This window comes from Dendropsophus ebraccatus, chromosome 10, assembly GCF_027789765.1.
Source record: "Dendropsophus ebraccatus isolate aDenEbr1 chromosome 10, aDenEbr1.pat, whole genome shotgun sequence".
NCBI lineage: Eukaryota > Metazoa > Chordata > Amphibia > Anura > Hylidae > Dendropsophus > Dendropsophus ebraccatus.
In genome coordinates this window covers 92,021,434-92,259,978 of record NC_091463.1, presented here as the reverse complement: position 1 = coordinate 92,259,978, position 238,545 = coordinate 92,021,434, and the positions used below count along the sequence as shown (strand labels likewise).

Genomic DNA, 238,545 nt, shown 5'->3' with positions numbered 1-238,545 from the left:
CCTGTCCGTCATCACACAGACCACACATTGATGTGAATGGACAGTGAGTAATAATTTGTTTCTCCTGTGGTGGCGCTGCAGGGAAACGTAACACTTACTGCTGGGTTTACCCACAGGTTACAGAGAGCTACTCACTGGGCGGGTCCCTGTCACTGGGATTATTCTAACAAGTAGGGATTGTCCAAAGCAGAGAATTATACAGACAGTGGCTGTCCCAATAGAATGAAATGTGGATGATGGATGTGATGAATGAATGAATTAATGATGGTGGATATGATGGATGAATGAATGAATGAATGATGGTGGATGTGATGGATGGATGGATGGGTGAATGAATGATGGTGGATGTAATGAATGAATGAATGATGGTGGATGTGATGAATGAATGATGGTGGATGTGATGGATGGATGGGTGAGTGAGTGAATGAATGAATGAATGAATGATGGTGGATGTGATGAATGAATGATGGTGGATGTGATGGATGGATGAATGAATTAATGATGGTGGATGTGATGGATGAATGAATGAATGAGGACAATAATAAGGAAAGTAATAAGGGACCTGGGCGTTTTAATGACTCCTTCTCCCGTGATAAAAAAGGCTTTATACAAGTAATTTCATCATCTGTCTGTTTGCCAGTATTCATTTATTCATTCATTCATTCATTCACTACTTATTCAATTCCTGCCTTTCTCCCATTCCTCATTCATTTGTTTCACTGTTAGTTTGTTAGTTTATTCATTCTCAGCGGGGGGGATTCGATTCCTTTCCCCCTTCATCCATTTCTTTGTCAGTTTATTAATTCATTCATCTATATTCTTCATTCTTTTATTCTACATAATAATTTATTCATTTATTCATACATATCATTATATTGTTCATTCTCTTATTCTGCATTATATTTTTTTTCTCTCTCTCTATATATATATATATATATTATTCATTTCCACTTTCTGCATTATAATTTCACACATTCTTTACTCACTTACTTTATTAAAGGATTCATCTAATTATTTCATTCCCTCTTCTTTTTATTATTCATTCTCTCTTGCAATCGGCATAATTATGTCATTCATTCATTCCCTCATTTGTTATACCCATATTTATTTTAACCACCGTTACCGTAAACTTTTATTATTTGTCCCCCTCACTGTACATTATAATTCCATTCATTCATTTCTATAATTTATTCCAGCATTTATTGAACCCCTATTTTATGATTTTTCTGATTTTATTCGTTCATTCGCTCATTCCAATATGTAACCACTTTCTTTTCTCCTCTTGTTATCATTCATCCCCTCTATCTATATAATTGTATTCATTCATTTATTCATATCAGTTTACATTGAACCATTTTGTTCTCTTGTCTTTATTATTGTTCATTCACTAATTCTACATATTTTTCATTAACTCCAATATTTATTTTGGAGTTATCAATCATTCCATCATTCTATACTATTATTTTATTGATTCCAGTATTAATTTAACCAATTTATTGTGTAAAATTTGTATTATTTATCTTCTAACTACAGTGGTGCCTTGGATTAGGAGCATAATTCGTTCCGGGACGGCGCTTGTAATCCAAATATACTCTTACACCAAAGCAAATTTTCCCATAAGAAATCAAAGAAATGCAGAAAATTGGTTCCACACCCCAACAATAATGATTTATTATTCTGAATAACATGTAAAACAGATGAAACAAAGATTCAGAAACAGCAGGATATGTGATATTATAAGTTACTGTACAGTATAAGAAACAGCATGTGGTATATAATGTATAGTAACTGTATAACCCTGATAACACAGCAGCTGGATATGTGATATATAAGTTACTGTACAGTATAGCAGCATGTGGTGTATAATGTATAGTAACTGTATAACCCTGATAACACAGCAGCAGCTGGATATGTGATATATAAGTTACTGTACAGTATAACAATCAGCATGTGGAGTATAATGTATAGTAACTGTATAACCCGGATAACACAGCAGCTGGATATGTGATATATAAGTTACTGTACAGTATAGCAATCAGCATGTGGTGTATAATGTATAGTAACTGTATAACCCTGATAACACAGCAGCTGGATATGTGATATATAAGTTACTGTACAGTATAGCAATCAGCGTGTGGTGTATAATGTATAGTAACTGTATAACCCTGATAACACAGCAGCTGGATATGTGATATATAAGTTACTGTACAGTATAGCAATCAGCGTGTGGTGTATAATGTATAGTAACTGTATAACCATGACAACACAGCAGCTGGATAAGTGATATATAAGTTACTGTACAGTATAGCAGCATGTGGTATATAATGTATAGTAACTGTATAACCCTGATAACACTGCAGCTGAATATGTGATATATAAGTTACTGTACAGTATAGCAGCATGTGGAGTATAATGTATAGTAACTGTATAACCCTGATAACACAGCAGCTGGATATGTGATATATAAGTTACTGTACAGTATAGCAATCAGCATGTGGTGTATAATGTATAGTAACTGTATAACCCTGATAACACAGCAGCTGGATATGTGATATATAAGTTACTGTACAGTATAGCAGCATGTTGTGTATAATGTATAGTAACTGTATAACCCTGATAACACAGCAGCTGGATATGTGATATATAAGTTACTGTACAGTATAGCAGCATGTGGTGTATAATGTATAGTAACTGTATAACCCTGATAACACAGCATCTGGATAAGTGATATATAAGTTACTGTACAGTATAGCAGCATGTGGTGTATAATGTATAGTAACTGTATAACCCTGATAACACAGCAGCAGCTGGATATGTGATATATAAGTTACTGTACAGTATAGCAGCATGTGGAGTATAATGTATAGTAACTGTATAACCCTGATAACACAGCAGCAGTTTGTAGATACAGGATGGAACTGCAGATCCCCATAATGCAGTAGTGTAGTACAACAGGCTAGAATAGAGAAGCAGGGCTGCTTTCAGAGGTCTGTGTGGTCACTTGACAGCAATGGGGAAAGGGTGTGTTTAGTATTGACCAATTAGGAAGTGAGAATCACAGAGCTGTGCAGGAGGACAGTGACAGAAAGTTTTCTATACAGCAGTGTGTATAGCTTTGTGTGAGTGCGGGCAGATTATAGCAGCAGTATGTATAGCTGAGTGTGAGTGCAGGCTCATTATAGCAGCAGTGTGTATACTTGAGTGTAAGTGCAGGCACATTATAGCAGCAGTGGGTATAGCTGACTGTAAATGCAGACACATTATAGCAGCAGTGTGAGTTGCTGAGTGTACAGTAAGTGCAGGCACATTATAGCAGCAGTGTGTATAGCTGAGTGTAAGTGCAGGAATGGCAGAGGATGGGAAACACAAGGGCTGACAGAGACTGCAGGAAGCATGAAGGAATGAGCAGGTCAGATGTGAGCACAGTATAGTAGCACTCTCTATCCGGTGAAAGAGGGGTTCCAGCTATGAAGAGATTACCTCCACAGTCCTGTCCCCTGATGCAAGCCCCAGCCGGAAGTGGATCTGCGGATCTGCCATGATTTGGAAGGTGAGGGAGACTTCCTGGGTCAGAGTACAGTGCTGGAGACCCCGCTATGTAGACCATGCCCCTCCCCCACTCCCCCTCCCAACCAGTATAGGGAGCTCTTACACCAAAGCAATGCTCTTAAATAAGTTACAATTTTAAAAACCTGTGAGCTCTTCTTGCAAAACGCTCTTAATCCAAGTTACTCTTAAACCAAGGTACCACTGTATACATTTTACTTTCATTTATTCATTCATACATGTCAGTATTTATTGAACCATTTTTTCCTCTCATTTTTTTATTGTTCACTATCTCATTCTTTACTATACTTTCATTTACTTGCCCCAGTATTGACTGAACCAGGGTCTTCCCTCATATTTTAATAATTCATCCAGGGTTGCAACACAAAAAAGGGTTAAAAGACGAAGAGAAGGAAATGGCTTGTGCACTGATAACCCCTGACCTCTGTTCTCAGGAATTACTGCAGAGGTCAGAGGTTATCAGAGCAGTGAAGCTAAGATCTCCTTCTCTTCTGCTTTTAACCTTTTTTTTGTGTTGCAGCATTTAAGTAAACTTTGGGTCACTTACACACTACAGTACATAAGGGGTTAAGCAGAAGGACATAGGAAAGCTCTTACCTTCCCTGTGCATCCCCGGCCCACTCCCCCACGGGCCCTATAGCAGTTGTCTACCAATGCCTCTTTCTACATTATAATTTTCTTAATTCACTCCAGTATTCATTTATACAATTTCCTTCCTTATCATTTTATCATTCATCCCCTTCTTTTACATTATAATTTCATTCATTCATTTACTCTCATTAGTCATTTTCACATTCTACATTATTCGTTTACTCCAGTATTTATTCATCCACTTTCTTCCATCATTTTGACATAATTCATTTTCACATTCAACATTATAATTTAACTCATTCTTTCATTCACTTCCCCTTTCTACATTATAATTTCATTCATCCATTCCCATATTTACCCACTTTCTCCCATCGACTTTACATCATTCATTCATTGATTCTACATTATAATTTTACACATTCTTTCATTCACTCCAGTATTCATTCATCCACCTTCTCCCATCATCTTTTTTATTATTCACCTCTTTCTACATCATTCATTCCGGTATTTATCCACTTTCTCTGATCATCTTTACATTATTCATTCATTCTTTTATTCTACATTATAACTTGGTTTCTTCCGTTTATACCATACTTATTAAACCACTTTTTATCCTCAATTTTCTATAGTTTTTTCTCACATTCTGTATTATATTTTCATTCATTCACTCACTTGTATTGACTAAACCCCATTTTTTATATTATTCATTCTCTCATGATAACCATTTCATTCATTCATTCATTCTTCTCATTCCTTGACACTTGTTGTTTAGATTTTACTCTGTTCTCCATTTCTGGGAAGAGAAGACAATCCCCAGTCATAGTTTCCTAGGTGCCGGCCTCAGGGCCGCTTTAACCAGAGGGCACATGGTGCACGTGCACCGGGCCCCCTGGTTAAAGGGGCCCCCCCGAGCAGGCCGGCCGTTGCTATGTGCGACCAGTGCGGTCGCACAGGGCTCCGGCCACCAGCCTGTCAGGGGGGAGCGCCATGGATGGGTAATCTACTTACCCCTCCATGGCGCCCCCTGCAGGGCCCCCCCGTCCGCCGCTGCCCCCGTCCGCTGCTGCTGCGGCGCTTCAGCGCTGCAGCAGCAGCGACACTGACAGAGAGAGAGCCATTGGCTCCCTCCCTGTCAGTCACTCACTCTTGTGGCCGCACTTCCTGCGGTCACAAGAGGCCGCGCTCTCCCTCTAGCGCCCGACGTCACTGGCGCGTCGGCGCGAGGGTAAGGGGAGTGCAGCCTCTTGTGACCGGAGGAAGTGCGGCCACAGGAGGGAAGAGAAGAGGAACGCGAGGACCTAGGTGAGTAACAGTGTTTGTTTTTTTCAATGTTATATGGGAGGGGGAGCTATATACAACGGGGGGGGGGGGGGGGGCACAGGGGGCTATATACTATTGGGGAGCACAGGGGGCTATATACTATGGGGGAGAACAGGGGGCTATATACTATGGGGGAGAACGGGGGCTATATACTATTGGGGAGCACAGGGGAGCTATATACTATGGGGGAGCACAGGGGGCTATATACTATTGGGGAGCACAGGGGAGCTATATACTATGGGGGAGAACAGGGGGCTATATACTATGGGGGAGAACGGGGGCTATATACTATGGGGGAGAACGGGGGCTATATACTATTGGGGAGCACAGGGGGGCTATATACTATGGGGGAGAACGGGGGCTATATACTATTGGGGAGCACAGGGGGCTATATACTATGGGGGAGCACAGGGGAGCTATATACTATGGGGGAGCACAGGGGAGCTATATACTATGGGGAGCACAGGGGGCTATATACTATGGGGGAGAACAGGGGGCTATATACTATGGGGGAGAACGGGGGCTATATACTATTGGGGAGCACAGGGGGGCTATATACTATGGGGGAGAACGGGGGCTATATACTATTGGGGAGCACAGGGGGGCTATATACTATGGGGGAGAACGGGGGCTATATACTATTGGGGAGCACAGGGGAGCTATATACTATTGGGGAGCACAGGGGTCTATATACTATGGGGGAGAGCACAGGGGGCTATATATTATGGAGAGCACAGGGGGGCTATATACTATTGAGGGGGAGCACAGGGGGGCTATATACTATTGGGGGAGAGCACAGGGGGGCTATATACTATTGTGGGAGAGCACAGGGGGGCTATATACTATTGGGGGAGAGCACAGGGGGCTATATACTATTGTGGGAGAGCACAGGGGGGCTATATACTATTGTGGGAGAGCACAGGGGGGCTATATACTATTGTGGGAGAGCATAGGGGGGCTATATACTATTGGGGGAGAGCACAGGGGGGCTATATACTATTGTGGGTGAGCACAGGGGGCTATATACTACTGGGGAGAGTGCACAGGGAGGCTATATACTAATGGGGGAGCGCACAGGAGGGCTGTATATAACTGGAGGAGCACATGAGGGTCTATATACTACAGGGACACCTTAAAACTATGGAGGCACAGAGGGGTGTAACTATGTAGGAGTACAGAGGGGTGTAACTACTGTATAGGGGTACAAGGGACCTAACTACTGTATGTGTTGGAGCCTAAAATATTTGTCTGGCAGATTCTGGAGAGAAGATTCACAGCCAGGAGAAGACTTCAAGGTGGCCCAGGCTGGATGGAGAGAAAAAGAAAAGGTGACAGACTCTGATCGGAGAAGACGCCCCCGGTGAGTCACTGGATGTAACTTCACTCTGTTATAGGCTTGTACTGATAGGGGTCATGGTATGGCGGTATTATGTAATGGTATCAATGGTGATATCTTTCTGTTTTGTTTAGTGCAGTTTTTATGTAATATGTAATCACTGAATGGTGGAAATAGTGTTATAAGGTAACTACTGTATGTATTGGGGCTCTTGATACAGTGTGGGGGCAAATTCAGTACATTATACAATGTGCAGAAAGGTAAGGGGGGGCCCACTCTTGAGGGCTGTGCACTGGGCCCACCAATGTATTAAAACGGCCCTGGCCGGCCTGACACTAACACGCACATTACGTGTGAAACACACACACACAGCTTCTCGTGCTATCGCTATTAACCCCTCCTTTCCCCCCGGAGGGGTCATCTGGTCGGAGGAGGAAAAAGAGGGGGGGGGGGTCGGAAAATGTGTGTCTTTTATGAGTCGAGTTGATTGTTGTTTGACATTTAAATTATCATAATTGAGAGGAAACTGTGAGCAGATTCAGGGATGAATGAGAATGAGATTAGTAAGAAAAAGAGAAGTGGAAAGAAAAGAGGAATCATAAAGCCGGTCCCATTCCGTGTAATTAAACCCTAATTATCCTCTACGGAAACCATGGTTTATGTTTCACTTCATCAGTGTTTTCAAGATCTCTGCTTGTTGTCAGTGAACGGGAATATTCTTGTTCATATTGAGTTGTCGGAAGCCGATTGTTTCCATGAGCTGCTGAAGGTTTGTTACAGTGTATCAGCGTCGGCACCATAATTACCTCTATTGTCTTTGTCTACAAGCTTTTACATTGTAACTAATTCTCAAGGCCCTATTACACCAAGCGATTATAGGCCATATTTGGGCGATTATCAGCCATTGTGGCCGATAATCGTCTGGTGTAATAGCTTATATGCACAATGTTGGCTGACCCTTGTCGTTTAACATGTTGAAAAAACAGAATGATAGCGACGGTCTGCTGGCCTTAGCTGCGCGCAACAGGAGCTGCGGCAGCAGACCACCGCTATCTCCCGTGGGGTCTTTAGATCGCCCAGACAGCCCCTCCTGCAGCTCTAACCGGTACACCCCCCACTCTTACCCGGTTGCTGTCGGCAGCAATTGGACAGGTCCGTGCTCGCTTGTTCCTCCAGATCGGCCCATGTTATATGGCCCTTAGCTGTTTGAGCATAAGAGGTCAGGACAAGATTTCTAGGATATTTTCATTCACTGCCAGCAGAGATAGCCAGCTGTCATATTTAAAGGAGAAGTCCAGCAAAAAAATGTATTAAAGTATTGTATTGCCCGTCAAAAGTTATACAAATCACCAATATACATTTATTACAGGAAATGCTTATAAAGTGCTTTTTTCCCTGCACTTACTACTGCATCAAGGCTTCATTTCCTGGATAACATGGTGATGTCACTTCCTGGATAAACATGGTGATGTTACTTCCTGGATAACATGCTGATGTCACTTCCTGGATAACATGGTGATGTCACTTCCTGGATAACATGGTGATGTTACTTGCTGGATAACATGGTGATGTCACTTGCTGGATAACATGGTGATGTCACGACTCGACTCCCAGAGCTGTGCGGGCTGTGGCTGCTGGAGAGGATGATGGCAGAGGGATGCTCAGTGTCCCTCCAGTGTCCTGTGTCCCTCAGTGTCCCTCTGCCATCATCCTCTCCAGCAGCCACAGCCCCAGCACAGCTCTGGGAGTCGGGTCATGACATCACCATTTTATCCTGGAAATGACATCACCATGTTATCCAGGAAGTGACATCAGCATGTTATCCAGCAAGTGACATCACCATTTTATCCAGGAAGTGACATCACCATGTTATCCAGGAAGTGAAGCCTTGATACAGTAGTAAGTGAAGGGAAAAAAGCACTTCATAAGCAATTCCCGTAATAAGTGTATATTGGTGATTTGTATGTGAACTTTTGGTGGACAATATAATACTTTAGGGCCTGAGTTTGAAACCTCTAGGATACAACATCAGTCCAGCAAGTTATCTACCTGCACTATCCTGCTGTATATACAAATGCTTCACTCATAATGCCACCTACAGGCAAAGAGGAGGTACTGCTGCTAGATCAGAAGTAGCTCAGACATTAGTATATGGTATACCCCCAACCATCCTGGAGAGGTGACTGCCTTCTCCTGCATTTATCATTCTGAATGCTAATGCCACTTAAAGAGGGACTTTAAAATCGACTGGTACCAGAAACTTATACAGATTTGTAAATTAATTCTATTTAGAAATCTCCAGTCTTCCAGTACTTATCAGCTGATGTATATTCTGCAGGAAATTTTGTATTCTTTCCAATCTGACACACTGCTCTCTGCTGCCACCTCTGACCATGTCAGAAACTGTCCAGAGCAGTAGCAAATCCCCATAGAAAATGTCTACTGATCTGGACAGTTCCTTACATGGACAGAGGTGGCAGCAGAGAGCACTGTGTCATATTGGAATATACCACTTACTGCAGGGCATACAGCAGCTGATAAGTACTGGAACTGGAGATTTTTTTTTTAATACAAGTAATTTACAAATCTATATAACTTTCTGACACCAGTTGATTTGAAAAAATATATATTTTTGCCAGAGTTCCCCTTTAAGCGCAGGTCCCATATCTTTATATGCATAGTTGAGAATACCCCTTTAACCAAGGACGTATGAAGTGAGTGTAAAAGTCCTAAATATAAAATGCTTCCCCTTTAAGACCATGGCGTCAACCAATAAATCATGCTAGTGCCACAATATTACCCCACTGTATATTACCACTATACAGTCCCATTTTACATGAGACATTCCCTGACCATGAAAGGGTTAACATAACATTTGTGTTTCTTCCATTTTCTACCTCTCTGCTGGCTGTCAATGACTGAAAACTGTAGGCCCATAGGCCTCATTCCCGCCCTGCATGAGGTCACTCTTAGGGCATGTTCACACAACGCTCTACAGATATTCCGCAACTCTGTAAACTGAGGAAGATTCATCAGACCTTGTGCAGAGGAGCCGTCACCCATAGCAACCTATCAGATTCATCAGACCTTGTGCAGAGGAGCCATCGCCCATAGCAACCAATCATATCCATTAGACCTTGTGCAGAGGAGCCGTCACCCATAGCAACCTATCAGATTCATCAGACCTTGTGCAGAGGAGCCATCGCCCATAGCAACCAATCATATCCATTAGACCTTGTGCAGAGGAGCCGTCACCCATAGCAACCTATCAGATTCATCAGACCTTGTGCAGAGGAGCCGTCACCCATAGCAACCTATCAGATTCATCAGACCTTGTGCAGAGGAGCCATCGCCCATAGCAACCAATCATATCCATTAGACCTTGTGCAGAGGAGCCGTCACCCATAGCAACCTATCAGATTCATCAGACCTTGTGCAGAGGAGCCATCGCCCATAGCAACCAATCATATCCATTAGACCTTGTGCAGAGGAGCCGTCACCCATAGCAACCTATCAGATTCATCAGACCTTGTGCAGAGGAGCCGTCGCCCATAGCAACCTATCAGATTCATCAGACCTTGTGCAGAGGAGCCATCGCCCATAGCAACCAATCATATCCATTAGACCTTGTGCAGAGGAGCCGTCACCCATAGCAACCTATCAGATTCATCAGACCTTGTGCAGAGGAGCCGTCGACCATAGCAACCAATCAGATCCTAGCTTTCATTTTTAAAAAGGCCTCTGAAAAGTGAAAGCTGTCGTTTAATAGGTTGCTATGGGCAACGGCTCCTGTGCGCAAGGTTTCTGAACTGGTTTCGCATAAGCATATTATATTATATTACAGATACTGGTCCTGATCTGACCACATTTCTAATACAGTTCTGGTCATCAGACCTGCGGTCAGGGTGGAGCAAGTGTCAGTAATACGGATGAAATGCGGCCATAATACGCTCATATGTATCCGATGTCTCTCTTGTAGCAGCATCAGGGGCGAATTAACTTTACCATAGGCCCCGGGCTGTTCACCAAGCCTGGGCCCCCCCACCCCACTGTAACTATGGCGGCACTAGCCAGGCGTTCATAGTACGGTATAGATAATGTCATGATGTCCTGATTTGTGCAAAATTGCCATAAAAAAAACTGTGATTTTTTGCAAATCATGGCTGAAGTGTAGCCAGGAGACAGTACACCACTGAAAGTATAAGTCTTTTTGGGTGGTCATGGGCCCCCCAGGAGTTTAGGGCCCCGGGCTGCCGCCCAAAACGCCCCTATTGTAATCCACTACTGAGCAGCATATATGACTTTTCACTATATAACTAATAAAGTTTACCTACACGCAGACCCCGCCTCACTTTACGACTAAAGCGGTTCCTAATTAAAGGGGAAGTGACAGTCAGCTGAGCTTAGTCTATATGTTGAGTGTACTGTGTCTTTAAGACGAGTGCCGCACGTTGCCATTAAGTCAGTGGCGGCGATCGGCAGTGATTCATGCTATACGCTGCCAGCTACCAGCGCCAGTACTGTAGGGAAATAAAACAGGGCTTGAGATCTAATCATTCCAAATCCGAAAAACAAAAGGAGCTGCAAGGAGTCTGCGGTTTTACAGGGAGGAATAAGGGCAAAGGGAGCAGATCCGCGGGGAGGATCTGATATCATAATGACCGCTAATAGCCTGTGGTGAAAGGTAAACTACACACAGGCCAGATGTGAAGAGTGCAGGGGGGGGGCACAAGCAGCTGGTAAGGAATGTTATTGCTCAGGATCAGGTAGTGGGAGAGGTAGGGATCAACCTGGGTGGCGGGACGTTTCCAAAACCAATGTAAGGGGCGAGGGATTGACGGGATCATAGCAAAACCAGAGGAGGCTCCGTGGGGTCTGGTTTTGTGGTCGAGGTTTGTGTAATGTGGGAGTTTAATGGACTTTCTACAATCCAGATGGGATGTGAACCATTGTATCACTCACTCAATCTACATTAATAAAAAGATTTTACACAAAAATATACAGACGTATGCCAAAGCCGGAGCAGTGCGCTGCGAGGAGGAGAGCGCTGGCTAGAACCCGGGGCTGCAAGGGCATGATGGCCGCAAATTAACCCCTTCCAACAAAGTGACGTGGGGGAAAGTGCAAAATGTTCCAAACACTGTGGCTTTAATGTCACACATAGCACCTCAAGGACTATGCGTACACGGTGACCTGGCCACCATTTGGCTATAGATCTCAGTGTTGTGGTGTCTGCATTACAGCAAGTGAAAGTAAAAGTGGTCTTGTGACGCTCAAGGTGCCTGATTACCTGATGAAGGCTCAATGAGATAACACTGAGCCGAAACGCGTCGTTTTTTATTACATAAATTTTCTGGATGATCTTTAGCTCCGCAGAGTTCTGATGCGGGCGCATCCATGCGAGCCAGCATCAGATCTCCCCACTGCCCACTAAGCCGCATGCTCCATAGTGTGCACTGACAGGGTTTTCTGCGGCCGCTATTCAATGAATAGTGGCCGCAGAAAACTGACATGTCAGTTTTCTACGGCGCCACTAGGGATCCCCTCGGCCTGCAGCACAACGTAAGTTCTGTACCAATGCAACAACGGCCGTGATAAGTACGGAACTTACGTTGTGTGAACGTGCCCATATGCTACGCATGTTTTAAGTCCTAATCACATTTAGCGGCATACGTGCGTTTTTATTTAATATTTTTGGCCGGTTGCGCTTTCATCTTATGAGGAAGTCCTCTTTTATCTGCCCGGTCCGGGTCGATGTCTCTTCCTGTATTGCTAATGAAAGCGAATGTGGTCGCGTTGCAATGCGCATGTTGTGGATACCAGGCTTTGGCATCCTGAATGAATTTCTGGCAACTACCGGTTAACGGCAACTTATATGACACAAAACAACCGCTTTTATGGTCACTAGAAGTTGGCAGGAAACAGCGATTTTTGGTTGCATGACGTGTTCAGGAATCATGGCAGCACTCAGTGGCAGTGATAGATTTCTAGAGACTCTTTGGTCATGGTCATGGCAATGTCTCATCTGCATTGTACTTGGCATGACCCTGACCTGACACTCACTAAAAATCCAACCTGGATCCAGATATGGCAACTTGCAGGTCGCAACGTGCCCACATACTCTTTTATTAGGCGTGATGCAGGCAGCACAGTACTGCGCTCGTTGGTTGTGCGACATGTTTAGTAGTCACAGCAGCACATAGATGGAGTAACTGGTAATCCATATTAAACTGGTTTTCCAGGGTGCTGTAATAATAATAAAAATGGAGGTCATACTCACCTGCTCTGATCCCCCACAGCTGATGGCTCCCAGCACCCGCAGTCTTTGGCTGCTTCCTGTGATATTGTGTAGCAGTGATTGGCTAGGGTGGGTGGCTAATGGGGATGATACATCACAGGAAACAGCCAGAAGCTGTCAGAACGGCCACTTTGGGGGGACCAGGACAAGTAAGTATGGTAGTATGTTTACAGCACCTCAAACCAAATAGAAAAAAATTAGTTTGCTGCCAGAAAACCCCCTTTAAGTTAGGACACTGCCTCTTTAAGAAATGTGACTTTACAGTTTTGCCATTCATAAGGGGATGTGCAGTAGGATCTGGCAAACAAGAAAGGATGTAAGGGCATGCTGGGAGTCGAAGTTTCACCACAGTAACAGCTTGGAAACCCCTGCTATAAAGCATACAAAGTCAGTCATTGTAAAGGCTAGAATGGTATACACTGCTGGGACTTGTAGTTCTCATTGCTTGTCCGCTATAGGGCAGAGCAGCAGTCGTCAGACAGGGAGCGGACAGTATTTGGGGTCACAGATAAAGTCGGTGGCAGAGCGGGGTCAGGCGCCTCGCCCTGTTTATGTTCAGACGCCAGCAGATAAATAAACATTTAACATAGCAAAGAGCTGACATCACCCCCAGAAAATATGAGAAGTCTTCATCACTCCCCCCCCCCAGACTGCTGACATAAAGGGGGCTGTGGGGGAATGGGGGTCCTCAAGGGAGGAAGAGGCAAACACTGAAACCAGTAGGACGCTGTGCACCTGTGTACATTGTGGAGTCACGAGTGCGCTCACAGGGGACGGCGCAGGAAGCTGGTGGGGTGGGGGGTCATCCACCCACTTTACATAATTGTTACAATCCTGTCCCTTTTCTCCCATTCTCCCCAATGTCTTCATCCAAACCCCCCCCCCCCCCCCCCCCTTTCAATTTTGTATTTTCCGCTCATTCATCCCCATTCTGTGGAAGGAGCGAATGTGGCAGAACAAGAGCAGAGGTGTGAGGAGGAGATGACTGAGCAATAAAGGAATGGGCAAGAAGGAGCGAGGGAGGAGAAAGACGGCCTGGACATAGGAGCAGAGGATGTGTCACAAACAGATGTGCACAAGCATTACAGCATCCCATAGACCCAGAGAAAAGAAAGGGGGCGCAACCCGAAGGAATGTAAGAGGGGGGGGGGGAGATGGTGGAGAGAGCGAAAGACGCAAACAGCAAGACAAGTCCTATGTGCTGGGTGTGCGACTACATGTATACGGTATGTGTATATATATATATATATATATATATATATATATATATATATATAATCTTATCTATATATCATAAAAATGAAAGTCTGTCTGTCTGTCCCATATAGACTTCCGAATGCCAGAACCGTTTGACCCCAAATTTGGCCCACAGATACATTGGGTGCCTGGGAAGGTTAGATCAAGGTCCCATCCTTGCCAGATGTACAGTAGAGGAGGGGGATGCGGAAGACCGTCCCATAGAAATGAATGGGAAAATCTCCACACTGCACACAGGTGACATAATTAGCTGCAGCTCTGCCCAGCAGTAAACCGCAGTTGGGAGCCTTAGCAACCAATAGGATTACTACTTTCATTTTCACAGGGAGCTGTGGTTGCTAGGGCAGCTGCCTCACAACAGGGTAGACCCCCTACTCCATCTATACAGTACATGTATACAGGGCCCCCTACTCCCACTATACAGTACATGTATACAGGGCAGTATTACCAGCTGCTGCTGCCCTAAGCACTAAGCCTGAGGGCTCCCCATCTTCACTCAGTAATTAGCATCATGATAGATAGGTAGGTAGGTAATAGCTCCAGAGGTCACATTCAACACCGCCACACCAAGCCTGACCAATACCGCCATACCAAACCTGACCATTACCGCCATACTGTGACTGGATAACACCGCCATACCAGACCTGACCAATACCGCCATACTGTGACTGGATAACACCGCCACACCAGACCTGACCAATACCACCACACTGTGACTGGATAACACTGCTATACCAGACCTGACCAATACTACCATACCCCCCCCTTTGAAAAGACACTAGATTTTCTGGCAAGTCTGAACAGGAGGTGGAAGACTAGAAAAATTAAAAAAAAATTAAAGTTGTTTCCTTCCCCCTGCTCCCCGATGCTGCCCCCATGCAAGGTGCTGCCCTAGGCAGACCACGTGTGCTTAATGGTAAATAAGACCCTGCAAGTATACAGGACACTACAGGTATACAGGACCCCAAAACTATATACTACAGGTGCACGGGACCTCCACCAACTATATGTGACAGGTATACAGGACCCCAAACTATACACTACAGGTATTCAGGACCTCCTTCAACTCTATACTACAGGTATACAGGACCTCCACCGACTATATACTACAGGTATACAGGACCCCAAACTATACACTACAGGTATACAGGACCTCCACCAACTATATACTACAGGTATACAGCACCCCCACCAGCTCTATACTACAGGTATACAGGACCCAAAACTATACACTACAGGTATACAGGAACTCCACCAACTATATACTACAGGTATACAGGACCCCAAAACTATACACTACAGGTATACAGCACCTCCACCAACTCTATACTACAGGTATACAGCACCTCCACCAACTCTATACTACAGGTATACAGGACCCTCAAACTATACAGTACAGGTATACAAGACCCCCGAACTACATACTACAGAACACTACAGGTATACAGGACCTCCACCAACTATACACTACAGGTATACAGGACCCCGAAAGTATACACTACAGGTATACAGAACCTCCATCAACTATATACTACAGGTATACAGGACCCCAAACTATACACTACAGGTATACAGGAACTCAAAACTATACACTACAGGTATACAGCACCCCACCAACTTTATACTACAGGTATACAGGACCCCAAAACTATACACTACAGGTATACAAGATCTCCACCAACTCTATACTACAGGTATACAGCACCTCCACCAACTCTATAGTACAGGTATACCAGACCCCAAACTATACACTACAGGTATACAGGACCCTAAAAATATACACTAAAGGAATACAGGACCTCCACCAACTATATACTACAGGTATACAGGACCCCAAACTCTACACTACAGGTATACGGAACCCCAAAACTATACACTATAGGTACACAGGACCTTCGCCAACTATACACTACAGGTATACAGGACCCCAAAACTGTACACTACAGGTTTACAGGACCTCAATCAACTATATACTACAGGTATACAGCACCCCCACCAACTCTATACTACAGGTTTAAAGGATCCCAAACTATACACTACAGGTATACAGGACCTCCACCAACTATATACTACAGGTATACAAGACCTCTACCAACCATAAACTACAGGTACACAGGACCCCCAAACTTTACTCTACAGGTATACAGGACCCCCGAACTATATACTACAGGTATACAAGACCTCCACCAACTATACACTACGGGTACCTAGGACCCTCAAACTATAAACTACAGGTATACAAGACTTCCACCAACTATACATTACAGGTATACAGCACCTTTACCAACTATATATTACAGGTATACAGGACCCCCAACTATACAGTACAGGTATACAGCCCCCCCCAATTATACACTACTGGTATACAGGACCTCCCTCAACTATACACTACAGGTATACAGCCCCCCCAACTACACAATACAGGTATACAGGACCCCCTCATCTATACACTACAGATATACAGCCCCCCTACCCCCCCAACTATACACTACAGGTATACAGGACGGATGTTTAAAGTTTTTAGTTTATTTCTAAAGTGCATAAGCTACAATTTACATAAACAGTGCAGAACTGTCAGGTATATAGGGGCATATAGGGCTACTGGAGGACATAGATTGGCCTCCTGGTTACCTTAGAATAAATCTAATTAACACACTGACACTTTATACCCGGGCAGCGCCGGGTACATTTTCTAGTATATATTATTGTTGAAAAAATGCAGAATTCAACATCCCACAATGCACTGCGGAATTTTGAATATTTGACTTTAAATATGAACAGAGAAAAGAAAACTTTGGACACATCCTGTGTTTTGTTTTAGATATCGTCACTAGCTGACAAAACAATAGTGAAAGGCAAAAAAAATCACAGCTGTACAAAAAGTAGCACAACCATAACAATATCCCTTCAAAAACTACCAAAAAGTGAGAAAAGAAGAACATATACAGTGTTCAAATTATACCATACAATGCTGAAATAATATTACAAACCAGGGCTAACAATAATATTACCACCATACAGTGTTAAAGTGTACCTTGAAATGAATCGTATCATGAAATACGTCTCAATAACACCACCATATAGAGCTCAAATCATACCACAATAGAGTCCAAAAAATGACCATACAACATTAAAGGCTTGGTCGAGGCATTAGGCAATTTTTTATAAAATCCCTGCTGGTATACAGAAAACAATAAAGAGCATATACTTACCTGTCCACGCTCCCCTGGTGCCCTGTTGCGATGTCTCCAGTGTCCCCCAGTGATTGCCGAGCCTCTACTTCTGAGATGAACTTGTCTAGGAAGCGACAGCCTGCTTGACGAATCTCTGGCCGCAGCACTGGCCAGTCTCAGTCAGTGATTGTTACTCCTGAAATGAGTTTTCTCGGAAGTGGAGGCTCTGCACTCAGTGGGGGACACCGTAGACAGGACTACAGGGCACTGGGGAAGTGTGGGCAGGTAAGCAGAAGATGTTTATTGTTTTCTATATACCAGCAGTGATATATACATAAAAATTAACACTTGACAACACCTTTAAATAAAACCACTATAAAGAGCTTAAAGTGAATTTATCAACTACTTTCACTGTTAGATGCTGTTAAGGCAAGGAGACACATGGTACCATTTATATATTAGTCTGTGCTTCCAAAACTTACAAATTTTATTTTCCACTGTAAAGTGAAAAGAGGGATTCCCAAGCTCCTGAAGTGCTGAGGGCTGTAACATCTCCTTGCTCCCTCTCCCATCCCTTTCCCTTCATGATTGACACACACTGTGAAATAAGATTTGGAAGCAGGACTCAGAGCTTCCAGCTGTCAATCAAGCAGGGATGGGGATGGGCGAAAGAGTGAGGAACACCTTTTTGACACTTTGCACCGGAGAATAAAAGCATTTTTTTTTTAATTATGGAAGCGTAGACTGATTTATGAAAGGTACCTTGTGTCTCCTTGACCTAACAGTGTCAGCAATTTGGAGGATGAATTGCAGATGACAGATTGGCTTTAATAAATACCGCCATAAAGTGTATAAAGAAGACAATAAAACAATGCTGAATACACCAGCTAGAGCTCAAATAATGCTACCATCTAGTGCTAAACAAATACTAGCCTACAGTGTTCACATAAACCATGAAATAATGCTAATACCACTATATAGAACTCAAATACCACCATACAATACACAAGTAATACATCCACACTATGAAACAATGCTTGATTCATACCGCCATGCAGTTTCCATATAATACCATTGTATGGTGTGCAAGTTATAGTGCAATAATAATATCACCATACAGCGTTCAAATAATAATACGTGGGGGAGGTGGGTATAATTGGTAGCATTTGCCCCTTTTGCTCTTTCTATACAATGCTCAAATAGTAATTGTCCCTATAGAAGGTAAAGACCCAAGATGGCAGCCGCCTCAGGGCAATTGCCCTTCCTATCAAATGTTTTTACATGCGTTTAGATAAGATGAAACTATCAGCGGGTCAGGACTGATGGCGGCCTAGAGTGTTACAATGGGATGGAGGTGACGCGTATACACAAAACAAATACCTCCCATGACATCACACTGTAACCTATCAGTAACCCCGTCACAGAGGACACCGAGCGGGTCACAGAAATAGGATCCACACTCCGCAGTCAATTAACCACCTCATATCGAGCCCCAGAATATGACCCCATTGTCTCTACTTCCTGCCTAATCACTGGTCCAAGATAAGACGGGAGGGACAGGATGTGCCCCCAACCCCCTCCCGGGAGCACGATGCAAAAAACCCACAAAAAAAACATCAAGAGAGAGCAGAACGAAGAGGCGTCTCAGGAAAAGTGACTTTTAGGAGCTGAAAAAATATGGAAAGTAATAAGACACCGGGAGGGACTGATGAGAAAAAAAGGAGAGGTGAAGAAGCGGGCAAAGGTGATGGGAGTGGAGGGGGGGGGGTAGAGGCTGGCACATACAGGGTTACTCTGGTGTACACATATAGGTAAATGTGATTATATTGCTACATATAGATCTGATCCTACTCTTATTTATATGTATATAATAGTGCGTGCCGAAATCTAAAGGACTTGGCAACCAAGGTGTTAGATTGGGCACACGGAGGCTGGATGGGTTACTTGTGTAAGCTCATATATTTCTTCTCCCCGCCTAGCTGCATTCCTTCCTGCTGTCCGCATACACTACTCCCTCCATCCTCTCCCTGTTACTACCCCCAATCTACGCAAGAATCGGCATACTGTACTATCTTCATCAGTACTTCATGCTTTCCACACCATACGTACTTATTATGGTCTTCACCCCCCCCCCCCTTAAATGGTCAGTATCATGACAAATAACTTTCTTCCATGTTAGTCTTCCTAACATATTTGTCACTTAATTTACCAAAAATTACTCCTTATTTCAGAAAAAAGCTCTGAAGAGTTGGCCACTTGGTGTCTCACTTCCATGCAATCTGCTTTTCACTGCCTGTTGTTAGGCTTAGTCCGTCCCTAGTAACAGAGAGATGAGGATCAAACACGGAAAATGTGGGTGTGGTTTAGCTAGTGCTATGTGCAAGAGAGAGAGAGAGAGCGCCTGGGCTGTGTACCTGCAATCTGTAATCATGTTTCCAACCCCCAGGGGATCCACACTTTCCCTAAAAGGTAAATAAAGGCTTCCCTGACCATCCACAAGGTTCTAGCCAGTTCATATCATACCTACTTACAAATTAAGGTTATCTTAGACCTTGTTCTCACAGCCCATAATCCACGGAGCTTCAAAGCGTGAAACTGCACAGTGGACTTGTGGCTTTCTCGGCATTGTCTATCAATATTAATATAATATTGATACATGGCACAGGGAGGGCCACAAGTACACTGGGCAGCTTCACGCTCCGTAACCTTCGTGGATTACAGAGAATAAGGCCTTATTCTGAGGTTCAGTGCAGGAAGGTAGTGAATCTGACTACCTAAACTAACTAGAAGGTTACAGATCAACTTTGACAACATGACCCTACTGCCCCCTGACCCTACACCTATCTCTTTTTTTTTTCTTACAGCCTAATATTTCAATATTCCACCTTAGGAACCCGGTTGCCATCCTGTTTTGATGAGTTGGCTACAGCTCTTCTAGTTAGAACTAGTGGTGGCGTGTCATGGTGGAGAAGCTTGCCCACTGCAGCCAAGTGTCTCCACCAGGGTCATGAACCCAGGTTGAGGCTACGTTGGTGACAACAGCTGAACAAACACAAAAGACTAAGGCGTTCGGCCATTGTCAGCGGTATACTTGGGTGGATGTTCTGCAATGGTCCAACAAGTTCTACAATGGAAGGATTGTCCAGTGTTAGACAAACGTGGCTGCCTTATTCTAGAAGTGCCATCACACCAGTCCATGGGTTGTGTCTGGTACTGAAGTGAATGGGACAGAGCTATAAAGCTGCACTCATCCTGAGCTCGAGTGAAGAGCTCATTCTGGGAGTAGGCAGCCATGTTTTTCTTATCCTCAACAACCCCTGTAAGTGAGGACTGTTTGGAAAGGAAACTTTAGATATCCTCCAGATTTAGACCTTTTATAAGTTTATTGTTTTAACGTAACTCGCCAAAAAAACACTGAGCCGTAATGATCTGTGAGGCCCCTCGAACCACCAAGGAATTTCTGCCAAGATCGCTGGCAGAACCATGTATACTAATCTTTTGTTTGTGGGGCCGTTAATGGGGTTGTGTACCTTAGAGAACCAATTCTCTTCTAGAATTACCCTCAAAGCCAAGCTGAAAATGAGGGACATTCCCGATGAGGGATCACTACGGCTTTCAATGAATATACGCAGTCCTCCAGATATGGCTTTTTTCTTATTTAGTTAATGGGTGGGGGGTTACAGTTTTATACTGTTTGAGTGATGTAGTACTGTGTGCACCTTTGTACAACTCTGAGTAAAGGTTAGCATTCACATTCATTGAGACCATTCCAGCTAGTACATTTTATCTTCTCTAGGATAGAGAGGAAATCCAATTCAGTCTAGTAGTGTGTCTAATCTCTCTCCCTCCATAGTTGGGTCAGAACCATTCTGGGCTCATTAGCTCCTGTGATGTAAGGATTCTACACAGTGGTGATTATCTTCCTAGTCTATTCTGAGGGGTTACGAGAAAGAGGAGAAGAAAGAAAAAAAGACAAGAATCTGGGAGGAGACGTTGTGCATGGATCCCATTGCAAGTCCAGGAACTTTTCAAGCTTCGGGGCGGCCTTGAGACTTCATGGCTGCCAAGCTACAGAATTAATAACAGACCCCAAATAAGCGGAGTCGCTCAACTCAGTGAGTACTACAGTTATTTCTGGACATCCATTGGGAGGCAACCAGTGTGCACCCTCAAAGGAGAATCAGTGGATTAGAGCCTAGAGTAGAGCATAGACCACTTCGGGAATCTTTCCTCAGGATACTCCCCTACTCCAGCTAGTGTTTTTTTTGTTGTTGTTGTGTTACAAGTGTCATGCCTCCATTACTCTGGAAGAATTACTTGTCAAGTTTTTAGAGTAAAGAACCGTGTTGTACTCCACAATTTATCTGATCGGATAATACAAAGGGTGTCCATCAGGGGGATCAACACCATGTATTGCAACTGTGCAGCTCTCCTTCACTGTATTAACTCAGGGAGTTGACACCTTCATCCCACATGTTTTTCGACCCTCTCTGGGTTGCCGCATCCAGGTGCCACTGGTGGTGATTTTAACAATTGCCTCTGAATATTTTTTCTATGGACCAAACTTGACGCAATTTGACAAAAAAGGGAAAATTCTTAACATCTGACCTAGGAGAACATCACATCCTGACCAGCAGAGAATCCTCCCCCATTTACCTCAACTAAGTCCCATATCGGTAGTAGTTCACAGCCCCCCTCTATTTTGCGGTGTTAATCCTTAGAAGGTGGCAGGATTGCTCTTGACTTTCCTCTTCTGCTTCTTCCATCTCATTGTCTCATCTTCCCTTCATCCGTCTAGCCATATAAAACATTTATTGGAGTTTCCAGAAGCGGCGGATGCATCATGTGCACAAGACACCACCATCACTCCATGTCATGTTGTGTTCGTAGCATCTGGGAATGGACCAGATCCATCAGAAAGCCCATAACAAGCCAAAGTGGAGGATCTGCCAGAACGTTTTCCCCTGGGACCACCCTGCAGTTGTGATCACTGCTGAAGCCAAGGAGCAAAGACTCTCATTTTCAATAAAATGATGTGTGATATTACGTAATGTGCTGCTGCTGTATCTCTGCCATATCCTTAAAGGGCGAGGAGATATAACCGAGAATGTGGACCGTGCAGTCCTAGGGATCCATACAATGTCAGAAGATTCTCCTGTAAAAGTAGCCAGCAACATATAAAGAAGTGAGGGGCCCCTAAGGAAACATTACAATATCACCACCAACCAACTGGCACAGGAAAGATTGGTCCTTGTTTGCCCACCCCACCCACTTACCATGACTCTTGCCTTGATATGTTACCTACACAGGTTCTCACTATTTATTAAAATAAGGGCAGCCAGCCTGGGCATTGTCCTCTCTATCCAGGGGCCCCATAAAGGTTCCTTGAGCCAAGAAACGTTTGTGGGACCATTGGGGTTGTGTACCTTAGAGAACCCATTATGCTTCTTCAAGTCAAGCTGAGAATAAGGAAACCGCCATCACCTCCAATTAGGTGTTACCACCAAGGTGTCGGTGAATTTACAGTACAGGAAAAAATGGATCCTGTCCTGGGAGACTTCTCCCAGTTTTCTCGAGTGAAGTGCTTTGCTTCGTCAGTACTTCGTCACTACTTTTTATTAATGTCGCTTGTTTGCACACTCCACCTGCTTCCCATAACCCTTGCATTGAGGGGATCCCTACACAAGTTCTCAACAGGTAATTTAGCCAACCTGGCCTGGGTTCCCTTCAAGCCTGCATTTAGAATTTCATCAAGGTAGGTCATGAGGTGGTGCTAAATTCAGATGACTTATGGAACAAACTGGTAAAAATTAGGCATTCCGTGTGGGGAGCACAACATATGAGGCCTCCACTTGCTATGTTGTGAGCGCACACAAAGAGAATAAAACTGCAGATGCATCTCCCTCCTCCCCCTCTTTACTATTTTCCACTATACATGGATGTTTAGGTGACTGATGGTATCTGAATGTTAACGTTCCATGTTTTTCCATGTATTATCGGTTGATGTAAAACATACAATAGGTGCGTTTTATGTTTCCATTACAGATCTGAGGCCTTTGTTATGTATCTGACTCTGAAGAGAGCGATCAGGGCCCAAGCAGCTGTGTGCAAGTTGGATATACTGGAGAACTTTACATACTTGGCTGCCGCTGAGGTACAGATCTATGGTCCAGATGCACAGTCGGCCCAGCGGGACATGTAAGGAATGATTCGTCTCTGCCCAAATTTCTTACGAAGCATTTCCCCTTACATAAAAGAACACAAACAGCAGTAAATATAAATCCTTATTTAGTGTTTCTAGGAAAGCCGGGACACAACCAGAGGCCTAACGTGAAGCTCCTGGGGTCTAGTGCAAATTATGTAATGGGGCCCCATGTGCCATTAACCATATTGTGGGGGAGAAAGATTTGGGCCCCATCAGGCAGGGACCGGACAAGGTATTTTGGTGGTCTGGCACCCAATCATCTGTGTGAGCGAGTTACAGGGCCAATCTCTAATAGATTCATCTAGAGAACATCTTTAAAGGGGTATTACAACGAAAAGAGTTAACCCTCCTCAATCCCTCTTCCTAATACCACCCTTTCTCTAATAGACATGTTCAACCCATCAGCCAGGCCTACCTTAGGCCAGGGCCCTGGCAAGGGTCTTAGGGCCCTATTCCACCGGACAATTATCGTTCACATAATCGTTAACGATTAACAATCTCAAACGCCCGCTATTGCGAAAGACCTGAAAACGTTCACTCATTTCCATGGAACGATAATCGTTGCTTATGATTGTATGTGCGATCGTTTTTTCTTCGCTATTTATTCGCTATTGCGTTCATATCTATTAACCTAACAACGACTTATTCAAGATTTTTCGTTCGGTCGTTAATCGTTAACTGCATTTCAACCGAACGATTATCGTTTATATTCGAATGATTTAACGATAATCTGAACGATAATCGTCCGGTGGAATCGGGCCCTTAGTTAGTTGGTCTGGAGTTGGAGAGAGACAAAAGACAGATGCAGGTTTCTTATGAGAGGGACTTAATTTGCAATGCACTGCTAAACCCACAGGAGAGGTAACCTTCCTCTAGGGACCACCTTGTCCAGGCCAGGGATCCTTCTACTGTTGTCAGAAGTTACAGGACTGATCCCCAGTAAGACAAAGTGCAGCATGCTGAAGTATCTTACTGATGTTGGCACAGCTATCTTGGGAAGTCTGCTACGCCCAGTTGTATAGGTCTGGGGCTCATATTACCCATCCTGGCACTCGTTGAGCTGGTTGGGCAGAAGGCAGTCATAGATATAAATATATATATATATATATATATATATATATATATATATATACACGAGTACGAGTACTCTTTTCTTTCACTACTATTGTCTACACTAATCCTGGCAGAGTACAGTTCTACCTTGGACAAGGCCCCTAAGATGGCTCCTACATCTTCTCTAAACTCAAACCTTGCTTCACTTCTACCTCTACTCCTCTAGTTACTACCTCACGCACAACTGTCACCTGCACCTGTCAAGTTCAGAGTTGTGTTCACTGTATTGCACTGAAGTTCACAAGTAAAAGTCACCTTTGCTTAAGTGCTGTACTATTTTTGTCGCCACAGCTGCACCCACACCTTGTGCCAAACCTTCAGGTGCCAGTGCCCGTGTGTCCAGGGGTGCGTATCACCACTCCTGGCCACCGTGACAAGTGTCCTAGTACCCAGGCCAGGGTTATTTTTCCTGTATGGCCGGGGAAGGGGTGGATATAGAAGCTGCCGGTCACTTACCTCCCCGGTCCCAGCGCCGGGTCCCGGATCACGCCGCCCCGTTCTCCTGTCTCGCTGTCGCTTCCTGGTCTGTGACGTCTCAAGGCAGCTCAGCCATTCAGCAGTCGTAGCATTATCCCCCCCACCTGTGTAAGTGTGCACTGCGTTCTACAAGAAAATATGCTGCTGATCTCACAGACTTATTGGTTTTACTCCACTTTCCCTATAACAGATATAAGACGGCACAACGGGGAGGGGGAGTATTATTTACTTTTACTATTCCTCGTGAGTTTCCATTTTCCATTCCCTGACAGGTCCCTTGTGTGACCCAGCCGTCCCATTATTACGGCTCGCCCAGCTGTCTATGCAGTCTATATGGGCTAACACATGTGCCTGCCCGAAGCTGTTTCCATACCCCAGACTGTGTCCTGATCTACTCTCTGTACACCCTATGTCACCGAGGAGGAACTCCCTGTCTGCTGACAATGTCCTTCCATCTCCACATCTGCTTTACTTCCCAGCCTAGGAAAACATTGTCACACTCGTGTGCCCCACGCCTGCCGCTGCATACCCCCCCCACCACCCATACCGGTGTTGCCTCAATGACCAGCACAGTTACTCCATCCTGCCCAGGATTAGTGGCCTCTCATGACTATGAGTTTCCATGCTCTGACATGACTCTATACTCTGACATGACTCTACGAGTTCCCAGAACCCTTTTCATTGACAAGGCCTTCCAGTAAGGACAGTGAGCAGAACCCCGCAGCTCTCTCTCTTCTCTATCTCACTGCGTTTGGCCCACTCTCATTTCCCCGCGCTCTCTTTTTAATGAAATCATTTCCCTCTTATGTCTTTCCAAAGATCCTTTGCACAGAAGAGCAATTTCTGCTCTACAGGACGGAGGGATGCCAGAAGTACGATGTTCTGCAACATCTGACGAAAGACGAGGTTAAAGGTGCAATGCTCTGCGGGCTCCGTCTGAAAGGAGGAATCAGTGAGGAGACTGTAGAACCTGCCAGGAAAAACTGAGGGACGTTGCAGGTTGTTTGTTCGCAAGAGTGGGAGAAGAAGGGGCGACATTCTGCAGGGATATTTTACTAGGGGACCAGGGAGATCAGTGGTTAGCTCGGGGGCACTGGGTTCAAATCCAACCAGAGTAACATCCGCCTGGACCTTTGTCTCCTCGGGTTCATGTGGATTCTCTAGTTTCCGCCCACACTATAAAGACATGTGGTAAGTATATGTGAGCCTGAGAAATGACGAGTCCCGATAGGGACAAGAATTCAGTCCTGCAAACAGAAGGCAGAACAGGTGGCGGCCAAAGGCACCACAGAACAGTGGGCCAATCTGCCTCGAAAGCCAGAGTTTGCCCCATCCTTACAAGGACCAGTCCAAATGGTGTATGGCACTGCAGGACATGTTAACACTATGGCTATGTTCACACGGTGTAATACAACGGCCCCTGTATTACGTGTTCCTCCGGCCGATATTGCATTATCGGTCGTAGGAACATTTTTTTCAACCCATAGAATCTGCTGGCCGTATGGGGGTGAATGAAAATCAATTAACCATTGGCTCTCATTCACACTACAGCCAGCAGGACGGCCACACAGTGTGTGAAGAGTCTATTTTCTACAGCCGTCGTTCCCAAACCGCGGCCGTAGAAAAGAGACATGTTTATTATTTATACGGCCGCAGTGAACAATGGCCGTAATTAATGCACTCTGTGCACAACAATGGCCGTTGTTCTACTGAAATCAATAGAACTCAATAAATTCGGAAACCTATGGCCGTTGTTTTCAATGACCACTGGGGCCGTAGTTTTCCCAATTCATTACACTGTGTGAACACAGCCTATAAGTGTTACTGGAGTATTAACCCTCTGATTTGTCAGGTTGTTAGTAATTATGCTATAACAATCTCCTGGATTGGTCAGTAGCGGCATGCAGCTCCGGTTGTGACTGGACTATAACGTATGATGGAAGGACGAAAATATTTTATGAAAATCGTAAAAAAGGGAAGAAACAGTGAAATAGTTTGGTGACATCTGGAATGAGTTGGCCCAACCGATGATTTTTGTTGGCCCCACACTGTCTTAGAGGTTGTCCAAGGAAATTAAAGGGGTACGCCAACAAACAAAAGAAAATATTTCAAATTAGCAGGTGTCAAAAAGTGCCAGAGATCTCCAGTCCTCCAATTATTATCAGCTGCTGTGTGTCCTGCAGGAAGTAGTGTGTTCTTTCCAGTCTGACACAGTGCTCTCTGCTGCCACCTCTGTCCATGTCAGGAACTGTCCAGAGCAGCAGCAAATTCCCAGAGAAAACCTTGCCTGCTCTTTAGAGAGAATACAGCACCTCCTGCAGGACAAATGATAAGTACTACTTTCTGGCACCAGTTGATTTGAAAGGATTTCAAATATGATGTTTTTCCATCATATTTTCATAATAAAAATGGAATTTTATCTATTCCATCTTGGAAACTGGCATCCTGGAGCACAGAGACTTTTGGTTTTTGGATGTGTTGTATTCCTGATGGTCGGATCAGATGAGCTCCATGTTCCCCACCCCAGCTACAAGCCTTCAAAGCTCAAGATATATATCAGTCTGCTTGGTTATATAATATTTTTCAAGGTTTTTTTTTCTTTTCTGGGGTGTTATTGGGAACGTTATTGGACGCTACCCATGTTTTTATGCCCATCAGGTCTTTGCTTGCAATATAAGTATTTTTCTGCATTTCTGTGTCAAAAAATTTGCGAAAAACATGGCCACTTTTCTCCACAGCCATATTAATTACGGCTGTAAAAGATTACTGGTGTATTTTGAGATGTAATATGACGGTTTTATGTTGAGGTACTGCAGCTAATCCCCATTCAAGTAAACAGATTTACTTTGCTTAGTACATCAGTGATGCGGCCCTCTCGTTTTGCTGTTAGGTGGCTTTCCCATGGGCCTGGCCCCCCGACCAGTCACACATTGATGTCGTAAAAACGTAAATTCCTGGAACCCCATGAAGTTTTCAGGAACTACGAATCCCATTATGCTGTCCAGGACTCGCTGACATTCAGTGTTTCTACATCATCTGGAACGTCCCAGGTTCTCTCACTCTTTGGGCTCCATGACGGCTTTCAGATAGGCCATGAGCATATGGAAAATATATCCCCGCTACATGCAAAATAATCAACCTCAAACAGAATTATACACGGGCGACTGGCAGCGCACGGCACTGTATACATTACATTATACTGGCACTACAAACCTGCGCAGTCATGTGTGTTATATAGACAGGACTCTGACATGTCGGCCCTGCTATCTGTCACCACCGGGCTGTGTGTGCTGGATGTAGAGTCCTGAATCCGTCACAGCAAAAATCTGCAGGAAACATGGAAAAATTCTGGAGTTGATTTGAATTCTTCTCCATTTACTGTTATTATCGGGCCCCCATCGGCCCGTGTAATAGTACCCTAAGGGGAAGATTTATCAAACATGTTGTAAAGTAAAACTGTCTCAGTTGCCCCTAGCAACCAATCAGATTCCACCTTTCATTTTCCAAAGAGTCTGTGAGGAATGCAAGGTGGAATCTGATTGGTTGCTAGGGGCAACTGAGCCAGTTTCACTTTACACCATGTTTGATAAATCTCCCCCTAAGGGTTTATGAGAACGGACACTTGTATTTCTCCCTCCATGCATCACAATGCATATCGGTCCTCGACTGATCAAAACTTTTGAATGTAAATTTAAGGTGGATCATTGAATAAAGCAACTGCAGGGCATCCTCCCTGGGGCATATACACTACTGATTGATAACACATGGTTGCCCTGTACTACTCCACCCATCCTCCTCATGGGCACTGCACCATAATATAGAGCGTCTTTCTTCTACCTACCCCAATACTAACAGCTGAAGGCTGTGACAGCATGGTGGGAGTTGTAGTTTTACATCTGGGGAGTCACAGGTTGGGTAACACCGCTGCAGGTCAACTACATCCAACATGGTGGTGGAAATCTGGCTCTAGCGTCATGCAGTTTTTATCAAGAGCCCCTGTTTTCTATATAACCCACAGCTCACCGGCTCTCAGAGCACGATGAGAGTTGTAGTTATGTAGCTGGTTGGTGAATACTGCCAGAGGAACTACATTATTATCCAACAAGGTTTTTTAATATTGGCCCAAAGGCGGTGGAGGGGCACCAGGGCCAATGTTCATGGTTGACAAAATCCAGCACCATTACTCTTTGAACACATCCCTGCTCACTAGTGGAAGGCTGTCAGGGCATGATGGGAGTTGTAGTTTTGCAATTACTGGAGCACCACAAGTTGGGGAACTTTTCAGGAGCCAATCTCTGGGGACATGGAGGCCCAGGCCCAGCAACCCCTGGCACTATGATGGGGGGGTTTCCCTCTCATCTCTGTATCCCACAGCCCCATGGAGCCATTCCGGCAATAATATATTACCATATAATAGCTACACCTCCGCTCGCACTGCTCTTGGCAGCAGGTGTTGGCCATTATACGCTATTGATAGGCAGCCAGTATATTACGTATAGCATACAATTGTGTTCAGATGGAAGAATTCTATAGCCAGCCACCAAGCGGTTAACCGTATGGGGCTCTTGGAGGAACACATGTAAGGACTGGTAATAATTATTACCGCCATTCATTAGGAGTCCCAGAGTGACACCGTGGCAGGGGAGAGGTTAATGGAGCCGTGTTACGCAGGTCACGACAAGTTCAAGGTGAGGTCAGCGGAAAACCTGTGATGTCATACAGCAGTGTGTGTCCATGGCGACGGGGTCGGGGTTTGGTAAACAGAGGAAAGGGGGGGAAGAGGGAGGGAGAGCAGGAATGTGAGAGCGGAGCGGAGCTTGTTAGTTGTCATGTAGAACGGGAAGGCAGCACACGCTACTTGGCATGTTTTAGCCTGTGCAGGAAGTGCGGCCTTGATGCCCCCAATGGAAACTGCATATTGTGTCCTGCCAGTATAGAATAGCGCCTACAAATCCTAGGGGATAACCAATGCGGCCCCCACCCACCTGTTAAGGGATAAGGAGACTACAGGTATAGAGGGTTAGAAAAACATGGCTGCTTTCTTTTAACAACAGCAGCGCCACACCTGTTTATTGGTTGTGTCTGGTACTACAGCTCAGCCCCATTCATTTTAAAGGGAATCTGTCACTAGGTTTATTCCACCTTAAATGAGGACAGTATAAATTATTCACAGAAATGCTGAACAGATCAGTGTATTACTTACATAATTTTGTTCAGCCGTTCACCTAATATGCAGGAGAACAAGATTCTTGCAAAACCCCTCCCCCTGCCCTGTAGCTGCCGATTGACAGTTGACGGCCTATACACAGCATGGATAGATAATTGTAATTTAGCAGCTGGTGGGCGGAGTTTTCTGCTTCTCATGTATATCCAGGACTACTGAGCACATGCACATAATGGAGAGGACTACTTATTGTCCATGTTATTCAGGAGGAGATCTCTGGATCAGCTGCACAGAACAATATAAGTGATACATCATTCTGTTCAGCTTTTCTGTCACTGTTATATGCTGCTCTGAGATAGGACAGTATAAACCTACTGACTCTCTTTAAAGAGGATATCTGGAAATTTTATATTGTTGCCCTATCCTTAGCATAGACTATTAATTCCAAATTAGGGAGTCCCCACTTCCCACACTCCGCCAATAAGCCAATAAGGGGCTGCAGGCTCCGTTCCATTACTTGGCAGATACACCTGCTACCAAATACATGGAGCGGTGGTTGGTAAGCAAAAAAAGAGTGCCACAGTTCCTTTCAGGGGCTTAACTACCACTGTAGCAGGCCCCTGCCGCATCAGGGGACCTGATGGCCCGCTAATGCAAAACACTGGGCCCTCTGAGCTATCATCATTTGGCCTCCCGGGTTCTTCAAATGCCCCTCTAACTGCAAGCACTTCTAATGAGTAGGCTTGATCGAACATCGGGAAAAGCTAGGTAGGTAGAAGGAACTTGAAGGTAGAAGGAACTTGAACCTATCTCGGGGACCGCCTGGAATTCCGGGATACAGCTTATTACCTAGACTGAATCACGGAATTCCAGGTGGTCCCCAGGATGTCTTTTCCTTCCGCACGGACCGTGAAGACATCAGCAATCAAATGCGGAAGGTCTGGCTAGGTTCGAGTTTGATCGAACCTAGCTTTTCCCGATGTTTGATCAAGCCTACTGACGAGCACTTGCAATTATTAAGTTCTGACTACACTTGACGGCTTAGTAGTCAGTTGGAGGGGGGGGGGCAATAAAAAATAGAAAGCCGTCATCTTTATTGATGCTGTGCAAAACCTGTGATGGACAAAATCTATAAAACTAGAGAATGTTGCTGCAAATTGTACAGGTGCTATTCCCTAGCCTTATGCACCAAGCCCAGGATTCAGGATACAAGCAAAAAATGCCACGGACAAGTGGCACCCCCTTTAGTACTGACATGTGAGGTGCCCTGGGCGCCCTCTAAGTTTACCATCCCCCTAAAGCCAGCCATGATCCTCCTGCTTACCTACAGGCAGTAGAGGAAGAGCAAATAGAAGGTGTAACACATTATTGATGTATCAGCCTAGACAGGGTTTGTTTGTAGTCTGTAACCATGGAGACACATAGCTCTGTATAGGAGCTGTATACACAACATGGAAGACAATATTATTTAAAAGCCTAACAAATTGATTTTAGAGGCTTTGAAAAAAAACCTGGTACTGAAGCCAGTGGGGGTTGGGGGTAATACACCAGACATTCTACAAATAAAAAGTTTACTAATTTCATTAAGCCCCACCCCTTTGTCAAGTAATAAGTCTAATTTGTTCTGACGTGTCTAGTAACACGTACAGCAGTATTTCCTGCAAATTTTTGCTCACAACACGCAGATGTCTGAAAGAGCAGGCTATTCTCACAGGTTCAGCTTCCCATCTTCTGTACTTTCCCGCTCCTTATTCTGAAAACCTCAGAGACCGTGTCAGAGGGACCCACATCGGCGGCCAAACACAACACAGCAGATCACGGGTCAGCCTGTCAGCCATTCATCTTGTCTCAGGATTTCGCCATGAACACAGCTTCATGCTGCGTCTTGTACTCCGATAAGAGACTGTGAGGCCCTTTACGTGACACGTGACCACTGCGGGGATTATATAAACTCTACATCACTATCTACAGGGGTCTCGGAGAGGTGGAAAGGCTCTTATGGGACAAAAATGTTAATATAGGGGTAAAAGACTAATGGATAAATTCTGCTCAGGAGAATATCTGACATGATGCATCAACCATAGTGATACTAAGTGCCATGGCAGCCGGGGGCCTTCCAGGTGTATATATGGCTGCCATGTCTCAATCTAAGGCTACATTCACACGTCCGTGGTGATCGCTTCGCTACTTCATTAGCATAAGCGATCTATATCCCGAATCACTTTTTTTTTTTTTTTTTTGCAGCACGGATCGCCGGCCGTATGAACAAGATAATTGTGGACAGAACAATGGACTGTGGATTAATAGTAGATCATCAGTATGCTGCAATACATAAGTACTGGAGAGTGCTGTATAAGTAATTATAACAGTTTAAAAAAAAAGTTGTAAAAATTCCCATTAAAATATATATATATATTTCATAAAATATGTAATTTAAAATATGTTAAATGTTTGGATCATTTATGGTCTGAGTGTCCAGACCTAAACCAATCTCTAAAAAGTGCAAGAGTATGCGGAGCCTCGACTATGAGTCTGAAAGAATGGGACTAGCCAGAGATCCCCTTAAGGGAGGAACCTAGCCAAGGGATGGCTCCTGTGAGCAGACTACCAAAACCTTTCAGGCTCAGTCAATATCCAACTCAATTACAAACCTAAGGATATGACAAGTGAAATACCAAAGCCAGGTATCCCAGGGGGAAATGCACCTAGGTTTTCACGATGTTTAGTGCTTAAGCCAGCAGAAAAATGGTGTCAATCCTTAGCTGGTCTCCCTGATTGTTTTACCATGGTGGTCTATTAGGCATTGCTCCTTCCTAGACAGAATCTTGTTCCATATTGATGAGGCGTAACACCCCCAAAAAAACTGTTTCTAGATGGATACCTGGCTTTGGTATTTCCCTTGTCATATCCTTAGACTCGTAACAGAGCTGGATATTGGCTGGAAGGAACACTTAATATGGTGGTTTCGGTGGTCTTCTCCCAGGAGCCACCTCTTTGCTACGTCCTTCCCTGGAGGGATATCTGGCTAGCCCCATTTTAAGACTCTTAATTGACAGTCGGTGGACTCTTTTGCAAATCTGAATTTCCCAGGGGGCAATGCACCTAGGTTTTCACTGTGTTGAGCGCTTTCAGCAATCGTTTGGATGTAGTAACCACTACAAATAGAGAAAGAAGTGCATGGCCGAGCTTGCCGTCCCTGCGACCAAGATGGTCCCATAGACACACTTTAGGAGCTCATTTCAGTCACGTAGCACAAAGCCAGGAAAGCTTATGCTTGGTGCACACCTGTCGTGATCCTTTGGGTATGTTCACACTGAGGAATAGGCAGGGAACCAATGGCAGATACATACCAGAGCGGCTCCTGGTGACATCATCTCTCCAGAGTCAGATGCTACAGAGGATTGTGGGAGATTCATTATTATTAAACAAAACACACAATGAATGATTTTTTCAGGATTTATTATAAAAAAAAAAAAAATGATCACCTTAACAAAATACAAAGTAAAGACTGCATCTAACAAAGATCTGCAGGCGCTACGTCACACGCTCTCCCTCACTCACGCCGCTCGCACACGTACCGGGCCTCTTTAATATAAGCAGTCGACTATAAAACCCCCCTGACGTATCCCATATACAAACAGACGAGAATCCCCCGAGACCAATGAAGCCACAGAGATGACTGACGCATTAGGGCCATGGTCAGAGTCCCATAATTCCCTTTAGTCCAGCTAATTATTCTTATAAATATGAATATACAGGTTCATTACATATTCATCAGATCCCATGATAATCTGCATATATTTGCTTACAGCGAAACCCCACTGAAATCCTGAGAAGTGGCTGCAGCGACTGCCGATATCTTCTCCACCATTGCAAAACAGAGAAGATGAGATACAGGGGGCTGTTTGCCAGGGGTTGTAGTGCCACCACCTCATCTATCCCTGTGGCATAATGCTATTGCTGCTACTGCAGTGATGACCTGTGCAAACAGCTACTCATATCTCAGCTTCCCGGACCCATCTGAGAATAAAGGCTTTATTATACGGCCAAATCAAGTAGACACCACCTTATGTTATACGGCCAGCTGACCATCAACCAGTGCACGAGCAAAGGATCTAGCAGCCCTGGCCGCACGATTACCGAGCCGTGTAATGGAGGCTGTGATCGGGCTATGGAGGTAGATTATTGAGCATAACAGCAGCCACAGCCGGCCGGCCTGGTTTTCAGTGGAGTTCTGCTTTAACTTTTATTTATATGTACACACATTGTAATATAAATAAAAAACACAGGTATATATACAGGACGCTACCAGAACACATAGAAAATAAGACACAGAACTAAATCTTCCATATATACAGGGAAAACCCTTTCAAACACATCTATCATTGTTACAAATTACTGATTGGTGGGGGTCCGGGTGCTGAGACCTGATCAGCTGATCTTCTGCCCCAATGTTTTAGTGATCAGTGGGGGGGGGGGGGGGGGGGGGGGGGGGTCTTAGCACCTGAAACGCATCCAATCAAAATGTCGGACATGAGAAAAGTTTGCTAAAATGGTAGGTATTCTTTAATCACATTTAAGGCTGGATTCACATCACAATTGTTCCTTCTGTATTAAATATACAGCAACAAATGTACAGGAAGGGGTCCCATTGACTTTTAAGGGAATGTGTCACCGAGATCTTCTTTTACTGATTATAGTCCAATTCTAAAACTTGTTCTTATTCTAATATGTTTCTATTTTCTGACTTCATTTTTTTTTTTGGTAACGTTTTGTACATTGTTAGGCTATGTTCACACTACGTAAAAGTAAGGCCGTTGCTGCCATTGGCAACAATGGCCGTACTTTGTACGGTGTGGAACACAGCCTTATCTGCTATGGGATTCCGGCCGGAGCGTATACACATAGTATACGCTCTGGCCGGGATCCCATATGGCGCCGCAAATAACTTCATTGTGTGCTGTGTGAAGTTCTGATGCGGGCACGCGCTGATGCGCCCGCATCAGAACACTACGGCCGGAAAGATCAACGACCCGGCCGGAATGATCTTTGCAGAGACCGGCCGGGTCACAGAACGGCCAGTCATATACGTAGTGTGAACATAGCCTAATGCTGTTCTTAACAGCATTTATTGACCTGCTTTACAGCAAGACTCATGGACATAGACAACAATAGACGGACTCTGTTTCTTTGAGATGAATGTAAATCATCATTGAGTGCGCTGTGACCTTTGAAAAGCTCATTCCACAGGGAGCTGCTGTTGTCTCCTATATCTACTGGTGTCACATGATGCTGCAATGCTGTACAGATCACTTTACAGCAGCTTCCTCTTATCACCACAGATAGACCTGGAAGTCTCAGCTTAGTTTTGGCCCCAGTAGTAAGAATGAAAACTGCAAGATATCAGGATTATTTTATAATAAAAGATAGAAAAAAATTTTAAAAAATGAAACCAAATATTCTTTAAAAATATATTTAACATAAAAACATTATTTAAACAATAAGTCATCGTCTGATGACACATTCCCTTTAATGGCCAGGACAATCAGGTCAAAGACGAATGTATACTTCTGTTTTTTGTAATGGACGTAGTCAACAGTAAGTTTTGATTGGCCATTACAATGGGATCCCTTACCTGCAGATATACACCGCATCCCATTCTGACCCTATCCAGGACACTGACAATGATGATGTGAACGAGCCCTTAAAACTAAAGCCTGATGGCTGCTGATCTCTCAGATCTACTTTACTTCTCAGTGTCCGATGATCCGGCAATAGTCAGATTCATGGAATATTCACATATGAATAGATTTCCCCTTTCATGCTTGTCCATTGTGGAGCCAATATTTCCCGTCACACATCAAGGCTGCAGAGTGCGTCTTCCCAGGATTGGATCCACAAGTGAACATAGTCACACGGCCCCGACAGATGGCAGAACAGCGACGCTAAGGGCCCTATTCCACCGGACGATTATCGTTCAGATTATCGTGAAATCGTTCGAATCTAAACGATAATCGTTAGGTTGAAATGCAGTTAACGATTAACGACCGAACGAGAAATCGTTGATCGCTTTATAAGACCTGGACCTATTTTTATCGTTGCTCGTTCGCAAATCGTTCGCATTGAATAAGACATCGTTCGGTCGCTCACAATAGATACAAACGCAATAGCGAATAAATAGCGAAGAAAAACGATCGCAATTACGATCATAAGTAACGATTATCGTTCCATGGAAATGAGTGAACATTTTCAGGTCTTTCGCAATAGCGGTCGTTTGAGATTGTTAATCGTTAATGATTATGCAAACGATAATCGTCTGGTGGAATAGGGCCCTAAGACTACCAGCAGTGACTGCGGCCTAATCCTTCAATAGAGATCAATGGCCGCATCACCGCATAAGGCGAGCAATTGGGGCGGGTACTTAAAGGGATTTATGGTTTCGTCTATATATAAAGTATCACAGCATACCAGCATACAGTATCTTTATTATTGATAAGGTCTGTAAACCTGCTGTTATGCAAAAGGTAGAATATTACAATGGTAAAGCCTATGGATGCTTATAGTGTACCCATCAGTATAATATATATATATTAATATTATTAATATTAATATATTATATTAATGTGAATGGGACAGATGGGACAGGTCAAAAATGTGATTAGAATCCCAACCAATCAAACTACAACTCCTATCATGATGGGAACAGCTGCGGAGCCATAGGTTGGAGAACGGCTATTCAGAGAATAGTGGCCATGTGATGCAATGTAAAGACATGGGACATCACAGAGATGACTAAGTCACACAGCATACTAACCATTAGATGATGCATAACAATACGTACCCAAGAGCTCCACCATGGCACGGGGGGTTTTAATATCTACATTACAGCAGGTTTACAGGCGCTACTTCAGTTTACTGTCGGGAGTAAGGAGGGGGGGGCTTTACCATTTCTACAAATAATAAAAAAAGAAATAAAAAAAAAAAAAAATCTATAAAAAAAAGTGCATTTACCTTCATAATTCCCTTTAGCTTCATGCAGTCAGCAGAACGCCAAAAAAAAAAAAAAAAAACCCTGTACCGAGACTAAAGGAACACTCCAGGCAAGACTAACCTATCTGTACAGCCTGGGCATACGGCAGAGATTCATCATCACCAAAGGGGCTCAGCCCCCCTCCCATCCTGCACTGGGGCATGACGCTATGCGAGCTTCGCCCGGACTGTCCCTTTATTTAAAGTAATTAAAGTAATAGCTTAGGATGGATGAGGCTTTTCTGTGGCTGCAGTTTTATAGCCAAGGAAGATCCAGGGAGGCTCAGAGATTGGTATGACGTCTCCGGGGATTATCCTTTACTATAGAAACACACACACATATATATATCACACTGATAATTACTTACACTTCTGCCTATAGGTTTTCTTATATACAGATATTTATATTTACAGTGAACACTACAATATAAAAGCTCTACGTCCTATCAGTGCTGCCCGTCCCCCACCGACGTCTGGTCCTGTAGATAGAGGGACTGGTTCCCGGTTACTGTCCCTGGCTGCGAAGGGGGATTCTGGGGTGTCCGTAGTGAGGGGGGCACAGTGGACGATTTAATCTGGATGACCCTGGTGTCCATCACCTCGCAGTCTATCTGCATCATGGTCTCGTACCCCTGGGTGCTGTTATACACGCTGTCTGTGGGGGACAAGGACAAGGGTGAAAGGGTAAGGTCACCAGTGACACATGGCCAGAGAACAGACCGATGTGAACACACATGACACTACTCACCGTTCACAGACATGGCCGGCATCACCAAGGACATCTTAGGACGAGACGTTTTATTGTGACTTATTGCTGGAAGGAGCAGGTGATCCTAAAAGACAGAGACTGGGAGTGAGCGTGTGGCCCTTACGTAAGACATGAGGTTGTCCTGACACCATGGGAATCACAGCACTGACCCTGCGGAATGAGACCACGTAGAATGTATCCTCACGGCGCTCAATGGCGTCCATCAGAAAGTGATCACTGGGCTCCTTGGGGCCGTACAGCTGCAGCGGAGCGCTCTGCAACCTGTGGGGATGATACAAGGGCCATTAGAGTCATGCCATACACTTGAAGGGGTTATCCGGGATTAGATCTAGTCCTCAGTTTGGGGGTGGTATTGCAGCTCAGTTTTACTGAAGTAAATCAAGCCAAGTTGTAATACTGCACACAACCTAAGAACAGGGGTGGCGCTGTTTCTGGAAGTAAGCAGCTATGCTTTTTTTAAACCTTTAACCCTTAGACGACCCAGGGCGTATAGTTACGCCATGGAAGTCTGTCCCCAGACGACCTAGGGCGTAACTGTACGCCCTGGGTGTTATTCCCGCTATGAAGCGCGCTCCGGAGCGGAGCGCGCTTCACAGCAGGTGGGGGCCGGCTGCAATCAGCAGCCGGGACGTCACCGGCAATGACACGCTGCAGCGATCGCGCTGCCGCGTGTCATTAACCCCTTAATCGCCGCGATCGCGGCGCGACCGCGGCGTTTAAGTGTAAGAGACAGGGGGAGTCCCCTGTCACTTACCGATCGGGACCCCCGCAGTGTGACTGCGGGGGTCCCGATCGGTAAAACGGACTGCTGGAGGTCTCTTACCTGCCTCCATGCGGTCCGATCGGCGATCTGCTACACTGAGCCTGCACAGGCAGGCTCAATGAGCAGAGCGCCGATAACACTGATCAATGCTATGGCTATGGCATAGCATTCATCAGTGTAGAAATCAAAGTAATCTATGTACAAGTCCCCCAAAGGGACTTCAAATGTGTAAAAAAAAAAAAGTTAAAAACACTATTACACTACCCCAAAACCCCTCCCCCAATAAAAGTTGAAATCACCCCCCTTTCCCATTATATAAATAAAACATATAAAAATAAATAAATAGATAAACATATAATATACCGTAGCGTGCGTAATTGTCCGATCTATTAAAATATAACAAGTGTCATTGCGAACGGTAAACGGCGTACACGAAAAGAGGGGAAAAAGTGCGCGGATTACCGACTTATGTTACATTATATATATAAAAAAATTAATAAAAAGTGATCAAAACGTCCGATCTTCACAAATATGGTATTAATAAAAACTAGAGATCATGGCGGAAAAAATGACACCCCATACAGCCCCGTAGGTGAAAAAATAAAACCGTTATAAGCGTCACAATAGGCCCATTTTATTTATAATTAATTGCCAAAAAAAAGGATTTCATTTAAAAAAAAATATGTAACATTAGAGAATCTGTGTAACCTGCATATGGTTGTGTTCAGACTGACCTATAGAATAATTGTATCATGTCGCTGTTACCATATAGTGCATAACGTAGACACAGGAACCCCCCAAACGTTACCATATTGCATTCTTTTTTGCGATTTCACCAATTTATATCTTCATAAATAATATATTTGGAATTCCATCATACATGTTATGGTAAAATGAATGACGCCATTACAAAGTACAACTATTTCTGTAACAAATAAGCCCTTACATGGCCTGTAGATAAAAAACTGAGAGTGCTGGAGCTCTTAGAAGGGGAGGAGGGAAAAACGGAAACACTAAGATCAAAATTTGCGCGGTCCACTGGGTCATTTTGGGCCTGGTCCTCAAAGGGTTAAAGCAACCCTGTACCTGCACGTAGCTGCATAGTAGAGGTCCTTACGCAGTGTTAAGCCGAGCCACAGAACCGTTCTCTGACTGTACTTTGAAGGAAAACTACTTTTATTGCTGTGGTGGAGAGGGGAATCAATCTGGCGTGGCTTAGAGCATCTGTGTCCTAAACCTGCTGCGCCTCTCTCCCCACCTCCCTTCACTTTCCACACACCCCTGGGCGGGGAGAGAAGCGCCACAGGCCTAGGGCACTGATGCTTTAGGCCACGCTAGATTGACTCCCCGCCGTGCCGCAGCAATAAAAGTAGTTTTTCTTCAAAATACCGGAACCAGGAAAAAGGGCGCCTCCGAACTGGATGCAGCATGAGGACGTCTACAACGCAGTACTGTCGGTTTGGGGGCGGCTACATGCCAGTACAGAGTTGCTTTAAAGCCTATGTCAACCTTCACAAATTCTCTCAAAGCAAAGAGAATTGAAATATAATGCAACTTTTGCCTGAACTGTGTTTCCATGGTAACAGACAACAAACTTTCTGTAGTCAGATTGTGAATCTTTATATATTTCTATTTGTCCGCTGCTTGAGACTAACCTACCAAATGTATGGCTAGGGGACAAATGTAATGATGTCCTTACACCTGTAATATCCGAAAGCCACCTCTTCTATTCCCCCCACATACATGAACGTTCAGCAAACTAAGGACCCTATTCCACCAGACGATTATCGTTCAGATTATCGTTAAATTGTTCGAATCTAAACGATAATCGTTCGGTTAATATGTAGTTAACAATTAACGACCAAACGAGAAATCGTTGATCGCTTTATAAGACCTGGACCTATTTTTATCGTTGCTCGTTCACAAAACGTTCGCATTGAATAAGACATCATTCGGTCGTTTGCAATAGATACGAACGCAATAGCGAAGAAAAACGATCGCAATTACGATCATAAGTAACGATTATCGTTCCATGGAAATGAGTGAACGTTTTCAGGTCTTTCGCAATAGCGGTCGTTTGAGATCGTTAATGATTATGCAAACGATAATCGTCCGGTGGAATAGGGCCCTAAGCATTCATGTGTTTTGAATAGGAACAGGGATGTTAAATCACTGCCAGGCAGCACAAGTGATGGCTTATCTCCGCAAAAACAAAGGGGCAGATCAGCTGAAATCTAGAATGCAGGCTCCTCCTCTCCTCGACATCATCTGTCAGTAGAGTTGGGAGACTGACGTGCACATTGGACGGTAGACCGATCCCGCCCAGAACAACTGACTTTCCTAATGTGTATTTGGGCCCTAAGAAAGTATGAGGCTGCAGATTTTCAGTGCGGAATGTGTTTGCTTCTGTTACCACGGAGACGCTTGGTGTGCATGGGAGCTGTGGAAACAAAACCATAGGAAATTCTTCATTAAAACTTATAGCGAAGCTGCTTCATTTTTATATTCACTGGAACAATGAAAAGGAATTGGTTGCAAATGTGTCCAGTACATAGAAGAACACAGCAGTCCATAGCCTAGAGACATCCCAGCCCACCGAGAGCGTGAGACCGGACCTCACAGCGATGAGTGGCGACAGGACCAGAGACATATAAAGGGTAACTAAGCCACCATGTCTAAAAAAGTGGAGCGCAGATGTGTGGCACATGTGCTCTAGTAAATCTGCTCCGCTACACAACTCACCGTACATGGTCGCCCTAAGAGACAACGTTAAAGGAGTATTACGGCTTTTTTTTTTTTTTTGTCACGTTGCTGGCGTCACATATATAAAAAAAAAAAAACTATACTTACATAACCCAATTCCCTGCAGTTCCTGGTGGCTCTCTGTTCATTCTGACTGCTTGTGAGATGTGAGCTCGCTCAGAGCATGACCTGTCCGCTTATCCAAGGCAGACGCTGCTGCGAATAGTGATTATATGAACGGGAGGTAAGGCTCCATGCAGGCAGAAACATTAAGGACAGGAAGGAGCTGCAGGTACTGCCACCAATACCTGTTTGTGTTTTTTTTTTTAACTACTGGATTCCTTTAAAGAGGCTCTCTGCTTTATATTTATGCTATGAGTGAGAGAGAGACACACAGAGACATACTAAAGCCCCTATTACACGGGGCGACATGTTAAAAGACAAACAACTACAACAATCAGCCGACATCGTTCATGTCCGCTGATCGCTGTGAATACAGCCGATAATCATTCTGTGTAATAGGGCCTTTAAAGAAAGGCTTTAAGACCGCGAGAGAGATAAAAGCTAGAGAGGGCAAACAGAAGAAGGGAGAGAAGATATCTAGATAGAGAGCGTGACTCTCTTCTCCCCTCTCACTGATGTATTAGGGTCCTATATAAAAGAATCCCCTCTATCACCTGACAATCCTGACATGGTATCTGGAAATAGCTGGAGAGGAGACTACTTTAAGGAAATATTAAAGGTATGCAGTATATTAGGACATAGGGTGTAACACTGAATAGACAGCCAGACGGGCGTGACCGCAACAGACAGTCAGGGCGACAGAAGCACGAGAGGAGTGTGTATGATGGACAGAAAAACAGATAGAAAGAGGGGATAGAGCCGGACAGCGGCTAATGCTATCCACATGGTGCTGTAGGAACAGATAATGTAATAATAATATGTATAATACTAATACAATGGTGGAAAAGGAAACAATGACAGGTGGGGTGGAGGGTGAGGAGCCAAGGAATACCTGTGAGACTGCAGCCTGGACATGTGAGCGGGCACCAGATCCGAGAACGCCATGCTGTTCCTGATCAACGGCTTCTGCAAGAGGAGACAAAGGAGACGTATGACACAAATGGTACAATCACCAGAATAAGGGCTATTTATATACAGGACAATACACAAGCCTCACCTTTATTTTTCGCTGTTTTTTCAGGGCCTGTTTTCCCGTCTTCCTCTCATTCTGATGCCGACGAACCCACAGACTGAGCTCATCCACTAATCTATAGGCGAGAGAAGACAGACAAGATAGAGGTGATCATGTAATCCATCATATACTGCGGAGACCACCAAACACTGCTGAGAAAGACTTCTACAGTGCCAACAGATAAGGGGTGGTCTTACTAGAGAGCCAACAGATCAGGGGTGGTCTCCTTACTATAGAGCCAATAGATCAGGGGTGGTCTCCTTACTATAGAGCCAACAGATCGGGGGTGGTCTCCTTACTATAGAGCCAACAGATCAGGGGTGGTCTCCTTACTATAGAGCCAACAGATCGGGGGTGGTCTCCTTACTATAGAGCCAACAGATCGGGGGTGGTCTCCTTACTATAGAGCCAACAGATAAGGGGTGGTCTTACTAGAGAGCCAACAGATCAGGGGTGGTCTCCTTACTATAGAGCCAACAGATCAGGGGTGGTCTCCTTACTATAGAGCCAACAGATCAGGGGTGGTCTCCTTACTATAGAGCCAACAGGTCAGGGGTGGTCTCCTTACTATAGAGCCAACAGGTCAGGGGTGGTCTCCTTACTATAGAGCCAATAGATCAGGGGTGGTCTCCTTACTATAGAGCCAATAGATCAGGGGTGGTCTCCTTACTATAGAGCCAACAGATAAGGGGTGGTCTTACTAGAGAGCCAACAGATCAGGGGTGGTCTCCTTACTATAGAGCCAATAGATCAGGGGTGGTCTCCTTACTATAGAGCCAACAGGTCAGGGGTGGTCTCCTTACTATAGAGCCAACAGGTCAGGGGTGGTCTCCTTACTATAGAGCCAACAGATCGGGGGTGGTCTCCTTACTATAGAGCCAACAGATAGGGGGTGGTCTCCTTACTATAGAGCCAATAGATCAGGGGTGGTCTCCTTACTATAGAGCCAATAGAGTTTGGGTGGCCTACTTACTATAGAGCAAATAGATCCTGGGTGGCCAATAAACTGGAGGTGATGCTGGGGGTGATGGGGTGGTCTACCATCAGTTAGGTGGGGTCCAGACATCATATTTAAACAAAACCCACTGCCTGCTACCTAAGTTATAGTGGAGACCCCAGTACCTACCGAAGTGACTCGGTGCGGTTAAAGTGTCTGCAGTCAGAGGCGAGGAAGAGCTGATCCAGGTCACGAACCATTAAGTGTTTCACATTTGCCAGTGACCCAGTTGAGTTACTGAAAAAGAAGCAGCAGACAGATATGGAGAAAATAAGCGTCACACACACAGTCCTCGTTCTGCGACATCTGAATAGCTTTGTTGGCCAATAACATCGGATCCGTCTCCAGTGATTCTTACCTGAATGAGCTTTTATGTTTTGCAGGATGCGGTGCATAGAACCTGGGACTCGGGGGCTCCGGCGTATCGCTCTTATTATTGAATGTTAGTAGATGGCGGCCGCTGTAGGAAACTTCTGGACTCTTTAGTGACTCCTCTGGAATATTGCTGCGAATCACGCTGGGCACAAAAAGACAACATCTTATTCCAGAAACTTCCATGAGTACAAACATGGCATCATAAGAAAGTGTAACAAATCTGGATATTCTGCCATGTACAGTGAGGGGGAAGCTGCTTGTTCAGGGGCTGCTAACTCACCTCGCCGGCCCATAATTGAACGCAATGAAGAAAAGGACAGCCATGACGCAGACCAACTTGCGGCTGCTGGTGGTGCCGCGGAGCGACGTGTTCTGTAATAGATAGGATGGTGGATAAGAAGGAGGATTCCTGATAATGACATTTTCCTTCCGCAATATTAACCCCTTCCTCTCCTCACCTCCCGCATCAGATGCTGCACGGTTTCCCTTAGTTCTCGGTTCTCTCGACGAGCGATCTCCAGCTGTCTTTCTGTCTCCTGCAGTCTTGCCTCCAGCCCTTGGACATATTCCTTCTTCTTCCTCCGTGACTGACATGCCGACTCCCGGTTTTTGATCATGCGCTGCTGTCTCTTTAAAAGTTTTGGCTTTAAAAGAAATGAAAGAAATAGTGAATTACACCATCAGGAGAGTCACTGAAATCTGGGAAATCTGTCTATGGGGACGTACACACTAACATAGGGGTCTCCAACAAGGGGCCCCAAAGTAAAAAACAGTATGGGCCCCATGAATCCTAGAGTCTGGGGGTAGTGTATGTGAGAGCCCCCCCAGAGTGTACTCAGAGGCTTTCAGAGTACAGCATCCCCACCCCAAACGGCACTCACGGACCACACCTCCCCCCAGGAAGACGCTGAGAGCGCCTCTCACGGCGCACCACCCCTCCGGAGCTCCATGGACCCACCCCATGAATCCTAGTGTCTAAGGGGTAGTGCATGTGAGAGACATCTCTCCGGACTGTGCTCAGAGTGCCTCTCACAGAGCAGCAATCACCCCAGCCCCCTCCCCGACGTTGCTTAAGCCCCTATTCCATGGGTCGTTTAGAGGAGCAATATCGTTCGTATTCGGACGATATCGGCCGCTACGAACGATATTCGTCCCGTGGAATAGAGTGCAACGATCAGCCGACATCGTTCATGTCGGCTGATCGTTGCAGTCGCTTGTTTTTCAACATGTTGAAAAACAAGCGACTGATATAGCAGCGATCTGCTGCCGGCGCTCCGTTGAATAGGAGCGTCGGCAGCAGATGCTGCTATATCCTATGGGCTGCCCGGAAGATCAGCGATCCTCCGAGCAGCCCCTCCGAGCATCTGACATCCTCCGAGCATCTGACACTACAATCCAATGCAGATTTTGTTTAAAGGGATAGTTTACAAAAAAAAATTATTTTAAATCTCAGGCACTTTCTGACACCAGTGATTTGAAAGAAAAAATTTTTTGTGAACAATCCCTTAAATTTAATTTTACCCTAAAAGGTTTACACTTTTAAAAGTAAAGATTCTGCAAGTTCTGCCTTTTGTAATACCCCCAGGACTCACGTCCACCTCCGTCGGGCTGCTCTTCCCAGTAGTCGGGGCAGGCACAATGGTCTTGGCTTCGTGTTTTACTGGAGACGTGACTGTTCCCCCACTCTGCACGGTCAGGAGCTGCGACACCATCATGGGCTGAGAGGCTGGAGAGACAAGGGAGAATATAGTTACGGCTACACTGTATAATAGAGGGAAGCTGCTCAGATAGTCAGTAGGTTGAAGCGTTACTAAAGCTATGACAGGTCATAGAGATAGGCCAAAAGACTTAATCATTTAGGGGTCTGAGGGCTGAGACCCCCACTAATCGCAAGAATAAGGCGGCAAAGTAGTGGAGACAGGCCCATTTCTATAGAATCCACCTCCTGCAGTGAGGAGAGAGGGAGACTTTTTTTTTACAAGGATTTCCTGCTGCTCTGCACAGTTCCTGACATGGACAGAGGTGGCAGCAGAGAGCACTGTGTCAGACTGGAAAGAATACACCACTTCCTGCAGGACATACATCAGCTGATAAGTACTGGAAGACTAGAGATTTTTTAATAAAATCAAATTACAAATCTATAGAACTTTCTGACACCAGTTGATGTGAAAGAAAAAAAACCACTGGTGTTCCCCTTTAAAAGTTTTGCAATGACAAAGACACTTGAAGGGATTACTCTTCACACTGTAATTCTTACAGACTTTGCAACAACTTGTCATGTTTTCTCCATCTATTATTATGCATGGTAGTTCTGCTGGTGGCCCCTGGAATCAGACAGCAGCTTAGATGTGTTATAACCTGGATGAAGCTGCTGTCACCTGATCTCCCACAATGCACTGCTCTCTGCTAAAAGGAGACAATGACTGCGGCTTCAATACAGCGCTGGTTGATATTTACCACGTGCACCGCGATGCTGAATGGTCCTGGAGCGCCGGCTTGTCTGAAGCCACCATACAGCAGACGTCTCTCTAATTATGAGAGCTGTAACCGGTGATGGAAGAGCCCTCATATACGGCCCAGGAGAACATCCCAGACACGGCCGTTCATATGGACAAGTATCGTCCTGCATATGAGAACATTATCCCCAAATTCAACACATATTTTACTGACAAAAAGTTAGGGATAGCTGGCCTGTGGTTGAAATTTCTGGAAAAAGTTAAAAAGATATTATATAATGGGAAATATTTATGTCGAAACAGCGATGGTGATTTCCTTATCTAACACAATTTATAGAAACAAAAGCCTCTACACAGTGACCGATCAGCTGATCCCATACATCTATCACTGTATCATTCACATAGAGTAGGGCCACTAGACACACCTGCCCTGTACACTGTAACACCTCCACCACTAGACACACCTGCCCTGTATACTGTGACACCTCCACCACTAGACACACCTGCCCTGTATACTGTAACACCACCACCACTAGACACACCTGCCCTGTATACTGTAACACCACCACTAGACACACCTGTTCTGTATACTGTAACACCACCCCAGACACCCCTGCCTTGTACACTGTACCACCACCACCACCACTAGACACACCTGCCCTGTACACTGTAACCAGGGCCGATTCTAGGTTTTCCGCTGCCTGAGGCGAAACCTTAATACACACACACACACACCCGTTACCAACACCGCCCCATCAGAAGATTGCCACACACTGTGCCTCCTGAATATAATAGCGACACATGCTGCACCCCTAAATGTAATGCTGCCCCACATCATGTCCCCGGAATATAATAATGTCACAATCTGGGCCCCGAGAATATAATGCTGCCACATACTGTACCCCCTGATTATAATAGTGCCACACACAATGTGCCTCTTGAACTGAGCCACATGCTGGACCATTTGAAAAGTGTCAAACACATATATGTAATGTGATCTGAGTATTACAGTGATTTATACTGGGTTACCAAACATTAATGCCACACACACACATTATGCCCTCTTGAACTGACAATGCTACACGTGAGCCAGGCACCATGCACTATGACCTCCCTGACCCCATCATTCTGTACTGCATAAACACTCACCAGACCCCGGTCTCAGGAGCAGCCCCAGCCATGAGGAGGAGGATGGGAGACTACAGCAGCGAGGTCGGTAAGGGGGGAGGGAGACTCCAGCACTCTGCTCTGCATTGTGAAGAACATCCCGACGCCTCAGGAGTTAGCATGCTGGACTAGGAGGAGGCTGCCGAGGAGCTGCTGCAATGTCTTTATAAAAACAAGGACTGAGCAGCCCACTGTGGGAAATGAAGAGCTGTCCTTGCCTCATGGGCACCTGAGGCAGTGGCCTGGCCATTTTAGCAGTACTATGTGCCCAAATACGTAGTGTACCAGAGGCAGGTGCTGCTCCAGCAAGTTCTACACAGCTCCCTCATTTCCAGCCACAAGTTCGGTTCAGGACCTGTGTGTGATGCTATTGGTGCAGACACAGGTCCTGAAATTGATTAATCTCAGTACAGGGACGGTTTTGACTGGGAGAGAGGAGCACACAGACCCAGTGCCGGCCGCCCGTCCAGATGGCTCACTCCAGGGGCACATACAAAAACAGTAAGTGAGTTGGTCAGCCTAGTCAGACTGACTTCACTTACATGAAGTTGCCGCCCCCTTAGGGAACTGAGATTGTGCCGCCTGAGGCAAAGTCCTCACCTTGCCTCATGGCAGAAACGGCGCTAACTGTAACATCACCCCCACTAGACACACCTGCCCTGTACACTGTAACACTACCACTAGACAGACCTGCCCTGTACACTGTAACCCCACCCCCACTAGACAGACCTGCCCTGTACACTGTAACCCCACCACCACTAGACACACCTGCCCTGTACACTGTAACACTACCACCACTAGACACACCTGCCCTGTACACTGTAACACTACCACCACTAGACAGACCTGCCCTGTACACTGTAACACCACCACTAGACACACCTGCCCTGTACACTGTAACCCCACCCCCACTAGACAGACCTGCCCTGTACACTGTAACACCACCACTAGACACACCTGCCCTGTACACTGTAACACCACCACCACTAGACACACCTGCCCAGTACACTGTAACACCACCACTAGACACACCTGACCTGTACACTGTAACACCACCCCCACTAGACACACCTGCCCTGTACACTGTAACCCCACCCCCACTAGACACACCTGCCCTGTACACTGTAACCCCACCACCACTAGACACACCTGCCCTGTACACTGTAACACCACCACTAGACACACCTGCCCTGTATACTGTAACACCACCACTAGACACACCTGCCCTGTACACTGTAACACTACCACCACTAGACACACCTGCCCTGTACACTGTAACACTACCACCACTAGACACACCTGCCCTGTACACTGTAACACCACCACTAGACACACCTGCCCTGTACACTGTAACACCACCACTACTAGACACACCTGCCCAGTACACTGTAACCCCAACCCCACTAGACAGACCTGCCCTGTACACTGTAACACTACCACCACTAGACACACCTGCCCTGTACACTGTAACACTACCACCACTAGACACACCTGCCCTGTACACTGTAACACCACCACTAGACACACCTGCCCTGTACACTGTAACACCACCACTAGACACACTTGCCCTGTACACTGTAACACCACCACCACTAGACACACCTGCCCTGTACACTGTAACACCACCACCACTAGACACACCTGTCCTGTACACTGTAACACCACTACCACTAGACACACCTGTCCTGTACACTGCAACACCACCACCACTAGACACACCTGCCCTGTACACTGTAACCCCACCACCACTAGACACACCTGCCTTGTACACTGTAACCCCACCACTACTAGACACACCTGTCCTGTACACTGTAACACCACTACTAGACACACCTTCCCTGTACACTGTAACACCACTACTAGACACACCTTCCCTGTACACTGTAACACCACCACTAGACACACCTGCCCTGTACACTGTAACACCACCACCACTAGACACACCTGCCCTGTACACTGTAACACCACCACCACTAGACACAGTCAGGACACGAGGTTGGGGGTTATCTGCTTATTAGGGGCAGGAAGAAATAACAATAGGAAATCAGAGAGTCTTCTGTTAGGAGGTTGGGGGGGGATGACAGGAGACATGAGAGCAGCACAGGGCGCGGACGAGGCCAAATGATTGTAATCACCATTCTACTCCATGTGATAAACAGCAGCAGCTGTCCTGGCCCCCGCTGCACTATGGGAAGTAAGACAGGGCCGCGTGCCCTCCGCGGGGAGCAACCAGCCGCCCCTCATTATACAGACTATTTATATCAGATACTAATGCAAACCAGCTAATTGTAGAGAGTCCACCGGGCCTGAATCGGGATCAGGACACGCTCTGCCTGCCAGGCCCAGAAGATCAGCCACCCGGAGAGGACAGGGACCGGTCACAGGCTTAGGCTTACATCTTGGAGAACAAAGGGCCTGGCAGGACAGGATGATCAGCCACCCAGAGAAGACAGGGTCCGGTCACAGGGCTTAGGCGTACATCTTGGAGAACAAAAGGGCCCTGCCAGCAAGTAAGGACAGTGTCCGGCCATCCCCCTCCCAGCGGAAAACTTATGCTGCATTTACACGGAACGATTATCGTTCGAATTTTCGAAATAACGATCGCATTTGAGCGATAATCGTTCCGTGTAAACACAGCAAATGATCAAGCGACGAGCGAGAAATCGTTCATTTTGATCTTTCAACATTTTCTCAAATCATTCACTAAAAATTTGCAGATCGCTTTGTGTAAACAGTCTTTCAAAGAGTCACCCTATGTGAAAGATGGGCTTAAAGAAGCAGTTCACAAAAAAATGTTTTTGCCTGCCCCTCCCCCTCCCCCCCGGTAGCCGCTGGCATGTATACTCACGGAAGCTGATCGATGTCCCGCAGCGCAGCTCCGTTCCCGTCCCGCTTTGCCGTTCAGATCTGCTGTGACTCCTCTTCTCTGCCTCGTAAATTAAACGCCGGAAGTCACGCGCTTCCATAGAGAATGCATGGCAGCGAGTGACTTCCGGTCTATAATGACAGGTCAGAGAAGAGGACTTACAGCGCTGGCGGATGTGAGCGCGCGCCCGATTTGAACGGCAAAGTGGGACAGGAACGGAGCTGCGCCGCGGGACATTGATCAGCTTACGTGAGTATACATACCAGCGGCTACCGGGGGGGCAAAATAATTTTTTTTGCGAGCCGCAATAATGATTTTTCTTACAAATTTTTTTAACGATTTGTCTAAACGCTGATCGTTATAAAAACCAAGTCGTTGCTTCAAAATCGTTAAACGGTCAATTGGGCGAATTATCGCTCCATGTAAATGCAGCATTACTGTAGATTATAGGCCCCCCCCCAATCAGAAGTAGTGTGTGGGGGGGGGGCATTAAAGGGGTACTCTAATCTGTCCATTTGCGGGGACCCCTGTCTTCCATTAGGAGGAAGTGGTGGGGGGCATGTGTGTTCTCTCAGTCCACTCTCTATGGAAGCTTCCGGAAAACACTGTACCCGCATAGCAGCATGCAGGACATGCCGCTCCACTCTAATGGGACACTGGGACCCCCCATTCTCCGGATCACAGGCTATCCCCTGCAATCAGCTAGCTATCCCAAACATGTAAGAATGCCCCTTTAAGGGTATGTTCCCACGAATGTGCAATCAATGTCTTGCATCAGGTAGATTCATAATGAAGCTTTTCTCTCGCACCAAAATGGAGAGTGAATTGCATCACCGTACGCTTCTACCAGCAGGAAAGTTTTGCTGCTCTAGACAGTTCCTGACATGGACAGAGGTGGCAGCAAAGAGCACTGTGTCAGACTGGGAACGATATACCACTTCCTGCAGGACATACGGCAGCTGATAAGTAATGGAAGACTGGAGATTTTTAAATAGAAGTAAATTACAAATCTATATAACTTTCTGAAGCCAGTTGATTTGAAAAAAAAAGATTTACGACAGAGAACCCCTTTAAGAAAGCAGTGAGGGTCTGGGCACAAATTCTTACGCATCTCTGCAACACGTCAGAAGTTTTTTTTTTTGTTTTTTTCAAGAAAAAACAGTAACAGGGCCAATTGTCCCAGCAATGACAGGTGCCCAGAAGGTGGTCTCTGCTTTTTCTGGCTCCTCCCCTTAGTTTAATTGGCAGGTGTTGAAGTGTTCTGGAGGAGTCGGGAAGTTTCCTACACAAAGGGGGACATTTATGAAACGTCCACCGAGAAGTACGCCAGGGAGATGGTGCAGATTCACCCCTTCTCCCTGGCGTATGCCTGCCGTATGCCCCGCTCTCCCGATGGGTGGGCTGGGGGAGCTTGGGAGGGCGTGACAAGGCGGAGAGAGGGCGGGGCCTCCTCTCACGCTTTCTTTATCATTTTTTACGCCTGCTCGCTGGGCGTAGATTCGGACACCTGGTCGGCCGGATTCACTGGAAAAGGGGGCAGGGCCTAAATCCCCCCCAAAGAGCCCAGAGGAGCCGCCTCCATATCAGACGAGGCCTCGGGTCTCATTCACAATCCCAGATTTCCCAAGATTTGCCCCTTCCCCCCCGGGCCTCGATGACCGCCCCTCCCAGATGAGACAATGGCGGTATATATCCTCATCAGTACGGACATGCTTTGGACTTTCTTGTGTGATAGACCTCAGGGCGGGAATGATGAGCACAATGAGTAAATGGCCCCTGAAGAGACAATCAGGATGGACGGCGGACGCGTTCAGACATTTGGTTCCCATCACCTACAATCGCTGCCATTTTCTTGCCTCGTTGATGAAATATAAGCTGTAATATCCATCTGGATTAGGGATGACATCATCCACAATGGCTGTCCATCATAATGCCTGACAGATGGACGGAACCTGACAGTGACAAATGAGATGGAAGAGGCGGCCATGGCGGAGCCCAGTAACTGAGAACAGATGGGAGGTATCGGGCGGGAATAGGTTATTATTGTGCAGACTGTATACCATAGCAGATCCTCCAGACCACTCATCCTCAACCTGCGGGAAAACTACAACTCCCAATATGCTAAGCACACTGCTCTACATGATGGGCACCATAATAAGACTGTAATAAGAGCTGAACAGAATGATGGATCACTTACATTGCTCTGTGCAGCTGATCCAGAGATCTCCTCCTGAATAACCCCCCTGAATACAGTGTATGGGGGGGGGGTCTCCCAACCGTTCACTGTCAGATGATGTCAGTGGTGTTAGAAGTAAGGTTTGATGGAAAATCACTGCGCAACCTTTTGTTCTTGGAGAGATAAGCCACCACCGCAGAGATAAACAGATGATACAGATGATATAGGTATGGCCTCTCTCTCCACTTCTGCTCCCCCCTCCCCTCTCACAGTCCCATAGAAACACAGAGTATCTGCAGCTGCATCCCCCTCCTCTGGGCAACTTTTCTATAAAATTTACAATGCAAAAAGTATAGCAGCTTTTCAAAAAGTTTAACTGGGAACCTGAGTGGTTTATCTCCACCCACTGTCAGACATGTGACCTACCTACGGATGTCTCCTGAGCTCCCACAATGCCCTGCTCTCTGGCCACACAACCCTCTTTAGGCGTGAACAGGGAAGAGGACAATAAGAGACTGGAGGCGAAAGCTTAAGAGACGTGGAAACTTACTGAGTGCGGATTTATGGTTATTTGTACTAAAGTAAAGTTTTCCTTATGGCAGCGTCTTCAGACTCCTCATTTATCCCACTCTATAAATGTCAGCCAGCGCAGCCCACCCCCTCGTATTACACCACATCTTCATCCCCCTTTATAAAAACAATGATGGAGATGAGCCCCAGATCCCGTCCTGTGCAGCCAGGAGACAAACACAAGGCTGGAGCCGCCTATCAGTGAAGTAAGTGTCTTGGTAGTAAGACATGAGGATGTCCTGCCAACAATGAAATCATTGTATAGAGAGCAGATCCATACACAGTGGGGGGGGGGGGGGGGGGGGGGGTTAGTAAGTAGCTGGAATGTGCTGCAGTGGGCAGGGACCCCCGTACACGGACCCAAGAAGCACATAACAGCCGGCAGCAGAACGCACCCGCTACCCGGGAGCAGCGAGGGACCCCAGACAGGAGTGAGAAACAAGTGGATGATCCCGGGAGACAGTGCTGCTGATTTACACAGAGAAGAGGTCGCCCCCTGGTGGCAGCTGCTGGAAATGCACTTCACAGGCACTAAGAAGCCAGGACAGCCATTCTCCGAAAATAACTTAGGGCCTAGGGATTCATTTTGGAGAAACACAGTAGCCCCACTCTATACGGTAGATAGCCGCCATACTGTATGTCCCACTGTTGTTAGGCTCTTATACTGTAAGATCCCCTGTAGTTAGGCCTCCCTACTGTATACCTCCACCCTCTGTAGTTCTTCCCCAATACTGTATACCTCCCTCCTCTGTAGTTGTATCCTTATCCTGTAAACCTCCCCCCATACTGTACAGCTCCCCCTCTGTAGTTCTTCCCCCATACTGTATACGTCCCCCCCATACTGTATATCTCCCCCCCATTGTAGTTGTTCCCCCATATCGCATACCTCCCTCCCCCTCTGTAGTTCTTCCCCCCATACTGTATACCTCCCTCCTCTGTAGTTGTTCCCCTATCCTGTATACCTCCCCCCCATATTGTACAGCTCCCCCTCTGTAGTTCTTCCCCCATACTGTATACGTCCCCCCATACTCTATACCTCCCCCTCTGTAGTTGTTCCCCCATCCTGTATACCTCCCCCCATCCTGTATACCTCCCCCCTCTGTAGTTACTGTTCCCCCATCCTGTATACCTCCCCCCCTGTAGTTCTACCCCCATACTGTATACCTCCCTCCCCCCATCCTGTATACCTCCCCCCTCTGTAGTTGTCCCCCTATACTGCATACCTCCCTCCCCTCTCTGTAGTTGTTCCCCCATACTGTATACCTCCCTCCCCCCATCCTGTATACCTCCCCCCTCTGTAGTTGTCCCCCTATACTGCATACCTCCCTCCCCTCTCTGTAGTTGTTCCCCCATACTGTATACCTCCCTCCCCCCATCCTGTATACCTCCCCCTTCTGTATTTCTACCCCCATACTGTATACCTCCCTCCCCCCTCTGTAGTTGTTCCCCCATCCTGTATACCTCCCCCCTCTGTAGTTGTTCCCCCATACTGTATACCTCCCTCCCCCCATCCTGTATACCTCCCCCCTCTGTAGTTGTCCCCCCATCCTGTATACCTCCCCCCCCCCCGTATACGTCCCCGCATCCTGTATACCTCCCCCCATCCTGCATACCTCCACCCTCTGCACTGTGTTGGCTATTGCAGATAAGCAGTTGAAGTTCCTGAAGTTTGTGCCGACTCAGACCTAAGGATTTGCCATCATTGTAGACCCTGGAGAGCCGGTTTTCCATCACAGGGGACACGTGGTCTTACATGGCTTCTATTTCACACCCAAACAATGAGATTTTTTCCTGTTAATCGGCAGAGACAATGATTTTTCCTACGCCATCTGCTGTGCGTTCTCATAGCGTTATATAACACGTCGCCCTGCTCTGGGTAAATAACTTTACAGCGGCTCTTTTCTGGTTTATTGCTTTTCCATCTGCCGTCTATGTTTCCTCATATGAATTTTTCATCCCTTAAAGGCGTAGTACACTATATATGTGATAGGATGTAATGATTATAGGGGCAGGGAGGTTCCACAACGTCCCATCAGACTATGACCGTCAGGATCTCACCAGCAGAAATGGCAGATAACAGGGAGCAATAGCCTGTACCTAACTACAACAGTGACACCTGCAGGTGTACAGCGGCCATTACAGGTTATGAATGGTTAAAGGGGTTATCCAGCGCTTACAAAAACATGGCCACTTTTCCCCCTCTCGTCTCCAGTTCAGGTGTGGTTTGCAATTAAGCTCCATTTACTTCAAACCGCACCCATTCTGGAGACAAGAGAGGGGGGAAAGTGGCCATGTTTTTGTAGCACTGGATAACCCCTTTAAAGGGGTTCAAATCAAGTGGTTTCAGAAAGTTATATAGATTTGTAAATTACTTCTATTTAAAAATCTCAAGTCTCCCAGTACTCATCAGCTGCTGTATGCCCTGCAGGAAGTGGTGTATTCTATCCAGTCTGACACAGTGCTCTCTGCTGCCACCTCTGTCCATGTCAGGAACTGTCCAGAGCAGAAGAGGGTTTCTATGGGGATTTGCTGCTGCTCTGGACAGAGGTAGAAGCAGAGAGCACTGTGGAAAACTAGAAAGAATACACCCCTTCCTGCAGGACATACTGCAGCTGATAAGTACTGGAAGACTAAAGATTTTGAAATAGAATTAAATTACAGATCTGTAAGTACTGGAAGACTAAAGATTTTGAAATAGAATTAAATTACAGATCTGTATAACTTTCTAAAATGTGTTTGGCCCTCACAACAAGAACATAAAGAGTGTCCCTACTACCCATATATCTGCTCCCTCCACCCATCAAGGCAGGAGACCCCATAACTCCATCATCACTCCAGCCCTGAACTATGAGAACGGCCATGATGAGCTTTACCTGTGAGAGTTGGCACAATGGCAGGAGGTGGTGCACTGGTCACTGGGTGCAGGATAATGGCATGTGGGGTGCTGCTCGGGGCTGCGGGTGGTTGGGTTCCCGGCGGGGGTCTTGGCTGTAAGGTCGGCTTCTTTGATACAGAGCTCGTGGATTTAGGGAGACATCCAGGCTGAGCTGTAAGAGTCAGAGGAGGACAAGCTGCACTGTGAATAGGATACAGATATAGTACACTGCGATCACTGCACCGCCACCACTATGGCATCACTGCACCGCCACCACTGTGGCATCACTGCACCACCATCACTGTGGCATCACTGCACCGCCACCCACTATGGCATCACTGCACCGCCACCACTATGACATCACTGCACCGCCACCCACTATGGCATCACTGCACCGCCACCACCATGGCATCACTGCACCGCCACCCACTATGGCATCACTGCACCGCCATCACTGTGGCATCACTGCACCGCCACCCACTATGGCATCACTGCACCGCCACCACTATGGCATCACTGCACCGCCACCACTATGGCATCACTGCACCTCCACCACTATGGCATCACTGCACCTCCACCACCATGGCATCACTGCACCGCCACCACTATGGCATCACTGCACCGCCACCACTATGGCATCACTGCACCGCCACCACTATGGCATCACTGCACCGCCACCACTATGGCATCACTGCACCGCCACCACTATGGCATCACTGCACCGCCACCACTATGGCATCACTGCACCTCCACCACCATGGCATCACTGCACCGCCACCACTATGGCATCACTGCACCGCCACCACTATGGCATCACTGCACCGCCACCACCATGGCATCACTGCACCGCCACCACCATGGCATCACTGCACCGCCACCACCATGGCATCACTGCACCGCCATCACTGTGGCATCACTGCACCGCCACCACCATGGCATCACTGCACCGCCACCACTATGGCATCACTGCACCGCCACCACCATAGCATCACTGCACCGCCACCACCGTGGCATCACTGCACCGCCACCACCGTGGCATCACTGCACCGCCACCACCGTGGCATCACTGCACCGCCATCACCGTGGCATCACTGCACCGCCATCACTGTGGCATCACTGCACCGCCACCACCTTGGCATCACTGCACCGCCATCACCGTGGCATCACTGCACCGCCATCACTGTGGCATCACTGCACCGCCACCACCGTGGCATCACTGCACCGCCATCACCGTGGCATCACTGCACCGCCATCACTGTGGCATCACTGCACCGCCACCACCATGGCATCAATGCACCGCCATCACTCTCAGGCCTGCTGGGTTGTGACTCAAAAAAGTAAAAATTCTCATGACAGCCATTTATATCAGAAACGAAAAGGGAAAATGACACATCCGATACCCCAAGCAAGGAACGTGGGGGGGGGGGGCTAGCTTTCAGGCTACGTCCAAATCATGGCCGCAATCTTGAAAGCCGCCGTATTCAGCCATAGACAACCAGAATTGTCTCAGAAATCAACTGCCCTTGATTCAATATGGCGGCTTTAAAGATGGAGCCATGTTCTCTGTGGAACAGGGCCACCGCTCTTCTCTATGGGTCACCAAAGATCATCCAGGCAGCTTCTCCCGCAGCTCCCCACTTGCTGCCTGTGTGTGCATGTAATAGCACAGACAGCGAGCGGGGACTGAGGACCAAGCAAGTGCTGACCTGACAGGTCACATAAGAGAAGAAAAGCCTCATGGTCTCCGTCCGTCACCTCTGAGGTCTTCGCTAACGAAACAGGAAATGTAAAGTCATCTCACTCCTCTATTAATAACAGAGTGGACCGAACATGACCCCCACTGCTTCCTGTCATTGCTCTGTGCAAGAGTATTAGGTGTGTGGTCAAAATACACAGAATATTCATATACAGTATAAATCTATCTATTTCTATATATCTCTATTCCCACATACATCCAATGTGTATGGGCACCATGAAGATCCACAGTGTCCAGACCTAATTCCCACTCTGTAAGCATAAAAGCGGTACAGGCGAAGCTCCTGTGTGAATGAAGCAGCAGTGCAGGTATATAACTGTATATGGTGGTGGGAAGGTGGTCGAGCTGGGATCAGACACTGTATGAAACCACGAGGATACGTAACGTATCTGTAGATAGAAGACCGGTCTGAGCGGTTATGTAAATCACTCACCTGCTGCCGACACTGGGAGCAGTGTTATCTGCAGGGCGCTGCATGGGGCCGATGGAGCCTCCAGGCCTGTACTCGGGGGTGATGGCGGCAACTCAACCTTCACCGAGGTCCCTGCGTCACCTAGAGACGACTGAGCATCAAGACAAGGAGATACATAAGACGTGGAAGAAGTGGTTATCACAGACTTAGAAACACAAGGAGGCTAATGGTCATATTGTGAACGAGGATGGTCCAAAGACGTCCCAATACAGAACGGACATCCTCATCTCCCAGCATACACCGCTATACTGGACCAGCATACATACTGCTGAGGTGCTTATTATGATATACTCACTGTGTAGAGACCGTCACAGGAGGACGAGGAATCACAGGATGAGGAGGAGAAGGGAGACACTGGCTCTGTCTTAACCAGCAGATCTAGAAAGAAAGGAAGAGCTAATCAACCAAAGGTTAAAGGGGAATCCCATCACCCGATAACATAGGATGACTTAGATGGCACAGTACAGCAGCTGCATAGAGCAGGGGTCCTCAACTGGCGGACCGCGGAGGCCAGCTGTCCGGACCCCGGCTGCAGCTCAGTATACCTGTATACTGAGCTACGCTGCTCCCCTGTGCACAGTAACTATGAGCGCTCGTAACAAGCGCTCATAGTTACCGTGCAGGAGCAGTACTGACAGAGAGGGAGCCATTGGCTCCCTTCCTGTCAGTCACTCTTGTGGCCGCAGCGGTCAAAGGAGGTCGCTTTCTGTCTCTGGAGTCAGCGCTCGAGTAGTGTCACTGCCCCGGGCCAGGACAAGGGGAGAGCGGCCTCCAGTGACCACTGCAGCACGGCCACAAGAGCGAAGGGAAGCTATAGCTATATACTATATGGGAGGGGGAGCACAGGGGAGCTATATACTACAGGGGAGCACAAAGCGGGCAGCTATATACTACTGGGGGAGCACACATGGGAGCTATATACTACTGGGGGAGCACACAGGGGGGCTATATACTACTGGGGGAAAGCGCACAGGGGGGCTATATACTACTGGGGGAAAGCGCACAGGGGGACTATATACTACTGGGGGGGCTATATACTACTGGGGGAGAGAGCACAGGGGGGCTATATACTACTGAGGGAGCACACAAGGGGGGCTATATAAGGGATGGTGATAGAGGAAACAAAAAGGCAGTTTTCCCACTAATAAGCATCAATCCTGTATGTAAATAGTTCAACGACGTTTGTAAAACGTTAACAAAAAACACGTTTCCTACTGATGTTCAGCTCAGACCTTCACCTGACAATTGACCCTGGTAAGTGGACCTTCACTAAAAGTTGTTGAGTACCCCTGGCATAGAGACTGAGTAGAGTGGCAGTGTACATGCTGGTCTCACGTCCCTAACCAGAGAGAAGATGCTGGGTGAGGGGAGTGCGAGGGGTTCCAGCGGATGGTCCCCTCCATGATCAGACACTTATCCCCTACCCAGTAGGAAGGGGATAACTTATTGGGCACTGGAGTACCCCTTTAATGCCGCATTAATCTTGCTGGTCTACCAGTTTGTGTGTATGGAGGGGACTAGGGTCATACAGCAATGATTACCACACTATTAGCACATTATTTGCAGAGATGTTTGATATTAGATGCACGGTCTACATATAATGACTTTTATACAGATACACACCTGACAGGTTCACGCTGTGGATCTCATCCAAAGACGAGGACACGGAACATGACTCTATGTCCATCTGGCTGTCATACTGCAGAGAGGCGAGACGTGATGTAGACAGAGAAGAGGAAGCGGGCAAAGTGCTGGAAATACAGAGAGACACTTACCAAGTGTAGAGGGTACGACCCGAAACCAGAGGGAAACAGGTCGCCATAGTCGTCCGTCACGTCCGGAAAACTGTACAGACCTGTATCTGAGATACAACAGAGATCGACATCACTAAGAGGCATCGCTATCCATAATGGTATACAAGGAGAAAGTCACCTACGTGAATGACAGAGACAGTACAAGGCTCAGACACCATCCGTACAGATGGACCGCCCGCTATGATTATTATACTACATGCTATGTAGGTATCATATAGTGAACCTGAAATGAACAGGAATTGGGGAACACAGGAACTGAGGTAGTGGGGGGGATCAGGGTGAGTGAGTACAAATTATTACAGCCCAGACGGCACACTTTTATTAATAAAAAGAAATTTCCAGACAACAATTTATCTCAATTTTGTGTATAGAGCTCCTATCAGTCTCTATGGTAACAGACGACAAACAAACCCTGTGTAGTCAGATCCTGCAATCATGTGTTAGGGCCCTATTACACAGGACGATTATCGTTAGAAAAAAAAAAGTCGCTATATAGTTCAAATTTAAAGGATAATTTACGTTCTGTGTAATTGCAGGCAACGATCGAAAAATGGTTCGGAACTTGAGCGAACGAATGTGGAACTACAGCGAACGATTAGCAAATGATTAACAATGATTTTAGGTCCAGATCTGAATCAACGATTGACGACATACGAACGATTTTTTGATGATTGCCTGCAATTACACAGGACAATTATCGTTAAAATTCGAACGATATAACGATTTTTCGCACGATAATCGTCCTGTGTAATAGGGCCCTTACTGTTCCCACTGGCATATTTTATGGAAAAACAGGAAGCAACATGGTGATCGTCAGGGGTGGCAGCAGCAGCTTATATGCGGTATATGCACGCTCGGCTGAAATTAGCGTGCACGTGTAAGGGGGAAGGAAAGCACAACTGCACTGAACCATGTGACTGCAAGATCAGACTGCACAGGGTATGTGTGTTAGGATCCTATTAGACCAAGTGATTTTTTCACGATTAACGATAAACGGTCGTAGGGCGTAGGTGCTGTATGCACAAAACAAAGTCTAAAGTGAAGTACTTAAAATCTGCAGCCTATCTGCCCAGTGTGAACACACCCTGAGGGTCAAACCATGTGGATCAGAAAACGCACAGCAGATCTGCATCATGTGAACAGAACCTTTATTCATGATATATTCACTGGATCTGTATCCAGATCTCCTGTACACAATGCTCGGCTCATGCACAGACCAGCATGGGTTAACCCCGTCCTATTATGTCTTTTCTCCACCCTGCATTGTATATTCCAGAAGGAAGAACACGTAGATACTACCTGCTGCTGATACTTCCCTGTCCTGAGGCCAATATAATGCTCTCTGTAATAACAATGAGTGCTGCAGTAAAGTGTTCTACGCCCCGATACACACAGCCCTGCAGGACAATGGCTCGCCGCCTCCGCCATCAAAACCTGTGACAAGGCTCCATACACATACATGGTGGGCTGCTGGCTGCGGCTTCTAGGACCCTTGTAGGGAACAAATTATGGTGCTCTATAATACTACCACCATACACTGCCTAAATAACTGTACTATACAATATACAGTGCTCAGGTCTAAATACCCCCATATGCATTGTGTCAGTCATACCCAGTGATTTCAGCAGGATCAGCCGACCATGTGATATTTCAGCCGACAGATCCTTTTATTTTGGGGGGAGATATGACACCCCCAGGAGTGTCTGGCAGCAGCTTACACCGTCCAAGACACAAGACTGCTGGACCGACCATTCATGTGTATGGGGGAGTGCCGAGCGTTATGGATATGAACAGCTTTAGTTTCGAGGCCCGGGATCAGAGATATCCACTTAGATACGGCTATATCCAGAAAACTTAATCTGGTGGAAAGACCTGCAGTTACATAGTATACAGCAAGATGCGTATATACCCCATTACACAGTATATAGTGTATATACTCCAGTATCCTATATAATGTTTATATCCAGTACACTATATACAAGGTGACGATGATGCAAGGACCGCGCTCATACAGCGCTCACATCCTGGAGTCCTCCTAGCTCTCTAGGACCGCGCTCATACAGCGCTCACATCCTGGAGTCCTCCTGACTATCTAGGATCGCACTCATACAGCGCTCACATCCTAGAGCCCTCCTGACTGTCTAGGACCGCACTCATACACCGCTCACATCCTGGAGTCCTCCTGACTGTCTAGGACCGTACTCATACAGCGCTCACATCCTGGAGTCCTCCTGACTGTCTAGGACCGCACTCATACAGCGCTCGCACCCTGGAGTCCTCCTAGCTGTCTAGAACCGCGCTCATACACCGCTCACATCCTGGAGTCTTCCTGGCTGTCTAGGGCCGCGCTCATACAGCGCTCACATCCTGGAGTCCTCCTGACTGTCTAGGACCGCACTCATACAGCGCTCACATCCTGGAGTCTTCCTGGCTGATTGTCTAGGACCGCACTCATACACCGCTCACATCCTCGAGTCCTCCTGACTGTCTAGGACCGCACTCATACAGCGCTCACATCCTGGAGTCCTCCTAGCTGTCTAGGACCGCGCTCATACACCGCTCACATCCTGGAGTCCTCCTGACTGTCTAGGACCGCACTCATACAGCGCTCAAATCCTGGAGTCCTCCTGGCTGACTGTCTAGGACCGTACTCATACACCGCTCACATCCTGGAGTCCTCCTGACTGTCTAGGACCGCACTCATACAGCGCTCGCACCCTGGAGTCCTCCTAGCTGTCTAGGACCGCACTCATACAGCGCTCGCACCCTGGAGTCCTCCTAGCTGTCTAGAACCGCGCTCATACAGCGCTCACATCCTGGAGTCTTCCTGGCTGTCTAGGACCGCACTCATGCAGCGCTCACATCCTGGAGTCTTCCTGGCTGTCTAGGACCGCGCTCATACAGCATTTGCACCCTGGAGTCCTCCTGGCTGTCTAGAACCTCGCTCATACAACGCTCACATCCTGGAGTCTTCCTGGCTGTCTAGGACCGCACTCATGCAGCGCTCACATCCTGGAGTCTTCCTGGCTGTCTAGGACCGCGCTCATACAGCATTTGCACCCTGGAGTCCTCCTGGCTGTCTAGAACCTCGCTCATACAACGCTCACATCCTGGAGTCTTCCTGACTGTCTAGGACCGCGCTCATACAGCGCTCACATCCTGGAGTCCTCCTGACTGTCTAGGACCGCGCTCATACAGCATTTGCACCCTGGAGTCCTCCTGGCTGACTGTCTAGGACCACACTCATACAGCGCTCACATCTTGGTGACCGTCTCTTCCGCTCTTTGGACTTCTCCCAGGACATTTACATCCAGTTGTTTCCAATTACTTCACCCAACGTGAAAGAACATTTACCACATATATTCTGAGGGTTTCACTGTACAGTCCCATCAGATCCCGCTCTCCCGAACACACTGCAAGTTTAGCTCTTAAAAATGAAAGCTGTGCAGCCTAATGCCCCTGTATAACGTAGACACCCCAAGTCCCCAATATATACTCCTGTACCCCATATATAATGTATATACCCCAGTCCTCGCTGGTCAGCAGGTTGTCGGCACAGAACTTGGTGTCCAGGTCGTTGAACAGCAGCTCTGTTGCCATGGTGACCGCAGCGCCTGTAGGAAGGAGGGATCACAAGATTAATAAATCGCTTCACTATTCGCCCTGTCCAAGAACTACAGGTGATGGATTCTCCCTTTTACTTATAGTCACTTTTAGGGACACGTTGTACAAAGGTCACGTGAAGCTGAGATACCAGCACACAGTATGTCAGTCACCGTCACTATGGATACCAGGCATCACTAATCCATCATACTGTGGTACCAGAACCGCCTGGAGCTGTCAGTCACCGTCACTATGGATACCAGGCATCGCTAATCTATCATACATTGTACTGAAGTACCAGAACCGCCTGGAGCTGTCAGTCACCGTCACTATAGATACCAGGCATCGCTAATCTATCATACATTGTACTGAAGTACCAGAACCGCCTGGAGCTGTCAGTCACCCTCACTATGAATACCAGGCATCGCTAATCCATCATACTGTGGTACCAGAACCGCATGGAGCTGTCAGTCACCGTCACTATGGATACCAGGCATCGCTAATCTATCATACATTGTACTGAGGTACCAGAACCTCCTGGAGCTGTCAGTCACCGTCACTATGGATACCAGGCATCACTAATCCATCATACTGTGGTACCAGAACCGCCTGGAGCTGTCAGTCACCGTCACTATGGATACCAGGCATCCCTAATCCATCATACATCATACTGTGGTACCAGAACCGCCTGGAGCTGTCAGTCACTGTCACTATGGATACCAGGCATTACTAATCCATCATACTGTGGTACCAGAACCTCCTGGAGCTGTCAGTCACCGTCACTATGGATACCAGGCATCACTAATGAATCATACTGTGGTACCAGAACCGCCTGGAGCTGTCAGTCACCGTCACTATGGATACCAGGCATCACTAATCCATCATACTGTGGTACCAGAACCGCCTGGAGCTGTCAGTCACCGTCACTATGGATACCAGACATTACTAATCCATCATACTGTGGTACCAGAACCGCCTGGAGCTGTCAGTCACCGTCACTATGGATACCAGGCATCACTAATCTATCATACATCATACTGTGGTACCAGAACCGCCTGGAGCTGTCAGTCACCGTCACTATGGATACCAGACATTACTAATCCATCATACTGTGGTACCAGAACCGCCTGGAGCTGTCAGTCACCGTCACTATGGATACCAGACATTATAGTGCTGAGCTCCACATGGAGGCTCATTGTTTCTGAGCTGATAAGCCCCATGAGGTGCCAGCATCATCTCCTCCACCACAGGCCCCGGAATCTGTATAGCCTGAGGCTAATATATTTCCTGGAGGCAGACAGACCTCATGGACTAACAAGACTACGTCACACCGCATTAACACCCGCGACATGACCTCACTGCCTGTGAGGATGACGCAGTGGGCGGGGGATGACGTCAGCGCGGAACCGCAGCCGTTAGAGAATCATAACATCATTACCCGGTGATCACCGATGCCAGGAAGAGACCGCAGCCACCGTCCGAAAGGCACAGGTCAGGGTGACGCCTCTCCACCAATCACCGCTCACTTCTCTACTGCCTCAGCCAATCAGAGAGACAGAAGCAATGTCCCGCCTTCTTCAAGTATTTCCCGATTATTGATAGAGAAAGACAGTGCCGAGATGCTGGCCAATGGAATGCTTAGACGGTTTTGAGTGACGTGGGGCTAAGTCAATAAAGAAAAGAAGGGAAGTAGTCCAATAGAAAGAGGCTAGGAGGTTATAATTTTCATCCGATTGGACGGGAAGGAAGAGTCATCGTTTGACAGACGGCCCAGAATGCTTTGCTGTTTAGAGCATGCGCAGTAGAAAGAAGCGGCTGCTGTCGGGAAGTGTAGTTTTATTATCCTTAAATTTGAATATCAGAATATTCATGTTATTTGCGTTCAGTTCAGTAATGGATTTACTGTTCTGAGGGAGATATCTGCTGATAGCCCATAGCCCGCCCTGTGTGTGTGTGTATATATATATATATTGGATGTGTGTGTGAGATGGATATATATATACATACAGTGATACCTTGGTTTAAGAGCGTTTAGCATGAAGTGCTCAGAGTTTTTCAAAATTGTGACTTGGTGTAAGAGCATTGCTTTGGTGTAAGAGCTCTCTGTACTGGGTGGGAGGTGGAGTGGGGGAGGGGCATGGCCTGCATAGCGGGGTCTACAGCCCTGTATTCTGACCCAGGAAGTCTCCCTCACCTTCCAAATCATAGCAGATCCACTTCAGGCTGGGGCTTACATCAGGGGACAGGACTGTGGAGGTAATCTCTCCATAGCTGTAACCCCTCTCTCCCTGGACAGATAGTGCTGCATGTATGTGCCCACATCTGCCCTGCATATTCCTTCATGCTCCCTGCAGTCTCTGTCAGTTCTGATTGGTCCATCCTGAATACCCCCCCCCCCCCAACCATCGCTGTCATGTGACCACACAGACCTCTGACAGCAGCCCTGCTTCTCTATTCTAGCCTGTTGTACTACGCTACTGCATGGGATCTGCAGCTCCATCCTGTATCTACAAACTGCTGCTGTGTTATCAGGGTTATACAGTTACTGTACTTTATACTCCATATGCTGCTATACTGTACAGTAACTTATATATCAAATATCCAGCTGCTGTTATCAGGGTTATGCACTTACTATACATTATACACCACATGCTGCTATACTGTACAGTAACTTATATATCACATATCCAGCTGCTGTGTTATCAGGGTTATACAGTTACTATACATTATACACCACATGCTGCTATACTGTACAGTAACTTATATATCACATATCCAGCTGCTGTGTTATCAGGGTTATACAGTTACTATACATTATATACCACATGCTGATTGCTATACTGTACAGTAACTTATATATCACATATCCAGCTGCTGTGTTATCAGGGTTATACAGTTACTATACATTATATACCACATGCTGATTGCTATACTGTACAGTAACTTATATATCACATATCCAGCTGCTGTGTTATCAGGGTTATACAGTTACTATACATTATACACCACATGCTGCTATACTGTACAGTAACTTATATATCACATATCCAGCTGCTGTTATCAGGGTTATGCACTTACTATACATTATACACCACATGCTGCTATACTGTACAGTAACTTATATATCACATATCCAGCTGCTGTGTTATCAGGGTTATACAGTTACTATACATTATACACCACATGCTGCTATACTGTACAGTAACTTATATATCACATATCCAGCTGCTGTGTTATCAGGGTTATACAGTTACTATACATTATACACCACATGCTGCTATTCTGTACAGTAACTTATATATCACATATTCAGCTGCTGTGTTATCAGGGTTATACAGTTACTATACATTATACACCACATGCTGCTATACTGTACAGTAACTTATATATCACATATCCAGCTGCTGTGTTATCAGGGTTATGCAGTTACTATACATTATACACCACATGCTGCTATACTGTACAGTAATTTATATATCACATATCCAGCTGCTGTGTTATCAGGGTTATACAGTTACTATACATTATATACCACATGCTGCTATACTGTACAGTAATTTATATATCACATATCCAGCTGCTGTGTTATCAGGGTTATGCAGTTACTATACATTATACACCACATGCTGCTATACTGTACAGTAACTTATATATCACATATCCTGCTGCAGTGTTATCAGGGTTATACAGTTACTATACATTATACACCACATGCTGCTATACTGTACAGTAACTTATATATCACATATCCAGCTGCTGTGTTATCAGGGTTATACAGTTATTATACATTATACACCACATGCTGCTATATTGTACAGTAACTTATATATCACATATCCTGCTGCTGTGTTATCAGGGTTATGCACTTACTATACATTATATACCACATGCTGATTGCTATACTGTACAGTAACTTATATATAACATATCCAGCTGCTGTGTTATCAGGGTTATACAGTTACTATACATTATACACCACATGCTGATTGATATACTGTACAGTAACTTATATATCACATATTCTGCTGTGTTATCAGGGTTATACAGTTACTATACATTATACACCACATGCTGCTATACTGTACAGTTACTTATATATCACATATCCTGCTGCAGTGTTATCAGGGTTATACAGTTATTATACATTATACACCACATGCTGCTATACTGTACAGTAACTTATATATCACATATCCTGCTGCTGTGTTATCAGGGTTATGCACTTACTATACATTATATACCACATGCTGATTGCTATACTGTACAGTAACTTATATATAACATATCCAGCTGCTGTGTTATCAGGGTTATACAGTTACTATACATTATACACCACATGCTGCTATACTGTACAGTAACTTATATATAACATATCCAGCTGCTGTGTTATCAGGGTTATACAGTTACTATACATTATACACCACATGCTGCTATACTGTACAGTAACTTATATATCACATATCCAGCTGCTGTGTTATCAGGGTTATACAGTTACTATACATTATACACCACATGCTGCTATACTGTACAGTAACTTATATATCACATATCCAGCTGCTGTGTTATCAGGGTTATACAGTTACTATACATTATATACCACATGCTGATTGCTATACTGTACAGTAACTTATATATCACATATCCAGCTGCTGTGTTATCAGGGTTATACAGTTACTATACATTATATACCACATGCTGATTGCTATACTGTACAGTAACTTATATATCACATATCCAGCTGCTGTGTTATCAGGGTTATACAGTTACTATACATTATACACCACATGCTGCTATACTGTACAGTAACTTATATATCACATATCCAGCTGCTGTTATCAGGGTTATGCACTTACTATACATTATACACCACATGCTGCTATACTGTACAGTAACTTATATATCACATATCCAGCTGCTGTGTTATCAGGGTTATACAGTTACTATACATTATACACCACATGCTGCTATACTGTACAGTAACTTATATATCACATATCCAGCTGCTGTGTTATCAGGGTTATACAGTTACTATACATTATACACCACATGCTGCTATACTGTACAGTAACTTATATATCACATATTCAGCTGCTGTGTTATCAGGGTTATACAGTTACTATACATTATACACCACATGCTGCTATACTGTACAGTAACTTATATATCACATATCCAGCTGCTGTGTTATCAGGGTTATGCAGTTACTATACATTATACACCACATGCTGCTATACTGTACAGTAATTTATATATCACATATCCAGCTGCTGTGTTATCAGGGTTATACAGTTACTATACATTATATACCACATGCTGCTATACTGTACAGTAATTTATATATCACATATCCAGCTGCTGTGTTATCAGGGTTATGCAGTTACTATACATTATACACCACATGCTGCTATACTGTACAGTAACTTATATATCACATATCCTGCTGCAGTGTTATCAGGGTTATACAGTTACTATACATTATACACCACATGCTGCTATACTGTACAGTAACTTATATATCACATATCCAGCTGCTGTGTTATCAGGGTTATACAGTTATTATACATTATACACCACATGCTGCTATATTGTACAGTAACTTATATATCACATATCCTGCTGCTGTGTTATCAGGGTTATGCACTTACTATACATTATATACCACATGCTGATTGCTATACTGTACAGTAACTTATATATAACATATCCAGCTGCTGTGTTATCAGGGTTATACAGTTACTATACATTATACACCACATGCTGATTGATATACTGTACAGTAACTTATATATCACATATTCTGCTGTGTTATCAGGGTTATACAGTTACTATACATTATACACCACATGCTGCTATACTGTACAGTTACTTATATATCACATATCCTGCTGCAGTGTTATCAGGGTTATACAGTTATTATACATTATACACCACATGCTGCTATACTGTACAGTAACTTATATATCACATATCCTGCTGCTGTGTTATCAGGGTTATGCACTTACTATACATTATATACCACATGCTGATTGCTATACTGTACAGTAACTTATATATAACATATCCAGCTGCTGTGTTATCAGGGTTATACAGTTACTATACATTATACACCACATGCTGCTATACTGTACAGTAACTTATATATAACATATCCAGCTGCTGTGTTATCAGGGTTATACAGTTACTATACATTATACACCACATGCTGCTATACTGTACAGTAACATATATCACATATCCAGCTGCTGTTATCAGGGTTATACAGTTACTATACATTATACACCACATGCTGATTGCTATACTGTACAGTAACTTATATATCACATATCCAGCTGCTGTGTTATCAGGGTTATGCAGTTACTATACATTATACACCACATGCTGATTGCTATACTGTACAGTAACTTATATATCACATATCCAGCTGCTGCTGTGTTATCAGGGTTATACAGTTACTATACATTATACACCACATGCTGATTGATATACTGTACAGTAACTTATAATATCACATATTCTGCTGTTTTTGAATGTTTACAATGTTATTCAGAATAATAAATCATTATTTTTGGGGTGTGGAACCAATTGTCTGCATTTCAGTGATTTCTTATGGGAAAATTTGCTTTGGTTTAAGAGTGGATTTGGATTACAAGCACGGTCCTGGGACGAATTATGCTCATAATCCAAGGCACCACTGTACATATATATAACATATATATATTTCACATATTCTACTGGTACTACCCTAGGGTCTGTATGGGATGGGCAGATAACTTGCATAACCTGATCAGGATTTTAGTGACCGCGCCTTCCTAGCTGAATTGAGTTGGGCGGATGATCTTGTACAAGCCTTAGGGCATCTGCTATAAACCGCATTGCTTTCTATAAGATGGGATCGGAGGCCGGCAAAGGTTCCCAGGAAGCCGGGTTCTGGTTAAACCAGATAAAGACCAATTTAGCCGGGAAATTAACTCTTTGTCGTCCTGTTTTGGTGCCTCATCTCCCTCCATCCCCCCCCACTCCATAGAGAACCATGAAGACAGAGGTGAGAGCTTCAAACTGCTTTTTCATGATAAAAATGAATTTTTTTGTCTAATAAACCCAATTACAAAGTTTCTTAAAATCGCCTATAGATTTCTGCAAATCAATTGACAGTGACACGTTAGGTTTTGCCAATAGATAGAGCAGCACCGATGCGGGGAATCCGTTGGCGTGTCCTTTTTTTGCACCGCGGCCTGGTTCCAGTGTATGGCCCCATCTTTTCATGGGCACTTCTCTCCACCACTAGAAGTGTATTCCTTTCTGTTACATGTATAAGCCCTACAGATACCTAAGGTGTTTATGGCATTTCTATGTTAAAGGGGTTATCCACCTTAGGGCTAAAAATGAAATGCTCCCAAACCTAGCTGCTCTCACTCACCAAGTCCCCATTCCCCAGGGAAAGGATGCAAGATGGACTGCACATGTATATTAGACATAGGGTGGTATAAGAAAGGGGGATTGTTTAGAATATTGTTACCTGGTTAACCCTTTCATAGGTTGCTTTCAATTATATATATTGTAACACAGCTGACCTGAAGAGTAACTTTATTAAGAAACACAAGCAGATTTAAGATTATAAATAATATTTATTATATTAAAAAAAAAAATCTCTAACAGATTGAAAAACTTCAGTGTCCCTTTAAGTAAAAGAATTGTTCCTTGAGTGAATCTTCTGATGTTTAACCAAATGTGACCTCAGGGTAAAGTTCTTCCCACAATTGGGACATAAAAACGGCTTCTCCCCCGTGTGAATCCTTTGATGTTCAACAAGAGATGATCTCCAGGTAAAACATTTCCCACACTCTGAACACGAAAATGGCCGCTCCCCCGTGTGAACCTTCCGATGTCTGATGAGGTCTGACTTCTGGCTAAAATATTTGTCACATTCTGAACATGAGAACGGCTTCTCCCCCGTATGGATCTTCTGATGACCATCAAGGTGTTGTTTACGTGTGAAACACTTACCGCACTCCATACATGTGTAAGGCTTCTCCCCAGTGTGGATCCTCTGATGTATTAGAAGGTCCGACTTCCGGATAAATCCACCCCCACAATCAGAACAGGAGAATGGTTTTTCCCCGGTATGGGCTTTCTGATGTTCAACAAGAATTGATTTTTGATTAAAACATCTTCCACAGACAGTACATGAATACGGCTTCTCCCCGGTGTGGATTCTTCTGTGGGTAACAAGACGTGATTTCTTGGAGAAACATTTCCCACATTCCAAACATGAAAACTGCCTCTCCTCTTTGTGTGTCTTCTTGTGGATCATAAGATTATATTTCTTTTTAAAACATTTACCACATTCTGAACATTGGAAAATGTCACTTTTCTGTGATCGTTCAGAAGAAGCTTCCTCCGAGTCAGATGATAGACCTGATGGTGGACATGGATGTCCTCCAGATGTATCACTAAGCTCTACTTCATATTCTGGATATATAAGGAGGGGTCCATCTGTGTTGGTTGCGTAGGGGATATCTGCTAGGAACAGAGACAGATTTTATTATTGGGCAATCCCAGAATGCATACATTGAAATCTAAGAAGAAATAATCTAGGTAGCCAAGGCTTCACACAGTGGTGTAGCTATCATGGAGGCAAACTACACAACTATGGGGCCCGGGCCCCCTGGCAGAGTGTGACCTGCCTCCATGGTAGTAGCGGCCACTTGGCAGCTCTCAGGCCTCCAGACACAAAAGCCCACCCCATACACATACTTCCCTGGCCTGGCACAGTGTTCCTTTGTTATCCCAGCTCCCTGCCACAAGTGACGCGCCGGGCCAGGTCAGTATGTTGGGGGTGGAGGCCATGCAGTTTTTTGCTATGGGGCCCCATAAATCCTACTTACATTTTTAATACCTACCTTTGCCGACCTCCATGGAAATGTCCCGGTCCTCGTACTGCCCATCGCTCCTCACATACAGCTGTTCTTCTACTACAGCTTCATCTTTAACATCAGTCAGATCTTCACCCTGATTTAATATTGAACATATTGTGAACAGTCCAGCAGATTGCTATTACGGTAGATGGTAACTGCCTATATATTACTTATACACTGACTGATCGCTGCATTAGGAAGAGCCACTGCCTGACATCCTGCAACCATTAATGCGACGCCGTGTGGTGACCTTCCAGATAATGTATTGGCCTCCTCTCTGCACGGCAGAAGGCAACATCTACTAGGTCATGGGTAAATGTGGCCATGACCACCAGATTGTTGGGTCCGGCGGTGTATTTATGAGAAGGCTGATCCTGTTGGCTGACTGGAGGAACATGGCACCCTGCTTGGCCTCAAAACTCACTGGATTGCACCCAATTAAATATGTTTGGAATATGATGGACCTGAATAAGTTATCGGCACCGATTTATGGCACAACCCTATGGATATAAGCCAGAAAGCTGGACCAACCTATTATTCAGTAGTTGTACCTAATGCAGCAATCCTTCAATGTATATGGAGTAAACAATCTATATGATAGTATATTATATTGGAGAGACATGGGCTCCATCTACCTGATCATCCTGTAGGATCCTGTGAGTTTCCTCTGGATGGTCCTGACAGTATGGAGGAGTGTGACAGCTCTCTGGTGTATTACTCCTGTACTCATCTGGAATACACACAAGGTTACTGAGTACATGGATTCATAGGAAAAGGTATTTCGGACTCTCTTGCCCACTCTACTATAATAATATATTCAGCTTTTATTTGCTCTTTTTATGAGTCCCGTATACAGCAGCGAGGGATGAGGACCAGGTAACCCCTTCTGCAGTGGTTGTACAGGTCCCTGCTCTTACCCTGCGGTGTGAGGGGCGGCTGATCCTCCATCATCACCTCCTTGTACTGATCCCTGTGTCCTTCTAGATACTCCCACTCCTCCATGGAGAGATAGACAGTGACGTCCTGACACCTTACAGGGACCTGACAGACGCAGGGATATAGCCGTCATTATACCTTGGTGATGCAGTATTATGTCCCAGCATTCCCAGCAGCGCTCACCTCTCCGCTCAGCAGCTCAGTGATCTTGTTGGTGAGTTGTAGGATCTTCTGGGCATTGCTTGTCTCTTGTATCAGGGACTTGGATGGAGGTGACATGGCTGTGCTCGGGCTCCATCCTCCTGACACACAGGGAAGGATACCGGCGGTCACATATGTATCAGACAACTTCCTCACTATGGTGTAATCCTGTGTATAGAGAGAGATGGGAGGAATAGAAGAGATGTCCCTCCAGTCATTACATTACATGGTCTTATCCATAGAGAGAAGAGTGATGTCATGTGACAGACTTCCCAGAATCCCTCACCTCTCCGCTCACACCATGGCTTTGTTATTACAGATAAGTGTGATGTATCCCAGAATCCCTCACACCATGGCCTTATTATTACAGATAAGTGTGAGGTATCCCAGAGTCCCTCACCTCTCCGCTCACACCATGGCCTTATTATTACAGATAAGTGTGATGTATCCCAGAATCCCTCACACCATGGCCTTATTATTACAGATAAGTGTGAGGTATCCCAGAATCCCTCACCTCTCCGCTCACACCATGGCCTTATTATTACAGATAAGTGTGAGGTATCCCAGAATCCCTCACCTCTCCGCTCACACCATGGCCTTATTATTACAGATAAGTGTGATGTATCCCAGAATCCCTCACCTCTCCGCTCACACCATGTCCTTATTATTACAGATAAGTGTGAGGTATCCCAGAATCCCTCACCTCTCCGCTCACACCATGGCCTTATTATTACACATAAGTGTGATGTATCCCAGAATCCCTCACACCATGGCCTTATTATTACAGATAAGTGTCAGGTATCCCAGAATCCCTCACCTCTCCGGTCAGCAGGTAAATGATCTCCAGGGTGAGGTTTATTATCCTCTCGGCCATTTTCTTCCTGTCCTTCTCCATTCTGGACGGATCATTCACGAAGAGGACAAATATCTTGTGGAGGAGACGTCTGATGATATTGTGTAGAATTCTGAATGAAAAAATAGTAGTGCATGAGTGTGTACTTACCTAGGATCCTGCCCAGTAAGGCTGGGTTCACACTATGTTATTGCAATCAGGATAGAAAAAACGGATGCAACTGTGTGCATCGGTTTTCCATTGACTTCCATTATAAATACAAAAAAACGGATCAAAACGGATCCGTTTTTCTGACAGACACAAAAACGTTCAGGGATGATGGGTGAGTAGGGGTTGGGGGAGTATTGTGTCCAACCACACAGTAAATTGCTGGGGACTAGAGATGAGTGAACCGGGTTCGGGTTCAAGTCAATCCGAACCCGATCGTTTGGCATTTGATTAGTGGCGGCTGCTGAACTTGGATAAAGCCCTAAGGTTGTCTGGAAAACGTGGATACAGCCAATGACTATATCCATGTTTTCCACATAGCCTTAGGGCTTTATCCAACTTCAGCAGCCACCGCTAATCAAATGCCGAACGATCGGGTTCGGATGGACTCGAACCCGAACCCGGTTCACTCATCTCTACTGGTGACTACATGCGTGGGGGCTAGTACAGGCAGGAGGGCTAGTGCATGCGGGAGGGTTAGTACAGGAGGAATGGATAGGACATGCAGGGCTAGTAGACGCAGCACCTTCTGTGATCAGGCTGTGGCAGTCATTACAGTGCTGCTGCCTCTACAGTGGTCACCTCTGCTACTTCTTGCAAGGTTCCTTAGCAGCAACCCAAGTCATCACCTAAGTGACCAAATCATAGTACAGGATAGGGGGAACAACTCAGACCCCACGAAAATGGAGGTCAAATATCACTCTATGGAATGGAGCGGCTGCACCTCTACCTCCCCCTCTAACCTCCATTAGTGCACTGGCTCCCCAGGACTGGAGCACACAGGCCGCCTTACAGGCCGCAGGGCAGCCAAAAATTCGCCCGACAATCGCTCCGTGTAAACCCAGCATAAGAGCCCTTTGTATAAAGACCAACAATCCGTCAATGAGCGAGCGTGTGCTTGGATCTTTAGTGCAGCCCATACAATGCATCAGCATACACCTGCACAGCCCTGGCCCCAGCTCACCGTCATGGGCGCCAGCTTCCAACCTCAATTGACAGGCCTAGTACTGATGCCCCCTCAGGCCATTGAGGAGCTCCCCTGGCACCGTACCATCCTCTTCCACCAGCAGGTGGCGCAGCAGGTCCATGTTAGACTCCAGTAAACTATCAATCCTGCTGCCAGATAAAGCTTTGGCTGTCAGGGCATGCTGGGAGTTGTAGTTTTGCAACAGCTGGAGAGTTACAGGTCGGGGAACACCGCTATTACATGTAATAATATTACATACAATAACAATAGACACAAGTAATACAGTACATACCCTGCCCCTCTAAGAGCGGACAAAGGACCTTTAATGATGTCACCATCATGTGATTGCTACAAGAGAATAGTCAGTCTCTGCACATACTGGTCACATGACCGTGACATCATCAAAGGTCCTTTAGCCTGATACTTTTTACATTAGCTTGAAAAACAAATTACATCAATTTCTGCCCTCGTGTGACGTCACTAACGTCCTCTATACAGCGCATACAGATAGGGGTATGTAATATGTGTGTGTGTGTACTGTATTCTAATATATATATATATATATATATATATATATATATATATATATATATATGTGTGCATGAGCTGCAGACTGATACATTGTACATAGCTAGTCCTGATCTCAGCTGTGGAGGCAATGCTCTATGAGCTTTACAGCCTGATACATTGTACACAGCTCCTACTACTTTTAGCTGAAAAGTGAAACAATTGTATCCAGTGTAGACAATGCTCTGTGAGCTCTACAGCCTGGACTCCAGACTGATACATTGTACATAGCTAGTCCTGCTCCCAGCTGTATCCAGTGTAGACAATGCTCTGTGAGCTCTACAGCCTGGACTCCAGACTGATACATTGTACATAGCTAGTCCTGCTCCCAGCTGTATCCAGTGTAGACAATGCTCTGTGAGCTCTACAGCCTGGACTCCAGACTGATACATTGTACATAGCTAGTCCTGCTCCCAGCTGTATCCAGTGTAGACAATGCTCTGTGAGCTCTACAGCCTGGACTCCAGACTGATACATTGTACATAGCTAGTCCTGCTCCCAGCTGTATCCAGTGTAGACAATGCTCTGTGAGCTCTACAGCCTGGACTCCAGACTGATACATTGTACATAGCTAGTCCTGCTCCCAGCTGTATCCAGTGTAGACAATGCTCTGTGAGCTCTACAGCCTGGACTCCAGACTGATACATTGTACATAGCTAGTCCTGCTCCCAGCTGTATCCAGTGTAGACAATGCTCTGTGAGCTCTACAGCCTGGACTCCAGACTGATACATTGTACATAGCTAGTCCTGCTCCCAGCTGTATCCAGTGTAGACAATGCTCTGTGAGCTCTACAGCCTGGACTCCAGACTGATACATTGTACATAGCTAGTCCTGCTCCCAGCTGTATCCAGTGTAGACAATGCTCTGTGAGCTCTATGGCTTGTACATAGCTAGTTCTCCTATCAGCTGAGAAGGATAGTATGCCCAAACCTGTGGCGCTCCGACCGTTGCAAACTTGCACCTCCTATCATCCCTGACAGCCAAAGAACGGCATGTGTAGCTCAGTAGTTACAGGGGTTGTCCAGCGAAAAACTTTTTCTTTCAAACCAACAGGGGTCAAGAAGTAATATAGATTTGTAATTTACTTCTATTAAAAAATCTCAAGTCCTCCCATACTCATCAGCTGCTGTATGTCCTGCAGGAAAAGTTGTTATATTTTCAGTCTGACACAGTGCTCTCTGCTGACATCTCTGGCTGAGACAGGAACTGTCCAGAACAGGAGAGGTTTTCTGTGGGGATTCATATAAAGCCGAGACAGAGTTCCTATCTCGGCCAGAGACGTCAGCAGAGAGCAGTGTCAGACTGAAAATAAAACATTTCCTGCATGACATACAGCAGCTAATAAGTATGAGAAGACTTTAGATTTTTTAATAAAAGTAAATTACAAATCTATATAACTTTCTGATATCAGTTGATTTGAAAGAGAAGGATTTTCACTGGACAACCCCTTTAAAGAGGTTATCCAGTGTTACAAAAACATGGCCACTTTCTGTCAGAGACAGCACCGCTCTTGTCTCCAGTTCAGGAAGGTTTTTTAATTAAGCTCCATTCACTTCAATGGAACTGAGCAGCCAAACCTGGCCCAAGCTGGAGACAAGAGTGAGGCTGTCTCTGGAAGAAAGTGGCCATGTTTTTGTAGCGCTGGATAACCCCTTTAAAATCAATTTGTATTTCTACTAGAAGTCACAGTGTAGCCCTAACCTAAAGATGGTAAAACAAAAGATGGGAGCAAGCAAAATGTTCATTCAGCCCCTATAAAACGTATGCTCGGCTTGGTTGAGCGTGCGTGTGGTCTGAATGGGAAGAGGTGAGACCGAGAGTCTTAACATCTTCTGGACAGGAGTCAGAGGGCCGACATACACCTTACACTGACATCAGCGGGTTCAATCTGTACATGTCCCATGTATATGGCCAGCTTAAAAGGGAACTCCAGGAAAAAAAATTCTTTTAAATCAAGTTCAATGCATCAAGCTAAATATATTGATATTGGAGAGTATAATTTATCTGCAATTACATGTATATACCTTTTATTGTACAGATCTGATGTGATCTGATCCCGGGGAATTGCACAATTCTGGGCAGCAGCTATACTGAATGGAGAGACTAGGCTACACTGTACTATAGGTGAGTTTACACTGTACTGTGGGTGAGTACACACTGTACTATAGGTGAGTTTACACTGTACTGTGGGTGAGTACACACTGTACTATAGGTGAGTTTACACTGTACTATAGGTGAGTATACACTGTACTGTGGGTGAGTACACACTGTATTTTAGGTGAGTACACACTGAGCTGTAGGTGAGTATACACTGTACTATAGGTGAGTATACACTGTGCTGTGAGTACACACTGTATTATAGGTGAGTATACACTGTGCTGTAGGTGAGTACACTCTGTGCCGTAGGTGAGTACACTCTGTGCTGTAGGCGAGTATACACTGTACTGTAGATAAAAATACACTGTACTGTAGATGAGTACAAACTGTGCTGGAGGTGAGTACACACTCTACTGTAGATGAGTACAAACTGTACAGTAGGCGAGTACACACTGTGCTGTAGGTGAGTACACACTGTGCTATAGGTGAATACACACTGCTGTAGGTGAGTACAAACTGTACTGTAGGCGAGTACAAACTGTACAGTAGGCGAATACACACTGTGCTGTAGGTGAGTACACACTGTGCTATAGGTGAATACACACTGCTGTAGGTGAGTACAAACTGTACTGTAGGTGAGTACACACTGTACTGTATGTGAGTACACACTGTGCTGTAGATGAGTACGCACTGTGCTGTAGGTGAGTACGCACTGTGCTGTAGGTGAGTACAGACTGTACTATAGACGAGTACACTGTACTATAGGTGAGTAAACATTGTACTGTAGGTGAGTAAACACTGTTATGTAGGCAAATACACACTGTACTATAGATGAGTACACACTTTGCTGTAGGTGAGTACAGACTGTACTGTAGGCGAGTACATACTACTATAGGTGAGTACAGACTGTACTGTAGGCGAGTACATACTACTATAGGTGAGTACACACTGTACTGTAGGTGAGTACACACTATAGGCATCTGTGCTCTAGGCATCTATAGTCAGAGAGTCATCCAGGCTTCACTAGAACCTACCTGGAGATATCCATCATGTCTGCCCCTCAGTGATGGGAGGGACAGAAAAATCCTCCGGGCCCATAAGGCAGAGTTGGTCTTCAGCACATTTCACTATTTCTGTAGATGTTTTCCTTTGCCCGATACACATGACATGGGATAAGGGGTGAGTGTAATTATTATTAATACCATCTGACGTCTCCCCATAGTCTCCTCTGCAAGATATTTGTCCTCTTCATGAATGATCCGTCCAGAATGGAGAAGGACAGGAAGAAAATGGCCGAGAGGATAATAAACCTCACCCTGGAGATCATTTACCTGCTGACCGGAGAGGTGAGCGATTCTGGGATACATCACACTTATCTGTAATAATAAGGCCATGGTGTGAGGGATTCTGGGATACATCACACTTATCTGTAATAATAAGGCCATGGTGTGAGGGATTCTGGGATACATCACACTTATCTGTAATAATAAGGCCATGGTGTGAGGGATTCTGGGATATATCACACTTATCTGTAATAATAAGGCCATGGTGTAAGCGGAGAGGTGAGGGATTCTGGGATACATCACACTTATCTGTAATAATAAGGACATGGTGTGAGCGGAGAGGTGAGGGATTCTGGGATACCTCACACTTATCTGTAATAATAAAGCCATGGTGTGAGCGGAGAGGTGAGGGATTCTGGGATACATCACACTTATCTGTAATAATAAGGCCATGGTGTGAGGGATTCTGGGATACATCACACTTATCTGTAATAATAAGGCCATGGTGTGAGGGATTCTGGGATACATCACACTTATCTGTAATAATAAGGCCATGGTGTGAGGGACTCTGGGATACATCACACTTATCTGTAATAATAAGGCCATGGTGTGAGGGATTCTGGGATACATCACACTTATCTGTAATAATAAGGCCATGGTGTGAGCGGAGAGGTGAGGGATTCTGGGATACCTCACACTTATCTGTGATAATAAGGCCATGGTGTGAGGGATTCTGGGATACATCACACTTATCTGTAATAATAAGGCCATGGTGTGAGGGATTCTGGGATACATCACACTTATCTGTAATAATAAGGACATGGTGTGAGCGGAGAGGTGAGGGATTCTGGGATACATCACACTTATCTGTAATAATAAGGCCATGGTGTGACCGGAGAGGTGAGGGATTCTGGGATACATCACACTTATCTGTAATAATAAGGCCATGGTGTGAGGGATTCTGGGATACATCACACTTATCTGTAATAATAAGGCCATGGTGTGAGCGGAGAGGTGAGGGATTCTGGGATACATCACACTTATCTGTAATAATAAGGCCATGGTGTGACCGGAGAGGTGAGGGATTCTGGGATACATCACACTTATCTGTAATAATAAGGCCATGGTGTGAGGGATTCTGGGATACATCACACTTATCTGTAATAATAAGGCCATGGTGTGAGCGGAGAGGTGAGGGATTCTGGGAAGTCTGTCACATGACATCACCCTTCTCTCTATGGATAAGACCATGTAATGTAATGACTGGAGGGACATCTCTTCTATTCCTCCCATCTCTCTCTATACACAGGATTACACCATAGTGAGGAAGTTGTCTGATACATATGTGACCGCCGGTATCCTTCCCTGTGTGTCAGGAGGATGGAGCCCGAGCACAGCCATGTCACCTCCATCCAAGTCCCTGATACAAGAGACAAGCAATGCCCAGAAGATCCTACAACTCACCAACAAGATCACTGAGCTGCTGACCGGAGAGGTGAGCGCTGCTGGGAATGCTGGGACATAATACTGCATCACCAAGGTATAATGACGGCTATATCCCTGCGTCTGTCAGGTCCCTGTAAGGTGTCAGGACGTCACTGTCTATCTCTCCATGGAGGAGTGGGAGTATCTAGAAGGACACAGGGATCAGTACAAGGAGGTGATGATGGAGGATCAGCCGCCCCTCACACCGCAGGGTAAGCGGAGACTCTCACTATAGGAGGGGTTATTCTAGTAGGACATATGTTCCCTGCTTGTGATTCATAGATACTGAATGCTCCTTATAAGTATATGGGAATTCCTGATCGACAATGGTGGGTGCTGAAGCTTTGTGTCTTTTACAGAGGAATACAGGAGTAATACACCAGAGAGCTGTCACACTCCTCCATACTGTCAGCACCATCCAGAGGAAACTCACAGGATCCTACAGGATGATCAGGTAGATGGAGACGATAATATAATATAATACAGACTGTGTAAATCTCATGCATTTAAAGGGGTGGTTCACAAAAAAAATGTTTCAAATCACCTGGTGCCATAGATTTGTAATTTACTTCTATTAAATGATCTCCAGTCTTCCAGTACTTATCAGCTGCTGTATACCCTGCAGGAAGTGGTGTATTCTTTCCAGTCTGACACGGTGCTCTCTGCTGCCACCTCTGTCCATGTCAGGAACTGTCCAGAGCAGCAGCAAATCCCCCTAGAAAACCTCTCCTGCTCTGGACAGTTCCTGACATGGACAGAGGTGGCAGCAGAGAGCACTGTGTCAGACTGGAGAGAATACACCACTTCCTGCAGGGCATACAGCAGCTCATAAGGACTGGAAGACTGGAGATTTTTTAATAAAAGTAAATTACAAATCTCTATAACTATCAGGCACAGGTAATATGAACAACCCCATTAAACCAATATATATATCTATACATTATACTTTACTGTTCATACACAAGGAGAAGCTCGCTACCCAGCAGCCACCTCTGCATGTAAGCAAAGTCCTACTGCTATACGTCCTATCTTTGCATATTACACCGTGTATAATGTCTTCTACATGTTGAATCAGGAGGAAGATCTGAAGGATATTAAAGAGGAGTTTATAGTAGGAGAAGAGGAGCTGTATATGAGGGCTGATGGGCAGTACGAGGACGGGGACATCCCCACAGATGTCTGTACAGGTATGTATTACAGTAGTCCGATATTCACTGCTCCTCCTCACTCCTTAGAGACCAGGGGGGATATTTATCAAACATGCTGTAAAGTGACACTTGCTCAGTTGCCCCTAGCAACCAATCAGATTCCACCTTTCATTCCTCACAGACTCTTTGAAAAATGAGAGGTGGAATCTGATTGGTTGCTAGGGGCAACTTAGCCAGTCTCACTTTACGCCATGTTTGATAAATCTCCCCCAAAAATTCGGCTTAGCTGAGTTGGTTTATGTTGTCTGAATGGACAGAATATGAGAATACTGCTGTCAGCCTCCTTGGGTGACAGAGGAGTCTGAGGAATAAAGGCTAAAATCCAACATGCCTAGTTCTTCTCCTGAATTACAGATGGAAGATCCCCCATACACATTACATAGTTGACAGGTTCCGGTTTAGATAACTTATGTAAGGCGACCCAGGGGTAGGTCAACAAAAAAAAAAATATTTTAAATCAACTGGCGACAGCAAGTCTTCCAGTACTTATCAGCTGCTGTATGCCCTGCAGGAAGTGGTGTATTCTTTCTAGTCTGGAGAGCAAGAGCAAGTTTTCTATGGGGATTTGCTGCTGCTTTGGACAGTTCCTGACACGGACAGAGGTGGCAGCAGAGAGCACTGTGTCAGACTAGAGAGACTACACCATTTCCTGCAGGACATACAGCAGCTGATAAGTACTGGAAGACGGGAGATTTTTTAATAGAAGTAATTTACATATCTCTGTCACTATTTTTTTTTTTTGTGAACAACTCCTTTAACATTGCAGTGTACTGAACCCAATACAAGAAGAGAACACAGACATTACTAAAACTTAAACCAGTGCGTTTAAAGTGACTGTACCACCAGGCCCGGGCTGAAGCACTGAAGACGGGTCGACCCACCCCAGGTAGGAAGAAACCCCCTCCATGACGTGACTCCATTAGAATCAATGGAACCTTATCATAGAGGGGCGGGGGTTTCCTGCCACTAAGGGTGGGTCGGCCCGCCTCTAGTGCTTCAGCCTGGGCCTAGTGGTACAGTCACTTTAATGTTCTCTTAGCTGTCTTGCTCCTGAGTTTCCACTTTTGTGTTTTAGAAGTAATAATAAAATCTGTTCCTAATTCCAGCAAATTACCCCTATACAAACAATGTAGATGCGGAATGTGGAGTTACGTCTGGAGAACGTCCATATCCCACACATGAACCCTCAGTGCTTCACAGCAGAACTCTGTCATCTAATTCTATAAAAGATTCTGGTGAATCACAGAAAAGTGAAAATTTCCAATGTTCAGAATGTGGTAAATGTTTTAAAAAGAAATTTAATCTTGTGATACATAAGAAGACCCACCGAGGCGACAGGCCATTTTCATGTTCAGAATGTGGGAAATGTTTCACCAGGAAATCCAGTCTTGTTACCCACGAAAGAGCTCACACTGGGGAAAAGCCGTATTCATGTTCTGAATGTGGGAAATGTTTTAGCAAAAGATCAATTCTTGTTGAACATCAAAAATCTCATACCGGGGAGAAACCATTCTCATGTTCAGATTGTGGTAGAGGATTTACCCATAAACCTAACCTTATAATACATCAGAGGATCCACACTGGGGAGAAGCCATATTTCTGCTTAGAGTGTGATAAGTGTTTTACCCGAAAACAGTATCTAAAGAGTCATCAGAAGATCCACACCGGGGAGAAGCCATTCCCATGTACAGAATGTAAGAAATGTTTTACACAAAAGTCAGCCCTTAATACACATCAGAAGGTTCACACTCGGGAGAAGCCATTCCCTTGTTCAGAATGTGACAAATTTTTTACCCAAAAATCACATCTTCTTAGGCATCAGAAGATTCACACAGGGAAGAGGGTATTTTCATGTTCAGAGTGTGGGAAATGTTTTACCTTGAGATCAGATTTTACTGACCACCTAAGAAGCCACATCGGGGAGAAGCCGTACTCTGAATGTGGGAAGAACTTTATCATGAAATCACATCTGGTAAATCATCAAAAAACTCACGCACAGGACAATGCTCTTACTTAAAGGATCGAGTGTTTTTCTATATTTACTGAAGAAGTTATTTTTGACTAATTTAATAAATGGAGTTTTTATTAATTCTGCGTGTGTTTTTGATTTAAAGCGCCCTCTATCATTACCATCACAAAGGGCCTGGGAGCGATATTAAATCCTCTCCCTGCTCCTTATCCTTCCTCTTGCAGCTGACACGTGCCTTCCGGCCTCCTAGGGCGCCCGCTGGTATGTCCAGATTTAAAGGGCCAGTGCGCCCTTAGTTGGCTGCAGCCTCCAGCCTCTCCCTATAAAGCCCAGCTATCTGCATGCCTCCCAAAGCACTCTGGTCCCAGGTCTGTACTTCCTGCCTGTGTTGTCTGCTGTGTTCCTGCCTGCCGTGATGCTGACCTGTCTTTGTTGTCTCCTGCTGTAAGCCTAACCAGGGGTAGTGACTTGGGGGTCGCCTGCCACATCAAGCCCATCCTCCCTCACGGAGGCCTCTGGTGAAAACCAACAGACCCTTAGACTCCGCCCCTAGCGCAGCTTTCACCATCACTAGACCTACTGTCAGAGGTCTGTGTGGTCACATGACAGCAATGGGGAAGGGGTGTGTGTTCAGCATGGACCAATCAGGAAGTGAGAATCGCAGAGCTGTGCAGAGGACAGTGACAGAAACTTTTCTATACAGCAGTGATTGGCTGAGTGAAAGTGCAGGCACATTATAGCAGCAGTGTGTATAGCTGAGTGTAAGTGCAGGCACATTATAGCAGCAGTGCGTATAACTGAGTAAGTGCAGGCACATAGCAGCAGTATGACTGGCTGAGTGTAAGTGCAGGCACATTATAGCAGCAGTGTGACTGGCTGAGTGTAAGTGCAGGCACATTAAAGCAGCAGTGTGTATAGCTGGATGTGAGTGCAGGCACATTATAGCAGCAGTGTGTATAGCTGAGTGTAAGTGCAGGCACATTATAGCAGCAGTGTGCATAGCTGAGTGTAAGTGTAGGCACATTATAGCAGGAATGGAGAGGATGGGAAACACAAGGGCTGGTAGAGGCTGCACATATGTGGGCACAGTATAGCAGCACTCTCTGGGGAGAGAGGGGTTACAGCTATGGAGAGATTACCTCCACAGTTCTGTCCCTGATGCAAGCCCCAGCCTGAAGAGGATTTGGAAGGTGAGGGAGACTTCCTGGGTCAGAGTACAGTGCTGTAGATCACTCTGTATAGGCTATGCCCTTACCTTACTCCCCCTCCCACCCAGTACAGGGAGCTCTTAAACCAAAGCAATGCTCTTAAACCAAGTTACAATTTTGAAAAACTGTGAGCTCTTCTTGCAAAACGCTCTTAATCCAAGATACTCCTAAACCAAGGTACCACTGTATATGATAGAATTGCTCCCCTCTTCACGTATGTCATGTCCCTACTAATATAGATAAGCATGATATCATGTGACTTCCCAGAATCCTTCACCTCTCCAGTCATGTCCTGTCATTATTCATATATATATATATGACATGCCTGTGACTCTGTCACCTCCAACCCAAGTCATCTGTAAGGTGGATAAAGGAGGCTGATTCCAAATCTGTAATGTGTAGCTTTGTACTCCTTTGTATTTCCCCGCTGTAAGCCGATACACCGGGCTGATGTATAGAGAGGACGACTCATCTCAAGAATATGATGGAGAGGATGACTGAGACTCCTTCATTTGTGGCTTACAGCAAAGGCAAGCAAGAACATAGAAAGATAAACACTGCAGCCATACAATCAGCGTTGTATACTCTATTGATGTATAATTTACTGGTAACTTAACTGTGGCGGGTGTTTTGGAGGTGTCCCTTTAAATGGGCACTGTCATTACCAATAATAAATCAGCAGGGGAGGTGATATACTACATCTTTAAAATTTACTGCATTTATTGTTTTGCCTGTTTTCTATGTTAAATACAACACTATACATTCGGCCACTAGGTGTCTCACTTACCGGGAAACTGCAGTTGAGGCTCCATCACTAAGGTCATTTGGTCTTTAGTAACAGCACAAAAAGACCAAATGCAGGAAGTGATGTCAGTTGTCCCTCTGCTCTGCACAGCCTGTTCCAGGGAAGATGAATGCTGATTGGTCAGCAGCTGTGCACACCCCCTGTACATGCCACAGTAATGTAACTGATCTAAGGCTCCGCCCACCAGCTCAGATTGCTGTGCAGATGCAGGAGCAGCACAATGGGGCACTAAACGGTCTGATGGAGCATGAAAATAAAAACTAACAGAATATAAGGCAAGCATTAACTATAGATTTGCTGGGGGGAGTGTGATTTTTTATTATATGTCATGACAGGTACACCTTTAAGTGTCACATCTATAGTTTCCATAAGAGGATGTGAGGTTTTCTCCAGTAACTATACACCCTGCAGCAGTGCTCCCTACCTTGTGGCTCTCCAGCTGTTGAACAATCATGGACAAAAGTTTATAGAATGATACAAATATTAATTTTTACAAAGTCTACTGCTTCAGTTTTTAAACTGGCAATTTGCATATACTCCAGATAGTTATAAAGAGTGATCAACTCAACAGCAATTACTTGCAAAGTCAATATTTGTCTAGAAAATGAACTTTATCCCCCAAAACACATTTCAACATCATTGCAGCCCTGCCTTAAAAGGACCAGCTAACATCGTTTCAGTGATTGCTCCATTAAAACAGGTGTGTGTGTTGATGAGGACAGGGCTGGAGATCAATCTGTCATGATTAAGTAAGAATGACACCACTGGACACTTTAAAAGGAGGCTGGTGCTTGGCATCATTGTTTCTCTTCTGTTAACTTATGGTTATCTCTAAAGAAACACGTGCAGTCATCATTGCACTGCACAAAAATGGCCTAACAGGGAAGAGTATCGCAGCTAGAAAGATTGCACCTCAGTCAACAATCTATCGCATGATCAAGAACTTCAAGGAGAGAGGTTCTATTGTTGCCAAAAAGGCTCCAGGGCGCCCAAGAAAGGCCAGCAAGCGCCAGAACCGTCTCTTAAAAGTGTTTCAGCTGCGGGATGGGGCTACCAGCAGTGCAGAGCTTGCTCAGGAATGGCAGCAGGCGGGTGTGAGGGCATCTGCATGCACTGTGAGGCGGAGACTCTTGGAGCAAGGCCTGGTCTCACGGAGGGCAGCAAAGAAGCCACTTCTCTCCAGAAAAAAACATCAGGGACAGACTGATATTCTGCAAAAGGTACAAGGAGTGGACTGCTGAGGACTGGAGGAAAGTCATTTTCTCTGATGAATCCCCTTTCCGATTGTTTGGGACATCTGGAAAACAGCTTATTCGGAGAAGACGAGGTGAGCGCTACCACCAGTCTTGTCTCATGCCAACTGTAAAGCATCCTGAAACCATTCATGTGTGGGGTTGCTTCTCAGCCAAGGGAATCGGCTCTCTCACAGTCTTGCCTAAAAACACAGCCATGAATAATGGTCCCAGAATGTCCTCCAAGAGCAACTTCTCCCAACCGTCCAAGAGCAGTTTGGCGATCAACAATGCCTTTTCCAGCATGATGGAGCACCTTGCCATAAAGCAAAGGTGATAACTAAATGGCTCAGGGAATAAAACATAGAGATTTGGGGTCCATGGCCTGGAAACTCCCCAGATCTTAATCCCATTGAGAACTAGTGGTCAATCATCAAGAGACAGGTGGACAAACAAAAACCAACAAATTCTGACAAAATGCAATCATTAATTGTGCAAGAATGGACGGCTATCAGTCAGGATTTGGTCCAGAAGGTGATTGAGAGCAGCCGGGGAGAATTGCAGAGGTCCTGAATAAGAAGGGACAACACTGCAAATATTGACTTGCTGCATTAACCCATTCTGTCAGTATAAGCTTCTGTTACTCATAATATGATTGCAATTATATTTCTGTATGTGATAAAAACATCTGACAAACACACATAAAAACCAGAGGGAAACAGATCATGGGAAAATATAATATTTGTGTCATTCTCAAAACTTTTGGCCATGACTGTACAACTACATCTCCCAGCATGCCCAGCCAGTATAAAGCTGCACGCTGGGAGTGATAATGATGCCACAGCTATAGAGCCATGTGTTGGGGAACACACCATTACATGTAATATTGTTACAGCTTATAGTGACACATATATAAACTGTGCAGGAGACTCCGGACCATGGAGGACACAGGATGTGATCACACCTAAGAACTGTCAGTAAGGAGACTGAGCCCTGCGCATACTGATCACATGACCGTGACATCATCAAAGGTCCTTTAGCCTGCTAGCAGAATCAAATTCCTGAAAAAGATAATCCCATCTAGCTCCGCCCTCATGTGATGTCACCAAAGGTCCTTTCTCCTGTATACAGAGTATACAGACAAGTTACTGATGGGGGTATGTAATATGTGTGAATATAAATATATATATATATATATATATATATATATATATATATATATATATATATATAAGCTTCAGACTGATACATTGTACATACATAGCTAGTCCTGCTCTCAGCTGTATCCAGTGTGGACAATGCTCTGTGAGCTCCAGACTGATACATTGTCACAGGAGGGAAGGGCTCAGCTATGCCTTTCTCCCAGCTGGATCTAGAGATCTTATGGGTCATTTTAATATACAGACCCCAGACGATCAAAACTTTCATCTCTCTCCGTGTCAAAGGTGTTTTTTTTTTTTTTAAGGATAGGATCACTTTAAAATTTAGTTTCATAAAAAATGGAACACCAGCAGCTCCTATATACCTTGTTACTTTGTTTGTTTACTTAGTTATCTCTCCCAGCCCCCATACATTGGCATGATCGACCATGCATGTACTCTGGATAGAAAGACAGAGGAGCCGCTGCCAGACACCTCTGGAGGTGGTTTATCACCCCTAGAACAAAGGAATCAGGCAGCTGAAATCCAACAAACCCTATTCGTCTCTCCCTCATACAGTAACATATATGTATGTCACAGATGAAGGATACTGCAATTTGTATTGGTGTTTTTCAGATTACTGACTATTACCATTTGAAGTCCTTTTGTTCTTGTCGTGAATGATCCGTCCAGAATGGAGAAGAACAGGAAGAAAATGGCCGAGAGGATAATAAACCTCACCCTGGAGATCATTTACCTGCTGACCGGAGAGGTGAGCGATTCTGGGATACATCACACTTATCTGTAATAATAAGGCCATGGTGTGAGCGGAGAGGTGAGGGATTCTGGGATACCTCACACTTATCTGTAATAATAAGGCCATGGTGTGAGGGATTCTGGGATACCTCACACTTATCTGTGATAATAAGGCCATGGTGTGAGCGGAGAGGTGAGGGATTCTGGGATACATCACACTTATCTGTAATAATAAGGCCATGGTGTGAGGGATTCTGGGATACATCACACTTATCTGTAATAATAAGGCCATGGTGTGAGCGGAGAGGTGAGGGATTCTGGGATACATCACACTTATCTGTAATAATAAGGCCATGGTGTGAGGGATTCTGGGATACATCACACTTATCTGTAATAATAAGGCCATGGTGTGAGCGGAGAGGTGAGGGATTCTGGGATACATCACACTTATCTGTAATAATAAGGCCATGGTGTGAGCGGAGAGGTGAGGGATTCTGGGAAGTCTGTCACATGACATCACCCTTCTCTCTATGGATAAGACCATGTAATGTAATGACTGGAGGGACATCTCTTTTATTCCTCCCATCTCTCTCTATACACAGGATTACACCATAGTGAGGAAGTTGTCTGATACATATGTGACCGCCGGTATCCTTCCCTGTGTGTCAGGAGGATGGAGCCCGAGCACAGCCATGTCACCTCCATCCAAGTCCCTGATACAAGAGACAAGCAATGCCCAGAAGATCCTACAACTCACCAACAAGATCACTGAGCTGCTGAGCGGAGAGGTGAGCGCTGCTGGGAATTCTGGGACATAATACTGCATCACCAAGGTATAATGACGGCTATATCCCTGCGTCTGTCAGGTCCCTATAAGGTGTCAGGACGTCACTGTCTATCTATCCATGGAGGAGTGGGAGTATCTAGAAGGACACAGGGATCAGTACAAGGAGGTGATGATGGAGGATCAGCCGCCCCTCACACCGCAGGGTAAGAGGAGACTCTCACTATAGGAGGGGTTATTCTAGTAGGACATATGTTCCCTGCTTGTGATTCATAGATACTGAATGCTCCTTATAAGTATATGGGAATTCCTGATCGACAATGGAGGGTGCTGAAACTTTGTGTCTTTTACAGAGGAATACAGGAGTAATACACCAGAGAGCTGTCACACTCCTCCATACTGTCAGCACCATCCAGAGGAAACTCACAGGATCCTACAGGATGATCAGGTAGATAGAGCCCATTTCTCTCCAATACAATATAATACAGATCTTTCATACACTATATATATATATATATATATATATATATATATATATATATATATATATATATATATATATATATTATTTTTCATCTATAAGGAGAATACAGGCAGATATCTGCAAACATCTAGGCAAAGTTCCTGCTATTTGTCCGTATATAAATATATGTGTATAATGTGTTCTATATCTTGTATCAGGGTGAAGATCTGATGGATATTAAAGAGGAGTTTATAGTAGGAGAAGAGGAGCTGTATATGAGGGCTGATGGGCAGTACGAGGACGGGGACATCCCCACAGATGTCAGTACAGGTATGTATTAATAAATAATCCTCCTCTCCACATATCCTCGACCGCCAGCTCTAGGGGCCACAATAACAATTCGTGGATAGTGGACACCTCTGTGTATATTCTCAGCTTCTGGGAGGGTTTTCTCCAGCAAAAGACGCTCCTCAGTAGAGATGAGCAAATCGCAGACTTAAACACAGCAAACCGCTTCGTTTGGTCTGCGCTCCGCTCATCAAGCCACCGGGCTTCCAGTGCTGCTCCGCTCCCTGCCGCTCCTCCAAGCCTGTGTGGAGCCGCGCTGACAGCCCAGCAGCTTGATGAGCGGAGTGCAGACCAAACAAAAATCTGCCATTCCCTCATCTCTTCTCCTCAGCATTGCACCAGGTACTAAATGCTACAGAAGAACACCGGGGCACGTGTAACTTATGCACAATTTTTTTGTGTGCTTGCTCATTCTTTCCGGGATGTGCAAAAACTCACAGACCTTGCAAAAAATGTATCATTAGGCGCACAGGTCTTGGTAAATTTTGCATGTTTTTTGTGTTCTTTCGATTTTTTTTTTTTTTTTTTACAAAACATCGCTAAAAAACGATGCCAGGTTAGGAGCGAAGTACTGTGGAGTTTTTTTTATGCAAAAATTCAAAAGTTTGCACATGATAAATCTGACTAATAAAGTAGCTAACATGAAACCCAGGCCACCTCCGAGCAGGAAAAAAATTTAAAACTGCTGCAAACTGCTCCAAAATAGCGTACCCTCAAACAAGTGCTGATTTTGAGAAGGGCAAACGAACATGGACATTGGTAAAAGTACCCGAAATGTGTGGCATCGGCAGCATATCTCTCGATCCTTAGGTGACTTGGAATTTCAACTTTTGAGTTTGGAAATTAATTAATACTAAAATCTGTTCCTATTTCCAGCAGATTCCTCCTATACAGACAACATAGATGAAGCAGCATTTAAAGATAGGTCTGGAGAACATCAATATCCTATGCTTATACCCGCGGTCCTTCTGAAAAAGGATTCAGAAGAAGCATTTTTTGATCAATTACAGAAAAGTAACATTTTTGAATGTTCTGAATGTGGTAAATGTTTTAAAAGGAAATTTAATCTTACGATACATGAGAAGACTCACAGAGGCGAGAGGCCATTTTCATGTTCCAAATGTGGGAAATACTTCACCCAGAAATCAAGTCTTGTTACTCATGAAAGAGTCCACACTGGGGAGAAGCCGCATTCATGTTCAGAATGTGGGAGATGTTTTAGCAAAAGGTCAAACCTTGTTGAGCATGAGAAATCCCACACCGGTGAGAAGCCGTTCTCATGTTCAGATTGTGGGAGAGAATTTACCCATAAGCCAAATCTCATAATACATCAGAGGATCCACATTAATGAGAAGCCACATTCCTGTTCAGAGTGTGGGAAGTGTTTTGCCCGCAAACAATATCTTGAGAGTCATCAGAAGATCCACACTGGAGAGAAGCCATATTTCTGTTTGGAGTGTGGAAAATGTTTCACGCATAAACAATATCTTAAGAGTCATGAGAAGGTCCACACGGGAGAGAAGCCATACCAATGTTCAGAATGTGACAAATGTTTTACCCAAAAGTCACACCTTCTTAGACATCAGAAGGTTCATACAGGGAAGTGGCCGTTTTCATGTTCGGAGTGCGGAAAATGTTTTACCTGGAGATCAGTTCTTATGGAACATCAGAGGATTCATACTGGGGAGAAGCCGTATTCATGTCCTGACTGTGGAAAAAACTTTACCCTAAAGTCTCATCTGGTTAAACATCAAAAGATTCACATACGGGAAAGTTCTCTCACTTAAAAGGAACTTTTAAATTATTTATTGGAGAAAATGTTTTTTGATGTTATAATAAATATAGTTTTTATTAACACTGCAATTATTTCCTAATCAGATTGGCTTCCTTATAATTCCCAAGGACTACTTGGGCAACTGTAGAGAATATAGAAGTCCTAGACGGGATCCACCACTATGGCCAGCCATTCATTTCAGTACCTTAACCCTTAGAGGACCGGTGTAGCAGGCCAGATTAACCCCCGTCCAGATTATACCCGGGTATAAAATGGCCTAGGCCAGAGTATATCCCGGGGTATAAAATAGCCTAGACCAAATTATACCCGGTGTGTAAAATAGCCTAGACCAGAGTATACCCGGTGTGTAAAATAGCCTAGAACAGAGTATACTTTGGGGTATAAAATAGCCTAGGCAGAGTATACCCGGTGTCCAAAATAGCCTAGACCAAACTATACCCCGGGGTGTAACATAGCCTAGACCAGAGTATATCCATCCAGGCCAGAATATATCTGCAGTGTCCCAGAACAGAGTATTTATTTGCCACTTTATCTCTGCACCTTTATTATACCCAGTTCTGTTCTGGAAAGCTATGGTCCACTGCAAATAGTGTGTATTGTGTCACCTCTCTCAGTATTCAGATCTGCTATTCCATTCATTTCTTGTATGCATATTTAGTTATCAGTGCCTAAGGGTATTATGTCGCCCCCCCCCCCCCCCCCAGTGTTCAAGTATGGTGCTTCTCATGTATACTTAGTCTTATATGTCCTAATGGTGTGATGATGCAATGGCTGGATGTCACGTGACTGCCCCTGCTTCCATGGTAACCCCAACGGCCATCAAGCTTTGGCTGGGGGATACCATGTGACTTCCTGTCTGCCTCAGTCTTGTCTTCCATCTTCAGGGGGACAGGTTCTGTGTGTGACCTCTCTCCCCTGTCAGGAGAGAGATACGTGTTCTTTGCTGCTCCAGTTCGACAAGAAGTGTTCCTGGCTGTGTTCTATTCTCAAGTTCTCAAGATTCTCCTCCTAACCACAAGATCTGGGTGCCGTTCTTCAGTCATTCCTCTCATCATCTTCTCTAATGATCAACAGCAAGTATTCATCTCTGTTCCATTCCGCCCAGCATCTCAACTTCAGTATCACTACTACTCCCATCATTTAGTACGCTACCATCACAGCCTATTGCAGCATCACCCATTACTCTGCCTTATCCAAGTCTGCCTTATACCTGGTTGCATCAGGAGAGACTGTTGCTACTAGTTACCACCGTTATAATAAATACACAACTACCGTTGTTTCTGAACCTTGGCATTGGTGTAATTATTGGTTCCCTGACTAAGGACAATGAAGAATTGATCGGGCTCCGCATGGTCAGGTTCCTGCTGGTTAGCTGCATCCCCTCGTGCAATAACCGCGACATAATATCTGGCAGGCAGCTGCCCGGGATCCTACCCGGTACTACCACCTACCACTACTCTCAGCGGAGTGCCCAGCACATATCCATCTAATGTCGAACCAGGCCACAGTATACCCCGGGGGATAAACTCTATACCTGGGGGTGTAAAACAGCCTAAGCCAGACTATATCTCTCCTGGCCATAATGTTATTACGTCACTGGTTTTCTCACCCCTGGCCCAGGCAACAGTATACACCAGGGGATATATTTTCATACCCAGGGGTGTAATATAGCCTAGGCTATACTATAAGCCTGGGGACAGTTTAGCCCAGGCCACAATATAACCCACCAGATAATATCCCTCCAAGTTATCATGTCACTGTTTTTTTCAGTTCTGACCCAGGCTACAGTATACCCCAGGGGATATATTATATACCTGGGGGTGTAAAATAGCCTAGGCCAGACAATCTCCCTCCAGGCCATAATGTTATCACTTCACTGTTTTTTTCACTTTATCTCTAATTTGCTGAAAAGTGCGCAGATTTTTTTTACAGTACAGTGCTTACATTGAACTGACAGTAGGTAGCGTTGTCCCATCACTGCATCATCTGCACTATTTAAGCAGGTGGAGGTTTTTATGGGCTGTCAAATCAAAATTTACTGCACAATTTATGCGTTTTTTGCAGTTCGTTTTTTTCATCCTTTTTTGCAACAAAAAAAAAAATGGATTGAAAAACGGATCAAAACGCATCTTTTTTTAGTGTACACAAAAATGCGGTCAACCACAGTATTTGTATACGCTAAAAAAAATCCATTTTTATCCGTTTTTTATTATGGAATGGAAAAACTGATTAATGGAAAAACTGATCAAAATGGAGGTACACAGATGCTTCCTTTTTTCTAATCCATTTTGTAAAAAACTAATGGGGAAAACAAATGGACTGCAATAACACAGTGTGAACCCAGTCTAAAACAGCTTGGCTACAAAGATATGCTAGGGTAGATATGCAGCATAGATCGATGAGACAGGCACTTTGATTGCTTCCGGTTGCTGCAGCCGGAAGCAATCAAGTGCCGAGCCAGGATCAGCGCCATTATGGCACTGAGCCTGGACGGAGGATGGCTGCATTCAAGTAATCGGACCATACCTGCTAATAGCCGTGGCCCCGGGCTACGAGCGTCACCCGGGACCACGGCCCCGCTCTGAACACATGTAGGTGGCCCTGGCTCTACGGGTACGTCCAGGGTCGCCTAAGGGTTAAAGTTAGACTCTGGGAAAAAAACTAAATCCTTGTACTTAAAGAGACTCTGTCAGCAGGTTTAGGTTGTCCTATCTCAGGGTAGCATAAACTAGTGATGGAGAAGCTGAACAGAATGATGTATCACTTACTTTACTCTGTGCAGTGGATCCAGAGATTTCCTCCTGAAAAACATGGACCATAAGTAGTCCTCTCCATTATGTGCATGTGCTCAGTAGTCCTGGATATTCATGAGAAGCAGAAACTCCACCCACCTGCAGCTGATTGGCAGTTATCTATCCATGCTGTGTATAAGCAAATTCCCATTTGAATGGAATGTATTCAATATACAAGATCTGGAATCAAGGTAAACACATAAATACCGATAAAACACAGCAAAAAAAAAAATGGGGCGGAGCTTGTCATTATAACACAAAGGGGAAAAAGTGAGTTGAGGCTAAACTAATAAGCATGTTTACCCATTCATGGATGGAAGGAAAACAGAGAAACAGGGACTAGTGTATTCAATAGTAACCTAAACATATGTATAATGTAAAACCGTGCTACACTATGCACATATATCATAATCTATCAAGGGTGAAGGGTATAATGACAATTTTGTTCAGGCAGAGAGATCGTGAGGACATCTCAATTGGATAAATTTCAAGCTAGAGTGTGCAGCAAGAACAGGAAGTTGATTACAGGATGCATACCACACAGGACGTGAGGTAGCAAAAACAACAGAGCAGATTAAAATCATGAAATACCAAAGAATGGTAGTAAAATAACTTTATTTAACAATATGTATATTGACTTATTACACAGTTTACAATAGATTTCATCATCGGGAACCCTGCAGGATTGTTATGTGACTCTTATCATTCATACGATAGGCAGAGCGCTGCTGAACGTGAGGTAAGGATAAGTGTTTAGCTTTGTACACATTGAGGGGTCTTACAGAAAGACATTAGACCGGTGTGTGATGTGATCGATATTCATGCGCTAGACCAGGGATGGGAAACCTTCGGCCCTCTAGGTGTTGCAAAACTACAATTCCCATCATGCCTGGACAGCCAAAGCAAATGGGAATTTTTTTTGCAACAGCTGGAGCCTGGACAGGTAAGTAATTATTTTATATACACTATCATCAGCCATTGGCCGCGCCACCTATTACATGTAGTCGTGATTTTTAAACTTGCCAAAAGACAATGATCAGCTGATGATTGGCTCTTCGGCTGATCATTGTCTTTATTGCGCTGAGACATATTGGCCGATTATTGCTCCGTGTAATAGAGCCCTAAGGGTCAGAACGATCTCTTGTGCACTGTGGCCGTTCATTTCTGTTCTGCTCATCGAGTAGCAAGGTGTTTCACATTCACTTCCATCAGCTGTGATGCAGGCAGACTGACATGGCGACCTTTCCCATGGTCAGTGTCTCTGTGTAGCCCTATCAAGGAGAACAGCTAAGACTGGCCCAAACAAAAATCCCTTTAAATGGAATCAGGATCTAACCAGAACTTCCTTACTGCTGAATTAGATAGTGTAGCCAATCTCACAGAAAATGTAAGGACATCTGCTGTATAACCCTGCTGACTTATCATCTACTATATAAACTTTTCACGTTGTCCAGACATGTGAAATATTTAGAATTCTGTGGGTCTCAACCATGAGACCCATTGTGATCATGAGTTATAACCGGGTGTTGCACTTTTCACTCAGCAGCCAGCCGCCTTATCCATACACTATAATGGAGCCCGACTCGTGTATCAGTAAGATTGGAGTCGCCCGCCATGCGATTCCTGCTGCCATCTAAACATTTTACATTCGGACATGTGAGAAGTTTATATAAATTTATACAAATCCCCAATATACACTTATTACGATAAAATCCTTAGAAAGTGCTTTTTTCCCTGCACTTACTACTGCATCAAGGCTTCACTTCCTGGATAACATGGTGATGTCACTTCCTGGATAACATGGTGATGTCACGACCCGACTCCCAGAGTTGTGCGGGCTGCTGGAGAGGATGATGGCAGAGGGACACTGAGGGGCACAGGGCACTGGAGGGACACTGGGCATCCCTCTGCCATCATCCTCTCCAGCAGCCACAGCCCGCACAGCTCTGGGAGTCGGGTCGTGACATCACCATGTTATCCAGGAAGTTACATCACCAGGTTATCCAGGAAGTGACATCACCAGGTTATCCAGGAAGTGACATCACCATGTTATCCAGGAAGTGACATTACCATGTTATCCAGGAAGTGACATCACCATGTTATCCAGGAAGTGACATCACCACGTTATCCAGGAAGTGAAGCCTTGATGCAGTAGTAAGTGCAGGGAAAAAAGCCCTTTATAAGCATTTCCTGTAATAAGTGTATATTGGGGATTTGTATAACTTTTGGGGGGGCAATACAATACTTTTTTTGGGGGGTGAACATAATGACCACCACTACTCACCCGTGTCTGTGCAGCGTCGGATCGCCCCGCCGGGACCCCGCCGGCCTCTTTGATCTTCTCAGCTAATGTCAGGATCCGGCGGATTGACAGCCAGTCAGTCACTGAGGTGGGACTCCGCTCCAGTCACTGATTGGCTGAGCGACCAGTCCATCAGCCAGGACCGCCATTCCCCCCCCCCCCCCCCCCCCCAAGTCATGATGTCATTACAACTTGGGGAAAAATGCCTTTCGGCGGGGGGTGCTGGAGCTTCGGCGCTTGGCATGGGGAGAGGTAAGTAGTGCTTGGTTATTATGTTCCCCCCTGCCCCTGCCAGCTGACAGTTTTTTTATTCCTTTTTTTTTTTTTTTACTGCATTCGGTCATCCACACTTTACCAGGCGACAGGATAATTAAAGCAGGAAAAAGACTGCCCTGGCAGAGGGAAAGCCTGACATCAAGACTTCTCTGGAGCCGTGTAGACCTCCTCCAAGGAACAATCAGTGGTGTAGCTATAGCAGTTGCAGAGATTGCATATAAATTGGGGTAACCAAGAAAAACATAGGAAATGTATCATCAGAAAATTGCTTATTGCTTAAAGCGACTCTGTACGCACAATCTGCCCCCCCCCCCCCCTCAAACCACTTGTACCTTCGGATAGCTGCTTTTAATCCAAGGTCTTTTGTCCTTAGTCCCTTTAAACCGTTAATCCAAGGGTTTTGTCCTTAGGTCTGTTCAGCAGGTGATGCAGTTATTGTGCTAAAAAACAACTTTTTAACTTGCAGCCCTGTTTTAAACCGGCGTGGCCTAGAGTGTCTGTGCATTAGGCTGGCACAACCTCTCCATCCCTCCTCCCCATCCTCTTCATCATTAGGAATGCTCCAGGCAGGTATTCTCCTATTCATCAGCTGTGTCAGCACTGCACATGTATTGGATTGTTAAGGCACCTGTGCAGTGTTCACTGCAGAGGAATAGGAAAAATCCTGTCAGTGGCATTCCTAATGATGAAGAGGGTGGGGAGGAGGGACTGAGGGGTGGTGCAAGGTTAGGGCACACATACTCCAAGCCACAGCCGTTGGGCCGCAAGTTTAAAAGTTGTCTTTTTAGGACAATAACTGCATCACCTGCCGAACGGACCGCAGGGCAGATCTTGGATTAAAAGCAGCTCTCCGAAGGTACAAGTGGTTGGGGGGGGGGGGGTCAGATTGTGGGTACAGAGGCGCTTCAAATTATGTTTTTACATTAAACTTATTTTTTAAACTAAAATTTTATTTGACTTCTTTAGTATCTATATTACAAAATAACCATAAACTCTTCCAGTTCTCATACTCGCAACTGGGGCTAAAACTAATCTGAGACTTCATGTTCTGTCTGTGGTGATAAGAGGAGGCTGCTGTAAAGTGCTCTGTACAGCATTGCAGCATCATGCAACACCAGTAGATAGAGGAGACAATAGCAGCTCCCTGTGGAATGACCTCTTTAAATGTCACAGATTACGTTAAGTAATGTTACACATTCATCTCAAGGGGACAGTCTGTCTTTTGTCGTCTATGTCCATGATTCTTGCTGTAAAGCATGTCACTAAATGCTGTTAAAAAAACAGCTCAGGCAAGATAGCAGCCCCCATAACAGTATACAAAAAATAAAAATAAAATTACTGTTAGAAAATAGAAACAGATTAGAATAAAAGAACAAATTTTAGTATCCGGATCCAATTAGTTAGGCTAGGTTCACACTGCGTTTTCAGCATCCGTTTAACGGATCCTTTTTTTTGCAAAAAACGGATGCAAAAAACGGATGCATTTGTGTGCATCCGTTTTTCCATTGACTAACATAAAAAAAACGGATCAAAACGGATGCGTTTTTTTTGATGCACAATAAAGTACTGCTGACACTACTTTTTTGACCGTTAAAAAAAATGGATCCATTAAACGGATTGCAAAAACGCAGTGTGAACCCACCCTAAGAGAAAATCTAGGTGATCCCTTTAAATTATATATTTTAAGAAATAACAGAATCTGATTAAGACACAAAGGCAGAATACAGATGACTACCCTGTTCATTAGTATCAAATATATTTATTAGTCTAAAATAATTTCTCCAATAAATATTACAAAAAATCTTTAGTGGTCCTTTAGGTAAGAGAACTGTCCTTTACGTGACTCTTCTGATGCTTAATCAGATGGGATTTCATGGCAAAGTTCTTCCCACAATCAGGACATAAATATGGTTTCTCCCCGGAGTGAATCCTCTGATGTTCAACAAGAACTGATCGCCAGGTAAAACATTTTCCACACTCTGAACATGAAAATGGCCTCTCCCCTGTGTGAACTTTCTGGTGTCTAAGAAGGTCTGATTTTTGTGTAAAACATTTATCACATTCTGAACACAGGAAGGGCTTCTCTCCTGTGTGGACCTTCTGATGACTCTTAAGATTCTGTTTACATGTGAAAGACTTCCCACACTCTGAACAGAAATATGGCCTCTCCCCAGTGTGGATCCTCTGATGTATTATGAAATTTGACTTATGGATAAATCCCCTTCCACAATCTAAACATGAGAACGGCTTCTCCCCGGTGTGGGATTTCTCATGCTCAGAAAGATTTGATCTTTTGGTAAAACATCTTCCACATTCTGAACACGAAAACGTCTTTTCTCCATTGTGGACTCTTTCATGGTAAACAAGACTGGATTTCCTGGTGAAACATTTCCCACATTGTTTACATGAAAATGGCTTCTCGTCTTGGTGGGTCTTCTTATGTGTCATAAGATTAAATTTCTTTTTAAAACATTTACCGCATTCTAAACATTGGAAAATGCTACTTTTCTGTGATTGGTCAGAAGATGACTCTTCGGGCTCAGAAGATGGAGCTCTATAGTGAAGGACTGAGTGTATAAGGGAATACTCCCCATATGTGTCTCTACATTCCGCTTCATCTACTGGGAAAAGGAACAAGTTTTATTATTAGTAAATTATAAAACTCAAAAGTCGATTTTTTAGGAGTGAGGGAGTCGAGGACCAAAACACAGGCTGCTGGCACCAAAGTTTTTGGGTTGTTTTCTGCTGCTATCTATGTTCTCTTGTCCAAGTTTTCAGGAGAAGAGTTAACAGATACCAACCTGTCATAAGCCAAGAACATATATACTGTACATTTATACATAGTTTGTGCTCACTGACTCGTTATGAGGAGGAGCAGTGAATATCGGACTACTGTAATACATACCTGTACTGACATCTGTGGGGATGTCCCCGTCCTCGTACTGCCCATCAGCCCTCATATACAGCTCCTCTTCTCCTACTATAAACTCCTCTTTAGTATCCATCAGATCTTCACCCTGATACGACATATAGAACACATTATATACACACACACACACACACACACATATATATATATATACGGACAAATAGCAGGAACTTGTAAAATGTAGAAGTATTTATGTCACATGTTTTGGACTCCAGAAACTCCTGTATATACATAGTCTGAATATAAATAGATCTGTACACAGTCTGTATTATATTGTATTGGAGAGACATGGGCTCCATCTACCTGATCATCCTGTAGGATCCTGTGAGTTTCCTCTGGATGGTGCTGACAGTGTGGAGGAGTGTGACAGCTCTCTGGTGTATTACTCCTGTATTCCTCTGTAAAAGACACAAAGTTTCAGCACCCTCCATTGTCGATCAGGAATTCCCATATACTTATAAGGAGCATTCAGTATCTATGAATCACAAGCAGGGAACATATGTCCTACTAGAATAACCCCTCTTATAGTGAGAGTCTCCTCTTACCCTGCGGTGTGAGGGGCGGCTGATCCTCCATCATCACCTCCTTGTACTGATCCCTGTGTCCTTCTAGATACTCCCACTCCTCCATGGAGAGATAGACAGTGACGTCCTGACACCTTACAGGGACCTGACAGACGCAGGGATATAGCCGCCATTATACCTTGGTGATGCAGTATTATGTCCCAGCATTCCCAGCAGCGCTCACCTCTCCGCTCAGCAGCTCAGTGATCTTGTTGGTGAGTTGTAGGATCTTCTGGGCATTGCTTGTCTCTTGTATCAGGGACTTGGATGGAGGTGACATGGCTGTGCTCGGGCTCCATCCTCCTGACACACAGGGAAGGATACCGGCGGTCACATATGTATCAGACAACTTCCTCACTATGGTGTAATCCTGTGTATAGAGAGAGATGGGATAAAAGGGATATTCCACTCAAACGTAACTTGATTGATATGTTGCTGCTCCTAGTAAGACTAACAATTACTTCCATACATGTTATCATCTATTTAGTTTCCTTCCCCCAGTTCTGAGCTGCTGCTGCTGCTTTCTGTTGAAAACACAAAAATCTGTGTATGAGCTTTTCTCTCTTTCTCCCCCTCCTCCCCCCTCTTTTCTCAGACAGCTGATGTAAACAAGTCCCTGGCAGGCTGTATCTGCAACATTGTAGCTTCTTTATAATGCAAGGAGGATTAATCTGAGGTCAAGTTGCTAAACTCACTGTGATTAATTCTCTCTGCATTACAAAGAAGCTACAATGTTGCAGATACAGCCTGCCAGGGACTTGTTTACATCAGCCGTCTGAGAAAAGAGGGGGGAGGAGGGGGAGAAAGAAAGAAAAGCTCACACACATTTTTCTGTCTTCAGCAGAAAGCGGCAGCAGCAGCTCAGAACTGGGGGAAGTAAACTTTATATATACCCATATGAAAAGTTATGTTTGAGTAGAATACCTCTGTAATATAACTATATGTCTTGGTAGAATCCATCTTCTTTCCAATAATTTCATTACATGGTCTTATTTATAGAGATAAGTGTAATGTCATGTGACACCATGGCCTTATTATTACAGATAAGTGTGATGTATCCCAGAATCCCTCACCTCTCCGCTCACACCATGGCCTTATTATTACAGATAAGTGTCAGGTATCCCAGCATCCCTCACCTCTCCGCTCACACCATGGCCTTATTATTACAGATAAGTGTGAGGTATCCCAGAATCCCTCACCTCTCCGCTCACACCATGGCCTTATTATTACAGATAAGTGTGAGGTATCCCAGAATCCCTCACCTCTCCGCTCACACCATGGCCGTATTATTACAGATAAGTGTGAGGTATCCCAGAATCCCTCACCTCTCCGCTCACACCATGGCCTTATTATTACAGATTAGTGTGAGGTATCCCAGAATCCCTCACCTCTCCGCTCACACCATGGCCTTATTATTACAGATAAGTGTGAGGTATCCCATAATCACTCACCTCTCCGCTCACACCATGGCCTTATTATTACAGATAAGTGTGAGGTATCCCAGAATCCCTCACACCATGGCCTTATTATTAGAGATAAGTGTGATGTATCCCAGAATCCCTCACCTCTCCGCTCACACCATGGCCTTATTATTACAGATAAGTGTGATGTATCCCAGAATCCCTCACACCATGGCCTTATTATTAGAGATAAGTGTGAGGTATCCCAGAATCCCTCACCTCTCCGCTCACACCATGGCCTTATTATTACAGATAAGTGTGATGTATCCCAGAATCCCTCACCTCTCCGCTCACACCATGGCCTTATTATTACAGATAAGTGTCAGGTATCCCAGCATCCCTCACCTCTCCGCTCACACCATGGCCTTATTATTACAGATAAGTGTGAGGTATCCCAGAATCCCTCACCTCTCCGCTCACACCATGGCCGTATTATTACAGATAAGTGTGAGGTATCCCAGAATCCCTCACCTCTCCGCTCACACCATGGCCTTATTATTACAGATTAGTGTGAGGTATCCCAGAATCCCTCACCTCTCCGCTCACACCATGGCCGTATTATTACAGATAAGTGTGAGGTATCCCATAATCACTCACCTCTCCGCTCACACCATGGCCTTATTATTACAGATAAGTGTGAGGTATCCCAGAATCCCTCACACCATGGCCTTATTATTAGAGATAAGTGTGATGTATCCCAGAATCCCTCACCTCTCCGCTCACACCATGGCCTTATTATTACAGATAAGTGTGATGTATCCCAGAATCCCTCACACCATGGCCTTATTATTAGAGATAAGTGTGAGGTATCCCAGAATCCCTCACCTCTCCGCTCACACCATGGCCTTATTATTACAGATAAGTGTGATGTATCCCAGAATCCCTCACCTCTCCGCTCACACCATGGCCTTATTATTACAGATAAGTGTGATGTATCCCAGAATCCCTCACCTCTCCGCTCACACCATGGCCGTATTATTACAGATTAGTGTGAGGTATCCCAGAATCCCTCACACCATGGCCTTATTATTACAGATAAGTGTCAGGTATCCCAGAATCCCTCACCTCTCCGCTCACACCATGGCCTTATTATTACAGATAAGTGTTAGGTATCCCAGAATCCCTCACCTCTCCGCTCACACCATGGCCTTATTATTACAGATAAGTGTGATGTATCCCAGAATCCCTCACCTCTCCGCTCACACCATGGCCTTATTATTACAGATAAGTGTGATGTATCCCAGAATCCCTCACCTCTCCGCTCACACCATGGCCGTATTATTACAGATTAGTGTGAGGTATCCCAGAATCCCTCACACCATGGCCTTATTATTACAGATAAGTGTGATGTATCCCAGAATCCCTCACCTCTCCGCTCACACCATGGCCTTATTATTACAGATAAGTGTGAGGTATCCCAGAATCCCTCACCTCTCCGCTCACACCATGGCCTTATTATTACAGATAAGTGTGATGTATCCCAGAATCCCTCACCTCTCCGGTCAGCAGGTAAATGATCTCCAGGGTGAGGTTTATTATCCTCTCGGCCATTTTCTTCCTGTCCTCCATTCTGGACGGATCATTCACGAAAAGGACAAATATCTTCCGGAGGAAAAGTCAAGTAGTTCCTCACTATTTCCATATGCCATCAGTGTATACAAGCCCTCCTGTGTACATTCAGAGGCAGCAAACCAGTGGTCCTGCTGAGAAGTGAATACAGGAGTATTTATATATGCAATGTAACAATTGTATCACTTCTCAGCTGAGAGCAGGACTAGCTATATACAATGTATCAGTCTGGAGCTCACAGAGCATTGTCTACACTGGATACAGCTGAGAGCAGGACTAGCTATGTACAATGTATCAGTCTGGAGTCCAGGCTGTAGAGCTCACAGAGCATTGTCTACACTGGATACAATTGTTTCACTTTTCAGCTAATAGTAGTACTAGCTGTGTACAATGTATCAGGCTGTAAAGCTCACAGAGCATTGCCTCCACAGCTGAGAGCAGGACTAGCTCTGTACAATGTATCAGTCTGGAGTCCAGGCTGTTTAGCTCACAGAGCATTGTCTACACTGAATACAATTGTATCACTTCTCAGCTGACAGCAGTTATGTACAATGTATCAGTCCAGGCTGTAGAGATCACAGAGCATTGCCTCCTCAGCTGAGACCAGGACTAGTCATATATGGGATTTAATGTGTTCTCATTCACTGACAGCAAACTAATATTTTAAAATCAGGGAAGAATTTCCTGCAAGTATTACATACCCCCATCAGTAACTTATCTGTATACGCTGTATAAGGGAGAGAGGACCTTTGGTGATGTCACATGAGGGCGGGGTCAGGCACAGGGGTGGCGTTTATTTCTCTATTAGATATATGTGTTTTTCGGGATTCTTTGATTATGTGTCACGCAGTGGTCGAAAGGACCTTAGATGATGTCACGGTCATGTGATTAGTCACCTGCAGAGGAGTCACTACAGACCCTGGCTGCTGCGGTGTGTGATCACATGACTGTGACATCATTAAAGGTCCTGTGTCCACTGTGGTCTGGAGTCTCCTGCACAGTCAGTGTATGTTTTACCGTATTGTTATTGTGTCGCTCTGGGGGTGTTAGTATGTGATGTTATTACATCTGGGGTATATAGTCTCTGGTTTATATATATGAGACGCAGGATAATTTTTCAGATTTTGCTCCATTTTAACAATTATAAAAATCCCTCCAAATATTCTATAATAACAGACGTGACTCCATAATGTATAATAAAGATAGATGATAAACTATTATACGCATACAGCCGGAGATTTATAGTAATATTCTATTTGTTGCCCATAGCAACCTATCACAGCTTCCATGGCAACCAGTCGCAGCTCAGCTTCCATTTCTCATATTGCTTAGGTAAAGTGAAAGCTGAGCTGTGATTGGTTGCTATGTGAGCTGTGATTGGTTGCTATGTGAGCTGTGATTGGTTGCTATGTGAGCTGTGATTGGTTGCTATGTGGATCAGAGATAATCTTACCATAATGCTGCGTTTACACAAAAAGATTATTGGCCCGATCGTACGATTAACGATGTCGGAGTAACGATTTTTTTTTCATAACGATCAGCGTTTAGACAGTACGATATATCGTACGGAAAAATCGTTTTGCGACCACGCGCCCGCAGCCCGGCCCTCCGCTCATCCGCAGCCCGGCCCCACGGTCAACCGCAGCCCCCTGCGCCGCCCCGATCGGTACCCCCCCAGCCGCTCTGATCGCCTTGAAGGGGTTGTCCGGCGGAAATCTGTTTCTTTCAAATTCATTTTGGTGTCAGAAAGTTATATAGATTTGTAATTTACTTCTATTAAAAAGTATTGATTCTTTCCATACTTATTAGCTGCTGTATGTCCTGCAGGAAATGTTTTTAGTTTCAGTCTGACACAGTGCTCCCTGCTGCCATCTCTGGCCAAGACAGGAACTCTGTCTCGGTTTTCTATGACTCCCCAACATATGCATGTTTTCCAGGCAGCCTAAAGGCCCTATTGCACAAAGCAATTATCGTCCGTTTTCGGCCAATAATCGTCTTGTTTAATAGAAGACAATGATCGGCCGACATGCACGATCGTTGTCTTTCAGTGTCTTTCCATATCTTGAAAGACCAATGATCCAGATAGCAGCTATCTGCTGCCGTTGCTCAGTGCAATAGGTGCAGCGGCAGCAGACCACTGCTAACTTCTATAGGCTGCCCGGACAATCTAGCGATCATCCGGGAAGCCAACACACATACACACACAGCTCCCTGTGGCCCCCTGCCAGCAGCGAGCACTGACCTCACAGATCGGCGCTGGCTTGTTCCTCTGCATCGCCCTGTGTAATAGGGGCTTAAGAGCTGCATCCAAGTTTTTCAGCCACTGGTACTCAAAGGCTTTCATCTTCATTTTGTTTCTTTTTAGGTTTTCAGATAATTATTTAGACATCAAATTGAGGATGGACAGGAAAAAGAAGACTGAAAGGATCCTAAACCTCACCCTTGAGATTATCTACCTGCTGACTGGAGAGGTAGGGAATTATGGGAATTATAGTACATCACATTAGTTTTATCTGTATTAAAGAGGTACTCAGAAGGGGAAAATTTTTTTTTAAATTAAAGGGGTAGTGCGGAGCTAAACATTTATTCACAAAATAACACACATTACAAAGTTAGATAACTTTGTAATGTGTGTTATGTAAGTCAATGGCCCCTTTCCCCATGATAACCCCCCCCCCGGAAGTGTGGTGCATTATACTCACTGGATTACTGTTGACCCCCGGCCACCATCTTGAGATAATGATGACATCTTCGGGAGGCTGGCCGAACCGCTCCGCTCCGTCATCAGCATCTCAGCTGCGATTGTCACTACCCCTTTAACTAGTGTTAAAAATTTATACAGATTTGTAATTTACTTATATTTAAAACTCTCCAGTCTCCCAGTACTTAGCAGCTGCTGTATGTCCTGCAGGAAGTGGTGTATTCTTTCCAGTCTGACACAGTGCTCTCTGCTGCCACCTCTGTCCATGTCAGGAACTGTCCAGAGCATTAGAGGTTTTCTATGAAGATTTGCTGCTGCTCTGGACAGTTCCTGACATGGACAGAGGTGGCAGCAGAGAGCACTGTGTCAGACTGGAAAGAATACACCACTTCCTGCAGGACATACAGCATCTCATAAATACTGGAAAATGTGAGGGACTATAGAAATCATATTACAGGACATTGCTATTATCTGTATTAATAAAGCCAGAGTGAGAGGACAGGAAGGACTATGGAAATTATACACTGTTCCAAATAATATTTTCTCATATTTTCCAAAATTACCTATATGAATTGCAGTCATTGTAATTTTCCAGTCATCAACTAATCGAGTATAACTGAAAAGTTTTTGAACAAACTGCCTATGATAACAGTATATTTAAAAAAATAAATAAATAAACACTCAAAATACATGTTCTAAATTATTATGCACAGCAGAGTTTTCAACCTTTTCATTGTTATCAAGAACAAAAAAATGGTCATTTGTGACATTATAAGCATTAGCAGATTATTACAAACTAAAATCAAACAGCTTTCAAGTGAAAAATGTATTCTAGGTGATGTTACCTTAGCACATAGGACCCCTTGTTCGAAAGGAGCTTCTGAACTCTCTCGCCCATTGAATTTGTCAGTTTTTCGATGGTTTCTGCTTCAATTGTTTTGCATGAGGGCAGAATCCCCTCCCAGAGCTGTTGCTTAGATGTGAGCTGCCTCCCTCCATCATAGACTGCCTCCCTTCATCATAAACTGCCTCCCTTCATCATAGACTGCCTCCCTCCATCACAGACTGCCTCCCTCCATCATAGACTGCCTCCCTTCATCATAAACTGCCTCCCTCCATCACAGACTGCCTCCCTCCATCACAGACTGCCTCCCTCCATCATAGACTGCCTCCCTCCATCATAGACACTCCTTTTGATGATGCTCCAGAGGTTCTCAATGGAGTTGTAGTAAGGGGAGCATGGGGGCCACACCATAAGTTTGTCCCCTTTTATGCCCATAACAGCCTGAGATGCAGATGTGTTATTTGCAGCATGGGACGGTGCATTATCATGCATGAAAATGATCTTGCTGCGGAATGTACGGTTCTTCTTCTTGAACCATGGCAGGAAGTGCTGTTTAAGAAACTCCATTATGAAGTTCATCTTTACCCCTTCAGGGATCCTAAAGGGGCCGACAATCTCTTTCCTCATGATTCCAGCCCAAAACATTACTCCACCTCCTCCTTGTTGGCGCTGTAGCCATGTTTGCATGGGGTGTCCATCAACCAGCCATTCTCCACTCCATCCATCTGGACCATCGAGCGTTGCACAGCACTCATCGGTGAACAAAACAGTTTTGAAATCAGTCTTCATGTATTGTTTGGCCCACTGTAGCTGTTTCTGCCTGTGTGCAGTGGATAGAGGAGGTCGACAGGATGGCTTACGCACAGCTGCAGACCTCTGAAGGACCCTTGGAGACACCAGCAGTTGTGCTAGGACAAGGCATTGTTGTAGCTGCTCTTTTAACCTGACATAATTGCCTGTTGGAAAGAGTCCTGAATTTTCCCTTATCAGCGTGCACACGTGTGCTGGGATTCAGCTACATGCTTCTTGATTGGGCGATGATCACCATGAAGTGTCTTGGCAATGTTGATTGTAGTCATGCCTTGGCCTAAACACTCCACAATTTGTTGCTTCTCAGCAGCCGACAGATCCTTTTTCTTTCCCATTTTGTCTCAAAATGTAGCCTGCTTAATAATGTGGGACAGCGTTCTTAAGCAGTCTTGCCTTCAATTGAACACATCTGCCAAACTAATTAGCACAGGTGTCTGCAATTGCTTTTAGTGATACAAAGAGCCCTGACACACATCACCATCAATGAGTTTAACTGAAAAACAAAAAAATTCTTACCTTATCACTCCTAAACGCTTTATGCATAACAATTTGGAACACAGTGTATTACATAACATTACTTTTATCTGTATCAATAATACTAGGATTAGGGGTGAAGGATTCTTTTAAATATACACATAGATAGATAGATAGATAGATAGATAGATAGATAGATAGATAGATAGAAAGATAGATAGGAGATAGATTACAGATTATGGAAACTACAGTAAGTCTGGAGGTTTGTGAAATAGCGAATGCTCAGCATTTCACTCCCAATAGCTGGAGAATATGGATGCAGTCTATGGCATATGGCTGTATCCGTGTTTTCCAGGATTCCCTAGGGCTGCATCCATATTCTCCAGCTATTGGGAGTAAAATGCTGAGCATTCGCAGTTTCACAAACCTCCAAACTCACTGTAGTTTCCCTCATCTCTAATAAGAATATTTATAATATAGCCCTATAACACAACATTGCCCTCATCTTATTAGTAAGCTCAAGACTGAGGCAAGGGATTGTGGGAATGATATCACATGACATTAGTGTCATTTTGGCTGGGGTGACAGATAGCTGGAACTACTGTATCTCTTAGTGAAGCTAGGACTAGAGAGGTAAGATACTGGCAGTGTTTATATTGCTATATATCATTGTGTCTCTCCATACACAGGATTACACAGTAATAAAGAAACCCGATAAGGGTATAAGCCCAGACTCCTATCCCCATGTGCCAGGAAAGTGGAATGACCAGAAGATCCTAGAACTGACCAGTAAGGTCATAGAGCTGCTGACTGATGAGGTGAGCGCTGCTGGGAATGCTGGGACATAATACTGCATCACCAAGGTATAATGACGGCTATATCCCTGCGTCTGTCAGGTCCCTATAAGGTGTCAGGACGTCACTGTCTATCTCTCCATGGAGGAGTGGGAGTATCTAGAAGGACACAGGGATCAGTACAAGGAGGTCATGATGGAGGATCAGCCGCCCCTCACACCACAGGGTAAGAGAAAATATTGGGTTTGGTAACTTGGTATACAGTAGAGGTTATGTACATTGTTCACCTGTTGCATGGCAGTGCCAGAAGGGCCGCAGCAGGCTGTGTTAATAACAGGCTGGCCTAAAGTGGGGTAGACAGCAGTGACGACAGCAACTCATGGAAGTGTGGACAAGTGAAAGTATGCCTAGTAGAGATGAGCGAACCGGGTTCGGGTTAGAGTCGATCCGAACCCGAACGTTCGGCATTTGATTAGCGGTGGCTGCTGAACTTGGATAAAGCCCTAAGGTTGTCTGAAAAACATGGATACAGCCAATGACTATATCCATGATTTCCACATAGCCTTAGGGCTTTATCCAACTTCAGCAGCCACCGCTAATCAAATGCCGAACGTTCGGGTTCGGATCGACTCGAGCATGCTCCAGGTTCATTCATCTCTAATGCCTAGGCATACCTCCCAACTTTTGCAAAGAGCAAAGAGGGACATGTGCGCCGCGGTCCCCATAGCCACGCCCCCATAGCGACCCTCCATAGCCACGCCCCCATAGCAACCCTCCATAGCCACGCCCCCATAGCAACCCTCCATAGCCACTCCCCTACAGTCACCACATGCTGCTGACTGAATAGTGCCCTATACAGTATCCAATCCCGCCAAAAATGCCCTATATAGTATCCAATCCCCCATTATAGTGCCCCACATAGTATCCAATGCCCCCATATAGTGCCCCCATATAGTGCCCCACATAGAATCGAATCCCCCACATAGTGCCCCACATAGTACCCAATGCCCCCATATAGAGCCCCACATAGTAGCCTATGCCCCCATATAGTGCCCCACATAGTAGCCAATGCCCCCATATAGTGCCCCACATAGTAGCCAATGCCCCCATATAGTGCCCCACATAGTAGCCAATGCCCCCATATAGTGCCCCACATAGTAGCCAATCTCCATATAGTACCCCACATAGTAGCCAATCCCCCCATATAGTGCCCACATAGTAGCCAATCCCCATATAGTGCCCCACATAGTAGCCAATCCCCCATATAGTGCCCCACATAGTAGCCAATCCCCTCATATAGTGCCCCACATAGTAGCCAATCCCCATATAGTGCCCCACATAGTAGCCAATGCCCCCATATAGTGCCCCACATATTATCCAGTCCCCCATATAGTGCCCCACATAGTAGCCAATCCCCCATATATGCCCACATAGTAGCCAATCCCCCCTTATAGTGCCCCACATAGTAGCCAAACCCCCATAGAGTGCCCACATAGTAGCCAATGCCCCCATATATGCCCCATATAGTAGCCAATCCCCCATATAGTGTCCACATAGTAGCCAATCCTCCATATATGCCCCACATAGTAGCCAATGCCCCCATATATGCCCCACATAGTAGCCAATCCCCCATATAGTGCCCCACAGAGTAGCCAAAACCCCCCATTTGTGTGGCCCCAGCGGAAAAAACAATAAACCAGTAACTCACCTTTCCTCCGGTCCCAGCAGCTCCTCTCCCGGCAGAGCGCAGCACTCCCGTCATCCTCCGGGGCGGGCAGCGGGGTATACAGACACTGACTGTGCCGGAAGTGATTCATGACAGAGGCTGCAGGTCACTTCCGGCACAGTCAGTGTCTGTATACCCCGCTGCCCGCCCCGGAGGATGATGGGAGTGCGCGCTCTGCCGGGAGAGGAGCTGCTGGGACCGGAGGACAGGTGAGTTACTGATTTATTGTTTTTTCCGCTGGGGCCACATATAATGCGGGACACTGGGGGCCGTTCCGGGACCGCGGGACAGCACCCCGAAAACGGGACTGTCCCGCGAAATCCGGGACGGTTGGGAGGTATGCCTAGGCCCGGTTGTCTCAATGAGTGACTGTGGCAGTGTAGACACATGGGGGGAGATTTATCAACATGGTGTAAAGTGAAACTGGCTCAGTTGGCCCTAGCAACCAATCAGATTCCACCTTTCATTTTTCAAAGAGTCTGTGAGGAATGAAAGGTGGAATCTGATTGGTTGCTAGGGGCAACTGGGCCAGTTTCACTTTACACCATGTTTGATAAATCTCCCCTATGATCATCACTTTGGCCCTGTGAAAGCGAACAGGAGAGCATCTGGGAACATATGACCATTTAGTGGCTGACCTATCATTTAGTTTGGCCATGCTATTCTGTATGGACCTGTTATTTGAGCACTGATTAATTGGGCTACCTATGCCATGAAACTAGTCCTAACAGAAACTGAGGGTGTCCTAACAACACATTGGCTTGTGTGCGACATGGGGAGCCAATGACAAGCCAATCTCCCTGATCATCGCTCGTTTGCTTTGCCTTTACAAGGCTCAATCAATCGTGTGGCCTAAATGTTTGCTGCATCGTCGCCTGTTTTATACACGGCCGTGTGCAGCCGATAACAGTAATTTAGGTGGCAATCAGCCAATGAATGAACTGGTTTTTGTTGACTGATCACATCTGCTTTAATTTACCTGATAATCGACCCGTTTAAATGTGTAAATGGAACTTTAGGCTAGATTTAGGCAAATTCACAGCGAAATACTAAGGCGGCACTGTCATCCTGCTGCGAGTATGTCAAACTCAGCGCCATTAACCCTCATGGCCCGGGAACATACTGTACTGGGTCCCCACTCCTGCTTACTTGCTGCTCAGCCGCAGCACATTGGTTGACTCCCAGGAGACACCAGGAGCCCCTGAAGCAAGCCGGACCTGGTACAGTATGTTCCCGGGCCGCGGGGATTTTGACATACTCGCAGCGCAGTATAATTGGCCAAATACGTCTGATGACCACTTTGTGTAATAGTTTAAATTCCCTACAGCACCTCTACAGGGGAAAATAGGAATTACACGATGCCTATTCATATAACTGGATTGTCTATGTACATGCATGTTCACGTCACATTTTTTACATTTAGAGTATGAGGAAGGAAAAAGCTCCTGCCATAAGTGTTACGGCTATTTATACATTAGGCACTTTTTCTGATGAGAATGGCTGTTGTTGCTGATTAAAACAATGTCCATTCTTGTCAGAAAAAAATGAACGGTATTTCAATTATTTTGAAATAATCTGGCCGATAGTTCATCTGGCCGATAATGCAGTCGGCTGGATGAACATGTAAAACAATGGCAGTTGTCTGACACTGGCAATGACTACCGTGTCGTTGGCAGTGTTGCTGCAGATGGCTACTAGGCTGCTTCCTTATAAAGTGGTGCCGGTGTGGGTGGCGTCTGACCCAGAGGATGAAATGACATAGTTGATAATTACAAGCACAGACAAGTCCCGGTACAGGACAAGGTCTAAGGCTGGCGATGAAGACATATAGTCAAATACAGGCAAACAGGGCAGGGCAGGCCACACAGGTTCATAGTGAAGAGTCTACATCATATACAGGAAAGACAAGATAATACAGGAAATCAAGCAGGAACATAGTCAGGAAAGTGGAGGTCATTTACTTGCAGAGACAAATCCACTTGCAGGGACACACCTTCATGGGACTGTAATGAGGCCTTGCTTAGGCATGTGCTAACCTGATATGGCAGGAAGGGAAAGCATCTGGACATTCTTGGAAGAGTACCTGCCATGAAAAAATATTTACTTTTGACATGTCAAAGTGCTGAATGAGGTGGGAGAAGTCTATGTGGCCGAAAAAGTCTATGTGGTTGGAAAATGACACCGAGCTGGGAGTGAACGTGCAGAGCGCTGACTTCTCTTAACACCCAGACCATAACCGATCAAAACTTCTGACATGTAAAAAGATTTTTTTTCATGACAGTGTCAGTGAGAGGCAGCACAGAGAACCACACACCAGGCCTCTTGCATTAAAGTGTTACTGTAATTTAATTCCATTGAGACACATTAAAGGCTTTGATTGAGAGCGTTTATGGGCCTGCCCCGCACCAAGGAGACATCAGGGAGAGCAAGTGCTTAGTTGAAGGTCTCAGCGCTCAGACCCCATAAAAACCTTTGAAGCGTTCCTATCACATATTGTAATGAGACACTTACCTATCCTGTAGGCTCAGAATACTCAGAACACCCCTTTGAGGGCTAATGTACAGGTCTGCAAAAACCCGTCTGTGGACGGGTCGGTGCCCTGCAAAGTGGACCTTGGATTAATTATGATGTCAGGAGTTCCAATACTGTTTGAAAGTTCGCGCTAGTGTGCTGACAGCCACGCGGTTGTGTCAGCAAACTTTATTGTATTGGAGTATTCCCGACATCATACTTAAGGGAGAACTCTGGGCTGGGGTGATTTTTGGCAGAGTGCTGGGGAGGATGAAAGAAGTAAGGGTACTATTATGATTAGCGATTTTTCGACGATCAACAATTAAAGGAGAAGTCCGGTGTAAATTTTCATTAGTATTGTATTTCTCCCCAAAAGTTATACAAATCACCAATATACACTTATTATGGAAAATGCACATAAAGTGTTTTTTTCCCTGCACTTACTACTGCATCAAGGCTTCAATTCCTGGATAAAATCACCCATTCTCCTTTTTTTATAATAATGGGATCTCCGAGGTCCGATCCGCAGGGCACTGTCTGTTTGTACAGACGTGTGCATAAGCCCTATCTGGACAACCTGTTAACCTGACACCTTTGATGAATTTCTTAGTTTTTATCTTTTATGAGAAGCCATCAATGCTTGTAAGTTCTGTATTCTGAAGAGGGTATAGAAAATAATAGTTTGGTTTTCTTCCTGACAGATATCATTCTGCACCAGGACTGGAGCCGCCTCTCCCCATCTACACATTATAAAGTGGAATGTGATAGGACACAAAGCTGTTATGAACAATGTTCTATTACCCCCGATTTACCTCCACTTCTTCACAGCAGAGATCTCTCTTCTCTCTCTTATGACCCCACTACCCTAGAAGACCCTTCATCTCATCAGTCACAATTCCCTTTTCCAGAACATGGAATGGATTTTACAAAGAAGTCTCATTTGTCTATGCAGAAGACGTGCCACAAAAATGAGAGAAAATATTCATGTTCAGTATGTGGGAAATGTTTTACCAATAAACCAAATTTTCTTGAACATCAGAGAATTCACACAGGGGAGCGACCGTACTCATGTCTGGAATGTGGGAAAAGTTTTACCTGGAGATCAAATCTTGGGGAACATCAGAAAGTTCATACAGGGGTGAAGCCCTATTCTTGTCTGGATTGTGGGAAATGTTTTGCCTCAAAATCACATCTTGTGGAACATCAGAGAATCCACACAGGGGAGAGGCCGTTTTCATGTTCAGAATGTGGGAAAAGTTTTGCAATTAGATCCAATCTTGTAGAGCATCAGAAAACTCACAGAGGGGAGCGGCCATTTTCCTGTTCACAATGTGGGAAATGTTTCACACGGAAACCAGATCTGGTTAGACATCAGAAAGTTCACACCGGGGAGAAACCATTTTCATGTATGGAATGTGGAAAGTGTTTTTCAATGAAATCCAATCTTGTGGAACATCAAAAAGTTCACACCGGGGAGCGGCCATATACGTGTCCAGAATGTGGAAGATGTTTTTCCAAGAAGTCAAATCTAGTAGAACATCAAAAAATTTATGCTGGGAGAAGCCATTTTCATCCTTATAGTTTATGAAACTTTTCACCACAGGACCAGAACAAGCACAGTGAAGGCTGGAATAGGGGCCGTCACTTCACAATGGCCACAGACAGGTGACCACACTGGTCGAAATTTGGTTAGATGGGCTACCAGTTCCATATGTATAACGATAGCTTGTCCATTCTCTGTTGGCCGATGTAGATGAAGCTGATCAAGTATGGTGGATCTCAACCTTTCCAGGAATTGGTTTACCTGGAAGATAGGTTGCTACTAAAAAATTTTTGTACAAGTTTTCTATTGAGATAAACAACCACCCTGACTTAGAAGCCAGACAACAAATCAGATGTCATCGGTGAGGTTGGTATCCAGTGACCTCCATGAAAGAAAACAAAGGGGCCAAAACACTGAAGGGGAGATCCTACCTAATGGCCTAGAGATCTCCGAATCTGAAGACAAAGCAGCATCGTTGCTCCTCCGTACTGTTAGTTGGTGAAAAACAGAGACATACAGTGACAAAAGAGTAGGATAGTCGTCTTCTATGCTTCCAACTCTGATCGTACACACTAAAGACTCCATAAGTATCTCATTCGGACATGGGCAGAGATAAAGTGTGGCAGTATTTGCCTTTGCCTTTTTGCTCTCAAAGAGACAGAGTCTTGTATAAATAAATCTCATACATTGCTGCAGATCGTCTGTTTGCTCACTTTTGGTGCACAAGTGTATATGTTTTTCACTACCGTCTTTCTCGGAAAATAAGACCTACCCTAAAAATAAGGCCAAGATTCATTTAGCATTTTTTTTTTTTTTAAATAGGCTTGAAATATAAGCCCTACTCCAAAAATAAGCCCTAGGTAAAGTCAGCTGACCGGATCCCTGACACTGGGTGGCTAAGCATCAGCCAATCAGTGCCAGACTTATTATGCAGGGGGATACAGGGTGACCAGTCTGGGGTGGGGGCAGGGGGGTATAGGGTGACCAGTGGGAGGCAGAGTATTTGGGGTGACCAGTAGAATAACATTATACTGGGCCTCAAGCTGGAGATGGATCAGGAAGCTCCGCCACCTAATTTACAGGTACAAACAGCAGGGAGCGGAGACAATGGCGCCTCTGTAAGGTATTTAGGCACCAAATTCAAAATGGTAGTAATTTAGAAAAGCACAATGCTGCCTGATAATTATTCCTTATAAAACTTTACAGCTACATGGTAAATATGACATTATCTATCCTGTACTGTGCACACCACGCTAGTGCTGCCATAGTTACAGTGGGGTGGGGCGGCCCAAGCTTGGAGAATAGCCTGGGGCCTATGGTAAAATTAGTCCACCCCGGGCAGCAGTGGTAAGAAGATGCACAGTAGGGGACATTGAATATGGGGGTACGGAGGGTACAGAAAGTATAAAGGGTATAAAGTATGGGGACTACCTGCAAGGGGGCAGTTTACAGTATAAGGGAACAACTGTGGGAGGGGTATACAGTATGGTGGCCTAACTACAGGGAAACATACAGTATAGGAGCCTAACAAAAGTATGGCGGCTAACTACCATATAATAATAATATTTATTTGTATAGCGTCAACAGATTACGCAGCACTTTTTTTTTACACAGTAAAAAAGTTACAATTGCATATGATGAAATAAATTTAGAATAAATAAATATACATCATAAATAGGAGACCAGCTCACGAGAGCATACAGACTACAAACTGGGGGTGACACGAAGCACAAGTGCTTTATTTGACCCTGGTCCAGCCATTGTACATAGAAGGAGCTGGACAAACCAGTTACATGCCAATGTCTTGTTACAGGAGAAACGTATAAAGTGCATGGAACCGTCGAAGATATAGTAGAAAGTGAGGAGACAACAGAAAGGGAAACAAGATTAGGGAATGTTATAAGCGTGCCTGAAGAGATGAGTCTTCAGGGCACGCTTGAAACATTGAGTATTAAGTCTTTGGGTAGGGCGTTCCAGAGAACTGGTGCAGCACGAGAGAAGTCTTGGAGTCTTGTCACCAATAAGGTTCAGTTTTAACGAAAATGCAGCCCCACAAGATACAAAATTGGTGCCTTTTACCACTACCTATTACACCAAGGTATTATCGGCCAATACATGGCCAAATACGGCTGACAATTGCTTGGAGTTACTGTCACCCTGATCTATTCTTGCCTTGACTACTGTAACTCCCTTCTAATCGGTCTTCCTCTCTCTAAGCTCTCCCCTCTCCAGTCTATCCTGATTGCAGCAGCCAGACTCCACTTCCTCTCCAGCCGTTACACTGACGTCTCTCCCCTGTGCCAGTCACTGCACTGGTTACCCAGTAAATCCAGAATTCAGTTCAAACTCCTCACACATAAATCTCTCAACAATTCTGCCCTACTACTTGTTTATTTTTACATCATGCTAGCCACAATGGGAAAGAGCAGCATATCAGGAGAAGGAGGCAAGTCTTCTAAATGAATGTATGTGCAAAAATATTTGACAGCGGCATTTAAATGACACTGCCATGCATCATTTGAGATGCAGTGGCTCTGATCAGCTCCCTGTGATCTCCTCTGTTGTCAGTGCTAGGCCTCTCGAGGCTGCCTGACTCTGCGATTTGTTCAATAAAGCAGCAAGATAATGGATCAATTAAGTACTTAGCTAATTAGAGATTAGTGCAACCGGAGCACGTTTGAGTCCGATTGCTCTGCGTTTGATTACTGGTGACTGCAGAAGTTGGATGTGTTAGAGCAATTTCGACTGAGACCTCAAAATGGATCTTCCAGGTTATTTTGTCTGTGAGCTTCAAATTGCGAACTTCCCTTTTATGGGAGAAGGGAAGAATGTCTGTCCAGATGAGTAGACTGTCATACACCAGTGGTATGCAAATGCCTCACTCCATGGTAGAGTGAGACCACTTTATATTTATCGTGAGCTTGACCATTCCTCTGGGCATGCTCCAAAGAGTTGACCAGTAACATTGACCATATACATAGATAGTGTAAAAGAAGACAAGGTAAGGTAATGTCTAATATGGTAGACAAGGACTTGCACATAGTTGCATATAGTAAATGGGTTCTAGCACATGGCATAATATCTTATATAATTGTTAGGAAGCATGCTTTAGCCTAGGACGTATGCAAATTGGTGTTGTGTGCATAACCAAGGCCCCCTCCCCATGCTGTCATATATGAGATGTATTAGTGAAATTATTGGTTAATCATATATAGATGTCACATATATAAATTACTCCATCAGATGCAGCCATAGGGAGTACGTTAAATCGTGGATACAGACTATAAAATATCAATTTGTTCATAATAAAACCTTAAATTACCCCCTTTTGCCATTTTTGTAATGAAAAAAAAAAAATAATAATTGGTATGTCTATCAATTAGTCACACTTCCTGATCTTGCCGGGTAAACGACGTAGGCACAAAAAAAAATCTAGTCAAAAATTGGCCAAAATAGCTGATTGTTTTGGGCACATCACATCCAGGAAAAAAAAAAAGAATAAAAAGTGATGTTTTCCAGATAGCCTTAGGGCTTTATCCAACTTCAGCAGCCACCGCTAATCAAATGCCGAAAGTTGGGGTTCAGATCGACTCGAGCATGCTCGAGGTTCACTCATCTCTAGATATAAACTGTCCAAACACTCCGAGACCTGTGCGCTATATGTGAATCTCATTGTACATTTTCACCATAGTTATATGTCGGCTTCACACTGACTTAAAATCTTGGAAAAATGGCAATAAAAAAATCTTTTTTTTTGCAAAAAACGGCTCAACCCCAAAAAAGATCATTCACTCATAAAGTTAAGAAAAAGCTAGAAAAAATGCCAGAAAAACACAAATGCATGAATAACCTGGAAAAAAAAAAAAGTTTGTGTGAGGGCGCCCGTAATCATTGCAGTGAATGAATCTGCTGGGAAAGCCTTGAGGTTTGTTAGACCCCATTCACTATCATTGAACCCTTGCTGTGTCCACAACAAAACAATCTGAGCTGTGATTGGTTGCTAGGAGAAAAATTGCTCCAGGAACAGACTGATAAACCTGGAAGGATATAGGACCTTTGGTGATGTCACCATCATGTGACCAGTCACATGTCTAGGGGGAGTGGCTGCAAAGCTTTGACTGTCTGGCCTTTAACTCCACCCACCTGTGATCATATGGGTGTGACATCATCAAAGGTCCTTAACCCCTGTGTGCTGTGGAAGCTCCTGGAATGTTTCTGGTGAGTGGATGTTTTATTTGTATTTTTTGCCTTTTATCTCCTTCTAGAACCTGTCACATGACTGCAGCTGTGTATAACCTCAGTATGGGATTCCTTAAAGGGGATGTGTCAGCAGCCCTGACCCCTTCACACGCTAGCACTGCTCAAGAGCTGCTGGGAAACCAGGATTAACTCTTTCAGCCCCTGTGTAGTATATATACAGCACTGGTGGCGGCTTCTCAATCCAAAGTGCCATAAGGGCACGGTGCAAGGACGTTACGAGCTCAGGAACTGATCCGGCACCAGCTGTAGTGAGGAATGTTTGTTACCTACAGCTCACACCTGCTGTAATGGTAGGGATCAGAGTTAGCTCAGATTAACCCCTTAGAGGCCATGTTTAATAGCAAACTGAGTGGTAAAACAGATATAAGGAGCCCATATGAGCCATCGAGATGTGATCACGAGGTTGGGAGTCAGACTCCAGATCTGGTGGCAAATCTCTTCTTGTCCTTATTTATGTAACGTCTACGCAGTGGTGTGGATTTAGATACAGGTTGTATATCCAGGTATCACCACTTTGTTCTGAAGGGATTATACTTCTAGTGAAAGGCCGGGTCTAGCTGACAGCTATCTCCCCTGTTCACTCTATACACAGATCTGAAGTTGGGAAGCCTCCATATATAATAGAGAGTTGGGAGGCCTCCATATGTATTAGAAAGTTGGGAAGCCTCCATATATATTAGAAAGTTGGGAAGCCTCCATATGTATTAGAAAGTTGGGAAGCCTCCATATATATTAGAAAGTTGGGAAGCCTCCATATATATTAGAGAGTTGGGAAGCCTCCATATATATTAGAGAGTTGGGAGGCCTCCATATATAATAGAGTTGGGAGGCCTCCATATGTATTAGAAAGTTGGGAAGCCTCCATATATATTAGAAAGTTGGGAAGCCTCCATATATATTAGAAAGTTGGGAAGCCTCCATGTATATTAGAGAGTTGGGAGGCCTCCATATATAATAGAGTTGGGAGGCCTCCATATGTATTAGAAAGTTGGGAAGCCTCCATATATATTAGAAAGTTGGGAAGCCTCCATATATATTAGAAAGTTGGGAAGCCTCCATATATATTAGAGAGTTGGGAGGCCTCCATATATAATAGAGAGTTGGGAGGCCTCCATATGTATTAGAAAGTTGGGAAGCCTCCATATATATTAGAAAGTTGGGAAGCCTCCATATATATTAGAAAGTTGGGAGGCCTCCATATATATTAGAGAGTTGGGAGGCCTCCATATGTATTAGAGAGTTGGGAGGCCTCCATATATATTAGAGAGTTGGGAGGCCTCCATATATATTAGAGAGTTGGGAGGCCTCCATATATATTAGAGAGTTGGGAGGCCTCCATATATATTAGAGAGTTGGGAGGCCTCCATATATATTAGAGAGTTGGCAGCTTTGGCAGAAAGAGCCCCCTGCTGTATTATATGGTCTGCCCTTATCTATCCAAAGATAATAGGATAGGAAATAATCTTTATCCCAAGCAGGTTTACATCCAGTTATTGGATATTTACCAACCACCTCTGCTGGAAGTATCTACTACTCTATCAGTAAGGAAATTTTCTTATATTGCTCCTGATCTTTCCCCCAACTCACCTCAGATTGTGGCCCCCTTGTTAGGTTAATAATAAAAATAAGTAAATAAATAACACTCACCTGCCTGGTTTTCCCACCACTTCCGTCTTGATGTTTGCTGTGGCCCTGCCAATCACTACTTCTCTGTCAAGTTTTGACGGACCGGAAATAGCTTAAAGGGAATGTGTCATCATAAAATGACTTATTTTTTCAATAAAGTTTTATGTTAAACATATTTTTGGTGACATTTTTTCTAAATTTCCATTACACTCTCTACATTATAAAATAATCCTGAGATCTTGCATTTTTCCTTCTCACCACTGGGGCTAAAGCAAAGCTGAGACTTCATGTTATCTGTGGTAGGGATGGTCCGAACCTGCCGAGGTTCGGGTACGTACGAACCCAGACTCTCGGCAATGATTCCCGCTGTCTTAAACCTCCGTGCACAGGGTGGATACAGCGGGAGGACCGCCTGGAAAACCGGGATACAGCCACAGCCATAGGCCGTATCCCAGTTTTCCAGGTGGTCCTACCACTGTATCCACCCTCTCCACGGAGGTTTAAGACAGCGGGAATCATTGCCAAGCCTCGGCAGGTTCGGACCATCCCTAGTCTGTGGTGATAAGAGGAGGCTGCTGTAAAGTGATCTGTTCAGCATTGCAGCCACATAGTGACAGCAGTAGACAGATAGCATCAGTATAAGACAATAGCAGCTCCCTGTGGAATGACCTCTTCAAAAGAATCTTTCACATTTATCTCAAGGGGACAAACTCTGTCTATTGTAGTCTATGTCCATGAGCCTCTCCGTAAAGCATGTCAATAAATGCTGTTAAAAAACAGCTCAAGCAAGGTGGCAGCCCCCATAAAGATATACAAAAAGTAAAATTGAAAAAATAGTCAGAGAAAATAAACAGATTAGAATAAAAGAAAAGCTTTTAGTATCTGATTGTAATCGGTGAATGGTTACTGAGCCAATTGCTGAGTTGAGTCACTCTGTGGTCAGCAATTGGCGAATTTGTGTGAGTGCGAATTTTCTGTCGAGATGGGACAGAGTGGAGATCAATGGGGACCCTTGGAAAAAAAAAAAACAACACCTTTCATGTGCTGACATTACATAACCATACACTTTATACTTCTGTCGGCTGAACCCACCACTTGTGGCTGCAAGTATAGAGTGTATGGGGCTCTCCCATGATGTCGGTGCTGATAGGGGTCAGACGTGATGGAAAATTTTGCCCAACCCCAGTGATCTCAGAAAAATAAGTCACCACCAGAGCTGTCTGGTGGCGGCTTACCTCTCCCCAAAGAGAAAACAAGAACCCTTGGTTGTTTTTGTTTTCAGAAGGTGTGTCCTACCCCACCCCTCTCCTATGAGAAAGAGAACGGTTGTTGAAAATGTATGACCACCTTATCCGACTATACAGTTCCACAAAGATTTCACATTATTTCACACATATACTTGCATCTGTATTACCAATGCTTTGAAAAACCTATTATGCAGTATAATAAATATCCACCCTGTACATGTAAATCTGTATACAGTAATATGTGATGATGATGATAACTTTCATTTTCAACTTTTTCTTTTGCAAGAACAAAAAGTACTAGCGGATAGAGAAGTCCGACAATTTCTTCGGAAAGCACACTAACTGGAAGTGCTAAGGTAAGTACACGTTCACAACATTCAGGTTTTTTTTTTTTAATATGAGTTAAAGTGTCCCTGTTATTTGCAAAAACTTTTGTGTTTTTGCTTAGTCCGGATCTTGGCATTCAGACCCCCACCGATCGCTCCAAAGAGCAGGGTGATGTATGCGGCTGAGTGCTTTTCTCCTCTGTCTTGCTGCAGGAGATGAGCTCCATAGCCTTATGATCGTCCCCTGCAACAAGCCGGGGAGTGAAGGGCTCAGACGCACACTTCACCCTGCTCATTCTAGAGATTGGTTAGGGTCTAAACACCCAGATCCTGACTAAGCAAAAGTATGAATATGTGAAAAGTTTTTGCAAATGACAAGAACACTTTAACCAAAAGGCATTAATTCTCTTTCAGGAATTTTAACAGCTGAAGTTCCTTATCCTTAACTAATGGATGATTTTAGACATTAATAGGTAAGAGCCTATAAACTGTCAAGGCCAACTCCTCTCCCACAGAACAGCACTGCTGCAGAGCATTGCCGTACACAGCAGACACAGCAAGTATGCAAAAGCTGCTGAATTCATTGTCTGTCTGCTCCTCTATTTGTGGCATTGTTCAGCACAAGGAACAACTTTCTTCCCCATGTACCAATAAAGATATATATGTATATGACAGAGGGATAGTGATGTAGTCTAGATCAGATCCAAGCCTTCTGAGACAACACAGGATGATATGTCATCTCAGGATAGAGAGGAAGGAACTTCCTGTCGGGGATAAATCATGCAAAACATGTTAAAGCCAGGACTATTAGTGATATAAGTAATATATCCTGGGTAGATAGTTATATTTAAAAAAAATTCTGATACAAGAATAGCCCTTTAATTTTTACTTGCATATAAGACATGATAGATATATTTTTTTCTCCCCCCTTATGTAGGACAGTTTAATTTGAAATCATGCCTAGCTGTTTGGTAAACCAGTGTCTTAGCAAAACCGGGAAAAAAGGCCAGAATGGACAAGTAATCTTACACTCCTTTCCAAAGGACGTTGCCAGAATAAGATTATGGTTGGAACAGACCGGTCAAGCCTTCAACAATGTAACTGCTCTGGCCCAGAGGATATTGGATGGAAACAAACAGAATCGATATCGTCTTTGCTCCTGCCACTTCGCCCCCGATTCTTACATTATTAACGTTTGTGGGAGAACTTTAAAAGCCGATGCCATCCCCACTATTTTCCCCATTGTCAATGAAGGCGAGTCTATTATCGAAGAAAACTTGAAAAAAGACCGCGTGAGAAAACGGAAGAGACACTTTGATACGTACGCTCCAGTCTTCCCAATGAACGGGACAGAAACTGAAATTGAAATTGAACCTGACATAGAAATCGACCCAGAAATTGAAATCGACCCTGAAATTGATCCTGACATGGAAGACATAAAGCCTCAGGATATACAATTGGTAAAAATTGGATTTTGCGATATCGGAACACAGACAGATTACACACTTACAAATTCAGTTCTTGTTTTGAAAGACATGATGATCTGGACAGAGTGTCCTCGCCAATAAGTATTAAGAGATTCCTGTTAAAGGGGTTGTCCATTTTTAGAAAATCATGGCTGCTTTCCTTGAGAAACAGATACTTTTGTCCTCAGTTTGTGTATGCACTGAAGTGAATGAATCGGAACTGTAATACCATGCAAAATCTAAGGACTGGTGTGTCACAGTTTGTGGAAGAAAGCAGCCATGTTTTTTTAATCCTAAATAACCCCTTTAAGGCTGGGGCTACACAGCAATTAGGGCTGCAACCGGGGTCACATGACCTAAAATCTGTGTTGTAGTGGATTGTCGGGTAACTTAATGGGGTTACAGTCCATGGGTCTTCAAACTGTGGCCCTCCAGCTGTTGCGAAACTACAACTCCCACCATGCCTGGACAGCTAAAGCTTTGGATTTGGCTGTCCAGGCATGATGGGAAATGTAGTTTAGCAACAGCTGAAGGGCCGCGGTTTGGAGACCCATGGGTTACACTATGACTCACAACTGGCCATAACCACAACCCAACACTGAGAACAAATCTGATTTCCTTCGACCACCGGGCTGCTGTCAATCGTGGGTCGTAACAAACCCCATTTAGTTATCTGATCTCTTCAGTGCAACAAATCAGTTTTTGGTCACAAAGCCAAAATTGCTGTGTAGGCCCAGCCTAATGGTGCGTTTACACTGAGAGATTTATCTGACAGTTTTTCGAAGCCAAAGCCAGGAATGGATTTGAAAACAGGGTAGATCCAAGTCTTTTCTTTATGACCTGTTCTCTGTTTATAGTCTGTTCCTGGCTTTGGTTTAAAAAATCTGTCAGATAAATCTCTCTGTGTAAACGCACCCTTAGGCAACGCTCACTTGTAATCCATCTCAGCAAGCAGAGACTTTGTGTCTGCCGAGGCCTCACAGGATAACCAGACTATTTGACTCTTTCAAGCATCTGATTTTTTTCCTCCCCAAATGGGTAGCACCACTTAGTGATGAAGCCCCCCGCGCGCTGGTCCACATTGACAGCACCGTTAGGGAGGAGACAAGCCAAACATTTAGAGGAAATGACTAAAACCTGTTTGGACTGACTTCTCTGATTCTGCAATGTCTCCACCTGTAACTAAAGGAAATGGTTTGAGACGGAAACTGTTTAGTTTTTCATTATTTTTTTTTCCCGGACAATCTTCTTCTATTAAAAGCAAAATGTCACCACAGTGAGAATTGCAATTACATTTAACTGTTTTGCATTCTTTTAACAAAAATTTTCTATGGTACTTTTTTTTTTTTGTGTGTGGAAAATTACGCACTGTCAGGGATACCAATGTACCATCTTTACAACCCACAAGTGAATAGTGGTAGGTATTCCACTCATGGTCCCCATTTTAGCAGCTTCAGTACTGTTGCCAGTAAGTTTCCACAAATTAAAGAAACTTTTACACGTCATAGAAGTGCAAAGTATTTCTGACAAATGATTGTGGGTGGCGGCCTGTTTCTTTTCTATTGACGATTGCTTGGACACCAGTAAAGGTCAAAGTAGACAAGGAAACCATGGTGTTGTGTCATTTTGATGATGGGCAATATGACAACACAAGTTACCATAAAAAACCAATACACCTTAAAGTGTCGCTGTCGGTTTTTTTTTCTTCTTTCAGAAATCAATAGTACAGGCGATTTTAAGAAACATTGTTATTGGGTTTATTAGGCAAATATGCCATTAACTGCATTCAAAAAGACTTTCCCCAGCCCCCCCCCCCCTCCTCTCTCTCATTCACTGCTCATTATCAGGAAATCTCGACTCATTTACATCAGTCGGGCCCTGTGTATCCTATGGAGAGGGGAGGGGGGAGATTAGTTGGCAGCAGAGAGCAGAGAACAAAGGATTACACAGCGGGAGCTGTATGAAAGCTCGTATTCAGGGGTCAGAGAGGTCAGTGCTGACTAAAGAGGAGATAGCCCGGTGATGTAGCAGTAAATTAACTCTTTGTTGTCCTGGTTTGGTGCCTCATCTCCCTCCACCCCTCCCCTCTCCATATAAAACCATGAAGACAGGGGGGAGAGTTTCAAACTGCTTTTTCATGATAAAAAATGCATTTTTCGGCTAATAAACCCAATTACAACGTTTCTTAAAATCGCCTGTACTATTGATTTCTGCAAAAAAAAAAAAAAAATCTGGCATAAAGGTGTTGGGGGCTGGTTATGCCTGCACACAGGTGTATATTGTAGTGTAAATCTGCACCAGCTGAGAGCCTTGCTTATGGCAAGATTTATCCAACAGGTTTCTGAAGCCAAAGCCAGGAACAGACATATACAGGGATCAGGTCATAAAGGAAAGTCTGAGATTTCTCCTCTTTTCAAATCCATTCCTGGCTTTGGCTTTCAAAATCTGTCAGATAAATCACTGCAGACGCAGTTGCTCATTACTACAATCTTTTTTAGAATGTATTGTGTTCCCTCAGCTCTCCATTACAGTCATCCCGATCTGCTTACACCCCTCTCACAGTGCTGCTGCCAGTTTCCCGCACAAAGCTGTTGCAGAACATCTCATTTCACTGCAGACTATTGACATTGCAGCACCTGCGGTATTACTCCCTGTCTGTTCTTTGTGTCATCACTCAGCACAAGGCAGCATGCTGTAATCACAACACACTCTCCCTTAATATCTCCATAAAGATATATATGTATCTGTGTGTATGACAGGGAGATGGTGATGTAGGCTGGAAAGACTGGTTAGAGATGGTGACATCACTCAGGAGGTGGGGCTAGAGCTCAAAAACATGAACCAGGCACACCTTCTGTGACATCAGAGGATAATGCGTTGTCTACGGAGAGACAGAAGAGTCGGAGCTGAGGACAATACACACTGTGTAGTTCTTCTGGTGCCAACTTCCTTTCAGGGTTAAATCACACAAAGCCACTTTGAAGCCAGTACTATTACACTATATTAGAAAGTGATATATTTTGGGATGATTTTATTTAAATCTAACTTTCTAATACCAAAGTAACCCTTTAAAACCAGTGCATGGATATGTTGGTCTTGATGAAAGACTTGGAGGTGGTTTTCCTGAAACAATTTCATGGGCAACACATGAAATCATTTCTTTTTCCAAAAAAAAACTTCATATCCAGTTGTTAGCTGGGAGTCACTAATGAAGTATAAAACATCACACTTACAATGCTTTTCTATTTATGTCATGCATTTTCCCAAAATGCAGTATGCTGTAGCTGTGGGGTTTTTTTCATCTCATTTTTGGCTTTGTTCCCTTTCCTCCCAATGGACCTCTGTATGCTGAAAAAAAAGTATAAAAAAAACCCTAAATGCTTGCATGCGTTTTTTTTTTTTTTTTTTTTTTCCCCTGCTATCTTCTCTCCCTCATATTCTTTAATAGAAACTCTAGGATCACATGATCGAGGAGCCACATGAAACCAAATACCACAAAAAACACACATACTCATGCATACTACTGGGGGGACATCGCAAAAACTACATCATGTTTATTGCAGTTTTTTGTGGCATTTTTATTTTAAGCCCAAACATTACACAGTGCAAAGGACAACGCCTTAAAGGAAAAGTCCAGCTAAATAAAGCACAGCGCAAGCAGGAGTCTGTGGGGACATAACAAAGAAACTCTACTTACCCTTCCCTGCCTTACCGATCCAGGACCCCCACCAGCCTCCTGCAGCTCCCCGTCCTGTGGCCTCACAACCTGGGCTCAGTAATGTCTGCTCAGCCAGTCATTGGGGGGGTGGGGGGAAGGCTACAGTCAGACTGGCCAGGAGAAACTGGAGTGCGGGGGCCCGGGGACAGGTAAGTAGAGCTTCTTTATTATGTTACTGGACTGCCCCCTATTATTTTGGTCAGAGTTCCCCATTAAAGAGATTGTCCAAGATTAGAAAAAGATGTCTGTTTTATTCCAGCAGCACCACCTGTCCTGTGCGGTTGCTCCATTTACTTCACTGAACTGCAGTATCACATACAAACTAAGAAAAAAATTTTTTCTAATCCTAGATAACCTCTTTACCATTATTTAGGGGAAAAAAATATGACATGTAACACAGACATTTCAAAAGTTTGGGTATGTGCACACTGAGGAAAAGGCGAGGAATTCAGCTTGAAATTCCTCCCGTAAAATATGTACAAAGCAAAGTCCCATTGTGTTCAATGAGTTTTCTGCTCTGCTGTTCACACTGCAGAATTTCCGAGCAGAATTTTCTGCTGTAGATTTGCTAGAGGAATCCTATAGAAGTCAATGGGGGGCTTAAATTCTGCTTGAATTCTGCCTGAAAACTTTCAGCTACAATTCCTCGAGAATTCCTCAGTGTGCACATAACCTTTCTGGATGTTATGGTCTCCAGAAGCGCTAAACACTTCTCTCCCTGGCTCACTGCATTGCAGGAAATGGATTCTATGGTAAGTGTAGGGAGACTGTTAACTGCAATGAGCTGGAGTGTGAAGCATTCACTTGCAGTCCTTTCCCAGCTTATAGCAGTCGGTGGTGGTCTGAACACCTAGACTCAAATCACACTGATCAGAATTTTTGAACGTTCGCTGCGTTTACACGTACGATTATCGTTTGAATTCGATCGTTATCGTGCAAATTCGAACGATAATCGTTCCGTGTAAACCCAGCATAAGGGTGCATTCACATGTACAGGATCCGCAGCAGATCTGCAGCAGATTTGATGCTGTGTTCAGTTATTTAGATCAAATCTGCTGCAGATCCGCAGCATAAAATCTGCGATGTGGTGTGTGTGAAGCTACCCTAAGGGTGCGTTCACACGTACAGGATCTGCAGCAGATTTGATGGCCCAGAGTTACTTTGCATTAAATCTGCAACTTCAAATCTGCGCCATTAAATCTGCTTCAGATCCTGTACATGTGAACGCACCCTTATGGTTCCTTAACACGGAGCGATTATCGTTCAAATTTTCACGATAACGATCGCATTTGAGCGATATTCGCTTGGGCAAACGCTGCATACGATCAAGCGACGAGCGATAAATCGTGATCTTTCAACATATTTTAAAATCGTTGTTGGACGTTCACTGAAAATTAGCAGATTGCTTCGTCTAAACAGTCTTTCAACGATTCACCCTATGTGGGAGATGGGCTTAGGCGATCTTAAAACGATCGTAACAACATTTTTTTCAAACGACCTATTGTTCCATCTAAACACTAATCGTTATAAAAAAAATACATCGTTACTTTGAAATTGTTAATCGTTCAATTGCGCAAATTATCGCTCTGTGTAAAGGGACCACAAGAGTCAGTCTTTATTCTTTTTATTGTTCAGCTACTGTACCCCACTGCTGGGCCTAACTTTCCCAGCATGCCCCATCATCTGATATATCCTGCATATGCAGCTTACAACTCCTAAGTGCAGGCACTGGGCATGCTCGACCAGCAAGCTGAACCACAGGTCATAATCCTAGGCGACGAGGTCAGTACGTGGTAATGAGGTGGGAAGCAACTAAAAACATCGGTACTTTCTGTAGGAGCTAAGTTTTATACCGGAGTATCCCTTTAATACAGTGTGGAAGAAAGCTTTCCATCTTTGCCACAGATAATAGATGTGTCAGGTTTCAGAAAAAATGCATCAGGTTTATGCACAAGTTATCATCAGTTTCGCCTAGAGTACCATAGAAAAATTATCAAGAATTTTTTTTCTTTACAAAGGCTTTTAGGCCTATAAATCTTATGCTTTATACGGAAATTAATCAGGATGAGGTGACCTGGAATAAACTGGAAGGGGGCTAGTAAGTGAACACCTCTACCTATAAGCCATACTTACCTGCCCAATCCCCCACTGCTGCCCTTCCTACGATGCCTGGGTACCTTCTCCTCACTGCTTCCTGAAGATGTGCTCCCTGTGCCAGGCAGTGGTGACCCTGGTAGAGTAAGAAGGCAGCATGGGGACTGGGCGAGTATGGTTTTATATTATATATTAATAAGGCATAAAAATACTGGAAAGAACCTTTTTTTGGTTGTTTTTTATAGGTGCAAATTTATCCTAAAAAAGTGCAAAAATGTAAAAGTAATTAGAACAATAAAGCGGCATAGGAACACACATTATGAGTATTAGGGGATGGTGTAGGCCATTTTGGTAATAAAAAGATTTTTTTTTTTTGGCAATAAAATATTCATAAAAAAAATATTACATTCACTTTTGTTCTTTAACATGTCTGAATGGAGCAGTGACCCAGCTGCCTCTGATATACACTCCGTGGACATTGTCCTCCATTAAGGTGCGTTTACACGAAACGATAATTGGCCCGATCGTATGATTAATGATGTCGGAGTACCGATTTTTTTTTTCATATCGATCAGTGTTTAGACGGTACATTATATCGTACGGAAAATCGTTTTGCTATCGCGTAAGCCTATCTCACACATTGGTTAAATCGGCGAACGACTGTTTACACGGAACGATCTGCGAATTTTTTGTGAATGACGATTTGAGAACATATTGAAAGATCAAAATGAACGATTTCTCGTTCGTTGTTTGATCATTATCGCGCAAATTCACACGATAATCGTTACGTGTAAACGCACCTTTAGTGAGGTTCCCAGCAGTCTGACCTCCACTGATTAGATACTTATAATCAATATGCTGTAGATAGCTTACCATTTTAGTAGTGTACCTGTCTTAGGGCCCTATTCCACTGGACGATTATCGTTTGCATAATCGTTAACGATTAACGATCTCAAACGACCGCTATTGCGAAAGACCTGAAAACGTTCACTCATTTCCATGGAACGATAATCGTTACTTATGTCGTAATTGCGATCGTTTTTACTTCGCTATTGCATTTGTATCTATTGCGAACGACGTCTTATTCAATGCGAACGAGCAACGATAAAAATAGGTCCAGGTCTTATAAAGCGATCAACGATTTTTCGTTCGGTCGTTAATCGTTAACTGCATTTCAACCGAACGATTATCGTTTGGATTCGAACGATTTAACGATAATCTGAACGATAATAGGGCCCTTAGTGCTGCTTTTCCCCATTGGTGTGCAGTTGATTCGGGTAACCATGGATACGTCCACATGAGGTGAGTTTCATGCAAGAGCTAGCATGGACGTATCCATGGTTACCTGATCTCCCTGCAGTGAGAGCAGCTGCATGCTGAGGGAAAAGCAGCTTAATGACTATAAATGATATAATTTGAGATCTACTTTGTTCCTACACTGAGCCCACTCTTCTCTACTATAGACGTCCTGACACGGAGAGCATCTCCATTACACCCATTCACTCCACTCCCTCAGTCACTGTTCACACTATACACATTACGGCCAGATACCGCATTCCACCTCAGCCCCCGGCTCCACATCTTCCTTCTGCTCCCTTCCTCTCATGTTTCCTCCTCTCGCACTCCTCATGTGCGTTTCCCGCGCTTTTCGCACTCACTATGTTCCCGCGTCGGCTCCCGTAGTTCTTCCCCCGGAGCTTGTAGTTGCTTAGCAACAGTGCGTTCTCACTGCCGGTGCGTTCCCCTCCTTCCCGCTCCTCACAGAAGGTGGGTTCCTGTCACATATCTGTCAGATGTCTGTGATTTTCCTCATATAACATCATACAGGACGCCATTGTCTTCATGTCCTCACATACTGGGAGGACAGGGTTAGTAATATTCCGGATTCTCATTATACCTTATATTTACCATGTCACCTTTTATTTTTAGGGGGTAAATTTGTTTCCCGTTGGAATAAATGGTGGAATTATCTTGGCAGAGTTTCCATCCCAGTCTGAAGATTTGCTCATCATTTTTTTTATAGAAAACACTTGATATTTTGCCATATAATGTTACTGATCGTTGCCATGTAGTCCGCCATGTTGTGTCTTTGTGCTGTCTGGAGTGCAGTGTGCCTATTTTTTAATGGGGATCAGTGTAGATATATGTGCATAAAGAGAAATATGATGTGTCACATCTACGGGAAAAATCTAACATTTAAAGGAGACGTCCGGCGAAAATTTTTATTGACATATTGTATTGCCCCCCAAAAGTTATACAAATCACCAATATACTCTTATTACGGGAAATGCTTACAAAGTGCTTTTTTCCCTGCACTTACTACTGCATCAAGGCTTCACTTCCTGGATAACATGGTGATGTCACTTCCTGGATAACATGGTGATGTCACTTCCTGGATAACATGGTGATGTCACTTCCTGGATAACATGGGGATGTCACTTCCTGGATAACGTGGTGATGTCACTACCTGGATAACATGGTGATGTCACGACCCGACTCCCAGAGCTGTGTGGGCTGTGGCTGCTGGAGAGGATGATGGCAGGGGGATGCTCAGTGTCCCTCCAGTGCCCTGTGTCCCTCAGTGTCCCCTGCCATCATCCTCTCCAGCAGCCACAGCCCGCACAGCTCCGGGAGTCGGGTCGTGACAACACCATGTTATCCAGGAAGTGACATCACCATTTAATCCTTGAAGTGACATAACCATGTTATCCAGGAAGTGACATCACCATGTTATCCAGGAAGTGAAGCCTTGATGCAGTAGTAAGTGCAGGGAAAAAAGCCCTTTATAAGCATTTCCCGTAATAAGTGTATATTGGTGATGTGTATAACTTTTGGGGGGCAATACAATACGTTAATAAAAATTTTCGCCGGAGTTCTCCTTTAATACTCACCTGCCCACAGTGCCAGGTCCCCGCTGATCAAATGAGACAGGTCACAATTGCCACTAGTGATTGGCGGAGCAGCCTTTTCCTGGGTGACAAAAGAGTTGTTCTTCTTCTTCAAAAAAAAAAAAAAGGTTATGTGCATCAAAACTGACCTGTTAACTTGTACAATGACACCCTGTTTCTCCTGAAAATAAGACCTAGTAGAGGTTTTGCTGAATTGCTAAATATAAGGCCTCCCTGAAAGTAAGACCTTGAACAGAACACCAGGGCTTGCAGCTGAGATTCATTTTAGCCCGCCGCCATTGTCCCCTATCTTCACTGTCCGTTGCAGAGCAGCTGCATGCCACCAATCCCGATGTTCCCTTTTGCGACCGTCACTTGTAAATGTGCAGGCAAGGCATCAAGAGGCCTGTCACCTGCCGCCATCCCCGTTGCCTCCTACCACCAGATGTGGAGCTGCACACACTTTGCCATTATCCCATTGCCAGCTGCCATAGGACGCGTTCACACTACAGAACATCCAGCAGATTTCGCCTCGCGCACCCGCTTGACTTTCTGCCTGTGCCATAGACTTCATTCTATAATGTCAATTCTTTAGGCGGATAGCAGAATCTGCCCGAGCATAGAATGGAGTCTATGGCACGGGCGGAGAGTCAAACAGGAACGGACAGGGGCAAGCAGCGGAATGCGCAGATTCCGTAGTGTGAACGTGTCCTTGCTGTGCGCTCTGTCCCTGCTGTGCTGTACGAGTGTGCTGTGATGAGCTCCCCCTGGTGGCTGGAAACCACCATACCGTACACTCTGTCCCTACTGTGCATGTGATGTGTGAATTCTTATTCATGGAAAACTAAGACACCGCGCATCTTTGGGAGCAAAAATTTATATAAGTGCAGTCGTCGCCCTGCTTTCTGTAACGTAATGAGATGGCTGCATAATGATAGTCTATAGGGCACGTCTCTTTACATAGACAGAGCAGGGAGAAGAGCGTGCGGCACCACAATCACCTCCCCAATGATACCTCTGATTTATGCAGTCCTAAACAAGGTTCTTACAATGTTTTTCTTGTTCCTGATTATTGTGCACACAGAACATTTTTTACATTGTATGCTGTCACTTTTGTACGATTTTTGCAATTTTGTGTCCTCTCCAGGTTTCTGTAGTATTGGGGCCTTCTCTACTAGATATTTGTCCTTTACTCACTTATTAAGGATGAACAAAGAGAGGCACAAAATGACAGAACGGATCTTAAACCTCACGTTGGAGATTATATACCTTCTGACGGGAGAGGTAAGGGATTCTGGGAGTCATAGTACAGGAGGGTTCCTAAGTGTGTAAATAAAGATATTTATTGGTGTCCGTTCATACACAGGATTACACAGTAGTGAAGAAATCTGTTGAGTGTGTGGCACCTAATTCCCAGTCACGTGTGTCAGAAGGATGGAGCAAAAGCCAAATTCCCAGTGTTGCTCCTCCACCTCGCAGTCTAATACATGGGAGAATCAACGAACATAAGGTCCTAGAGCTCACCAACAAGATCATTCTGATACTGACCAAAGAGGTGAGTGCTGCTGGGAACACTGGTACATTTTACGATAATGTGTCTAGATCATGACTATATCATTGTGTCAGTCAGGTCCCTATAAGGTGTCAGGACGTCACTGTCTATCTCTCCATGGAGGAGTGGGAGTATCTAGAAGGACACAAGGATCAGTACAAGGAGGTCATGGTGGAGGATCAGCCACCCCTCACACCACAGGGTAAGAGAAAACTTTCATTGGCTGTAAAGGAGAGTAGATTGCTGTAATGTGGCTGGGCTTAAGATGCTCCCTGTTCTCTTGCTATATTTTACGCAGAGGAATGTACAGTGAAACCTTGGATTACGAGCATAATTTGTTCCGGAAACGTGCTTGTAATCCAAACTACTCATATATCAAAGCAAATTTTCCAATAAGTAATAATAAAAATTTGTTTCACAACCCAAAAATAAGTTAGGTAAGGTGTTCTGTATCTATAAAGGACACTATCAGTAAAGAAAGGGTTAATCTGTTAACTCCTCCCCACACACACTTGAACAGGTAGCAGGGGTTAAAAAGAGAAGGCTTACTACCAAGCACGGTATCAGGATGGGGACACAGGGGAAATCTTGGTAGTTTACCAAGCTACTAGCCGACTAACACTTGGCTGGTTAGGCACCAGTGCCACCTACTGACTTTCTTAGATTGTTACTGCATTTGGACATTACATGGAAGTTTCCAGAAATAGGGTGGAGTTAAACATGCAGATTAGGCCCCAATATTGAGGAGTGACTGGAGGAGAAGAACAGCTTAGAGGTAAGCAGGAGAGAGCGCCAGCAGTTGCAACCCTATGCGGAATAGACCCAGCTAGGTCATTGTAATGCTGGGACTGTAGTCCAGAACCTGAGAAGAAAGGCTTTGTGTGTGCTTTTCCAGCAACTGAGTTAGCAACCTCGTTGCTGTGATTTTGTCTGTGTCTGAGGAGAGAAGTTGTGCTCTTTAGAGTTTTTCTTGGACCTGTGCTTTTAAAGGTCCAAACCAAGGGAGGTATATCACTGCCAGGGCCACTACACTGAGTCTCTTACATATTCCTCAGTTGGTAATCTTGTGTTCACTGCATGTGTGCATCTTACAGATACACCCAGTGAGACTAGTACATCTGAGAGATGCCCCAGTCCTCAGGATGGTTCAAGAGGAAATCTGAATGTGCCCCAGCATCATCAGGTAGAAGGAAAAGAGCACAATAAATACCTGTGAAGAAACATCGCATCAAACTTTATCATTATTTTTTTTTTTCTTTGTAGATTGATGACCTGATTATTGTCAAGGTGGAAGAGACAGAGGAAGATGGGGAGTATAATGGAGGTGATTGTCTGTATAATGAGGACGAGACTCCTACCAATATCAGCACAGGTAAGCAACTTCCATCCGTATTAAAGAACCAGGTATTCTCCTTGTTTATTACAATGAACAATATATTAATCTTGAAGTATTATTATACTAGGATCTGTCAGCTCTCCTCCTGTGTCGTGTAGTATAGAATGCAAAACCCCTCTTCGATACCTTTAACTCTCTTCTTAAGCACAAAGTTCAGACACCCATCACTGACCTCTGCGCTGAAGACCTGGCTTCTTAATTCAAATCTAAAATTGACACTATCCACTCTGACACCACCTCCCAGTCCGAAAGTCCCACAGATCCAATTCCCTCTCCCACTTCCTCATCACTCTTGGCCCTTCGAGGTCCTTTACTCTTCTCGTCCTACTACCTACCCTAGTGACCCTATTCCCTCACACCTCCTTCAGTCCCTCTCTCCTGCTGTCACTGCTCACCTCACTAAAATATTCAACCTTTCCCTCCTCCTTCAAACACTCTGTAATAACCCCACTACTGAAAAACCCTTTCTAGATCAGTCCTGTACAGCCAACTGTCGACCTGTTTCTGATTTCCGTTTTATCTCTAAACTCCTGGAACGTTTTGTCTTTTCTCACCTAACCCACTATCTCTCTGATAACTCTCTAATCAACCCCCTACAGTCGATCCCTTCCCTCCACAGAAACTGCTCTCACCAAGGTGTCAAACCCTTTCCTTAAGTCACAAGGAAGCTACTCCTTGCCAAGGGTCCTATTACACGGAGCGATTTTTAAGGATTAACGATAAACGCTCGCAAACTAGATTGTTTATCGTTCATCTGAAATCATTCACCATATTACACAGAACGATAGTGGTTAGTTACGATCGTTACTATGATCGTTTATTCCTTCTGATCCCAGCAAAACAATAAACAATGTGCAATTCCCGATTAGTGAAAAAATGTGGAACTTTAGCGAACGAATGTGGAATTACAGCGAACAATTAGCAATAATTTTAGGTTCAGATCTAAATCAACGACATACGCACGATTTTTCGATCGTTGCCTGCAATTACACAGAACGATTATCGTTTAAATTCGAACGATATGACGATTTTTCGCACGATAATCATCCCGTGTAATAGGGCCCTGATTCTTCTTGATCTCTCAGCAGTGTTTGACACCATAGACCACCAGCTCCTCCTCTAAATTCTTTACACTCTTGGCGTTCTTTCAATGATCTTATACTAATATTTTCCATAATCAGAACCTCTCACTCCCGCCTCCAAAACTTCTCTCGTGTTGCACCCAATCTCTGAAACGCTTTACCCAAAGAAACTAGACTAATTTCTTATACTCACAGTTTCAAGCACGCCCTGAAGACTCACCACTTCAGGCATGCTTATAACATTCCCTAAACTTGTCTCCCCTTCTGCTGTCCCCTCACCTTTTACTCTGTATCCCAGAAAGTTCCATGTACTTTTATCAGCTCTTCTGTGTGGTGTAGTATAGTAGATCTGTCAGCTCTCCTGTGTGGTGTAGCATAGTGAGTGGATCTGTCAGCTCTCCTGTGTGGTGTAGTATAGTAGATCTGTCAGCTCTCCTGTGTGGTGTAGCATAGTGAGGGGATCTGTCAGCTCTCTTGTGTGGTGTAGTATAGTGGATCTGTCAGCTCTCTTTACTTTATCTTTTTATTTCCAGGAGACGACTGCTCCAGAAGCTCAGAGGGACATTTCCTTTCATATTCAGACTGTGAGGCAGAACATAATATCACACGTGACCCTTATGGGGACCACCTTATCATTTCTAACCTACCTTCAGTCGACCACAATGAAGATCCACCATCTGATCCCACTACTGTCACAGAACCGTCATCAGATCAGTCACAGGTTCCCAGATCATTCCCTTGGTCTGAATATAGGGAATATTGTAGAAATAAATTAAATGGTCCAACACAGAAAACTGTTCCTAGAGACGAAAAACAATTTCCATGTCCAGAATGTGAAAAATGTTTTTCATACAAATCAAATCTTTACGACCATCTCAAAATTCACACTGGGGAAAAGCCATACTTATGTTCAGACTGTGGCAAATGTTTTACCCGCAAGTCAGATCTGGTTAGGCATCACAGAACTCACACTGGGGAGAGGCCGTATTCGTGTCCGGTTTGCAGCAAATGTTTTGCCATGAAGTCTGTCCTTGTTGGACACCAGAAAACTCACACTGGGGAGAAGCCGTTCTCATGTCTGGAATGTGGGAAAAGCTTCAATCGGAAATTCAGTCTTGTTGTCCATCAGAGGATTCACACCGGGGAGAAGCCATTTGCGTGTTCAGAATGTGAGAAATCTTATACCAACAAGAAACAACTGGTTCTGCATCAGAGACTGCACACAGAGGGGAAGACATTGTGCTAATCAGAATGTGGGGGAAATTTTATCCAAAATCTTTTTGCACTTTCCTTAAGGCCAGTTTCACACGTATCGATTTCACGCTTCGACTTCCGCAGCGAAATCCAATCTGATACTCTAGTGTCATTTCCTATGGCTGCACATTCTTTTTTTATTTCACTGTGAGAATGTAGTCCTTGCCCTTTAACCCACCGCTGCTGGGCTAATACATTACCTGCCCGCACTCCCTGGCGTCCTGCCAGTGCTCTGTTCCACCTCAGCCACTGATTGTACGTCAGGGAGCTGGAGAAGCAGACGGGAGCCCGGGCAGGTAATGTATTAGCCCAGCAGCGGTGGATTAAGTGGACGGGCTACATTCTGGCAACGGAATGAGAATCCACTAAGAGAATGCAGAGCCATAGGAAATGACAGTACAGAGTATAGCAGCAAAACTCGCAGCCTGAAATCCGCTGCCATGCGATATGTGTGAAACTGGTCTAAAGCAGCACTCTGATTTCTTTCTTATTCACCATGCAGTCAGTCTGTATATATAATTCATCTAGTATTACCTCACTTTGTTCTTTTCTGTCTGAAAATTAATGCCTTAGTTGGATCATGTGATCTTATGGTGATCCCCATAGAAATTACATGTGTTTTTGTGCTCACAGTGGAGTCACCAAATCAGCCAGCAGAACCTCCTGTATGGTGAAACTGCATGGACTGTTCCACACAAGCTCTCCCTAGAGCGGAGACACAAAATCGCATCACAGTTACTGATTATGCACACAGTTATGATCAGCCCCCCCCCCCCCCCTAACTGTATACTAGTCTCTTATTTAGAAATCTATAGAGAGCTGGTAGTGCCCATGTGATATGTGATGCTGCTGATAATTTGAAATGGTGACAATGCAGTTTGAAATCTGAAACTCAAGATGGTGGCTGATCATTGGTCACATGAGCCAGAGCTGAGATGAAACAGATGACACTACAGGAATATGATGGTGAGTGTGCATTATGGGGCCACACAAATCAGAAAATTCTCAGAGATCGTTCTTGTTTGTAACATGGAGAAAATGTTAACAAGATACTATGTTTAATTTATACCTCAGGGGACATGTCGATGTTTGATATGTTTTGCCCTATGGGGCAGACTGCTGCTATAATAACTACAACACGTCCCTCCTCCATAAGAGACACAGTAATCTGTAATTTATGAATCTCCTGTGGTGTAGACACGGTCATTATTAATGGGCATGCTGTCAGCAAAAGATGGAGTAGGTCACATATTTGACACGCTAAAACACTTGACAACCCCAGATATAGATAAAACCAGCATAAAAATAATCAGATTTCCTACATCTAAAGCACTATACTCCAGAGCTGCATTCACAGATCTGCCAATTGTGGATGCGTTTACTTTTTTAGTCCAGGTGAAAGTGACCATAAAGGAAGTAAAGACTCCTGGGTGATTTCAGCTCTGAAGCCTGCAGAATTTGGGCATAATTACGATGTCAAATGTGGTATATACTATCTTTCCTGCTGCTCCGTGGGTCTTGAAGACTTGTGTGCTGTTGTATGGTCCCGCTCCGTCTGTGTGGATTAACTGACTACTAATTCTGAAACTGACCAATAGGTGTATGAATAAATTTATATTGGTTATAAAAGTCTGTCTGGTTTTTGTATATCATATCCCAAGATCCTTTGCTAGTTGCATATGATTTTATAGTTTCAAGTATTGCTTGATATGGCCCCGTTGACACTACGGAATCGGCGCAGAGATTCCGTGCGGAAAACCCCATTCCCCCCCCTGCGAACTCTGCAAATCCTGCCTCCTATCAGTTTGAATGGAAGGGGCTTGCGCACCTCTGCTCTCTGCGCCTCTCTGCTCAAAGAATTGACTTGACAATTCTTCGAGAGGAGAGGCATGGAGAGTGGAAGCACATGAGCTCTCCCATTCAAACTGATAGAATGTAGGCACGAGTCAGCGGTGGGGGGTGTTAGGGTGTTCCGTTTGGAATCTCTGCACCGATTCCTTAGTGTGAAAGGGGCCTAAGGTATAAATGAAAGATATTGGTTCATTCTGCCGCTATGTTCTATTAGAGCTCCAGTATCTTTAACAAGAACAGCGTGGTCAGCAGGTATATTCTTCACCCAATCAAAAGTCAGGTGGATCCATCAAACTGGCTCCATTAAAGGGGTTATCCAGTGCTACAAAAACATGGCCACTTTCCCCCTACTGTTGTCTCCAGATTGGGTGGGGTTTGGAACTCAGTTCCATTGAAGTAAATAGAGCTTAATTGCAAACCGCACCTGAACTGGAGACAAGAGAGGGGGGAAAGTGGCCATGTTTTTGTAGCACTGGATAACCCCTTTAAGCTCCATTTACTTCAATGGAACTGAGTTTCAAACCCCACCCAATCTGGAGACAAGAGTGGTGCAAAAGTGGCCATGTTTTTGTAGCACTGGATAACCCCTTTCATTACCAAGCATGAAAAGCGTCACATTCTCTTAGAAACAGCACCACATACTGATCATAGGTTGTGCCTGGTATTGCAGCTAGGCTCCATCAAAGGGACTGAGACTATGCAATTGTGTGTGCAGCTTTATTCAGTGCATTAGCTGCAATACCAGACACAGCCTATGGTTTTTGCTTTTTTAACCCCCTGGATTCAACTTTGGCTTCCTAGCCACCTCAGGTCATAACATGGGAAAAATCCTTTTATTCTGTGGGGCGATATGTATTTCCAATCCCTAGTAGTGCTGAGATCTAGACCTATAGGGTTCATTTACACTGACAGATTATCTGCCAAAAATTTGAAGCCAAAGCCAGAAACAGACTGTAAACAGAGATCAGGTCATAAAGGAAAGCCTGAGATTTCTCCTCTTTTCAATCCATTCCTGGCTTTGGCTTCAAATCTTGGGCAGATAATCTTTCTGTGTAAATGGACCCTAATACCTCCCTGTTCTCCAGTCCAGTTCCCCTGTCCTGATTGACAGCAGGAATCAGGAATGTGAGGGAGAGGGAGGAGGTGTTACAGTTCTCAATTTATCAGGAGAATGGGAATACTTTGGCACGGTCCTGGAAAAAAAGGATTTTTCTACATTGAAAGCACAGATATATATATGAAAGGTACCATGTTTCTCTGTGACCGAACAGCGTCAGCCGTTGGAAACGTGAACTGCAGCTGACAGATTAATTTAAAGGGGTTGTCCAGTAAAAATCCTTTTCTTTCAAATCAGAAAGTTATATAGATTTGTAATTTACATATATTAAAAAATCTCAAGTTTTCCAGTACTTATCAGCCGCTTTATGTCCTGCAGGAAGTGTTGTTTTTAATCTGACACAGTGCTCTCTGCTGACATCTCTGGCCGAGACAGGAACTGTCCTGAGCAGGAGAGGTTTTCTATGGGGATTCATAGAAAACCGAGACAGAGTTCCTGTCTCAGCCAGAGATGTCAGCAGAGAGCACTGTGTCAGACTGAAAGCAACACTTCCTGCAGGACATAAAGCGGCTGATAAGTACTGGAAGACTTGATATTTTTTTAATATAAGTAAATTACAAATCTATATAACTTTCTGATATCAGTTGATTTCAAAGAAAAAGATTTTAGCTGGAAAACCCCTTTAAAGTATCGGTCAACATACCCTATCGATATAAAAAGAAAAAGGAATTCCCATTCAGATACAGTAAAAATGGTTAGGAACTGGATGTTAAAGTCAATTAGACGGGTGTCTCACAATTGCGTTCTCTATTTTGCAGGTAAATATCAGTAAAATCACTCGGTCATGTGAGAGCTATTCTGTCTATGCAGCGTGGGAAATAGTCATTGTGGCGGCACTATAATTATCAAAGCGCCCGCCTCTGTGATCACCAAATGACCAGGACAAGTTCCTATTCAATGACAGCAAGCAGAGATCCTAAAAAATCAAAGAAATTATATTGTACAGTGGTACCTTGGTTTAAGAGTAACTTGGATTGAGAGCGTTTTGGTTTAAGAGCTCACAGTTTTTCAAAATTGTGACTTGGTTTAAGAGCATTGCTTTGGTGTAAGAGCTCCCTGTACTGGGTGGGAGGAGGAGTGGGAGAGGGGCATGGTCTGCATAGCGGGGTCTAATGGTGGTTTTACACGGAGCGATAATTCGCCCGATCGCACGATTAACGATTTTGAATGAACAATGTTTTTTTTTATAACGATCAGCGTTTAGACGGAATGATAAATCGGACGGAAAAATCGTTTTGCGATCGGTTAAGTCTATCTCACACATAGGGGAAATCGTTGAAAGACTGTTTACACGGAACGATCTGCAAATTTTTAGCGAACGACCAACGATAATTTGAGAACATGTTGAAAGATCAAAATGAATGATTTCTCGCTCGTCGTTTGATCGTTTGCAGTGCTTACGCGTACGATTATCGTTCGAATTCGATCGTTATCGTGCAAATTCGAACGATAATCGTTCCGTGTAAAAGGACCATAAAGCCCTGTACTCTGACCCAGGAAGTCTCCCTCACCTTCCAAATCATAGCAGAACCACTTCAGGCTGGGGCTTACATCAGGGGACAGGACTGTGGAGGTAATCTCTCCATAGCTGTAACCCCTCTCTCCCCGGACAGAGAGTGCTGCATGTATGTGCCCACATCTGCCCTGCTCATCCCTTCCTGCTCCCTGCAGTCTCTGTCCGCCCTTGTGTTTCCCATCCTCTCCATTACTGTACAGTAACTTATAATATCACAGATTCTGCTTTTTTTTTTAATGTTTGTTTCATCTGTTTTACATGTTATTCAGAATATAAAATCATTATTTTTGCGGTGTGGAACCAATTGTCTGTACATCAGTGATTTCTTATGGGAAAATTTGATTTGGTTTAAGAGTGGATTTGGATTACAAGCGCCGCCCCGGAACCAATTATGCTCGTAATCCAAGGCACCACTGTATAACTTTTCCTTATACAGAAAGTAAATGAGGTGCGCCGTGGTGGATTATTATCGCAGTCACAGCAGATTAGCGCCTGAACGTTTATTTCATTAGTATTTGTCAAGAATGGAAGACCTTTCATGATATCATGATCATGTGATCAGTCACATGGGCTGAGGGAGCTCGCTTGGAGGCAAATGCTGCTGTACTAGTGATGTGCTTGGTCACATGATCATGACATCACCAAAGGTCCTTCATCTACCATGGGCTGGAATCTACTGGGGAGTCGGTAAATGTTTACAGGGATTCGCAGCCCCCCTCCTCTCCTCCGCATCTCTCTGACTTACATAGACGTCCAGGTAATTGTGTCTCTCCACAAGAATCCTTACTTGGTTATCACAATCCAAGGTGCGGGTATGTGTGTATATACATAATATATTATTATAATATATATATATATATATATATATATATATATATATATATATATATATACTACGATGGGTGACGCCATATAAGCACCACTCATCTTATATACAGTTTAGTTCTGTTCCATGTGTACACCACTAATTGAATAAAGAAGTGCTTCAGCAGCTGCAGTATTATGCAGCTGTGAAACCCTCTGAGTGTATATTACTTATCCCATACTAAATCCAAGTGTGGGCCCCTCCAGCCACAAGGTAGTGACTGACTGACACCACACAGCCAGTACCTGGGGGAATCCACTGTAAAGCCAGAAAGCGCACCAATTTACAACATCTAACGGTCAGATTTTAAAGTGTCACTGGCGACACGTCAAAAGCTTTGATCAGTCCGAGTGTGAGTGTTAAGACCCGCATTAAAGGGGTTGTCCAGCGAAAATATTTTTCTTTCAAATCTGGTGTCAGAAAGTTACATGGATTTGTAATTTACTTTTATTTAAAAAAAATCTAAATTCTTTCCATACTTATCAGCTGCTGTATGTCCTGCAGGAAATGTTTTATTTTCAGTCTGACACAGTGCTCTCTGCTGACACCTCTGGCCGAGACAGGAACTGTCCAGAGCAGGAGAGGTTTTCTATGGTGATTCATCTCGGCCAGAGATGTCAGCAGAAAGCAGTGTGTCAGACTGGAAATAAAACATTAAAAAATAAAGCAGCTAATAAGTATGGGAGGACTTAAGATTTTTTAATAAAAGTAAATTACAAATCTATATAACTTTCTGACACCAGTTGATTTGAAAGAAAAAGATTTTCGCTGGACAAACCCTTTAATTGTAAGAAAGAGCCGACTGTCCTGATCGTGTGACAAAGAGCCGGGAGAGGACTGTGTTGATCACTGTCTTCTCCCAGCTTGATCTTACAATTGGTGAGGGACCCGAACCGATCAAAACTTTTAACATGTCTCTCTGACAGTTATTTTCCTTGTTATTCCTAAGTAGTAAGATTATCTCTTGTTTTATTAGGTTCCTGCGGTGTTATAATAGATTTCCTTCTGGTGACCGCTCAGCGATGGACACAGACAGCAAGTGTCTCAAAGTGACTGAGCAAATACTGAGCCTGACCCTGGAGATCATCTACCTGCTGACTGGAGAGGTGAGGGGGGGGCATGGGATATATGACATGGCATCACGCTATGGATAGAGATGGGGACGGAGATGAGTGATATGTATCAGTGCGTCTCTCCATACACAGGATTACATGGTAGTGAAGAAAACTGGTGTGTATGTTCCTCCCAGCACACATCCCATTATGTCAGGAGTATGGACCGAGATCAGAAGCCCTATCATAGTGCCTCCTCCTACATCACTGATATACGAAAAAAGCAATGAGCGGAAGATCCTAGAGCTTACCAATAAGATCGTCCAGATGCTGACCGGAGAGGTGAGCGCTGCTGGGAATGCTGGGACATAATACTGCATCACCAAGGTATAATGACGGCTATATCCCTGCGTCTGTCAGGTCCCTGTAAGGTGTCAGGACGTCACTGTCTATCTCTCCATGGAGGAGTGGGAGTATCTAGAAGGACACAGGGATCAGTACAAGGAGGTGATGATGGAGGATCAGCCGCCCCTCACACCGCAGGGTAAGAGGAGACTGTCCATAAATATAAGTGTAAGCAGTTTTGTGGGTCACATACAGATGTAGCTGATGTCATGGTGGTACGATATGATGTTGGTGTTCTGTCACCCTCGATCTAGACAACAGTACGGTATGCACTACTACTGTACACTCCTGGCAGAAAGATGTTCACCCAGCTCAGCCAGGAGGTGGAAGCTATACACATTGCCGCTCGCTCACTTCATTCACTGGACCTGGCACTATGGCAAATGGCCACGCAAATGTTTAGTCAGTGATGCAGCATACACTTTTGTATGCTTTGCCATTCAGCGTACAAGAACAGGGTAACCAGCTTTTGAGAGTAGTCTTTATACCAGTCCCTTACGAAAATTGTTGCGTGTTGCCAATTGTGTTGGAAGCTGCTACATCTGTAGATACACCTGCCGCTATGTTAGTCATTAGCGGTGAATATTGTAGAAGTTTCAGGTAAGCTACGGTGAGGGTATGTGCACACTACGGAATAGGCGAGGAATTGGAAGAGAAATCCGCTCTTAAATGGGTACTCCGGGCTAGGTGGCTTTTTTTGCCTATAGTCGGGGAGGAGGGCAATGACGTCCCCTTACCTTCCTGGTTCCAGCGCTGCTCCAGTCTCTGCATGGGCTTGAAAGTACCCCTTTAATTCCCGCTTGAAATTCTTCACGTAAAATATGAACAGAGCAATGTCCCATTGTGTTCAATGAAATTTTCACTCTGTTGTTCACACTGCAGAATTTCCAAGCAGAATTTTCTGCCACAGATCTGCTTTCCGGCCAAAGAATTGACATGTCTATTCTTTGTGCGGATTTTGCTAGAGGAATCCCATAGAAGCCAATGGGGGCTTAAATTCTGCTTGAATTCCGCTCAAATTCTGCTCCTATGCTGCCAGAGCTGAATAGGCCAGGAAATTGAAGCAGAAAACTTTAGTCTTCAATTCCCCGCACATACCCTTAGGGTAACCATCAAACTCCAACTCTTGCCGGTTATTTCTGGCCTGTTGGGTGTGGGAAGGTTTGTCTGGGCCCGACACCTTTTCGAGAGTATTTGCGATAGACCACCTAAATTAAATGTATTTAGTAACCTTGTGTGTATTTCTTACAGATGGATCCAGTAATTCTCCCTCACCTGAAAATTTCCCTTGTCCTTTTAAGTCCCAGGATGATCGAGAAGAGAATTCTAATGTCCCGCAGGATCAGCAGGTACTGTAGAAGGATCTGACAAACAGTTCCTGAAGAGCTATGTCACTACATCATACAACATCTATATCTAGAGCTATTTTCTTTTAGATTGACGACCTAATTATTGTCAAGGTAGAAGAGACGGAGGACGATGAGGAGTATTATGGAGGTGACCTTCCAAGTAGGAAGACTGAAGCTTCTGGCAGTGTCTGCACAGGTGAGAGACAACCTCCCAGTATAGCAGAGTCACATTTATAGATGAAAGCAATCTCTTGGGTGCTGTTTTCATCTCATATCTTAGAGGTAGACATCGGGAAAATTCCCTGGCATACAGTATGCTCCACTGTTTAGGCATACTGCACGTATATATACATATTCCTTTATTCTGTCCATCTGCATAGGAAACACACTTGTATTTATAGTGGGATAAAGAGGTATGGCAATCCATAGTGGCCTAGCATATGCCAAATGGTCCCTCTGGGTATGTGGGTATGAATGGTAGCCTACAGACATGCTGAAGAAATTCCCTACTTCCTATATGTTCCTATGTTATGTAGACTGACCTTCAGTCTACATTCTCTGGTTACTACAATCTATGATCTAGTTATATCCAGGACTGTATCTATAACAAGAGGGTATCCTCTGTGGGTCCTATTAGACAAATCAATTTTTAACAATTGCAAATGAGATTGTTTATCGTTAACCTGAAATTGTTCACCATGTTACACAGAACAATAGTCCTTACGACCGTTACAACGATTGTAATTTCAAATAATTCCTTCTTTTGCTGGGATCAGATGGAGTAAACGATTGTAGTAAGGATCGTTTACGATTAGAGAACGAATGCGGAATTACAGCGAACAATGCTTTTAGGGTCAGATCTAAATGAGTGATCAACGACACACAAACGATTTTTTGATCGTTGCCTGCAATTACACGGAACTATTATCGTTCAAATTCAAATGATACAACGATTTTGCACACGATAATCGACCCGTGTAAAAGGGCTCTACGTCTAGAGGAAAGTAGGTTTCCACACCAGCACAGAGGGGATTCTTTAGGCTATCAAGCACTTTGCCAGAGGAAGTGGTCATGGTGAACTCCAAAACTATTACAAATTACAAAACTAGGCGCCTACCTACATTTTGGGAGAGTGATGATATTACAAGTTATAGTGCCTAGATTCTGAAGAAGGGTCAGTGGTCTGAGGATATGTTTTTCTACAACAAAGGAGCAGAAGTTAGGAATATATAGACAGTCTGATTTGCTGCTCGCTCTGCTGAGGAAAGTTGAGCAGAGCAAGCAAGTTTCTTGTCCCTAAGGCCCCGTGCACACATAGCAAAAGCGGCGGAATTGTCGGCCGTGGAACGCCGCCAACCTCTGTGCCATAATGACACTCTATGGGAGGCTTGCATAGAGTGTCATCATAGCACAGAGGCTGGCGGCATTTCGCAGCCGACAACTCTGCTGCTTTTGCTCTGTGTGCATGGTGCCTAAAGTTGCGAAAATGATAGGTAGTCTTAAAGGGTTAAGTTATGGAGTATTGAAGGAACCACCACCTTATTCTCTTCCTAGCCCCCACCTTTTACTGCAGCTGATAATCGTCATTAGGCGCTGCTAGAAATGCTTCTTTGAACAATAAACGGCCCGTGTAAAAGTGTCAGTGATCGGCCGAAGAGCGGGAAAATGCCCGATTCTCACCTGATAGTGATAGATTTTAGCACCTTAAAATAGATCCTATCGGCCACACATCTCCCTGTGTAAACAAGGGATGTGCAGCCGATAGCGAAACATTTAAAATGGCCACTCAACTTATCGTGTCCCCCCATATAAGGACCATTACAGTCAAGGAGGGAGATTTATCAAGCATGGTGTAAAGTGAAACTGGCCCAATTGCCCCTAGCAACCAATCAGATTCCACCTTTCATTTTCCTAAGAGTCTGTGAGGAATGAAAAGTGGAATCTGATTGGTTGCTAGGGGCAACTGAGCCAGTTTCACTTTACACCATGTTTGATAAATCTCCCCCAAGGTGTCTACTAATAACTAATTTTATTCCCAACAGATGCCCCCCGGAGCCTCGGATGCAGTCCTCTCCCTTCTTCTTCAGATTGTGAAGCAAACTCTAATAAGGCACAAAATGTTTATGGGCAGCAATTCATTACCATAAACTTTCCTTCCCTCCTCAACGGAGATCTAGTACCTGTTCCCAGCACCTTCATGCAACCTTTAGCCGATCAGTCACAGATTGTACATCAGCTTCCAGGGCCTGAAGGAGAGAAGGAAAAGAACAATCCCAAAAATGAGGGGCGATTTCCATGTGGAGAATGTGGAAAAAGTTTTGCTATGAGATCAAACTTTCTTGAACATCTGAAAGTTCACACAGTGGAGAAGCCCCTGTCATGTACCATTTGTGGGAAGTGTTTCAAGCGGAAATCAGATCTTGTTAGACACCAAAAAACTCACACCGGGGAGAAGCCGTTCTTATGTTCAGAATGTGGGAAACGTTTCGCCATTAAATCAAATCTTTTTGCACATCACAGAATCCACACGGGGGAGCGACCATTCCCATGTCCTGTATGTGGGAAATGTTTCATTCAGAAGTCAGATCTTGTTGTTCATCAGATTGCTCACACAGGGGAGAAGCCATTTGGCTGTACAGTGTGTGGGAAATGTTTTAACCGGAAAAGAAGTCTTGTTCGACATCAGAGAATTCACACAAGAGAGAAGTCATAGTCATCTATAATAGGGGGAGTGTTAAAAACTTTGTGGAGGGTGAAGCCATTTTCATGTTCAGAATTTTGACATTTTTGTATGAATAAATTTAATCTTGTACATAAGAAAATCCACAAGCGAGTACAATTTGTGCAATGTTTAGAATGTGGGAAATGTTCTACTTACAAATCAGATTTCATTGAACATCTAAACAATTTAATCAGAGAAGCCATTTCAAAGTGGTTGTCTCATAAAGGGCGACTGTCATATAGCTGCCTAAGACATGGTAACAGTCATGGGGCGTGCACTCAAGACTATCCCCTAGAATGGAGAGCCATCCTTGTTCTACTTGCGATTATTCATATCAATATACCCAAAGGGAATTGGGAAGAAGTCCAGCATATTGGTAAAATATTTAGCATCCATTAAAACATACCAAAACCTGGGGCCAACAAGCTTGCGTACCCCCAAAGCTATGATCATACTGTGTGCTGCTTATTAGAGGCCCCATGTACATGCCCCCTAGAGACATGGGGATTTACTAATGGTGCGTTTACACGGAATGATTGTCGCTGGAATTTTCACAATATTAATCGCATTTGAGCGATAATCGGCTCCTGTAAACACAGCGAACGATCAAGCGACGAGCGAGAAATCATTCATTGTGATCTTTCAATATGTTCTCAAATCATCGTTCGCTAAAAATTCGCAGATTGCTTTGTGTTAACTTTCAGTCTTTTAAAGATCAAGATGGGCTTAAAGGGGTACTCTGGGCTGGGGGGCTTTTTTGCCTATGGCCGGGGAGGAGGTGGATGAGGGAAATGACGTCCCCTTACCTCCCCGGTTCCAGCGCTGTGTCCAGGATCGCGCCGCTCCGGTCTGTGCTGCCCGGCCACTTCCTGGTCACTGACGCGGGCTTGAAACGTGAGCGGACTTGAAACTTAACGTCTCAAACCCCTGCAGAGACCAGGAAGGGGCCAGGCAGCAGGGACCGGAGCGGCGCGATCTGGGACACAGTGCTGGAACCGGGGAGGTAAGGGGACGTCATTTCCCTCATCCACCTCCTCCCCGGCCATAGGCAAAATAGCCCCCCAGCCCAGAGTGCCTCTTTAAGCGATCTTAAAAACTATCGCAATAACGATTTTTCTAACGATTTATTGATTGTTGTAAAAACCAAATTGTTGCTCCAAAATCGTTAAACGATCGATTGGGCGAATTATCGCTCCGTATAAGTGTAGCATAAGACTGGTATATTACATGCCCGTCATAAGTAAATAGGAAATTCCCCCTAGTAGATAGGTAGGGCCACCTAATAAGTAGGTAGCTCCCAGTAGGTATGGCTGCTTGCTTTGTCACATACTACAGTTGTATGCATCACTTTAGAGTGCATTCACATCACAATCGAGGCACGGATACATAAGCATCCTGTCAGAATCTGGTGCCAACAGATACAATATTTTCAACAATGGTCGACCTTGATCCAATTAATATTGTAACTTGATGGACCTCTGTATTAGGGGTGTGCAGGTTTTCATCCTCTAAATGTAAAAACAATGCAGAGATTGCTTGCAGAAATGCTATTGCAATTTCAATAATGCAATTTGGTTATTGCTGTAGCAGCTAATAATAGTGCAAAACCTAAATAGAAGAAAAAAGAGATTGCGGGCACTCACCACTTTCCGTGCAGTCTCTATTCCACGTGTGATTAACAAAAAAATTGGCAGGTAAAATTCATATTGGGCGCGGACGCCAAACACTGGTCAGTACTTGCAGTCACAGCTGTATCGCGCGCATCCGCGATTCATCAGACACTAATAATAGTGGTCATGAACAGAAATCTGACAACTGTCTGGTCACGGTTGCAGCCACTACCAGGTCACAGCACAACCCCATTCCCTTGCAATGCAGTCATCATATTTCCATATCATCCATTTTGATGGGCAGCTGCAGCCATAGACTATGTTCACTCGTAGTTAGAGGCATTTTTAAGTTTGTTTTTCCTTAAAATTGCATAGCATTCAACAGATAAAAACTTGACTGTTCACCTTATGTGCTTAACACACATGCTGAAAAACATACAAAAAAAATGCACCATTAACCCTTTGGTGATCTGGCCAATTTCGTTTTGCACTTTAATTTTTTCCTCCTTGTGTTTAAAAGGCCGCAGCGCTGGCGTTTTTCACCTACAGACCTGCATGAGTCCTTATTTTTTGTGACATCAATTGCACTTTGCAATGACAGACTTCATTTTTTCATAAAATATGCTGCAAAACCGGGGGGGATCAATTTCGGGGGGAAGGGGGTTCACGTTCACGCTATTTGCCATATTGTAAAACTGACATATTATCTATGTTCCTCAAATTAGTACGATTACGATAGTCAACTTATTTTATTTGATGGCTTTTAAAAATGTAGTTAAACCTTTTTAAAAAACCTAAATGTGTTTAAAATTGCTATATTACCATCCCTACAACACTTATTTTTTTGGTCTATGGTGCTGCATGAGGTCTCATTTTTTGCAACATGATCTGTACTTTCTATTGGTAGCTTGTTTGCATACATGGAACTTTTTTTAATCACTTTTCATTACAATTTTTCCAGATTTTTTCCAAATCAGCAATTTTGCATTTTTTTGCACTTTTTAAGGCTTACTCAGTTTATTGTGTGAGATCAGGAATGCCAAGATTAATAGTTTGGGCAATTCTGCATGCAGCAATACCAAATATAATATTTTTTTATTTATTCAATGGGAAAAGGGAAGTGATTTAAAATTTTTATTTTAGAATGGGATTTTTTTAAAATGAGAACTTTACACTACCTTTTTTCTGTAACTTGAAGACTTCTATGATGACTGCAATGATCATATGAACTGCATTGATAAATGAGATCAGTGCTTGATTACCATGGGCTGCTTGAGAGCATTGTAAGCAATTGCTGAGTCGGGATCAGGGTCATTGTGGCACATAGCCCTGGCAAGAAGCAGGGATTGCCCCTCAGTGATCGCATCACAGGGCGATCCTGCCACTAGACCACCAGGTGAGTGGCTTTTAAACCTTTTAAATGCCACTGTCAGTTTTAACAGCTGAATTTAAATGGTTAATGGTGCCATGATGTACAGGTATATTGTCAATTAGCCCCTGGTGAAGATTCCATTCCTATAAATTACAACAAGCAGAGATCTTGGCGTATAATGGATAATTGTAGAATTTTTAATAAATCAAAGAATAATATTTCTTTTCCAAAACAGTAATGCACCTGGACACCTTTGAAAGGAACACTCTTTATAATTCTTGCTTTGTACTTATTTTTGTGTGTGGGTGAGGGACAGACACTTTCTCTATAGGTATCTATCTCTATTTTCTTCCTATACTTGTATACAACCGATACGATTACTCTCTGCAGAATGCCTTATATCTGCTCTTCTCTCTCCAGGATATGTGAGCTGTCCTCCAAGGTTTTTCTCCTCCCTGTCCACATTTTGCGTGTAACCCTCTCCTTCTTAGGGTGGGTTTACACACCGATTTGACAGATTATTGAAGCCAAAGCCAGGAAGAAACAATATACAGAAAAAAAGGCTATAAGTGAAAGGTTGAGATTTCTCCACTTTTTTAATCCACTCCTGGTTTTGGTTTTAACCTCTTAAGGACATATGACGTACCCGTACGTCATAGCCCGGGACCGCCGCTATTAGCGGGCACGGTCTGATCGCCGTGCCTGCTAATTAGCTAATCGGAGGCAGCTGTCAAAGTTGACAGCTGCCTCGGATTACCGGAGGCAACCGTTCCCTGGTGTCTAGTGGGGGAGATCGCTCCTCCGGGACGTTGTCCTGGAGGAGCGATCTCCCTGTCTGATGCCGGCCGGGGACTCGTCCAAGATGGCACCGTCCCCGGCTCGGCACTCGTTTGTATTCGGCTGCAGCAGCCGAAAGCAAACGAGTGCCGTTCTCATTGATCTTTGCTGTATATCTATACAGCAAAGATCTCAATGAGAGATCAAAGTGTATATACTAGAAGTCCCCCAGGGGGAATAACCCTAACCCCAGGGAGAATAATCCTAACCCCAGGGGGGCTTCTAGTATATGTGTTAAAAAAAAAAAAAAAAAAGTGTTGTTAATAGTAAAAAGCCCCCTCCCCTAATAAAAGCCTGAATCACCCCCCTTTTCCCAGGTTTTAAATAAAAGTAAACAAATAAATAAATAAACATATTTGGTATCGCCGCGTGCGTAATCGCCCGAACTATTAATTAATCACATTCCTGACCGGTAAACGGCGTCAGCTCAAAAAAATCCCAAAGTGCAAAATTGCGCATTTTTGGTCGCATCAAATCCAGAAAAATGTAATAAAAAGCGATCAAAAAGTCATATATGTGCAATCAAGGTACCAATAGAAAGAACACATCATGGCGCAAAAAATGACACCTCGCACAGCCCCATAGACCCAAGAATAAAAGCGTTATAAGACTGGGAATTGAGCGATTTTAAGGAACGTATATTTGTTAACAATGGTTTGAATTTCTTACAGGCCATCAGATAAAATAAAAGTTATACATGTTACATATCGTTGTAATCGTAACGACTTGCGGAACATGCATAACAAGTTTGTTTAACCTCAGGGCAAATGGCGTAAAAACACAGTCCCCCCAAATAAAAGAAATGCGTTTTTTTTTTTCAATTTCACACTTTGAATTTTCTTATGGTTTCGCAGTATACTTAATGCAAAAATTCAGCCTGTCATTGCAAAGTACAATTAGTGACGCAAAAAATAAGGGCTCATGTGGGTTTCTAGGTGGAAAAATGCAAGTGCTATGGCCTTTTAAACACAAGGAGGAAAAAACGAAAACGCAAAAATGAAAATGGGCCCCCTCCTTAAAGGGTTAACAATCTGTCTGTGTAAACACTCCATAAGAAAACAGAACATTCATCTGACAGATTTATCTTTTCTTGGATTAACCAGTGCTAAATTCTTCCATAAACAGTGCCACTCTTGTCTTTAGTTTGGGTGTGGTTTTGCAGCGCAGTTACATTGGAGTGAATGGAGCTCAATTGCAATACCATACGAAACCTTTTTTTGCAAGAAAGTAGCTTTTCCTAATCCTGGGTAACTTCTTTTGTATACAGCAAACAAATAAACAATAAAAAAGTGAAAAGGTGTCCATAGTTTTCAATGTCTGTGCACTGAAATGTCAGAGCACTGGGCAGCTGTAATATCTCTAGATGTATGTTTACTGATGAAGGAAACTACAGTAAATTTGGGCTCGCCTAACCCCACATGCCCAGCTTTTGACTCCCAGTAGCTGGAGAAGGTGGATGCAGCCCTGTGAGAGTCAAATGCAGAGTAATCGGGGTTTCAGGTACCTGAACTCAAGGTGTGTTTACATAGAGAGATTTATCTGACAGATTTTTGAAGCCAAAGCCAGGAACAGACTGTAAACAGGGAACAGGTCATAAAGTAAAGACTGAGATTTCTCTTTTTTTCAAATCCATTCCAGGAATCTGTCAGATAAATCAGTGTCAGTGTAAATGCACCATTACTGTAGTTTTGCTTATCTCTCTGTTACTTGTTTGCACATGTGTTAGCATCTGCACGTTAGGTTGAACACAGATGATTGAGGACCTTTGATGATGTCATGATCATGTGATCAAACACATGGGTTGAGTCATCACGCTTGGGGGCGAGAGCTGCTGTCCTAGATAAAAGCTTGGTCACATGATCATGACATCATCAAAGGTCCTACATCTACGGTGAGCTGTGTATTCCCCGACACAGTCGGTAAGTGTTTCCAGGAACTCCGTTTCACTCCCCTCCTCTGCATTATTCCTGTATTCCATAGATGTTCGGGTAATCGTGTCTCTCCACAGTCTCCAAGGTGTACATGTATATGTGTGCACCACACCCTGTCAGGTGAAGTAACTAGTATAGGTGATGCTAAAACTTTTAGCTGGGGGATATATTTTTGTTTTAGTATACTTCAACATATTCTATATAGTGGTGCCTTGGATTACGAGCATAATTCGTTCCGCGACTGCGCTTGTAATCCAAATCCACTTTTAAACCAAAGCAAATTTTCCCATAAGAAATCATAGATATACAGACAATTGGTTCCACACCCCAAAAATAATGATTTATTATGCTGAATAACATGTAAAACTAATGAAACAAACATTCAGAAACAGCAGAATATGTGATATTATAAGTTACTGTACAGTAATGGAGAGAATGGGAAACACAAGGGCGGACAGAGACTGCAGGGAGCATGGAGGAATGAGCAGGACAGATGTGGGCACATACATGCAGCACTCTCTGTCCGGGGAGAGAGGGGTTACAGCTATGGAGAGATTACCTCCACAGTCCTGTCCCCTGATGTAAGCCCCAGCCTGAAGTGGATCTGCCATGATTTGAAAGGTGAGGGAAACATCATGGGTCAGAGTACAGGGCTGTAGACCCTTCTATGCAGACTATGCCCCTCCCCCACTCACCCAGTACAGGGAGCTCTTAAACTAAAGCAATGCTCTTAAACCAAGTCACAATTTTGAAAAACTGAGCTCTTAAACCAAAATGCTCTTAAACCAAGGTACCACTGTATTTACTAAGAAGTGAGATTATTGCTTGTCTTATCCTCTCTCCTGCTTCCTGCGGTGTAGCATCCTCTCCATTAATATATCTTCTGGTGACCGACCGACCAGCAATGGACACGGACAGGAGTCACAAGATGACTGAGCAGATATTAAACCTCACGCTGGAGTTCATCTACTTGCTTTCTGGAGAGGTGAGAGGGCCTGTGGGTATCGTTACATGGCATCACTCTATGGGTAAAGCCGGGATGAGAGACGAGTGATACATATCAGTGCGTCTCTCCATACACAGGATTACATGGTAGTGAAGAAAACCGGTGTCTATGTTCCACCCAGCACCCATCCCATTATGTCAGGAGGGTGGAGCGAGATCAGAAGCTACATGGTGGTGCCTCCACCTCCATCACTGATATACGAGAGAAGCAATGAGAAGATCTTGCAGCTCATCAGTAAAATTGTTCAGATGCTGACCGGAAAGGTGAGCACTGATGGGAATTCTGGGGCATAATATAATAAGTTTGGATGATGACTGTATCATCGTGTCTGTCAGGTTCCTATAAAATGTCAGGATGTCGCCGTCTATCTCTCCATGGAGGAGTGGGAGTATCTAGAAGGACATAAGGATCAGTACAAGGACGTCATGGAGCCTCACACACCAAGGGGTAAGATGAAAATGTAAATATATCTACAGTATAATTATATATAACCTGTATTTTTTATGTAACTCTACCTGTTCCAACAGATGGATCAAGAAATAGTCCCTCATCAGAGAGTAGTCCCTGTCTTCTCTCATCCCAAACATGTCTAAAGGAAAAACCATGGGCTCAGCAGGTAGAAAAATCTGATGAAAAGGCATAAGTAGACATCACTACATGACAATCTATCTATATCTAGTGCAATTCTGTGTTTTAGATTGATGACCTGACTGTCAAAATAGAAGAGACAGATGGAGACGAGCAGTATTACAGGGTTGGTTTGCCATGTAAAGTGGAGGAAACTCCGACTCATATCAGCACAGGTGAGTAATAACCAATCTATACTGAAGAATCATGGATGATAGCCTCTCGCTTACGGCCGTATTACACGTAGCGATTATAGTTTAAGGGTACAAACACACATGGTGTATGCGCAGCGGATTTCTCATTGCAGATCCCTGCCCTGTACACATATGGGCAGACAAACTTGCAGCAGGATGCACATCCCGCTGCGGGTTTGTCAGCAGCCCGCCCCGCTTCACCTGGTCCCCGCTCTGGCTTGCTTCGGGGGTTCCCGGCAGGTCCCGCTCAGCCAATCCATGAGCACTGATTGGCAGAGCGGAATGTGAAGACACCGGGAGCCCCGAAGCAGGCCGAAGCGAGGACCAGGTGATGTATACGATCCGGCGGCCGGGGGGTTAACAGGGCGGGCTGCTGACAAACTCGCAGCGGGATGTGCATCCTGCTGCGAGTTTGTCTGCCCATATGTGTACAGGGCAAAGATCAGCAGCCGGTCTTGCTGAGAATTCGCAGCGAGAAATCCGCTGCTGATACACCATGTGTGCTTGTACCCTTAAGATTCGATTGATCGCTAAAAACTAGCGATTTTGTAGCGAACGATTCTGAGGTTATTACATTCACCGATTACTGTTATGAACGATTGTTTTTACGTCGTTATATAGTCGCTAATTGTTCCTCAGGACAACTCACATGTTTTATAAGCAAATGACTTATTACACAAATAGATATGCTAACGATATGCAAACTACCAACAATAATTTTAACATGTTGAAACACAAAAATGAACGATTTTTCATTCTTCATTTGATTGTTGAGTGTTATTACACGGACAGATGGTCGCTCATTTTCGGTTGTTATAGCAAATTTTTAAACAATAATTCTACAGACACCTGATGGACCAACACAATTATAATGAAATTGGATCCATCAATATTTTTTGGGATCCATTGGTTAGATGACTGGGGCCTATGGCTATATCCATGTTTTCCATGACTCCCTCAATCGGACTTCAGCATGCTTGAGTTGTGCTTCACTCTAGTCTTTACATCTCGTCCTTCTTGGTACTAAAATTCAATGTTCAGGAGTGTAGGTAAAGGCCTAAGGCAGGGATGGGGAACCTTCGGCCCTCCAGCTGTTGCAGGATTACAGCTAACGCATTGGCTGTCCTGGCATGATGGGAATTGTAGTTTTGCAACAGCTGGAGGGCCGAAGGTTCCCCACGCCTGGCCTAAGGCAAGGCCTATCTCTGATGTGAGTTATAGCGGTCACAGTACAGTGCTGCATAACATGTTGGCGCGATGTAAACCATAACCATAGTAATTATATGTTGCCAGAATGAAGGGACCATTGCTCCTTCTTCTCTTCACTGCACAGAACTCACTTGTGACTTGGTACTGCATTCTCTTGAAAAGGGATATGCAGCTAGCTGGTCTCATAGTCCAGGTGTTCATTTACTAAAATTATTTTTTTTTACACTTAACAGGTGATACTTTATCTGCTCCCACTACTCACAAACTATCTTCAAATCGGTCACAGATTCCACATGTGGCTTCGAGACATGAAAGCAAAGAAAAGAACAGCCCCAAAAGCAAGGGGCAATTTCCATGTGCAGAATGTGGAAGATGTTTTGGGATGCGATCGAACTTAATACAACATCTCAGAGTTCACACAGCAGAAAAACCAGTGTGCGCCGTGTGTGGGAGATGTTTCAAACGAAAAGCGGAGCTTATTAGACACCAAAAGGTTCACGCTGGGGACAGACCATTCTCATGTTCAGAATGTGGAAAATGTTTCACCATGAAAGCAAGTCTTTTGACACACAACAGATCCCACACAAGAGAGCGGCCCTACGTGTGTCCTGTATGTGGGAAATCTTTCATCCAAAAGTCGGCTCTTGCTGTTCATCAAAACGCTCACTTAGAGGAGAAGGTGTTTGAATGTGAAGTATGTGGTAAAGGTTTCAACTGGAAAAGTAGTCTTATTCGACATCAGATAATCCACCTAAGAGAAAAGTCATAGTCATATCTACAACGTGGGCTGTGTGTTCTATATTCTTGTGCATCTAAATATTCGCTAGGGAGCTGTATTCATGTTCAGTATAGGAGACTTTTGTATAAATAAATATTATTAATAAATCCACACAGACTAGAAATCTTTACCTGTTCTGATTGTGGGATACATTCTCCTAAGAAATCAAATGTCAAACAATTTCCTATGTTAGGGTGCATTTACACAAAGAGATTTATCTGCCAGATTTTTTAAGCCAAAGCCAGGAAAAGACTATAAACAGAGAACAGGTCATGATGATGATCTTGCAGGTGCAAGAGAGAGATAGATGAAACAACTGTGTTTCCTTTCCTCTATACTGCTCAGGAGACTTTCACTGTTTTGTTGTTTGCCCACTTTTTTGGCCAGGTGCTCACTGATTGGCATGATGTCAGTGGTGGGGGTGGGGTTATAGATAAGGTGTTATAGCTTGCCTGGCAACAGAAGAGACAGATCATGTGACTTTGGTCTCAGAAGAGAGGGGGAGGATAGAGTATTGGAGAACAGAAAGTGAGGATTATATGCAGCCTTAGGTTATGTTCACATACAGTATTTTGGTCCTCATATTGCAACCAAAACCAGGAGTGGATTGAAAACACAGAAAGGCTATGTTAACACACTGTTGATATTTAGTAGATGGCTGTCCTTTAATGGCAAATAATTGGGATTATTTTAAAACATCGGCCGTTGTTATGAAATAACGGTAATTATATCTCATAAAATGACAGCCATCCACAAAAAATAGAGATGAGCGAGCACTAAAATGCTCAGGTGCTCAATACTCGAGACGAGTATTTCCCGATGCTCGGGTGCTTGTTTCGAGTAACAAACCCCATTGAAGTCGATGGGAAACTCAAGCATTTTTGCAGGAGACCCAAGCTCGGCCCAGGGAAGGTTGCGTGAAAACCTGTCAACTTTAGAAAATGATGGAAACACCACGGAAATGGACAGGAAACAGCAGGGGCAGCATGCATGGATGCCTCTGAGGCTGCCTAATCGCACCATTACGTGCGATTCTGTGTGTAAGAGGTGCTTTATGGTGTATGCCACCTCTTAAACAGGACAATGAGCAGTGCGGTTCTATGAAGCTGTCCTACAAATCACAGCAATAAAATGTACAACAGCAGCAGCACCAGCCGCAAAAAAAAAAAAAAAATAGTCTTTGGGGTCTGTATGCACCACCTGCTGTCCCCTTTCTGCCAGCAGTCAATCACCACAGTGTGCAGCTAAGATCGTGGTAGCTGCACTACAAGTCCCAGCCAGCAGTCTGGAGTACTCAAAAAAAATAAAATTTTAAGCCCTTACAAGGGCTGTTGGGTTCTTTGTCTAGTATCCCTGCCTACAGGAATGCCAATTCCCTCCCTAACGCTCTCCCTGATAATCAGCAGCTCTGTACCTAATCTCTTCTAGCATGCATGTGAGGCGAGCACCGCCGGCCCAGATTCTTATATGCCCAGGTCATCTGATCTGGCCAGCCAATCACTGCTATTAACATGTAGGGTTTCCAGGTGATGCTATGAGCTCCCAGAGACCTGCATGATGACTGGCTGAAAAAAGGCCCCCAAACATGCAGGAAGAGAAAGATGCCATTTTCTGGAGTATCACGAGATGCTTGTCCGAATATCGAGTACCTTAATACTCAAACGAGTATTAAGGTCCGACGAGTATGCTCGCTCATCACTAAACAGAAACCTATTACAAACGGGACCTGCGGCTCTATTCATTCTCTATGGAGCCGCTTCTCTAGAATCCCTTTATAGTCTTGAGATTTCATTGTACCCTGCACAGATTCAAGACACAGCAAAGCGGCCCGAGAACATAACAGAGCCTCTTCCGTGTTTCACAGTAGGGAACATGTTCTTTTTTGATATGCTTCATTTTTCCGTCTGTTAACATAGAGCTGATGTGCCTTTCAAAAAAGAAAGATATTTGTCTTATATGTCCACAGGACATTCTCCCAGAAGCATTGTGGCTTGTCAACATGTAGTTTGGGAAATTCCTGTCTGGCTTTTTTATGATTTTTTTTTAACAATTGTGTCCTCCTTGGTCATCTCCCATATATTCCACTTTGGCTCAAACAACGATGGATGGTGCAATCTGGCACTGAGGTTCCTTGAGTTTGAAACTTCACCTTTAGGCTATGTTCCCACACAGTATTTTTGCAACCAAAACCAGGAATGGAGCCATACGGGAAACAGATCACTGATGTCAGGGAAACCAGCCACACTGTTGGCTGCTGACTAAGGTGCTCAATACAGTTAAATCCTAGGTGCACTGCTCCCTGTGATATACAAATTTGCAAAAAAGAGCCCTTAGAGCCTCATTTTAGAGTCTCAAAACACAGGACTAGCCAAATATCCCTCCGGAAGGGCCTGGCCAAGGGGTGGCTCTTATAGGGAAACCACCAAAACCACCATATTAAGTGACTCTACAAGTCAATGTAATGGCAAGGGATAAACCAAGGCCAGGTATCCATTCACAAATAACTTTTTTATTTAAAGAGCTTTATTACAATCAGTCATCGTCAAACATACATAAAGTGTGCTGCGACGCAGTACAGGCTTTGAAGCAGCACAAAATAAATAACAGCATCCATACAAAACAGTACAACAGACAGCATAGGTTTCCTGCACTATACATCGTACCACAAGCTACACTAACATTCCTATTTACATTATACTAAAACAAAACCAATAAAACATTTCAGACAATGATGGGGGGGAAGGATGGTGGGAAAGAGGAGGTAAGAAGAGGATATCATAGGGCGGAACTTTATTTAACCCTTTGCGGACCAGGCCCAAAATGACCCAGTGGAACGCGCAAATTTTCATTTTTGAGTTTTAGTTTTTTCCTCCTCCCCTTCTAAGAGCTCTAGCACTTTCAATTTTCTATCTACAGGGCCATGTAAGGGCTTGTTTTTTTCAGGAGTAGTTGTACTTTGTAATGACGTCTTTCATTCTACCATAAAATGTATGACAAAACCCCAAAAATATTTATGAAAATATAAATTGGTGTAATCATAAAAAAAGAATGCAATATGGTAACTTTTAGGGGTTCCTGTGTCTACATAATGCACTATATGGTAAAAGTGACATGATACCATTATTCTACAGGTCATTCCAAACACAACCATATGCAGGTTTACACAGATTTTCTAATGTTATATATATTTTTTTTTAAATGAAATCCTTTTTTTGCAATTAACCTCTTGAGGACCCATGCCGTACCATGAGAATCCTGTCTCTTAAGGACTCATGCTGTACCTGTACGCGGGCCCTTTGAGTGCCGCGCTCCGGTGAAGATGGCTGCTGTAAGAATTCTTACAGCAGCCATCTTCCTGTGTCACGTAGGGGGCAGTTTCCCTGCCCCCCGTGACAACGATCGCTGTGATTTGCCGATGACTTCTCATCGGCCAATCACAGCAATTTGCTGTGTTTCCGGGACCGGACCCCAGCACTGAGCTGTAATTGATGCTGTCCGAGACAGCACCAATCACAGCTTTGCCCGGGCATCACCTGCCAGTGGGTGCCAGCCCCTGATCGCCCATGATTGGCCGGTAGCCACCAGCCGGCCAATCACAGGCGATCTTTACTACTACTCCCATCATTTCCTTCAGATTGCCAAGAATCAGCAGCAGAGAAAGAGATGATGGGAGTGGTGTGCCCTGTGGTGTGCCCTTTTCCTGCCACCCTCTCCCCTGGATTGGTGGTGATATAGTTACCCCTGCCTCTACCCTCTTTTTTTTTTTTTTTTCCCCAGAGTAAAGTTTTCTTTTTTTTTAGTAAAAAATACTTTTTTCCCTGCACCCGCAAGTAAAAAAAAAAAAAAAAAGAAAGTCAAAAACACACAAATAAAATGTAAAAACAGTACCTAAATACACACACTAACACGCGTGTAAAAGCATAACACTTACACACCCTTCACGCACACCGGATTCGCAGCAGATTTCACGATGCGGATTCTCAACTAAATCCGCTGCGGATCCAGTGTCAGTGCATCCCTATGAGAATACATACACACAGCGGGAATGACATCCTTCTGCGTGTATGTAAGTTAACCCCCCACTGGCCGAAAGCATACATAATCTCCACCTCGCTCCGGTTTGCTTCGGGGGTTCCCAGCAGGACGCCCCCTCAGCCAATCAGTGGCTGTGGCGGGGCAGCACACTGATTGGCTGCGCGGGATGAGCAGACACCGGGAGACTCGAAGCAAACCGGAGCGGGGAGGAGAACATGTATGCTTCTGGCCAGCGGGGGGTTAACTTACATACACGCAGTGGGATGTCATTCCCACTGCGTGCATGTAATCTCATAGGGATGCACTAACACTGGATCCGCAGCGCAGTCATTCCCACTGCGTGCATGTATTCTCATAGGGATGCACTGACACTGGATCTGCAGCGGATTTCGCTGCGAATCCACAGCGGATCCGGTGTGTGTGAAGGCATCCTAAAGAAAAAAATGGCTCACAGGTTGTTCTCTGCAGAGAAGGTTTACGCCTGGATTGCCTCCGAAATTGAGACAACCAGTGAGGGAGAAGAAGAAAATCCCTCATTCCTTCCTCATCGTCATCATCATTTAGTGATGACAAGCCCCCAAGGCGCCGCCCCAGGACGCCCCCCCCAAGTGACCCCACCCTGTACGAACCACATATTCCTGAGTTTGTTGGGGTCACTTGTTGGGGGTTTACAATGTTTAGGCATTACGGGGGCTCTGCAAACCCGACATGGCCTTCTACCTCCATTCTGGCCAAATCCAGCTTCTAAAATCCAAATTGCGCTCCTTCCCTATGGAGGGTTTCCATGCGCCGGCTTTGCACTTTCCACATGTGGGGTACTCCTTTAATTGGGGAAAATTGCTCTACATGATTAGTTGTTTATCTTTTCTTTAAACCCCTTGTGAACATGAAAAATTCAAAGTTACACCAACGTTTTAGTGTAAAAAAATTAAATTTTTCATTTTCATGGACAGTGTTCCACATTTGTGTCTGTCACCAGTGGCGTCCATATGCACACTATATTATACTTATTACTTTCTTTGAGGGGTGTAGTTTCCATAATGGGGTCACGTGTGGTGTTTCCACAGTTTTGGCAGTACGGAGGCTTTGTAAACCCGACATGGCCTCTGTATTCCATTCTGGCCCGCATGATATATTATGTTCCCATGTGGGGGGGGGGGGGGGCGGTTAGGCTAGACCAAATTTTAGTGTAAAAAAATTTAATTCTTCAATTTCACGGCACATTGTGTCTGTTGCCAGTGGGGTCCAGATGCCGACTATACCCCTTGTTACATTCCTCGAGGGGTGTAGTTTCCTAAATAGTGTCCCTTTAGGGGTTTTTGTTAGGCTTAGGCACCAGAGAGCCTCTGCCAACCAGAAGTGGTACTTTGAAAATTGGCCAATTGTAAGGAGGCTTCAAAATTCACTAGGCGCTTCTTTACATCTGAGGCTTGTGATTGCGTCAAATAGCGCAATAGGGCAACATTTCGTATATTTCTATAAACTGCAGAAATGGGACAATAAAAATTGTGGTGCATTTCTCTGGAAATAGGTTTTCTAACATTAAAGATATTAGATCACAATATCATTTTCAATTTTCTCACACACTAATTAAAAAACTTTCTGGAATTGATTTTGCACAGTTTGGGGGGTGCAGTTTCTGAAATGGGGTGCTTTGTGGGGCTTCATAATATAGAGCCCCCTCAAATACACTTCAAACGTGAACTGGTCCCTTGAAAAATCAGATTTTAAAATTCTTGTGAAAATTTGGAAAAATGCTGCTAAACTTTGAAGCTTTCTATTGTCTTAAACAATTGAACACAAGTTTAATAAATGCTGCCAACATAAAGTAGACATATTACTAATGCTATTTAATAATATCTAATTTATGTGGCATATCTATTTTCCTTACAAGCACAAAATTTCAAAGCTAGAAAAATGCAATTTTTCACATTATTATTTTTTTTTCATAAAGATAGGCTGTATCGACTCAATTTTACCAGAAATATTAAGTATAACTTGTCCCGAGAAAACAATCTCAGAATCAGCCAGATACTAAAAGCATCTAAGTTATTAATGGATAAAGTGACACATGTCATATTCCTGAAATTTGGTCCAGTCCTTAAGGACATTTTGGGCTCCGTCCTTAAGAGGTTAATTATTAATAAAATGGGCCTATTTTGACGCTTATAACAGTTTTATTTTTTCACCTACGGGGCTGTATGGGGTGTCATTTTTTTCCACAATGATCTCTAGTTTTTATTAATACCATATTTGTGAAGATCGAATGTTTTGATCACTTTTTATTATTTTTTTTACATATAATGTAGGGATGGTCCGAACAGAGTTCGGTTCGGGTTCGTACGAACCCGAACCCTCGGTAATGATTCCCGCTGTCTGCTCGCTCCGTGGAGAGGGTGGATACAGCGAGAGGACCGCCTGGAAAACTGTGATACAGCCATAGCCAAAGGCTGTATCCCAGTTTTCCAGGCGGTCCTCCCGCTGTATCCACTCGCTCCACGGAGCGGGCAGACAGCGGGAATCTGATGCCGAGCGTTCGGGTTCATACGAACCCGAACCTCGGCAGGTTCGGACCATACCTAATATAATGTAACAAAAAAAAAAAAAATGTAATCCTGGCACTTTTTCCCCTTTTTGTGTACGCCCTTCACCATTAGTGATGACGCTTGTTGTATTTTGTAGATTGGACAATTACGCACGCTACGGTATATTATATGTTTCTTTCTTTATTTTTATATGTTTTATTTATATAATGGGAAAGGGGGGGGGGGTGATTTAAACTTTTATTGGGCAAGGGGCTTTGAGGTGTCTGTAAAGACATTTTTATAATTATTATTTTTTTTTTTTACATATTTTTAGTCCCTTTGGGGGACTTTTACATACATTTATTAGATTAGACATTTATTGCCATAGGCATAGCATTGATGAGTGTGATCGGCGTTCTGCTTATTGAGTCTGCCTGTGGCAGACACTGGATACAGTGTCTCTGGGTTCAAGTTCCAGGGTGTCCATCAGGGCACTGCCAAAAAGATGTGCATAAGATGTACCTCATTCTCCACAGGTCTCGGACATACAGGAATGACCTTGAGGGCAGAGCCTCCTGGATGGTCATCCACAAGTCCTTGTGCCCGTTGGTCAGTTTTGCCAGAGCCACATCAGTCCACAGTCTCAGAGGTGGCTTCAGTGAGCCCTAGAACGAGCTCCAGTGAGTCCTGCGCTCTGATGAGCTTGTGGATCGTCTTGGGCTTCCACAAGTCAGGCTTGAGTCCCTCCAGCTGGAATTCCCTCACAAACTTGACAATGCTTCCATAGTTCCAGGTAGTTTGCCAGTTATAAGGGATGGGACTGTCCCACTTGTCCCAGCCAAGACCCCTTTAGAGGGGCAGGAGAAACAGGCGAGACATGGACCTGCCCACAGAGCTGTTCTTTGCACACATTCACATACAAAGGCTGCCTGCAGCAGGGTGGGTATCTCCGGGACACTTTTGCCACCCTTGCAAGGCTCCTTATACAGTACACTTCAGTGTGTCCATTTTGGAGCCCCAGAAGAAATTAAACAGGGTCCTGGTGATGGCCCTTCAGATGGTGGTAAGAGGGCCTGTGCAGTATACTGGAACGGTCCATTTACAGGCAGCTGTTTCAGGGTGTTGCCCCTCATCAGCGTGCAGCAAGATTCTGTCTAGGTGGGAGCAATGCCTAGTAGAGCCATACGGGAAACAGATCACGGATCTCAGGGAGATATCTGTCTGTGGATGGATACCTGGCCTTGATTTTTCCCTGGTCGTTTAATATGGCTGGGCCTTTCCCGGCGCAATGTCTGGCTAGTCCTGTGTTTTGAGACTCTTTTTGCCTATTCATATATCCCAAGGAGCAACGCACCTAGGATTTCACTATATTGAACACTTTAGCCAGCAGCCAACAGTGTTATCTTTAGCTGGTCTCCCTGATATCAGTGATCTGTTTCCCATATGGCTCTACAAGGCATGGCTTCCACGTAGCCAGAATCCTGCTCCACACTGATGAGGGGCAACACCCCGAAACAGCTATGTGGATAACTGGCCTTGGGTTTTCCCTTGTCATAACACTGACTCATAGGGTCACTTATGGTGGTTTCCCTACAGGAGACAGTCCTTGACTGAGTCCTTCCTGGAGAAATATCTGGCTAATCCTGTGTTCTTAGACTCTTAAATGAGGCTCCACTGGCTCTTTTTTGAACATTCAAAACCAGGAGTGGATTGGAAACACAGAAAGGCTATGTTCACACACTGTTGAAATTTGGTGGATGGCCACCATTTAACAGCAAATAATGGATATAATGGATAGTTATTGCAAAACAAGTCGTTGTTTTAACCCTTTGAGGACCAACCCCAAAATGACCCAGTGGACAGCGACAATTTCCATTTTTACGTTTTTGTTTTTTCCTCCTCCCCTTCTAAGAGTTCTAGCACTTTCATTTTTCTATCTACAGGGCCATGTCAGGGCTTGTTTTTTTTCAGGAATAGGTGTACTTTGTAATGACCTCTTTCATTCTACCATAACATGTATGACAGAACCCCCAAAATATTATTTATGAAAATATAAATTGGTGACACTGGAAAAAAGAATGCAATATGGTAACTTTTGGCCGGTTCCTGTGTCCACGTAATGCACTATACGTTAAAAGCGTTGTGGTACCATTATTCTATAGGTCAGTCTGAACACAACCATATGCAGGTTTACACAGATTCTCTAAATCCTATTTTTTTGCAATTAATTATTAATAAAAAAGGCCTATTGTGTCTCATAACTGTTTTTGTTTTTCACCTATAAGGCTGTATGGGGTGTAATTTTTTTGCGCCATGATCTCTAGTTTTTATTAATACCATATTTGTGTAGATCGGACAATTTGTTCTTTTTTTATAATTTTTTTTTATATATAACAAAAAATCTGCAATTCTGGCACTTTTTTCCCCTCTTTTCGTTTACGCAGTTCGAGGACAATTGTTATATTTTAATAGATTGGACAATTATGCAGAACACCAATCGGACCACACGGAGGAAGTTAAAGAGACCTCCGGTGGTCCGTTTAAACGATCGGGACCCCCGCAGTCACACTGCGGGGGGCCCAATCGGTAAGTGACAGAAGTTGCTTCTGTCACTTACACTTAAACACCATTAAGGGGTTAATGGTGGGTTGCAGCACAATTGCTGCAGCCTGTCATTAACGGTGAGGGCCCGGCTGCAGCCACCCCCCACCTGCCATGAAGTGTACTCCGCTCCTTACAGGCCCATGACGTACAGTCATTGTCTGGTTCGTCTGGTGACAGACACCCTTGATGTAACTGTACGTCATGGGTCGTCTAGGGGTTCAAATAGCAAGAATTATTACTCACCGATAATTCACTTTTCATAAGTTCCTCATGACAGCACCACAATGGAGGACGTCACCCTTGACCATATCAGGAACAGGAAATCACAGAGGTTAAAAGGGCACTTCCCACCACTCCCCCTCAGTGTAATTATAACGAAACCATACAGGATCATACACTTATAAGGGCGGGAAATCTAAGGGTGCTGTCATGAGGAACTTATGAAAAGTGAATTATCGGTGAGTAATAATTCTTGCTTTTCACAGCGTCCCCATGACAGCACCACAATGGAGACATACCAACTTAGACTTTAGGGAGGGACCACCGCCTGGAGCACTTTTCTCCCAAAAGCCAGATCCTGAGAAGTGCCAATATGCATACGATAGTGCCTGAAGAACGTATGGGGTGAAGACCACGTGGCCGACCTTGCAAATTTGTTCGAGGGAGGCTGATCTAGCTGCCCATGAAGCTGCTGTAGCTCTAGTAGAGTGCGCTTTTAAGCCTGAAGGGGGATCCTTCCCCATGGCAGTATAGGCTTCGCAAATAGCAGTCTTGATCCATCTTGCGATGGAGCTTTTTGTCGATTTTTTGCCCTTGTTGGGGCCTTGAAATTGTAGTAGAAGGTTTTCGTCCTTCCTATGATCTTTAGTAGTTTCCAGGTACTGGATAATAGCTCTTCTTACATCCAGGTTATGAAAAAGTTTTTCTCCTTCATTCTTCGGGTTATTATAGAAGGATGGGACCACAATGTCTTGAGATCTATGGAAGTCTGTGACGACGTTAGGAAGAAATGAGGGATTAAGTTTGAATATTATCCTATCGTCTAAAATAGTACAGAAAGGATCCATAATAGATAATGCCTGAAGTTCCCCAACTCTTCGGGCCGTAGTAATGGCTATTAAAAAAGCGGTTTTAATCGTGAGTTTTAGGGAAATTTCTTTTATTGGTTCAAAAGGCTCCTTGGAGAGACCAGCCAAAACTAAATTTAAATCCCATGGAGGAGCCAGGTTTTTGATCTTGGGCTTCATCCTGGCTACTGCCTTGAAGAAACGTCTTATCCACCTATGATCTGCTATCTGTGTATCGTATATACAACCTAAGGCTGATACTTGCACTTTGACCCGAGTGCTAATGGATAATCCTTTATCCAGACCATCTTGCAAGAAGTCCAGGATTCTGGGGATGTTGGGATACAGCATATCCGGTGGAGAGTCACCACACCAGGAATAGAACTTCTTCCATTGTTTCAAATAGATAGCAGAGGTGACTTCTTTTTTGTTTTTTAGCAAAGTCTCTATTACCTTGTCAGATAACCCTCTAGCTGAAAGGAGGGACTTTTCAAAAACCACGCCGCTAAGTGTAAACTGGCTAGATTTGGATGGCGTAGAGGACCTTGGACCAACAAGTCCTCCTGCAGAGGAAGCACCACTGGGCCCTGGATGACTAGGGATTTGAGGAGACTGAACCATGCCCTCTTGGGCCATACTGGAGCTATGAATATCACCAAGGTTTGATTCCGACGAATCTTCTGGAGAGCTCTCGCGATCAATGGGAAGGGGGGAAACGCATAGGCCAGTTTGAAATCCCAATTTTGTTGAAGGGCATCTAGCGCCTCTGGGTGATCCCGGGGATTCAGGGAGAAGAACTTCTGCGCCTTCCTGTTGGACCTTGAGGCAAATAGGTCGATCTCTGGATGACCCCATTTTTCTGCTAAGCTGTAGAATATCTGGGTATTTAACTCCCACTCTCCCGGATAGACATGGTGGCGACTTAAGTAGTCTGCAAGTACGTTGTCCGCACCCTTTAGGTGGATTGCGGAAACAGACGACACTCTTTGTTCTGCCCAGCAGAATATTCTTGCTGACAGATTTTGAAGTTGAGAGGATCTTGTGCCTCCTTGGTGTCTGAGATATGCCACCACTGTTGAATTGTCCGAGAGTATTTTGATATCCTTGTTGGTCAGAAGGAATTCGGCTGCCTTCAGGGCTTCCCATACTGCCCTCAACTCTCTGTAGTTTGAGGATTGTTTTCTGTAAACTTCCTGCCATTGACCCTGAAGGTGAAGACCCTGAACATGCGCACCCCATCCCCAAAGACTGGCATCCGTGGTAATTTGTATTGTTGATTCCGGATTCCACTGAATTCCTTTGGTCAAGTTCTGCCTCATCTTCCACCATACGAGGGAGGACTTGACCCTTAATGGAATAATTATCTTTTTGTCTATGGACAAATGAGATCTGTCCCATACTCGAAGGATACTGGCCTGAAGAGTCCGGGAGTGATGCTGACACCATGGAACTGCCGGAATGCACGATGTCATCAGACCTAGGAGGGACATAGCTTTCCTTATGGATGTTACTGACTTCCTTCTAAAGTCCTCCACCTTCGATATTATCGCCGAGACCTTCTCTTCCGGGAGGGATGTCATCTGGATTCTGGAATCCAGTATCATGCCAAGAAACTTTTTCCTGTGAGAGGGAACAAGATCTGACTTGGAGTAGTTTATTATCCATCCTAAGTTCTGAAGGTAATCCAGGACCAGCTGTATGTGGCTTAAAAGGATGGATGGGGATGGAGCAATAAGTAGAAGGTCGTCTAGGTAGGGGACTAATGTAATGTCCTTCAGTCTCAGGTCTGCTACTGGTTCCAGCATCACTTTTGTGAATAGCCAAGGGGCTGAGGATATCCCGAATGGGAGTGCTGCAAATTGGAAGTGAAGGATTGTTTGTGATGTCTGAATTGCAAACCGGAGATATTTTTGATGTGACGGGTGTATGGGAATATGAAAATATGCATCTTTTAGATCGATCGTAGCTAGGGCTGCATCTTGGTAAATTAGAGGAATGATGGTTTTTATGGTTTCCATCTTGAATTTTTTGTACCTCAAGTACTTGTTCAGAAATTTTAAGTTTATTATGGTTCTGAATGTCCCGTTGGGTTTGGGAACCAGAAATAGACTGGAGTAATGTCCTAGTCTTTTTTCCTCTAGGGGAACTGGAATAACCGCTCCAAGATTTAGCAGCTCTTTCACACCGTCCATCAGTTGGTCTCTCATTTTGTCTGACTGATAGTGGGTAACCTGAAATTTTGGGGGGGGGAAGAGAGGAGAAATCCAAGAGGTACCCTTCTCTCAGGATGTTTAGAATAAACTTGTTTTGTGTGATTTTCTCCCAATGTGTTATGAAGTAAGAAAGTCTTCCCCCCACCTTGATAGAGTCACTTATCTTTCCCTTCGGAGGAAGGGTTGAGGAGAAATCCTCTTCCCTCACCACCTTTGGGATAGGACCAACGGCCCGTCTTGCCTTTACCTTTGAAGTCCTGCCTTTTTTGAGTATAGGGACGAAAAGGTTTTTTACCTTTCTGCTGTTTTGTCTCGGGAAACCCCTTTTTCCTGTCTGCAGCTTTCTCCAGGAATTCCTCCAAGTCTTGACCGAACAGGAGTTTGCCCTGGAAAGGTAATTGACAGACTTTATTCTTTGAAGATACATCCCCTTGCCAATGCTTAACCCAGAGAGCTCTTCTAGTAGCATTAGATAACGCTGCGGATTTAGCGCCCATACGTATGGACTCCGCTGAGGTGTCAGCCAAAAACCCAGCTGCCATTTTAAGCATTGGTATGGTGGAAAGTAAGTCCTCTCTAGATGTTTTACCACCAATGTGAGCCTCTCGTTCTTTATTGGTAGTAATTACAGGAGTTTCTATTGTGCCATCCTCCAAGTTATCTTCAGCTTCAGCATTATCCCCTTGGTCATGTTCTGATTCAGAGTCAGATATCACCCAAGCTTTACGTTTTTTCGAAGGGGGAGAATGCACAATAGAAGTGGAGGACCCTGTAGTGGGTGTAGGTACCAACATGGTAGTAGGAGCCACGGGAATCATCCCGGATATAGATGCTTGAATTTCCTGACGTATAAGGGTACGTAATTCCTCAGAAGCAGACACCCGAGTCGGAGGATTAAGTCTTTCTAGGCAATTTGTACACAGCATCCTGTTGTAAATATCCGTCAGAATGGCATTACATCCTACACACTTCTTATCCATACTCCTTTTTGGTTTCTCTTTCTCTACCTAAGGACAGAGAGACACCAATAAAATATGATAGGGAATCACTTAAAAAGGAGTAGCTATCATATAAGGTAAGAAAAACCTTTAGGCTAACTCACAAAGCCAGCAGTAGGCGATCTCTCTGCAGCCTCCCCACATTCGGTCTCAGAAAAATCCATAGTATACACATACAGGACTCAAGAGACATGTAGTGGTTACTCACCAGTTTATATAGTTGAGAGGCCGCAGGAATCAATTTTGGCGCCATTTCCGCGCCGCTCTTCCGGTCATGTGGACTCCCCCATGAGCGCGTGACGTCACCGCATACATGACGCAGCAACGCACGCCACGCACGCACGCACCTACGTCAGCTCGTACGTCATGCGAGGAGCGCGCGCATGCGCAGACGCTCCTTACTCTGGGGAAAGGCCGCAGGAGACCCGCCATGGATCCCGAGGGCCGCGGCGACTTCAAGCTCCCCTGCATTAACTCTGGGAGCACTGCAGGGAAGCAGGGGGACCGGAGGCACCTCAAAAGGATTGCGACCGACAGGCAGATGTATTCCGGAAGGACCCACGGGCCGTTCCATGCCTCGCCCCAGGACCCATGACCGCACAGGATCACAGGTAACCTTCGTGTTCCTCAATCCTGTCAGGAACAGGAAAAACACTGAGGGGGAGTGGTGGGAAGTGCCCTTTTAACCTCTGTGATTTCCTGTTCCTGATAGGGTCAAGGGTGACGTCCTCCATTGTGGTGCTGTCATGGGGACGCTGTGAAAAAAAGCAATTATTTGCCACTAAATGACGGCCATGAAATCAGCGTCCGTTCTTTTCTGCAGGGGCGGCATTGCATTGAATTCAATGCAATGTCGCCCGCTGTGTTCCGACATAGTTATTTAACGCCTGTTCTTTAGAACGGGGATTAAAATAAACGACATGCCTATTATTTCTGGATGCTGTAGTGAATAGTTAAAGGAGACGTCTGGGGAAAAGTTTTGTTAAAGTATTGTATTGCCCCCCAAAATTATACAAATCCCCAATACACACTTATTAAGCGAAATTTTTATATAGTGCTTTTTTCCCTGCACTTACTACCGCATCAAGGCTTCACTTACTGGATAAAATGGTGATGTCACGACCCGACTCCCAGAGCTGTGCGGGCTGTGGCTGCTGGAGAGGATGATGGCATGGGGACACAGAGACACAGGGCACTGAGCATCCCTTTGCCATCATCCTTTCCAGCAGCCACAACCGACACAGCTCTGAGAGTTGGGTCGTGACATCACCATTTTATCCAGGAAGTGAAGCCTTGATGCAGTAGTAAAAGCTCTTTATTAGCATTTCTCGTTATAAGTGTATATTGGTGATTTGTATGACTTTTGGGGGGCAACAGAATATTTTACTAAAAATTTTCGCCGGCCTTCTCCTTTAATTGATTTGCAGGCACACCCAACAGTGCCCACAATTAAATTGTAAAAAAACACCATCCGTTGCTATACATTGTGTGAGCTTTAGTGAGTCCTGGAAAACATGGCTACAGCCTATGGCAATGTTCACCCAACATTTTTTCAGCTCCGTTTAAAATTGAGTCTAAAATGACAGACATCATTTAGCTGTCTGTCCGCCTGTCGGTGCAATGTCTACTGTTGGTACATTATTCTAGTTTGGGTTTACTGATTGCCCTGAGTCTTTAATTAAAAAAAAAAGTCAATTGAATTTAATAGTAGAAACGGTGAAAGGATGTTGAAAAAAGAAAAACTGAACAAAAAAAAGAATTAATTAAATTAAAAAGGTTTTGATTTTTTAAAAGCCATCAAATAAAATAAAAGTTACACAAGTTACATATTGTTGTAATCCTAACAACTTGAGGAACATGCATAACAAGTCAGTTTTAACCGAGGGCAAACGCCGTAAATACAAATACTCCCCAAGTAAAAAAAAATGTGGTTTTTCCAATTTCATCACACATTTAATTTTTTTCTGGTTTTGCAGTGTACTTTAAGCAAAAGTTAAGCCTGACATTGCAAAGTACAATTAGTGGCACAAAAAATAAGGGCTCATGTGGGTCTGTAGGTGAATAAATGAAAGTGCTATGGCTTTTTAAACACAAGGAGAAAAAAATAAAAGCACAAAAAAAAAGGTCCGGTCCTAAAGGGGTTAAGACGGCATAATACTAATGAGGATTCTCTTTAAGTATTTACCTCATAGTTATCTCCTATGTACTTACCTAATATCTACTGCATATACTTACCTCATATCAGCTATTTACCTCATGCCTACAGTTATCTGTTACTGTATGTATGCACTTACCTCATACATATTGATCTCAAAACCATTTACCTCATACTTATGTCATAGAAAAGTATTGACTTCATATCTAGAAGAATCTACCTCATATTTATTGGCTATATACTTACCTCATATCAGTCATACCTACTTACCACATTATCTACCTCACATCTAAAACTAAGTACCCTCATATCTATAGAAATGTTTTTAGCTAATATCTATTGGCTTTACCTCATATGTCATATCTAAATATTTACCCCATTATCTACCTCCTATTTTATATCATGTACCTTATATCTATATTACATGTAGCGCATGACTAGTCCATGCCGTACTCCCCGAGTCTTCTCCCTCAGACTGACTACCTCATAACTACCGGCGGCTCGCACAGACAAGCTTTATCAGTTCAGACTAAGACCCCGCCTCTCGCGGTCACATGGTCGTGACGTCACCGCAGGTCCTTTGCCCCGGTGCTGTGGAGCCGCTGGCGTGTTCCCGATCGGCGCTGTAGTCATTGTGATTATCATGTGATCTGTGTGTCTGTGATCTCCTCAGCGTCTCCCTGACGCCTCCCATAGACGTGCAGGTAATAACTCCCTGTATCCCTGAGTGCAGGAGCCGCCGGAGCCATCACTGTGTGATCACAATGGAGGCTGGATGCGCTGCAGCCTAGTACACAGTATATATGTGTGTCTGTGTATGTATACTGTGCAGGGGGCGGGGCTGTAATCACTGATGCCATTAGGAGGCGTTCCTGCTGTTATCAGGCCAGACTATTGGGGGCAGTGGGAGGGAGTTCTTCGCTGGAGGCCCTGACTATTGTGTGTAGTTGGAGGCCGTCCCTGCTGTTACTGGAGGCCTTGACTATTGTGTGTACTGGGAGGGAGTTCCTGCAGTTACTGGAGGCCTTGACTATTGTGTGTAGTTGGAGGCCGTCCCTGCTGTTACTGGAGGCCCTGACTATTTTGTGTAGTTGGAGGCAGTCCCTGCTGTTACTGGAGACCCTGACTATTTTGTGTAGTTGGAGGCAGTCCCTGCTGTTACTGGAGGCCCTGACTATTGTGTGTACTGGGAGGGAGTTCCTGCAGTTACTGGAGGCCTTGACTATTGTGTGTAGTGGAAGGGAGTTTCTGCTGTTACTGGAGGCCCTGACTACTGTGTGTAGTGGGAGGGAGTTTCTGCTGTTACTGGAGGCCCTGACTACTGTGTGTAGTGGGAGGGAGTTTCTGCTGTTACTGGAGGCCCTGACTACTGTGTGTAGTGGGAGGGAGTTTCTGCTGTTACTGGAGGCCCTGACTACTGTGTGTAGTGGGAGGGAGTTTCTGCTGTTACTGGAGGCCCTGACTACTGTGTGTAGTGGGAGGGAGTTTCTGCTGTTACTGGAGGCCCTGACTACTGTGTGTAGTGGGAGGGAGTTTCTGCTGTTACTGGAGGCCCTGACTACTGTGTGTAGTGGGAGGAAGTTTCTGCTGTTACTGGAGGCCCTGACTACTGTGTGTAGTGGGAGGGAGTTTCTGCTGTTACTGGAGGCCCTGACTACTGTGTGTAGTGGGAGGGAGTTCCTGCTGGTATTATTGGAGGACACTGTAGTGGACACAGTTTCCATTCTCCTCTGTTATTATTGAAGGGCATTGCTGTAATCATTGGGGGTAGTAGGAACCGTCCCCTTCTGTAATTATTGAAGGACGGTGCTGTTATCATTGGGGTTAGTAGGTACCGTATCCTTCTGTTATTATTAAAGGACAGTGCTGTAACTATTGGGGGTAGTAGAACCCGCTCCCTTGTGTTATTGGAGAAGACGGTTTTGGTTAGTTATTTTTGGAGGACACTGCAGTGACTTTTTAGGAATAATCGGAGCTCTTTACTGCAGCTATTGGAGGGCAATGCTGTGAATGTTGAAGGTAGTGGGGGGGATACAGTTAATATACTATATACATCAAATCTATATCCATCCAAAGCTTGTCATTGCAGTTAGATGTCTTGTTGTAAATCCAATTCAGACTCCATTGCAGAATCCGTACTGTAAATCTGCCATGTCAGGATGGTACTAGGCATGCCAGGTCATCCTCTTGCCACATTGATGGGAAAGGACAGAGTGGAGCCCCTGAGTGCGGAGTGTACATGTACTGTAAGTTGTGGCATTGTATGACTGATATTACTTATTCCTCATTTGGTAGTATTATTTATACACCCTGATGGTTGCATTAGCACAAATTGTAAAATGGTATATATATATATATATATATATATATATATATATATATATATATATATATATATATATATTTACATAAATTAATGTATTGTGTAGAATGGCTGAGTTTAGCGCCATGGTCAAGTATCATATATTTCCTGTTGTTTATTGACCACTTATATTTAGCAGCGATGTACGTGTGATAGTGTTCATCAGTCTTGTTTTCCTTCCACATGAATACACACAGGCTAGGATGAGTATAATAAGAAGCCAACATGACGCTGCCACCATTGCCAGATTCTCTCCAATGAAGCAATCACTTCTATGTTTGGAGGATCCTTTGCTGCATTGTAATAGGATCCTTAGACATATGTTTAACACCTCCATCACTTATTACAAATAGTTCATAGGATGCAGCAGCCACAGTACAGACAACAAATCAGTTAGGGCCTAAGGACTGCATTCACACGTTCAGTCCATGGTTTGTTTGTACAGATGATGGGCTGAGGAACGGAATGTGAAACTCCCTGCATCATGATTTATTATGATGCCAGAAGCTTCGGATCTCTTTAAATCTTCATGCTACTGTGCTGACAGTCTTGCAGCTGTCTCAGTACAGTAGTGTAAAGTTTTAAATTCTGTGATTCCTGTCCGTAGCACGAACAGTAATCACGGAATGTGTGAATGCCCTCATACTCCAGATCAATTTAACTTAACTTTAACTGTGGGGTAAACCAGTGCTGATACTATATTCTATCAGCTATTTGCTTCAATAACTCTTAGGCCACATTCACACACCCGTAGTGCAGTCCGTGTAGCCGTAGTGCTCCGTGCTTCATGGAGCACTACGTTCACACATCATTACCCCAGCGATCCGTGCCGCAAAAAAACGGTCCGCATTACAACATGTCCATTTTTTTGCGGCACGGATCGCGGCCCCGTATACACGTACGGACGTGTGAACGGGGCCATAGGATAATATTGGTTTCATGTTCTGTCTGCAATTGCGGACAGAACAACGGATCAGTGAATTAGCCCTTACCCACATTTGCAGTGGGGGGGGTATAAGCTTCTCTCCATGTTGTGCATTATTGACAGCTCAATGAGATCTCATGTTTTCCAAATGTTCATGCACTGAATGACACTGTGCACCTCCCCCCCCCCTTTTCTTGGTCTCTGCAGTATACGCTCCTACACAATTAAGTTCGGTCAGCAAGAAACTTGTAACTTTGATGTCTAGCCACAAAATGACCGACCAGATATTAAAACTCACCCTGGAGATCATCTGCCTGCTGACTGGAGAGGTGAGGGTTTCTGGCAACTGGGTCGTATGACCTTATACTTGTCACATCTGGCATAGGCAAGGAGTGGCTGAAAAGATAATGAGTGATGGTTATCGCTGTGTCCCTCTGTACACAGGACTGCACGGTAGTGAAGAAATCTGGGGAGTGTGTGGCGTCCAAGTCGCATCCACATGAGTCAGAAGAATGGAACAAGAACCAAAGCCCCACCATGATGCCTTCATCTCCCTCAAAGACATATACGAGAGACACTGAGCAGAAGATCTTAGAGCTCATCAATAAGATCATTCAGATGCTGACCGGAGAGGTGAGCGCTGCTGGGAATGCTGGGACATAATACTGCATCACCAAGGTATAATGATGACTATATCACTGCTTCTGTAAGGTCCCTGTAAGGTGTCAGGACGTCACTGTCTATCTCTCCATGGAGGAGTGGGAGTATCTAGAAGGACACAGGGATCAGTACAAGGAGGTCATGATGGAGGATCAGCCGCCCCTCACACCGCAGGGTAAGAGGAGACTCCTAATAACTGTAAAGAGGGGGAAGTTTTAGAGGTCAGCTAGATGTACAAACGTGTACCCCTCTTTATCTGTGAATTTCTTACAGATGGACCCAGTAGAAGTAGGACACCCGAGAACTGTACCAGCCCCCTTGATGATATTCCCTTGGAGGATGATGAGAGTAATGAGGTAGAGAATAAGAAAGAGCCTTTACGAGATGTGACTACAGTGATCTGTATCTAACCCAGTTCATCAAACTTTATCATTTACCTTTTCTTATAGATTGATGAACATATTATCATCAAAGTGGAAGAGACGGAAGGAGACGAGGAGTATTATAGAAGTGATCTCCCATGTAAGGAGGAGGAAATCCCTGTCAATATGGGTGCAGGTGAGTTACAACTATGCAGTATAGAAGAGTCATGTATGTTTATTTTGTTGATGGTGATGGCAATCTCGTAATCCACCCAGAAGTGGGGAAGACTTACCTACCTGGTTTATTGTAATCATCAGGCCTCCCATGTGCTGTTAGAAGGCAAAACATGGACCTATTTATTGATAATGATAGATTCTGTATAGGAGAAAAGTTTTGTTAGCATGGACATTTTGGGGGAGATTTATCAAACATGGTGTAAAGTAAAACTGGCTCAGTTGCCCCTAGCAACCAATCAGACTCCTTACATACTCTTTAAAAAATGAAAGGTGGACTCTGATTGGTTGCTAGGGGCAACTGAGCCAGTTTCACTTTACACCATGTTTGATGAATCTCCCCCTTTGTGTATGCCTATGGCTGTATCCATGCCTTGCAGGACTCCCTAAGGTGGCATCCAACTTCTCCGAGCTGTGCATTTGGGTTCGGAGAACAGTTTGGCAAGTCCATTCAATGCTACTTTTGAGCGCTTTTACACATGAACAAAGTGGACGTTCTCCTCCAAGTTTTCTCCAAGTGATAAGAGAAGGTTCCCAGGCAGGACTGTGACTAGGCTGATGTCCTGCACACTGCTACAATTCTAGGAATCTCAGCTTCGTGAATGCTGGTTTCAGACATGCCAGTTTTTGTGCCAAGGCCAGATGCGGATTCAAATGGGATGGAAAATATAAAGGGAGGGCTTGTACTTCTTGTTCCAGTTGGATCCACTTCTGGTTTTGACACAACAAGCTGTCTTATTCGAGGAATATACAAACCTGATACTTATATGAGACTAAAATGTAACTTTGTACTTTAATATATGTGCAGTTTAAGGTCCAGTGATATAAAAATAAATTTCAAACGGCAGGGCGTAGGGGGAAACATAATAAACAACCATTACTCACCTCTTCCTGTGCCGGGATCTGCTTCAGAGCCAACATCACAACCTGGTTGATGCGCTGCCTGCTCGGCCAGTCAGTGACTGGACCAGGACGTCTCTGCAGTCACTGATTGGTTAAGCGGGCAATCCATCAGCCAGTTAAGGCTCCCCCCCCCCCCCCTCCCGAGTCGTGATGTCTGGAGGGGGATGCCTTCTGGCGAGGGTCCAGGAGCCTATCAGGCGGTGCATCATGGCCATGGGGAGAGATTGGCAATGATTGTTTTCTATATTTCCCCCCACCAGCTGAAGATTTTTTTTTTAAATTGCCGGATTTCTCCTTTAAAGTCTGCAACACCCAGTTTCCCTGTTGTAAATGATAAAGCATGAGGTTTTTTGTTTCTGTCCCCCAACAGATGCTCTACTGAATCTTCAGGGTGATCATCAACCTCCATCTGCCGACTGTGATGTAGAATACTATACCATAAGAAATATTTTTGGAGAACGCTTTAGTACCTCAAAGCTTCCTTTAGCTATTCACAGCAGAGATATCTTATCTGATCCCAATACCCTGGAAGGGACTTCATCTGATCAGTCGCAGAGTGTTAAACAGCCTCCCGGCTTTGACACAAGAGATCACATAGACGAGAGCCCGTTTTCTTGCTTGGAATGCGGAAAATGTTTCACAGATGAACCAGATCTCCTTGAACATCAAAGAATCCACACAGGAGAGCAGCCTTATTCATGTCTGGAATGTGGGAAATGTTTCATGTGGGAATCACATCTTTTTGAACATCAAAAAATTCATGCAGAGGATAAGCCATTTTTGTGCTCAGTGTGTGGGAAATGCTTTAATCACAGGACAGGTCTTGTTAGACATAGGAGAATCCACATAGGGGGGAAGCCATTTGCATGTTCAGTATGTGGGAAGTGCTTTAGAACTAAACAACATCTAGTAGAACATGAGAGGGTTCACACTGGGGAGAAACCTTTCACATGTACAGAATGTGGGAAATGTTTTAGGTTAAGAAACAATCTCTACGTACATAAGAGAGTTCACACTGGTGAGCGCCCGTTTTCATGTCCTGAATGTGGTAGATGTTTTACTCAGAGATCAGAACTTACTACACATAGAAGAAGTCACACGGGCGAGAGACCTTATGGTTGTACAGAGTGTGGAAAAGGTTTTACCCGGAAACGAAGTCTTGTGGAACACCTGAGAATCCACACAGGGGAGAGGCCCTATGCATGTACCGAATGCGGAAGACGATTTAACCAGAAGCAGGCTCTTGTTGTACATCGGAGAATTCACACAAAGGAGAAGCCATATTCATGTGCAGAGTGTGGAAAAAGATTTAACCAGAAACAAGCACTTATTGTACATCAGAGAAATCACACAGGGGAGAAGCCATATGCATGTGCAGAATGTGGGAAGCGGTTTATCCAGCTACAAACTCTTATTGTACACCAGAGAAATCACACTGGGGAGAAGCCATTTTCATGTGCAGAATGTGGGAAATGTTTTGCAATTAAAACAAATCTTGATGAACATCAGAAGATTCATTCTGAGGACAAGCCTTTTTCTTGTTTGGTATGTGGCAAATGTTTCAACCGGAGAGCAGATCTTGTGAGACACCAAAGAATCCACTCAGGAGAGAGGCCATTCTCGTGCATATTATGTGGGAAGTGCTTTACAAATAAACAACATCTTGTGGAACATGAGAGGATTCACACTGGGGAGAAACCGTTTCCGTGTTCAGACTGTGGCAAACGTTTTAGATTAAGAAACAATCTATATGTACATAAGAGAATTCACACAGGGGAGCGGCCATTTTCATGCCCAGAATGTGATAAGTGTTTTACCCAGAGATCGGACCTTGTGGCACATAAGAGAAGTCACACAGGGGAGAAACCGTATCCATGTCCAGAGTGCGGGAAATGTTTTACCCGTAAACGAAGTCTTGTTGAACACAAGAGAATCCACACTGGGGAGAGGCCCTATTCCTGTACAGAATGTGGGAAATGCTTTAATCAGAAACAAGCCCTTGTCGTCCATAGCAGAATCCACACAAAAGAGGCACCATACCTGTGTTCCGAATGCGGGAAACGGTTCAACCAGAAACAAGCTCTTCTCGTACATCAGAGAAAACACACCGGGGAGAAGCCGTTCTCGTGCCCAGATTGCGGGAAACGGTTTATCCAGCTCCAAACTCTTCTCGTACACCAGAGAAATCACACCGGGGAGAAGCCATATTCATGCGCAGAATGTGGGAAACAGTTTATCCAGAAACAATCTCTTATTGTACATCAACGAAATCACACCGAGGAGAAACTACAGTGTGTACAATAGGAATGATGTCTTACGGGAGCGCAGACTCCTGTACATCACTGAATTCACATGGGAAGAGGTCAAGCTTACGTTCAGAATAGGATTTTTTTTTTCCCCTAAGTATTTTGAATGACTGTAGAGAAGACATTTTGAATGTTTTCAGGGGCCGCCGCCATTATGTAACTGTCTGCTACCGGATCTGTTTTCATACAGTATAGTGTTACCTATAACTCTGATGACCTCTCCAGAGGTCAGCATGTAATTTAGAGGGAAGACAAATCCCTCCTTGTTTGTTTAGCCTACATTTAGGAGATGGTAGGGTAGCGGTATAATCTGTTTGTTCTTAGCGTCATCAAGGTAACTACCTTAACTACCACTGACCCCTATACACGGACATTGAGTGATTTCCAGGTACGCCTCTTGTGTATGTACCAACCAGAGTTGGTATTATTATAGTGAAGTACTGTATTGATTAGGATGCACTGGAGAACCTACACCTTCATAATTGCATTCAATGACCCGACCATTGTAGATCCATTGTGGATCATAGGCCTCAGCTATCATAATACAGGATAAAGTTACATGCTTTACACTTGTAGACGTCATTAACATGGTCATGCATGTTGTGTAAGAACCACAAAGCCTTTCCCAGCAGCTATGCTGGAACACACATTATATTATAGTGTTAGTTCCAGTAATTTGGACTGTTAGATGTTTAGACAGCCCTAAAGGAGGTCAAACACGGTCACCTCCTCACTATCCGCCTACAGTAGATGTTAGAGAAAAAGGGCTAAGTAAGTGGCAGGAGATTAATCACGGTTGATGGTGGAGCTGAGGGATATCTCATGTATTGTCCATTTTGTTAATAAACTGTTTATTGCACCTTTTTTAAAACCTTAAATGGGCACTGTCAGAGAAACTTAGGTTTTCTATGGGGATTTGCTAGTACTCTGGGCAGAACCTGTCACAGACAGAGGTGGCAGCAGAGAGCACTGTGTCAGACTGGAGAGAATACACAACTTCCTGCAGGACATACAGCAGCTAATAAGTACTGAAAAGACTGGAGATTTTTAATTTTTTTAAATTTACAAATCTGTATAACTTTCTGACAACAGTTGATCTGAAAAATAAATAAATTCTCCAAAGTCCCAATTTAAAGGGGTATTCTACATTTTGAAAGACATAACATGTTTCTGGAGCCATGCATAAAAAGCTATACTTATCTACCCTCGTTCCCTTATGGCTCCTGTTCATTTCATTTGGTACTGTGATCTCCTTTCTTACTGACCAAAACGGGACACTATCATGGCCAGTGATTGGCTGAGCATCTTCTTCTCGTCTTAGAAACAGAGAGAAAGCGGAGATTAGGATACTAGAAAGGGGAACTGCAGGGGACTGGGGGTAGGTGAGTACAGCTTTTCTTTTCTTTTCTTTTAGCATATATAAATATTTTTTTTTTTTTATTATTTATTTTATTTTTTTTCAAAAATGTGGAATACCCCGTTGATTAGAGAGATTTTTTTTATGTATCTTGAATGCTAGCTGCTTTGTTGTCACTTGCTCTTCCGTTCCTGATTTGCAATCCTTTGCAGCCTTGTGTTGCTGATCTCCCAAATGGTTTTCTATGAGAGCTTTACCATACATAGCAGAATGTTCTGGCTTTACAGGACCTGCATTGAATGCATCTTACCAAGGGAAGGTGTTTGTTCCAACGCTTTTCACTATAGTTTTGTCTTCGAGGATCAGTATTTAGTGGAGCTGGCCAGTGATCGTGCAGTCCAGAGTAGAATGGAGAAATTTGCAGTTGGAAATAATTTGGCCTTTTTTGAGCTCCGCTCCTACAGCGATGATGGTAGGGACATTTTGTAGATATAAATTTGGAATGTCAGATGAATGGTAGAACGAGAAGGAAACTGAAGAGTACTTGTAATGGAGTTTGGTTTTGGTTATTTTCCTGCCTTTATGGTTTGAATTTTTGGTTAGGAGGAAACCGTGACAAAACTGTTAGTGGAAGCTCTGTCAGGAACAAGGCTGTGGAGGTGGAAATGAGTTTGGGAGTCGGTGTCGATAGAAATTTTCCAACTCTTGCTTTAAAATTAAAGTATAAAATATAATAATGAAATAACATAATATCTATATAATAAGCCAAATTCAGGAAAACTAAATTTTTCCCAATTTCTGACATTTAGTTCTAGTTCACTTTCTCTGCCTTATCTTTTTTCTATCTCAGTCATTGGCCCTGAAGTTTACATACACATGGTTACCATTTGGTGGAATTGCCTTTATATTGTCTAAAGGCCCAATTACACCAATCGATTATCGGGCATATTTGGATAATGGCTTGGTGTAATAGGAAGTGTTAAAAGGCAACAATCAACTGGCATGCACGATGTCAGCTGATCGTTGTCTTTCAACACGTTAAAAGAAAACGATGGCTGCTGGCCGTCGCTTTTCACATTAGGAGTGGTGGCAGAAGGCCTGGACCTGGACCATCTAAAGATCTAATAGCACCGACAGCAACCAGGGAACAAGAAGCAAGCTGCGGACAGGCCGGCGCTCGTTTGTCCTTTAATATCAGCCCGTGTAGTAGGGCCTTTACTGTCAGCCTTCCAAACACTTCTAACAATAATTTACTGGAAATTTGACCTATTTCCTCTGGCAGAATGGGTGTAACTGAGCCAAGTTTAGTGGCCTCCCTGCTTGCACACACATAGTAGCCCTTCCCTAAATTCTCAATAAGCTTCAGCTCAGAGGCCTATATTATCCTTACACTGCTTTTCCACAACTTTAAAATGCTGGGGGTATGGTTGTCCATTTGGAATACCCATTAGCCCGCTAGCTTTAACTTTTTGGCTAAAGAACTGAGGACAGCGCCTCATGTGAAACTAAAAAATAATGATATCCAAGGTTGGATCTGATGAAGGGACATCAGTCCAAAAATGCTATACTTTTTTAAGTTTTCATTAAAATACGTTCATCTCTAGGAGACAGAACATGTCTTCTTCCCGAACAATACAAAGGCTGCGTGATTTCCTCGTAGGATGTCCGGGTAGCAGAAAAAGTCTTAGCTGTTCTGTTGAGCTTGGAGATTTATATGAGGGAGTGGATTTGGCCGCACACATTGAGGACAGTTAGAGGGCGGTATCGGTTATCGAAGGTGTATGACCACTTAATATCAGAACGCTTACCTAACTGTTATGCCCCTTCTTTCTGAGTGTAAAGCATAGATTTTTATTTTTTTTACATAAAATTTTCGGTTTTGGCTCAAAATACATGTGATGTTTGATCTACCCAAGTGATGGCTTTGGTGAAAAGTTCCTGCAACAAAAACTGAAACGTGGAACTATTACTGTTGGCGAAACATGTTAAACCTTTACCTTTACATGAATAAACCTTTATCTGAGCACTTTGTATGCTCAGATGTATAAATTAAGAAAAGTAAGACAACCTGCAAGAGGAAAAAGAAAAGGGTAGTGGGGGCATTTCCCACCATGTTTCTGGGATTCTATAGACTTCAAGAGAAAGCTAAGCGGCATCTAAAGCCATAACCTCTGTAGTGTCCTTTACCTTCAAGGGTCAGTTTCATGTTTTTGCGTTAATCTGCCTATACTCTTTGCTCCTACAAGGTTATTTTGGAAAATAACACTAATAAATTTCTAATACTACTTCCAGTAGTGTCTGTCTCCTTCCTAACTGAGGGTGGGTTCACACTACTGAATTCTCGCAGATAAATTCCGCGGAATTCCGTTGGCTGTCCGTGCGCCTTTCCGCCAGCTCCATAGACACCATTCTATGGGCCGACGTATTCCGCTATCCGCCGAAAGAAGTAACATGTCACTTCTTTCGGCTGATAGCGGAATACGCCGGCCCATAGAATGGTGTCTATTGAGCCGACGGAATTCCGCAGAGTTTTTCCGCGAGAATTCCGTAGTGTGAACCCACCCTAATTGGATCTCACTCTGGGACTTATTGGTACTTGGATATTATGATATTTATGTCACTAGCTGATTTTTCGAGTGCAAGGATGTAATCATATAGAAAGCAGTTTTTTCTCTCACAGCTTTAGCTTCACCATGCACATTATTAGCTGATGATCTCTGCCACAGTTGGACTTTGTCTTTGCTGCCATTAATAAAGCGACTCTGTAGCCACAATCTGACCCCCCCCCCAAACCGCTTGTACCTTTGGATAGCTGCTTTTAATCCAAGATCTGTCCTGGGGTCCGTTTGGCAGGTGATGCAGTTATTGTGCTAAAAAACATCTTTTAAACTGGCAGCCCTGTGCCCTACGGGAGTGGCCTAGATTGTGTATGCATTAGGCTGGCACAACCTCCCTGTCCCTCCTCCCCGCCCTCCTCATCATTAGGAATGCGCCAGGCAGATTGTCTCCTATTCATCAGCAGTGAGAGAATGGCACAAGGGCTGGATCGTTAAGACACCAGTGCAATGTTCAGCATGGAGAAAATGTTCCAGTCACATCCCTAATGATAAAGAGGGTGGGGAGGAGGGACGGAGGGGTGGTGCAAAGTAAGGGCACAGATACTCCTGTAGGACATGGGGCTGCCAGTTTAAAAGTAGTTGTTTTAGCACAATAACTGCATCACCTGCTGAACGGACCCCAGGACAGATCTTGGATTAAAAGCAGCTATCCGAAGGTACAAGCGGTTTGGGGGGGGGGGGGGGGGGGTCAGATTGTGGGTACAGAGTCGCTTTAAATTGTAACTGTCATTTCAGGGTCATTTTTCTGAAAACAATAAATATCTATAGTACAAGCAATTTTAGGAAACTCTGTAGTAGGTTTTATTTGCCAAAAAAGTTTCCATCTGTACTGAAAAAGCTGTTTTCCTAGATTCCCCCTGACTTCAGAAGAAGCAGGATTTCTGTGTCCTTTATGTGGCTATGGAGAGGGGAGGGGCTGAGAGGAGTGAGAGAGCACAGAGCAGTCCTGCACAGCACAACACCTTCTCTCAGCAAGTTCCTTGATAAGCACTGACCTTTCTGACCCCCGAATCCAGCGTTTTAGGTGCCCAGACAGTCTACAAACAGCTGACCTTCATGTCTCCTCTTCCTGCTCACTCATCTTCCTCCCCCCTCCATAGGATATAATGGACACAGCAGAACCCGTCTTCACTGGCTTCTCTGTAATGAAGACGGTTTTGCCTGATAATGCACAGATAAGAAGTGAGGGGAGGGGAGCTGTGAAATAGCTTTATGAATACAGAAAGCGTTTTTTTGCCTAATAAAACCTATTATATGAGTTTCTTAAAATTGCTTATACTACTGATTTCTGTAAAAAAATAAAAAATAAAAGCCTCTACATAATGAACATAGAGCCATAGATTGTATCCATATTTTGCAGGACTCCCTAGGGCTGCATCTAACTTCAAATCCTGAATGTTTGGTCTCGATCATGCTCCAGTTGCGCCAATCTCTGGTTATGCAGAGTCTGAACTTTCCAACCATCTCTCCTTACTTATTATTTCCTACTTTGGCGATCCAGTCTCCTATAACATTTAGCACTCTAGGACCCCGGCCAATTTCCTCCTGCACAGATTGCTAGAGCTTTTTTTCCGTTCCCTGATGTACAGTCCTGTATGTTCCATTTCGTTCTTGATGAACTGCAGCTTACCTGCCATCATGCTCCTCAGACGCTCCAGTACTCAGCATCTTCCTGCAGCTCCAGCCTGTTGCATTTTGTTTATTGCAGCTTCTACAGCAACTGAAACCACAACAATTATGCCTGTATTAAGCGGGTTGTTCAGTATGTGTATATGTATAAATATTCTTTCAAAAACAACACCACACATGTCCCCAGGTTGCATGTGGTAACATACCTCTACCCCATTCAGGTTAATGGAACTGAGCCTCAATACCACACACAACCTGGGGACACTATTCCTAGGAGAAACCAGCTATGTTCCTCTAATCCTGGATAGCCACTTTAATCAGAAGATCTTGGGGAGAGTGGTTTCGGCCACATGCATTTTTCTAGATGTAGAAACATTGTCTGAATTGTATTTTTCGTGTTGTTTATCTACTTAAAACATAAACTGTGACTGGGTAACACCGCCATACCAGAACTGACAAATACCACCATACCACCCACCCCTCGAAAAGACACCAGTTTTACTGGCAAGTCTGGACGGGAGGTAGGAGACTAAAAAAATAAAAAAAGTAGTTTCCTTTCCCCTTCTCCCTGCTGCTGCCCCCCTGCAAGGTGCTGCCCTAGGCACCTGACCACGGGTGACTAAAGGTAAATAGGGCCCTTCCTTGGAGTGCAACCTTTAAGGTAAGGACGTTTATTGCAGTAACACAATGAAGGACGGCAATGAAATGATGCAGTAACACAATGTACATGCATGTGTGAACACAGCCTAAAGACAAATACTGTTATCAGTTCATAGTTGTAAATTGGCACGTAACCAGTAGAAACCTATATCATCATACTTGCGTTTTTATCATCTTGCAATAAATAGAAGTGGGCCAGGGAAAACTTTAAAGGGATTATTCAGCAGTACAAAAACATGGCCACTTTCTTCCAGAGACCGCACCACTCTTGTCTTCAGTTCAGGTGCGGTTTGCAACTAAGCTACATTCACTTCAATAGAACTGAGTTACAAAACCTGCTCCCAAACTGGAGACAACGGTGTTGCTGTCTCTGGAAGAAAGTGGCCATGTTTGTGCAGTGCTCGATAACCCCTTTTACGACCAAGGGCATAAATCTACACCCCTACGTTGTTAAGGGCATTCAGAGGGACTCAGAACCGCCGCAATCCTGGGTGCTATATGCAGCCCGGGACCGCGGCAATTAGCAGGCACAGTCCGATCACCGTGCCAGCTAATTAGCCTTTTAAATGAAGCTGTCAAAGTTGACAGCTGCATTTAAAATGCATATTTTTCCCTTTCCTGGTGTCTTGTGGGGGGGATGCCCCCTCCCGTGACATGATCGCAGAGGAGCAATCCCTGCATCTTTACCAGGCCGGGGTCTGCTCTGTAATGTCGCTGATCCCAGCTCGGCATTCTATTGCTCTCGGCTGCAGCAGCAGAGAGCAATAGAACGCCTATCTCATTGATCTATGCAGTATATCTATACTGCATAGATCTCAATGAGAGATCAGTGTAGTTATACTAGAAGTCCCCCAGGAGGACTTCTAGTATGTGTGTAAAAAAATAAATTTTTTTTATTAATAAAAAAATCCCCTCCCCTAATAAAAGTTTGAATCACCCCCCTTTCCCCATTTTTTTTAATAAAAATAAATAAATAAACATGTTTGGTATCGCCGCGTGCGTAATCGCCCAAACTATTCATTTATTTCATTCCCGATCACACACAGTAAATGTTGTAAGCACTTAAAAATTCCAAAGTGCAAAATTGCACATTTTTGGTCACATCAAATCCAGAAAAATTGTAACAAAAAGCAATTAAAAGGTATGCCACCTCACACGGCCCCATAGACCAAAGGTTTTCATTTTTTAAAAGCCATCAAATAAAATAAAAGTTACACAAGTTACTAGTGATGAGCGAACACTGTTCAATCGAATAGATATTCGACCGAATAGTAAGGTATTCGATATTATCGAATAGTACGCCGAATAATCAATAAATATTCGATAAGTGTTCAAATCCCCTTTCCCTGAGGTGTCATTGTGGACTTTGTGAACCTCCAAGTGGTCGAACAGATGTTTTTCAATAATCGAATACTTGTTCCCATAGACTTTAATGGGATCGAATATTCGATCGAATAGTCAAATATCAGGGAGATATTCGTACGAATATCGAATAATCGAATATTTCACTATTCGCTCATCACTACAAGTTACATATTGTTGTAATTGTACCGACTTGAGGAACATGCATAACAAGACAGTTTTACCCCAGGGCGAACGGCGTAAACACAAAACCTCCCCAAATTAAATCAATTTCACCACACATTTCATTTTTTCTGGTGTTGCAGCAGACTTTACGCAAAATTTAGCCTGTCATTGCAAAGTACAATTAGGGCTCATGTGGGTCTCTAGGTGAAAAAATGCGGTGGCCTTTTAAGCACAAGGAGAAAAAAAGGAAAGCGCAAAAATGGAAATTTGCCCGGTCCCTAAGGGGTTAATGAACACTCCTCGTACACCTTCCTCCATTCTCTACACATTTTGGTGGCTGGAGGACCTTTAATGATGTCACTGTCATGTGATCAGAGGGAGGGGCTTTGCTGTTAGACACATGTGCCCTTTCTTCGGTAAATGAATGGCGCTCTACAGACCTCTGATTCTCCAGACAAAGACCCTGCCCCTCCATGGTCACATGACTGTATTGTGACATCATCAAAGGTCCTTCACCCCCTGTGCTGTGGAGTCTCCTGGCATGTTCCCGGTCAGTGTGTGTTGTTGTCTTTGTCATGTGATCTGTGTGTCACTCGTGTATGTGTGATATAGGCGTCCAGGTACTTACACACTTGCCTCACGCCCTGCATTCTCCTCACAGATAAGAAATAGGCGGGAGTGGCCATAGCAACCAATCCGATCTCTGCTTCAGTCACAGATCTGCTTTGCATAGAGCTGAATTCTGATTCTGATTCTGGTTGTTATCGTCAACTGATTGCGGATCTGTACTATATACACTGTGACTGTTTAGAGAGAGGGGTTAGGCTAGGTTCACACTGCGTTTTCATCAGCCGTTTAACGGATCCGTTTTTTTTTAACGGTCAAAAAATTAGTGTCAACAGTACTTTATTGTGCGTAAAAAAAAAACGCATCCGTTTGGATCCGTTTTTTTTATTTTTATAATGGAAGTCAATGGAAAAACGCATCAAAAACGGATGCACACAAATGCATCAGTTTTTTGCAATCCGTTTTTTTGCAAAAAGAACTGATCCGTTAAACGGATGCTGAAAACACAGTGTGAACCTAGCCTTATCCAAAATTATGAAAAAAGAAAAAAAAAGCACTGCTTCTTTCTTTCAAAAACAGTGCCACCCCTGTCGTCAGGTTGTGTGTGGTATTACAATTCAGCTCCACTCACTTCAATGAAACTGAACTGCTAAACTGCAACTGAACTGAGGACAAGAGTGGCGCTGTTTCAGGAAGACAGTGGGCTTTTTTTTTTTTTAACCTGGATAACGTCTTCAAAGGGGTTGGCCAATTTTTATTTTATTATTTATTTCTTAAAGGAGTAGTGCGGCGGTAAAAAATTATTCACAGAATAACACACATTACAAAGTTATACAACTTTGTAATGTATGTTATGTCTGTGAACGGCCCCCTTCCCCGTGTCCCACCACCCCCACCCGTGTACCCGGAAGTGTGGTGCACTATACATTACCTGATCCGTGTCATGCCCCTCTGCCATCTTGTGCCAAATGTCATCTTCGGCCGGCCGGCCCGAACACCTCCAATCTTCCCGAGTGCCGGCTGCCTTCTGCCACGTCATCAGCCGCTGAGCCGCGATTGGCCGAGCACAGTTATGCTCAGCCAATCGCGGCTGAGCAGCTGATGACGCGGCCGGCACTCGGGAAGATCGGAGGTGTTCGGGCCGGCCGGCCGAAGATGAAATTTGGCACAAGATGGCGGACACGGATCAGGTATGTATAATGCACTACACTTCCGGGTACACGGGTGGGGGTGGTGGGACACGGGGAAGGGGGCCATTCACAGACATAACATACATTACAAAGTAGTATAACTTTGTAATGTGTGTTATTCTGTGAATAATTTTTTTACCGCTGCACTACCCCTTTAAGCACCTTTGATTCCAGAGTGCTGTACATATAATAAAGGGTTAACATACAGAATGTAACATAAAATCAGGAAAACAAAATGAATAAAGTAAATGTGTATCACTTCTGCGCCATTATGCCCTATGAAGCTCTGCCCTATCTAGACCCGTCCAGATGAGTCTCCCATTCATAACATGACATCCTCTATAGCAAGGATGGGCAACCTTCAGCCCTCCAGCTGTTGCAAAACTAAAATTCCCATCATGCCTGGACAGCTAAAGCTTTGGCTGTCCAGGCATGATGGGAATTGTAGTTTTGCAACACCTGGAAAGCCGAAGGTTCCCCATCCCTTTTGGGGTGGGTTCAGACTACGGAATTCTCGTGGATAAATTTTGCGGAATTCCGTCGCCTGTACGCGCGCACGGCCGCGCACCTTTCCGCTGACTCTATAGACACCATTCTATGGGCTGGCTGATTCCGCATTCCGCCAAAAGAATTGACACATCAATTCTTTCGGCGGAATGCGGAATCAGCCGGCCCATAGAATGGTGCCTATGGAGCCGCCGGAAAGGCGGGCGGCCGTGCGCGCGTACGGGCGTCGGAATTCCGCTGAATATATCGGCGAGAATTCCTCAGTGTGAACCCACCCTTATAGAGGATGACCAGAGCTTTATAATAAAGCATAACGGAGCAGAAGTTAAAGGGGTAGTGCGGCGCTCAGCAATTATTCACAGAATAACACACATTACAAAGTTATACAACTTTGTAATGTATGTTATGTCTGTGAATCGCCCCCTTCCCCGTGTCCCCCACCCCCGCACGTGTACCCGGAAGTGTGGTGCGATATACATACCTGACGCGTGTCGACCCCCGTCTTCTGTCGATGCAATCTTCGGGAGGCTGGCCGACTCGCTGCAGCCGTCCGCACGTGTACCCGGAAGTGTGGTGCGCTATACATACCTGTCAGCGTCGACCGACCCCGTCCGCCAAAGTCTTAAAAGACGTCATCTTCGGGAGGCCGGCCGACCCGCTCCTGCCGCCCCCCCTCTGCCGCATCATAACTGTGCTCAGCCGTGATTGGCTGAGCACAGTTATGCTCAGCCAATCGCGGCTGACCAGCTGATGGCGCTGGAGAGGGGGGCCGGCATCAGGGACGGCTGCAGCGAGTCGGCCGGCCTCCCGAAGATTGAATCGACAGAAGACTGGGGTCGACACGCGTCAGGTATGTATATCGCACCACACTTCCGGGTCCATGTGCGGGGGTGTGGGACACGGGGAAGGGGGCGATTCACAGACATAACATACATTACAAAGTTGTATAACTTTGTAATGTGTGTTATTCTGTGAATAATTGCTGAGCGCCGCACTACCCCTATGGCAGTTTATATAAGTAAAACGCCTTATGCTGCGTTTACATGGTGATAATTCGCCCAATCGATCGTTTAACGATTTTGAAGCAACGATTTGGTCTTTATAACGATCAGCGTTTAGACAAATAAATCGCTTGAAAATTTGTGAGAAAAATCGTTATTGCGATCGTTTTTAAGATCGCTTAAGCCCATCTTTCACATAGGGTGAATCTTTGAAAGACTGTTTACACGAAGTGATCTGCGAATTTTTAACGAACGACAATTTGAGAACATGTTGAAAGATCAAAATAAACGATTTTTCGCTCGTCGCTTGATGGTTTGCTGTGTGTACACGGAACAATTATCACTCAAATGCGATCTTTATTGCGAAAGTTTGAATGATAATCATTTCGTGTAAACGCAGCATTATCAACAATACTACACTTTAAAAAAAACACCTGAAAAGTGTCCAACCCCATTAAAGGGGTACTCCAGCGAAAATCTTTTTCTTTTAATTAAACTGGTTTCAGAACATTATAAAGATTTCTAGTTTATTTCTATTTAAAAATCTCAAGTGTTCCAGTACTTATCAGCTGCTTTATGTCCTGCAGGAAGTGGTGTTTTATTTTCAGTCTGACACAGTGCTCTCTGCTGCCACCTCTGTCCGTGTCAGGAACTGTCCAGACCAGGAGAGGTTTTCTATGGGGATTTGCTGCTGCTCTGGACAGTTCCTGATATGGACAGAGGTGGCAGCAGAGAGCAATGTGTCAGACTGGAAAGAATACACCACTTCATGCAGAGCATACAGCAGCTAATAAGTATGGGAAGACTTGAGATTTTTTTTTTTAAAGAAGTAAATTTAAAGGACAACTCCGGCGTCAGCTAAAAAAAAAACACTAACAGACACAGACCCTACACTCATCATGCCTCCTAAGCCGGTCGCTATTCAAAAATTCCACCGTCTGCGTCTTCATCTTCTTCCTCTTTTCCGGGGTCCCACGGCATGAATGAGAGCGGAAACGCGTGCGCACCAGCAGCCTTTTCATTGGCTGGATCGCATCACATGGCTTCCAGCTTGCTCAGCCAATCAGAGCTGAGCAAGCTGAAAGCCACGTGATGCATTCCAGCCAATGAAAATGCTGCAGGCATCGGCAGCCTTTTCGCTCCCATTCATTCTAAAGGAAGACAGGGAAGCAGAGGGGGGGGGGGGGGGGAAGAGGCGGAACGGCTCCAGACAGGTGACTAACACACATTACAAAGTTATATAACTTTGTAATGTGTTAGTTAAGGAAAAAAAATGTGGGAGTTGTCCTTTAAAATCTATATAGCTTTCTGAAACCAGTTGATTTGAAAGAAAAATATTTTTTCCGGCGTGGCGCTTCGAAGCTTACCTGCCAGTATAAAATAAACTTTTTATCAGTCAGGGTCTGTGTGACCAATCCATAGAAGAAGCAGGGAGGGACTCCTCTCTCTACTCCACGCCATTGGGAGTCCGCCCAAGTTACATGACCCAGGAGGTAACGCGCTAAGCACTGGATTTTCGAAATTAGACCTGATGAAAATTTTTTTTTTTAAATACCAGATACTCTCAAATTTGTTTTCCAACCCTCTGTTTCCACATGGAGGCCCATTGACTATAACTCCCTGTCCAGTTGGTTGTTTTTCTAGTATATCCTATACTGGATGTCTCCCTCATGGCGTTTAGTATCCGTCCTGTTCTTCCTCTCCAGGCGTTCCATCCCACCTAAGTTTCCAGCAGACGGTCCCTTTACTGACTACATACACAATGGCCGATGAGATACTGACGCTCACCCTGGAGATCATCCACCTGCTGACTGGAGAGGTGAGGGCTTCTGGGAATTACATCTGACTTATCGGTATTAAAGGGGTTATCCAGGCCTATAAAAACATGGCCGCTTTCTCCCGTCCTCAGTTTGGGTGTGGGGTTTTGAATCTTTTAATGGAGCTGCAGTGTAATACCACACACAACCTGAGGACAGGGGTGGTGCTGTTTTTGCAAGATAGTAGCTGTGCCTTTTCTTATCTTGGAGAGCTCCTTTACTTAAAGGAGAAGGCGAAAATTTTTATTAAATCATTGTATTGCCCCAAAAAAGTTATGTATAGTTATATACACTTATTACGGGAAATGCTTATAAAGGGCTTTTTTCCCTGCACTTACTACTGCATCAAGGCTTCACTTCCTGGATAACATGGTGATGTCACTTCCTGGATAACATGGTGATGTCACGACCCGACTCCCAGAGCTGTGCGGGCTGTGGCTGCTAGAGAGGATGATGGCACGGGGACACTGAGGGACACAGGGCACTGGAGGGACACTGAGCATCCCCCTGCCATCATCCTCTCCAGCAGCCACAGCCCGCACAACTCTGGGAGTCGGGTCGTGACATCACCATGTTATCCAGGAAGTGACATCACCATGTTATCCAGGAAGTGACATCACCATGTTATCCAGGAAGTGACATCACCATGTTATCCAGGAAGTGACATCACCACGTTATCCAGGAAGTGAAGCCTTGATGCAGTAGTAAGTGCAGGGAAAAAAAGCACTTTATAAAAATTTTCCGTAATAAGTGTATATTGGTAATTTGTATAACTTTTTGGGGGCAATAAAATACTTTAATAAAACTTTATGCCGCACTTCTCCTTTAAGACCGGAGAGATGATATTTATCAGTGCATCTCTCCATACACAGGATTACATGGTAGTGAAGAAATCTGGCAAGTGCATGAGCAAGAGCCAAAGCCCCATCATGGTGCCTCCACCTCAGTCACTGATCCGTCCTAAGGATAATGAGCAGAAGATCTTAGAGCTCATCAATAAGATCCTTAAGATGCTGACTGGAGAGGTGAGCGCTGCTGGGAATGCTGGGACATAATACTGCATCACCAGTGTATAATGACGGCTATATCCCTGCGTCTGTCAGGTCCCTGTAAGGTGTCAGGACGTCACTGTCTATCTCTCCATGGAGGAGTGGGAGTATCTAGAAGGACACAGGGATCAGTACAAGGAGGTGATGATGGAGGATCAGCCGCCCCTCACACCGCAGGGTAAGAGGAGACCCTTTATAACTATGAAGAGGGGGGCTTGAGGTTACCAATATTAACCCTTCTGTATCTGTGACTTTCTTACAGATAGACCCAGTAGAAGTAGGACACCCGAGAACTGTGTCAGGCCCCTTGATGATATTCCCTTGGAGGATGATGAGAGTAATGAGGTAGAGAAATGAGAAAGAATTGACACATTGATCTGTATCTAATCCAGTGTATCCAACTTCAACATCTACCTGTTTATGTAGATTGATGAACATATTAATATGAAAGTGGAAGAGATAGAGGATGATGACCTGATGGAGGATCAAGAGCCCCTCATACCACCTGATAAGGACAATATCCGTGAAGGTGGGCAGTTATGGAGGTCACCCAGTCACTGTAAACAATGGGGTAGATGTTCTAAAGCTGACAAATTGGTAGACAGTATAAACTAAAGGGACCCATACACCGTCAATAACTGATGGCCGAAGCGATTGTTCGCCATCAGCTATCTCTTCTGTCCGACAACTGTCCTCCCCATACACAGAACTGTCCTCCCCATGCACAGGATTGTCTCTGGCTGCGGCTTATCTCTCCCAGATCAAAGAGGTCAGGCGGTGATTTTTCATTATATCTGACCCCTATCCGACACGATCAGCCAAGGATTGGGAGTTCCCCTATGCTCAGCTAATCGCTGTCACTTTTATACAGGCTGGTTATCAGCTTTTCTAGCAATGTTCCTGGCCGATAATCTGTCCGTGTAAAAGGCCCTTTAGTCTTAGTTAATTTAAACTGCGCCATAATACTACTCCAAAAACACAACTTGTGTTGGACTTGGCAGAAAAGTCTCTGAAGAGTGTCTGGTGCATTTGCAATAGTAAATCTGTGTCTATGTGTTTCTTACAGGTTCGGGGTCCAGTAGGTGCAGTACACCGGAGAGCTGTCCCAGTCCCCTGCATGATTCTACCTCTGATGATCCCAACGATAATCAGGTAGAGAAATCAGAAATTACAACATAAAAAGCCTCAAAGAGACGTCACTACATCAAACTGTATTGTAATGAGTGCAGTTGCGTTTTAGCTCGACGACCTGGTTATTGTCAAAGTAGAAGAGACAGAGGGAGACGAGGAGTATTATAGGGCCGGGCTCTATAATAATAAGGAGGAAGAAATACCGCCTGATACGGAGACAGGTGAGTGACAACCTCCTGGTGATAACCTATGTGATTCCTGATATGTCAGCAAATCACTTTATTTACCAATATAGACTGCTCCCCATACCCTCCCTGCAATATAGACTGCTCCGCATACCCCCCTGCAATATAGACTGCTCCCCATACCCTCCCTGCAATATAGACTGCTCCCCATACCCTCCCTGCAATATACACTGCTCCCCATACCCTCCCCGCAATATACACTGCTCCCCATACCCTCCCCGCAATATACACTGCTCCCCATACCCTCCCCGCAATATACACTGCTCCCCATACCCTCCCCGCAATATACACTGCTCCCCATACCCTCCCCGCAATATACACTGCTCCGCATACCCTCCCTGCAATATAGACTGCTCCCCATACCCTCCCCGCAATATACACTGCTCCCCATACCCTCCCTGCAATATACACTGCTCCCCATACCCTACCTGCAATATACACTGCTCCCCATACCCTCCCTGCAATATAGACTGCTCCCCATACCCTCCCTGCAATATAGACTGCTCCCCATACCCTCCCTGCAATATACACTGCTCCCCATACCCTACCTGCAATATACACTGCGCCGCATACCCTCCCTGCAATATAGACTGCTCCCCATACCCTCCCTGCAATATACACTGCTCCCCATACCCTCCCTGCAATATAGACTGCTCCCCATACCCTCCCTGCAATATACACTGCTCCACATACCCTCCCTGCAATATACACTGCTCCCCATACCCTCCCTGCAATAAAGACTGCTCCCCATTCCCTCCCTGCAATATAGACTGCTCCCCATACCCTCCCTGCAATATACACTGCTCCCCATACCCTCCCTGCAATATACACTGCTCCCCATACCCTCCCTGCAATATACACTGCTCCACATACCCTCCCTGCAATATACACTGCTCCCCATACCCTCCCTGCAATATACACTGCTCCCCATACCCTCCCTGCAATATACACTGCTCCCCATACCCTCCCTGCAATATACACTGCTCCCCATACCCTCCCTGCAATATAGACTGCTCCCCATACCCTCCCTGCAATATAGACTGCTCCCCATAACCTCCCCGCAATATACACTGCTCCCCATACCCTCCCTGCAATATACACTGCTCCCCATACCCTCCCTGCAATATACACTGCTCCACATACCCTCCCTGCAATATACACTGCTCCCCATAACCTCCCTGCAATATACACTGCTCCCCATAACCTCCCTGCAATATACACTGCCCCCCATACCCTCCCTGCAATATACACTGCTCCCCATACCCTCCTATACACTGCTCACCATACTCTCTACTCTCTTACACAGATGCCTTCTCTCTCACACACAGACTGCTTCTCAGACTGCTTCTCATGGTCCCAATTACATAATCTATTTTCCATGCACCGCATCTCAACAGACTACTTCTCTTTATCCCCTCTCTCACACAGACGACTTCTCATGGGTACCTCTTCTATCATACAGACTGGCCTCCATGCCCTCGCTCTGTCTCACACACTCGTTTCACATGCTTTCTATCTCTCACACACTTCTCCCCATGCTTCTCCCCCCTTTCTAACACACACTTTTTTGATTGGGTATAGCTATAAGAAGTGTGTGGCTGTTTGCCTCTCTCTCCGGCTGGCCCCACAATTTGATTCATTGCAGGGAAATTCTTCAGACTCTTTCTCTTTGTTCGCATTTTGTTATGTTGCAGCCTTGTGCTAAAATAAAAATAATTTCACAAATGTATTAAAAATGAAACACTTTGAAAAGTCAGTTAAAAATCCAAAACTAGAGCGGCCCAGCGGGGAAGGGCGGTAAAAAGCCCGATCACCCAGTCAGTAACTGCAGCGGTTTCCTGCCCCTGTGACTGATTGGCTGAGCGTGACACCCATCAGCCGAGTTGTGACATTGGAGGCGGGGTCCAGGGGTGGGACATATCGCTGTGACAGAACGGGGACCTGTGAGTGTAGGTTCTGTTTTTTTTTTTTTGTTTTTTTTTGGCTTTGGAAACCAGAATTGGAATGATAATTTATGGTAAGATGTATTAACCTCAGCTTTCCCAGACACAAAAATTTACAGAAATAAAGGCACAAATTACTCAGTTCATTTGTAGCATACAGATTACGAAATAAATCTAGACATTAACAAAGGCGTTGTTCAAATGTAACCATATTAGGTTTTCCAGATACCTTATTGCTGAGACCTGCTGTGATCAGGAGATATAACCAGGGGGAGAGCATGGCAGCCATGCTAACAACTCTGTGGCTGTATCTCCTTTTTTTTTTTTTTATAAGCAATTTTTATTCTCATATATCATTACATACAAAACCAATGAAACATCATAGTTACACAATCAATACATACATATTTCCCCCCCCCCATACCCCTACCTATCCCCCCCCCCCTCGGGCTCTCTTATTAAATTAATCCATACAACGCTTATAAGCCATCTCGTACTTATTGTACATGGTCACCATCTCCCTCCATGCTTTAAGATGTAGTTTCCCCGCAGAGTTCCAATTTCTGACAATCAGCAACCTAAGGACAAACAATCTTTTATTTATAGTTTTCCTCTTAGCTGTATTCGCATTTACTATACGTGTATCGTCACCTAAGATTGCCAACATGGGGCAGGGCATAATTTTTAACTCAACTTCTCTGCCAACTTCCTCTAACACCTCCTTTCAAAGTTCCTGCAACGCCTTACAAGACCAGAAGACATGAATCCAATCCCTAACTTCCTCTCCACATCTTACACATGTCGCCGTTTCCCGCTTACCGATTTTTACTAAGAAATCCGGGGTGTAATACAATCGATAAAGGATATGGAGCTGAACTATCTGATGATTCAGATTACTGGAGACATTCTTTACATTATTCAAAATTCTATCCTATTGTGTCTCTGAGATATTACCCAGCTCTTTTTCCCACTTATCCCTCCTACCTCTTCTACTCTCCCCCCACGTCTCCGATATTAACTTCTTATAAATACGTGACAATCCCTTTCTAATTTCAACTCCATTACCAATCTGTGCAATTAAGTCCGGGGTCTGCCCCACCATAAAGAGAGATTTATCACTGGTAGCGGTAAAGGCATGCCTCAACTGCAGATATTCGTAGTATACACATTCACTCAACCCAAATTCTTCTTTCAGCACCTGCCAAGATTTTAATTGACCACCAACAAAGGCGTCCAGCACTCTCACTACTCCTGCCTTCATCAGCCCCTTCAATACACCCATTTTGTATACTTCTATTAGCCTACCATTGTTCCACAAGGGGGTGCTACTCATAGAATGTTCCACTCTAAACAATTCTTTCACCCATTCCCACACTTTCATAACCATATGCGCAGTTGGACACTCTACCCATTCATTCCCTTTCAAACACTCAGATTCCAACATTCCAATTAATCCACATGATCCCGCTACACTCCTCTCCCAATATTTGTATAGTTCTATTCTGCTTCTGTTCCACAAATAGTTTAGTTGACCAGCTAAATAATATAATCTAACATTAGGAAAGCTAACTCCCCCTTCACCCTTGGGAAGGCAGAAATACTTAATACGCAATCTGACTCGTTTCCTACCCCAAATCAATCTGTTAAGAGCAGCTTCTACTTTTCTAAATGTTCGTTCATCTACCCAGATTGGAGAGGCGTTGAAGACGTACAGCAACTTTGGAAGGATTATTGCCCTGGCCAATGTAATTCTCTCCGCCTTAGAATAGACTAGGCTAGTCCAAATATTTATCTTATTGCTGATTGTCTTCAAAACCGGAGAGGTGTTCACTTCATGGTAATCCTGTACTCTACTGGTAACCTCAATTCCAAGGTACTTAAAACCCTCCCCTTTAGACAGTACTCTCACTTTACCCCCTTCAGTAGGGTTTTCCCCTTTCAAATCCTCTGAGATAGGGAGCAGAGTAGATTTGCTCCAATTGATCTTAAGACCGGAGTAGTTGCCATACTCTTCTATGACTCTTATAATACTACCTATTGACTCTCTAGGGTTACTAACAAAGAGCAACATGTCATCTGCGAATAGACTGACCTTATCTAGATGTCCCCTCACCCCAAATCCCTGCACACTGTCATCCGCTCTAATTTTTATGGCTTGAGTGTAGGTTCTTTATTATGTTCCCCCCCTGCCGAACTGAAATTTTTTTCCTGCCAGACAACAATTTGCTACAACACTTCTAATTTAAAGGTAAAATGACAACATGGATATGCATATAGCCGTGCTGCAAGTTTCCAATTACCGATCACGTGAGAAGTGCGTACTTACCTACCACGCTGCTCTGTGATCCGGCGTCTTCATGACAGTGACACTCTCAGCGCCTGCTCCGCTCTCCTGCCTAAGGTCTATCTTCAGGCTGCGCCTGCCTCCTCTAGCTTTCAATCATTCTGGAGGAGGCGGGAGGTGGCCTGAAGATAGCGCATCAGCCGGAGAGTAGAGCAGACAGGAGGCTGTGCAGGGCGGAAGGTGACAGTGTCACAGACACACAGGCATAAAGATGCCGGATCACAGAGCAGCGGGAAGGTAAGTACGCACTGCTCATGTGACTGGTAATGCGAAACTAGCAGCATGTCTATATACATATCCGTTCTGTCAGTTTCCCTTTAACTGTGAGGCCATACTTAAAGGAGAAGTCCGGCGAAAATGTTTATTAAAGTATTGTATTGTCCGCCAAAAGTTATACAAATCACCAATATACACTTATTACTGGAAATGCACATAAAGGGCTTTTTCCCTGCACTTACTACTGCATCAAGGCTTCACTTCCTGGATAACATGGTGATGTCACTTCCTGGATAACATGGTGATGTCACAACCCGACTCCCAGAGCTGTGCGGGCTGTGGCTGCTGGAGAGGATGATGGCAGAGGGATGCTCAGTGTCCCTCCAGTGCCCTGTGTCCCTCAGTGTCCCCCTGCCATCCTCCTCTCCAGCAGCCACAGCCCGCACAGCTCTGGGAGTCAGGTCGTGACATCACCATTTTATCCAGGAAGTGACATCACCATGTTATCCAGGAAGTGACACCACCATGTTATCCAGAAAGTGACACCACCATGTTATCCAGAAAGTGACATCACCATTTTATCCAGGAAGTGACATCACCATTTTATCCAGGAAGTGAAGCCTTGATTCAGTAGTAAGTGCGGGGGGGGGGGGGGGGGGGGGGGGGGGATTTGTATGATTTGTATAATTTTTGGGGGGCAATACAATTATGTAATAAACATTTTCACTGAACTTCTCCTTTAAATAGTCCATATTACAACTGTGTCAAACTGTGTTAACTGTATTAAGAAAAAACTATGGTAATAACTTGGTTTTATCCCCATCAGGTGTCCCATTGAGTCTTCAGTGTAATTCTATTGCTTCCTCTTCTGATTGTGAAGAATACGATCCCATAGAAAATATTAGTGAAGAAAATGTAAGTAGCTCAGATTTACCTTCAGATGTCCAGAGCAAAGACGTCCCATCTGATCCTAATACTCTGGAAGGACCTTCGTCTGATCCCTCACGGACCGATAGACAGCCTCCTTCCTTTGACACCAGAAATCACAAAAGTCAGTTTTTATGCCCGAAATGCGGGAAAGGTTTCACAAATAAAACAAATCTTCTGGAACATCAGAGTATCCACACAGGAGAGCGGCCTTATTCATGTCTGGAATGTGGGAAATGTTTTACCTGGAAATCAAATCTTTGTGAACATCAAAAAATTCACACAGAGAAGAAGCCATTTGTGTGCTCGGTGTGTGGGAAATGTTTTAATCAGAAGTCAGGACTTGTTAGACACCTGAGAATCCACTCAGGAGAGAAGCCACATTCGTGTTCAGTGTGTGGAAAATGTTTTACAAATAGGCAACACCTTGTCGAACATCATAGAGTTCACACAGGTGAGAAGCCGTTTGCATGCCCTGAATGTGGGAAATGTTTTGCAATTAAATCAAATCTTTTTACTCATCAGAAAACTCACACTGGGGAGAAGCCATTTCAGTGTCCAGTGTGTGAGAGATGTTTTATTCTTAAAACGGATCTAATTATCCATCAGCGAACTCACACAGATGAGAAGCCGTATTTATGTCCAATTTGCGAAAAATGTTTTAACAGGAAAAGAGATCTTGCTAGACATGAGATGACCCACACTGGAGAGAAGCCATTCTCATGTTCAGAATGTGGAAAATGTTTTATCCAGAAACAAGCACTTGTTGCGCATCAGAGAACTCACACTGGGGAGAAGCCATATTCATGTGAGGAATGTGGGAAAAGTTTTGCAATCAAGACAAATCTTGAAGAACATCAAAAGGTTCACTCAGAGGGCAAGCCTTTTTCATGTTTTGTATGTGGGAAATGTTTCAACAGGAAAGCAGATCTTGTGAGACACCAGAGAATACACTCAGGGGAGAAACCATTCACATGTTCTGTTTGTGAAAAGGGATTTAGAACTAGACAACATCTTGTAGAACATGAGAGGATTCACACTGGGGAGAAACCCTTTTCATGTTCAGATTGTGAGAAACGTTTTAGATTAAGAAACAATCTTCATATACATAGGCGAATTCACACAGGGGAGCGGCCATTTTCATGTCCTGAATGTGAGAGGTGTTTTACCCAGAAATCAGACCTTGTTGCGCATAGGAGAAGTCACACGGGGGAGAGACCCTATTCATGTCCAGAGTGTGGGAAGTCTTTTACCCGTAAACGAAGTCTTATTGAACACAATAGAATCCACACTGGGGAGAGGCCCTTTTCCTGTACAGAATGTGGCAAATGTTTTAACCAAAAACAAGCTCTTGTCGTGCACCGGCGAATTCACACACAAGAGAAGCCATACCCGTGTTCAGAGTGTGGGAAACGGTTTAGCCAGAAACAAGCACTTCTAGCACACCAGAGAAATCACACCAGGCAAAAACTATAGTCATATGTAGACTGGGGGACATGTCTTACTGATGAGCAGAGAGAAATCACACATGTTCAGAATATGAAAGCTGTTTTCTAAATAGATGAGTACTTTCATTGGGGAAGACATTTCCATTGTGATCATGTATTTAATGTTTTCAACCAAGGTTATAGCTCTGCTTCATATTCTGCATCCCCTTGGCTTAGAGGTGTAGGACTATGGCTGACTACATGTAATTCATGGACAGATATTATGACCACATGAGCAGTTTCCAGGTACAGCTCTGGACATCTCTCGCCGCTACTGCTTCTACCTCCCCGAAACAGCAGAGCGACGACTTCTTCCACTTTAATACATCTCTGTTCGAAGTAAAGTTTATATGATTTTCTGAAGCTTTCGGGTCAAGCCCTGTGTGGACTAGGATGCCCTGGAGGGCCCACATCTACACGTACTACTTCTACAAGCATATTGTATGACCATGATGGATACTGATCTTCTAGATCATGGGTCCCCCCTGTGATAAGGACCGTGATACAGAACACAGGGACTTGTCTTACATCCCTGGCTCCGGTAACATGGCCGTGCATGCTGTGTAAGAACCGTAGACATTGTGCCTTTCTGAGCCTCACGCTGGCCGCACACATTATATTATTGTGCTATTTCCGATAATACGCGGACAGTTAGTTGTAGATACAACGTGCCAGTCTGAGAAAGTGCTAAAACTTGCCAAACATCGATAACATATGTATAGGTGGCTGTTTTATACCGTTGTTTTAGCTATTTTTATCTGTGAGTAGAATAAAGGTCGACTTTTAACCAAAGTGCGCAGCGGTTTTCACCTGTGTGGGATTCCATACGTCATGTTCAGCTCTGAGCTATTCAGGATATATCCCTTTATGGGATTGGTGAATATCTTTTCAGGTAGAGGAGGACTGGTTATGCCTTAAAGGGGCACTCTGGCCCTTTAAATTTTTTATACATTGCTGCCCTTGCATAAAACATAATAAAAATATTAATAATAATATTTATTTGTATAGCGCCAACAGATTCTGCAGCACTTACAGATCCTATGCTTACCTTAAAAAGCTTGGCGAGATCACATAGATGGAAACAAACAACAAACAGTTACCAAATGATGGTCAGAACATTGAACTGAAGAAAAAAAAAAGTTCTTTTTTTTTTCTTTGTGGAAAGTAAAATATAGATGGTAAAGCAGAGATAGTGAAAGGGTGAGAAAGAAAACCACAAAGGTGGAGAATGGGCATTTAGTTTGGTGACAACCATGGCATTCTGATTTTCGGCTTGTATGCAGCTGCTCAGCCAAGGGAAATCTATTTTATGTTTCTTCTCATCCACAGTTCTTGAGTTAAAGTTACTTCAGGGACAATTGATATTCTGTAATGAGTAAATAAAACCCAGGGCCCAACAATTTTTTACACACCCATCAACACTAGGTGGCGTCAGTCTGTAAATATACATGGTGTGAACTGTTACTAGTATAAAACAATTCCTCTTCACAACAGAAGCCTCCATCGGGGTCTAGAGCAGATCAGTAGAGATGAGCGCAACTCCTAAATACCGGTGGCTGAAGAAGTTGGATGCCGCCCTAGGGAGTCCAGGAAACATGGATACAGTCATAGGCCATAGGCTGTATAATGAAGCAGAGTTGTGGTTGTGCCATGAAGCAGAGTTGGTAAAATCAGATGTGTACTATATATATATATTTCTACATGCCTGTTATAGATGGACTTACAGGTCTAGATGGCAGGGATTTCATCCTGCTGTTCGGATTGGCCAAGGAAGAGTGCTGAAACTAGTAGAGTGGTTGGATTGGCTGGCTGCGGGGAGCGGGTTTCTAGCTCACTTTGTCTAAAGTTAAAAGGTCCTGGACTGTTTGGCTAATATGAATCTGTTATTTTAATTGTTATTTCTAATTTATTGCCTCACAGTGTATTTATTGATTACCCATATCAACATTTTTCCGCAAGCAGTTTTTGGTCTTTATATGGGGAATGGGGCCTCCATTTCCATGAGCAGGCCGGGCCCACCTTATTGGGTCACAACCAGGGGCAACAGGTTATCACAACAGTCCAGCCCATGGGGGATTAGTAAGTCTATATCTCTCCAACATGACGTATGTTTCACATAACAAAAATTAGCCCCTTCTCTTCACGTTAAGTACTATATGTACAAACCAACAAAAAACTTTTAACTGTGAAGATACTAATACGTGTCAAAAATATTAAAAATTAACTTTTATTCTTATTACATTTAACAATCTAGATGTAAATAGGGGAACATCTTTATATAGTAGATTGGTTCACTATATTCTACTAAGAAGTGTGTGGGGGGGTTTCTGGTTAGTGACCCGGTCAGCCGGCTGGGCCGGGCCCGGTACCAAAACTGATGGCTCCGAATTCAGATAGGGGATTTGTTTGTTAGTGTGAGTGACTAACCTACCCGTAAATTAGTTTATGCATAACAGGACGGAGTCACACACAAGCATTTACAATCATACTGTGTGTCCCCCTACATCTAGAGGAATTTTAATCATTTTGTTCTCTTTGATCACAATTTTTTAAATGTAATAAGAATAAAAGTTAATTTTTAATATTTTTGACACGTATTAGTATCTTCACAGTTAAAAGTTTTTTGTTGGTTTGTACGTATGTTTCACATAAAGTGCATCAGTCAGACCTAGTTTTCTTAATGACACAACCCCCTTTAATTCCTGGAAGTGAATGATTTTTCCACTAGAACGTTTTCCTCCGCCAGCTTGCCTTCTTCCCATAGTGCATGTGGTAAGTGATATAAAGACATCGAGTAATGGCCGGACAGTAGCAGAATGTATGAGGGGAGGCCAGCATGACTGGGGTTTATTGGGACTGGGGGGAGGGGGAAAAGTTAAGCATGATGAGGAGAGTTTGCATGTAAGGTGGTGAGGTGGGGGTGTTATGGTTAGAGGAAAAGGGGTGGGGGGTTACTGGGGGGTTAAGCCTCGGGCATTGGACGGGGGTCATGTGGGGCACCATATAAGGAGGGGTGTTTTGATAAGGGGGGGGTTATGATATAAATTGTGAGTGGAGGGGGGCGTGTTAGCCACTTGCAGTTTGGCAAAAGACGAGCTGACAACCCCACCCACCCACCCTGGTTTGTCTATTGGCGGGGAACGGTGTGTAAGGGGTTGGGGGCATGTGGTATTTTAATTGGCGCAGCTGGGGCGTTTGTCTTGTCGCAGCAGCTGGGGCGTGGGGGGGTCCTCGGAGTTTGTGGAGATTATTGGGAATGGTGGAAAATAGAGGAGGGAACCATAGGTGGGTTCCGGTCTCCCTTAGCAAACTTTATGGAGTTGGCGGTCACGGAAAATGATCTGGTGGCTCGTGGAAGTTAACCCTTTAGGGGGTAAAAGGAAGTTGGGTGCCCACAGGTGTTAACTGTATGCCTCTCAGCCTGTGCAGACCGGCTGGAAGGCCAACCTGTGGGTGGGATTAATTGTGGGTGACCGCCATGATTATTTTGGGCTTCGAGGACCACCTCCGCCGTTTAATATGGTTGGGAATATAGGTTCAGGTTGTTTTGAGTTATTTAATTTGAATGTTTTGTTCGTAATAAACTCAGCTGCTGTGGCCGATTAAAATCCACATGGTGTTGTGTCTTTATTCAGGGAAAAGGGAGGGTAAGTAAGGACTCAATAATACCCAGTCATGTAAAAAAATAAATAAATACCATGTTTTCCCAAAAATAGGACAGTGTCTTGTATAAATTTTTGCACAACAGGGGACAGAGCGTACGGTATGGCGGCTTCCGGCCACCAGGGGGAGCTCACCACAGCACATTTGTACAGCACAGCAGGGACAGAGTGCATGGTACTGCGGCTTCCAGCCACAAGGGGGAGCTCATCACAGCGAACTTGTAAAGTGAGGCAGGGACGGTGTACGGTATGGTGGCAGGTGACGGGATAACGGCAGACTGCATATTTACAAGTGATGGTTGCGGAGGAGAACATCGGGGATGGCGGCTGGTGACGCCCTTCGTGTCCGGCATGCAGCTGCTCTACAACGTTGAAGAAATAGGGGTGCACAGCAGGAGTATTTGGTGCTAATTACGGACGGATGTTTTCATCCAAAAATAGTCCAATAGAAAGAAATCCGAAGCACTCGTTTTTTGTAAATGCAAAAGTGTTCATACATTTATTGACAGCGTGCAGGAGAGAAGCCAGGAAAATAACAATGCTTTCATTAGCAAACAATAAATAGAATGTAAAGCGACTGTGGACGTTTCGGTCCTATCCAGGACCTTTTTCAACGTCGCCGTGGGTATGTCCGGTGGGGCGCGCTCCTGGCGCTAACCTGTGGCGTTTCAAGCGCTGTGTCTCACAGCGCTTGAAACGCCACAGGTTAGCGCCAGGAGCGCGCCCCACCGGACATACCCACGGCGACGTTGAAAAAGGTCCTGGATAGGACCGAAACGTCCACAGTCGCTTTACATTCTATTTATTGTTTGCTAATGAAAGCATTGTTATTTTCCTGGCTTCTCTCCTGCACGCTGTCAATAAATGTATGAACACTTTTGCATTTACAAAAAACGAGTGCTTCGGATTTCTTTCTATTGGGCTGCTCTACAACGGACAGTACAGGTAGGGGACAATGGTGGCCGGCTAAAAGAAATAACAGCTGTATGCCCTGGTGTTCTGTTCGGCGAACATGCTTCCAAAGACTTTACTTTCGGGGAGGCCTTATATTTAGCAATACAGCAAAACCTCTACTAGGTCTTATTTTCAGGGGATGTTTTACAGCACACAAAATGAAGGCAAAGGGGGCGCTATTTCTAGAAGAAAGCAGCTATGTTTTTCCCGTCATACAAAACCCCTTCTCCACTTCCGCCAATGAGCCTTCATGTCCATGATATATTGCTGGTGGTTTTAATGTTATGGGTGATGAGTGTCTCTTTTTTTTTTTTTTGTTGTTTGTCATTCACGCGGCGTATTCGGTTTTCTGCCTATGTTCATTTTTGTGGATAAAGGACCTTTGATGATGTCACTATCATGTGATCATTGGGTGGGGCTGGTTTTAGATTTTTTTTTTTTGTTTGTTTTCCCTTCAGGCATAGACTCCACCTCTGTGTGGTCACATGACTGTATGGTGACATCATCAAAGGTCCTTCATCCCTGAAGCAGTGGAGTCTCCTGGCGGTGCTGGTCAGTGTGTGCTGTGTGTGTAGTGTGAGCTGTGTGATAGTGAGACACGTACAAGTCCCATCATTGTGACGTCACATCTGGATGTGATAATAGTCTAATATCTCAGTCACTTATTATTATACTAGTCTATGTCTGCTGGGAGTTGTAGTTTTGCAACAGGTTCTATATCATTGAGCGATACGACAATATAACAGAAGTCTCAGGTTACATGTGTAAAGCTTCGGCTTCTCAGGCATGATGGGAATTGTAGTTCTGCAACAACCGGAGGGCGGCTGGTTCCCTATCCCGGGGATATTGACCCTATTGAGTATAAATACACAGCGGCCATTTGTGATTTGCGAATAAAGATGAGTGAAGTGATAATTAAAGGGGATATCCAGGCTTACAAAAACATGGCTGCTTTCTTCCCGAAACATCCCCTCTCCTACCGTCAGTTTGGTTGTGGGGTTTTTCTTCTCCGTTCCTTGAAGTGAGAGGATGTGAATAGGGATGAGCAAACATCCCGATGTTCGGTTCAGATCCTGAAAACGAACATAAAAAAAATTTAGTGTTCATTTCCGAACATGTTCAATCATCACTAGACATGAATGGCAATATGACATATAACCTAAGGGCAGGGGTGGTGCTTTTATTTTCAAGATAGTAGCTGTGCTTCTTCTTATCCTGGACAACCCCTTTAACCCCTTAAGGACCGAGCCAATTTCCGTTTTTTCCTCCTTGTGTTTAAAAGGCCATAGCACTTGCATTTTTCCACCTAGAAACCCACATGAGCCCTTATTTTTTGTGCCACTAATTGTACTTTCCAAAGTCAGGCTGAATTTTTGCATAAAGTACACTGCGAAACCAGAAAAAAAAAATAAATGTGTGCTGAAATTGAAAAAAAACAAAACATAACATTGTATCCGATTACCTGATGCAGCCGTTCCCTGGTGTCTAGTGGCGGAGATGTAATGGCCCTGATCCCAGCTCGGCATTCGGTTGCTTCCGGCTGCAGCAGCCAAAAGCAATCGAGTGCCGATCTTATCGATCTATGCTTCATATCTATGCAGCAGAGATCTCAATGAGAGATCAGTGTACTTATACTAGAAGTCCCCCAGGGGGGAATAACCCTAACCCCAGGGGGGAATAACCCTAACCCCAGGGGGGAATAACCCTAACCCCAGGGGGGAATAACCCTAACCCCAGGAGAAATAACCCTAACCCCAGGAGAAATAACCCTAACCCCAGGGGGAATAACCCTAACCCCAGGGGGGCTTCTAGTATAAGTGTAAAAGAAAAAAAAAAGTGTTATTAGTAAAAATCCCCTCCCCTAATAAAAGTCTGAATCACCCCCCCCTTTCCCCAGGATATAAATAAAAATAAATAAACATGTTTAGTATCGCCGCATGTGTTATCGTCAAAACTATTATTGAATCATATTCCTGATCTTGCATGGTAAACGGCGTAAGCGCAAAAAAATGCGCAATATGCGCAATCAAGGTACCGATAGAAAGAACACATCATGGCGCAAAAACTGACACCTGACACAGCCCCATAGACCAAAGGATAAAAGCGCTATAAGCCTGGGAATGGAGCGATTTTAAGGAACATATATTTGTTAACAATGGTTTGAATTTTTTACAGGCCATCAGATACAATATAAGTTATACATGTTACATATTGTTCTAATCGTAACAACTTGAGGAACATATATAACAAGTCAGTTTTACCCCAGGGCGAACGGCGTAAAAAAAAATACCCTCCAAATAAAAGAAATGCAGTTTTTTTTTATTTCAGCACACATTGAATTTTTTTCTGGTTTCGCAGTGTACTTTATGAAAAAATTCAGCCTGTCATTGCAAAGTACAATTAGTGGCGCAAAAAATAAGGGCTCATGTGGGTCTCTAGGTGAAAAAATGCAAGTGCTATGGCCTTTTAAGCACAAGGAGGAGAAAACGAAAACGCAAAAATTTTAATTGGCCCGGTCCTCTAAGGGTTAAAATCTATGCTTAGGTTACAAACCCACACACCGTATACGCAGCTTATTTACTGCTGCGGTACGCAGCAGATTAGATCTAAATAACTGAACACAGCATCAAATCTGCACCACCAAATCTGCTTCATATCTGCTGCGTATCTGCTGCGTATACAGTGTGTGGGTTTGTACCCTTATAGTGCTTTTTTCATGCTTATAGCGCTTTTTTCCTATGGTCTATGGGGCTGTACTTTCTATCGGTACCTTGATTGCGCATATGCGACTTTTTGATCGATTTTTATTACAATTTTTCTTAATTTGATGCGACCAAAAATGTGCAATTTTGCTTTTTGGAATTTTTTTGCGTTTACACCGTTTACCAGGAATGAAATAAATGAATAGTTTGGGCGATTGGTGGCGATACCAAACATGTTTGTTTATTTTTATTTATAAAATGGGGGGTGATTCAAACTTTTATTAGAGGGGAGGGGATTTTTTATTAATAAACAAATGTATATATTTTTTTTACACACATACTAGAAGTCCCCCTTGGGTTAGGGCCCTATTACACGGGACGATTATGGTGCGAAAAATCGTTAAATCGTTCGAATTTAAACTATAATCGTTCTGTGTAATGGAAAAATTGTTCGTATGTCGCTGATCGTTGATTTAGATCTGAACCTAAAATTATTGTTAATCGTTCGCTAATTGTTTGCTGTAATTCCACATTTGTTCGCTCAAGTTCCGCATTTTTCACTAATCGTTTAATGTGATTGCACATAGTAACGATCGAAGTTAACGACCATTGTTCTGTGTAATATGATTACCGATTTCAAGTTAACGATAAACAATCTTGTTCGCGATCGTTTATCGTCAGTCGTTAAAAATTTCTCCATATAATAGGACCCTTAGGGTTATTCCCCCTGGGGGACTTTTAGTATCACTACTCTGATCTCTCATTGAGATCAACTTTGACAGCTAATTAGCGGGTGCAGTGATCGGACTGTGCCCACTAATTGCCGCTGTTACAGGGTGCACATAGCATCCGGGATCGCAGCGGTTCACAGTGGGGTCGCTGCGGGGACCCCCACTGAATGTCCTTAACGACACAAGGGCGTTCATTTACGCCCTTGGTCGTTAAGGGGTTAAATTTGGTTTGCATTTCCCAATAAGTGTAGCAAATTTGAAGCTATTGGAATTATTGACCACAAATTGTTTACAAGGACAGGTCCAATTTTAAAGAAGCACTCTTTTTTTTTTTTTTTTTTTTTTTTTTTTTTTTTTATCTTCTGCAGGCTGGCACAAATACTTACCAATGATGATCGGTGTCCCGTCGTGCGGCTTTGTTCCGGTCCTGCAGCGCCGTTCGGACACCACTGGAGCCTATGTGACCTCTTAAGCTTTAGCTCTGCAAGTCAGGGTCAGTCAGGGTGTCCAATGCATCGCTCTCATAGAGATTCACTGGGGATCCTGCCGCCTTCAGTAGACCTGTAGAATGAAGAGGGTCAGAAGAGCTGTGACATCACCGCCAGCGGGATCTAAACGCCACCGTAGCACACCGATCATCATTGATAAGCAGTGTCGGACTGGGTTATCTGGGGCCCATCAAAGGAAATGATCCTGGGGGCCCACCAATGAAGAATCAGTGAGAAACGAGATGTCAGTCAGTGTTTTTGAGGCTCTAAAGCCGGGGGTCCACCGGAGGATTCTTCGGCCCTCTGGTCGGCCAGTCCGACACTGTTGATAAGTATTGGTGCCAGTCTGCAGCGGGAGAATAATATAAACAAAAAGATTGCTACTTTAAAGATAAAAAGGATTGCATAGCCCAAGGACGTGGCCTGGCGGGTTTCCTTGTAGGCAGACCTCCCTCCTTAGATCATGAGGGACCTGTTTCTGCATACATTCAATGGGTTCATCAGTATGCAGTGAGAACACGGCCTTAGACCTCCTGCACATTACTGTATTGCAGACAGCAAATCCATGGATCCATTGTCTGCAATCACTCTGCACATTTTTGACAGTACAGATAGCGGCCCTAACACGGATCCCTGAAGAACGCAGACGTGCCCATGGAAATTCTATATTGTCTGCAATTGTGAACACTAAATATGGCAACGGGCCTTGGTTTGCTAAATGTCCCAATGGCTTCACCACCCAAAAAGGGTTTTCATGGTCCCTTACAGGGGCTCACTTACCCCCACATTTCTGTAGGTACATAAGTTTTCCTCCTTTTGATTTGTCTGTTCTGGAAGCAGTGGAATGGCTTGATCGGTGTTGGTTTATAATTTATTATAATCATAATAGTTTTCATTCCAGTATGTATCCCCCAGATAATCTTGATCCATGTATAATCTGTTCCAGAAAACTGGCGCAACCGTTCCTGGAATCCTGAGAGGTGATGGAGACTCCTCCAGCTTCACCCAACTGTAGAACTTGGCATTGCCCAGATGGGAGCTTCACGAAGACCATTCTAGAGCCGGGATTAGGAGTGGACAAACCCAAAGAACGTGCCAAGTGTACCATATTTCTGGAAGCCGTCAGTAACCAGACAACTCAGAAGTCCTCTTCAACCACAGAAAACGGGTATCCTGCAGGTAGCTGGATACAGGTGGAATTAGGGGAGGGTGACACTAGTCGGGACCATCTCATTGACCAATGCCTTGAAACCATGCTTCCTGGAGAAGTCTGCAGAGTGGATAGCACGTCGGGTTTACAGTTTGTCTTGCGACTGAAAAGTTTTGAAGGTGGAAAGGAGGCGTGGGAACTGGATGTGAATGAGAAGATCGAGAGGGCAGTCAGAGATCGGGAAGCAGGCGGGAAAGCATTCCGAGAAGGGAACCTTGAAGGGGCGGAAAGGCGATATGCCCGGGCGCTCAGGCTTCTCGTCTGTACACCGGGAGATTCAGAAGAAGAGAAAATAGCCTTGCTTTCTAACCTGGCAGCTTGTGACCTCAAGAAGGGGAGATTACGGGAGGCTGAGGTGAGATGCACCCGAGTTATTGACAAGAACCCCGACCACCTGAAGGCTTTGTACAGGAGGGGTATGGCCAGAGCAGGCATGTCCGACTGGATGGGGTCAAGGGGAGATTTTGAAAAACTCTTGAAAGTGGATCCAGGCAACAAGGAGGCGAGAAGAGAAATCATCAAAGTCAGAGAGAAGCAGAAGATCGAGCAGGCTCAGATCAGTAAAGCTTTGGGGAAAATGTTCCAGTAAATTGCAACATGTACAAGCCATTTTGTGGACCAAACCAATATACAGCCATAAATTCACCCGAATAATCTCCGGCAAAGGTAGATAATGCCTCATGGGTCAGTCATATCACTAGTTCACTAGTTCTGCATAACGTCACAGAAATGGCTGCCTACTAGAGATGAGCAAACGTAGGTGCTGGAAAAGATTATACAGCCTATGACTTATGACTGCATCCATGTTTCCCAAGCAGCCTTAGGGCTGCAACCAAATTCTTCAGCCACCGGTAATCAAATGCCGCACGCTCGGGTTCGCTCATCCCTACTGCCTACATTACCATTCTGTAACCAGCTTAACGTAGAAGAAAAATGGCTCTTGGTTAGTTTACCTCAGGGAAGTCAACCGCAAATGGATTGACGTATGGAGTGAAGCACGGGATGCTTACATAATATACATGTACAAATAAAGTATATTATTTATTTCCTCTGAAAAGTCTGGTTCATTGCTTGTTTCCCAACACACTGACATCATACTGACCCATCCTGCGGTGCTGAGGACCTGCTTGGAGAGGGCAAAGACCAGTATAGATTAGTCATCAAGGTTGTGGGCATAGAAGTCCAGCTTAGCAGGTTGCCCAGTGGCGCAAAGCAGCCCACACTGAATCTGACCATTACTTACAGTCTAACGGTATGGGTAAGACCTGTCACTACTGCCTCCACTGTGTGTTAGCTGTCAGGAGCTTCAGCTACCGTGTTTCCCCGGCCACCAGGGGGAACTCACCACAGCACACTCCTACAGCACAATATGGACATAGTGTATGCTATGGCGCCTTCCGACCACCAGGGGAAGCTCACCACAGCACACTCCTACAGCACAGTAGGGGCAAAGTGTACGGTATGGCGGCTTCCGATCACCAGGGGGAGCTCACCACAGCACACTCCTACAGCACAGTAGGGACAGAGTGTACGGTATGGCGGCTTCTGACCGACAGGGGGAGCTCACCACAGCACACTCCTACAGCACAGTAGGGACAGAGTGTACGGTATGGCGGCTTCCGACCACCAGGGGGAGCTCACCACAGCACACTCCTACAGCACAATAGGGACAGAGTGTACGGTATGGCGGCTTCCGACCACCAGGGGGAGCTCACCACAGCACACTCCTACAGCACAATAGGGACAGAGTGTACGGTATGGCGGCTTCCGACCACCAGGGGGAGCTCACCACAGCACACTCCTACAGCACAATAGGGACAGAGTGTACGGTATGGCGGCTTCCGACCACCAGGGGGAGCTCACCAGAGCACACTCCTACAGCACAGTAGGGACAGAGTGTACAGTATGGCGGCTTCTGACCGACAGGGGGAGCTCACCAGAGCACACTCCTACAGCACAGTAGGGACAGTGTACGGTGTGGTGGCTGGTGACAGGATAACGGCAGACTGTGTGCAGCTCTACCGCTGGCGGTAGGGGATGGCGGCAGGTGATGGTCCTTATGTCCATGCAGCTGCTCTGCAATGGATGGTGAAGGTAGGGGACAATGGTGGAGGGTTAAAAAAAGAATCACAGGTGCATGCCCTTCTGTTCTGTTCGGTGGGCATGCCTCCAAATAAAAAATTTGCTAGGTCTTACTTTTGGGAGAGGCCTTATATTTAGTAACCTCTTTAGCAAAACCTCTACTAGGTCTAATTTTCAGGGGATGTCTTATTTTCGGGGAAACGGTATTACTGGTGGTGACTATGTTGTGGCAGCTGTGAGTGAAGGTGGATGTGTGCATGTACTAAAGAAGGGGTGTCAAACTCACGGCTCTCCAGCTGTTGTAAAACTACAATTCCCATTATATCTGGATGGACAAAGCATGATGGGAATTGTAGTTTTGCAACAGGTGGAGAGCCGTGAGTTGACACCTGTGTACTAAAGAAAACCGTGACCTAAGAAATAAAAAACACTGACATGTGGATGCTTGCAGTCATTCAGAGGCCTCATTGACACTATTTACACCCTGAATAAAAGTGAACCTGTCAACCAGGAAACCCACCCTACCCCTTAAAGTGACTCTTAATTATTAATTATTAAAGCGACTCTGTACCCACAATCTGACCCCCCAAAACCCTTCGGATAGCTGCTTTTAATCCAAGATCTGTCCTGGGGTCCGTTCGGCAGGTGATGCAGTTATTGTCCTAAAAAACAACTTTTAAACTTGCAGCTCTGTGTCAAATTGGCGTGCCCTAGGCTTGATACACCTCTCTGTCCCTCCTCCCTGCCCTGTTCATCATTAGGAATGCCCCTAGAACAATTTCTGCTATTTATTACTTGGGTTAACACTGCACATGAGCTGCATCATTAAGGAACCTGTGCAGTGTTCACACAGGTGATGAATAGGAAAAATCCTGCCCGGGGGCATTCCTAGTGATGAGGAGGGACAGAGAGGCGGTGCAGGCCTAAGGCACCAGTGGCGGATTAAATGTACCCCGGCCCCGGGCTGTCCACCCAACCTGGCCCCCCCCCCCCCAGTCAATTCGCCCACATTATAATCTGTTACTGCGCCCCCCCCCCCACCCCCCACTGTCCCCAATAAACACTGCCTGCCTCCCCTCCCTGCTGGCCCCAATAAACATAATGTTTGGTCCCTTGCTGCTGCCCCCAGTAAGCATTGCCCACCCCACCTCCACTGCCCCCAATAAACATATCGCCACCTCACCTGGTCCCCTGATGTTGCCCCCCCCAAGGTCACAGCAGCACAGAGGATGTCAGGAGAGGAGGGTGCTGATCTTATAGGAGAGGACCGAGCAGCACAGAGGATGTCAGGAGAGGAGGGTGTTGATCTATAGGGGAGGTCCCAGCAGCACAGAGGATGTCAGGAGAGGAGGGTGCTGATCTATAGGGGAGGTCCCAGCAGCACAGAGGATGTCAGGAGAGGAGGGTGCTAATCCTATAGGAGATAGTCCCCCTTTATAGATGGTCTCCCTCTTTCCCCCTCTATAGATGGTCCCCCCTCTTCCCCCCCTCTTATAGATGGTCCCCCTCTTCCCCCCTTATAGATGGTCCCCCTCTTTCCCCCTCTATAGATGGTCCCCCTCTTTCCCCCCTTATAGATGGTCCCCCTCTTCCCCCCTCTATAGATGGTCCCCCTCTTCCCCCCTCTATAGATGGTCCCCCTCTTTCCCCCCTTATAGATGGTCCCCCTCTTTCCCCCTCTGTAGATGGTCCCCCTCTTTCCCCCCTTATAGATGGTCCCCCTCTTTCCCCCCTTATAGATGGTCCCCCTCTTTCCCCCCTTATAGATGGTCCCCCTCTTTCCCCCCTTATAGATGGTCCCCCTCTTTCCCCCTTTATAGATGGTCCCCCTCTTTCCCTCTTTATAGCTGGTCCCCCTCTTTCCCCCTCTATAGATGGTCCCCCTCTTCCCTCTCCCCCCTTATAGATGGTCCCCCTCTTTCCCTCTTTATAGCTGGTCCCCCTCTTCCCTCTCCCCCCTTATAGCTGGTCCTCCTTTCCCCCCTTATAGATGGTCCCCCTCTTCCCCCCTTATAGATGGTCCCCCTCTTTCCCCCCTTATAGATGGTCCCCCTCTTTCCCCCCTTATAGATAGTCCCCCTCCCTTTATAGATGCCCCCCAGTGAGTAAATAACACAAAAATAACAAAATATAACTCACCTACCCTGCGTTCCCCCATCGATCCTCTCTCCGGCTGCCTCCGTCTGATGCGCGGCTGCCGGGGGTGTCCGGTCCTCTCCCCGGCAGCGCGCGCATCACACAGCTCCTAATGCCGCCTGGGCCCTGACTTCCGGTACGTGCGCTCCCAGTACCGGAAGACAGGGCCCCAGGCGGCACTAGGAGCTGTGTGATGCGCGCGCTGCCGGGGAGAGGACCGGACACCCCCGGCAGCCGCGCATCAGACGGAGGCAGCCGGAGACTCTTGTGACCGCAAGCGAAACAATGCTTGCGGTCACAAGAGTGCAGTGGCGAGGGGGCCTCCCGGGCGGCATTATAATGTGGGCGGCAAGGCATGGGCCCCCCCCGGAGCCTCGGGCCCCGGGCGGCCGCCCAAACCGCCTACATTATAATCCGCCATTGTAAGGCACAGACACTCTAGGCTACGCCAATTTGACACAGGGCTGCAAGTTTAAAAGTTGCTTTTAGGACAATAACTGCATCACCTGCCGAACGGACCCCAGGACAGATCTTGGATTAAAAGCAGCTATCCGAAGGTTTTGGGGGGTCAGATTGTGGGTACAGAGTCACTTTGATAGAGGGCCCGATACTTACCTCCTCCTACCAGTCCTGCTTTGATTGCTGGAAAATCGCTGCGGCTCCTCTTTACGCTAATTATGATAATGATCAGAGATGATTCCAATAGATATGTCCATAGAAAATCACTAAGGAGTTATCCAGAGAAAATCTTTTTTTTTTTTTTTCAAATTAACTGATTTCAGAAAGTTATAAGTTATTTCTATTAAAAAAATCTTCAGTCTTTCAGTACTTATTAGCTGCTGTATGTCCTGCAGAAAGTGGTGTATTCTTTCCAGTGTTACACAGTGCTCTCTGCTGCCACCTCTGTCCATGTCAGGAACTGTCCAGATCAGTAGCAATTCTCCATAGAAAACCTCTCCTGCCATGGACAGTTCCTGACACGGACAGAGGTGGCAGCAAAGAGCACTGTGACAGACTGGAAAGAATACACCACTTCCTGCAGGACGTACAGCAGCTGATAAGTACTGGAAGATTTGAGATGTTCAAATAGAAGTAAATTACAAATCTATGTAACTTTCTGACACCAGTTGATTTGAAAGGAAAACGATTTTGCCTGCGTTCCCCTTTAATAGAAATTTTAGTTTTTCCTTAATACGCATCCTCCACCTGGCTTTAAAAGCTGCAACAAAAAAACCTCAAAGTGGAATTGCACCCTACAAGAAAAACCACAACAATGTATACATTGTGCTAAATATTTCTATAGGTTCTCTTCGACTACATGTTTTTTGCTCCTCACCTTTAGGCATAAAATAGTGAATCATTATTGCAAAGAATAAAAACTCCATCTTGCTGTTTCTTTACCAGGGTGAGGTAATATACCATAGAAATATGTGTGATCAAAGGTAATTAAAGGAGAAGTCTGACGAAAATTTTTATTTAAGTATTGTATTTCCCCCCAAAAGTTATACAAATTACCAATATACACTTATGGGAAATGCTTATAAAGTGCTTTTTTCCCTGCACTTCCTACTGCATCAAGGTTTCACTTCCTGAATAACATGGTGATGTCACTTCCTGGATAACATGGTGATGTCACTTCCTGGATAACATGGTGATGTCACTTCCTGGATAACATGGTGATGTCACTTCCTGGATAACATGGTGATGTCACTTCCTGGATTACATGGTGATGTCACCACCCGACTCCCAGAGCTGTGCGGGCTGTATATTTTAAAAAAATCTCTCATAAAAAATAAAATCACCCTTGCCGTTTTTTAGCTTGGTGAGTGCCGATCTAGCACACGTCGGGCCATCCAATACAGCTTTTAAGGGTGGTTTTACACTAAGGAATCCACACGGATAAGTTTTGGCGGATTCCGTTGCTCGTATCCGTTCGCAGCGGCGCGCCTCTCCGCCTGTGCCATAGACACCATTCTATGGTAGGGCCAATTACGCTGTCCGCCGAAAGAATTGACATGTCAGTTCTTTTGGCAGAATCCGCCCGACCATAGAATGCTGTCTATGGAGTCGGTGGAGAGGCACGCCGCCGCGAGCGGGTACAAGAGGGAACGAGTGACGTAATCCACCGGAACTTATCCGCGCGGATTCCGTATGTGAACCCACCCTAAGCTTGGAAAATCATCAATGGCCGCTGTGTATATGTGCTGAATAGGATCTACTATGTCAACACCTTTGCCACTTATCACCCAATAGGAATACACTGAATCACACAATGAGGTGCCAACTGTTGGGGGTCTACATAAGGGTATAGACCCCCATAAAATATGTCTATGAAGCCCATAGGCAACTACAGCCATAGCGCTCCATTCACTAACACTGGGCCTCATGTATCAACACTGTCTAACAGATATATTGGCCTTGTTGCCCATAGCAACCAATCACGATACAGCTTCTGTTTTGCTGAAATGAAAGCTGAGCGCTGATTGGTTACCACTGACAACGCAACCTCATTTTTTTTATAAATCTCATAAGAATTGTGTGTGAGATAAACTTAGAATCTCCATAGAGCGCGCTTCTGGGTCCCAGAAATGGCTACCATGAAGTAACTGGCTGACTACTATCAGGCTGCTGTCCGTACACACCGGTATATCAGGTCATATATGGGCAAATTGTGAGGTAATCCGGCCCTTAGAGGGCAATTCCAGTTACGGTTTCATTTGTAAAGGCCAAGGTGCTGTATTAACCCCTTAAGGACCGTGCCAATTGTCACTTTTGCGTTTTCGTTTTTTCCTCCTCGCCTTCTAAGACCCATAACTCTTATTTTTCCCCCTACAGGGCCATGTGAGGGCTTGTTTTTTTCAGGAACAGGTGTACTTTGGAATGGCATCTTTCAATCTGCCATTAAATGAATGATGAAACCCCCAAAATAATATTTATGGGGTGAATTTGGGTCACAAAATGCGATTCCGCAAATTTTGGGGGTGTTCTGTGTTTAATTACGCACGTAACGGTTATTCTATAGGTCGGTCTGAACACGGCGATATGCATTTTTACAAGGTTTTTTAACGTTTTACTATTTTTATCAGCAGTAAAACTTTTTTTTACAAATAGGTATATATAAAATGGCCCAATAGTGACTCTTATAGCACTTTTATTTTTTCATCTACGGGGTCGTATCGGGCATCATTTTTTGCGCCATGATCTCTAGTCTTTATTAGTAACATATTTTTCTAGATCAGACATATTAATCGCTTTTTATTAATTTTTTTATATATATAATGTAATTTTAAAAAAGCAATCGTTTTTTACTGCTTTTTCTTCACGCCGTTCACTGTGCGGCAATAATATTGTTTTAATTTAATAGATCGGACGATACCACATGTTACGGTATATTATATGTTAATTAACTATTAATTTTATGTGTTTTATGTATAAAATGGGAGGGGGGGGTGATTTTTACTTTTATTGGGGGAGGGGCTTTGGGGCATTTTTTAAAACTTTGATTTTTTTGTTTACATTTTTTAAGTCCCCTTAGGGATTGTCCAAAATTAAAAAAAACTGCGCCATTCCCGTCCTCTGGTCGTGTGGTTCTACAACTTGGCTTCCTTGGAACTTAACTGCAATACCTGACACAAACTAAGGATAAGAGTGGCACTGTTTGTGGAAGAAAGCAGCCATGTGTTTTTGTAACACTGGTCACATGAACAATGCTAGGAGTTGTAGTGTTGCAGCAGAGTTGACAATAAGTATATACCCCCAGGATCAGGCGTGTTGCCCCCTATAGCCTTTAGAGGCAGCGTATAATAATAAGTTGTTATATAGATATATTGCTCTAAGGTCACAACAATGGGACTTGTAGTTTCCCGCCAGCAGCAGTGCTATTTCCAGCTATAACCCTTTGCTGCCCCTACAACTCCCATCATGCACTGACACTATGTAAATGGTGGGGATGGCGCTGCTGTTGGGCTGGGAGTTCAGCAGGAAGTGAAATGCAATAAAGAGGAGGGAGGGGGCTGCACATCCCAGCATGCTCTGCAGGCAGCCCCCTCCCTCCTGCGCTGTATAACAGGGGAGTGGTGACTGCAAACAAACACAGGCAGAGAGACAGTCAGCAGGGTGACACTCACACACAGGCAGAGAGACAGTCAGCATAGAGGCGGACACATAGGACGCCAGATACCATGGTGTGACTGATCATCAATGGTGAGTATTGCGTGCTTGCAGTGGGGGTGCAGTGTGTGTATGTGTGTATATATATATATATATATATATATATATATATATATATATATATATATATATTCATACGGTGCTGATGTGCTAAAAGGGGGGTTTCTACTTTTTTGTAAGCAACTTATTTCCTGTAAATCGAGAAGTTATGTAACTTTCTAATATACTTTGACTTTTTTGCCATTTATAATATCTCCGCTTGCTGTGGGTGAATATTTGCTGCATATTCAGAAGCTTCAGAACCTTCCCCACCTGATCCTTCTCACAGCTGGGGGTCTGCTACTATTATATCTAGTATAAATAATCCTGCGTGATCCGAATAACCCAAATCCCTATCCGGTCCTGATACAATGTATCGCTGCGTATATACAGTGTCAGTCTGGAGTACTGCCTGTTAGCTCACAGCTGATTGTCTAGACTGGATGTAAGTGTAGCAAAGCTTCAGCTGTGAGAAGTATTAGGGCTGCAGAGAATACAGAAGATGAAGGGAGTGATAGTCTGCAGGCATGATCAATGCATTAAAGGTGTTTTCTGGGGAGGAGAATAGGTATTACCTGGTCTGCTCCTCTTCCTCTCTTGGTATGTCTTATATACCTTCAGAGACTAGAGGGGCAGGGACCATAGCACAATGATCGAAACTTGGTACCCATCCCCTGTCATCTCCGAAAGTATACATCCAAGACATGCTGGGGAGCAGAACAGGTGATGCTACTTCTGCTCTCTGGACGACCCCTTAAAGGGAAACTCAGTTGGCAAAGGCCAAAGTGGCAATGCTCTGCATAGTGTCATTTCTGGCTTAAATGGGCACTGTTACTTTAAGAAAACTTTTCACATATCTTGATCTGTCCCTGCCTCAATGTTCAGACCCCCACTGATTATTAGACCAGGAGCAGATTCCATCAGAGGAAATCAGGAGATGTGGAACCTCTAATGGGTTTTCAGACCCCCCCCCCCCCCCCATAACACCAACACCAATCGATAGACGGGAGGATCACTCAGCTAAGTGCTTTATTTCCAGGCACGCTACAGGAGATGGATTCTATAGTAAGTCTATGGATACCATCTCCTGCTGCAAGACCGCAATCACAGTGAGCTGGGGAGTGAAGTGCTTAGCCGAGCGCTTCTCCTGACTCTCTAGATTGGCGGAGGTCTGAACACCCACCAGAGGTTCCAGGTCTCCTGATCTGCTTCTGCTCTGAAAACCAAGATCATAGAGAATGGATTTCTTTTCATGTCTGTGAGTTTTTTATCTTTCCTTATATAGAAAACTTTTTCTTGTAACATTAATCTTCCTCTTCTTCAGCTTGCCGATATGTGGCTCGCAAAATAGCCAGTCGCGAGGGAGGAGAGGAGGCGAGAGTGGCGGCCAATGGGGCCATGAAGTCATCATGTGCTCTGCGCCAAGGTAACGTCCCTGTAGTTGTGTGATATATGTGTGGCCGACCCCTGAGCTACAGGATACAGCGAATGATCTGCTTCATAGTAATGCTGCCATGTTGGTGAGCGGGGCCCGTGGTGCGATGGGCGACGGCATTGGATGGCAGCCGCTTATTCAGGAGCAGGAATATCATGTCCTTGTGAATTCAATATATTTAATGCTCTTCTAGATTATATTATCTGCTCGGGCATGGAGTTTCCCGCTTTTAACATGTCTCTTCATGTTACAGTTAGAGGCCATTGCATTAGCCATAGACCCTTTAGATTGAACCAGCCGTGAACGGGCTTTCGTCAGGCAATATCTTCAGCAGTATGAAGCAGATAGTATTCTTCATATTGGAAGTGAGGTAACTAGTCAAGCGAGCCTTTACCCTACTTGCTCATCAGAACAAACAAGCAGCTATCCCTAAGATCAAGGACACCCCGGAGGCTATGGTGTAGCAGGTTGTCCAGTTTCAGGTCTCATGTTATGTGTCTGGAATACATAGTTACGTTGGCCGTACAGATGGGACTGTAATGGACCACAGTGATGTAATAGTGAAAAGGAGGAAGCGATTGCTGATCTGACAGGTTAGCGATCACTTGTTCCTCAATATCGGTCTGTCCAATATGGCCCTAATGGTGCCCATACCCCTTATAGTAACACCGACTAAGGTGAACGACGGCTTCCTGAGTCTCCTTAAATCGGCCTTGATGGATTTTCACTCTCCGACCCCTAGTGTTCTCCTTCAATACTTATTGATCTTTCAATAAGTATAAAATCTAAGTTTCCCCACAGTGGGAGCATCCAGGATGTTGGATGAAGCGCCATGTACAGCACCAATATCATAGCTTTTATACACAGTATCTGGGCCCAGGTGTTCTTCTGCAGCGGAGGAATCTACAGGGATGCCTTGAAGCTATTCTTGTGATGTGATGGACAAGCTCTGTCACCACCCGCACAGTACATTTGCTGTGTCATGCACTGTCTGCAGAACGGTGGCCGTGTAGTGAGCGGTAGTGGCCACAAGAGCGAAGTGTTGTACAGCAATGTAAGAAAACCTCAAAGCCACTAGTAGCAAACTAGTTGTTTTTTTTTGTTTTTTTTGCACTAATTTTCAGTGATTTTATGCCATCATTAAAAAAAAAAAAGTAAGTAGAGGTTAAGGGGAGAGGGTGTAGTCTCCCATAGCCGGAAATACTACTTTAATAGGGTGGGTTCAGACTACGGAATCCGCTGCAAGCCATAGACACCATTCTATGCACGGGCTGATTCCGCCATCCGCTGAAAGAATTGACTTGTCAATTCTTTCGGCAGAATGTGGAATCATCCCGTGCATAGAATGGTGTCTATGGCACGGGCGGAGAGGTGAGTAGGTACGAGCAACAGAATCCGCCGCAATTTATCCGTAGTCTGAACCCACCCATACACCATAAACTGGTTTAAATTATACACCAGATCATGGACTGTCAACATTCCTAATCTAGTGTGGTGCATCCTACTCCTATGTAAGATGTCTGAGCAGTCAGGACACTGGACCCAGAGCACTACAGCATTTCTGCTGGCTGGTGATTCCCGCACCCTCCATCATCACCCCGGGGTCCTGTTTGCAGATATGCAGACTGTGTGACCTTTTCAGAGCTCTGAGCGTGGCAACAGGTAGACATTTGACACAGAAGTATCAGACATGTTGGAGATCAGCTACCCATTGCGTTTGTCATTTAGAATAAATTGTCTAAGCCAAGTGTTCATGTGCATGGGCGGATTGGGAGAGATCACGGGCAGTGTTGAGTGGAGAGGCTGAACTGTTTTGGGTTCGGCAGCATTCTCCGAACCTGAACACTCACAGTCCTATGGCTGTATCCATATTTTCCAAAACTCCCTAGGACTGCATCCAACCTCTGCAGCTTCAGGGAGTCAAATTTTGGAGAACATTGCAGAACCTGAACAGTGTAAAAGAGGGGTCTGTGGAGCCTCAGTTACGAGTCTCAAAACACAGGAATAGCCAGATATCCCTCCAGGGGAGGAAAGCCTATTGCCAAGGGGGTGACTCCCAGTGGGGAGATCACCAAACCACCCTGATACATAGTCCCTTAAGTCCCACTTGGTTGTGAGTATTGGAACATAAATAGGGAAATACCAGGGTGGCCCCTTTTGCGGCAAAGTCTAACTCTGTGGCGAGTATTGCGACATGACAAGGGTTTACCAAGGCAAGCATCCATCCACAGACAGCTGTTTCAGGGTAGTTGCCCCTCTTCAGTGTGGAGCAGGATTCTGGCTAACAGGGGCAATGAAAAATAGACCAACAAAACACACCAATCGCGTGAGCTTAGGGAGACCAGCGACAAAAAAAATCAGATGGAGTACTCACTGAAGAGTCTCCACTGATACATAGCCCCCTATAAATTTAAATATGCAAAAGAGGGGTTTGTGGAGCCTGATTTACAAGTCTCAAAACAGGAATAGCCAGATATCCCTCCAGGGGAGGGAAGCCTATTGCCAAGGGGGTGCTTCCCAGTGGGGAGATCACCAAACCACCCTGATACATAGCCCCTTAAGTCCCACTTAATAATCCAGGAATTATTCTGATTGCCATTGGAGTCGGGAAGGAATTCTCTCCTTGTGATGGGGCAACTGGCATCTGCTTCATAGAGGTTTTTGCCTTCCTCTGGATCAACACGGTAGGGTTTCCGTAGGCTGAACCTGATGGACTCTTGTCTTCTTTCAACCGTATTAACTATGTTACTATGCAATAGATAGGGGTAACAAACAAGAACATTACAAGATCAAAAATACTGGTACACGGGGAAAGAGGACTCTGCCCACGAGGGCTTATAATCTATAAGATTTATATATATTTAAAATCACAAACTTGATAGAAAATGAGCACATGGAGAAAGCATCAGGAGGCGAGTGATGAATGGACGGTGTGACTCAGCCTACACCACCCGATGCCAGTCTCGTACATTGCACTCCCCAGATGGCTCTGCCATTCCTTGGCTAAGGCAGGAAAACATGTTGTATTCTGTAAAAGCGGAGAGCCTTTCATCTGTGCCGGGCTGATGGGGCAGAGCTCCTGTTAGTGCCCTGCCTTGCCTTATAGAACATAGGATAATGCAGGAAGAGAAGCAATCTCTATGAATGTTCTCTATAGCATCATTACAGGTCTCTTCTGGAATATGGGTACCTAACATTTGCCCATTACCCATTACTTCTCCATGGTTATGCCACCAAAACACACACTTAAGGTTAAGACATGCTCAGGAGATGACAATGATTTCAACGCAGACAGTGCTTATAGCTCTAGACGACCTTCTGCCATGTGTACAAGGTCCATTGATGTCTTTCCTTGGTCTATGTACAGTGTTTGCAATGATGCTGGGTCATCAGGGGCGCCCTTGTGGGGCTTTAGCTCAACACAAGGACCACCACATGGTGTCCTGCTGTTGTACTGCTAGGTCAGTTGGTCCACATAGGTACGGAACATGCCACCTGACACTCACCTCTTGGATGAACCATACACTGCGTCCCAGAATTGAGGGGAGGGGAGGTAGTTAATCTGAAGGTTTGGTAAAAAAGCCTATTGTATTGTATAATACCTTTTATGCTTCTGTGTGAATTTCTCTTTATTTATTTTTTAATTGTTCCCTGCGTCAAAGGAAAGCGACCTTGTACGGAAGAGCTTTTAGCTGTTCTATGACAATGGTTCAGACACCGGGTATGAAAGAGTGTATATACTTCTGCAACCATTTTCTTCATTGCTCTGATGCAGGGGTGTACTGTATAGGTACACAGTGGTTATTGTATAGGTATAATTAGTCTAATGTGGGGATACATGGTTGTTGGTGTAGAGGTTTCTGTTGGTTATTACATGAAAAATACTTTTGTAAATGCTTTTATTTTTTTTTATTCTTTCATGTTTATTTCCATTTCTCATTTATTGTAGGGTGCAAGAAGGACAGCGCAGTGAAGTCGCCCCCACCTGCCGATTTCACCCCGTTAACATCTGACATGGCAGAAGAATCCCCAATTGCCTCCACTTCCCCATCCAATACACTAGCCCCACATTGATACCCTCTTCCCCCAAGCCAAGAAGCTGAGATGTAAGCTTCATGAGGTACAGCAGAAGAATGATCCTCCACCCTGCAGCCCCTGTGTACAGAGGTGGGGAGGAGGTGAGAACGGCCGCTGCTGTGTACTGAATAAAGATCTGTAACCTATGGTGGGAGTCGCTTATTATGTGTGCTGAGTGAAAAGAGTGGGGGAAGTGAAGTGACACGGTGAACACAGCTTGTACAGCTCCTATATACAAGAATATAACCACTATAATTCTGCTCCTATATACAAGATTATAACTACTATAATACTGCCCCTCTATACAGGAATATACCTACTATAATACTGCTCCTATATACAAGAATATACCTACTATAATACTGCTCCTATATACAAGAATATACCTACTATAATACTGCCTTCTATGTACAAGAATATACCTACTATAATACTGCTCCTATATACAAGAATATACCTACTATAATACTGCTCCTATATACAAGAATATAACTGCTATAATACCGATTCTATATAAAGGAATATAACTGCTATAATACCGATTCTATATAAAGGAATATAACTGCTATAATACTGCTCCTATATACAAGAATATAACTACTATAATACTGCTCCTATGTACAAGAATATAACTACTATAATACTGCTCCTATATACAGGAATATAACTACTATAATACTGCCTCCTATATACAAGAATATAACTACTATAATACTGCCTCCTATATACAAGAATATAACTACTATAATACTGCTCCTATGTACAAGAATATAACTACTATAATACTGCTCCCTATAATACTGCTCCTATATACAGGAATATAACTACTATAATACTGCTCCCTATATACAGGAATATAACTACTATAATACTGCTCCCTATATACAGGAATATAACTACTATAATACTGCTGCTAATGTTCTAGTACCACAAGATGTTGTTGGGAGCTTTTTATCGTCAGTGTAACCTGCTGCCCCTACTACATTGCTTTCGTGGTAAATGGTCCCTTCATGTTTAATAGATTACTATTATCATTGTATTCAGGAGGTCAGGGCCCCCATTTTTGCACCTACAGACAATGACTTAGCAGAATTCACTGTTCCTCCTGTACGGTCAGTCATATTCACCTGTACATAAGAACCCACATTCATACACAGTTCTTTATGTGATTTGGGTCTATAATGTCGGCACGTTCCTTAAAATACAAGTTTCTGCCTCACTGCAGAATATAGCGTTGCCATGGAAACTTTTCATCCGGCCCTATAGAGTGGGGCGTAGTGTTGTGACAAGCAGATGCTCCCCTCTGACTGCGGGTATAGTGTGCGAAGCCAATAGCTGGGGTTAGCGGGGGTTGTGCCATGGCAGGGAGCAGGTGTGTGGGTCTTCTGTGAAGGGTTAACACCAGTCACCAGGCTGCTCCATGAACACTATACAGTGCAGGATGACAGGGTTTGATTTTCTTCTATGAATGCTCACAAATATTTCAACATGGCAGACACACCCCATTGGTGCTTCTCTGGTGATAATACATCCTGCCTCTGGTCTACATTTCAGCCAGCCTTCCCAATAGTGCCCAATTAGTAGCCAGCCCCCCAAGTGTCCCATATAGTAGCCAGCCTTCCCCAATAGTCTCTTTTATAGTAGCCAGCCCTCCCCCATAGTCTCTTTTATAGTAGCCAGCCCTCCCCCATAGTCTCTTATATAGTAGCCAGCCCTCCCCCATAGTCACTTATATAGTAGCCAGCCCTCCCCCATAGTCTCTTACATAGTAGCCAGCTCTCCCTTATAGTCTCACATATTAGCCAGCCCTCCAAGTAGTGCCCAAATAGTAGCCAGCCCTCCCTCCATAGTCTCTTACATAGTAGCCAGCCCTCCCCCATAGTCTCACATATTAGCCAGCCCTCAAAGTAATGCCCAAATAGTAGCCAGCCCTCCCCAATAGTCTCTTATATAGTAGCTAGCCCTCCCAATAGTGTGTTATATAGTAGACAGCCCTCCCCCATAGTCTCTTATATAGTAGCCAGCCCTCCCAATAGTGTGTTATATAGTAGCCAGCCCTCCCAATAGTGTGTTATATAGTAGCCAGCCCTCCCAATAGTCTCTTGGATAGTAGCCAGCCCTCCTCCATAGTCTCTTATATACTAGTCAGCCCTCCCCAATAGTCTCATATAATACGGAAACTGGAGAGAAAGGAACGGCTGCACATCCCATCTATGGCTGATACTAATGCCGCTTGGCCTATATTAAAAATCAACACCAGAGTGTCTATATGATTTGATCAAGCCATAATAGCCCTGTGTACCAACACGCAGGTCCTCTGGTTCACACGGGTCCCTACGCTAACTCCACACCGTGTCGGTCAGTGACCGCCACCCCCGCAAAGCGTGCACATTCAGGGAAGGGGGGCTATGGAATGGCCCTGCAACCCCCATGTCACATGACCAGACCCAAAAAGCCACACCAGAACCCGGCCAGCACCACCGGCGGGGGAGGCTGCCCCCAAACGACACATGTATGGATATGGTATTACACTTACCACTGCTGCACTCACAGAGTGGGGAGGACATAAGGTACTGACATGTGAGCACAGGCATATCCTGCTAATTTTGGTCATGTGGGTCTTATAAAGTAGTGCGAGCTGTTCAGAGAGGGAGAACTGTAAGACACGGCACGGAGAGAAAGGAACGGCTGCACATCCCATCCCATCCTGAAGCGGCATTAGTATCAGCCATAGATGGCATGTGCAGCCGTTTCTTTCTCTCCAGTTTCCGTGTTTTACAGTTCTCCCTCTCTGAACAGCTCGCACTCCTTTATAAGACCCACATGACCAAAATCAGCAGGATATGCCTGTGCTCACATGTCAGTACCATGTGCAGCAGTGGTAAGTGTAATACCATATCCATACATGTGTCGTTTGGGGGCAGCCTCCCCCGCCGGTGGTGCTGGCCGGGTTCTGGTGTGGCTTTTTGGGTCTGGTCCTGTGACATGGGGGTTGCAGGGCCATTCCATAGCCCCCCTTCCCTGAACGTGCACGCTTTGCGGGGGTGGCGGTCACTGACCGACACGGTGTGGAGTTAACGTAGGGACCCGTGTGAACCGGAGGACCTGCACGTTGGTACACGGGGCTATTATGGCTTGATCAAATCATGTACAGACACTCTGGTGTTGATTTTTAATATAGGCCAAGCGTCATTAGTATCAGCCATAGATGGGATGTGCAGCCGTTCCTTTCTCTCCAGTTTCTGAGTCTCATATAGTAGCCATCCCTCCCCAATAGTCTCATATAGTAGTCATCCTAGAATTCTTATATAGGAGCCAGCATCCTAGTGCAATTTTTTGTGTGGCATGCCAGCCCTCCCCCATAGTCTCTTATAAAGTAGCCAGCCCTCCCCCATAGTCTCTTATAAAGTAGCCAGCCCTCCCCCATAGTCTCTTATATAGTAGCCAGCCCTCCCTCATAGTCTCTTATATAGTAGCCAGTCCTCCCCCATAGTCTCTTATATAGTAGCCAGCCCCCCCTCATAGTCTCTTATATAGTAGCCATGGCGGGCCAGATGTAATTCAAACTCTGAATTGCCTGGCGGGCCAAAAATAATGGCACTAGGGGCCAGAGTTTGACATGACCGTGCGAGAAGTTCCACACCGGTCCCATAAGCTTTATTCTATGGTCAGGCGGATTCTGCCGTCCACCCAAAGCATTGACGTCATGTTTTGGGGCAGGCAGCGGAATCTGCCTGACCATAGAATGAAGTCCATGGGACGGGCGGAGGGTAAAGTTGGGGCACGTAGGGACGAGCAGCGTAATTCATGGAAAGTTATCTGCGTGATTTCCGTAGTGTGCAAGGGCCCTTAGGGTCCTATACCACGGGCTGATGGGGGCCCGATCAATAATGTAAACGAGTGCCGATCTGCTAGATCAGCACTCTTTTACTGGGCCTATTCCACGGCCCGATAATCGTTTACCAAGGGCTGCAGGGACATACATTACCTAAACATGTTGCAGGTCTTCTGCTTTTTTTCTTCTTCCCGGTCCCTCGCGCAGCAACAGCTTCGGTGCGGCCTGTCTGAGCTGACAGACCGCTCAGCCAATCACTGGCCGCGGCGGTCCTGGCCAGTGATTGGCTGAGCGGTCTGTCAGCTTAGACCCGGGAGGAAGAAAAAGCGCAGGAGAAGACCTGCAACATGTTTAGGTAAAGCATGACGCTTGTGAAATCGTCGCTCGCCCGCTGCGCACTGCTATACCACGCAGCGATGCACGGTCGGTGCCCAATGATTTTAGGTTTGAACCTAAATAAACGATCAGACAATGACACGATCATTGGCTGATCGTTGTCTCTATTCCACGGAGAGATAATGATTTGGCCGATTATCGCTTTGTGGAATAGGCCCCTTACTCTCCAAAGATGAGAACTTCTTTAGTTGAATGCTACTATGCCCGACACTTTCTACGGACCAGAGCAATGCTGTTTTAAAAAAAATACGTTATAGTCCTTTCCATGCTGTAAAACACTGTCAGATAAGAGCTACTTCTGATGAAGCGTAGGTCGATCCTGCCATGCATGTGGTGACATAGAAACACGTTGTGTAGAGGTGGAGGTTCTCTCATTAAGTAGAGTGAGCACAGGAGGAGATGAGCGCTGGCAAGTGTCACGGATGATCTAGAACTCGGAAGCCTCTTCATCGCCTTCATTCATGACAATGTCAGGTTTTATCATCTTTATAGCTCAATGGTAAAGATGTGTTTAGATTACTGTGTAATGTACAAATCATGCCCACCCCCCACATTCACATTTAGCTTTACTATGATATATGCCCATTGTCGAAGGTCTGTGCCCATGATTTGACGCCAGGGGATGATCATGAAGAGCAACAAGCTCCAACACCTTTAAAGAGGTTATCCAGCATTTTTTTTCTCTTTCAAATCAACAGGTTTCAGAAAGTTATAGAGATTTGAAATTTACTTCTATTTAAAAATCTCCAGTCTTCCAGTACTTACCAGCTGCTGTATGTCATGCAGGAAGTGGTGTAGTCTCTCCAGTCTGACACAGTGCTCTCGGCTGCCACCTCTGTCCATGTCAGGAACTGTCCAGAGCAGCAGCAAATCCCCATAAAAAACTGGACAGTCCCTGCCATGGACAGAGGTGGCAGCAGAGAGCACTGTGCCGACATATGTCTGGCTCTACTTTTTTGAGGTCTCAGTTAGGGATGGTCCGAACCGAGTTCGGTTCGGGTTCGTACGAACCCGAACCCTCGGTAATGATTCCCGCTGTCTGCCCCCTCCGTGGAGTGGGCGGATCCAGCGGGAGGACCGCCTGGAAAACTGGGATACAGCCATAGCCATAGGCTGTATCCCAGTTTTCAGGGCGTTACTCCCGCTGGATCCGCCCGCTCCACGGAGCGGGCAGACAGCGGGAATCTGATACCGAGCGTTCGGGTTCATACGAACCCGAACCTCGGCAGGTTCGGACCATCCCTAGTCTCTGTAGATCTTGGTTTGGTTGTTTCCCTGACTCCCATAGCGTTCAGCGGAGAGGACCATGAGCTGCCATCTCTCTCTGCCGTTTATGGCTGTGCTGTCATATGGGGTCAGGTGGGACAGTGGTACTAACTAACAACATGCTTGTCTATACTGAATCATAAGATCTCTCCTAATGCCCAGAAATGGACTGGCCCATAAGAACACTAAAGAATCTTGTTTTTGTCCCAAGACCTAACCAAATAACGGGACTTGCCATCCAGGAGAACTATACTATTTATTTCTGGTGGTCATCAAAATTCTTGTTACTTGCAGCCACCATGAGGGGGAGCTGTGTTACATACATGGCAGCTTGTGTTACGTTAGGTGTGAGTCCCCATTAGCATCTTTGTGAATGTGTAGGTGGGCAGAGTTTCTGTATCAGGGGTGGCATGTATGGCAGGCAGATCTGAGGACGTCAGCGCATGCCCTTTGGTCTTTCCAGTCATCACCATTCTGTATACATATAATTATTTATTTGCATTGAATGTGCTCATATCTATATGTCTAGAAATCTGTAAAATCATTTCTAAAATCGTCATGTCATGTCTTTCCCATCATGTCTGAATGTGGAGCAGGGATTTCATATAAAAGCTTTCCCAGGCTTCTGCTTTATTACACTTTTTATTACACGCACAGCTGACTGGGAGAATGGAAATAATTACTCTGAGCCCTGCCTCATGAATATTTACTAATGCAACAATAATGTCACTATACAGCAATATAACCACTTTAATACTGCACCCTATGGATGAGAACGAATACAATACTGCTCCCTATATACAGGAATATAACTGCTATAATACTGCTACTATATACAAGAATATAACTACTATAATACTGCTCTTATATACAAGAATATAACTACTATAATGCTGCCCACCATATACAAGAATATCACTACTATAATACTGATCCTATATACAAGAATATAACTACTATAATACTGATCCTATATACAGGAATATAACTACTATAATGCTGCTCCTATATACAAGAATATAACTACTATAATACTGCCTGCTATATACAAGAATATAACTACTATAATACTGCCTCCTATATACAAGAATATAACTACTATAATACTGCTCCTATATACAGGAATATAACTACTATAATACTGCTGCTATATACAGGAATATAACTACTATAATACTGCTGCTATATACAGGAATATAACTACTATAATGCTGCTCCTATATACAGGAATATAACTACTATAATACTGCTCCCTATACACAGGAATATAACTACTATAATACTGCTCCTATATACAAGAATATAACTACTATAATACTGCTCCTATATACAAGAATATAACTACTATAACTACTATAATTACTGGTGTGGTGTTTTTGGGTCTGGTCCTGTGGCATGGGGGTCGCAGGGCCGTCCCATGGCCCCCATTCCCTGGCTGTGCGCACCTGCGGGGTGGGTGGCCACTTACTGGCACGGTGTGGACTTAGTGTAGGGACTCATGTGTATCAGATACCGGCACGAGGTACATGGGGCAGTATGGCTTGATCAATTCATACACAAAATTCTGATGTGTTATTTATTTAGCCTAGGGGCACTAGTATCAGCCATAGGTGTGAGGTGCAGCACTCTGTTTCTTCCCTGAGCCATAACTACTATAATACTGCTCCTATATACAGGAATATAACTACTATAATACTGCTCCTATATACAGGAATATAACTACTATGATACTGCTCCTATATACAGGAATATAACTACTATAATGTATAAGGTAGATGAAGACAGCACTCACCCGGTATGAGACAGCTCACTTTATTCCATAAACAGCGGGTAGCAGGGAGGGAGAGGTAAGGACGCGCACTGGGACGGCCGTTTCGGGGACACGCCCCCTTTGTCGACCAGGTGATGGCGTCATGTGGTAGGAGGTGTGCTATATACACAGGTAACGTGCACGTGACCAATCAAAAAAACATATATGTGTTAACAGGTAAATCATATCTTACACAAAAACACTGAGATCGTTCCGCTCATTGAGACCGAGCGGACCCGTAGCGTTAAGTCGGGAGATCCAGATAGACTCTTTTCTCAAGAGTATCTGGTGCTTATCTGCTCCATCTGGTATCACATTAACTCTTTCCAGTCCGAGGAACTTCAAGTCCTTTGTATCGCCTTTATGGACAGTTCGTATATGTTCTATAAGGCGCGGGACGCCTTTCCCCGTCCTTACAGAATAAACATGCTCCTTATATCTTACCCATAAAGGTCTTTTAGTTTTGCCCACATAGAATGCCCCACATGTGCAGACTAACGCATAGACTACAAACGGGGATTTACATGTAATAAAATCCCTGATCATGCACTCATGTCCTCCTTGAGAAAAGAGTCTATCTGGATCTCCCGACTTAACGCTACGGGTCCGCTCGGTCTCAACGAGCGGAACGATCTCAGTGTTTTTGTGTAAGATATGATTTACCTGTTAACACATATATGTTTTTTTGATTGGTCACGTGCACGTTACCTGTGTATATAGCACACCTCCTACCACATGACGCCATCACCTGGTCGACAAAGGGGGCGTGTCCCCGAAACGGCCGTCCCAGTGCGCGTCCTTACCTCTCCCTCCCTGCTACCCGCTGTTTATGGAATAAAGTGAGCTGTCTCATACCGGGTGAGTGCTGTCTTCATCTACCTTATACATTACGTACCTCTTCCCTACTGTCTTGCACCCCCGGCATTCAAGCCTAAACATTCCGCGGTGTATCCTGCACATTGACGTCCGTGGACCCATCGACACTGGAACATTGGATAGTGGTGCAGATTGGCTGTCTCTCTTTCTTGCATTTGCATACCTGTTTCTCTACTCAGCACACTACCAGACCAGCATGGAGATCCAATCGGCAGAGTCTACCCCACCGGTGCAGGCTCTACAAGCAGGGAGGGAGGGAGCGGACGCGTTTTTTGCGTCATGTAACGCAAAGGAGTCTGTGCAGGTCATCAGCACAAGAGCACTTGAATACCGCATCTCACACCTAGCAGATCAGGAGACCAGATTATTCTGGACCATTAACTCCCTAAGAGCCTACGAGGAAAACAATAGAGTCCCAAGAGGTTTGCGGACATACAAGGCACCATCCTTATATCAAGATGACCCAGAATTCATCCACGCCTGGCAGACAGCCCATCAGAAACATGCAATGCACCTTATGTCCATCACGCTCCAGCGACACTGCAAGGAGTATGAACTGATCACTACAGATCTGTGCAAAGCCAAGCATGAGCTACGTAACAGAGTCTCTGAGGAGCAAGCTAACAACTTCTTTGCAAGACTTGAAACCAAGTTGATCACACTCCAAAATGAAACAAAAGAAAGAAAAAAAGACAAGTTCATGAGAGATAAACTTGACTATGAGACCCAACATGTGTTCGACTGGAGTCAAAAGCACAGAAGAGGTCCCCCCAGACGTAAATATATGAGCGATGTATATACTACGGAGTCTGAGTCCAGTGGATCGGACGACTACACCAGTAACACGGAGATGAACCCCGCATCCTCCTCAAACCAGCCCCGAGCTGCCCCTTTAGGAGGAAAACCAGACGGGGGGGCAAAAAGTGGAGGGCAACGAGGAAAAGGAGACAGGAAGAGGAAAAACGTGTCGTGGAGACGCTAACCACACCGGATAACGTAATTAACATTTCAGGAACTGAGATTCCTTCGGACTGCCTCCAAGTCCTATCCAAGGGACTCAATTGTTGCTGTAAGGAGCTCACCTGCGTAAGACCTTCCCCCTCCCAGCCACTGCCTCTGGTGT

The 238,545-nt window shown here is 44.6% G+C and overlaps 9 protein-coding genes and 3 long non-coding RNA genes across 19 annotated transcripts; 8 read left to right on the top strand and 4 right to left on the bottom strand.

Moving 5' to 3' along the window:
• Nucleotides 1-37,911: 37,911 nt before the first annotated feature.
• On the bottom strand, nucleotides 37,912-65,664 carry ATF6B (activating transcription factor 6 beta). Of its 2 annotated transcripts, none has more exons than XM_069944237.1 (17): nucleotides 65,565-65,664; nucleotides 64,048-64,137; nucleotides 60,485-60,570; nucleotides 60,333-60,408; nucleotides 59,005-59,087; nucleotides 58,671-58,800; nucleotides 56,480-56,653; nucleotides 45,964-46,097; nucleotides 44,830-45,015; nucleotides 44,652-44,743; nucleotides 44,355-44,513; nucleotides 44,126-44,233; nucleotides 42,985-43,075; nucleotides 42,820-42,893; nucleotides 38,449-38,560; nucleotides 38,279-38,363; nucleotides 37,912-38,185 (listed from the first exon to the last, which is right to left on the bottom strand). In XM_069944237.1, exons 2-17 carry the CDS (start codon nucleotides 64,121-64,123, stop codon nucleotides 37,977-37,979), a joined length of 1,875 nt encoding a protein of 624 aa, XP_069800338.1. In that variant the 5' UTR covers nucleotides 64,124-64,137; nucleotides 65,565-65,664; the 3' UTR covers nucleotides 37,912-37,976. The 2 variants fall into 2 exon arrangements, with proteins under 2 accessions (XP_069800338.1, XP_069800339.1); XM_069944238.1 differs by lacking the exon at nucleotides 65,565-65,664 and adding an exon at nucleotides 65,430-65,495.
• A 6,117-nt stretch (nucleotides 65,665-71,781) lies between these two features.
• LOC138766635 (oocyte zinc finger protein XlCOF8.4-like) lies at nucleotides 71,782-80,154 on the bottom strand. 2 transcript variants are annotated; one of them, XM_069944228.1, is made up of 7 exons: nucleotides 79,905-80,154; nucleotides 74,996-75,143; nucleotides 74,161-74,346; nucleotides 73,959-74,082; nucleotides 73,677-73,771; nucleotides 73,027-73,135; nucleotides 71,782-72,646 (listed from the first exon to the last, which is right to left on the bottom strand). In XM_069944228.1, the coding sequence occupies exons 1-7, from the start codon at nucleotides 79,919-79,921 to the stop codon at nucleotides 71,805-71,807; spliced, it is 1,521 nt and encodes a 506-aa protein (XP_069800329.1). In that variant the 5' UTR covers nucleotides 79,922-80,154; the 3' UTR covers nucleotides 71,782-71,804. The 2 variants fall into 2 exon arrangements, with proteins under 2 accessions (XP_069800329.1, XP_069800330.1); XM_069944229.1 differs by lacking the exon at nucleotides 79,905-80,154 and adding an exon at nucleotides 76,203-76,465.
• Nucleotides 76,630-141,177, top strand: LOC138766573 (zinc finger protein 91-like). The gene is made up of 22 exons (XM_069944164.1): nucleotides 76,630-76,718; nucleotides 78,812-78,897; nucleotides 80,093-80,216; nucleotides 81,463-81,648; nucleotides 81,727-81,850; nucleotides 81,998-82,092; nucleotides 82,714-82,825; nucleotides 83,953-84,851; nucleotides 85,040-85,076; nucleotides 100,579-100,675; nucleotides 107,602-107,707; nucleotides 110,755-110,883; nucleotides 110,962-111,085; nucleotides 115,798-116,676; nucleotides 118,453-118,664; nucleotides 132,791-133,143; nucleotides 135,470-135,548; nucleotides 135,631-135,819; nucleotides 135,895-136,018; nucleotides 136,911-136,999; nucleotides 137,080-137,188; nucleotides 138,828-141,177. Exons 3-22 carry the CDS (start codon nucleotides 80,121-80,123, stop codon nucleotides 139,538-139,540), a joined length of 4,752 nt encoding a protein of 1,583 aa, XP_069800265.1. The 5' UTR covers nucleotides 76,630-76,718; nucleotides 78,812-78,897; nucleotides 80,093-80,120; the 3' UTR covers nucleotides 139,541-141,177.
• Nucleotides 89,160-90,739, top strand: LOC138766642 (uncharacterized). Its single transcript, XR_011358729.1, has 3 exons — nucleotides 89,160-89,217; nucleotides 89,836-89,971; nucleotides 90,558-90,739. It is a non-coding gene; the product is annotated as an uncharacterized lncRNA (long non-coding RNA).
• LOC138766639 (zinc finger protein OZF-like) lies at nucleotides 90,831-94,002 on the top strand. 2 transcript variants are annotated; one of them, XM_069944235.1, is made up of 4 exons: nucleotides 90,831-90,945; nucleotides 91,093-91,187; nucleotides 91,421-91,532; nucleotides 92,430-94,002. In XM_069944235.1, the coding sequence occupies exons 1-4, from the start codon at nucleotides 90,861-90,863 to the stop codon at nucleotides 93,335-93,337; spliced, it is 1,200 nt and encodes a 399-aa protein (XP_069800336.1). In that variant the 5' UTR covers nucleotides 90,831-90,860; the 3' UTR covers nucleotides 93,338-94,002. The 2 variants fall into 2 exon arrangements, with proteins under 2 accessions (XP_069800336.1, XP_069800334.1); XM_069944233.1 differs by having other exon boundaries at nucleotides 92,427-94,001.
• LOC138766636 (zinc finger protein OZF-like) lies at nucleotides 100,490-106,112 on the bottom strand. 2 transcript variants are annotated; one of them, XM_069944231.1, is made up of 7 exons: nucleotides 105,938-106,112; nucleotides 105,162-105,370; nucleotides 102,392-102,577; nucleotides 102,190-102,313; nucleotides 101,948-102,042; nucleotides 101,621-101,732; nucleotides 100,490-101,333 (listed from the first exon to the last, which is right to left on the bottom strand). In XM_069944231.1, exons 2-7 carry the CDS (start codon nucleotides 105,234-105,236, stop codon nucleotides 100,531-100,533), a joined length of 1,395 nt encoding a protein of 464 aa, XP_069800332.1. In that variant the 5' UTR covers nucleotides 105,237-105,370; nucleotides 105,938-106,112; the 3' UTR covers nucleotides 100,490-100,530. The 2 variants fall into 2 exon arrangements, with proteins under 2 accessions (XP_069800332.1, XP_069800331.1); XM_069944230.1 differs by having other exon boundaries at nucleotides 100,490-101,336; nucleotides 105,938-106,110.
• LOC138766641 (uncharacterized) lies at nucleotides 120,795-125,945 on the top strand. The gene is made up of 4 exons (XR_011358728.1): nucleotides 120,795-120,857; nucleotides 124,059-124,128; nucleotides 124,513-124,571; nucleotides 125,036-125,945. It is a non-coding gene; the product is annotated as an uncharacterized lncRNA (long non-coding RNA).
• Nucleotides 141,178-145,891: 4,714 nt separating the features above from the next.
• On the top strand, nucleotides 145,892-150,508 carry LOC138766638 (oocyte zinc finger protein XlCOF8.4-like). Its single transcript, XM_069944232.1, has 6 exons — nucleotides 145,892-146,003; nucleotides 146,103-146,291; nucleotides 146,370-146,493; nucleotides 147,606-147,703; nucleotides 147,791-147,899; nucleotides 149,746-150,508. Exons 1-6 carry the CDS (start codon nucleotides 145,920-145,922, stop codon nucleotides 150,414-150,416), a joined length of 1,275 nt encoding a protein of 424 aa, XP_069800333.1. The 5' UTR covers nucleotides 145,892-145,919; the 3' UTR covers nucleotides 150,417-150,508.
• A 5,684-nt stretch (nucleotides 150,509-156,192) lies between these two features.
• On the top strand, nucleotides 156,193-160,093 carry LOC138766640 (gastrula zinc finger protein XlCGF71.1-like). The gene is made up of 6 exons (XM_069944236.1): nucleotides 156,193-156,295; nucleotides 157,036-157,160; nucleotides 157,259-157,628; nucleotides 157,709-157,797; nucleotides 157,879-157,984; nucleotides 159,445-160,093. The coding sequence occupies exons 3-6, from the start codon at nucleotides 157,556-157,558 to the stop codon at nucleotides 159,978-159,980; spliced, it is 804 nt and encodes a 267-aa protein (XP_069800337.1). The 5' UTR covers nucleotides 156,193-156,295; nucleotides 157,036-157,160; nucleotides 157,259-157,555; the 3' UTR covers nucleotides 159,981-160,093.
• LOC138766643 (uncharacterized) lies at nucleotides 156,740-176,054 on the bottom strand. Its single transcript, XR_011358730.1, has 3 exons — nucleotides 175,995-176,054; nucleotides 157,697-157,807; nucleotides 156,740-157,573 (listed from the first exon to the last, which is right to left on the bottom strand). It is a non-coding gene; the product is annotated as an uncharacterized lncRNA (long non-coding RNA).
• A 123-nt stretch (nucleotides 176,055-176,177) lies between these two features.
• On the top strand, nucleotides 176,178-206,345 carry LOC138766572 (zinc finger protein 850-like). Its single transcript, XM_069944163.1, has 18 exons — nucleotides 176,178-176,290; nucleotides 177,676-177,832; nucleotides 179,081-179,202; nucleotides 179,318-179,506; nucleotides 179,585-179,708; nucleotides 179,807-179,889; nucleotides 179,983-180,091; nucleotides 181,403-183,335; nucleotides 185,043-185,167; nucleotides 191,548-191,679; nucleotides 196,101-196,213; nucleotides 197,084-197,236; nucleotides 197,315-197,438; nucleotides 197,523-197,605; nucleotides 197,687-197,789; nucleotides 198,327-198,412; nucleotides 198,501-198,612; nucleotides 203,966-206,345. Exons 2-18 carry the CDS (start codon nucleotides 177,826-177,828, stop codon nucleotides 205,540-205,542), a joined length of 5,175 nt encoding a protein of 1,724 aa, XP_069800264.1. The 5' UTR covers nucleotides 176,178-176,290; nucleotides 177,676-177,825; the 3' UTR covers nucleotides 205,543-206,345.
• Nucleotides 206,346-210,654: 4,309 nt separating this feature from the next.
• Nucleotides 210,655-229,385, top strand: FKBPL (FKBP prolyl isomerase like). Of its 4 annotated transcripts, none has more exons than XR_011358727.1 (3): nucleotides 210,698-210,721; nucleotides 225,052-225,153; nucleotides 229,112-229,385. XR_011358727.1 is itself a non-coding variant. In XM_069944227.1 (2 exons), exon 2 carries the CDS (start codon nucleotides 215,074-215,076, stop codon nucleotides 215,887-215,889), a length of 816 nt encoding a protein of 271 aa, XP_069800328.1. In that variant the 5' UTR covers nucleotides 210,655-210,721; nucleotides 215,037-215,073; the 3' UTR covers nucleotides 215,890-216,343. The 4 variants fall into 4 exon arrangements, 1 of the variants encoding a protein (XP_069800328.1); XR_011358726.1 differs by lacking the exon at nucleotides 210,698-210,721 and adding an exon at nucleotides 222,089-222,194; XR_011358725.1 differs by lacking the exon at nucleotides 210,698-210,721 and adding an exon at nucleotides 223,581-223,721.
• The last annotated feature ends 9,160 nt before the right edge of the window (nucleotides 229,386-238,545 follow it).

Bases quoted from the DNA above. Each gene is read 5' to 3' on its own strand.
- ATF6B (XM_069944237.1), bottom strand. From the start codon at position 64,123: ATGGCAACAGAGCTGCTGTTCAACGACCTGGACACCAAGTTCTGTGCC. The intron at 59,088-60,332 runs GTGTGTATCTGT...CTTTCTTTCTAG, and splicing joins CCACAGCGTGAACCTGTCAG to ATCTGCTGGTTAAGACAGAG. The intron at 42,894-42,984 runs GTGAGGCTTGTG...CTCCTCTTGCAG, and splicing joins AAAAACAGCGAAAAATAAAG to AAGCCGTTGATCAGGAACAG.
- LOC138766635 (XM_069944228.1), bottom strand. The intron at 74,347-74,995 runs GTGAGGGATTCT...CTCTATACACAG, and splicing joins TTTACCTGCTGACCGGAGAG to GATTACACCATAGTGAGGAA. The intron at 72,647-73,026 runs GTAGGTATTAAA...CTCTGTTCCTAG, and splicing joins TTCCATGGAGGTCGGCAAAG to CAGATATCCCCTACGCAACC.
- LOC138766573 (XM_069944164.1), top strand. From the start codon at position 80,121: ATGAATGATCCGTCCAGAATGGAGAAGGACAGGAAGAAAATGGCCGAG. The intron at 135,549-135,630 runs GTAAGGGATTCT...GTTCATACACAG, and splicing joins TATACCTTCTGACGGGAGAG to GATTACACAGTAGTGAAGAA. The intron at 137,189-138,827 runs GTAAGCAACTTC...TTTTATTTCCAG, and splicing joins TCCTACCAATATCAGCACAG to GAGACGACTGCTCCAGAAGC.
- LOC138766639 (XM_069944233.1), top strand. From the start codon at position 90,861: ATGGAGGAGTGGGAGTATCTAGAAGGACACAGGGATCAGTACAAGGAG. The intron at 90,946-91,092 runs GTAAGAGGAGAC...TGTCTTTTACAG, and splicing joins GCCGCCCCTCACACCGCAGG to AGGAATACAGGAGTAATACA. The intron at 91,188-91,420 runs GTAGATAGAGCC...ATCTTGTATCAG, and splicing joins GGATCCTACAGGATGATCAG to GGTGAAGATCTGATGGATAT.
- LOC138766636 (XM_069944230.1), bottom strand. From the start codon at position 105,236: ATGGAGGACAGGAAGAAAATGGCCGAGAGGATAATAAACCTCACCCTG. The intron at 102,314-102,391 runs GTGAGCGCTGCT...TGCGTCTGTCAG, and splicing joins CTGAGCTGCTGAGCGGAGAG to GTCCCTGTAAGGTGTCAGGA. The intron at 101,337-101,620 runs GTATGTATTACA...TCCTTTTCCCAG, and splicing joins CCCCACAGATGTCAGTACAG to TAGATGAAGCGGAATGTAGA.
- LOC138766638 (XM_069944232.1), top strand. From the start codon at position 145,920: ATGGACACAGACAGCAAGTGTCTCAAAGTGACTGAGCAAATACTGAGC. The intron at 147,704-147,790 runs GTACTGTAGAAG...ATTTTCTTTTAG, and splicing joins ATGTCCCGCAGGATCAGCAG to ATTGACGACCTAATTATTGT. The intron at 147,900-149,745 runs GTGAGAGACAAC...TATTCCCAACAG, and splicing joins TTCTGGCAGTGTCTGCACAG to ATGCCCCCCGGAGCCTCGGA.
- LOC138766640 (XM_069944236.1), top strand. From the start codon at position 157,556: ATGGAGGAGTGGGAGTATCTAGAAGGACATAAGGATCAGTACAAGGAC. The intron at 157,798-157,878 runs GTAGAAAAATCT...TCTGTGTTTTAG, and splicing joins AAAAACCATGGGCTCAGCAG to ATTGATGACCTGACTGTCAA. The intron at 157,985-159,444 runs GTGAGTAATAAC...TACACTTAACAG, and splicing joins TCCGACTCATATCAGCACAG to GTGATACTTTATCTGCTCCC.
- LOC138766572 (XM_069944163.1), top strand. The intron at 183,336-185,042 runs GGAATGATGTCT...TTTTCACTATAG, and splicing joins AAACTACAGTGTGTACAATA to TTTTGTCTTCGAGGATCAGT. The intron at 197,790-198,326 runs GTGGGCAGTTAT...TGTTTCTTACAG, and splicing joins TAAGGACAATATCCGTGAAG to GTTCGGGGTCCAGTAGGTGC.
- FKBPL (XM_069944227.1), top strand. From the start codon at position 215,074: ATGGAGACTCCTCCAGCTTCACCCAACTGTAGAACTTGGCATTGCCCA.